This window comes from Phoca vitulina, unplaced genomic scaffold (genome assembly GCF_004348235.1).
Source record: "Phoca vitulina isolate PV1807 unplaced genomic scaffold, GSC_HSeal_1.0 scaffold6, whole genome shotgun sequence".
In the NCBI taxonomy this organism is placed as follows: Eukaryota; Metazoa; Chordata; class Mammalia; order Carnivora; family Phocidae; genus Phoca; species Phoca vitulina.
In genome coordinates this window covers 20092683-20336697 of record NW_022589709.1, presented here as the reverse complement: position 1 = coordinate 20336697, position 244015 = coordinate 20092683, and the positions used below count along the sequence as shown (strand labels likewise).

The window sequence follows — 244015 nt, the reverse complement described above, 5'->3', positions numbered from 1 at the left end:
AAGAAAGAAAGAAAGAAAGAAAGAAAGAAAGAAAGAAAGAAAGAAAGGAGAGTATTTTCACTAGAAATTCTTAAGGTCCTTTCCACATCTAACACTTTGTGATTCTATATCTGAAGAGATGCATTCTCAGGGCCCCATCTGCCACATGGTAAGGCCCAAGAGCTGAGTTAGGCTGAGAACACCAGATATGGGGCAGATAAAGCTGGTTTTAAGTCCCAGTGGCTCCTTCTTATTAGCAGTATGACTTTTGGAAAGTAACTTACATCCTTCTCTGGATATCATCTGTGAAATGAGGATGCACTTCACACAGTTATTGTGAGGGTTAAACGTGGTAACTCCTGGAAAATTACCTCTTATTATCCTGGGATTGCATTATGTCATAATGGCCTAAAGCAGAGTCATTTGACTATATTGGGCCCAAGTTATGTACAAAGTGACATTTAGATATACCTTAGAACATTCTAGAAGGGACCATGTAAACAAATAAGTTTCAAGTATCTATTGAGAACTTTCCTCAACACTATTTTTTTTTTAAGATTTTATTTATTTATTTGACAGAGAGAGACACAGCGAGAGAAGGAACACAAGCAGGGGTAGAGGGAGAGGGAGAAGCAGGACTCCCGCTGAGCAGGGAGCCCAATGCGGGGCTCGATCCCAGGACCCTGGGATCGTGACCTGAGCCGAAGGCAAACGCTTAATGACTGAGCCACCCAGGCGCCCCATTTTTCTCAACACTATTAAGCACTGTAGGGAAGCTGAAAAACTATGGTATGGCCTCATCTTTCAAGAAATTTTTACATTTAGGTTGGGGAAATCACTAGAATATATATGAATGTTATATTGTAATATGACAACATTACACTCAAGTAGATGGAGAACTGCTAATTTTGGAATAAATTTCCTAAATCTTATAGGAGAGAAGACAGAAATCAGAGAGCTGGGGTTGCCCAAGAAGGTGTAAGAGCTTCCTCATATAGACTCTCCTGGCTGGGAGGTGACCCATGGCAGGGTGTGGGGGCAGTGTCTCCTAAGACCACAGTTCCTGAAACGAAAGAACAAATACTACAGACATAATCTTTAGGGGCCACGGATCACTCTGGGTAGACATTCCATAATGCAGGGCCAAGATCTAAGCTAAGGAAACAATTAAAAAACCAGGTTGAAAAACATAAGGGATCAGATGGAAAAATGGGACCCAAAGTTCAATTTGGAAAAGACATAAAGAACACAGGTTACTGATCAGACCAGAGAAAGCGGGTAGGGGTGCAAGACTGGTGGTGATAACGGGCTCAGAGTAAGGTTTCAGTCAAGTCCCAGACTTGACTGTGAAGGCATGCTGAGTGCATTGAAAGTGGCTAAAAAGGGACAGATGGAGGCTTGTACGGAGGTGAAGAGACAGGAGCCTTGAAATAAGGGGAAGAGTTAGATAGGTAGATGTGGATAGATCCCATAGGAAAGAGAAACAGCATCTGAATAAATCACAGACAAATATAGCTAATGAATAAAGTAAAGAACAAACTTTTATTATATGAAACTTGCCCCAGGGGAGGTAGGGGTGAATAACATGGCAGGTGCCCTTAGGTCTCTCAGTGCCCTGGGCACCTCCCAACTGACAAGCCTAGGAAGCAAAATCCAATGGTCAGTCACAAATTTTCTGACAAAGACCCCTGCCACTGATGAGAAATGCAGAAGCAAAACCCTAGGCTGGGGCCACAGGTAATCCTCCCAGTCAATCTCCTCGAGCCTCAGTATCCACATTTGTAACATAGGGCCAATGACATTATGTATCCTGTAGGATTATTGCAAGGAACCAATGAGACAACGATGGATAGTGCTAAACAAAAGGCCAGCACACAGTAGGTGCTTAACTAGTGTTGGCTGTTGTTATTAATATTAACGGTCATTTTATTACCTCTGGGCCTTCGCTGCTGATGCTGCCTTCACACGTCCCCTCATCTTTCCTCACCCATTGCCATGACAGTCCCCTGACTGGTCTCTCTATCTCCAGTCTAGCATTTCTCCTCAATGGATCCTCAGTGTTCTTTATTCAAGACAAATCTGGATATTTTATTCCCCTGTTTCAAATTCCTAAATAGATCCCCATTGCCCGTAGGAACAAGTGCAGATTCCTTTGGAATCTCGAGCCCTTCAGTGTCTGACTCTCTCAGTTACTGTATTTTAACGACATTCTCCACATCTCTCATCTCTGGGCCTTTGCATGTGCTGCCAACCCTGCCTAGATTGCCTCATCCCTCCTTATACGCCTGCCTCTGCCTTCATTTCAATCTTCCCTGGCTTCCCTCTTCACCCCATCCTCAGTCGGACCACAACACCTTGATCTCATTTTTATCATGGGCATTTAACACTCTGCAGTATAGTTGTTCACTTCCTTATCTGTCTCCCCAACAAAGCATTTCCCTGGCAAGTATCACATCTTATTTGTCCCTGGAGTCTCAGCACACAGTGCTTTGTAGGTCCTCGAAAGATGCTTGTTTAACGAAAATAAGGAAAGAAGCAAGGAAGGAGGAAAGAAATGAAAGGCAAGAAATAGAAAGAGGAGAGAAAGCCTATCCTTTAAGAGAACTGTAAGAAACTCATTTCCAGTAAATTTTTCAGTAAATCAGCAAATGAAAACAGAGGAGGAACAAGAGGGAACAGGAAAGAGAAAAGAGGAAGAAAGAAATAGGGGATTATAGGGGCGCCTGGGTGGCTCAGTCGTTAAGCGTCTGCCTTCGGCTCAGGTCATGATCTCAGGGTCCTGGGATCAAGCCCCACATCGGGCTCCCTGCTCGGCGGGAAGCCTGCTTCTCCCTCTCCCACTCCCCTTGCTTGTGTTCCCTCTCTCACTGTGCCTCTCTCTGTCAAATAAATAAATAAAATCTTAAAAAAAAAAAAAAAAGTAAAGAAATAGGGGATTATATCAGAAGTTTGACAATGACATATAATGAGTCTGGCTGATAATGAAAGACACCACCTGGTTATTCATATTGCTGCTGGAATCATGGTGTGACAGGGACAAAAACTGTTCATGCGTAGGAGTTCACAACTTCTTCTCTTCCTCTCCACCTCCATCCCCACCATGTATTTGCAGATTAGGTTAATAGGGCAGATGAAGAGCCAACAAAGACAGATGGGGAATTAGGAAAAAAACAAGTTCTACTTGCAGTGGAGAAGAGAGAGCGGAATAGAACAGGTGTTGATAAACATTTTCTATAAAGAGGTAGTAAAGAGACCACATGTGTTCTGAGGTTCACATGTGGTCTCTGTCACAAATTCTTTATTTTTTGTACACTTTAAAAATGTAACAACCATTTTGAGCTCAAGGACTACACAAAAATAGGTGATTGGACAAATTTGGCCGGCAGGCCATAGTTTGCCCATCCCTGGAAAGCGGGGGAAGAAAAAACAAAGGAGCCTGAAGGCCTGGAAAGGGTTTCAGCTGAAAGGTTAAAATGAGAGATGAGAAGAGAGCTAGAAAGGAAAAGATAAAGAGATATTGGGATTATTAAAACTACACTTGTAGGTTGTGCACTTGATGTCCTTTGCTAGTCTTCAAGAGTGACTAGATTGAGTTTCTTTGAAGCAAGAAAGAAAGAAGCAAGACTGGGTTGCGTGGACACCACATTTATTTGGGTAATAATTGTATAGTCCACATCCAGACCATACAGTCCTGAAGACAATCAAGGGAAGGGTGGGTAGCCATTGTCCTTGACAACAATCAGGGAAGGATGGGGTTTGGCCCTCAAGCCAATGTCTGCTTTCATTATTGGGACTCAAAGGCCATCTGTCTCCTTTTCTTATTGTTGCTACTGACTCCTGGCTCTGTTAGTTATGCTGACGGGAAAGGCTTCTATTGTTCATCAATTATTACAGCTCTTTTCGGTTAGTGGCTATTTCGTATTAAAATTCTCTGTATTGAAGGCCTTGAATCAGTTTCTAGGCCAATGACCCAATGATTACAACACTAGGAGTGTAAAATGGGCTTTACATTGTTTTATGTCACATATCCCCATAATAACCTTATGAAGGAAGTACTGCTGTGGATGAGAAAACTGAGGTTCAAAGAATTTAAGTAACTTATTTAAGGTCAGGATTAGTAAAGGGCAGAGCTGTATGCTTCACCATAACACAATATTGTCTCTTAATCTTAAATCAACCAATCTCCCTGAATGATCACAAATCTGTATCTCAGATGTAGCCCAAGCACTTCAACTGTCTCTACCTTGGAACATGGTCCCCGGTCTGACTTTCCATCCCCGCTTTCCAGGAAGGCTGGAGCAGCCTTCTTTGTCTGAGTCCTAAATCGGTTTCCAGGTACCAAGTCTGGGGAGTCTTGGGAACATGACACTCTTATAATTTGTAGTAACTGGTCCAATGCTCCTTGCATCCGCCTTTCCTCAGCTCTGATTAAACCTCTCTCCCTGAGGGTTTGCAGGTACCCGTGTACATTATGGTCCCACTTTGATTTTTCTATAGCTGAATTTACAGCCAGAAGAGGTCTTAGAAATATCTAGTCCAACCACCTCCTCTGACAGATGAGGAAGACCACATGTACAATATGAATACATTTTGACATTCTCTTCGAGTTGGCTCATCCCTCAAGGACTTTTTTTTTTAAAGATATATCTTTTTTTTTTTTTAAACTGGAGATACTATTAAATTGGCTAGAATTCAAATAAACACATCCTCCCCACATTCTCTCTCTCCAGATTGGCTTTCTCAGAGATGGAAGACGCTACCTCTGAGACTGTTCAACACATGGGGCGTCTGGGCTGGTGCCAAAAGTCCAGCAGTGTCTGGAACTGCCATGGGGCAGCCCACCGAGGGAGAGCGTTCTGACACAGAGGGCCAGCTGCCTCATTTCGGGGGAATCTCTGGAAGAGAGCCAGCAAATAGTTGTGGCTTTGTGGGCCTTCTTTGGGAGTCCTATGGGGCTGGAATCTGGCCATTATTCAGGGAGAGATGGCAGGGCCTGGAAAAAGGGACTAGGAGGAGGAAGAAGGAAAATGAAACCTATCTGGAAAAAATACACTTGAAATGTGAATGTCACCGCCGCCATAAATAAAATAAGGAGCACACACGACATCTCACAACAGGACAGAATGACATCCCATTTCTGTCATTGGCCTCCTCTCAGCTTCCAAAAGTTTCTAATTATGCCAAGATGGAGCGCCCTTTTCTGAGAGATGGAGCCCCGTGGGGCGGGGAGGGGGGACTGTTCTATCAGTGGGGTCAGTCGGTCTCACCTCTCTTTTCTTCTTGGTGAGTGACTTTTGAAGGAAGAGCTATGAGTCTGGTAAGGACACATAACTCATGAAAAAATCATCGTTCCTGACACAACTGGCTTCATTCACATCAGAAAAATCTTCCCAGGGTAAACATTTTGTTTAAATATTAATCTTAAGTAAAGCCAGACACAAGAATACCGTCTTCATAACAAAGAAAGCAGCAAAGTCCTCAAGTGAAAGGGAATTAATACCCCTTCCCCAGACTGACAGACCCTATGGACACAGAATGACAGCCTTAGGTCCAGTCACCCCTGAGGTCTTTTATTTTTCAGATTTGATTCAGTGCCTTCAGCTATAATGCATATAATACATAGCTTTTAACAAAATTTTGCATTTTTGTTGATAGTAGGAATAAATCCCCTGTTTGGGCATATTAAGGAGTTCTTCATATTTTTTTCCTGGCATTATAAAATTGTCACCTTAAAAAAATCAGTACCATAGAGTCCTTAGGTTTCAATACTCATTGGGAAAGAGAAGGTATCTAAAAAGAAGGAGACATGATCTTTAAAGAAGTCTCCAATGCAACTACACAAATAAAAGCATAACATTTGATTCTGACCTTGTCAATCTTATGTCTGATTTTTTCCTCTCTAATAAAGAAGCCTTGCAAAATAGATCATATATATATATATATATATATATATATATATATATATATTCATTGTCACATATATATGGCATGTAACAGATAAAAGTTAACACTGTTTTTCCGGAGCTAATTTACTATTAACGTTCAACCACTCATCAGTGCTGGCCCAACCTCTAATAGTCATCAGGAAAATCCTACAGAGGGCCAGCTCACCTACTTACTGGGAATAAAATAGCACAAATGGTTCATGAACTAATCAATTGTGTAATTACTCTCAGGTCAGGGAGGATACTTACAAAAAGTCAGTTTGATGTCTCTCAGCACCAGGGATTTAAGTGATAGAAAAAGAGCTAATTGTAAAAGCCAGAGAATAGTACCTATGAGGAAAGCTAAAAGAAACAAGTCACTTAACCTGGAAAAGACACTGAAGAATATTCTAATAAAGGACTTCCTGCATATGTGAAAAGCAGAAAAGGTGGCTGAGGCAAGGAAGAAAGAATGAGAGTAAAATGAGACCAATACGCATATAGTGATGTCAGGGTTCAACACCATAACTGGGAATGGAGAAAGCACGGTCTCCTTCCTTCCTCCCTCCCTTCCTCCCTCCCTTCCTCTCCTCCTTCCTCTCTTCCTTCTTTCCTCCCTCCCCGCCCCCTCCCCCTGTCCCTTTCTTCCACAGTGCACACTAGGTTTGTACTCTCAGCAAGACACCAGCCGGGTGCTGCCTCAGCAGAGGCCAGTCACCCACTTTCCCATGATGATTTCTGCGGACTTTTATCTAAAGACAGAGGGACAAATTGGGAGTTAGCATATTTAAGATTCTTCTTTCTGAGGGAAGCAGAGCAGGGTCAAGTGAAACAGGAAAAGAGCAGTATTCAAACTGGGAACAGTCATGGAGTAGGCTCTGAGGCCAAACTGCCCCTGGGTTATAGGTGCTAAGACCCAGGACAGGCTCCATGTGGATCTGGGAGATGGAGGAAGACAAAAACTAGCCATGAGCTTCTCTCTTTGGTCACATTTGTCTAAACTGATCCCAGCAGTATCCACAAATCACAACAAATAAATGATGATATTAAAATATATGTATTGCCAGATTAGAAACTTTTTAAAATTTATACTCCTGCATGGGGGGGCAGGGGAAGAACACCTTCGTCTGGATGGAGAGCCCTGGGTGGTCTCACATGTAGGTGGAGAATATGGCTGCATTTGGAGTATGACTTATTCCATTACAAAAAAGTTTACTTTTTCCTTTATAAAAGGAACACATGCTCATTATGTACAATTTGAGGAATGCACTGCCAATATTTTAGTGAATTTGTTTAAGATAGGATTTTATGAATACTAGAAGGGTCCCTCGCCATATATACCCTCCCCCGTGTCCCCAAGAATGAAATTCTTTCATTAGACTCTTTCCTTGAGGCAGAGTTAAAATCAAATATTAGGTTAGGAAAAAATAACATTAAATGTTGCCTTGTTATTAATACCTTACCTTGAATTAGTTTATTAATTTAAGCCTTGAGAACGGCCTCTAGGAACCTGAGAGGCCACAGAGGTGCTCAGGCTGCTGAAGGTACTCTGGGAGGAAGGAAGGAGCTCCATGCTGCTGTGGGGTCAGCTGTGGGCCTGGCCTGCTGTGGATCCGGGCTTGAGACCGTTCTTTTGGCAAATATGACGAACAGTCTTTGACTGACATGGTGCCCCCAAACCTGGCAGCATCTTGAACAGAGATGTGTGCGAACGGCAGGAGATAAAGCACTTTGGCTAGGACCATTTGCTTATCAGACCCTTAGGGGACGGAGCACGCTTTTGAAGCCACTTAACAGATGTTCTCACAGCATATGCTACATTAAGAAATGCTTGTAAGGTAGTTCAGAATTTCCACTACTCGCTCTAAAGATGATTTTGCAATTCTTTTCATAAGCATTTTGAAACACATTCTCCTTAAACTGACGCTTCCATAGTACACAGGTACACACATGCCTGAGGAAATGTCGACCCCGAGAGGGAGCAGCTCTGCAATTCACCATCAGCATCTTTGGGAAAGTCTACAGAACACAAATTCCTCAATAGTTTTACAAAGACATACCTTTCTATTCCAGAAAAGGGCAGTTTGTCTTCCTTCTTATTATCAAGATGTATTAACGAAGGGCCTTGTAGGTTGTGACTCATCCTTTCTGAGGACAGTATTTCCCCTCCTTTTGTTTTTCCTCCTCCATTCTCCCTCTAACCCACATCCTCTCTGCCTTTTTTCTTCTAATGCGTCTTTCCTTTTCCACAAATGTATATTCTTCTTTCCTACCTATGCCGTAGGCCAGCACATGCCACCACAGTTTGGCCCCTTTAAGTGAAATTCAGGAAGTTAAATAAGAATTGCTACCTGGTGGCATTCTTCTGACCCCACCTGATGCCCTTTCACCTCTTCCTCAAATCCCTGGGATGAAACCGAACTGTCTGTGGAGGGCTTTGAGTGGGGGCAGGAGGTGAGTTAGAGAAGGGGAATATGCCTTTATTATACTTTATTACAATAACAACAGCTAACACTTATGAAGCAAACACTGCTCTCCATTCCAAACACTGCTCTCCATGCTTTACATTTCTGTAAAGCTCCATACCTAAATAACACTTTTTCAGCTGCATACTTCACAGCAGAAAAGAGACTATGCTCCATATCCAAACCCTGTCATTTATATGACCTGCATGAAGTAAGTTAGAGGAGAACCTCTTCCCAGCCACTGACATGTTTCTAGATTTGCAAATAAATACAAACACACACACACACACACATATATAGATATAGATATAGATCTCAAAATGTCAAAAGAAAAAGGGCTAAAGGTAGAGAAAAATATCACCAAGAAAAGTGTTTTATTTTGTTTTATTTTTTTTTTTTTTAAAGATTTTATTTATTTATTTGACAGAGAAAGACACAGCGAGAGAGGGAACACAAGCAGGGGGAGTGGGGGAGGGAGAAGCAGGCTTCCCGCGGAGCAGGGAGCCCGATGCGGGGCTCGATCCCAGGACCCTGGGATCATGACCTGAGCCGAAGGCAGACGCTTAACGACTGAGCCACCCAGGCGCCCCAAGAAATGTGTTTTAAATACCTTGACTGAGGTTGTATTTCTTTAGACCCTCCATGGGGCCTTCCTTCTCTTTGTACTATAACAAAAGGCCTTAAGGTAAAACAAGGGATTCCTCAGGAGGAGATGAAAAAAGAGTAACAATTCAACAACTAGCTTTTTAAATTCAATTTATAATTTATCCAGAATATTTACTTATATTATCTTACAGTCGCCACAACAACCCTGCGAGGCAGGGATCACCTATATATAATACCCATTTTACAGATTAAGAAAACTGAGGCTTGTAACTGTCAAATCATTTGCTCAAGCTACACACCAAGTATTTCAGTTATCTACTGCTGTGTAATAAACTACCTCAAAAATTTAGTGGCTTAAAAAAAAACAATTTAGGGGTGCCTGGCTGGCTCAGTTGGTTAAGCGGCTGCCTTCGGCTTGGGTCATGATCCCAGGGTCCTGGGATCGAGCCCCATGTCTGGCTCCCTGCTCAGCGGGAAGCCTGCTTCTCCCTCTCCTACTCCCCCTGCTAGTGTTTCCTCTCTCGCTGTGTCTCTCTCTGTCAAATAAATAAAATCTTTAAAAAAAAAAAAAAAACTCTTAAAAAAAAAATTTATAAGTATTCGTGACTCTGTAGGTCAACCAGGTCGGCTGGGCAGTTCTTCTGGTCCACAAAGCATCAACTGGGAGGTTTGCTGAGGCTGGAACAATCGAGATGGCCTCATTCTCATGGTTAGCCATTGGCCAGACACCTCAGTTCTCCTGCACTTGGCCTCTCATCCTCCAAGACCTCCCTTCTCATGGTCTCTCCAGTAGGACGGCCCAGACTTCTTTCTTTGCATGGCAGGACTTCCAGGGGGGCAAAAATGGAAACTGCCAGGCCCCTTAAGGCGAGGCTTGGCAGTCACACAGAATCTCTGCCACCGCCTTCTACTGGTCAAAGCCCCGGTCAACCAGATTGAAGGGGAAGGAAATAGTCAGTCTGTTGGTGCAGAAGTCGCGAGCACGCACGGGGATGGGAAGAGCTGTGGGCAGCTCCATTTGCAGACAACCTACCAGACCACGAGGAGCACAGTGGGACTCCGAAAGATCAGTAAGAATGCATATGTTCAAGTCTAGAGTCCTGGTTTCATCACCGACACAGCCTCAGGCACAGGGTTCCGCCCCTGCTCTTGGGTGGTGCCGGCGTCACCACAACTGTACCTTTATGTGTCATTTATTTGGAAGGCAGAGATGAAGCAGGGCCCGGACGTAATTGTTGATTTGACTGCATCTGCCTAATGCCACTGTTCTCAGAAAGGACTTGAAGAGCAAGGTGTGAGGTGACAAACAACTGGCTGAACAATGGCTATCTGCTGATGGATGGTAATGGCAGAGAGCCACTTGGCCGCAGAACTCACGGGAAGAAGGTTGTCTAGGCGACTGACGCACAGCCTTATTGAATTTTCCAGCTTGAAGGCACATTTAGCAGTCATCCCGTCAAACCCTCTCCTTTGAACAGACACACTGTCATGGCTGAGATTCTTTTAGGCGTGACACTCCTCCAGTGCCTAACTCACCTAACACACCTGCTCATCCCAGGCCCAGCTTGCGCGCGCACATGTGCACACACATACACGCACGTTCAGTTCCATCATTAAAGATGCTATCGAACAGCTATTTTAAGTAAGTGAAAATTAAAGTTGACACTTTTTCCGTTGGATTTTCGCAATTCTTTTGAAGTACTCGGAGCCACCCTGGAGCGGCACTGTCTGCTGTGATGGCCCGTGCTTCTCAAGCCGTCACCAGGCGCCCGCGGCTGTGTTCTCCCGCCGCCCTTTCTGGGTTCGAACTCTCACGAAAGGTATTTTCCTCCTGTGTGAATGCAGGCCTGGCTTATAAGGGACTTTACAGTTGCCTTCCAGGTGTTTTATGTGTCTCTACTGCTAAAGTGGACGGGACAACAAGAAGAAAGTCACAGAAGAGAAGATCTCTGGGGAGGGAGTGGTGCAGGGACTAATTTAAGAATTATTAAAGTAATAAATATAAAATGAATATTTTTTAAAGAACCCCCTCAAAATCTGTTCCTATTCCTCCTTATTTAGAAAGGATTGCTTTGTTTCTGTTTTCATATAGTTCAGTAGATTTTGTAGCAGAATCCAGGGCCCGAAGCAGATGGGTGGTGGCAGTTTCCCTGAGAAAGTGTCACTCTTCTAGTTAAATGTCAGTCATAATAAAACCCTAAGGAAGACTAATTGAACGAAACATTTTAAATTATTTTAACTACGTCAACTGACTTCAAAGCGAGAATCATCAACAAAAATTATAAGACGAGCCTATAAATTCAAAAGATGCTCCTTCATCATCCTCATTAAACTGGAAGTACTGAAATGTGTTCTATGAGAAGGACAGACACACTATTACACAGAAAACTGTTAATCTGGGAGAGGAAATACTATGCACACGCACACATAGATTCGTACACTAAATAATATTAGGCGAATAGTAACTGACTGAAACGAATTACATCTTGCGGACATACACGTATATGCGCTCAGAGTTGTCACGTCCTCCGTCGCCATCTGTCCACGGCCTCCAGAGTAAAATCCAAACTCTTTCACCAGACACACCAAGTACTTCACACCCCTGACTTCCCACCCATTTGCCTCCTCTCTCTGAGCTGCCACGGCTCCCTTCCTACCTGACTTCTTGCAGCACCCTGTTCCCCCAACAAAGCACTGCGATCTCACTCTCCCATATTCTTTATCCTCTGCTTGGAAAAGCCTTCTTCGTGCCCAGCACTTGGCTCTGTTAATGTCGCATGCCGGCAGGCTCCAGATCCCTCCTTGACAAGCCGGTCTGCAAGACCATCTGGCCTCCGGCCTAGCTTTCCTTACCCTGCATGTCTGCCCTTCACTGGACCAGGGCTCCTCAAGGACAGCAATGGCATTTTTTTCCTGCCTTCCCACCACCACCACCACCCTCTACCCACACTCAGCACATGGTAAGAATTCAATAAATATTATTTAGCGAATAAGGTCATATATAAGGGGTCTGTTACAACTAACATAATTTATATGATAGGCACTTGCAATAAATTTCCACATATAATCCTCACGGCAGCCCTCTGAGGTGGAAAGTACAGATCCGAAGGCCCTTTTCCAAGTTTCTTAGGGCTAGATAGGGTTTGAATTTCAGAAATTTTTGAATTTTAGAAAGGCAATGTTGTATTGAAGAGTATACGTAATAGCCCCCAAAGAGATTTGGGCAGCACCGATAATCATACACTTATAATCACCAATAACCAAACAATCAGCTACACATAACGAACAATCACACTAAGTGATACAAGTAAAGACTATAAATAGACTCTGGTCCATTCAGGATCAAGGTTTGCTTCCTAGTGAGTTTGCAGCCACCTTATGAAAAAGCTGTCAGTTTTATTATTTTTTTTATTTTTTTATTTATTTTTTTTGGAGTATGGAGCTGCACAATGGTTCCTACATATTTTAGAAATGAAGACAAGGGCACAGACAGGTTAAGTAACTTACACAGCTAATAAACTAGAATGCAATGCCCAGCTCCAGAACTCTACCCTTAAAATGTGTAAAAAGGTTAAATGATGTAGTATTTGGTACACACAATATAGGTGACATATGTAAATTAATGCCTAATAACTAAAATAATAAAATAAAAATTAACCTGCTTCCCAACTTACAGAGATGAATCCCGATCTTAACCACCGCCTCCCTTGGGCACAGCACCCCAGGGCAGGCTAAAGCTGAGTTATTTATGGCTGTTACACAGGCTGAGTTTTAATGTTTTTGGAATGTCAGGTTCCTGGGTGGGGCCCGGGAGATCACACCAGGGAAAATTAAGTCCTTTTTATAATCTCAAAAGACCTATGAGGGGTGGGGGGGACAAAGTCACACTGCATACTACATTTTTACATACTACAAGATGTAAAAATGATACAATTTGAGGTATAAAAGAATGAGGGCTCTTTTACAAGGCACCACAGATAAAAACCTACTGGTTTGTGAGACCAGAACAGATTGACGTGTACTGCTTGCATAGGCCAGCATAACAACGGCCGGGGCTATTCCTCCATCGAGCTGCTGGGCCACGTGGAAGGAATTAGAATTAGAGAAGAAGGCTCCAGGGGTTGCACGCAGAGAGTGCCCCAGGCCCTGACCAGCAAGGGCCCGGTGTGGTTATCCACAGACAAACCCAAAGTGGCTGGCTGGTTTAATAAGATCTCACTTTCAGGGGCCTGTGCACAGGAATTGACCAGAGGAATCGTCAACTCACCTATATCAAAGTTTAGAGGATGAAAGAAAGGTTTTTCACCTCAGCGAAGTAGAACTGACTTTGTGGGAAAGTTACTGATTAATGGACCCTCATCCTGAAAACAAACATCCCAAAGTTGTCAGATACCAGCCTCTCACAGACAGCTTGCTCAAGAAGATTAGGGCAAGCTGAGAGGTCCAGGACCAGGGCTAAGGGGTGCATGCACGCATGTGTGTATGTGTGTGTGAATGAAGATTCCAGAAAAATAAATGTTTTGGAAAAAAAAAATCAGAATTCTGTGTTCCCAGAATCTTATTTGACCTATGAACATTATTCTCTTCTCTGACTGGTGGGGAGAATTTTGAAGCACGTTTTGGAGCAGAAGAAGTATCTGGTCATCATGGGGTACCTCAGAAACCTGTGTTGCTGTGGACCACTCAACTTTAGCCACTGCAAGGCCATCACTAATCTGAAAGTCAAAAGGAAGACACGCTTCAAATGCAACTAGAGGACTCAGACATCTACTCCAAAAAAAGTCTCGGAATCACTATGGGAAACACGCACCCATGTGCAAGTGCACGTACACCTTGGCTCCAATCTGTGAGTACAGATAAAGAAAGCAGAACTGCGCATCCTAGGGCAGGGAACTGGGTTGTAAACATGTGCTCTGTTCACGTGATACTCAGGAAAGCTGAGGAAAAGGGAAAGTAACTAAAGCCAGAGAGACTAAGTAGGTTGCCTAAGAGTCCCTTGCATGAAAACAGATGCAGTGTTTATACTTCAATGATTAAAAAAAAAAATTAAAGGGGAGGGGCACCTCGGTTGAGCAGTGAGCTACTGACTTAGTTTCTGCTCAGGTCATGGTCTCAGGGTTCTGGGATTGAGCCCCGTGTCAGGCTCCGTACTCAGCAGGGAGTTTGCTTCAGGATTCTCTCCCTTGGTGCCCCCTCTCCCCCATGCACACTCATGCGTTCTCTCTCTCTCTCAAATAAATAAATAAATCTTAAAAAAGAAAGAAAAAGAAACCTCCCAAGTGTTTGTAGCTGAAGTTATTTCTAGCCTTTCATCATTACCACAGGTGGATTTGGGGAATATCTTAAATGAAGGGAACCCTTTTTGCAATGGAAATTCTAACAATCTGGAGGCAGGTAAGAGGGTCAAGACTGAGGCCTTTGACACATCCTCCGAGGCACCTTGTCAGTGTGGTTTCCCCAATGGAAGAGCTACAGGAACTCTCAACTTGGGTGTGTCCATTTTTTATTCAACTAATATTTGCATTGATATCTCTTTCCCTGTGCATTTTGTCATCAGCATTCTTTCCTCTTTTCCTTCTCTTTCCCCTGAAACACATAAGACACGTACTGCATCAGTGGCTCACCCTCAGCTGATGGGAGAACTAACTTCCAGCAATAAGGATAATGGCTTCACCCCATTAAAAGCTGCGGGAGAACTGTGGGAGCCTGCACACTGCTCCAGGCTCCCCTAACAGCCTCACGCTCTACATCGTATGTGCTGTGCCCACAGAGCTGCAAAAGACAGGAGCATTTTTAAGTCCCTGCTTCTTCTAAATGCAGCTTGTCACTTCTGAGAATTAGGAGACAGAGCTTGCTGCTTTACATTTGGCGGCTGCTACTCCAAGGATGGCCTGTGGCCCTGCAGCATCTGCAACACCTGGGGGCTCCTGAGAAATGCCGAGGGCCGCCTGGGTGGCTCAATGGGTTCAGTGGCCGACTCCTGATCTCAGCTCAGGTCTTGCTCTCAGGGTCATGAGTTCAAGCCCCATGCTGGGCTCCATGCTGGGTGTGGAGGAAGGAAGGAGGGAAGGAAGGAAAGAGGGAGGGAGGGAAAGAAAAGAAAAAAGAAAAGAAAGAAGAAATGCCGAATCTCAGATCCCACACCAGAACTACAGTCAGAGTCCGCAGTTTAATAATACCCCCAAATAATTTCTATGCACACTGAAATTTAAGAAGTACTGGTTTCTGGAACTTTATCACATTTATTCTATTTTAGAAACAGTAATTACTATAAGCCAAGCAATCCTAAAAACAGTAACTCACTCTTTCAAATAGTAATTCATTTCCCATTCTGAACAACCCCATTTATAATAATAGGCTGGATAGGTACTATTGTACCCCCATTGTACAGATCAGGAAACCTAGGGATGAAAGTGTTAAGTACTTGCCTAAAGTCACACAGCTTGTATATGATGGAGTCGGGATTAGAACTCCAGAATCCATTCTGTATGTCACGATTCTACACTGCCTGCCTCTTGGAGACATACGAGAAATAATTAGAACAGATACTAAAGGCTGGACACTTTGCATCAGAAAAAAATACCCACAGCTATTTACAACAGCAACTATTCTGGAAGCTACAGTTTACAGTAGAATCCCAAAGAGATCCTTTGCTCCAAAAGGATTCTTAATTCAGGAAGGGCTGCAAGAAGCTAAGCTTCTTTCCATCAGACGATCAGGCATCCAAGAATAGCAGGAGTGAGACCTTACTAAACAGAGGGCATACAACTAAATAAACAAAAATGATTACACTTTACTGATACATTTAAAAATGTTTTCAGGGGAGCCTGGGTGGCTCAGTCGGTTAAGCGACTGCCTTCGGCTCAGGTCATGATCCCAGGGTCCTGGGATCAAGTCCCGCATCGGGCTCCCTGCTCTGCGGGGAGCCTGCTTCTCCCTCTCCCACTCCCCCTGCTTGTGTTCCCTCTCTCGCTGTGTCTCTCTGTCAAATAAATAAATAAAATCTTTAAAAAAAAATAAATAAAAATGTTTTCAGTAATGAAGGTCAGTCTGAATGGTAAAGTAAAAAAGTTGAACGCACATGCATGAGAACCTTCCCCTGTTAATGTCCACACAGGCATTAGAAAATGAGAGAAGTAAATAAGATTTAAAAATGGGTACTTTTCTTGCTGGACTTGACAAAGTCAGGTCAAAATATGTTAAAACTAGTTGCAGACCTGCCATAGAGCTGGGCCTCTGGCCTTCTGGAACTGTCCATGTGGTGATGTGACCTCAGCTGACCCAGCCATTCACCCACTTTCTACTTCTGGGCCTTGCCTCCTTTTAAAACACCTCACAGCTCTGATCTCAAATTTGGGCACAGACTTGGGTTTTCCTGGCTGCTTGTTTCACAATCTCCAGGACAGTACTCAGCAGAAACAGTAGGAAAAGCACCTCAGGCTGCACTCATTTCCTGAAGCCTCCAGAAAGTGGATTTTACCCAAGTCAAAACAACATCTTTAATATATTTGGAAATATCATTAACAGTGTTGGATAGCTATTAGCACAGAATCTTTGCATTTACTCAATCCTGAGTCCAGGTGGTGTGCACAAAGGATAAAGGGCAGTTATATCAGATCTTCTTCCCTAACAACTCCAGAAAAACCTAGAAACTTCTAAAAAAGGGCACTTTTTATGTTTATGGAAATAAATTCCTTATGCAAATAAAAATAAATGTACTAGTGTGCCAGTTATGCAAAAATGCACCTTTTTGGTTTCATTCTAAGCAAAAGGGACTGCATTGATTCTTTCCACAAATATTTACTGAATACCTACAATGTGCCAGGTTACCGAGCTAGGACTGAGCATTCAGTGGTGAACAAAAACAGACACAGTCCCTGTTCTCATGGAGCTCGTGGTTGAGTAGGCCAGAAATACGTTAATTAAGCATTCCCACAAATAAACATATCATTACAAACTGAAATAAGTGCTCTGAAGGCAAGGAGGATGAGAGGGCCAAGGAGGGCTGAAAAGGTTGACCCTTGAGCTGAGCGCACAAGTTCAGGAATAGCAGGACGCATCCAGCTGCATGAGAATCAAAAGGAAATTGAGAGCAGAATGCATTGGAGAAACTGACATTCAAAGACTAGAGGGGCGCCTGGCTGGCTCAGTCAAGAGAACACATGACTCTTGATCTCCGGGTCATGAGTTCAAGCCCCATGTTGGGTGTAGAGATTACTTAAATAAATAAAACTTGAAAAAAAGAAGAACACTAAAGTGGTTGCTAGCCGGAGAGCCAGGAGGGGGTGGAACCATGCAGGGCCTTTGTTGGCCAAGTTGAGGTTTCTGTCTCACTTGGAGGGATTTAAGCAGGGGCTATATGAGCAGATTGGCATTTCAAAAAGAACTCTCAGGCTATAGTGTGGAGACTGGATTGGAGGAGGGCCTAAGGAAACACAGGAAGTCAGCTAGGAGTATTTCAGTACTCAAAGTTTAGAGAGAATTAGGGTGGGAGTAATAAAGATGGAAAATAATAGAACTTGGTGATGAAATGAATATGGGAGGTGATGAGGGTGTCAAGAATGATGCCAAGGTTTCTCCTGGCTTGTGTATGTGGGTGCACAGTGGTCGCATTCACTGAGATAGCAAAACTGGAAGATTAGATTCTGTGGTGAGACCATGAATCCAATATTGGACCTGTGGAGTTTGAGATGTTTTAGAAATATCTGGTAGGCGATGATAGATAGGCAGTTGAGTTCCTTGGTTACTCAGGTCTGAGGCTCTGAAGAGAAGTCTGAGCTGGACATTTACTGGGGAACCACTGGTATCTACAAAGACAAGTGAAGCTGAAACAGGAGAGACGAGACATGAACACCTAGAGAGGAATGGAAAACTTGAGGCCTTGAGAAATCCTGGCCCTCAATAGTCAGGGAGAAGAGATGAGCCTGCAAATGAGATAAAAAAGGAGGGGAGCCACAGAGGTGGGGGAAAAGCAAGGAGGCTATGGGTCATGGGAGCCCAGACAAGAGGGTGCTTCAAGAGGCCAACAATGGTCAACACAACCCATCACTGACAGGGGATACATAAAATGGGTACTGAAAATACCCATTTTATTTACTGACAAGAAGGTCACTAGTGGACTTAGCACTGTTTCCATGGAGTGATAATATGGATCAATGAGGGGGACAGACACAAGAACTGAATGGGCTGAGGAGTTTATGAGAAGTAAGAAAACGGATGAAGTACAATCTTCCAGAATTAAGCAGGAAATGCTCACTCAGACTAACCCAAAGGCCAACCAACCCAAAGGCCTTACAGTAATCTACAAGGTCGTAAAATCTGCCTCCTCACTTGTCTTTTACTGCTCTTCCCTTTCTCACTCCAGACACACTGACCTCCTTATTCTTTGAATGCACCAGCATCTATCTCATGGCTTTTGTATTTGCTGTTCCTTCAATCAGGAACCTTATTCCTCCTCATAAATAAATGACTATTCCTTAATTCTTCAGGTCTTTGCTCAAAAATTATTTTCTCAGTGAAGTCTCCCCTTATTACTCTATTTAATGCTAAAGTTAATCTCTCATACCTCTCTACTATTTGGTATTTCTCACCATCTGACAGGTCATATTTTGTTTTTGTGTTTACTATTTATCTCATTCTCCCACCCCTCACAGAAAGAATGTAAATTTCTTGAGGGCAGAGAATTTGGTCTATTTTGTTCATCTCTATATTCTCAGTGCTTAGAAGAGTGTATATCACATAGTAAGCACTTAATAAATATTGGTTGAATAAATATTTGAACAGAAGTAGCTTAAATATATATAATACCATCAGTTATCAACTAGAAAAAAATTTTCTTAAAAGCTCCATTCATGATAGCAAAAAAATTTGGAGGGTAAGATACAAACAAAACAACAAATAAGGCATAAATATGAGAAAAACCACTGAGTGACATTTCAAAAAATATTAAGTAAATATAGAGACATATAATCTCTCTTATGAAACAACTGGCTTACAAAGATATCAATTCTTTCTAAATTAATTTCAAAATGTATCACAATTCCAGCTAAAGTTCAGTGGAATTTCGAAAGTTCTTTTGGGAGGAAAAAATGCCTGAAAATAGCCAAGATGGCTTTTTGGCAGGGGGAGGGGGGAAGGGTGTTGAGGATAGATGATGAAGGAAAGCAAATCTTATGAAATATTGAACAATATTATAAAGCAACAGTATTAATACAAGAACATGGAGATCAGTAAAAGAAAATGTAGGATCCATAATCAGATGAGAATATATATTTTTAAAGTCAGTACACAATAAAACGTGTACTTTCAAATCAATAGGGAAAGGATAGATTCATTAAATGGGATTAGGACAATTTACTAACCATTTAGGGGAAAAAATGATGTTTCCTTTCATGTAAATTATATGCACATAAATACATAGGGATTAGATATTTTAGTTACAAAATGAACCCATAAGATAGCTATAAGAAAATAATATCAATATTTATCTCCTGAGTTCATTAGAGCCTTAACATGGGCAAAAGTAAAAGAAGAAAGTGACAGATTTGGCTCCACAAAAATTTAAAGCTTATATTTTGCAAAAGATAACACAAATTTTAAAAGAAAGCAAAAACTGAGAGAAAACATTTGCAACCTGACAAAAGATTAATGTCCCCAACATACAAAGACTTATTATAAGTCAAAAAGAAAAACAAATTCCCTAACAGAAAAAATGAGCATAGAAAAAATTCACATATTAGAAATACAGATAGTCAATAAATAAATGGAAAACATGTCCAAACTCACTAGGATTTGAATAATTGTAAAATTAACTCATATTATACCATCATTCAGATGTCAGATTGATGAAGATTAAAAATGGTAGTAAAGGGGCTCCTGGGCGGTGCAGCTGGGCATCTGACTCTCGGTTTTGGCTCAGGTCATGGTCTCCAGGTGGTAAGACTGAGTACCATGTCGGGCTCTGCACTCAGCACAGAGCCTGCTTAGGACTCTTTCTCCCTCTCCCTCTCCCTCTGCCTCTGCCCGGCCCCGGCCCCAACTGGCCCCGTGCACATGCATGCATGCGCACGCTCTCTCTCTCTCCCCTTCTAAAATAAATAAATCTTTTTTTAAAAAAGATAAAAAAGGTAATAACACTTAATGTTACTGAATATGTGAGGAAACAGGCCCTTTTATAGGTTGCTGATGGCAAAGTAAACTCTGGAAGGCAATACATTAACCCAGATATTAATGGAAGGGTTTATTAGTTTGCTAGGGCTGCCATAACAAAGTACCACAGACTGGGTGGTTTAAACAACAGAAATTTGTTTTTGCCCTCACAGTTCTGGAGGCTGGAAGTGTCAGCCGGCCGGCTTCATTCTGAGGCCTCTCTCCTTGGCTTGTAGATGGCCATTTTCTGTGTCCTCACATGGGCTCCCTCTGTCCTCACATGGGCTCCCTCTGTGCACGGATGTATGTCCTAATTGCTTCTTATAGGGACACCAGTTATATTGGATTAGGGCCTACCCCAAAGCCTCACTTAAACCTTATTTACCTCTTGAAAGACCCTATCTCCAAATATAGTCACAGTCTGAGGTACTGGGGGTTAGGACTTCAACATGTGAATGGGGGGGCACAATTCAACCCATAACAGAAGGAGTTTTCAAAGATGCATATATAAGAATATTTACCACAACACTGTTTATACAAGAAAGTGTGATGGGCAGCCTTCTAAATAGCTCCCAATGATCCCTGCCTCCTGGTTGTCACACCCTTGTGTGACCCCCTCCTCTTGAACGTCAGCTGGAAATAGTGACTTGCTTCTGAAGAATAGAATATGGCACAAGTGATGGGATGTCACATCTGAGACCAGGTTACAAAAGACTGACTTCTCTCTTGCTGGCACTCTCTCTCTGGCTTCTCATGTGTTTGCTCTGGTAAAGAGGAACACTTGGTAAGGAACTTGGTAAGGGTGGCCTCTGGTCACTAGTGAGCAAGGGACTGAGGCCCTCATCCAACAGCCCTCGAGGAACTGAATCCTGTCAGCAACCACTGCATGACCTTGGAAATGGATCCTGCCCAGTTGAAGATAACTCTGGCTCTAGCTGATACCTTGACTGCTGCCTCCTGAGAGTCCCTAAAACAAAGGACCCAACTAAGCTGTGCCTTGACTCAAGACGCATAAAACTGAGATGATAAATATGTGTTGTTTTAAGCCACTGAGTTTTGGGGCAAGCAACAAATAACTAAGACAGAAAGTAAAATTAAATTTCTATAGAGAGATAACTAGCATAATATATCAAGTTTTATACACACACAAACCATGGAATAAATTTTAAATGGTGATACAAGATCTATATTTACATGGAAAGTTTATATGATACAGTTTGTGGAAAAAGCAGATTACAAAACAGCATGCATAGTAAAATCCCATTTACATAAACACATGAGTGTTCTAGGATGCTTTGGCATATAAGTCAAAAAGATATAACTCAAGCAGTCTTTAATAAAGAAATGTATTGGCTTATACAATAGGAAGTCTAGAGGCAGGGTGGGTTTCCGTGGTTCAGTCAGTATCATCAGGGCTCTAGCTTTTTCCATGCTGTTCCCTCCCTTCAATGTGTGGTCTTCATCCTAGTATTAATTTCCCTTTGGATCTGTGGGTGGCTGCTACTGATAATCGAGGACACTTGCATCCTCTTCAGGTCCATGTCCCACTTGGAAGGAAAGGAGAGAAGGAGTTGCTTCCAGAAACTCTACCAGAAGAATGTGGAAAACTTTTCCAGAACTTTTTCTAGAGACTCATTAGTCCAAGTCGCCTCAAATGCCCATTCCTAACCCAACTGTTGCTAAGAGGCTAGGATGACATTAGATCAGTCAGGCTTCCCCTTACATTTGGAAGTGGGACCCTGTGACACTGGGGTTTCTTGTAGACAGAGTGGCTGCCTGCACTTCCGATAGGGATCTGCTGGGAAGAAGAGAAGTGAGGGTAGAGAGTGTGGGGGCAACTAATGGGCACTACATCCTATCTGTGTGTGCATCTCTTTGTGTGTTTACTATCTCAAGTGGATGAGATTAAGAATGATCTCATTTTCTTTATATTTTTCCTTATTGGATTTTTTTTTTTTTTTTTTTTTTTGGCAATTAGGCTCAGGGCCTATGCAGCCCAATGTATTTAAACAATAATCTCCTTTCCATGAACTGTTTATATGGGTTCTACTTTAAGCTTACATGCTTCTATTTTATTGGGGGTGCAATCTCAGGGAAGCAAGAGTGAAGGGGAAAGCTAAGTGAGGAAAGAGTGGGGAGAACCAATATAAGGGGGTGCATAACCAAGCTGGCCACCGCTTTAAAACAGCTGGTTATTTGGTCTTACACAATGTCTCCAGAGAGGCCATTAGAAACGACTGCACTCAGAATAGTTTCTCAGGGAGAAGGAGGAGCAATTTATCAACTGGTTCCTCCCATCTCCTGTCTCTCACTGACTGCTGCCCCTCAGGGTGTGACCTCCACAACACCTCAGGCTGTGAACCTGACTCTTCAGGCAGCCACAGAGGAAGCCAGGCCTCTGGAGGGTGGTCTCCCCTGGTCATCAGTGTTGCACTGGGCTCCTCAGTGTTGGGGGAGAGAGCAGGGAAGCAGGGAACAACGTGAGCAATCACTAGAGCCACCCTGGCTGAAGTAAAGAAAGAGGCCATGATCAAGGAGGGGAAGTGAAGCTCAGTGGCCATTCTGGGCCTGGTCCCTTTTCCTTGCAACAAACTCAGCCTTGACTACAACAATACCCTTCTATAAAGCCCAGTTGGTGGTTTTTCTCCTTTTCCGGAACCTTCCTAAGCACATTGCACTTTTCCTCGTTTCTGGTCATGGGTGGACTTATTGCATAAGACCAAATACTCCTTGAGGGTGGGAATTATAACACACCCATCTCTGTATTCCTCTGCGCATACAGTGGGCATTCAATGAATGCCTAAAAATAAAAATCGGGGTGCCTGGGTGGCTCAGTTGGTTAAGTGTCTGCCTTCGGCTCAGGTCATGATCTCAGGGTCCTGGGATCGAGTCCCGCAGTGGGCTCCCTGCTCAGGGGGGAGTCTGCTTCTCCCTCTCCCTCTGTGCCCTGTTTGTGCTTTCTCTCTCATACACACACTCTCTCTCTCAAGTAAATAAATAAAATCTTTAAAAAATTAAATTAAATTAAATTAAATTAAAATGAAAATCAATATTCTTAAATTCACTCTCCTATGATTGTTTTCAGAGGCTCTGAGTACTGAAGATTCACAAGGAAATCTAGAAAGTGACAAACCACTGTGAATAGTAACTCTTCCTTCAAGGGAACCTGTATTTTATATCAGAATAGGGAGGGGGCTTTAACAAATTAGCTTACAAGATCAAAAGACAATATCCTTTGCAATTTCCTCATCCCATGTTATTTCACAGATGGTAATTCTGGAAGCATGGAAGCATACAGTTAGACAGGTTAACATCAGCATAGGAGTTTTTCTCTATTTTGGGAATGAAAAAAATGAAAATCCTATCTTGTGAGTGTGGAAGCAGCAACATAATTTTATCTTCAAGTAGTAATAATCCATCAGTTCATTCATTCAACACTGACTTAGCATCTACGTACATAGCATCTATGTGCAAGGGATGGTGTTGGGTGGTATGAGAGATATAAAGGCACAGTTGTCCCATTCACGAAGCTTATAATCTGGTAGGCAGAGTTAAATTGAAATTACTATAATACAAGTTATGACTGGGCATATTCCCTTATTTTTATTCTATCATTACTTTAAAATGTTAGTTTACTGCAAATACCTAGTAACCACAGAGGAATAGGCTCAGAAAAGTGGTCTATAAAATATTAATTTGAAAATCTTCTCTTTCTAAACTTTTATATACCCTGAGAGAGTCGAGATAGAACCATGTGGACAGCTGTCTATCAACTTTTTAGTAACAACTAGGACACAAAAGTAAGAATAGTTTTTAAGTTCACTTCATCTCATAACCAGTACTTAGGAACAGACAAAAAAACCCAACCAACAGTTCATTGCTTTTGAAAATACTACCTACTAGGTGGTATTAAAGGCTATTGGATGAGAACAGCTACTACTGCAGAGAAACTATGGATTCATCAGGGTTAGCTCATAAACAAACACCAGTTGCCCAATAGAGACTAATGTAAGCAGCATGAATATGCTGCCACCAAAATCCTGAGCTGGGACCTAGAGACTACAAAATAAAGGTATTTCAGTCCTGGAAAAGTTGTTAAAATTATTTTACAGAAGAAGTAACTGATTGGAGAGGCTTGTGTAACTTGCCTAACGTCACATGACTAGTTGGCAGCAGGGGCCTTGAATCCCCACCATACTGATATGTTAGATTAGGTAAAATGCACACGAAATGCATTTTTAAATATAAATTCCTCAGCTTCTTCTGAACTGGACAGATCCTGAAGAATCTTTTTCTAAAAATTCTAAAGTTTTTGAAATTACTATTACCCAATGAACACTTTTATCTATTTATTCAGTTTCTATTAAATGCTGGGCACTGAGGTTACAAAGACAAAAGGCAAAAAAAAGTGTAGTCTCTGCCTTAAGTATGTTAAGTATGGAGAGGCAGGAAATGGAAACAGTGAAAATATGAAATGTAAGCAGTGCTGGCCTAGGAGTGTGTGTAAGATCTCGAGGCATGAGGGAAGTCTCCAGAGAAAGAGCTCCATGAGAACACAGTCTAGAAAAAAATAAGAAGGTGCTCATCGGGTAGACGATGGGGAGAGAAGGGCACTTACAGAAGGAGCTGCGTGTGTGAAGCATGATGCTTGGAACAGCTGGGCAGGCACGCTGGAGGGGGGACTGTGGCAGGTCATGCTGGACAGAGATATAGTCACTGTGCCAGATGACCAAGGGCCTTAAATTAAAAGTCTTTAGAAGGAGTCCGAACTTATCCAAAAGAAATGGACAATGGTTGAAGGATTTTAAGAAGAGCTTCCTGCTCAGTTACAGAAAAATGTTTGTGAAAAATGACTTTGGCGTCCACATAGAGAGGCCTGGATGGGCTGACCCTACAGGTTAGGACACTAGGACAATAACTGTGATTAAGAATAAAGGAACTTAGGGAACCAAGAAGGTGGAGGAGGATAAGCAGCACTGATTTCACTCTGCTTATAATAAATATAAAACTGCCATCACACTTTTTAGAAGAATAACTACTTCCCCAACAGTATCCTCACATTGATTTTCATCCTGTTTATTATCATGAAATAAACTTAGGACTCTATAGTACATAAAATTGTCATAGTAACACCCTTACTGAAATGAGATATTCTGTTAAATTTGTTATTTCCCAGAAAGAAGTTCTGAATTTTTGTAAATAAGTGAAAAACTCTGACATTTAAAGGAAATGCAGCCACATTTTTACACAAATGCTGCCCTTCACCCCACCTATTTTCTTAACTCCTTCATCTGTATCACAAATTTGCATATACTGATGTTTTAAACAATAGACAACAGGTGTAACCAATGGTGCCTGCCATTATGTTAAATAGATGCCCAATTAACACCAACATCAAGTCTAAAATAAAATGTATTTTAAGTATCTTCTACATCTACATTAGTTGTTGTGAATGTTAAAAAAAATAATAAACACAAAGCTCATCTATCTAGAATTTTCCAAGCACAAGTGTTACAACTAAATATTCAACTGAGGGCTACACTTAAACTCAACTAACATCTGTCCCATCAGATAGACACATGTAATGCTTATTGGTCAATCTAGAAATGTGCTTGTTTACATTCTAACTTCATTAGGAATCCAAATGTTTGAAAAATGAGTAAGTCCAGGAGTCCTTACCCAGGCCTGCTGACCCAACTTTTTTTCTCCCATCAGGTAATCAGCAATAATCAATGGCATGAATTTAGGAATTACTCATTTACATATTTAAACTGACATTTTGAAATGACAATGAGAAGCTGACAATTAACTGTTCTCTAAGGAAATGCCCTTTCTCTCCATATGGTTTCTACTCTGGGACTAACACTTAAAGAGATTTTCAATTTGCGGAACAACAGAGAGTCTCCCCAGCTGAGACTCCCGTGGAACTTCATTTAGAATGTAAATGCATCACCTTCTGTACCAAATATTTAAATGCCATTCCCATTTACGCTAAGAAGCCAGTTATAAAATGAAAATTCACCCTCACCATAGGCCTTGGGTAAATTAAACAGTAAAGAAACGTAAGGCTTTGGGGAAAATGCATTTTCTTGTGTTAGCTTGGCAGCATGTATGATGGAAAAGGCCCTCAAGTAGGACCACAGATTCATCCTTCCCCCAGAGGCTTTGTTATCGTGGCTCCTTGTCTTAAAATAGAGATATTAATTCCTGTTGCAAGGATGACATGAGATAATGTGTAGATTAATTGATTATAAACTATAAAGGCTTCCATAAACATATGCCATTATTTAGACATTCACTAATATACTGAACTCAAAATAAAAGGACTGTAAAATAAAAATGTAGCCTAGGGGAAAAAACAAAAATACCCTGAAAAAATAAAGTTACTAAAAACGCATGTGAACAAATTGATCTGTATATTCAATTCAATCCCTATCAAAAAATCCCAGCTGCTTGGGTTGAAGAAATTGACAAGCTTATTCTAAAATCTGTATGGGAATTCAAAGGACTAAGAATAGCCAAAAAATCTTGAAAAAAAGAAGAACCAGGTGGAAGGATTCACACTTTCTGATTTCAAGACTTACGACAAAGCAACAGTAATCAAGACAGTGTAGGACTGGTATAAGAGTAGGCATATATATCAATGGAAAAGAACTGAAAGTCCAAAAATAAACCCTTACATTTATGGTCAACTGATTTTTGACAAAGTTGCCAAGAAAATGGGAAAAGAATAGTGTTTTCAACAAATGGTGCTAGGACAACTGGATATCCACGTGCGAAAGAATGAACCTGGACCCCTTCTTCACATCATACGCAAATATTAACTCAAAATGGATCATAGACCTAAATGTAGGAACTAAAACTATAAAACTCTTAGAAGAAAACATAGGTGACCTTGGGTTAGACAAAGCCTCCTTGGATATGTCACCAAAACACAAGCAACAAAAGGTCACATAATATATGATTCCATTTGCATGAAATGTCCATAGTAGGCAAATCTATAGAGGCAGAAAGTAAATTAATGGTTGCTTAGGGCTGGAAAGTTTGGGGAAAGATGGAAGAATACTGCTAAAGGGTATAGGGCTTCTTTCTGAGGTAATAAAAATGTTCTAAAATTGATTATGATGGTGGTTGCAAAATCGTGAATATACCAAAAACAAAAAGCAAAACAACAACAAAAAAACCCACACACATTGTTCTATCTATCTATCTATCTATCTATCTATCTATCTATCTATCTATCTATTTATTTATTTTTAAGTAGGCTCCACACCCAGCCTGGAGCCCAACACAGGGCTTGAATTCATGACCCTGAGATCAAGACCTAAGCTGAGCTCAAGAGCCGATGCTAACCCACTGAGCCACCCAGGCGCCCCGAATTGTACACTTTAAATGGGCAGATTGTATAGTATGCAAGTTATATCTCAATAAAGCTGTTAGAAAATATGTGAAAGACACACATGTGAAAAGCAACACTGAATAGTGGTCAAGACCTTCATTTGAGAACCAGAGACATCAGTTGACATTCGGTTCTTACTAACTGTGGAAACTTGAGCAAATAACAATATCTCTTAGCCTGTTTTTCTCGTCTTTAAATTGCATATAATAATAATTCTCTTTTCAAAGGGGCTATTGTGAGTAGTAACCGAGGTCATGTATATAAGGTGTTGGCTTAGCATACAGGTTAGCACACGGCACTCAAAATGTTAGCTGGTTTTTTCTTAAGATTTTATTTATTTGTCTATTTACTTCTTTATTTGAGAGAGAGAGAGCATGCATAAGCAGGGAGGGGCAGATGGGGAAGAAGAGGGAGAAGGAATCTGAAGCAGACTCCACACTGAGCATGGAGCCTGACTCGGGGCTCAAACCACGAGATCATGACCTGAGCCGAACCAAGAGTCGGATGCTCAAATGACTGAGCCACCCAGGTGCCCCAATAATGTTAGCTGTTTAAAAAAATATCTATGTGGGCCTTGGCTGTAGGTAGTAGCTTAAAAATGGTATGATATTGCTGTAAATGTTATTATAAAATTATTTATTTGTAAACTTAATTAAACAGTGTTTCCAAAAAGGGAGGCTCACTTGAAGACATGGAAAAAGAAAAATCAAGACTCCACTTGAGGTCTTTAGATAATCACAGAGGCTAGATTTACTTTCCTACCTAAAACAACTAGAAATCCAGGCAAAATATAAGAAATAATAATTTCCAGACATTATACAACATACAGCACAAGACTAGAATCCCTGAGTAAAGGTAAACCAGCAAGAGGAGCCTACAATTATACCAACCTACTGCCTGCAGACAGTTTACAGGCTGCAGAACAGGAGAGGGAATCCAACATTACCCAGTGGTTCCACTGAGCTGAGATAGAGAACAAAGTTCAGCAAATTCAAGGTGGATAGAATTTGTGGTGCAGAGAGAAGATGAGGGAATGCCTCAGAAAGAGGGAGCTCCAGAGATCTGCAGAGGCTAAATTAGCCCTAGGCTGAAGGTTATTCTGATCCTGCATAACAAAGCTCAAAGGCAAGCTCCCAAAAGATCCAAAGACAAGTGCAGAACAAAGTAAAGGAATACAACAAAAGCCAGAACTCAACAAGTTATAACATCCTGCCTCCAATAAAAAATTATCAGGCATGCAAAGAAACAGAACTATGTTCCATAACCAGTAGAAAAATTAATCAATAGAAACAGACCCAGAAATGACAGAAATGATGGAATTAGCAGACAAGAAAGTTAAAGTAGCTATTATAAATACGTTCCATATATTCAAAGGAACTTCTCGAAATGAAAAATACAATGAAATATGAATGAGATTAATAGCAGCCTAGACACTGCAGAAAAGACCAGAAAATTTGAAGATATAACAACAGATGCTATCCAAATGGAAACATAGAAAGAAAAAAAGATGGGGAAAAAATTAAGAGAGGCTCAATGACAAGTGGGCAAATATCAAGCAATCTAATACATGCATAATTGGAGTCCCAAAAAGAAATTAGAGAAGGGACAGAAAAGATGTTTGAAAAAGGGGCGCCTGGGTGGCTCAGTCGGTTAAGCGGCTGCCTTCGGCTCAGGTCACGAAACCTGGGTCCTGGGATCCAGCCCCACGTCTGGCTCCCTGCTCAGTGGAGAGCCTGCTTCTCCTTCTCTCTCTGCCTACTTGTGCTTTCTCTCTCTGTGTCAAATAAATAAATAAAATCTTTAAAAAAAAAAAAAAAAGATGTTTGAAAAAAATAATGGCTGGTTAATTTCCAAATTTGATGAAAACTAAATCTACAGACTCAAGATTTCAACAAACCCCAAGCAGGAGAAAGCAGATGAGTGTTTTATCATCTCACTTTACAGGTAAGGAGACTAAGACAGAGGCAGGTACTGGTACCAAGTCACGTAACTACCTAGTAGCAGATCCGAGGTGAACCCAGCTTTCCTGACTCAGATCCAGTGCCCTGTCCACTATGTTGCAGAGGAATAACATGATATGACTTACTCTTTAGGTCACCTGGCTGCAGTATGCATAATCTGAGTGTGTGGAGGGTTGAGGGGGCCAGGGCAGAAGGAGGAGCCTGTTGTACTAATCTCAGTGTGAGATGGGTGTGACCTAAAGTAGAAAGGTGATGAGAAACAGTCAGAAGCTATATTTTAAAAGCAGAATTGGTGGGTTTGCTGATGGACTGAATATACTCTTAGAAAAGAGAAGAATGCATGATGACTTTATTTTTTGACTTGAGCCTCTAGCAAGGGAATAGCCACTTACTGTAATGGAGAAAACTGAGGGAAGAAGAGTTGGGGAGAAGAGTCAGGAATTTTGTTTTATAAATTTGAGATATCTTCAGACATGCAAGTCAAATATGCAGTTACTGCACATACCTGCCTTAAATTCAAGGAAGAGGTTGTGGTCAGTGATATGGAAAGATCATAAATGTGGTAGACAAATGACTCATGTTTGGGAAGCGCTACGCTAGATGATTCTTAAGAGTCTTTAGATACGAAGAATGTGTGATCCAATAACCAGGAAATACTATATATCTGAATGGGCTCTTCTGAATGATTAGGTACCAAATTTGTCCCATTCAAAATTCTCTCCCTCGTATTAGTTATAATGGATTTCGTTTTTACCCTCACTTAGGTTCCATTTATGCTTTTCTGAGTGACATTACAATTTGATTATAGCTTTGAGGCTTTCAGTATTATTCAGTTTCTTCAAAATTTGGCTTTGGTTGTGCTGTTCTTTGAATATCACCGAAGGCTCTCTTTTAAAAATTGTGTTCCAGACTTAACACCTCTAAGAATAATCTTTATGTCCTGGGAATCTACCTGGCCATGAGACAAGGAATCTAGAAGTGATAGTCTTTCTACTCCATTTAACTTTTGTTCAAGTGTCTCCTGTAACTTTTAAAGCCAAATGAGTCCTCTCTCTAGCTTCCCCAAACCAGATTTCTGCTAACTGCCCAGGGGAAGAATAATAGAGTCTGTTTACTATGTAAATCTGTAATTCTTTAGTTAAACACTACAGTATCCTCTTGTAGTTACTTTCCTTGTCTAAAGAAGATGAAGCAAAATGTTTGCAAAGCAATTCTAGTTCATACGTTTCACTGATAATTCCAGTTTAGATTCACTCTTTAATAATACAGTACATGGAACCATGAAGGTGTTTATTCTAGCATTACATAAAATACCGTATTTCAAACTTCTAAGATGCATAGTGAATTAATATTGTGAAATCTGAAGGTTTCTTATAATTCTGTTGGCCTGGCACTGACATAGTGACCACTGCGTGTGCAGCGTGAATCACGTTGTCATTCCTGGTAACATGACTAGATAACTCTCGATGCTTCCTTAAGAATACAAGTTCTGGCTATTGTCGGAGAATCTTCCATCTACACGATCTGGTAAGACCAGAAGTACCAACATCAATGATTACAGAAAGATGTCAGTCTCTTAAACAATCCTACAGAAAAGAGTTCGCCTCCTTTAAAGAAATGCTGCATCTCTGAATATTTTGATGTCATTGAGGCTGATACTGGGTGCTGAGACCCAACATCAATACTCTGAACCAAAAAGTGATTTGAAAGGCTTGCACTTTAAATGTGAAGAAATCTTAGGATTATTTTGAACAATCTGATCAGGCTGTTTTCCTTTTTTATGTATGCACAGCAGTAAAATATGATTAAAATCTATGACTAAAGAAGCTTAAGGCAGAACTTTCAATAAAAATAAGATTAAAAATCTATCCAATGATATGTATCTTATCATAGTGTGACTGGTACAGAAAACAATGGTGTGTCCCAATCTATAGCATCTTCAATTTAATGAAATTCCAAAGCAAATAATTGGAAACAATCTAAATGTCTGACAATAGAAGAATACTTAAATAAATTAAATAAAAAATGGAATATTATAATTACAAATCACATTTTCCAATCTTTTTTATTTTGGTGACAGCTTTGAGATATAATCCACATGCCATAAAATTCACCCATGTGAAGTGTATGATCCAATGGTTTTTTGTATATTCATAGAGTTGTGCAACTATCACTATAATCAACTTTAGAAGATTTTCATCACTTCAAAAAGAAATCCCGTACACTTCAGCTATCATCCTTTAATCCCCCCATTTTCCCCAGCCCTAAAGCAACCACTAATCTACTTTCTGTCCCTATAAATTTGTATATTCTAGACATTTCATATAAATAGAATTATAGAATATGTAGTTTTTTGTGACTGGACGCTTTTACTTAGCATAATACTTTCAAGGCTCATCCATGTTGTAGCATGTTTCAGAGTAGTTCATTCCTTTTTATGACTGAATAATATTCCATTGTACGGCTATACCACATCTTGTCTATTCATCAGTTGATAGGCATTTGGGTTAATTACATCTTTGACTATTATGAATAAAGCTGCTGTGAATGTTCATGTACAAGTTTGTGTGAGGACATATGTCTTCAGTTCTCTTGCATATATACCTAGAAGCAAAGTTGTTGGAATATATGTTAATTCTATGTTTAAGTTTATGAGGATCTACTAGACTATTTTCCAAAGTGGCTGTACCTTTTTACATTCCTATCAGCATTGTATGGGGATTCTGGTTTCTCCACATCCTTGCTAACACTTGTTATTATCTGACTTTGATTATGGCCATTCTACTGGATGTATGGTAGTGTCTCACTGTAGTTTCCCATCCAAGTACTAACCAGGCCCGACCCTGCTTAGCTTCCGAGATCAGATGAGATCGGGCGCGTTCAGGGTGGTATGGCCGTAGACTATTTCACTGTAGTTTCGATTTGCATTTCCCTAGTGGCTAATGATGATGAGCACCTTTTTATGTGCTTATTGGCCATCTGCATATCTTCTTTGAAGAAAAGTCTATTCGGATCCTTTGTCCATTTTTAATTGGTTTATCTTTTTATTATTGAGATGTAAGAGTTCTTTATATAATCTAGATGCAAATCCTTTGTTAAGTATATGATTTGTAAATATTTTTTCCCATTCTTTGGGTTGTCTTTCACTTTTCTGATAGTGTCCTTTGAAGCACAAGTTTTAAAAATTTTTATTAGCCAAATTTATCTATTTTTTTCTTTTGTAGTCTATGTTTTGGTGTCATATACAAGAATCTATTGCCAAATCCAAGGTGACAAAGATTTTATCCTATGTTTTCTTCTAAGAGTTTAATAGTTTTAGCTCTTAACATTCAAGTTTTTGATCCATTTTGAGTTAATTTTTGTATATGAGGAATGTAAGGAATACATACATTTTGTATATGAGGAATGTATACATTTTTGTACGTGAAGAAAGTGTCCAAGTTCACTCTTTCCTTGTGGCTATGCAGTTGCCCCAGCCCCATTTGTTGAAAAGTCAATTCTTTCCATATTTCACCCTTGATGTTGAAACCCTTGTCTTCGTGCTCTTATTGAAAATAAATTCACTATAGACACATGGTTTGTTTCTGGACTCTCAGTCCTATTTCATTGATCTATAGGTCTATCATTTTGCCAATACCAAACTGTCTTGATGACTGTTGCTTTGCAGTAAGTTTTGAAATTGGGAAGTGTGAATCCTCTACCTTAATTCTTCTTTTTCAAGATTGTTTTGACTATTCTGGATCCCTTGAATTTCCATATTAATTTTAGGATTAAATTATCAATTTCTGCACACAATGGCAGCTTGGATTTTGAGAAAGTTTGCATTAAATCTGTGGATGAACTTTGGGGAGCACCACTATCATAACAATATTAAATCTTCCTATCTATGAACAGGGGATGTCTTTCCTTTTATCCAATCATTTTTTTAAGGGGGAAAGAAGCATTTTTTCAAATTTATTTGTGAGAGAGATGGAGAGAGCATGAGCACGGGTAGGGGGCAGAGGGAGAGAGAGAAAATCTCAGGCAGATTCTCCGCTGAGCAGGGAACCCAATGCAGGGCTCGATCCCAGGACCCTGGGATCATGACCTGAGCCAAAGGCAGATGCTTAACTGACTGAGCCACCCAGGCGCCCCTATCCAGTCATTTTTAATATACTAGAGGAATGAGATGATGCAGCTATGTCCCCAGGAAAACAGAAATGATATTCCTTGGTTATGGGATAATTGGTAATTTTTATTTTTAAACATTTCTGCATTTTCCAATTTCTCAACAAGAATATCTTTTATATAACCAGAAAGAAGTTATTCTTTTAATATTTTATTTATTTATTTATTTACTTGACAGAGAGAGAGTACAGCAGGGGGAGTAGGGGGGGCAGCAGAGGGATAGGGAGGGGAGCCCAATGCAGGGCTCAATCCCAGGACCCTGGGATCATCATGACCTGAGCCAAAGGTGGGCGCTTAGCCGACTGAGTCACCTGGGCACCCAGGTCATGATCCCAGGTCCCAGGATTGAGCCCCATATCAGGCTCCCTACTCAGCTGGGAGACTGCTTCTCCCTCTGTCCCTTACCCCTCTCTCACTCTCTCTCTCAAATAAATAATTTTTTTTAAAAAGGAAAATATTCTTTAATAAAATACACTCACATTTAAAGTACTTTATAAACATGGAATACGCTTGGAAATGAAAATGGTTGAAAGATTTTTCAAAATACCTGAACATACCAGTGTTTATACTCGGCCATTTCTTCATCAGAATTTACTGATTGAATACTTTAAGGCCAATACTGTGCTAGATCCTAAATGTACTATTTTTTTGTCTATTTGCTTGTTTTTTTTGTTTTTAAGTAGGCTCCACACCCAGCGTGGACTCTGAGATCAAGCCCCGAGCTGAAATCAAGAGTCAGACGCTTAACCCACTGAGCCACCCAGGCGCCCCTGAGTGTACTATTTTAACAAAATAAACATGATTCCTACGCTCATGAAGCTACATTTAGTGGGAGACTGACAATAAACAGGCAAACAAAGTAGAAAATAGAAGTGCAATTACAAATTGTAAAGAGTACTATGACAGAAAGCCCCTGGTACTATGACAGCGAATAATGGTGGGGAAGAGCTAACTCACTTTGATATAGCGGTCAGGGAAGCTCTCTCTAAGGTACCAATGTTTGAGCTGAGGCTTGGCTACTTGATATAAAGGCAAATGCTGGTTTTTGGTATCTGTCAAATATTCAAGTTTCTTAAACTTAATGTTTAAACTTAAGTTTAAACTTAATGCTCAGTTTCTTAAACTGAAAGGTAAAAATAGGAAGCTTTAAAATTCCAAAGGGAAATTAATTTCAACACAGAGTAACCCCACCACCTCCTATACCATGGTAAATGGGGTCCAAAAAATTCAATACTATAAAATGTGGGGTTAAGTGATCATAAAGTTAAGGAAATGCACCAGAAGAGCCTGCTGTGGTCCCACTATACAGTCCCAACTCTACCCCGTCCAAGCCGCAGTTTGGCTCCACCTAAGAGTAGTTGTCTGTTCCAGTTTAACTATCCATGGGGATGATTCTGGGGCCTGGGGGACGGTTGGGAGTTCCTGGACCGAGGCAGCAATTCCAGGAATCTCCAGTGAGCTGGTGCCTTTTTTGTCAGCCTGCTGGGGAAGTATGGGCCAAGAGAACACTGAAGATTCGAAGCCCTACCCTTTCTCTCCGTCTTCCTGAGGTTGTGTGCCCTGACATGTCCCCTCCTGATCTCAGTCTATCTTCCACTAGCTTCCCTCCAGACATGAGATCTCCAGCCTACTCCTGTTTGAGAATAAGAGTTAAGCAAAGGACCAAAGCCAAAATAACTGAATGAGGATTACCATGGAAGTTTTATTATAGGTTTGGTTGCTACTTGCCTCCTCAATATCCATTCCCTGCTCTTAGTAACAGAACTTAGATTTTGTTTAGGAGGCAATGTGACTAATCGAATTACATGCTTCCTTGAACTCTACTGCAAGAACACTACTGCATGGTAAGGTGATGGAGTTTAACCAATAGATTTCAATTAAGGGATTTGGGAAAGCTCGACTTTAATGATATAGGCACTATTCATTTCAGCTTCCTTTTATACCTTCCTCCTTGGAACCTGGACATGAGGCTGGAAATAGAGCGATCGCTTTAAGACTAGGAGATAACCATGAGGATGAATGTTTTATATGAAGAATAGTGATGCAGAAAGATGGAAGGAAGCTGGGCATTGACACCATTGTGGAATGGCTGTCCCAGCCTGAATGAACCACCTCCAGACCTCTAGGTGAGAAAGTCCATCTTTGACTGTCCCGTTAGTTTTCCATTATATATAGCCAACTGAAATCCTAACAGATACAGTGGTATACCGTGAGCATAAACTTAACACCTTTTAAAGAATCCAAGATTTTTAAGGTTTTAGTGTAGAAAGTACAACTCTCATGATTATAAAAGAGAAAATTCACAGCACTCCACTCCTTATCACTCACTGTAGAGTGGTCAGTAAAGGTCATTAAACAAAAGTAGCACAAAGTAGCAGCTCCAGAGAGGGAGGCATTTAATGCCACTTATCTTCATTAACCTCATTTCCCAAGGCGTATCAAATAAACATATATTCCAGGTAAAACTGTGCTTGCTCTGTAAACATACTTCTAGAGACGTTCCTCGGTTCCTCCTTGCAAGGAGGTTGCCATCCCTGAACTCCTCCTAAATGCAAATTTTTCACAGCATAAAATGACTTCCAAAGCAATTCTGCCCACAGGTAAAGTTATGGCTTAGGGTGCATTATTGCACATACCACCTTTCAACTTTCACGCAGATGTATTAAAGTGATATGGCTCAAGGAATGATAGTTTTTTCTACTTTTGCCTTAGCAGGCTTCTACTCTAATCTGAAATCTCCTGTTTACTAACACACCCTTACACACAATGCCTCATCCTCCAAAACAAAGTCCTCAGATTATGCCTACAGAATTCATTATTCTTCAGGGCAGATACAGCCAGCATTCAAAATAATATGAACATTTGTACAGAAAGTGTAGTTCAGATAAAGCAACATATTAATAGGCCAAATCAAAGGAAGGAAAGGAGAGAATTCTGCTAGTTTTCTGTATGTACCCTTGCCCATGTGAAATTAAATTCTTTGTGCATCCTAATGTGAAGAATGTAGAGTGTTTTTATTATCACAAATAAGATAATGGGCATTCAAGTAGGAAATTCAAGTAGGCTATTCAAGCAGGAAAAAAAAATCTAAACTATATGATGAAATTTTTCATCACAGAACCCAAAAAGGGAAGACTTCAGATGAAAATCCATATGGAGTCAACTAGAATTACATTTTTTTTTCATTTCAGAATAGAATTACTCCATAAAGTTTTCTGATATCTTTCTAATGTTTCCCAATGAAACTCTAGAAAAGTAATAAAATTCAGTCAAGAGTCATCATAACTGAATTGAGTCCCAAATAAGTTATTTTTTTAATTGTCAAAATCTTACATGTCAAATTACCTGTTTTAGAGATCTTTTAAAAAAAATTGGGGGGGGCGGGATTCCCTACTCTTTTTTTCTCTAAGTAGGCAAGGACAATCAGCAGGAGGCAGCCTGGGATTTTCAGAGATCTTTACTATCATCAAGACAAAGGCTAAACTAACATGTAATATACAACTTAGGTGGCCTTCCTAGAAGGCAATTCAAATTTCAGCGTGGAAGGTCTTCCGTGCCCTGTGTCAACCCTTCAAAGAAGCATACCATAAAACATTACGAGCGCCTTCTTCACCATCTGTGTGTGATAAGTGATTAAAATGTGGGCAGAAGTAATTATTTTGCCAAGCCCTGCGGCTTGAAGCCACAACACAGCCCCCACAGGGAATCTAGAAGCAAACACACTGAGGGTTATAAGTGGTCTCCCAGAAGCGCCCTCACACCCCACTGGAGACTCACCTGGTTAGCTTGCCCAGCGGAGGTAGGGAGTCGGGTCTATATATTCCAGACTCACCTCTAAACCCCCAGTTTGTGCCTGCGTGCTTGGTTTCCCTCAGGCTAATAGGTTTAAATCAGTACTGGGTGGCAAGCTATGTCATTCTGTGGGTTCCGCAGTTTGGAACATAGGGGCTCTGCAGCACCCGAAAGTTCTTCGCAGCCTGTTTTCATGCCCAAACTCTGTCACTGAGAGAGCATCCCTATCCTGGTCCAGTCGCGGGGCTGTCCATTGAGCAGCCAGACGGATCGCTGCCCGGTGCGATGGCATCTCACCCAGGAGCCGGAGGCTGCAGGGCAGCCCCTCCTACCTGGGACAAGTGGCCAGAACCCGTTTCAGCAGAGGCATGAACGCTCCAAGACCTGGGGAGGACTCGCATCCTTAAAGAGATGTCTCCCAACGCCCAGACAAAGACAGCGCTGGGAAAAGTTGGACCAACTAGCACCACCAGAAGGCGAGCGGCTCAGCCCCTCGGCCTTGGTGGCCGAGCCGGCGACGCGCTCTCAGAGTCGCAGCCAACTTTTCCCGTGAGCTTCTGAGCAACTTGCTGGAAGTTGGGGCAAGGGGGCAGAGGAGGGGTCAAGGGCAGCGCGGAGAGGGTGGTTGTGCCCCAGCCGGTTTCGCGTACCTCCCCAGTACCTGCTAATGTATCCGTCCCCGTCGCCGTCGCACGTCTGGAAGAGGCGCCGCATCCGCTCCTCCTCGCCAGTGCTGGACGTGTCGCTGCTGCTGCTGCCGCCGCCGCCGCCGCTGCTGCCACAGCCGCTGGCGCTCCCCGCCGCCGCCGCAGCCGCCATCATGCGCCGGCTGCCTGCTCCGGAGGAGGAGGACGCGCGACCGCGGGAGGAATGCGCGAGGCGCAAAAGCGGCTCGCAGCCCCGAACCTGCCTGACAACGGAGCATGCCCAGTGGCCACCGGGGCGCTCCGGGCGCGGGATTCCGGCTCTCCGGGTTTTGCCCGGGCTGGGAAGATGGGCTCTCTGCAATCGCCGGAGTAGGCACCTTAGTGGAGAGGGAGGAGGGGAAGGTGGATCGTGGAGTTGGGGAGCCAAAGATGCCGAGGGGACGCCAGGGGACGCGAAGGGTGGCAGAGTACACAGGAGGTCCCCTGGAAGGGTGTCAGCTCTGCGTATCCGACCACTACGCGGACCCCTGACACTTGGGGACTCAGGCAGAGGCGAGTGTGCTCCCGGCAGAACTCCTCCAACTGCCAGGAGTCGTGGATTTCTTTTCAGGAGAAAGATAAACACTCCCGTTTTGCAAACTCAAAGCGATACTCCTGGTCTCAGTCTGCAAGACTGCGCTGGATTCTGTACCCATAACCCACAAATGAGACCCGGAATGGCGGGGGATTTGTGCATTTTTAACACCTGTCAAGAAATCTGAACCTCCTTAGCTCCGACTGGTCTTCCACACTATACTGTAAACAATCTGCTCTCCGGTGTGGCACTGTGCACGTTTGATCCATTTCTGGAAACGGCTCCTGACCTGACGTCACTAGTATTTGACCCAACAGTTTTAATAACATCAAGAGCGAACATAATAGATGGTCTCATTTCACTGCAGACCTGAAAGATGTCTCTATTATTATCAACCCTATGTTTTAGGAGGTACGTAACTACTTCATAGGGTATCTTGGCAGTAAGATAGTATATAATGCACTTAGGCCAATGTCTTGATACCTACTAAGTACTCAGTAAATGTTAGCTCTCATTATCCCCAATTTACAGATAAGAAAACCAAGGCACCCAGACCTGCTTAAAATTCCAGGCTCAGTAAGTGTCAGGGCAGAGGCAAGCCCAGGCAGGCAGTCTCACTCCAAAGCAGGAGCCCTTAAACACAACAGTATCCTTCCACCACAGCAGAAAGGGAACCACAATGAACCAATTTGTGGTTTAGGGAATGACTCATTATTCTGTCCCAGACTGTCAGAGGTCTGAAAATTCCTATGGTAGTTTTAAAAACACATCTGCAGATTCTTTGGTGCACCTCTCATCAAGAGACAGAGTCTGTTTGCCTCCCCCTTGAACCTGAGGGGGTCTTTATGAATATTCTCTTAACTTCTGAGGCCAGGCTAGAAAAGACACTATAGATTCCATTTGGCTCTCTCGCTTGGGACAAGGACCTTGGAAGCCCTGAACTACCTTGAAAGAAATTTGTCCACGCTAAGCTGCCATGCTGGAGAGACCATGTAAAGACAGAAAGAGATGCCCAAGGAACCTCAGCTGTTCGAGCCTTCCCAGCCCAGGTGCCAGACCCCAGTGAATGAGAGAACCTTCAGATGATTCTAGACCCTGAACAAAAATTGTCCAACTGAGCCCAGACAACCCCCAGAGATACAATGGCAATAATAAAAGGATTGTTGTGGTTTTAAACCACTAAGTTTTGAGGTCATTTGTCATGCAGCAATAAAACCAGAAGACGTCCATATGTCTTGAAACTATGCCAGGTCAGAAGGAAGCTGTTTTTGTTCTCTTCTCTCCCCTCTCTGCCCCATCCACCCCTTCCTACTTCAGTTCTTTTTAAATCTGTAAGTTCCCAGGACTTCAGGGCACTTATGATTCATACAATGAATAGGATGTCATCTTAGAAATATTCTGTCAAGGGACGCTTGGGTGGCTCAGTTGGTTAAGCGGCTGCCTTCAGCTCAGGTCATGATCCCAGGGTCCTGGGATCAAGCCCCACGTCCAGCTCCCTGTTTAGTGGAGAGCCTGCCTCTCCCTCTCCCTCTGCCTGCCACTCTGCCTACTTGTGCTCTCTATCTCTCTGTAAATAAATAAAATCTTAAAAAAAAAAAGAAGAAAAATTCTGTCAATATATCCAATAGTATTTGCTTAAAAGATGCTACTGTCAACATAAATATTCTTGCCTACAATAGAACAAGGACCAATGTTGAAGCTTCTAAAAAATATTTAGAATCTTTATTTTTCTAATTTTTCATAGAATAAAACTTTTATTACTGTCTGACAGTATAGCCAGACAGGAATTGTTACCCTTAAATCCTCCTAGACCTAAATTGATGGTTTGGGTGTAAAAAAGAAAAGAAAGGGAAGGGGAAGGGGAAGGGGAAGGGGAAGGGGAAGGGGAAGGGGAAGGGGAAAGGGAAAGGGAAAGGGAAAGGGAAAGGGAAAGGGAAAGGGAAAGGGAAGGAAGGAAGGAAGGAAGGAAGGAAGGAAGGAAGGAAGGAAGGAAGGAAGAAAGAAAGAAAGAAAGAAAGAAAGAAAGAAAGAAAGAAAGAAAGAAAGAAAGAAAGAAAGAAAGAAAAGAAAGGAAGGAAGGAAGGAAGGAAGGAAGGAAGGAAGGAAGGAAGAAAGAAAAAGTTTTTTCTAAATACATATGTATGGAGGGTCTGGAAACCCAAATGATTTTCCAGGATTCAAGTATATCTCTTCATAACCACACTCCATATATACAGAAAGCAGAGTGTAAACCTCAACCAATTATATTTCAAAGCAAAGAATGTTTTTCTCCTGAGAGAATATGTGCATGACAGCTCTGGAGGTTTAAATTTAAACCATCTTGAATTAAATCTGAACACACAAAAAGTGGAACTTGACAAATTTCCTAAACAACATTTGCTCATGCTTGGGTAATTCATAAATGGCTGAACAGACAGATTCAACCTTCCAGAAAAGAATTTGCTTCTGAGCTGATATGAAGCATATGAAATTTCACCCGAAAAGGTTACTAGGAGAGGGAGAAATTTGTAAGACATTGAAAATAGAGATGCCAGATGAATATAAAGATGGTAAATGTAAAGTAGGAGCTTGGAATGAGAGCAATACCCATGGCCATAAATCTAACAGTGCTGGTTATGTCATAATTTCAAAGGTTTTACGTATTTATCTGAGATGAGTACATAGCTCAACACCGTCCTTACCCAGTTTTTTTTTCTCAGATTCCTCTTGGTTATAATAACAGTTCATATTTTTATCATACATTTCAAAATACACTGTATACATTATAAGATATATGTCCTCTATGTCTAAAGTCACCAGTTAAAACAAATAAAACCGGGCCTAGGTGGCTCAGTCATTAAGCATCTGCCTTCGGCTCAGGTCATGATCCCAGAGTCCTGGGATCGAGCCCCGCGTCGGGCTCCCTGCTCAGCGGGAAGCCTGCTTCTCCCTCTCCCACTCCCCCTGCTTGTGTTCCCCCTCTCGCTGTGTCTCTCTCTGTCAAATAAATAAATAAAATCTTTAAATAAATAAATAAATAAATAAATAAATAAATAAATAAATAAAACAAATAAAACCATTGCAACACTGTGCAAACTTAATTACCTGGTACTTGCCTTTCCAAATTCTGTTTACCTAAACTAGGACCACATGCACACCTGCCCCACACCTCCCCGTGCCCTCTGCCCACCTTTCTCTCTGTATGGTGTTTTTATGAGCCCAGTTAAGCTCCTATATCCCTCAAGAAGCCTTCCTTTACCTCCCCAGGTCACAATGATGTTCCAGAGCTCTCTTAGCTTGAAGCACACATTTTGAGGATAGAATAATTAGAATGATAAGAATCATACGCTTTAATGGTGATTTGCCTCCCCTACCCACAGTACCAATTATTTATTATTAAATGAGGTTGTAAATTCCTGAGAGAAAACAATAAGGTAAAGTTGAGCTTTACCTTGAACTTTCATTAAACCCTTATCACAAATCAGTAAGTACTGATTTAAATGTTTAAATACCTTATTTAATGCTATCGAGTAGGGAAGGTATTTATCATCCTTATTTGTGGGGTAGGAGGTGGCAAGTGAGAGGAAGCAAATCCAAAAAATTTAAGAGTAGCATGCCCAAGTAAAGAGTCAGTTCCCGATGGCCTGACAGCTGAAGGCTGTCTTCGGACAGCACTCTTAGAAGCCTGGCAACAATCCTGTCTTGAGGGGAGAACTGTGTGGTACATTTCCATGTTCATCACAGGCCACTCCTTGAGCCACTTGATCCATTTCATATATATTTGGGGAGACTCTCCTCCAAGATTCTGGTGGGCCTCCCTTTCAGGGGGAATCTTAGAAGAGAAAGGTTAGTGGGGAAAAATTACAATCCCCAGCACTGCTGTAGGTCCTAGGGTCCCAAATGCTACTCATTGTCTCCCTCCTCCACTAGCAAGTCTAGATGCCCTCACCCTCAAGAGCTGGTCTAGGCTGTTTACTTGGTGACACAACCAAGATTCTCATCTCTGATTGCTGCACTTGTTCATTTACTGTTAGAACTGAAGGGAGAACAAAGAGGTGCCCAAATAAATCACCTGTGCGCTAAACATATTCCTTTTTGCCTCTGTTGTGTAATTATAGCACTGCCTCTTCTTGATGATTAGTGTAAATTACCTCAGCCAAGATAGTGACTCTTCTTGCCTGCTGGTATCTATCCCTTGGTGGAGGTGGTCTTCCATTGGAGAAGAGGAATTCTAACCCTGCAGAGGCAAGAGGTTTGGGGACAAGAGGCACAAATTTCCCAAATGGATCATTTCCCGATAGGGAGTCAAGACAAGTATGGTCACTCCTGCTTCCACCCTTTGGTTTTTAGACCCATGTAGACTTCTTATTGGGGATGTAGCTCTACACGAAGTCTTTGATTCAACATATATGCTGTGCCCTAGAGGGTGGCTCACCATCCTCATAAAGTGTGACCTTCAAGATGGAACTTCAGCTGTGCTTCCAGGAGGCTGTTCCACTTTTTCCAGCAGCTTCTTGGTGGTGCAGTATGTGATATGACCAGTGGGTCCCATGATCATGAGCCATTCCTACACATTAGGTAATGTGGGTTACCAGATTTGACACAGTGCTATGTGGGACCTCATGTCAATAGAGTAACACTCTGTAAGACTTTGGATAGTAATATTGGCTGAAGCCCTGCAAGTAGGAAAGGCAAACCTATAGCAGGAATGTGTGTATAGTGTGAGCATGAATTGCTGGTCCTTTCAGAGAAAGGACCCAATGTACTCAACTTGCCATCCAATGGTCAGTTAGTCTCCTCAAGGAATGGTGGCATATTGGGGGCCCAGCATTAGTCTCTGTTAATGGCAGGTTGGACATTTGGTAGCAGTAGCAGTGACATCAGCCTTGTTAAACTGGTGCCTGTGTTTTTGGGCCCATGTATAGCCCCATTTCTGTAACCAAGGCTACTTTATTCTATGCCCATTGTCCTGGCGCCGGGGTGGCTGAAGACAGGCTCTGACTGACAGAGTCATTTTGTCTAGTTGGTTGTTCAGTGCCTCTTCTGTGGTGGATGCTCTTTGGTGGACTTTAATATGTGATAGAAAGGTCTACACATTTTTTGTCCACTGCCTTATGTCCATTCACATGTCTCTACCCAGTCATTCTTGTGTCCCTATTCTTCCATTCTTCCTCCTTTCATGTTCCTGTCCAGCTGGCTAAGCCATTTGCCACTCCCTATGAGTCTGTATATATTCTAACTTTGGGCCATTTCTCTCTATACAAAGTGGATGACAACTTGAAGATCTGCCCATTAGGAGTATTTTCACTTGCTCAGTTTTGTTTCTCAGGGAAGCATACCCAGAGAAAGAATTTGGTGGGTAGAATATCTATTAAGGAATCTGCTGGAATGGAATGTGGGAAAAAGAGAAAGGAAGCAAGATTGAACAGAGAGAAAAGTACAGCTTGGTATAGACCTGATGACAATCTTAGATGATCTGATAAGGAGCTCCAGAGCTAAACTGATCTTTCAGAGTTGTCTTATGTTGGCCTGTCATGGCTGGGCATTTCTATCTCCACCTCAACCAGCCACTGGATATAAACTGCTCCAAGAAGGTTGTGACTCTGGTCAAGGAGTTTCTTTGAGGCTGAATCAATCCCTAAACAGTTTGACAGAAGAAGGCTGCCACAGGCCCTCCGGCAGCAGAAGGCAGAAGCCACAAGCCCTTTCTTAAAGGGGAATCAAGTGGCACATCTTTGTGCCCACACGGAATCAGATAGCCTGAGGTCAAACCCTGACTAAACTGATTACTTCCTGGGTGATCTTGGAAAATTACTTGACCTGAGTTTCGGTTTCCTCATCTGTGAAATGGGGGTATTATTTATTTCATAGGGCTATTGTAAAAATTCCAGGATATAATTCATGTAAAATACACTATATGGATCGCCAGAAAGAGCCCGGTGAAACTTAACTATTATTATTTTTTTCATGAAACTGGGTCAGCAGTAACCTCTTGGACATCAACTTTAGCAATATTTTTCTGGATATGTCTCCCCAAACAAGGGAAACAAAAGAAAAAATGAACAATTGGGACTACATCAAAATAAAAAGCTTTTGCACAGCAAAAGAAACCATCAACAAATTGAAAAGGCAACCTACTGAATGGGAGAAGATATTTGCAAATGATATATCCAATAAGGGGTCAATATCCAAGATATATAAAGAACTCATACAACCCAACACCATAAAAACAAATAATCCAATTTAAAAATGGGGAGAGGACCTGAATAGACATTGTTTCCAAAGAAGAGATACAGATGGCCAAAAGACACAAGAAAAGGTGCCCAACATCACTCATCATCAGAGAGATGCAAATCAAAACCACAACGAGATATGACCTTATACCTGTCAGAATGGCTAAAATCAAAAAAACAAGAAGTAAGTGTTTGTGGGGATGTGGGATGTGGAGGAAAAGGAACCCTCATGCACTATTTGTGGGAATGTAAATTGGTGCAGTCACTAATAGAAAACAGTATGGAGGTTCCTCAAAAAACTAAAAATAGAAGTATCATATGACCCAGTAATTCCACTTCTGTGTGTTTACCTGAGGAAAATGAAAACAATAATTCAAAAAGATAAATATACTTCTATGTTTATTGTAGCATTATTTGCAATAGCCAAGATATGGAAGCAAACCAAGTGTCTATTGGTAGATGAATGGATAAAGACTACGTGGTATATATATATATATATATATATATATATATACACACACAACGAAATATTACTCAGCCATAAAAAGAATGAGATCATGACATTTGTAACAACATGGATGAAACTAGAGGGTATTATGCTAAGTGAATAAGTCAGACAGAGAAAGGTAAATACCATATGATTTTACTTACATGTGGAATGTAAAAAACAAAACCAATGAACAAACAGGAACAGACTCATAAATTCAGAGAACTGGTGGTTGCCAGAGGGGAGGGGAGGGGGTGGGTGAAATAGGGGAAGGGGATTAAGAGGTACACAATTCCAGTTACAAAATAGATAAGTCACAGAGATAAAAGGTACAGCATAGAGAATATAGTCAATAATATTGTAATAATGTTGTATGGTGACAGATGGTGACTATACTTACCATGGTGAGCACTGAATAATGTATAGACTTGTCAAATCACTATGTTGTACACCTGAAACTAATGTAACATTGTATGTCAACTATACTTCAATAATAAAAAAAAAAGTTAAAAAAAATCTGGATCAAGCTATGCACCATCAACAAATTGAAAAGGCAACCTACTGAATGGGAGAAGATATTTGCAAATGATATATAGACCTATCTCTTCTTTGGAAACAATGTCTATTCAGGTCCTCTCCCCATTTTTAAATAGACCTTTAGACCTTTATTGTGGGATAGCTGATATCATACCTTTTTTTAAATATTTTTCTTTCTGGGTTCAGATATAGGAAGTCAGCTCTACAGTATTAGATTCAAATTTCCGGAGAATGGGCCTGGTACTTTCTTTGCACACACAGCACCCAGTGAGAGGCTTGAATTTCTTCTTGTGGCTGGAGGATATGGCAAACACGACCGGGAACTAGGGGGCAGGCTGAGCATGTGCGCGGCTATGAAGCATCAGCACCCGCTCATTACCTCGGACGGTGGCTGGCTCTCCAGCTGCCTCCACCCCAGCTATGGTGGGTTTGGGTTTGGCAGACTGTGAAGAGGAGCCTTCCCTCTAGCGGGTACTCAGTATTAGTCGGATTTAAATAATCCCTAGCAAATATCACCTCTTGAAAGGAGTCTAGGTATCCTGGATTCAAGCTGAGCAACCATACTCTGAGGGATCGAACTGGCCCCCATGAAGGAAATAGTGAGGCCCAGAACACCAGAGAGAGAAACCCCAACCCAACATCTCAAAGACTTCAGGGCAGTGGTTTTCAAACTGTAGGCGGTAACCTATCTAAGGGTGACAAAATCATTTTAGCGGATGGTGACAAGCTTTTTTTTTTTTAATGAGCTAGAGAAATATATTACATACATACATATTGCTTCAGAAAACTCTTGTGAATGTATGTTTTTTCTGGGGTATAATATAAAATGAGTGTGTAGCCGGTTGTATATCTGGCTGAAATATACTGCCTTAGGGGGAAGATACTTAAAGCAAGAATTACCACCCTGACAGTCAGCCCAAAAGCCTTACTTTGCTTTCCTTTCTTTTTATCAGGAATAGCTTGAAGCATTTCTCTTATTCCTTTCCATTTCATTCATCTTGTATTCATTAGACTTGGGGTAATCAAGAAGAATGCATTTTATTTCTGTTCCTTCTATGCCCCTTCTCCCTTCCAGTTGGTGCCCTGGGTGGGCTAAGAAGGCTGGACTGCTCCATTTCTCTCTCCTAGCAGGCAAAATAATCAAGAGTGAACTAGGCTGTTGGGTTCTGGGAGGGGATTGGAACAGGCTTCTTATCTGAGACCGGTGGAGCCAGTGAAGAAATTACTAGATGGGCACCTGGGTGGCTCAGTCAGTTAAGCGTCTGCCTTCAGCTCAGGTCATGATCCTAGGGTTCTGGGATCAAGCCCCATGTCCCCTTGCCCTGCGGGAGCCTGCTTCTCCATCTCCCTCTGCCCCTCCCCCGCCCCTGCTTGTGCACTCTCTCAAATAAAAAAAAAAAATCTCTAAAAAAAAAAAAAAAGAAAGAAATTACTAGAAATCTCATTTGGATCCTCAAATCCAAGGAAGTAGGCAGAAATCCAAAGCCAATGTGCAGGGGAAAACAGTGTCAGAAACAAGGGTGAGGAAGGAAAGGTTGATCTTGCAGTGCTGAAGTGGGAGGACAGGAGGCAAAAGAGAAGAATCCCCAAAGTGAGGAACATCCACAGCAATGTTTCATGATTTGAAAATTAGAAAAGCTAAAACATACAAATTATTTCCTTATCTACCAATTTACATATCTTAAATGTGCCAAAAGGAGATGACAGGGGTATGGGTTACATGGGTGTATGCATTTCCAAATTATATAGCTAAAAATTGTGCATTTCAATGTACATATATTTTAATTTTAAAAATAATAATAATTAAGAGTGGGAAGTGTATAAAGGTATGGATAGATCAAGAATGGCAGATTGTTAAAGCTGGGTGAAAGGTACATGGAGATTCATTATACTCTATTTACTTTGTATTTGAAATTTTCTACAAATGTCTCACAATGCCTTTAACACTCCTTCTTGTTATTAATCCATCCAAGGGCTAATATGATCTTTTCTCCATAAACTCAAACCAACATGGAAGCAATGAATTCACTAGGCTGCTTCCACATTCCTGGCAGCTCCCAACAGCCAAGTATACTAAGTTGCATTAGACCGGATGGTCCAGGAGCGGCCGATCTACCATAGTCACACTGGGTAATCAGAAGGGATCTAAGAGATGGAGATGGTGGCTTTGTGTCTGAAACATGTACTAAATCCAGCATTTCTCCACTGACCCCATAGATCTCTCTGAAGTCAGACCTTCCCAGGAACCTGTGAAGGTAGAAGAGACTTATGCTTGTTATTTCACTGCATTGATAATTAAGGAGGCAGCAAGACCTGTACCTACCTGGAAAGTGCCTGACATTGTAAATTATGAATAGAGAGGGTGGGGTGGCAACAGCTGGCAATTCAACATGTGTGGTTTGCTTTAACAGGAAGCCACAAACTAATCTTTGAGGCTCAACACAGCATGAAACCCATAGAATTACTTGCTCAGGGCTAAGAAATGAAAGGCTTGCTGGTAAGGAAATGGCCCCCTCATCCACCTCCTCATTAACAGCCCCAGAGAGAGGGTGTGCTGCCAAAGGCTGGTCTTGATGTCTAATGATATGAGGCAGACCTGGAGCACTAATGTGAAATGATATAATAGAAAGGTGTTCTAGTCTTTGGATCTTCAAGTAGCTATGCAGTATTGGGCAATCCACCCAGCTACGCTATACTTTCATTTCCTCAACTGTAACATGATCTAGCTGATATTTCTAAAATTCCATTATTTATTTGCCATAAAGTTTCAATCACCCATTACTGGGAAGTTATTGGCAAGGTAGAATTGTCCTCGGCTCATGTGTTACCTAATTCTTGACAAGGGTCAGTCTCACAAGTAGAGAGAATAGTGACTACTTCTATGCAGTGATTTAGGGCATAATGAGATGAAATCCCAAGCTTGCAAACTCCTCACTAGCTATAGCATTTCCTAAAATTACAGAAGAGATTTTTTTCTTTGCATTTTGGAGGTTCCTCTTTAAGACACCCTATTAAAATGGAAACGCCCCTGGAAGACTACTCAGCCCTAAGCATTGATTTAAAACTTTGTAGAAATAGTCCATTAGATAGACAGGCCTTGTGGGTAGGAGGAGAAGGGACTGAAGAAGAATGTGAAGGCACTGATGTGAATCCAGTGCACTTCTTGGGCTCCACTACCCCAAGTGGTAGACCAGTTGGCACAGGAAAGGAGCTATGAAAGGAATAAGGTTAGGGAATAGTTTGGGGAGACTTGACTCAGTTGCAGTCCACCTGAATTTTAGCACATGATTCTAAAGTTACTTACATCTGTGTTGGGTACTGAATGTGTGTCCCCCTCAAATCTACACCTTGAAACCCTAAGCCCCACTTTGATGGAATTTGGAGATGGGGCCTCTGGGAGGTAATTAGGGCTAGATGAGGCTAGGAGAGTTCCCATGATGGAATTAGCACCTTATTGGAGGAGACACAAAAGAGATTGCTCTCTCCCTCGCCACACACACTCTCCGAAGATAGGTCACGTGAACGCACAGCAAGAAGGCAGCCATCTGTAAGCCAGGAAGAGAGCTCTCACCAGAACTGGACACTGCCAGTCATTGATCTGGGACTTTCCAGCCTCCACAACTGTGAGAAAATAAACTTTGGTCATTTAAGCCACCCAGTCTGTGGGTATTTTAGCATAGCAGCCCAAGCTGACTAATACAGTCTCCTTTTAATCATGTGGCCCCCTTCCCTTCCAGTGTTAGACATGAGTCAGTTTGTTAAATCAGGCATGAAAGAAATGTCCCCAAAACATCTGGCAAGGGAATATTCTTAAACATTATTCCTCTCCTGGAGACTACCAAGCTAGTGCTCTTGTTAGATGCATCCAGTGCACTTCTCAGCCCCCGAGAAGTTTTCTGACTACTTTTGGATGATCCAATCAAACAAGGTGGTTGCATTTCCTAAAGGAACGCCTCTCTCTTAATTTGTCCCACATGTGAAATAGGTTTACTAACTTGATATGTGTTGGAAAAGTTGGAAAGACTTTTAATGGTTTTTTTTAAATTATCAACAGTTTCAAACATGCTCCAAAAGTAAAGAGTAGCGTAAAGAGCATCCACATATTCACCACTCAGATTCAGTGATTGCTTGTGAAGATTTTAAAGAAAAATACACAGTGAGAGAAAAAGTATTATATCTGCAAAGTAGTAAGTGTGCCATGGGGGAAAGAAACTCATTATTTTGTGGGGTATAAATACACTATAGAGCTATAGGAAAACATATCTAATCCTTCTTCAACTACATACACGGGTAAATTTGACCTAAGCTTTTTTTAAGATTTTATTTATTTATTTGTCAGAGAGAGAGACAGTAGGGTGAGCGGCAGGCCGAGCAAGGAGCCCCATGTGGGACTTGATCCCAGGACCCTGGGATCGTGACTCAAGCCGAAGGCAGACACTTAACCTACTGAGCCACCAAGGCATCCCTTGACCTAAGTTTTAAAAATTGAATTCTTTAACTAAAAAAACAAGCAAAGTTAAAGAGAGAGAGACATAGACAAACCAAGAAACAGACTCTTAACTATAGAGGAGGAACAATGGTTACCAATGGGGAGCGGTGGGGGATGGGTGAAATAGGTGATGGGGGCACTTGTTGGGATGAGCACTGGGTGATGTATGGAAGTGTTGAACCACTACATTGTCCACCTGAAACTAATATAGCACTGTATGTTAACCATACTGGAAGTAAAATTAAAAATTTAATTTAAAAAATTAAAACTACATTCTTTAATAAAATGGAAACATTAAATATTCAGGGATAAACCTTTTTTCTTTCAGTGGGTTTTTGATGTTTTCTTCTCTTCAGAGGACCCCAGGAAAGGGTTCCTGACAGAGGGCTCCATGGACAGACAGACTCCCCTTCTTCGTATCCCAGTTCTTTTAGCAGTCTCCTGAGGGAGAAACCTAGGGGCATCATTCCCCCAATCCTGCTGCATCCTCCCACAGATTCCCATCTGATCCTTTTTACAAATGCAGTTAAATTCTCAAAGTGTCATCATTTCCACACTGGATTTTCAGAGCCTACTCTTGACTGGCATCCTAACAGCATGGTTTCCTTAAAATTCTGCAAGGACATATGCCAGCTGACATATTTATGTCACTCCTATCTTTAAATCCATATAGTGGTTCCAGTTCCTGGGAAAGTAAATTTCCCTTGCTACCAGACCAGAGACTAGACTCCCATGGATCATGTTGGGTCACTGCTTTTTTCCTTGTCTCCTTCAGCCTACCTCTCCATGTTCCCAGTGAGTGGTCTTCAAGGTTGTGACATGGTACTTTCTCTTCTCTACCAACCTTGTATTTAGAAAGTTCTTCCCTGTGAGCTTTTCCTAACGTCTTCTTCCCCTTTTACTGTACATCTCTTTAAAATTACATTTACTTGTGGGGAGGAACCTATCAAGACTGCCTAAAAGAGGTACTTTCTTTTCTTTTAATTCCAGTGTAATCAACATAGAGTGTTATATCAGTTTCAGGTGTACAATGTAGTGGTTCAACAGTTCCATATATTACTCAGTGCTCATCAAGATAAGTGTACTCTTAATCCCCTTCACCTATTTCACCCATCCCCCTCCCCTCTGGTAACCATCTGTTCTCTAGAGTTAAGAGTCTGATAAAGAAGATGTGGTACATACATACAATGGAATATCACTCAGCCATAAAAAAGAATGAAATCTGGACATTTGCAACAACATGGATGGAGCTAAAAAGTAGAACGCTAAGCAAAATAAGCCAATCAGAGAAAGACAAATACCATATGATTTCACTCATGTGAAGAATTTAAGAAACAAAGCATTGAACAAAGCCAACAAAAAAGAGAGACAATCCAGAAAGAGGTGCTTCTCTTCCTCTTCAGTCATTCACAGCATGAGAATAAGTGCTCCAGAAGTTACACAATGCATTTGCTAACCTATTGTGTTCACATTCAGGGACTGAGCATTTTCGTGTTTGAGAGATGGTTTAAGAGTGTTCCAGATGTTTTTGAGGCACATCTTGTAAAAATACTCATTTAAATGTTAAACTCTAAGGCTTAGGAGAGCTGTAGGAGTACTGAACGTGTTAGTGTTTAATGCTTTGGGTAATCTGATTATTCTATAATGACATGACAGTGGATAAGAAAAAGAGGAAGAGTACAAACTAGTTGATAGCATCTTCCAGAGAGTCTATTTTTATGATTTTTAAATACAAACACTGCCTCACATGAACACAATTGCTTTCATCTCAACTTTTACTATGATTGCTGCCATTATACAGCGGTTCACAGTTGTGTAGTAAAATCAGCCTAGGACCAAAAGCCAAAGATAGCTTTCTAGTACCACCTTGTGGCTAATCTATTAATACACATTTTAAGCTGATTACTACATAGCTAGATCTGTAGGTACATATACAGAGTATTAGCAAAATATGCATTTTTTGATGCATATATAATTACATATGTAATAAATGATAGAGCACTAAGAAATTTTACAATTAATTAAACCTCAGGTGGTAGGAACAGATTTCATTCCACAGATGCGCAGGACTTAATTTCTCTCTATTTAACCTAATCTCAGTTAATTCAGGGGCCCCCTAGTCCATCCCTAGGCTTGATTCTAAATTCTGGAGGATTTAAAGGGTGTCAAGTCATCAGGAAGTGTGAGAAGGCGTTTCTGATCCTCGGTTGTCAAATAAGGTAAGTCACTTCTGTGTCCTTCTTCGCTTGTCCCCAGCCACAGGACACCTTCAGGTCCAGTGTATAACTGCCGATTCTGCACCCCGCCTGCTGCTCTACACCCCACTCAGCCCCACCGGCCTTGGCACACCACACCACCATTCTTTCCTGGCCTGTCTCCCTGGGGCTCCACCTGGGGGAGCAGCACAATGTCATTCTGTTCTAGGATCTCCCAAAACATCCAGAGTGTGTGTTTTGTTCTCTTCTAGGACAGTAGGGCTCACTCCTTTGTAATGACTCATGGGCATGTTAGAATGTGACTCCTTCCTCTCCCAAGTCTCCCTATTTCTCCTTCCCACAGCCCCTGGCACTCCTTCTTCTACTCTGTTTCAATAAGCTTGACCTTTTTTATTTTTTAAACATTCCACATCTAAGTAATACTATGCAGGATTTGTCTTTCTCTGGCTTATTTCACTTAGCATGACACCCTCCACTTTCATCTATGTTGTAGCAAAAGACAGGATTTCCTTCTTTTTTAAGGCTGAATAATTCCATTATATATAGAGAGAATACATATATCACATTTTCTTGATCTATTCATCCATTGACACTCAGGTTGTTTCCACACCTTGGCTATTGTGAATAATGCTGCAATGCACATGGGAGTACAGATATCTCTTCCAGATAATGGTCCCATTTCCTTTGGATATATACCCAGAAGTAGGAAAGCTGGATCATATGGTAGTTCTTTTTTTAATCTCTTGAGGAAACTCCATACTATTTTTCCATTAAGAAACTACAAGACTGATGGGGCGCCTGGGTGTTTCAGTCATTAAGTGTCTGCCTTCGGCTCAGGTCATGATCCCAGGGTCCTGCGATCGAGCCCCACATCGGGCTCCCTGTTCTGCAGGGAGCCTGCTTCTCCCTCTCCCCCTCCCCCTGCTTGTGTTCCCTCTCTCGCTGGTCTCTCTCTGTCAAATAAATAAATAAAATCTTTAAAAAAAAAAAAAAAAAAGAAAGAAAAGAAAAGAAACTACAAGACTGAGCTATAAGACTCCACCATAGAAAAGTAGCAGGCCTCTCCATAGTGGATCAATGTGTTCATATTTGTGAAGGACACTGAGAACAAGGTTAAGGCAGGCCTTGACTGCCTGCAGCCCACAAGCCTTCAGCATCAATGCCTAGTCCTCTTCAAAGGAAGCCTTGTCTCCTCACAGGCAAGAAAGCTCAATGAAGGCCATGCTCTTTGCAAACTACAGAATATTGTGTATTGGCAATCCTGGGATCTGAGACTTTCCAGCTCAAACTGATGCCATTTCCCTCACACCCTCTCCTCTGGCCTGGCCTATGGGGGTCTAGACCTAGGATACCCCCAGATTTCCTCTCCTAGATGTGGGTACATGTGCTCACTGGAAGCTGATTCCTCTATGGAAACTTCTGGTCATCAGTATAGCCCTCAGGGCAGCTTCACCATCACCTACCTCCCAGTTTCCCCAAGATTACCAAATCTGCCTTCACATCGAGCCCATCCACTTCATCCTCCTCTATATTGGCAAGCTGGTGAATGTGGCAGACAAGAGGTCCACAATTTCAGGGGCTCAACATCTCAATCCCTGGGGTAAGAAGGTGGTGCCTACTGAGGAGGGCTGGGGCTCTACAGAAAGTAAGCATACAGAGATGAGGATGAGGGGATGAGGATGAGAGGGAATCACTCTAACCTAAAATCATCCCTTGTTTCCCTGACATCCCTAGGGTAAACACCAAGCTTCATAATGTGAAATTCAGAGCCGTTCTGCATCTCAGTGCTCCCAGGCTCTCCATTGTCACCTCCCACCAACACAGAACTTCTAGTAATAGCCTGTCTCAAACACTGAGTTATGCCTCTGTTTCTCTGCACTTGTTGCCCCATCCCTTCTGTCTTTTGAACATGGAACTCCATGTAGGCAAGGTCCTGATCTGGTGTTCAGCATCTGGAGCGGGGCCAGTCCTCAAGTCAGTGAGTGTAAGGAACCAAACTGCCAGTTCAGGCCCACACTGGGGCATGGAAGCTGGGTTTCTGGCAGGTGCATGGAGCCAGGGTCCCTCGCCCCCACCTTTGGCTTCCCTGCTCCCCAGACTGTTCACTTGGACATGCAGTTGGGTGAACACACCAGTGATTATGCGGAATTTGTGGCCAACAACAAGCTGACCTGAAGCATTTGTGCATGCGGCAGCTGGTGCAGCAGGTGGGGTAGACAGAGCAGATCCAGCAGAGGCAGGAATACTGGAGGGTGAGGGGCTTGGCTGCCCCAGTTGAGACAGGGAATGTGTAACTCCCAGGGAGCGAGTCTTCCAACTCTTGGAGAAGGAGGGTGGGATTCAGTCCTAGCCAGGCACCTTCTCCATTCTCCCCTAGCACAGTGTCAAGAGAAGCACTTCTGGCAGACCAGGAAGAACACCAATCAGTGAGTGCCACTGTGGTCCATTCTACAGACCTCATCCTTGTGGCCATTGGCATCTGGCAGATGCAGCACCTCAAGAGCTTCCTTAAAGCCAAGAAGCTGGTGTAGATGGGCCCCAGAGACCTAGCATCCACTCACTATCCTTCTGTTGACTGATGGGAAGCGGCCTGGCCTGGTCTATCTCTTGCCTTTCCCCACCACTCCCAACCCCACAGGGCTTCCTTGCTACTTGCAGGGGGACAGAGGATCTCTTTGAACTGGTTTCTCAGCCAGCACTGGGGAGAGGATGGGTTTCCAGTTGGAGACACTTGGACAGAAGAAGCTGTGGGCTCCTTTGTGACTCCGTGATGCTAAGCAGGAAAGGGGTAAAGGTGCTCCCAACCCCTGTGTTAAACAGGATGGATGAACTGTCCCAAGATGGAGAAATAAGAGGGAAAATAAACTGCTTTCTAACCTAAACGTGTATTGCCTCCCACTCTGCAATTCATTCTGTGTTTTATGTGTCTAACCAGATATTGATGTGAAGCCCTGCATGCATTGGTAGGGGACTGATCCCAAAATGGTTGGGGTAAAGGGATGTGACCCAGAAGCCTTGGCAACATGTGGAGAGCCCTTTCCAGAAAAGTCCAATTTGGGCCCATCTTTTGGATAACCTGAGTGCTTGTGATGATCCTGTGCCTGTCTCTGGGTTCCGGTCAGATTCATGTGCTATTCCACTCCAGTCACCCTGACTTCTGGGTTCTTCCAGGAGATCAGATGAGCATGTTGGTTTTCCTACTATTTTTCAGTCAATCTGGGTCTCTACGATGTCATTGGTTAAATTTTTTCAGGAAATGCTCACTTTTATAGGGTTCTAAATCACTGTTTCCATTATATTTAGCACGCCCTGTAACTCGATCTTCACATGTGCACACAGGTGTAAATGACCAGGCGTCCATGCCCCCATTGCTTCTGCCTGATCTTGCCCACATTTTATCAAGACTGTGCTGGTTGCCCTTTTGGAATATAGTCTTCTCTCATTAGAATTTGACATTTTCCATTAGAAGGAAATTCACTGGTTGGTACCCTCAACAAAATCAAGTCCAAATTGTCAAGGCCAAGGATGTCATTAAAGGGAGATTCCACATGAGGAGGCGGAGACATGACAGCGCCAGCTCTTGGGGCCTGAGATAGACTCACCTTCAGGATACTCTTGAGGGATGACTGCAAGCCTCGGGGATGCTGCTCATTTGTGGGTCTGGCTACAATGGTCTCTGAAGGTATCAACGGGACTTACCTGAAGGCTCAGGAAGAGGGGTGGAAACCATTGTAGAGTAACCTCTGATCAATGTGACCTTAGGGTCCATCTCCCTCACCTGAAGCTGAGAGTGTGGTGCTCTGCTCTCCACTGTAGGGGAAACACAGTGACCCAGACAGGCACATTTTTGTCCACAGAGCCTGTGATCTGACACCAAATGAGGCAGGAGGTTGAACAAGACATAAGAGTGATGCATATTTCCGAGAAGGGCACAGGCCAGGGGCAACATGACAGGAGTCCCAGCCTAGTCTAGATGGTCAAAGAAGGCTGCTTTTTAGAACCAAGACTCATAATAGGAGTTAGCTGACGGACGACTGCTCTGGCCAGAGGATAAAGCACAAAAGGAAGCCCTAAAGTAAGATGATTTTTCAGCAGAAACTTTGCAGGCCAGAAGAAAGTGGCATGATATATTCAAAATCTGCAGCCAAGAATACTCTCTCCAGCAAGGCTATGAAGGAGAGATGAAGAGTTTCCCACAAAAGTTAAAAGAATTCATGACCACTAAACAGCCCTGTAAGAAATGTAAGGGAGACTCTGTGAGTGGAAAACAAAAACCATAAGTAAGAGTAAGAAAAATGGGAAGCACAAAGGCAGTGAAAATAAGTATATTTGTAAAAATCAGTCAAGAGAAACACAAAATAAAAGAATATAAAATATGATAATAAATATATCAAACATGGAGGAGAGAGGAGTAATGAGTTCAAAATTAAGTGACAGCTTAATATAAACTGCTATATGCAAAAGATGTTATATATAAACTGAATGGTAACCACAAATCAAAAAACAGTAATAGATATACAAAAAGTAAAGAGTAAGGAATCCAAGTATATCACTAAAGAAAACCAGCAAACCATAAAAGAGAAAAAGAGAAGGATCAGAGAAAAACTACAAAAACAACCACAAAACAAATCACAAGATGTCAATAAATACATATATATCAACAATTACTTTGAATGTAAATGGACTAAATGCTCCAATCAAAAGACACAGGTGACAGAGTGGATAAAAAAAAACAAGACCCTCTATATGCTCCCTGCAAAAAGCTCATTTCAGACTTAAAGACACCTGCAGATTGAAAGTGAGGGGATAGAGAAGTATTTATAATGCTACTCTAGCTTTTTTTTGACATCCATTTGTAATATTTTTATCAGAAAAATAGACTTTAAAACAAAGTTTGAAAAAATTAAAATAAAACAAATTCTGTGAAAAGAGACAAAGACGCTATATAATAATAAAGGGAACAATCCAACAAGAAGATACAACAATTGTAAATATATATGCACCCAACATGGGAGCAGCCAAATATGTTAATAACAAACATAAAGGAACTAATTGATAGTAATACAATAATAGTAGGGGACTTTGGGGCACCTGGGTGGCTCAGTTGGTTGAGCATCCAGCTCTTGATTTCAGCTTGGGCCAAGATCTCAGGGTTGTAGGATCAAGCTCTGCATCCGTCTCCAGGCTCAGCAGAGTCTGCTTAAGATTCTCTCTCTCCCTCTGTCCCTCCCTGCCCCACACTCTCTCTCTAAAATAAATAAACAGGGGCACCTTGTGGCTCAGTCTGTTAAGCTTCTGCTTTTGGCTCAGGTCATGATCCCAGCATCCTGGATCGAGCCCCGCATTGGGCTCCATGCTCAGCGGGGAGCCTGCTTCTCCCTCTCCCTCTGCCTGCCTGTCTGCCTACTTGTGATCTCTCTCTATATATATCAAATAAATAAATAAAATCTTTTTTAAAAAATAAATAAATAAGGAAATAAATATGTTTTTAAAATAGTAGGGGACTTTTAACACCCCACTTACATCGATGGACAGATCATCCAAACAGAAATTGACAAAAACAAAAACAAAAAACAGTGGCTTTGAATGACACACTGGAACAGATGGATTTAACAGATATACTCAGAACATTCCATCCAACAACAGCAGAATACATATTTTTTTCAAATGCACATGAAATATTCTCCAGAACAGATAACATATTAGGCCACAAAATAAGCCTCAACAAATTCAAAAAGATCGAAGTCATACACCATGCATCTTTTCTGACCACAAAGCTATGAAACTAGAAATCAACCACAAGAAAAAATCTGGAAAGACTACAAATACATGGAGGTTAAATAACATGCTACTAAGCAATGAATGGGTCAGCCAAGAAATCAAAGAAGAAACCAAAAAGTACATGAAACAAATAAAAATAAACAATGAATCATGGAACACTACATCAAAAACTAATGATGTAATGTATGGTGATTAACATAAATAAATAAATAAATAAATAAATAAATAAATAAATAAATAAAATTTAAAAAAATAAAAACACAATGGTCCAAAACCTTTGGGATGCAGCAAAAGCAGTTCTAAGGGGGAAGTTTACAGCAATACAGGCCTACCTCAAGAAGCCAGAAAAAAAAAATCTCAAAAAAACAATCTAACCTAAAGGAGCTAGAAAAAGAGTAACAAACGAAACCCCAAACAAGCAGAAGGAATGAAATAATAAAGATTAGAGCAGAAATAAATGATATAGAAAATAAAAAAACAATAGATCGATGAAACCAGGAGCTGTTTCACCCCAGGTGGCCAGCCTCCTGAATAAAACTCATATTCCTTTCCAATCAAAACTCATCTTGCATGGGTGGTTCAGCGGTAGAATTCTTGCCTGCCAATCAAAACTCATCTCTTCTCAGGGAATCGATCCCATTTACAAATGCACCAAAAATAATAAGATACCTAGAAATAAACCTAACCAAAGAGGTAAAAGACCTGTACTCTGAAATCTATAAAACACTGATGAAAGAAACTGAAGACGACACAAAGAAATGGAAAGAGATGCCATGTTCATGGATTGGAAGAACAAATATTGTTAAAATGTCTATACTACCCAAAGCAATCTACACATTTAATACAATCTCTATCAAAATACCAACAGCATTTTTCACAAAACTAGAACAAAAAATCCTAAAATTTGTATGGAACCACAACAGACCCTGAATAGCCAAAGCAGTTTTGAAAAAGAAAAGCAAAGCTGGAGGCATCACAATTCCAGACTTACAAAGCTGTAGTAATGAAAACAGTATGGTACTGGCACATAGACACATAGATCAACAGAACAAAATAGAAAACCCAGAAATGAACCCACTATTATATGGTCAATTAATCTTTGACAAAGCAGGAAAAACTAGGCAATGAGAAAAAGACAGTCTCTTCCACAGATGGTGTAGGGAAAACTGGTCAGCTACATGCAAAAGAATGAAAGTGGACCACTTCTTATACCATACACAAAAATAAATTCAAAATGGTTTAAAGACCTAAATGTGAGACCTGAAGCCATTAAAATCCTAGAAGAGAGCACAGGCAATAACGTCTCTTGACATGAGCCATAGCAACGTTTTTCTAGATGTGTCTCCCGAGATATGGGAAATAAAAGCAAAAATAAACTATTGGGACTATATCAAAATAAAAGGAAACAATCAACAGACCACCAGGTGCCTGCCTTCCAAATTATAATTTTTTGTCTAGGACTTGCCTCTTCCCCAATGATTAACCCCAGAGAACCACCCTTTTCAGGGGGACCCTGTTCCTTACCCATTGGGGTGAGACCTTATCCTGACACTTCAATAGGTCAACAAGTTACAAAAGAGCAACAGAAGGCCACGGGAGAGCTGCACACACAGTAGAATGGAGCCCCCCTTGTATCAGTCTCCTCATTCACCTCCACATGTGTCCTTCCCCGTCCCTGCAGAGGAAAATGCACATGTCCCAGCTCTAGAGAAGAGAGCCAGTGAGGAGGGGGTGGGCCATTCTAAAACCTGGCCGATTCGGCTCAATTCTTGGCATTCTTTTCTCTGTCACAGCTACTTTTCTACAGATAGAGGAAAGACCCTACACAGGGAGGGAAGATTCACTGATTTTAAAGAGTAAGCAGTATGGATAGGAAATGTATTTGTTTCCTGTGGCTGACATAAATTACCACAAACTTGGTAAATTAAAACAACAGAAATGTATTCTCTCATGGTTCTGAAGGCCAGAAGTACACTCCCTCCAAAGGCTCTGGGAGAGACTCCCTTCTTATCTTCCAGCTTCTGGTGGCTCCCGGTGTTCTTTGGCTCGTGGCTGTGTCACTCCAGTCTCTTATGAGGAAGGAGTGGGCCTCACCAGGCTGTCCCACAGCTCTGCTACTAACTTTAATAGTAAAAGAAGTAAAGATTTCTGACTCTGTTAGGTCTTCATTCCTTCATGTCCACAACTGGCTGAAATCCTTGGATGGAACATGCCTTTCTAAATTGCCACTGTCTCCCTCCTCCCTTTTGTCTGTCTCGGACTTGCTTCTTCCCCAGTGATTAACCCCAGAAGACCACCCTTTTTAGGGGGACCTGGCCCCCTTCATGGAAGTGAGACCTTATCCTGACACATTAATAGGGCAACAAGTCACAAATTGCCACTATCTCCCGTTCCCCTTTTTGAATGTTTGGACTTTACTGGCATTTGAGTTTGCAACCACTACTTCAACCCATTCTAGTAGTCAAACAAAGAAGAAAATACATTCATTTATGCATCCAACAAGTATTTATTGCACATGTATTTTGTGCAAGCCGTTGTTTCAAGCTCAAGAGATAGATACAAGTGTGGTAGAGTATATTCTTTGTTCACAATTATTTATCCCCTTCTTGAGCATGGCTTCCTAGCAATAGAAGAATACATTCATGCCCCTTTCCTGTGGCTTAGCAGAGCCGCCCAACAGAGTAGTGGGAGTATACTTTGGCCTTGGCCTGTGACTCACTTTGGCCAGTGGGATGCAGGTGGTTGCGACAAGCATGCAGGCTTTAAATGTGCCTGCATAGTTTGGTTTCTGTCTTGTGTTTCTGCACTTCAGCCTAAGTCCAGAAATGAGAGATGCTAGAGCTGACTTACTATGAATACAATAGGTGCACAGTAACTATTTATTGAATGGATAGAAATGGGAAGAAAATAATAAAACCTACACTCATGTATCTTCCACTTAGTTTTAACAATTTGGGTATGAAAATATTCTATTTCCAGGGTCTGTTGCCTCAACTGCAGATTGAGAGGTATAATTGTATTCTCCCCTGGTGGAGGAGAGAGGGTGATCCAGGCACATAAGAGTATCTCAGTGAATTTCTTCCTTCTCCTCTCCTAGACTATCCCACACCCCAGTTTGGCCAAAACCCAGCAAACTTCTCAGCCTGCATGGCCTCTGAAGCCTTCACAGAGATGGAGAACTCATCTGAAAGGGGCATCTTTCCATCTTCATGGTTCTAGAACCTGCAGATGACCTCCTGGTGGGTCTGATCTCTGAGCCCTATCTTGTCTCAGGAATGGGGCACTGGGGGCTGGGTCCCAAAGCAGCTGAGCAGCCCTTCCCCTATGCAACCTGGGGCCACTGAAGGCTTCTCTCCTTCCTGCCTTCCTTCCTCTGCCACCTTCTCAGGTCCAGAAGTCTCTAAACCAAGCTGCTCCCCTCCTTCCCACTCTCCCTCCTGTGGGTTTCTGGTCACCACCATTCCATCCCTGAGCAGACAATGGGGCAGAAGGGCACTGTAGATTCAAAGCAGAGACCAACATCCCTTTTCAAGGCTGAGGTTAACAATTTGGTTGATCCCTTTGCATAATCATTGGGCACTCCCTCTGAATGTTCTTGGGCTCCAGAAAGCTCTTATAAGGGGATCTGTGGCTTACCTCCTGCCCCTTGCCACTCACTGTGTGGGAGCATCTTGAATCTTTCCCTGGAGGCATATGAGAGGTCTTGCTGAAACATTACCCAGAGCAACAATCATATGGGGGCAAAGGAGGAATGTCTAGTTCAATGCTGGCTCTCAGACTGGTAATCAAGCATCCAATTTAGACTGGTGGAGTTCTTTCTTTTTCTTTTTTTTAGAGAGAGAGCGAGAGAACGAGTGTGAGAGTGGGGGGAGGGGCAGAGAGACCATTTTAAGCAGGTTCCACGTCAGCTCAACGTGGGGCTCAATCTCACAACCCTGAGATCATGACCTGAGCCGAAATCAAGAGTTGGACATAGGCAGCTTCACATATTCTCACTATCCATCCTCCAGGAATCCCCAAATTCCACTCTGACCTGGGGTGAGATGGGAGGCTATGATCAGCCCAGGGCAAAAAAAAGGCAGAATTATCTAGAGGCTGGACCTTCCCCCAGCCCATTCCCATGCCAGGCCCTGTAGAGCCTTAGCCCTACTCAGAGTAGGGTAGAGAAGGCTTAAGTGCATAACCCTGCCTTATGCCTATAGGAAATCCTAGGGAAAGACAAGGTACTTGGTGCTAAGGTGGCCTCTAAAACTTCTTGGTAAAAGGCAGATTATTTCTCCCTCTTCTGAGGTTGATGTACAATTCTGCCCTCACTTTAATCCCTGGGAAGCAACATGGGGCACAGAAGAGAGCTTAGAGTGACATCAGCAACATAGTCCAATACAATGTCCCTCACTGATATCTACCCCTGACGAACAACAACAACTTGACATCCATCCACATATGAAAGTGCCTTTATGGGAGCTGTGGGGTCCAGCACCATATGCAAGGGACCCAAGAGAAGTCTCACACACCGTGTGTCAAGTTATAGACCTCAGTGACACCTGTGAGCCTGCAATGGCCCATGAATCAGCTCTAGCCCCCATCAGCCAAGGTCCAGGGACCCCTGGAGATCACTGTCTTAGACAATCACTCTTATAGAAGAGAGCCTTTGTATAAGACCAGGTTTCCAGAGGAGAAGTTCTGTGTGTGTTTGGACACATCAGAGAAGGTAAGAGGAACAGTTTGACTTTGCCCATATCACCTGTCCCCTAAGATGCACATCTCAGTGCCAAGAAATCACCTTCTCAGCCCATGATTTCTCCAGCAGGGTAGAAAGTGAGAGCATGTGAGTGAGCACCTGGCTTCCCTAGCTGTTTAGGACTCTGCCAAAGAGGCTCATTTCTCTCTCACCCCATCCAGGGTACTGACTCATGAGCTGCATGACTGGGGCTGGGAGAGCAGCAAATAGGACTCCTGGAGGGCATTAAAAAAAACATGGATTCTTTTAACTGCATCATAAACTCTAATCAAAAGGCATAGAGTGGACTTGTCTCCATGTCTACACTGACAGCAGCTGGGTTTCCTCAGGACCCTCTGTGGGAAGAGAAGGAAGTGGTTGGGAATCAAATCCAAAGTTATCATCCAAAACAAGATTTTCCTTCAGAAAACATCATCAACAGGGGTGCCTGGGTGGCTCAGTCAGTTAAGCGTCTGCCTTCGGCTCAGGTCATGATCCCAGGGTCCTGGGATCGAGTCCCGCATCAGGCTCCCTGCTCTGTGGGGAGCCTGCTTCTCCCTCTCCTCCCCACTTGTGCTCTCTCTCTCACTATCTCTGTCTCTGTCTCTCAAATAAATAAAATCTAAAAAAAAAAAAGAAAAGAAAACATCATCAACAGCCACTACCAAAATGACCCTGGGCTACCCGGCAGCCATGGAAGCTTGAGATGTTGTCTACCTGTATCCCCAGCTCATTAACTATGAGCTCCACATGTTTGTATATGTGAGAGCTGGGTATGTTTGACGCTAGCTGGAGAGCTATATCACCTTCATGAAAGACGAGACCCTGACCCTAGTCATCCTGCAGGTGAAAGCTGATCAACATCAGCAATGTCACTCTGTCTGATGCTTTTAGTGGCTACCCAACCCTTGTTTCCAAACTCCTTCAGCTTATCCAGGATGTGCTCCAAGGTGCTAGAAAGGTCTGGGGCTGCCTAAGCCAGGGCTGGGCCTTTCAAAACCATTGACAGAACCACCACCAGGAGTCAGAGCAACAAAATGATCCTCATGGTGGGGCCAGAGGGGCACTCTGGATCAGTAGTAGGACAGCATGGGTGGGCCTTACTTTTTATAGCTACCCTCTTGGCAAGAGACTCTTCAAGTTAAACATACTTCACCTTTGTCTGGGAAGATAAAGGCATTAAATTACCATTATGCTCTTAGCAGGAGCAAGACTGTACTCATTCTTCTTGTAGTCAGACTCCTTCCAACCTTCCATTCCAAAGGTGTCTTCCACTGCATCCCCTAGGGTGAGATTTATGGCAATTTACCCACATTCTTTGGGTTGGTTGAGGTTTGGGATATACTACTTGCCTAATTCTGGTGATGCTGGGACCAAGACAATTCTGAAACTTGAAAAGGATGGATATCAACTTTCTTTTTTTTATTGAATTACATTTGACATAAAACATGTGAGTTTGAAGTGCACAACAGGTTGATTTGATGCATTTATGTATTGTAATATGATTATCATTGTGGTGATAATTGGCACCTCTATCATGTCACATAATTCTCATTTCTTTTTTGTGGTGGGAACAACCAAGGTCTAGTCTCTTATCAATTTTGATTAATATAATACAATGTTATTGTCCATATGCTGTGCATTGGATTTCCAGGACTTCTCCTGCCTACTGGTTGCAGATTTGGACCCTAAGCAAAATCTCTCCTGTTTTTCCACACCCCAGCCCATGGTAACCGCTATTTTAGTCTTGGTTTTTATGAGTTTGATCTTTTGGATTCCACATGTAGGTGATATCATACAGTATTTATCTTTCATGGTCTGATTTACCTCACTTGGTATAATGCCTCCAAGTTCCATCCATGTTGTCAAAGAATGCAGGATTTACTTCTGTCCCATGGCTGATTAATATTCATATATATATATATATCTGTATATATCTGTATATATATATATATATATATATATATATATATATATGCATACACACACACACACACATACACATACCACAACTTCTTTGTCCATTTATCTGTTGATGGGCACTTGGGTTGTTCCCATGAGTCCTGGCTATTGTGAATGGTGCAATAAACATGGAAGTGCATTAAAGAAAAAAAAAGGCATAGAATGGCTGGATGGATTTAAGAAAGAAAAAACAAAAAACAGGGGCCCCTGGGTGGCTCAGTTGGTTAGGTGTCTGCTTTTGGCTCAGGTCATGATCTCAGGGTCCTGGGATCAAGCCTTGCATCGGGCTCCCTGCTCAGTGGGGATCCTGCTTCTCCCTCTGCCTGCTATTCCCTCTCCTTGTGCTCTCTCTCTCTCTCTCTTTCTCTCTCTCTCTGTCAAATAAATTAAAAACAAACAAACAAAACAAGATCCAACTACTTCCTGTCTACAAGAAATTCACTTCAGCTTCATGACACACATAGGTTCAAGGTGAAGGAATAGAAAAAGACATTTCATCTAAGTAGAAACCAAAAGAGAGCAGGGTACTATATTTATACCAAACAAAATAGACTTAAGCCAAAAACTGTAACAAGAGACAAAGGTCATTATATAATGATAAAAGGATCAATTCCTCAGGAACATACAACAATTGCAAATATTTATGTACCCAATATCACAGCAGTTAAATATATTAGGCAAATGCTAACTGATCTGAAAGGAGAAATAAAGAATATTTCTTTCAACAAAGGATAGCTCATTCAGACAAAAAATCAGTAAGGAAACATTGGACTTAAACTATAGAAGAAGTGGACAAATTCCTAGAAACATACAACTTACCAAGACTGAATTATAAAAAAAAAATAGAAAATCTGAACAGACCAATAATAAGTAAGGAGATTGAATCAGTAATTAAAAATTTCCAACAAAGAAAGCCCAGGACCAGAATTCTCCATGGAGAATTCTACCAAACACTTAAAGAATTAATGCCAATACTTCTTGAACGTCCAAAAAATTAAAGAGGAAGGAACACTCACTTCCAAATTCATTTTAAGAGGCCAGCATTACCCTGATACCAAAACCAGATAAGGACACTAAAGAAAAGAAAGCAACAGACCAATATCCTTGATGAATATAAATGCAAAATTCTCAACAAAATATTAGCACATCAAATTCTACAGCACATTAAAAGGATCATACACCATGATCAAGTGGGATTTATCCCTGGGATGTAAGGATAATTCAACAGATGCAAACCAATAAATTTGATTTATCACATTAATAGAACGAAAGATAAGAATCCTATCATCACCTCAATAGATGTAGAAAAAGCATTTGACAAAATACAATATCCTTTCATGATAAAAACTCTCAATAAATTGGGTATGGAAGGAACATATTTAAACATAATAAAGACCATATATGACAAGCCAACAACTAACATTGTATTTAACGGTGAAAGGTTGAAAACTTTTCCTTTAAATCAGAAACAAAACAAGGGTGATCCTCTCACCACTCCTAGTCAATATAGTGCTGGAAGTCTTAGAGCAATTAGGCAAGAAAAAAAAAAAGACATAGAAATTGTAAAGAAGTAAAATTGTCTTTGCAGATGTTATATATATATGTTATATATATTACAGATGTTATATATTAAAAAATCCTAAAGACTCCACCAAAAAACTTAGAACTAATCAACAAATTCAGGGTGCCTGGGTGGCTCAGTTGGTTAAGCATCTGACTCTTGATTGCAGCTCAGGTCATGATCTAGGGGTTGTAGGATGGAGCCCCACATGGGGCTCCATGCTCAGCAGGGAGTCTGTCTGAGACTCTCCCTCTCCCTCTCTGCCCCTCCCCCCTGTGCACATGCACACGCTCTCTCTCTCTCTCTCAAATAAATAAATCTTAAAAAAAAAAAAGAACTAATTAACAAATTCAGTAAAGTCGCAGAATACAAAATCAACATACAGAAATCAGTTGCATTTCTTTTTTTTTTTTTTAAGATTTCATTTATTTATTTGAGAGAGAGAGAGCACGAACAGGTGGTGGGGCAGAGCCAAACGTGAGGCCCAATCCCAGGACCCCAAGATCATGACCTGAGCCAAAGTCGGATGCTTAACGAACTGAGCCACCCCGGTGCCCCTTGGTTGCATTTCTTTTTTTTTTTAAATAAAGATTTTATTTATTTATCTGACAGAGAGAGACACAGCGAGAGAGGGAACACAAGCAGGGGGAGTGAGAGAGGGAGAAGCAGGCTTCCCGCTGAGCAGGGAGCCCGATGTGGGGCTCGATCCCAGGTCCCTGGGATCATGACCTGAGCCGAAGGCAGATGCTTAACGACTGAGCCACCTAGGTGCCCCCTCGGTTGCATTTCTATACACTAACATTAAAATACCTAAAAAAGAAAGAAAATGACTCCATTCACAATATCAAAAACAATAAAATACTCAGGAATAAATTTAACCAAAGAAGTGAAAGATCCATTCTGTACACTGAAAACTGTAAGACTTTGATGAAAGAAATTGAAGAAGACACAAATAAATGGGAATGTGTCCCAAGTGTCCCATGGACTAGAATAATCTTGTTAAAATTTCCATGCTATTCAAAGCCATCTATAGATTTAATATAATCTCTATCAAAATTCTAATGGCATTTTTCACCAAAACAGAAAAACAAATACTAAAATTCACAGAAACCACAAAAGACCCCAAATAACCAAAGCAATCCTAAGAAAGAAGAACAGGGGTGCCTGGGTGGCTCAACTGGTTGAGTGTCCAGCTCTTCATTTTGGCTCAGGTCATGATCTCATGGGTCATGAGATTGAGCCCCACATTGGACTCTGCACTCCTCAGGGAATCTGCTTGGGATTCTCTCCCTCTGCCCCTCCCCCGACTCATGCACACACATGCTTTCTCTAAAATAAATAAATAAAAGAACAAACAAATAAATGAAGAACAAAGCTGGAGGTATTACACTTCCTGATTTCAAACTGTACTACAAAGCTATCGTAATCAGAACAATATGATACTAGCATGGGCACATAGACCAATAGAACGTAACTGAGAAATAAACCTTCACATTTATGGTCAACCAAGACCCCAAGAATACTCAATGGAAAAAAGATAATCTCTTCAATAAATGCTGTTGGGAAAACTGAATAATCACATGCAGAAGAATAAAATTAGACCCCTATCTTACACCACTTGCAAGTTAACTCAAAATGGATTAAAGACTTAAACACAAGACCTGAAACTGTAAAACTCCTAGAAGAAAACATAGGGGAAAAACTCCTTGGCATTGGGCGTGGCAACAATTTTTCTGATAGGACACCAAAAGGCACAAGCAACAAAAACCAAAACTTATAAGTGGGACTACAGCAAACTAACCTAAAAAATTGAACTCACTGAAACAGAGTAGACTGGTGGTTGCGAGGAATTGGTGGGTGGGGGTGGGGGAAATGGGGAGAAGTAGGTCAAAGAGTACAAACTTTCAGTCATAATAAGAAAAAGTCCTGTGGATCTAATGTACAGTATGGTGACTAGAGTTAACAATACCTTATTATATACTATACGAGAAAAAAACAATTAAGTCAGGAAATGATGACATTACAGATATTCAGGAAATCAAGGTATAAGTTAAATGACTCTAAGAAGGCAAATAAATTATCTTTGTTTGGGTCTTCTACAAAGCACGTTTGACACCAGGAATCTTTTGCAAAGACTCTCAAAAAAGAAACCTGCAAGGAAGTGAGGGAGGCAGAGTAGGACAGGGGAAGAAGCTAAGAGTATGAGTGGTTTCAGCTGAAGCCTAGGCTCCTTCTAATACCCCCTGCCCCTGCCAAAGCTCTAGAGCATGACCACCACCACAGGATGGCCCCCCTCTAGGCTTCAGTACCCCTGTATCAGTCTCACTGGCTGCCGGCCATGGTGAAGAAAGTGAACTCAGGTTAGCCAACAGCAATTCTCCAGAAGCAATTCTCCAGAAGCAATTCTGAATAGGGGGCAGCTGTGAGCCCTTAGCCGCCAACATTCACTGCAGCCAGGGATTGGATGTGCCAGTAAGGGGTGCTGGGCAGGGCAGCAACATTGTCTACTCTACAGATTGAGAGCCATTCTACAGGATGACCAGTCATTGACTCAGGTCATTGACCAGAATAAAAGGGAGACTGCTCTCCATTAAAACAGACTTAAAGAGAGGTGCCCAGGTGGCTCAGTCGGTTAAGCATCTGCCTTCGGCTCGGGTCATGATCTCAGGGTCCTGGGGTAGAGCACTTCCTCAGGTTCCGTGCTCAGCGGGGAGTCTGCTTGAGGATTCTCTCTCTCCCTCTCCCTCTGCCCTCCCCCTGCTCACATGCTCTCTCTCTAAAAATAAGTAAATCTTTAAAATAAAATGAGTATATGTGAGTCCACTGTTGAATTTCTGTACTTGTTTATGTTTGCAGATTTTTATAATAATTTATTTTTTATTTTTATTTTTTAGAGTGAGAGAGATAGAGCACAAGTGGGGGTGCAAGGTGGAGGAGCAGAAGGAGAAACAGAATCCCAAGCAGGCTCCATGATCAGCTCAGAGCCCAACTCAGGGCTTGATCCCACAACCCTGAGATCATGACCTGAGCTGAAACCAAGAGTTGGACACTTAACTGACTGCGCCACCCAGGTGCCCATCATAATAATTTAAAAGTAATAAATGGGGAGCACCTGGGTGGCTCAGTCGGTTGAGCATCTGCCTTCAGCTTGGGTTGGTGATCTCGGGGTCCCGGGATCAAGCCCCACATCGGGCTGCCTGCTCGGCGGAGAGTCTGCTTCTCCCTTTCCCTCTGTGATTTCTCTCACTCTTGCTCTCTCTCAAATAAATAAATAAAATCTTCAAAAAAAAAAAGTAATAAATGGGTGGAAGAATCATATCTGGTCAAACACAACTCTTTGACCCACCACCCACTCTTTTCCAGTTCCAGGAAAGTTCCTAGACAGTCTTCTCCCTCTGTCTGTCTGTGATACTTGGGAACAGAAAAGTGGACAGCAGGCAGCAATGAGCACCTGCACAGAGGAGACCACCAACCTGGGCCTCCCAACGCTCCCTCTCCAGCCCTTCCCATGCCCCTGCTTGGCCTCCCTCCCCATCAGTCCCCAGAGTCTCTCACCAGTGGAGGGTCAAGTCACCCCACCTTCTCCGGAGCCTCACCCCTTCCCTGTCCTACCTAAGGCTTCCTCAGGAGAGCAGGTACCCACGAGTCAGTGGTCAAATCCTTCCCTGCAGAGGCTGCTGAGCAGGGCACCAGCTACAGACACCAGGATGGCTGAGGGCTCAGCACCAACGCACCCTTAATTAATCTAACCTGTGCCTGCCTGACCTGCCACAGGCACTGGGAGAGACAGGCAATTCACACAAATGGGAGGATGCCTGCCCTCTACTGGCCACAGGCCGCTCAGGCCTCCAGCTGCCTCCCTTAACCTAAACAGAAGAAGTAGAACAGGAAGCAGGGCCAGGAGGACTTGTCCTGGAGGACGAGGGCTATAGAGGGAAGGAGGAGGAGGAAGGAAGTGTTCTGTAGAGCTGGCAGATGGAGAAACGCTTCCAGGTGGTAGCAGGAGCACGACGGACAGCAGAGGAGAGCAGAGACTGTTTCTCTGCCTTCCTTCTTTCCAGTCTTTTGTTTATTCTTAAAACAGACCTAGGGCTGATCAAGGGCTTGACTCTAACTTTGACAATGGGACACCCATGAGTAAGACTCTCTTTTAGGAGAGGAGCTTCCAGTGGGCTGGGAGAGACACTCACATAAACAGAACTATGCCCAGGGGTCAGGGCCATATTGGGAGGGGGGGTGTGAATGATGTGCTGTGGGGATCCAGGGGAAGCATAGTGATAACCCTTCACAGCAGACTGGGCCCTGGAAATCTCCCAGGCCTACAGCAGAAGCCAAGAGCCACAGCCCCAGAGCTTCCAGGGAAGGGGTGAGGAATATGGGGGAGGGTAATGAGCTCAAACAGTGAGGATTTCAAAGGGACAGCAGGACAGAATTGCAGGGAGGTGGCTACAGCATGGGGACACTCCAATCTCAGCTTAGGCACTGTTTTAAGAAATTCAACTGAGTAAATCTGAAGATCTAATTGGCTTTATTCAACAATTCATGAATAGGGCAGCATTTCATCCAGCAGATAGAAAGGAGCTCCAAGGAGCTATATAAAATGGAAGGCTCTTACAGGCAGAAGAGGAAAATGAGTGCTTTCAGGCAAGGTCACCTTCTTTTAGGGAAGAAAAGAGATCTATCAGGTGGATTAACTCACTAGTACTTCCCAGTTAAGATTACATCCCTGGGAAGGACTGAAACTACAATTAGGTTGGATATTAAGTCTTGGTTTACTAACGTGGAGCTTAGTGACTCCATTGAGTCCTGCTGTTTAGCACCAAGAGGTTCAGGCAAGGGAGAATGAGGGGCCAACAAGGGAGGGAGCCAGGTTTCAGTTAAGCCAGGGGGAGGCTGTGAAGATTGCCATAAGGATGGCAGTAGCCTGTAGGGAGAGGTAGAGAACACTAGGAAGAATGGAGAGAGAGGCCAGATGATCTGGAGAACTGGCTTTAAAGGCTGAGCTGGAAAACAGCAAGGCTGAGAGCCCTGGGTGATGGTGACTTCAGGGAATTACGAGCCTCCAGCAGCCTTATAAAGACCTGTGGGCCCTTCCAGATCATAATGCTCCAGAAAAAGAGAGGCCCAAACCACAGTCAAGTAGACACAGACCCTGGAAGGGCCCAGCACAGCACCTGGTGAGAGATGCCCAGTTACCATCCTAAGGGCCCAGTCCTGATGAAGAGGAGTACTACCCACAGGAGTACAACCTGGACAGGTTCCTGATATGATTTGATTTGAGAAGATGAAGCAGAGAGAAAAACCCAATGTTGATTTCAAACGGGAGCAACAAGTTTGCCCAGTGATTAACACCCATTGCTCCTTTGTATCCAGTCCTATTTCTGCCCTCCTATAAGATAACTGTTTGCTACCACATTATGGAGATGGCTGGACTGTCTCCAAATTCAAAAGCAATGTTTGGCATGGCTTGACTTAAAATATGAACTATATAATACATTTGAAATTTGGTTTTAAAGGCATTGGAGCATTTCATATATTTTTACTGTCATAAACTAGCGTATGTATGGGGGGGAGAGTAAGTACCCCTGTAAAGATTTTGAGCTAAATTCAGGAATTTACATGTATTCAATTTTGCCTTCATTTTATAATCAGGAAGGGACTGGTAGCTCCAAATCTTTATTACTTCTTATGCATTTGCTTTTGGTAGTTCTTGTATCAAGAAGTACATATGAGAAATTACTCCTCATGACTTCCTGTCTGCCTCTTCCCCCAAACCCACGAAAAGCAACATAAAAAATGAGAAACAGCAACTCCCCGTCTTTGACAAAGTGAGGGAAAACCACTAACTCCAAACTCTAAAGTCAATGAGAAAGACTGCCAAGGGCAGAGAACACCAGGCCATCTAGGGATACCTTCAAGGCAGGGCCAGCACAGGACACAGGACAGATCTGGGGCCAACAAAACAAACACATTTGATACAGTAGAATGGCAAGAGATACGGTGCTCAGGGAGATTAAGAGGCCACGTAGAGCACCTGGCAAACCACTGCCTTGGCTAACACGGGGAGCAGAAAGGGACTCTAGGGGAGGTAACAGCCCCAGAGCTGCTGCTGTTGATAACCTCAGCAACGGAGAGGTTAGCCGCCTTAGGCACAAGCACCTTATTAGGATTCCCCATGAGATAGTGCAAATACCCTGGCTTCTCCCCAACACCATCCTTGTGAAAATAGCTAATCCGAGAAGAATTCAACCACAAAATGAATAGGCAAAGAATCTACAGTCGGCGGCGGGGGTGGGGAGGGGAGTGTGGGGGTGCTGGGCAGGGAGGAAGATAGAGGATAAATAAAGCAGCAAGTGAAGAACATCTCTCAAAAAGATTTTATTGTTGGGGCGCCTGGGTGGCTCAGTCATTAAGCGTCTGCCTTCGGCTCAGGTCATGATCCCAGGGTCCTGGGATCGAGCCCCACATCGGGCTCCCTGCTCGGCGGGAAGCCTGCTTCTGCCTCTCCCACTCCTCCTGCTTATGTTCCCTCTCTCGCTGTGTCTCTCTCTGTCAAATAAATAAAATCTTAAGAAAAAAAAGAAAAAGAAATACTCAAAAATGATTTTAAAATAGCAGGTAGTAGAAGCAACTCATTGTCCATCAGCTAATGAATAGATAAACAAAATGTGGTCTCTCTATACAATAGAATATTATTCAGCCATAAAAAGGAATGAAATTCTGATACATGCTTTGACATGGGTGAACCTTGAAAACATTATGCTAGGTGAAAGGAGAGAGACACAAATGTCACATGTTGTATGATCCCAATTCTGTGAACTGTCCAGAATAGACAAATCCATAGAGACAGAAGTAGGCTAGTAAATTGTCCTTGGTTGGAAGAGGAAAGTAATGGAGAATGTTCCCTAATTGGTATGGGATTTCCTTTTGGAGCAATGAAAATGTTCTGGAAGTAGGTAGTAGAGATGGTTGCGCAATCTTGCAAATGTACTAAAAACCACTGAATTGGGGGTGCCTGGGTGGCTCAGTCGTTAGGCATCTGCCTTCGGCTCAGGTCCTGGTCCCAGGGTCCTGGGATCGAGCCCTGCATCAGGCCCCCTGCTTGGCGGGAAGCCTGCTTCTCCCTCTCCCACTCCCCCTGCTTGTGTTCCCTCTCTCACTGTGTCTCTCTCTGTCAAATAAATAAATAAAAAATCTTAAAAAAAAAAACCCACTGAATTGTATATTTTAAAAGGATAAATATACTATAATAATGGGATGTGAATTATGTCTTAGTTTTTAAAAAATGACTCAGGTTAAAACAACAGAAAACTCAGGTAACTCTTACCAAAGAGAAGAAACTTTGAATCCACACATTCAAAAGGGCACTACTACCATATCCCAGAAAACAGCTCTCACACATCAGTCAGCACTGAGACGTTGCCTGCAAAGACACTGAATTTCAAAGATTAAAGCAAGAATCTCATGGCATCCAAGCCAAAAAGAAACAAGCATACAAAAATCGAGCCACCTGCAACAGGTAGATGAGGCTGTCTTCCAAAACCCCAAGCAACTTTCAATATCAGCAGATAGTGCAGCAATGTCTACAAAGTCATGGAGGAAAAAAAATATGACCCAACTGCATGCCCAAATTTCACACCAGTAGCAAGGCAACAGAGAGAAGTTTTCGAAGTTTCAGAGCTCATGAAGAAACTGCTAGAATCTCACTACTTGCACTGTCATCTGCAGCATCAGCCTTGCCTGAGCGATGCCAGTCAGACTTTCAGACTTTCGAGCCCCATCCCAGACCTGCTGAACCAGAATCAGCAGTTTGATATGATCCCCAGGTGAATCTTATGAACATAGAAGTTGGAGCAGCACTGTCCTAGAAGATGATTTTCAGCCAAAGCTGCACAGAAAAACTAGCGACTACGCCAACAACAAAGTCAGTGGTGGTGTACTGAATGCGTTTCAGTGTACAAGGGAGGCGAAGACAACTGCAGCATTTATGGCTCCAGAACATAAACTTAGAAATAATTAAAGAAACTGGTTTCAGAAGTGGTGGAAGAGAGAGCAAGTATGCTGACTTTCCATCTTTCCCAGCAGGAGAGTAAATAGATACTCATCTAAACTAATAGGTAATAAAGATATACTTAAGGGAATAAGACAGGGTGGCATACCAAAAACAGGCGGTTAAGTAACTAGATGCATACAAAATGCTGAATGCAAAGATGCCCCCTACTTCCCCAACCCCACCTCAGGGGCCCAGGAGGTGGCAGCCACACCCCTACCTCTAGGCAGGAGATTGGAGGGCTCTTTCCTGGAGACTCTGACCCCCAACAAATGGTCCACATCATCATCCGCTGTGAAGCTCCCATTATGTTTTCTTAGTCCCCAGTTTTAATCCTGAACAGGGAACCAGGAGTTGCCAGACATCTGAGAAAAATGTCTAACACATTTAAACAAAAGAGAAAAAAACCAACCTGGAGGAAATAGACACCATGCAGGAAAAGAACATTTTATGCATGTGTTAAAACTCTTTAAACTGTACACCCAATGAGTGAATACTACTGTATGTAAACTTTAAAACTGAATAAGATTTTTTAAGCTATCATTGATATTTAAATATATATCTTTAAAACAGTAATCGAATGCTATTTCTAAAAAGAAAGAACAAAGAAAGGGAAGAAGGATAGAAGGAAGGGCCAAGAGGGAGGGAAAAAAGGAAGAAGGAAGAAACATTCAAAAGAAGAAAAAAAAACACTCTTGGGAATTTTTATTTTATTTTATTTATTTATTTGACACAGAGAGAGAGTGAGAGAGAGGGAGGGAGGGAGAGAGCAAGCACAGGGGCAGGGGGAGTGGCAAAGGGAGAGGGAGAAGGCTCCCCATTGAGCAGAGAGCCCTATGTGGGACTTGATCCCAGAACCCTGGGATCATGACCTGAGCCAAACACAGATGCTCAACCAACTGAGCCACCCAGGTTCCCAGAGGGAATTTAAAACCTGAAAGCATAGGGGCGCCTCAGTGACTCAGTCCATAAAGTGTCTGACTCTTGGTTTTGGCTCAGGTCATGATCTCAGGGTCCTGGGATTGAGCCCTGCATTTGGCTTTGTGCTCAGTGGGGAGTCTGCTGGAGATTCTCTCCCTCTCCCTCTCAAATAAATAAATCATTAATAAATAAGTAAATAAAACCTGAAAGCATAAATGGAAAGATGCAATGTATATGTGTTAACTAAATTGAATTTAAATAAAATAATTTTTTAAAAAGAAGAATGCCATGTAAAAGTTGCAAGATAATTTGAGAAAATCTCCCAGAAAGTAGAGCAAAGGAAAAGGGATGAGAAAAAAGATGAGAAAAGTTAGAGCAACTCTCCTCAAACATCCAAATGAGAAAATGGAAGGGAGGAAATAATCAACAATCACAACAAATAACAGTAATTGAAGGAATGTTGCCAGAACTGAAGATCTTGGAAGGTTGGAAGGTTGGAAGAACCCGTCAAAAATCTATAGGCCCACAACAGAGAAAGTTACTATATGAAGTTTCAGAATACTGGGGACAAATGGAAAATTCTAAAACTTGAAGAGAAAGAGGAAAAAAAAAGTCACACACACAAAAAGATCAAGAGCCAGAATGGCTTTAAATTTATCAACAACCACAATGGAGATAAGAAGACAAGGGAGTAATTTCAAAATACTGAAAGAAAATAATTTCCATCCTAGAATTCTGTATCCAAGACAAACTATCCATCAAGTGGGAAGGTTGAATACAGATGTTTTCGGGCATGCAAGGTCTAAAAAATGGACCTCCCAAACACCTTTTCTTGAAAGGCTACTGAGAGATGTTCCTCACCAAAACAAAAGATATAAACAAGAAAGAGGAAGAGATGGGTTAATAGAACCAAAAGATCTAACACAGAGGTAAGTGAAGGAAACCCCAGGAGAATGATGAAGGAGAATCCCTGGGTGCCCACCTTCACTGCATCATCTTATAACCAGAAGACACATGCTAAGCTGAGCATGATCCTAATTTTCATGTGTACTTTGTTTGTATAGAAAAAGTTCCTGCTCTCCTCTCTATGCCCTGCTGTCTGCATTAGCTGGGGATGCTCAGCCCACTGCATAGAAATACCCCTTCTCCCATCACATTGCTGCCAGATGTGCAGCACCTGTGAACTCTGTTAGCCCTGTGGGATATCCCAACTACGGTGAGACCATCCAGGCCTCACTCATGATCTTGCCCACTGACTTCCTTGGAGGGGCCCTTGAAAACTCTCAAGGACAGCGAAGGCCAAGGCTATGCCCCAGAACCTCTGCTCAGTTTATCTTCTGGAACCTCATTTGATAGTGACCATACTGCCTTTTCCTTGCACAGATAGGTTTAAGTTTGCTTTTGGGGTTTTCAAAACTACACAGTGCTTTATTTAGGAGTACATTATTTGTAGTAAAACTACAAAGAAAAGCAAAGAAGACTAATACGAATTAATAAGTGAGGCTCATGGTTATCTGGGAGGATGTGGGGGACATGGTATGCCCCTAAGAACCTTACTTATGGTTCGGGGACCAGCCTATTTCCTAACCTGATCGATGGTTATGCAGCTATCCACATTATTTCTCTTCCAACTGTAAATATTCATTTTATGTACTCTTCTCTATGTATGATACACTTCACAATAAAGTTGTTTGAATTTTTACATACACATATGCGATATTCCTTGTATACTATTTTGCCCAAAAGTTATAATTCCAAAAAAGTCACCTAGCAGATAGTAGTTGCTCAGTTTCCTTCGTAAAGGGGTATGCTAGTACAAACAAGTATACAAAACAGACAGGGTTCTTAACTCTCAAATATAGGTGCCTGTCATTGTTGATGGAGAGATTGGGGGCTCAAAAGGAATTAAGGCATAAGTCTTTGGTTGTTACATTTACATTCCCTGGTGAAATGGCAGCAAGAAACTGGGCCAAGGTCAATTCCACCACAACATCTCCACCCGTGTATGCATCACCAGACTAAAGAAGAAAAATTACATGATCATTTCAATAGGTGCAGAAAAGGATCTGACAAAATCCAACATCCATTCATAATAAAAACTCTCAGCAAAATAGATAGAGGGAAACCTTCTCAACTTGATAAAGATTTTACAAAAAACCTACAGTTAACATCATTCTTAATGGTGAGAAACTCAGAGCTTTTGTGCTAAGATCAGAAACAAGGCGAAGATGTCCCCTCCCACCACTGCTTTTCAACATTGTACTGAAATCCTCACTAATGCAGTAAGAAAAGGAAATTTTTTTTCTTTTCTTTTTTTTTAAGGATTTTATATATTTATTTGACAGAGAGAGAGAGAGAGAGACAGCAAAAGAGGGAATACAAGCAGGGGGAGCAGAAGAGGGAGAAGCAGGCTCCCCACTGAGCAAGGAGCCTGATGCGGGGCTCGATCCCAGGACCCTGGGATCATGACCCAAGCCAAAGGCAGACGTTTAATGACCAAGCCACCTAGGCACCCCAAGAAAAGGAAATTAAAATATACAGACTGAAAAGGAAGAAATAAAACTTTGTTCAATCAAATGAACTTTGATAGTCTATGTAGAAAATCCAAAAGAATCAACACAACTCTTGGAACTAATGAATGATTATAACAAGTCTGTAGGATAAAAGGTGGATATACAAAAGTCAATCACTTTCCTACATACCAGCAGTGAAAAGTGGAATTTGAAATTAAAAATACAGCATAATTTACATTAGCACCCCCAAAAATGAAATACTTAGATATAAATCTAACAAAATATATACAGGATTTTTTCAAGATTTTATTTTTAAATAATCTCTACACCCAACATGGAGCTCGAACTTACAACCCCCAAGATCAAGAGTTGAATGCTCTACTGACTGAGCCAGCCAGGTGCCCCAATATATACAAGATTTATATAAAGATATCTACAAAACTTTAATGAAAAAAATCAAAGATCTTAAATAAATGGACAGATATTCCATATACATGGGTAAGAAGACTCAATATTGTCAAGATGTCTGTTCATCCCAACTTGACATATAGATTCAATGCAATCCCAATCAAAATCCCAGCAAATTATTTGGTGGATATCAACAAACTGATTCTAAAGTTTCTATGGAAGGGCAAAAGGGCTGGCCAGAATAGCCAACACAATATCAAAGGAAAAGAACAAGGTTGGAGGATTAACCCTACCTAACTTTACTATAAAGCTACAGTCGTCCAGACAGTGAGGTATTGCTGAAAGAATAGACAAATACATCAATAGGACAGAATAGAGAGCCCAGAAATAGACCCACATAAATATCATCAACTGCTCTTTGACAAAGGAGCAAAGACAAAACAATGGAGGAAAGATAGTCTTTTCAACAAATGGTGCTGGAACAACTGGAAATCCATAGACAAAAAAAAAAGGAATCTAGTACAGGCCTTACACCCTTCACAAAATTAACTCAAAATGGATCACAGACCTAAATGTAAAATGCAAAGCTATAAAACTCCTTGAAGATAACATAGGAGAAAATCTAGATGACCTTGGATATGGCAATGACTTACTAAAGACAACACCAGAGTCACGATCTTTGAAATAAATCATTGATAATAATTTAATTTTCGTTAAAATTTAAAACTTCTGCTCTGCAAAAAACACTGTTAAGAGAATGGAAAGACAGGGCACAGACTGGGAGAAAATATTTGTAAAAGACATAGTGATAAAGGACTGTTATCCAAAATATACAAAGAGGGGCACCTGGGTGGCTCAGTCGGTTAAGCAGCTGCCTTCGGCTCAGGTCATGATCCCAGGGTCCTGGGCTCCAGCCCCGCATCGGGCTCCCTGCTTGGCAGGAAGTCTGCTTCTCCCTCTCCCACTCCCCCTGCTTGTGTTCCCTCTCTCGCTGTGTCTCTCTCTGTCAAATAAATAAATAAAATCTTTAAAAATAAATAAATAAAATGCTTTAAAAATATATATATATATATACACACACACACACACACACACACACATGTATATACAAAGAACTCTTAAAACTCAACAATAAGAAAACTAACAATCCAGGGATGCCTGGGTGGCTCAGTCAGTTAAGCTCCTGCCTTCGGCTCCGGTCATGATCTCAGGGTCCTGGGATTGAGTCCTGCATCGGGCTCCTTGCTCAGTGGGGAGCCTGCTTCTCCCTCTGCCTGCCACTCCCCCTGCTTGTACTCTCCCTCTCTCTCCCTCTCTCTGATAAATAAATAAATACTCTTTTAAAAAATCTACAAAAAAAAAAAAAGAAAACTAACAATCCAATTAAAAAATGGAGGCAAAAGACCTGAATAGACAACTCACCAAAAAAGATATACAAATGGCAAATAAACATATGGAAAGATGTTCCATATCATGTCATCAGAGAAATGCAAATTAAAACAACGAGATACCACAACACAACATTCAGAATGGCCAAAATCCAGAACATGAAAACACCAAATGCTTGTGAAGATGTGGAACAATAGGAGTCCTCATTCATTGCTGGTGAAATGCAAAATGGTACAGCTACTTTGGAAGACTGTTTGGCAGTTTCTTACAGAACTAAGCGTACTCTTACCATACAATCCAGCAATCATGCTCTTTGGTATTTACCCAAACAAGTTGAAAATTTATGTCCACACAAAAATAGGCACACTGATGTTTATAGTAGCTTGATTCAAAATTATAATACTTGGAAGCAACCAAGATGTCCTTTACTAGGTAAATGGATCAAACTGTGGTACATCCAGACAATGGAATATTATTCAGTGCTGAAAAGAAAAGAGCTCAAAGCCATAGAAAGGCATGGAAGACCTTAAATGCATATTGCTAAGTGAAAGAAGCCAATCTGAAAAAGCTACATATTGTATGATTCCAATTATATGAAACTCTGGAAAAGGCAAAATTATGGAGACAGTAAAAAGATCAGTGGTTGTCAGGGATTGGGAGAGAAGAAGGGATGAATAGGCAAAGCATGGAGGATACTTAGAGTAGTGAAACTGTTCTGTATAATGCTATGATGATCGATACATATCACTCTACATTTATCAAAATCCATAGAATGTACAATACCTAGGGGCGCCTGGGTGGCTCAGTTGGTTAAGCAACTGCCTTCGGCTCAGGTCATGATCCTGGAGTCCCGGGATCAAGTCCCGCATCGGGCTCCCTGCTCAGCAGGAAGTCTGCTTCTCCCTCTGACCCTGCCGCTCTCATGCTCTCTCTCTCTCTATCTCATTCTCTCTCTCAAATAAATAAAATCTTTAAAAAAAAAAAAAAAGAATGTACAATACCTATAGTGAACCCTAATGTAAACTACAGACTTTGGGCCATAATGATGTGTCAGTGTAAGTTCATTAATTAGAACAAATGTACCACCTTGTTGTAGGATGTTGAAAGTGGGTGAGACTATGCATGTGTGGGGGCAGAAGGTTTATAGTAACTCTGTGCACTTTTTTTTTTAAGATTTTATTTATTTATTTGACAGAGAGAGAGACAGAGAGGGAGGGAACACAAGCAAGGGGAGTGTGAGAGGGAGAAGCAGGCTTCCCGCGGAGCAGGGAGCCCGATGCGGGGCTCGATCCCAGGACCCTGGGATCATGACCTGAGCCGAAGGCAGACGCCTAACGACTGAGCCACCCAGGCGCCCCAACTCTGTGCACTTTACACTCAATTTGCTGTGAACCTATCTCTAAAAATAAAGTTTATTTTTTTAAAAAAAGAAAAACATTGGGGGGCCTGGGTGCCTCAGTCAGTTAAGCCTCCGACTCTTGATTTCAGCTCGTGATCTCAGGGTCATGGGATTGAGCCCCACTTCAGGCTCCGAATTCAGTGCACAGTCTGCTTGGGATTCTCTTCCTCCCTCTGCTCCTCCCCTCTCTGTTTTTCTGTCTCTAAAATAAATAAATAAAATCTTTTTTAAAAATGGCTAAAATGGTAAATTTTATGTTATATATATATATATATATATATGTATATATTACCACAATTAAAAAGTCCATTATTATAACTTCATTTAGTTAAAATTGTGTACATATCTTTCATTTAAAACAAGTTACGGAAACAGTGGTAACTCACTTAACTCATAAAATCAATCAGGAAATTTAGAAAGTTTAATTCATGAGAAATTTAACCTTGGTCTTGTACAAACCAAAATATTGTGCTAATATTTTTATATGGTAAACTACTTTTTAAAGACTCAATCATGCCAAAAAGCTGTTTTAGCTTGGAATTAAAGCTTTTTCTTATCTTGCAACAAAGGCTATTATGAACATAAATTTTTGAGTGTCCACACACATATCAAAAACCACAATTGATAACTTTTTCTTTCTTTGTTTTAGATATCTTTTACTGTTTTGGGGGGGGTTAGATATTTCTAGTGTGCACATAACTAAGAATGTTCTGGGGGTTTTGATTTTTGCAGGGTTTTTTTTTTAATAGCTAATCTTTAGAATTTCCCAAAAGAGAGAATCGAGGAGAGAGGAACAAAAAGAGTGAAAAGCACCTGGCTTTAGACCAAAATGAAATTGTCATTTTAAAACCCTACTTACAGGGTGGCTCAGTCGTTAAGCGTCTGCCTTCGGCTCAGGTCATGATCCCAGGGTCCTGGGACCAAGCCCCGCATTGGGCTCCCTGCTCAGCGGGAAGCCTGCTTCTCCCTCTCCCACTCCCCCTGCTTGTGTTCCCTCTCTTGCTGTCTCTCTCTCTGTCAAATAAATAAATAAATAAAATCTTTAAAAAAAAAAAACCTACTTACATTTCCTCTGTAAGGGGAGAGAAGAAAGTTTAGATGTAGAGAAACAAAAGAAACCTTGGGGCATCTGAGTGGCTCAGTCAGTTAAGTGTCCAACTCTTGGTTTCAGCTCAGGTCATGGTCTCAGGGTCCTGGTCTCAGGATGGTGGGATCAAGCCCCGTGTTGGGCTCCATGCTCAATGTGGAATCTGCTTGAGATTCACTCCCTCCCCCTATGCCCCTGTTCACACACACACACACACACACACACACACTGTCTCTCAAAATAAATAAATAAAAATTCTTTTTAAAAAGAAACCACATTACATCTGGTTTAGACAGTAACTTGGGGCTTGACTATTTTCTCAAGCCATACAATTAAAAAGCCAGCCCTTATTAATCTCCAAGGTATGGAAATGAAGGAGTGGTGTGCTTCCTGCATTAAATAAAACTATCTTTTTGATATACAAGAGCATCTTTTCATGACGGTTTCTTTGCTTTTTGTCCTAAGATATGAACAATCTTTGTTCTAAATCTTTTGTCCTAAATGAACAATCTTTTCAATGTCAAAATCTCCCCAAGTGGCCACTGCAATTCCAACTGTCACTGGTGAAATTGTACCACTTAGAGAACTAAGGGTACAAATTGGTGGTGTTAGAATGAGAAAACATGCAGGAAAGGAGTGTTTGACCTGGAATAGGCATAGTTTTAAATGAGAAAGGAGCTATTTGAATGGTCTAAAAGGATGGTGCATGTGTAACTCTATTTTTCTGGAGCTTGGCCAAAGACCTCAGTTATCACCTACCAGGGCCAGACCCAACCTCCTAAATCCAGACAAACTAAACTGAACAAAATAGTTCTCAGCGACATAAGGACAAGGATCGAAGAAGAAATCCTTACAAGGTTTTAAAATGATGACCTGGGGTGCCTGGGTGGCTCAGTCGTTAAGCGTCTGCCTTCGGCTCAGGTCATGATCCCAGGGTCCTGGGATGGAGCCCCGCATCGGGCTCCCTGCTCCGCGGGAAGCCTGCTTCTCCCTCTCCCACTCCCCCTGCTTGTGTTCCCTCTCTCGCTGTGTCTCTCTCTGTCAAATAAATAAATAAAATCTTTAAAAATAAAATAAAATAAAATGATGACCTAAGGGACACCTGGGAGGCTCAGTTGGTAAAGCATCTGCCTTGGGCTTGGGTCATGATCCCAGGGTCCTGGGATCGAGCCCCACATCGCATCAGGCTCCTTGCTTCTCCCTCTGCCTGCAGCTCCTCCTGCTTGTGCACTCTCTCACTCTCTCTCTCACTTGCTCTCACAAATAAGATCTTAAAAAAAAAAAAAGAAATGATGACCTAAGACACAGCATGTCCAGAGGACCATAGGGCCAGCTGGAAAACAGATTTATCTGGCTTATGCCCATCCCTCCCTATAGAATTTTCATCTTCAAGCGGCGCCTGGGTGACTCAGTCGGTTAAGCGGCTGCCTTCCGCTCAGGTCATGATTCCAGGTCCTGGGATCGAGCCCTGCATCGGGCTCTCTGCTCCGTGGGAAGCCTGCTTCTCCCTCTCCCTGCTGCTCCCCCTGCTTATGTTCCCTCTCTCGCTATGTCTCTCTCTGTCAAATAAATAAATAAAATCTTTAAAAAAAAATTTTTCATCTTCAAGAAATTAGAGGTGCTGGTGAGGATGTGGAGAAAAGGGAACCCTTGCACAGTGTTGGTGGGAAGGCAAGTTGGTGCAGCCACTATGGAAAACAGCATGGATGTTCATCAAAAAATTAAAAATAGAACTACCATGTGATCCAGAAATTCTACTACTGGACATTTATCTGAAAAAAATGAAACCATTATCTCAAAAAGGTATCTGCACCCCCATGTTTGCTGCAGCATTATTTACAACAGCCAAGACACGGAAACAACCTAAGTGTCCATCAATGGATGAATAAATAAAGAAGATGTGGTATATTCATACGATGCAATATTATTCAGCCGTGTAAGAAAGAATGAAATACTGCTATTTGTGACAACATGGATGGACTTAGAAGGCATTATGGCATTACACTAAGTAAAATAAATCAATGATTTGTATGCCATATGACCTCAGTCATATGTGGAATTTAAGAAACAAAATAGGATCATAGGGGAAGGGAGGGAAAAATAAAACAAGATGAAATCAGAGAGGGAGAAAAACCATAAGGGATGTTTAATCATAGGAAACAAACTGAGGGTTGCTGGAGGGTAGGAGGGTGGGGGGATGGGGTAACTGGGTGATGGACATTAAGGAGGGCGTGTGATGTAATGAGCACTGAGTATTATATAAGACTGATGGATCACTGACCTCTACTTCTGAAACTAAGAATACATTATATGTTAATTAATTGAATTTAAATAAAATAATAATAAACAGAAATAAATGTGGTCACATATAGAATGGCAGAAATGAAATAACTCAAGTTCAGTTGGTCTTTAAAATCATTAGGCTATCATTGCTTATTTGGAATGTTCTGTTTAAACCCAAGAATATATACTACCACAGGGACTGAAAACACAGACTGCTCTTGAATGTAGCTCCAATAATTCCAAAATGTTACAGTGTTCCTCTTGCAAAGAAGCCTTGTGGGCTTGTGCTTGGAGAGGGGCAGGCAGGGCAGGATGACTGTGATTGTGATGGTGTTAACTGGGAGTTCTCTCAATTAACTTCCATGTAGAACACAGTGTTTATATTTATTAGAAGATAAGTAATACAAACATGCTGATTTGAAACACATACGTGTATCATTAAAACTCGTCAAGAACCATAGCAATTGTTTAGAACTTAGATCTGCAGAAGATATTTTTTCGGGGTCGGGGTAGTACCTTATGTAACATCATTTAGAGTTGCCAGCATGGTGATGATAAAAGGCAGACCAACTTGTAACTGGTGTTACTGTTTTTAAGTTACTTATAGACACACCCTTTATTACCTACATTCTGGGCGGAGGCTTCCATTACCCATACTTGGTCAGCCGCCATATTCCTTGCAGAAGGAACAGCACGTGCAAAGGCCCCGGGGTGGGAGCATGAAGAGCAAGGGGCCAAGTGGCTGGGACAATGCCAGCAAGGGGGAGAGGAGGGACTCAGAAGTAGAAGAGGATGAGGTAAGGCCTTATAGACCACACTGAGGATTTCACCTTTCAGTCTGGGTGATGTGCAGAGGTCTAGCTGAGGACTGACATGTCCTGGATGGATCTGAGGAGCTGGGAGACCAGAGGACTCACCCATGGGAGATAAGGGTATCACCCATATAAGGGAGGCCCAGAGAATAGGCAGTGGTTGCCAGATGAGGCAATGAGAAAATGCCTCCTCCACAACCCAGGCTCTGTGAAAAGCTATCTTGGATGCAGAAATCCTCAGCCCTGGAGGACAAGGCTAGAAGCACAGGGCATTTCTACCACAGGATGCTCTCCAAGAAAAGATTTCTGAAGGGAGGTTGTCACCTTTGTAACTAACTACAAAGACTTATCTACAGAGAAGAATGTAGCCAGCTTAGTTTCCTCTCATCTCTTCTAGGGATGTCCCACCTCTGGGCTAGGAAATGAGTATGGGCTTTGGAATGGAGGAAAAGAAATGTGCCAAATTCAAGGCCACCAGTGTGGTCCAGCCCAACATCAGTGTCTCTGGAGGCTCTAAAGGAGTAGAACTGCTTTTCTCCTCAAGATGGCCAGGGTGAGCCAGATCCTGGACCTACCCACTGCTTTCTCCCTCCCATAGCCACTGATGGTATAGAAGTGGTAACAGTCTGAGCGATGGTGGCAGAGCCCCAGCTTCCTAAGGGCACTCCAGTCACACCAGAACAGACTTACTCCCCGCTGGTGGATTCTGGCCACACAGTGGGGCTCTGGCAGCAACAGCCGCCAGAGAAATCAGGGTGCTTCTGGAGATTCCTCAAGCTTCCCAGGGTCTTATCCTGCAAACACCTGCAGCCAAGACTGGCCAGGGCAACTGAGTTGTGGACCCACTGTGGGAAGGAGGACATTCTTGGGATGGTGACTAGGGCCCCAAGCCAATTAATAGGAACATTAAAAGACATGAAACTTTTTTTTTTTTTATGGGGAGGAATCTAAGCTGTACCTGTCAGCATGACATCATCCATTTAGTAGATCAGCATAATGCCCTATAGGTCAAGGTCGCTGTGCCCTAAGTTGCTGCCCAGAGACAGGATATACCCTATGACAGCATGAGGTCAGGTGTGAACTCTAGCCCCTAAAGTTCATTCATTCATTGTTGCTCACAGGCTTTCAAGGCTTACTTGCTACATTGATGTCCCTCTTTCTTCTGGCCCTGAAGATGCCCCTTCCTTCTTCTCAAGCTGAACAATGTTTCTACATTTCGTATAATACTGTGTTTGGAGTGGGGGACCTCTTCTCTTCTCCATCTTGGTAATCCAAGAATGCATGAAACAGCAGCCCTAGAGTGGCCAGCCTCCAAGATGACCCCAAATCATTCTTCCTTACTTTTTTTTTTTAAGATTTTATTTATTTATTTGACAGAGAGAGACACAGTGAGAGAGGGAACACAAGAAGGGGGGAGTGGGAGGGGAGAAGCAGGCCCCCTGCAGAGCAGGGAGCCAGATGCGGGGCTCGATCCCAGGACCCTGGGATCATGACCTGAGCTGAAGGCAGACGCTTAACAACTGAGTCACCCAGGTGCCCCAAGATTCTTCCTTACTTGTATTCATGGTCCTTCGTAGTCCCTTGTCACACTGAACAGTGTTGACCTGTGTAACCAATAGGATGCTGCAGAAATGAGAACATGTGATTTCCACACCTGGGTCATAAAGGCATTACACTTCTGCCTTGCTCTCACTTGGATCACTTACTTGAGGGAAGTCAGCCACCAAGTCAGGAGGACCTCCAGCAGCCCTGTGGAGAGGCCCACATGGTGAGGAACTGCCTCCTGCCAAGAGCCAGATGAGTGAGCCACCTTGGGAGATCCTCCAGCCCCATCAAAGCCTTCAGATGATGCGGCCCTGAGTGACATCTTGACTGCACCTCATGCTAGACCCTGGGCCAGAACACCCAGCTGAGCTGCTCCAAATTCCTGACCCATAGAGAAATGATGTGAGATAATGTCTATTTTTGTTTTAAGCCACAAAGCTTTGGTGTAATTTGTTACTAAAACAGATTAACTACTCCAGAGAAGCCACCTTTTTACAGACCAACTTTTAACTGGTGGTGTTGTTTTTAAATTCTCTGCAGACACATCCCTTATTGCCTGCATCCTGGGCAGAAGCTTCCATCACATACCCACTGTGTGGCTACATGGAAGCCGCCCTACATTAACTACTCTTCAAGAAGCCAATGTCATGGGCATTGTGGATGTGAGCAATGTAGGATCCCCACTCCGCACAGACTTGGATCCCTAGTTGTGGGCTCCAAGCCCACTGGAGTTCATCCCTTGGAGACTACTAGTCCTCTCATCTGCTGGCCCCACTTTAAGGCAAGAAATAACAGTGGGACTAGGGAGTGCGAGAGTGGGCTGCCACCTGAAGACTCCCCATCCACACTCTGCCCTAATCTGAATGATTCCCTACCACTACTATATATTCTCAAGAATGTGCATGAGACCCTTCCTCATTTCCAGTGATGGAGAAGAATTCTTCCTATGACTTCAGTTTGACTATTTCAGTAAGAAACCGGAAGAGACTAAGTCAAAAGCACAGACATGGGATGCCACTTTGGAAAAGGAAATTACTAAAACCCTGAGTTATGGGGTGCTTGGGTGGCTCAGTCGGTTAAGCGTCTGCCTTCAGCTCAGGTTATGATCCCACAGTCTGGGGATCGAGCCCCACATCGGGCTCCCTGCTCAGCGGGGAGCCTGCTTCTCCCTCTCCCTCTGCCTGCTGCTCTGCCTACTTGTGCTCTTTCTAATAAATAAATAAAATCTTTAAAAATAAAATAAAACCCTGAATTATAACACTATCATACCTATTAGAAAATTATAGGGCAGTGGATGGCAGGGGGCTGGAGGGGCAAACTCAGAGTCATAGTGCACTGCAGTGGAGCTATTATTGGCCAACAGGATAGTGATGACCTCATTGTTGTGATGACCTCATTGTTGCTTCCATAATAAATCACTGTATTAGCTGACTTCTGACAGGGCAGGCTGTGTTAGTTATCACAGTATTTCAGGATGCCCTGGACTTTAACTCTCTCTTGGCCAAGGCCTTGTTAGGACCCCTTTGTTTACCAACACCCTACAGTATGTGCCAGGCTCTGTGCCGAAGGGCAGCAGAATATGCCACCCCCAAAATATGCCTCTTGACAGAGGATTATTGAGCTAAAGTCACTTGAAAACAGCAGGTACAAGAAAGGAACTTTGACCTCCCCTTTACTTCCTGAAATCAGGAGATAAACATCCCATGTGAAAGATGGTCTCTCTATACCAGGAGGAGAGAAATGTTATCACCAGAAACAAAGAGTGGAGGCCAAGAGAAATCTGTACAAATAGATTTTGTTAAAATAATTCTTATCTTTAGTCTCCCCATTTATTTTAGTTATTTTTCCACAATTGACTCTCTTTGTTTAACCTAGTATATAAACACTTAAGCCTGGCCACTTCTCTGGGTCTCCGTTTTCCTGTGGGGGCTCCCATGCACACGTAAAAATCTCCATGCTTTTCTCCTATTAATCTGTCCTATGTCAATTTAGTTCTCTGGCCCAGCTGGAGACCCTAAGAGGATGGAGGTGAAGTTTTGCCTCCCTACAGTGCTATGGTCTCTGTATGTCACAATCCCATGGGACCCTGCTTTTATCCCCATTCTCTACATGATGAGACTGAGACCCAGAGACATTGAGGGCTTTCCTGAGGTCAAATAGCCAGTAAGTGGCAAAATCTAAGTCCGTCTGAGTCCCATGACTTTCTGCTACAATGTGCAGAGTAGTGAGTCAGATAGATTCGAAGAAGAGACCCTTGGATGGGCCCTCCAATGATCAGTACAAGTTTATCAGACCCAGGAGGAGTAAAGGAGAGAATACAGTGCTGAGCACCTCAAGGTTGTAAGATGGGGTTGAAACCCAGGTCTCAAGGGAAACAGGGGTGAGGGAAGAGGCTGCTGTAGGCAAAGGCCAGCTCACAAAGGTCCCTAAATACCAGGCCTGGGGTCTTGGAACTTACCCGGGGGGTGGGGGGTTCCTGGGTTGTTCTCAGCTGGGGAGATACAGTCACTCACTGTTTGAAATCTGGGGACAGCATGGAGGCTGAATTGGAACAGCAGTTCCCAGCATGGGTGTGGATCAGAATCATCCAGGCTGCTCATAAAACACACCTGGAACCCACACTCCAAATGTGTGATTCAGCCAGGCTGGAGAGGGGCCCAGGGATCTGCATTTCAACATTTTCCGAGGGATTCTGATATGAGTCATCACTTGAAGAAACACCAGTAATCCAGAGGGAGAGAAGCAGCAAGGAGACTAATTATGAGGTTGTCGCCAGAGACAAATGATGAGTCCTGAACTCCAACAGTGGTAAGGAAAATGGAAACAGCCTCACTGCTCTGGCAGGATAATGTTTTTATAATGTTACCCTTTGTTTTTCCTTTTTCTGGTAATTCATCCCCCAGCCCCTTTCAAATAGCTAGTCCCTTATGTGCTCATTGCCCCTTGGGAGTGGGATGTGACAGGACAGAAAACAAGTCTCTCTGGTATGATGTATTGGGCTTGTTTCAATTAATACAGGAGTTGGGGGTGGGGGGCATTATAGATGAATCATAATTGGCCACGAGCTGGTAACTGTGGAAGCTGGATGATGGCTGCAAGGGATTCATTATAGAATTGTTTACATTTGTCTTTGTTTCTAAGTTTTACTTAAAAAATTTTAAGTACTGTTAGATTTGGGTTCAAAAAGGACTTAGGGATGAGAGACATCTCAGACATAGCTGAAAAGTTTCAAGAACCTACATGAGCTAGAGGAGATAGGGAGGCTCTGCCAGCAGGATACTTCTGCTGAGGAGAAAAACTCCTCTGATTTGTGTATTTGGGAAGAATACAGTGCATGCTCTGCTCAGTTCTTCTCTTCTTCCTCTTCAGATCTGCCATATCCACTGCCCCGCAGGGGCTCTGGAGGGAGGCCTACCCAGTTGAGCACTGCCATGACTGGGGACAGGGGGTGTCTACCGAGCTCAGGGATTCAGTTGCCCACACTGGGTGAATCTCCACCCTGGCCTTTGTCAGCAATAAGGCAATGTCCTGGCCTTCACCTGCCTCTCCTTTGCTTCATTTTCCAGTATGTTTAGAACCCTCGTCAGTAAGACAGTGCCAACTTTTGGGGGTCCTCCAGAGACCCCAAAACGAGGGCTTCCGAGGTCTGGAGAAAAGGGAGTGTAGAAGAGGAGGACAGAGGGGAGTGATGAGAGTTCATAGAGGCTGGAGTACAAGGCAGAAAACCCAGGAACAGAGAGGGAAGCAGCAACCCCTGTCATGGAGATGGCTCTGAGGAGCATCCAGCCAAAAAAAAAGACCTTAGCTAAGCTCAGCAAGATTCCCACAGGCAAGAGTGGCACGCAGCAGGAAGAGAGTTGGGGTCTCTAGCAGACGTGTGAGTGAGAACAGCCAGGTCTCAACAACAACCAGTGGGACCAATGACATCTCCACAAATATCTGTGTAGACAGATGACATTAAGAACTAGATCCCCCAACACACACACACACACACACACACACACACACACACACACACTCACACCCGAGTACTAGATGAGGCTCCAGAGGCTAAACACAAGCCCCAGGGAAGGGGTAAAACCCTCCATTAGCTGAGATGAAGTTTCTGCCACTCCAACAGAATGGGAGTTCAAAATAGAAATTAAGTTGAGTTATTAAAAAACTTTAATTATATTTCTTACACAGATAAATTTATGATGAGAGATTCCTCCTTGCTGGAATAGATATTTTGGAAGCAGAATCAACAAGACTTGGAGGTCAGATGGATGATAGGGTGGTGAGGAGGAGGAAGTCTCTCTTCCTTTTGAGAGATTTGTTTCCCAAACACCCCAGGCTAATTCAGGTTCTTCAATACTGTCTGCAAAGTTTTCCCTCCTTCCCCAATGGTCTTCTCCCAGGGCCCTGTAACATAGGTTCAATTGTTCTTGCCTACTCAATTAATGATTAGGAACAATAACCAACTGCTCTAATAAAGCCACCTACTTAACTAGCCATTTTCTATTTACTACCTAGAAAAAGTATCTGTTAGAATTGCACCATGCAGACTCTACTATAGTCACTCTAACAATGAGGCCTGTAGGGCCTGGAAAAGGTCACAGCAACGCACTTCCCATCCCAGAGCACCTCCTCTGGGACCTCCCTATTTCATTCTTCCCCTGTGCCAAGGCTCCACCATCCTCACGGATGGTCCAAATCTCAACCTGGGATTCAAGACCTTTTCATGCTGGATCTGATCTCTCATCCTCTCCCACTTTATTCCTTCTCCTCTAAACCCTCTCCCCCTCTCAGGGGAAGTGGGGAGAGTCAGTCCCAGGCCCTCCTGCCCAAAGGTGCAAGCCCATTCTCAAGTTTAGAGGGAGGTGGATTGAGGGAGAAGGAACGAGACCTTCCCTCAAAAAGGTTACCTCCCTCAAAAAGTGTTAAGAAAGTCCTTAGTTAGGGGGTGCCTGGGTGGCTCAGTCAGTTAAGTGTCTGCCTTCAGCTCAGGTCATGATCCCAGGGTCCTGGGATGGAGCCCCGAGTTAGGCTCCCTGCTCAGCAGGGAGTCTGCTTCTCCCTCTTCTTCTGCCTCTCCCCCAACCCCGGCTTGTGCTCTCACTCACACTCTCTCTCTCAAATAAATAAATAATCTTTAAAATGAAAAATTTTTTTTAAAAAAAGAAAGTCCTTAATTAGGCTGAGGCCCAACTCCAAGACTCAAGGGGAGAAAGGGGCCCATCAGGATGATGTCATCAGTGTCACAGTAGATTAGCCTGGTAGCCAAAGGAATGGTGATTTGGTCAAAACTTCCTATAAAATAAGTGTGTTCAGAGAGTGACATACCCCTGAAGCAAGACAGTAAAGGTGTTTTTTTTGTTTTGTTTTAAAGATTTTATGTATTTATTTGACAGAGAGAGAACACAAGTAGGCAGAGAGGCAGGCAGAGGGAGAGGGAGAAGCAGGCTTCCTGCCGAGCAAGGAGCCTGATGCGGGGCTCGATCCCAGGACCCTGGGATCATGACCTGAGCCGAAGGCAGCCGCTTAACCGACTGAGCCACCCAGGCGCCCCGAAAGACAGTAAAGGTTTACTACTGCCCCTGCCAGAGGAACACAAACTATTCCTAAAATTTGGTATAGAAGGAAAAGCATTTACTAGAACTATAGTTGTCTATTACAGGCCAACAACTGCACCCATATGCTCCAAAAATGACCACTCTGAAAAAGTGCCCACACCTGGGGTCCTTACCAGAATAAGTTTGCCATAATGCTCTGTCATTCTTCAGGACCATCTGTCTTCTCCATCAATGAAGAGAATGTGGCATACGCACACACACATATATATACATATATATATGTGAAAGAAATATATATAAAATACATTAGTATAAGACTATATATTATAGGGATGCCTGGGTGGCTCAGTTGGTTGGGCAGCTGCCTTCAGCTCAGGTCATGATCCCGGGGTCCTGGGATCAAGTCCCGCATCGGGCTCCCCGCTCAGCGGGGAGCCTGCTTCTCCCTCTGCCTGCCGCTCCTCCTGCTTGTGCTCTCTCTCTGACAAATAAATAAAATCTTTAAAAAAAAACAAAGAATATATATTATATGCAAAGCATATGTATATAATATATATAAAGGAATATTATTCATCTCTAAAAAAGAAAATCCTGCCATTTCCAACAACATGGATGATTCTGGAGGACACTCTGCAAAATGAAATAAGCCAGTCACAAAAAGACAAATATTGCATGATCTAACTTATATATGGAATATTAAGGGGGAAAAAAAAAAGCTGAACTCATAGTAACAGAAAGTAGAATAGTGGTACCAGAGGCTGGGGTGTGAAGAAAAAGAGGTTGGGTTTTTGTTTGTTCGTTTGTTTGTTTTTAAGTAGAATGGTGGTTGCCAGGGGCTGTGGGAAGGGAGGATGAGGAGTTATTTAATCAGTATGGAGTTTCAGTTTTGCAAGATGAAAAGAGTTCCGGAAAGGGATGAGGGTAATGGTTGCACACAATGAGAATGTACTTAATACCACTGGACTATATGCTTAAAAATGGTTTAAGATTGTTAAGTTTTATGTTAGGCATATTTTAACACAATAAAAATAAATAAATGGGAAAAAATACTATCTATCTTCTATTCTGGCCAAACTAAGAAGTAATGTTCATGTAGTGGGAATCACCCTGAATCCCTCAAATCCTTGATGATGGCACTAATCCCTATAATGAGATGAAGTATTTTTCATTTACATTCTTGGTAGTTAAGGAAAGCTCCAGGGCCATGTAGCCCTTCTTCTCAAAATAGCCCTTGTTCCCATTAATTAGGCTAATGTCATAATTCTGGCCTGTTGATATCAATAGCAACTCTACATATAACCGCCATACAGTTTCAGGGTACCACTGGCCCTGGCATGAGATATTGCACTCAAAACTTTTTCTAAAAGTTGTACCATGCGCATGTCTCATATATTCAAAAAAAGAGAGGGGGAAGCTCATTTTAACAATTAAATACATAATTATCACATTTTTTAAATGTTCCTTTGTGTACCACTCAAAATCCTCTCCTGCACATACAACTTTTGCAGAAACACTGACCTAGGATGTGCCCCAGTCATCTCACCATCACACTAGCTGTAACTGTGTATTTAACTGTCCACTTTCTCCACCAGACTGCGGCAGGAGCGGGGTCTGAGCTCTGCTGTCCCAAGCACAGAACACTGGACTCCCCAGTCGACCACACGTTGCAAATAAAGACCTAGACCATTCCTCCACCCCTTTCACCTCAGGCCATCCACGAACCCACGAGTTCTGGCTGGCTAATGTTGAGCAGCCCCTTCGCCTTCCGTAGCCTCGATTTTGTCCGCCGCAAAATGGGAACGACCGTACCCGCCTCGCCGCGTGAGTGCGAGGAGTCAGATGGTGGGTGTGAAAGTACTCTAGAAGTTAATTAATTCATTCATCCATTCAACAGACAATTATTAAGCGCCCAGGGCTGTGCCGCGTGGTTACCACAACGACCACCCTTCCCCGGCGCAGGTCGCATCCCGCGAGTCCGCCAGGTTCTTACTCTCACAGAACTTTAAGTGGTGACCTTATTCAAAATGGCGCAGGCAGCCTCGGGGGCTAGTGCGGCGGCGCGGACGCCGCGCCCTATGACCTGCTGGCAGCAGCAGAGGGGGGAGCCGGGCGCCGCCATATTGGCTGTTGTCCTGCGAGGGGAGCGGCGGCGGCGGCGGCGGCGGCGGCGGCGCGAGTGGAGCGAGGGAGCGGCGCGAGCAGCAGCATGACTCGGAGGCGGAGCAGGCCGAGCGGCGGCGCGGGTCGGCGCGAGCGGATGCGGGCCGCGGGGCAGCAAAAGCCCCAGGCTCCCGAGCCCCCGCCGCCGCCGAGCCTGGAAGCGGGAGCGGGTGCAGGGCCCCCGGCGGCGCCCGTGGAGCCGGACCGCGACGGCCCCAGGGAGGAGGACGAGCCCAAGTTGGCGCCCGGACCGCAGGTAGGAGCGAGCGAGGAGAGTCCGGCTGCTCCGGCACTTTCCCCTCCCGGGAGCGGGGCCGGGGTGAGCTTGGGGATGGACCATCCTCCACTGGCTGGGGCTGAGGCTATCTCCCCTGAGGCGGGAGTGGAGGCTGGACCCTTCTCTCCAAGCCGAAGCATGGTCCGTCCTGTCCTGTGACCAGGGCTGCCTGCCCTCTCTCGCCGCCTCCGGGCTGGAGCAGGGGCTAAACCTTCTGGTCGTATACCCACACTGGGACTAGGCTGTGCTCCTGAGGCCACAGCTCAGCTCTCTGCCCTTCACCTCCCCCTGGGCCCACCTGCTCCCCCACCTACCCACAGGCCAGCCTGGGGCGCTGTGGCCTGGAAGGCTGCAGCCTCTTCCCTTTCCCCACCCTGGGAGCGGCCCCACCCTTTCCCCTCACTGCCTGCAGCCACTGCCCCCTGAGCAGCTGTGTGCCCCCAGCATATGTCTCCTGTGGCCTCCCGCCTCTCCCTGCCCAGAAGACTATTTGGTGGGGCGCCTGCACTGAAGCGTAAACTAGCAAAGCCTGCCCTTTCTTCCCTGTATACCTCTGACCAACAAGGTGGCCCACCCCAACCCTCAGATCCCTGGGTTTGGTGAATCCTGCTGAGAGTGAGCAGTAGCAGGACTCAGCAAAGCTTCCAGCTTATCACCTGGAAGAAGGTCACTTTCTTTTGAGCAAAGGAGATAATGGGAGGTACCCTGCTAGTGTTCACTGAGAGCCCGGGGTGGCATGAGCCACAGTTGCTCTGGGAGGGCTGGGTGGCTCGCCCTAAGCTTGCTCTGACAAAAGAGTTTTGAGTTGGTCTTTTGGCTGAGCCTGCCAAGGAAGGCAGGCTCCTGCAGGAGTCTTGGAGGGTCGGATGCAGCGCCGGATGAGGATGAGGCGTGGCGGAAGATGCGTTTGGCTCTGCAGACACTGCATCGGGCAGCAGGGGACTCTGGGAGGCTGGTGCAGCCAGAAGGCATGGCTCTTGACAGCCTTCTAGTAGAATCTCTGGAATTGTGCATGTGAGTGGGGATGCCATTTGGGGTACCATTCCCAGAAAGCCTTCCCTACCTTCCCAATTGCGTGAGGTGCCCTCTTTGTGCCCACAGCCCCTTGTGCTTCCTTTGGTAGCATTCCCCATTCTTCATTGAGACATTCTGTTGATGTATCTGTTCCCTGCACTGCACTGTGAACTCCACGGGGGCACAGACTATGTCATCTATCTCTGATCCTCCATGCCTAGCCCTGGGCCTTGCTGACACTGAGTAGAAATAACTAGGTGAATGAGAGAGAGAATGAATCCGTTGAGAACCTGTGCTTATTGTAACCCAGTTTCGATGCTGGTCTCCTTTGTGTTTCATATCACAATAAGATTTTTAATTAATGAAAATGTCACCACTTATTGAGTGTCAGAAGCCTCACCTTCACCCCCACCCCCTACCCTGGGATACAACTCACCAGGTTGGACTCCGCCCTTGCCTGGTCTGACTTTAGACCCTGAACCTGCTTCCCCCTCTAGCTTTGCTCTTTCTCTTCTCTGGGCCACCCTGGGAATGCTGTTATCCAAAAGGGGAGCATTAAGGTAGGGAGAGCCAGGGGAGCTGTTGTCTTCTCTCCTTCCCACTCACCAGCAACACTTTAGGGTCCCCTGCCACTTAGCTAGGCTATAGTATTCATGGCCAGAATTTTGGATAATGGTTTAACTATTTAGTTTTTATTTAGGACACAGCTTTCCTAAGAGCTATAAGCTTCATTATCTGCTCCACTGCTTGACTTGCCAGTCCATTAATTTATTCATGCCAGACACTTTATGTACCATACTTCTAATCTTCCCACCACCCCTTTTCTTTCCTCAGCATTTAGTACAATTGTGATGAGTTAACTATTGGTTTAATTATTGGTCTGCTTTTGCTACATAAACTCTGAGAGTGCAGGAACCACGTCAGTCACTATTGTACCCCTGTGCCTGTGATTAACAAATGTTTAATGAATGAACTGAAGGATATAAATACTATTTCCCCATTTTTCAGATGAAGAAACAGAAACTCAGAGCAAGCATTTGCTCAAATAACTCCCACTGTAGGTCAGGTGCCTCATGCCCCTCCAAAAAAGGACACTCTTCTGTACTGTGCTGGATTTAACAAGGCTTTTTTTTTTTTTTTTTTAAATACTATAGCCACAAAGAGGTGAAACAAACTGACAAACTCTCTTCTGATTGTACCCCACTTTTTTGCTGGGGAGGGGGTTTCTCAATGCCAGAACCAGGCTTTTGTGCCCTGGTGAAAAGCACCCGCTGAAAGGGTTGGGGTCATTGTTCTGCCCACTAGCGTGCCTTTGGTGAGGATCTGTGTCTCCCACTGCCACTTAAAATTCTCTGTGTACACAGAGTGGGTACGTACGTAAGGGGAAACTCAGTGTTGCAGGCCAAACTGAAGCCAAAGATGGCAAATAGGACCACTTGTAGTCCACAGATAGGTTCTAAAGTCCCAAGTCACACATTGTTTTGTTTTTGTTTTGATTTAAGCCAATTTTTTAAAAAACAAAAGATTCCCACAAACTGGACTTGTGCCATTTCTTAAAACTCAAAATCTGGTGCTGCTGGGCCCACATTGCTGTAAGGCAGTAATCTGCAGTCTCTGAATAGTGTCTGCCCCTGATATGAAGGACACCTGATCTGTGCCAGGCCCTGGGCTAGCTGGGAATGCAGAAGTGAATCAGATGTGGTCCCTGCCCACAAAGGGCTCATGGTCCAGAGAACATGTATACAGTAATTGCAGTTAGGCTGGAAGAGCCGTGATTCCTGAGTTCAGGTTTGAAGCCATGCTGGTTCCATCCAGTCCCCTTTGCTCATTTGCATAACTTGTTCACATATAAAGGCAGGACCTTGAGCTGGCCTATTTGGTATCCCAAAAGTCCCTACTTCCATTTGTTTCAGGTCACTAAACTATCTTGATCTGTTCCCTAACAATCCAAATCCTCATTTTCTAAATAAGACTAAAACAGTTACTGCCTTATTAGCAAAGAAAAAAAAACTTAACAAAGCAGCTGAATAAGGCAGTAGTGAGAAATAGTGTTTAGTATTCCAGACTTGGGGTGAACTCCCAAGCTCAGTCTCTGGGTTTGTGACCCTGGGCCTGTTTTTTTCCTCTCTCTAAGCCTCATCAGCAACATCATAAGAGAATGTGGAGCAACCCACGTAGCACCTAGTACATCGAGGCTCCTGAGGCAAGAGCAGGAGTCAGAGATAGTGGGAACTGCCAGATGGCCATCCAAAGCCTGAGTGTTCTCACCTGCCAATTCTGCTGTCTGTCTTTTAGTGTCTCTTGGACCACTCAGCCTGCAGTCCAGGTGCATACTCAGTAAACCCTCAGGAGACTTGCCAGACTGTAAACCAGCAGTTGGAGCTGTTTGAGCTCATCCTGCCCTTCCCATCTCTCATCTCTCTACAGCACCTGCTGAGTCCTGCCCAGCACAGTTTAGAGAGACTCTAGAGACCTGGTTCCCCACTGCTCAGAGTTAAACCTGCTCCCTCAAGAGACTGGAACAGAGGATCAGTCAGTATCTTTATTGAAACCATCTCATTATGTTTAATCCACTCAACAAGCATTCTGACCTCTGTGCCAGGGCCTTTATTTTGGGCACACAGATGAATAAGATAGTCCCTCTACCAGGGGACCTCCCCCTTAAAATCACTGCCCACCCAGCCTGGCCACTTTTCATTGCAAGTAGTAGGAGATGATACCGAGGGGGGGAATCCCTGCCACCTCTGGTTTTTCTCTGTAAGCCAATAGAGATTCACAATGTAGAAATGCTAAAAGGCCTTTGAAGATGAAGACTTACTTGCTAAAATTATAAAATTAATACCTGGTAGCCTGTTAAGATCCTGACAACCTTATATACTGAACCTAGAATTTTTGAGAGCAGGGGCTATGTTCTAATTCATTTGTGGGGTATTTATTGTTGCATGGTCCTTAGGTGCTCTATAAGTGGCTGTTAAACCAAATTATAATAAAAGAAGTAAAAGTTAGGTTTCTTCCACTTTTTTCTTACCAGCCTCTACTGCTGGGCCAGGCTGGCCATCATTCATTCATTTAGGCCCATTATGCACACACCACACCCAGTCTCCCTCTCACCTGACCTGGTGTTAATTTATTCTGCAAACACTAATGGACACCTGATCTGTGCCAGGCCCTGGGCTAGCTGGGGACATAGAGGTGAATCAGTCCCTGCCCACATGTATATATTAATTGTAGTTAGGCTAGAAGAGCATCACTTCCTCTGAGTTAAGGTTCAAGTCCAGATCCTAGTATGTGGCCTTTGGAAGTTTTAGCCTTCTTAATTTGTTTTCTCACATGTATGACAGTGATGCCAGGCTCCCATTAGGGCAGCAAGTACTGCATGTCAAGCACTTAGCACAAGTGGTAATCATAATTATTACAGATACTTGGTACTGAAGATGCACAGAAATGATAGCCTAGAGAAGACTTCTCAGAACTGATATTTCAAGGTTGAGTAGAAGTTCCTTTAGAGGAGGAGGTGGGAGAAAGTATCTAAACAAAAAAAGCAATATAGAGACCCAGAGGCGAGAACTGCCCAACTCCGGCAGAGTAGCATGAGGTCAGGCTGGAGAGGTTAGCAGGGTTCTACAAAACCACACCAAGAAGTTTGGGCTTTATCCTGCAGATAGTGAAGAATCAATGAAAGCTTTTTCTTTTTTTTTTTTTTAAGATTTTATTTATTTGACAGAGAGAGACACAGCGAGAGAGGGAACACAAGCAGGGGGAGTGGGAGAGGGAGAAGCAGGCTTCCCGTGGAGCAGGGAGTCCGATGTGGGGCTCGATCCCAGGACCCTGGGAACATGACCTGAGCCGAAGGTAGACGCTTAATGACTGAGCCACCCAGGTGCCCCATCAATGAAAGCTTTTAAATAAGAAAGTGAACATGATGTTCTTGGGTATTCTCTGATAGCATGAGAGAAAGCAATCTCAGTGAAGAAGCAGCTGTGATTGCTTGATTCTACCTCTCCCTCACCCCAGCCTAACTAATCATCAGATCCCCAGTGCTTTGCTGGACCCTGTCCCAGACCTACAGAATCAGAGTCTCTAGGTCTGGAGCCCAGGAATCTGTGGTTGTTAAACTGCCCCAGGTGATTCTATTGTGTGGCTGGGTCTGGGAAATGCTGAGTTGAGGGTGGCATGGGGAAGCTTAGCGGAAGCCTAGGATATTCTTCAAAGAACGGGGCTTCCCAGAGAGGGGAGCTTTTCCATAAGCAGGAATAGAAACAGCCTTAGTTTTAAAAACAAAAAACAGACTTTCCCCGTTCTCCAGTTGTTGCCCCATTAATGATATTCTCCAACTGCTAATCTTCCTTTGTGTATCCAAAGGCTTACCCATGCCCATTTGGTGCTGCCATCTCTGCTGAACGATTGGGATGCAGTTAGTCATGGGGCACAGGTCCTGCCATTCAGTGTTCTTAGTGTTGTGGAGAAGACAGATTTCAAAAACTGGGATACATATATGATAAGCTCTATTCAAGAGATATGTAAGAAATGTTAGGACATTCCAGAGCAAAGCACAGTTAATTTTGCCTATGGACTTAGGAGGATGTAACACCCAAACTGTGCCTAAAAAGGAAGAGGCAGAGGGAACAGCATGAGTGAAGGTGTGAGTGCTTTATGTATTTGGGGAAAGAAATGGGTATTAGGGAAAAAAGTGGTTAATGGTTGTTCCTGGCAGAATGTGCAGGGCAGAAAAGGACTGAGGAGAGGAAGTCTTACGTCCCAGGAAAGGCCCTGTGTTTGCACCCTTTGGTTCTGTGCCCATGCTCCCCCGTCATCCTTCAACCTGTAGGTGGATGAACATGCTGCAGTCCTAGGCCATCTCCCTTTAGTCCCTCCTCAAGGCTCTCAGCTCTCCAGCTCCCTTTGTGGTTCCCCCTCCATTCTGAAATGAATAGGCCTCATCATCTACTCTGAAAAGCGATAAAGGGAAACTTAAGGCAGAAAGAAGGGCCCTAAAATACTGAAGGGTCTTACTAGGAAGTTGTAGCCAGAGATCGTGGATGGGGGGGTATAAAGGGGCCTTGAAGGTCACCTGTCTAGTCCTCTGTCCTGTGCTTCAAGTAATAACTTTGGATTGGGCACGTCTCACTTAGTAAGTTTCCCTGTCATTTCTTCCAGGACAGAAGAGGAAAGAAACTAACGGGTATTGAGCACCTACTGTGTGCCAGGCCCAGGCCAGGTACTTTACATAATTTATTTCCTTCTGTCCTCACAACTCTGTGAAGTATGGTTTTATTCTCATTTCATAAATGAGGAAATTGAGGCTCAAAGAAATTGAGTAATAATCCAAGATCATACTGAAATGGCAGAACTGGGATTTGAACTCACAACAGTCTGTCTCCAAAGTTCATACTCTTCCACCCATGAGAAATCTGTACTGGGGTGACAGAGTAGGTAATATGGTTTGCCTGAAGTTCTAGGTTAATAACAGTAGTTTAGGCCTTCCGGTGGCTGATTGTACCCAGGAAGCAGGTTCAACAGATGAGCCAGCCTTGGGGGGAGGGGGGTGGAAGGCCACTGGGGTCAGAGAGACTCACTGCCCTATCCTTGACTGAGCTTATACAACCAGAGAGGATTCTGCACAAACCAGCTGGTGTAAAACAGCTGTTCTTTCAGGAAGGAACTGAGCCAACAGCCTGAGTGTGAGTTTGGGTGAAAGCTCCAGGGCACTGAGGTGCAGTTATATCACCTCCTTAAGAATTAACTTTAGCACTGATACCCTTTCATCAGTGACCCAGAGTGACAGAGCTATGCCGTTAGCATGGCATATCCAGGAAAGGGCTAGTTCAGCTGTCTTTAGATTCTTCCCTTTGTGTAGAGCAACTGAAATGGAGCCAGGTGGGCTTTAAGCATTTGTTCATTTATTCAATGAATGCCTACCATGTGTCAGGTCCATGCCAAGCCTAGGTTCCTGGGCACACTCAAATGACTAAGATGCGCTCCCTGCCCCCAAGGAGTTCTCATTCCGCCAGGGGTTTGGGGCAGACCAAATATGTCTGTGGCACAGTGTAATAGGTGCTATACTAAAAGAATTAGTTCTGCTTACCCTGGTCCAGCAAAAATCTCATTAACCTTTGATCAAGATCTTAGGGCATGAGTACAGATTTGCTGAGGAGTAGAACTGAGACGCTGAGGTTTGCAGGGCAAGGTGTATCAGAGGAGCAGTATGAATAGAACCTAAGATTGTCAGGTGTTACACATGGAAATGAAGCATGGAGAGGTCAACTGGGGCCAAATCATGAAACGCAGGAGCCAGAAGGTGTCATGATAGTGAGCTCAACCAGAAAGGAGCCAGGAGATTAAAGAGAGACCAAGGTAGGAAGAGGAGCTAAAGGAAGGAGATCCTCAAACTGGTTAAGTACGTGAGAAGGCACATAATAAGCTTACATGAACTAGAGAAGCCTGTTGTCCTGGTTGGATGGTTGTTTTAATTTGTATATTATTTTGTTATATTAATTTTAATTGCGTGTTATTTTAAATTTGTGTTCCTGCCTGATTCTCCAAATGAGGCGTCTAGGAGTTTGGGAGCATTGACAACCCCATGCATGAACCTGTGTGGTTTAAGCATGTGTTCTTAAGGCAGGGATTCTATATCGTTTGATGTTGCCCAGCACCTACCACAATGAGAATGGTCTCTGAGCGTGTTCATTGAATGAGGAAATGAATGGGTGGATGGAAGAGTAAGTGGCAATGACTGGACTGATGAGTTTTGCTAGGCTAGGTATTAATCATTTTTCTCTGCTTCTAGAAGGGAATTTTGGCTGCTTCTGTGTTGTCCTCTGTCTGCCTTGGTGATAGGGAGGCTCTTGGAGTTGGGTACCTTGAGAATAGAGTGCTCTAATGGGGTCATTTCAGAATAGAATTTGGAAGCTGTTGCAGGGCCATTGGTTAGATACAGCATATGTCTTGGGGGTATCCTCTACAAACATACACACTCTTGGGATTAAAAGTAATCCATGAGAGGAATAAGAGCAAGTTTAGTGTTAGATATTAGATCCAGCTTCAGAGCAGACCTTGATAGATGCCTGGTCTGGTGACCTGGATTATTCCCCAGCAGTTCCCAAATTGTGGACAAAAAGGTGAGATGGAAAATTTATTCATGCCCCCAAAGAGCTATCCAGATATGCCATGACCTGTATCATTGTTAACAATCACTGTTGCTAACTGTGCCCCCGCCAGGTGACAGGCACCATTAGAGGCTTCACGTTAGCAGTTCTCAAAGTGTTTGGTCTGAGGCCCTGTTATACTCCTAAAAATTACTGAGGACCCAAAAGAGCTTTCTTTTGTTGATTTTATCTATTGATATTTACCAAATTAAGTATTAAAACTGAGAAAGCTTAAAAATATTTTGTTGACTAATTCATTTAAGAATAACAGTATTAAGCCTATCATGTTAACATGAATAATTTTTTAATGAAAATACATTTTCCAAAAAAAATAATAATAGAAGAATGGTCTCATTTTCATTGTTGCAAATTTCTTTGTCTGGCTTAATAAAAAGAAGCTGATGCTCATATATGTTCCTGTATCCCATCTGTTGCAGTACATTGTTTTGAAGTATATTTTTCAAAAATCTAGCCCCAAACAGATAATGTAGTTGAAAAAGGGAGGAGTATTTTAATAGCCTTTCCAGGTGATTGCTGATATTCTTTGCAATATGGAATCTGAGACTGTATCAATGAAGTCTTTGTACTCATTTACATTAAAAATCTGTTCGTTTATCTAGCACTTTGAATGGATTTTTTTTTACCAATGCATGATTCTAAAACATCATGCTTTGCTCATTTGGAAAATAGGTTCACTGAGTTATGCAGCTCTCCCAAGTGTTTTTCCATTTCATTTTACAATATTAAAAGACTACATTTGTTAATATCACCACCATTTTCACCAGAAAAGTCTAAGTATTGGCAAGCTGTTAAGTTCATGATGAAGGATACAAAATTCTAATTTTCAAATTTCCAAAATTCTGATTTTTGCCTGAAAGCTTGTATTTTGTCATTGGCCACAAATAAAAAGATGTTTTCCTTGAAGTGACGGGCTCATTTTGTTCATTTTTTGAGAAAATGTCTGGCAGTTTCCAAGTCTGAATAACCAGTTTGTCAGTCATTCTTTCAAGTAAAAATGATGTTCCATGAGAAAAACTGGCTTCCTTTTCCTTTGATTTTAACTACTCTTATCCAGGAAAATCTAGAATACTGTATGTTTCTCAGGCCAAGACAGAAAGGTCTTGGGCCTGGTCAGGTGAGGGAGCAAAGATAATGATTTTAATGACTGCACATGCCAGCCCCCTGGGCTGGGAGTGGCCACAGTCTAGGATTCACCTGGCTCCTTGACTGCCCTGGGGATGTGCATGCTAAAACATGGATCCCCTGTGTGAGTAATCCCACACTCCCAGAGATGCTGATTTTGCCTAGAGTGAAGCAGAATTTAATCTTGGAGCTTTTTTGAGCAGGTCCCAAATCTAGAAAACCCTACAATCTTTCCTTGCTCTTTCCCCCATCTTATACTTAGGACTAGACCTTTATCTGGAGAGGCTCTGAAATTTAAATTGAAGTGAGAAGGAATAATTGTTGCCCAGGGCTGCTGGGTTTAAGGATCAGTTCCCTAGGCTTGTGATGAAGAAAAATGGTTGGGTGTTTCATTCATTCGATAAACATTTATTGTTCATGTTCTTGTGTGGGAATACTGTGCCTGATGTTAAAAATGCAGCTTGAGAATAGCTAGTTGAAAGCCTGAGTTGACTTCGGGGCATAAGGGATCATGATTGCCAGGAATTTGAAAAATGGCAGGAGATTGCAGTCAAAGGGAATTCTGAACCAAGAGCTTTTCTCTGCCAAAGCAAAAATTTGCAGAAACAGTGGTAGTACTGACTGGATATAACATCTCCAGGTCTTGGGATTCTCACCACCCTCTGGCAGTAAAAATGAAAATGTCAGAGAAAAAACTCCCCAGGCCCCACCAGGCATTGTATTCAGAGGCAGACACCAAGGCTTAGGATTAAAACAGCTTTGGGAGTAGCCCCAAGAATTGCGGCCCAGAAAGAGCTCAGGTATACCAAACTCAGGACAGTGAATAACTAGATTCCAACGTAGCTTTTTATTAAGAACAGAATGGCCAAAGGGCCTACGTAATAGATTGAGTGTCTACTGCATGGAACCCTTGGGCTAAATTTTGCATCTCTGATGTCACTTAATTCTCTGAGCAACCTTATGCAGTGTAGGTAGTATTATCCCTGCTTCAGTTAGGACCTAATTAGCTTGCCAGGCCCTGTGTTTTCTCCCTTTAACTGGAAAGACAGCCTGTCCTGTAAATTTGCTTCCATTGATGGCTTATCTCATTTATTATGTGGACCAGTTTGGCTCTAGGAAGAGCCACATTATTTCCATGAATGAGGCCATCTCATTGTAATCCCCAAGGAATGTGATCTTCCACTCTTCCACACTTGAGATTGGAACCGTCCAGGGTAGGGAGATGGCCTTTCTCTGTGAGAAGCAAAAATTTCAAAATTTCAAGCAATGTCTTGCTAAGCTGTACTGCCATGGTGATATTTTTAACAAATCTGATTTAGCCAATATGTGCCCAGCTGATCCCATGTCCTGTGCTACACTGTGAGAGATCCAGACAAGAATCAGACCTGATGCTTGCCCTCTAGGAGCTAAGCCTAATAGAAGGGACAGGAAATGCAGGTAAATAAATAAAGTGGAAGGCACAGATGCTGTAAGCAAGGCATAATATGCCGTGGAGATATGGGGAGGGGAGAGGAATTACAAGAGGGACTCCCTGGGAAAGCTTGGATGAGGTTGGGTTTAAGCCCTGCCCAGCTACTTATTGGTAAACTTGGGAAGGAAGGGGGTTTGAGGCAGAGGATCCCCGTTAGGAAAGGCATGAGGTAGGGGTAGGAGAGTACAGAGAATATTTGGGGAACTTAAAGAATGACTTTATGGGGTAGAGGGCAGAGATTAAGATGTCTAAAAGTCACCTTAAATTCATTCCACATGAAAGATGGTTGCATTCTTATAAAATATAGTGACTGTATTTTCTATATTTTTCAAGCCTAGTCCTGATTTTAAATGTTTCCCATCACTCCCATCATATTCATAATTAGTATCATATGTTGAGGCAACATATTATGGGCCTGGCACTGGACTAGGTGCTTTGTCCATTCCATGTTCACAGCCAACCCTACAAGGTAGGACTTAATCCCGTTTTACAGATGAAGAGACAGAGACTAGAACTTGCCCAACATCCTATAGCTGGTAAGTGGTGGAGGCCCAAGATGAGTGCCAAAGCCAATGTCATTTCCACTGCACCCAGTGCCTCCCACAAGTACTTTGGCACTAGGTACAATCACACTGATCACACGTTCAACTTATAAAGAATTCTGTATATGCTTTTAAAAGAAAAAAAAAACACTTAGTGAACATTGCCATATATGTTATACACTTGATATCTTGGTTGTGCCAAAACTATATATACTGTACATCACAGGCCATACAAAGAATTTCAGAATAATTTTACTCAGACAAGATTTTCCTCTTATGTAGTAACTTTAGAACCTAATACCCAAATGAAATGAAACTCTGTTGTAGCAAAACTACACGTCCTGGTGTTTTCCTTAAGAATGTGGTCACCATCAGCACAGGGAAAGGGACTTGGATGTTGGCCTCATCTCCTCCCTCTGGAGTTACTATGGCACCTAATAGGTATGAAAAGTTTCCTGGGTACACTTCTCAAAAAGGCCTCCTTGACTTCTCTGAATACCATCCTTCTCCATCAATCTCCCACCCTTTCCATGAGATACCACTAGTGGGTTAGAAGCTCTATCCTTTTACAGTTGCAGTTAAGCAGCTGCCTTGTCCACTGAAACGTTCCCTTGACAGAAACTTTTTAGGCAGTATCTCACATAGGTTCCACGTATAGGATTTCTCTCTCTCTGGTACTCTTTTCCAACGTCCTTGTTCTTCCCCAGATGTTTCATTATGCTTCTGGTACTATTTGGTTCCTTTCTTTTTCTAGAAACCAGAGACCCAGGTCAGTATAATTGTAACATTACAGATTTAGGGATACCCTGATGCCAATTTATTGTGAGAAGGTGATTTTATTCGAGAAAGATGATGGCATTTATTTTCATGGTAGGATGAGGATGGTACCCTTACTTCTTTGCTTAGGCCTCTGCAAACACCTGTTACCTAGTGGTGGGTAAGTTTGGAAGGTATATCAGTTAATACAACTATTGCATGTAACAAACCACCCCAAAACTTAGTGGCTTAAAACAACCCTATTTATTATTTCTCATGAGTCTCTGGGTTGACTGGGTGTTTCTGTCGATCGGGGCCGGCTTGGCTGATCTTAGCTGGGCTCACTCATGTATGTGATCCACTGGCCCATCAGCGAGGAAGACTCAGATTTCTCCACACGTCTCTCACATCCCTCCAGCAGCTAGCCCGGTCATGCTCTCATGGCAGGCAGAGGTGCAAGAGCGAGCAAGCCCAGCCATGCAAAGAAGCAAGTAGAAATGCATACATACTTTTCAAGCTTATGCTGGCAGCAAATTTGCTAACATCCCATTGGCCAAAGAAAGTGACATGACCAACCCCAGTGTCAGAGAGGGTTCTACGAAGTTACAGAATAGCCCTGGAAGCCGTGGCATTCGTGGTATAGTGGTGAGCATAGCTGCCTTCCAAAGCTGCAGAAAATAGGAAAGCCACTAATTGGGGTCATTAAATGTAATCAGTCTCCCAATCAGTACCCCTCAATATGACATAAAAACCTGTAGACTTATATTTCTATGTCATTTGTCCTAGAAGGAAAAAAAAAAAAGTCCAAGTAATAATTACTGGGTATTGGGCCTATGCTTTGAGCATGCATGGGGCTAGGCACTTTCCCTGTTTATGCACTGAGTCTCGCATCAACTCTGCAAGGTAGGTAGGAAGTCAGAGCTCAGGAAGTCTAATAACTTGCTCAAGGTCACCCAGCTAATGTGTGCTCAGGCAGGCATTAGAATGTGGCTCAGTCTGACCCCCAAAGCCCAGGTCTTTTCACCATACCTCACTGCCTCTCGGAAGCACCAGGGTCTGTTTTACCCTTTCTCCAACTCAGTTTTCTATTGAATTAATGCTTTCTGATGAATTATGCAAACCCCTCCACCAAAATGCTGCTGTGATCCTAATGGAATTGTGTGGCTTTCGGGAAAGCCACGCGTGCTCCCAAACTCAACATTAACTGAAAGGATCTCCCCAACCCCCAGGTGGGGATTGGTCTGTGGACTGCACAGACAGCCCAAGAATTGTGGCCTCTCCCAGACATATCAGAGAAGGAAGGGGACCTTCCTTTAACCTTTGTAGGGCATTTGAGCATGAGCTTTGAAGTCAACCGGAGTTCAACTCCTAATTCAGCCACTCACTAGCTCTATAACTTTGGGCAAGTTACTTAAATTCTCGAAATCTGTTCCTTCATCTTAAAAAATAAAATAAGGGTGCCTGGGTGGCTCAGTTGGTTAAGCGACTGCCTTCAGCTCAGGTCATGATCCTGGAGTCCTGGGATCGAGTCCCGCATCGGGCTCCCTGCTCAGCAGGGAGTCTGCTTCTCCCTCTGACCCTCCCCCCTCTCATGCTCTCTCTATCTCATTGTCTCTCTCAAATAAATAAATAAAATCTTTAAAAATAAATAAAAATTAAAAATAAAATAACACCTAGTTTGCAGAGCTATTACAAGGACTAAAATTATGTATAGAAAGTGCCTAACCCAGTGCCTGGCATATAATAAGTGAAGTTATTAGTATGGTTAATACTATTTCTAAGCAGAGCCTTTCCCCTCCTGGGAAACCCTGTTTCTGTCTGTTGGACAGGTCCCCCCCACCTCCACCCAGTCTGTGCAGACTTGCTGCCTGCTATGTCATCGGGAACGCAAAGGCTGGGAAGAAGGCCCTTCCCAAAACGGACTGGTGTTGCAGGGTGAGAAGCTGCCCCCTGACTTCATGCCAAAGCTTGTCAAGAATCTCCTAGGCGAGATGCCTCTATGGGTCTGCCAGAGTTGCCGAAAGAGCATGGAGGAAGATGAAAGGCAGACAGGTCGAGAGCATGCAGTGGCGGTAGGTAACGGCTGAGAAGGGGGTCCCTGAATGCAGGTGGGCTGCCTGCCCAGAGGCATCAGGCTGTTGAGCTGTTCCTTCCCTGCCCTCTCAGGTGGCGCTCCTCCGGCAGCCCCTGCACCCAGGCACTGAGTGGCTGCTGGGCTGTGTCCACACAGCAGTAGCGGCTTGGGTTCACACTCGGGGCAAGAACGGAGAGGCTGCAGGCAGCCCCCTTGCCCCTGAGGAGAGCCTGTGCGGTGTGAGTGCCTGCTTGTAGGTACTGTCGATGAAGATTCTGCCCCTTCTGTGTCACCGTGCTACCTTCAGCCCTGTGACCGCTTAAAAGCCAACCAGTATGTGACAGATGGCAAAGGTTGGTTTGAGGGTCGACCATGTGCCTCAGTTAGAAGGAGCCATCTAAGTGGCATCTCCTGAATCACAGCAGTCAGACTTTCCTTGGTTCTCATTCCCCTCCAGCCCCTCTCTTTTACCCCAGGATCGTGTCAGCTTCAGGACTTTTGACTTAAAGACCCTTCCTTTCCTTGGCAGCTCTCAGGACTCCCCAAAGGCCCACAGTTGACAGGCAGTCTGTATCTCTACCAGTCTCTCTCACCAGTATCCACACACTTCACTTTACTGGGAGCATCACTGCCCCTCCCGGCAAAGGCCTGATCCATGTCTGCCCGTGCACCTGGAGTTGTGGGAATTGTACTTTGGCCATGGCACAGGGCCTGGAGGAGGAGGTGCTCCTGAGTAAGCTAAGGCAGCAGCGGGTCGGCTCTCATGTTTACTGTTTTACCATGAGCCTTTTTCTTCCCCCTTCTCCAGATCTCCTTGTCACACACATCCTGCAAATCACAGTCTTGTGGGGGTGACTCTCATTCCTCTTCGTCCTCCTCTTCATCGTCCTCGTCCTCCTCCTCCTGCCATGGGAACTCAGGGGACTGGGATCCCAGCTCCTTCCTGTCAGCACATAAGCTTTCGGGCCTCTGGAACTCTCCGCACTCCAGTGGGGCCGTGCCGGGTAGCTCACTCGGGAGTCCTCCTACCATCCCTGGTGAGTCTCTGAGCTCGGGAGAGAGCCAGGCCACATAAAAGTAGAGAGCTATGTTTTTCTAACCACTTCGATAGACAAATCAGGTCAGTTATTAAAATAAGTAAAAGAGGAACTGTTCTGATGGAAGCAGGGGGTACCTAGCCCTTGGCTGTCTCCATGGCGCTCCTTTCCCCAGAGCTCTGAAGTTGAAAAATATTGTCATTGGCTCTGATAGCTTTCCCTTCAGATTCGGGAGGGGATGTGGTAAACACCGGCTGAACAGAAAGTGGAGTCTGGGAGGGTCCTTAGGACGCTCAGCCACCTGAGTGCTCCTTTGGACATCAGCCACCTAACACCTGACCCCTGCAGCAGCACAGAGGACCCGGGTGCTTTGTCTTCCTAGGCCGCCTTTTTTCCACCTAAGGGACACGTATAAAAAGCACAAGAAGTTGGTGGCACAAACTGCCAGGATTATTAGCCAAGTTTACAGCTATATAAGCCTTCTTTACACCCTGAGTTAACCCTTAGATACCCAAAGAAAAAGTCTTAGGTTAGTGAGGTACTATGTAAATATTCATCACTGTCTATTTCTAAATTGAGGGCTTGAGATTAGTATAACACTCTTAGGTTAACTATACTGGAATTAAAATACATAAGAAGAATAAAAAATTGAGGGCCTGAGTTCTCCAAAGGGGTGCTGCTCCCCTTTGTGAGAGTTGAGTTGTGAGAATTGAGTAGAATTCCATTTATTTTGATGCATAAGCCAAAGAAGACTCATCAGAGCCTTTTCCCACTTCTCTGATATCTGGGGCCCCCTGGGAGTCTGGCATACCCTGGCTGCCTCAGTCCTCATGGCCCAGAGGCAGAGCTTTGGCCTACTGCTCCACTGGCTTCTGTAGACCCTTTCCTGGGCCTGAGGAATGCCTACAAGCACGCAAGTCCTAGAGAGACCCCAAGACACAGAGCGCATAGCCCCTGTTTGTGCCACAGCAGAGGTGTTGTGGCCTTCCATGGGGTGGGCATTCCTGGGTCCTTCTCTCAGATCTGGGCTCCTCAGGTCTGTCCAGCCAAGTTGCTCCCTGCAGGGAAAACTCTCCAGCCCGAGGTACTGCTAGACTTGGTCCGCAGTGCTGAGAGGCTGTCCCCAGACAGGTTCCCTCTGATCACAGTAAGCAGGATGTTGTGACAGGGAGCCCTTGGGCTTTCCTTCCCAGGGTCTTGGCTCTCACTCTGACCCCCTTCTTCACCATCCACAGGTGAGGTTTTCTCTCTCTCGGAGCACCACCGGCACTCAGAGCTCACTGCTCCACCCAACAGCCCCACCGGCCACCACCCCCAGCCAGCATCGCTGAGCCCATCTCAGCCTGGATCCTTCGGCTCACCACCCCACCCGCACCTGCTGCCTGCTACCCCGGCAGCACCTTTCCCTGCCCAGGCTTCAGAATGCCCTGTTGCCACTGCTGCCGCCCCCCACACCCCAGGGGCATGTCAGACTCCCCACCTGCCCTCCACCAGCATGCCACTCCTGAAGATGCCTCCACCATTTTCGGGGTGCAGCCACCCCTGTAGCGGGCACTGCAGCGGGCACTGCAGTGGGCCTCTCCTCCCACCTCCCAGCTCTCAGCAACTCCCTAGCACTCACAGGTAAGTAAGTGGCATGAGGGGCCTACTCCCTGCTAACTTCAACCTTGAGTTCGGAGAAACTTTACAAACCATAACTTTGGGGTAGAAATTAAAGGGGAGACTCTAGGGGCGCCAGAGTGGCTCAGTCGGTTGCGCATCCAACTCTTGGTTTCTGCTTGGGTCATGATCTCGGGGTCCCGGGATGGAGCCCCACATCGGGCTCCGTGCTCAGCACAGAGTCTGCTTAAGAGTCTCTCTCCCTCTCCCTCTGCCTCTCCCCCCCACTCACGCTCTCTCTCTCTCTCTGTAGGATAGATAAGTAAATCTTAGAAAATAAAAAAAGGGTAGACTTGGTCTTTTGTATAGTTTTTATAATCATAAAAGAAGTAAATGTTTATTGTTTTTTTAAAAACTTGGAAAAATTCAGAGATGTCTAATGAAGAAAAAATTTCATGACCTAAAGATAAACTTTTTTTTTTTTTTTAAGATTTATTTATTTATTTTGAGAGCGAGAGAGCACATGTGTGCAAGCAAGGTGAGGGGCAGAGGGAGAAAGAGAAAATACACAAGAAAACTCCCCGCTGAGCACGGAGCCCAACACAGGGCTCAATTTCACAACCCTGAGATCACGACCTGAGCCGAAATCAACAGTTGGTTGCTTAACTGACTGAGCCACCCAGGTCCCCCTAACGATAAACTTCTAACACTGCAGTATATTTTGTTTCTGATGTTTCTGTATATAAATTAGGTTCATGTTTATACATTCTTGTGGTAGTTATTTTTTAACATTATATATCATTTCCCCAGTTAAAATTCTTCAAAAAACTTTCAAGTGACTGCAAAATGTCTTATTGTATACCTCTAGCATAAATTTATCATTCCCTATTCCTGGACATTGGGGCATTTCTACTTTTTGTTTTTAAGATTTTATTTATTTGACAGAGAGCACAAGTAGGCAGAGCGGCAGGCAGAGGGAGAAGCAGGCTCCCCACTGAGCAGGGAGTCCTGACGCGGACCTTGATCCCAGGACCCTGAGATCATGACCTGAGCCGAAGGCAGACACTTAACCAACTGAGCCACCCAGGAACCCCCGGGCATTTCTAATTTTTAGCCACTAAAAACAAGGCTGTAATAAACATCCTTGCACCCAAATCTGTATTTGAGTTTGGAATTACGGGCTTAAGGATTCCCTGAAGTAACTCTAATAGAAACTGAGGAAGTTTATATTAATGTAGATGTGGAAGATAAAATTCTTTGGAGAAGATAAATGTGTATTTTTGTATTATAAATCAGATCTGTGTTTAGTATGCATTTATATTATTCTAAAATCCCACCACCCCAATACCACCACTGTTGGCAGTTTTCCCTGCAGGTCTTTCCTACACAGTGGTGGTGGCGTCTATAAAGCTTACAGTTTTTCGTTGTCTTGTTTCACTCAGCATTCATTGTTTGGTTCCTATGTGGTCTTCTGGGCCTCAGCTGAAGGCTGAAGAATATTCTCCATAGTGTACTTCACTGTTTTCCAGTTGCTGATGATTTATGTCATTCCAGTATTTTAACACTGTAAATAATCTCTCTAAAGATGTCTTTGCCTAAAGCTTTTTCCCTCTTTTGGGTTTTTACTCCTTGGAATAGATCCCTCAGAATGAAAAAAGTTCTCAGTTTAAAGGATGTCAGGATGTCTTTTTTGAGGATTCTTAATACACATGAAAAATTGCTTTTCAAAGGGCTCTCCAAATTGATGTAACCACCAATATTAGGATGCTAGGTTCTTCATATTCTCAGGAGCAGTGGGTATTTTAATTTTGCTAATGTGGGTGAAGAATGGTCAATTTGGATTAAGCTTCTCTGAGTACCACTGATAATGGTTCCTGCCCCTCCTTCTCTACTCCTTGCTCAACAGCCAAGCCTCCTCACTGCTCCTCATCCTGCCCTTTCTCCCAGCTCCCACCCCATGTCCCCAGCCCCAGGGCACTCCAGCTTCTGATGGCCAACCCAGGGCTCTTACTCTTCTGGCTCCAGTTACGGGACTTTGTGGGCCCAAGTCTTTTCTTACCCTGGAAAAATAAGCTATATTACATGATGCCCCCAGTGCTTCCTAAAGTCCAGAGGCAAAGCAGTACAATGGGAGCGCACGAGCTTTGCACACAGGCACAGGCTGAGTCCTAGATACTCCTTGGCAAAGCAGTTAAGCACTCTGACCCTTAAGTTACTTCCACTGCAGGATGGGGGTAGCAACATCTGTTTTGCAGGACTTGGGAGATGCTTAGAAATGATATGCTAAATAGAGTACCAGACCCAAACAGTTAAGTAGCTCTTAGAGTCTGGCCCACAAAGCATATTTACTTCTCTAACTTTAAGGCCCCACACTAAGGCAGCTCCACCCATGGGGGCAGACTCAGTCTAAGAACCTTAGATGATGAAATTGACCTTGTCAGCCTCCTTCAGATGCTCCAGGAGAGCCATCAGCCCACTAATCTGTTCGGATACCTGCTTATTGAGCACCTGCTGTATACACTGTTGTTACGCTGCCCACTGGGACCCAAAAATAGAAGTAACAGTCCCTGCCCTTAGGGAATGCACAGTCTGGTCCCAGAAACAGGTGGGCAAACAGACCGTCAAAGTAAAGTGTGATCTACAGTAGGATAGGGAGGTATACACACCCACTCTGTGACCCTCCTTCCAAGTCCAGGAGGGTCACACAGTGGGTGCGGGCATGGGAGACATAAGGTTCCTACCTTTCCAGAATAATGCCATTGAGCTGGGCCCTGAGGGACAGTGACTGTGTTGGCCCTGTTCTTGTGAGAGGCACCGATATGGTGTGACTGCCTTGGCTTTTATGGGATGAGGCAGATGAAGGGTAGTCCACGCAGCAGTGGCCATCAGAAGCAACGCGTCCCCGGGCCCCTGCTGCAGCCTGCTCCTGCCCTCCCTCACCTGTGGGCTTCTCTCTCTCCCGCATCAGCAGGGACCCTGGGTGCAAGGGGCACAGGTTTACGCACAGCGGCCTGGCCTGCCAGCTCCCCCAGCCCTGCGAGGCAGATGAGGGCCTGGGTGAGGAAGAGGACAGCAGCTCAGAGCGCAGCTCCTGCACCTCCTCCTCCACTCACCAGAGAGATGGAAAGTTCTGTGACTGCTGCTACTGTGAGTTCTTCGGCCACAATGCGGTGAGTGAGCCCACCCAGGCCAGAGAGGGCTGGGGGCCAGTCAGGGTGAGCCAAAGGAGCACTTGCTCTCCCCAGAGACACCCACCCTCCCCCCCCGCCCATGGGTATAGTAACCACACCGGGACCCTCTGAGTCCTCACAGCCTGTGTCCGCTCGCTTGATCCTTACAGCACACTTGTGAGGTAGGGATTTTTAAACACCTTGCTGCCTTTGCTCTTTTCATGGTTTCTCCTTAAGATTGACTTTTTTTCCTTAGGCAAAAGGAAAGGAAATGGCAGAGAGAAAGCTATGATTCTGATGAGCATGCATACGTGTGTAATCACAGAGAAGCGAACACTTGTGCGTGATGAAGGCAGATTGGAAGCAGAGGCTCTCGGTCCCCCAGGCGTGAGCCAGCGAGGGACGGGCCATGAGCACAGACGGCACCAGGCAGGAGGCTCAGGGCAGAGTACGTGCTGTCTCTGGACAGAGGGCGAAAGCAGCTCAGAAGTCTCATAAAGTGAAGAGGAAAGGGCCGCCGGCTAGGGTAGAGCAGTTGAGGACAGAAGAAATGAACATAATTACATTGTTAGTCACCTTTAAGCTAAGGGTTATTATTCTCATTTTAGAGATGACAAAATCGAGGCACACAGAGACTCAGTGACCTGCCCAAGGTCATACAGCTTCCAAGTGACAAAGCCCGGGCTCAAACCTGCTTTCCTGGCTCCTGAGTCAGTGTGCTCACAATGCTGTTACGTATCTCCCACTCCCTCCGCCCACAGCTGCCTCAGCTCTGGGCCTGGCCGAGGCTGAAGCCACTTGGCCTTTGTGGCTATGGTAGGAAGAACGGTTGTCTGGCTTCTCACCACACGTTCGGTGCCAGCGGGTGGGAGTGCTCCGGGCTTCCCAGGCCCAGGGTGTAACGTCAGCACCTCCCCTCCCCCAGCCACCCGCTGCCCCGACGAGTCGGAATTACACAGAGATCCGCGAGAAGCTCCGCTCGAGGCTGACCAGGCGGAAAGAGGAGCTGCCCGTGAAGGGGGGCGCCCTGGGCGGGATCCCTGGGGAGCCCGCCGTGGACCACCGAGATGTGGATGAGCTGCTGGAATTCATCAACAGCACGGAGCCCAAAGTCCCCAACAGCGCCAGGGCCGCCAAGCGGGCCCGGCACAAGCTGAAAAAGAAGGTGGGTGTGGGGGGGGAGCCTAGCTCTACCGCCTCTCCTCCCTGAGGAATCTCTCGCCCCAACCCCCCAAGACTTGTGGGGCATGAACAGTGCTGGCTGCCAGAAGCCTTGGCACAGCTCACTGCTATGGGAAGGTCTGAATGCGTTTGGGAGGCATCAGGGTCAGGGAGCCTGGGGCCAGTGATTGGAGGAAAGACGAGTCCTGGCCTCAGAAGCTGCTTGCTGGATTCCTCAAAGCACAGGACTTGCTTCAGTCAGTCAGTCATTTATTCATTCAGCAAACACTTCTACAAATACTGAGAGCCAAAGCATGATGCAGTTAAGTTCTTACCCCGGAGAAGCTCAGTCCAGTGGAGAGACTGACACAAAACCGGACGAGCTCATTAGCATGTGACAAGCCCTGGGGTGAGGAAAGCCCCCATCCTGCCTGGGCACGCTGGAAATGGCTCACCAAGAGGCTGACTTGAGAGCTGAGTTGCAGGGAGTGAGTTCAGTTTCATCAGGAGAGTCATTCTGGCAGCAGGCATAGCACATTCACAGCGGTTTGGGGTAGCCAAAGCTCAAATAGAGGAGAGGCAGGACAGCTAGTAGAGGTGCGAAAGGGCCTCAGAGGTCCCGCTGAAGAATTTTGACTTGATCCTATAGCTGAGGGGGAGTCACTGCAGGGCTTTTATCAAATCTGCATGCCACCATGACTGTGTGGCAATATGGAAGGTGGCCTGGAGGGGTGACACTCCTGGAAGGGATACTGAGGCCCAGGGAAAGCTGATTGATGGTGGGTCTGGAGCAAGGGAAGCAGACATGACTGGCTTTGGTGATCTGATTGTGGAACAGAGATGAAGAAGTCAGGGATATCTTCCAGGTGTTTGCTTGGGTGACTGGCAGGATGGTGTACCCTTCACCGAGCAAGGATGGGATTGGCAGAAGACAACAGAATTCAGTTGGGCAACATTGACTCAGAGATTCTCAGGAGACCTCCAGGTGGAGATGGAGGTGTGGGGCTGGGAGTTGCCAGCTTGGAGATGTAATTGAAGCCATGGGAATGACCCAGCCCATGGGCTGAGTGAGCTCAGGGCTGAGGAGAGAACCCAGTGAGCTATTCCTGGGCAGCCCTGCTCCCAGGCAAGCCCCAGGGCTTGGCGGCTCGTCCCTTGCCACCTCATTACCTCTTCACCTGCCTGCCCCCAGCTGCGTCTGCACAGCGCCACACTCGGGAGCCCAGCAGCGGAAGAGTTGGGTTTGACAACCAGCTAGCTCCAGGTCCTGGGTGGTCAAACAGCCCTGGTGCTCTGGAAAGCAGCAGCAGTTCTACATCTTTTTCCAGCCCAAAGGACAAACCAGGACCCTTTCCCTGCAGCCTGAAGTAGTGAGCCAAGGGGTCCCACTGCTGCCTTCAGAAAGTGGTCAGCACTTTCTTTCTCCCATCCAGTGTTGCCTGACCAGAAGTGTCCAGTGGGCAACAGCGGTCTCTTTAGCCTTCCCTGGCTTCTTAAGGCAGTGGTTCCCAGTTAGGTCCCAGCGAGCAGGCACACTTTGAAGTTCTCAGGCCTGGTGTGCTTTCCATAAACCTGTGCCCACACATCCCTACCCCTTTGCTGGTAATGCCAGTAACAACTCTTCTCTCCCCTCCTTTTCCTCCTGGCAACTTCCTTCAGACTTCCTCAGGTAACTCCTTCCACGTTACTGCCACTGTACCTCGCACATCTCTCTCAGCTGCCATTTCGCACACTCCATGCACTCATTCAGAAACTTGCTGCACAGCTTCTGTCTGCCCAGTCCAGTCTAGAGGCCAGAGTACAACACAGCACCAGACAGTTGCAAGGTCATGTGATAGGCAGTCATTGTCATTATCTGTTTATGCATCAGCCTCCTCTCCAGTGTCCTTCCTCTACCTCTCAGACTTAACCACATTCTGGCTGTCCACCAAAAACACAGCTTCCCCTGGGAGCCATCCAGTGGAGACTGCCCATTCTCTCCCACCTCAGGAGACCAATAAAGCTGAGTATCTTTCTGCTCCCTTACACCATTTCCAGACCGTGACTGTCTGTCCCTCATGTACTAAACCCTACTTTGAAACTGACCCTGGCTCTGTCACCTACAGTCTCCTGGCCACTCCTCTTCATCCACTGAAGGTTGTCACCTGCCCCTTTCTCCTCTTCCCAGGCCATAGAGATCCCTTGACCATCATTCACTCACTGTCTTACCAATACTCTCAATTCCTTGCCCTGTTGCCCTTCCATTTACACCCACTCAGAAAAATCACAGCCCTGGGTTTGACCCCTCCCTGCCTCTCCCCTTCCACACCTCTAGGAAAGCACTGGATCACATGTCTCTGTGGCACCCAGGCCGCGTGATCTCCCTCTTGCCTGAGCCCTCACATTGCCTAGCAGGCCTCTAGTCCACTCGCTCTTCATCACTTCTGTTCACCACAGACCCTTTGTCAGACCTCTGGATTCTTCTCAAATCCCCAGGCTCTTCCCACCCCACTTTTCTTAGTTGTTAGATGAGCTCACTTCCTATTTCAACAAGGGAAAAAAAGCCAGTGAACAGGCACTCCCTCAAACATCTTACCATTCCACCTGCAGACTTTCTTCTTGTCATGAGGGAAGAGTTACCCCTTCTGCTTAAGGCTGTGCAGTTCTTTCCCGCTGCCTCAGTCTTAAGCTCGGCTTCCTGCTCTGGCTCTGGCCTCTCCTGGGCTGGCTCCCATCAGCCTTTCACTGTGCCCACTATACTCTCTTTTGAAAGCAAACTGCCTTGAGTGTACAGCCTCTCTCTCTCCTTCACCTCATCTCTTTCCTCCCGTCACAGCCAGATTTCTTGAAAACTGTTGTCTGCATTCACTGTCTTTCCTGTCAGCTCATTGCAAACTGTTTTCCTCTCCCTCCCCTCCACAGAACCACCAGTGATATCTTTGTTGCTAAATCATACCCTCCTGTCTCATCTCTGTCCACTAGGCAATATCTCACATGTTGTATTGGTTTTCCTTTTCAAATATGTTCTCTTTGGCTCCCCTGTCCTCAGCCAGGTGGGGGAGGGGAAGAACAATGGGAATGCCGTGTTCTCTAGATTTCTCACCTCTGACTTCTATCTCCTTCGTGGACTCCTCTTCCTTTCCTCTGACCCTCCCGGAACCTCAAGGCCGCCCCCCTGACAAAGAGAAGCCGTCTAGATAGTGTTCCTGGTTCACTAGGTCTACCGGTTTCCTCCCTGCACTTCACCTTGACAACTCCTGCTGCTACGGGACACCTCACAAATGCCCCACTGGTACTCAGACTGAGCACATCCAAAACTGAGCTTGTTCTCTTTCTCCAAGGAGGCCTGCTCTTCCTTCTCCATTGTCTGTCTAGTTAATGGCACCACCATCCACCCAGTTGCCTGAACCAGAACCCAGGGTGCCATCCTGGGAGGAATGCGTCGTGGTGATCGGGAGCAGCGAGCCTTGGAATCGGACCTCAGTTTGAAACCTGGCTCTGCCACACTTGCTGGATGACCTTGGGCAAATCACTTCAGCTCTAAGCCTCAGTTTCTTCATCCACAACATGAGAATAACAGTAGAACCTAACTCAGATGGTTGCGGGAATGAAACAAAGTGATGCACAGAAAGGCTCAACAGAGTGCGCTTGGTCAGGGAAGCAGTGGCCGCGCCAGGGGTCGTCAGTATTGTTCTTGTGGCTCATCCCATCTCCCCACCTGTCCCCGAGTCCTGGCCATGAGACCTCCCAAACAGCTCAAACCACCCGCTTCTCTCCACCCTACTACTGCTACTGAAAAAGCCGTCAATGGCCAAACATTGCCCTCAGCGTCAAGCCCAGACTTGAACCTGGCCTGCAGGGCTCTTCAGCCCCTGCTTAGCTTGCCAGCTTCATCTCTCTGTCTCTCCTCCCTGGCCTTCCCGCCTACCACTCCCCACCACTCCTAAAAGAAACCTGGGCCCCAGCTCTCCCTGTGAATGTTTGCATCCCGTAAAGATTATATGTGCGCATTCCCCAGTCACTTGCTCTTCCTTCTGCCTAAAAAGTGCTAGTCTCACTCTCCGGGATGATCCCAGTCACCCTCCAGTGCCCAGTGAGCTACTGCCGCCTCTGGGAAGCACCTCTGATGGCCCAGTCTGAGTTCCCAAAGCATCTTGTGCTTTCTTCCCTGTAGTTCTTGTCACTGTCACTCAGAATTAAACAGCTTGTTTGCATGTCCGTCTCCCCCAGCAGCCTCAAGTCCGCAAGCAGACTTCTCATGCACAGCTGAATCCCCCAGAGCCCAGCCCAGTGCCTTATAGAAACTGGTCAAGAAGTGATCGTCGAACAGGACTGAAAGAACTAGGAACTGCAGATCACACCTGGGTGTGCTGTCCCAACTCTGCCACTTTCTAGCCGTGTAACCTTGGGCCAGTTCCCTATTTGTGCCAAAGTCAGGTGTCCTCATCTGCAAATTGAGGATAATGGCACAACAAGGGCAATTGTGAGGATTAAAAGAGACAACGTGTGGAAAGAATCAGGCTCGTGGCACATAACAGAAAGCCTGTGTTCTGTGCTCCCCTCTCACTACCAAATCACACGTGGTTCCATGTTACTCTCTCTAACTCATTGTTTTCAGACTTCTTTGTTTAGCAGCAGAACTCTTTTTTTTGCAATTGAAGTCCTGCATGGAATCTCCATTCCTAACAGAAAAAAGCTGTGCTGGTACAGGGGAGGAGTGATGTGAAGGGCCTTCCAGTCCTTCTTTCATCCCCATGGCCTTGACCTCCATGGCACAAGGCTGGAAACCCTGCTCCAGATCGAGCTGCTTCCCCACTTGAGCACCACAGTGCCAAGTCACAGCTTCATCAGCACCTGGGGAAAGGGACACGTGCCCTCTCAGGTGTCCGGGCAACACCGGGAGGTATACGTAGGCAGTTTTTCTCCCAAATACACCAAGGGGGACGGTAAGGTTCAGAGAGAGTAAGTGATTTGTCCAAGGTCCCACAGTGGTGGTCCTAGTCCGTCGCAGAGCCCTACTGGGGCACAGGGTCACCCTCTTTAAGTTGACTCGAAGGTGGTGGCATGCCCTCTTTTTCTCTCCCCAGTTTCCTTTTCCTGTTTCTCCCCCTCCATTCCCAAATCAGCTAGAAATATGTGAAATGGTGGAAGTCATCCAACCCCTGGCCCAGCACCACCATCTCCTTCCCGTGGGCTTTTGACATCTGTCTCTCGTCTCCCTCTAAAGGCCTCCTTGGTCTGCAGGTGTGTGGAGGTTGGGCAGAGGGATGGAGTGACTCAGAGCCCACAGACTTCACTTTCATTCTCCAGAACCGGGTCTGTTAACACTGACTGACAGAGTCCAGCCCCCCAGTTCTCACCTGGGCAGTGGGGCTGCTTTTACGTCTTGCTGTGGGGCCCCACATAGCTGTCCATTGGGCACGCTTTAGGCATGGCCTTGATTACTTGAGGCAGCTGAGTGGTGAGTGGCTTTTATACGGAATTTCTCCCTGTTCCATAGCACCCGTACACAATTCCTGCCACCCAGAGTAATCTGACCTACTGCGGTGGTCTCACAGCCCCATCTCACTTCTTGAAAGGCCTCCCATGATGTCACAGCTTTTTTTCCCCTACTACCAGCAGAATTGGAGAGAATGCCCCTGTAGCAGCCGTCTCCCTCGCTTTGCATCCCCACTTTGGTCTTCACCCCAGAATTTTTGTCTGCCTTTTGCAGATGAGTCCACTGAGACTCAGCCAGTGAATGAATTGCTTAAGTTCAGGCCTGGAAGGCAAGGTGCAATTAGCTGCATTCCTATCCCTTTGAGTCCCAGTGGGTCTTAGGCCCTAGGACTCACACTGGGGCTCTGAGTGAACAAGTTATAAAAACCTATTCTCTGTGGGTCTGTCTCCATCCCCAGAACATGCATCTGATTGCATTTCATCCTCACTCCTGCAGGGTGGGTGAGCAGGCCTGGATGGCCAAGGTCCTGCCTCTAGCTAGTTAGCTGCAAAGCTGGGCCCCAGGCTGATGTGTCAGGTGTCACATTGTGCCTGGCAGGTGCCTGGCAGGAGCCAGGCCCTAGCTGAAACTGCTGCTTATATTGACAGGAAAAGGAGAAGGCCCACTTGGCAGCAGAAGCTCTAAAGCAGGTGAATCGTAGTGTTTCTGGAAGCCGGGAGCCAAGGCCTGCCAGGGAGAGGCTCTTGGAGTGGCCTGACCGGGAGCTGGATCGGGTCAACAGCTTCCTGAGCAGCCGTCTGCAAGAGATCAAGAACACTGTCAAGGACTCTATCCGTGCCAGCTTCAGTGTGTGTGAGCTCAACATGGACAGCAATGGATTCTCTAAGGAGGGGACTGCTGAGCCAGAGCCCCAGAGCCTATCCCCCTCAAACCTCAATGGCTCCTCAGAGCAACGGCCTGACATTAACCTTGACCTGTCCCCTTTGACTTTGGGGTCCTCTCAGAACCACATGCTACGAGTTCCAGGTGAGCCAGCCCCACCGTGGACAGAAATGAGAGGCTCTCACCCACCATGGACAGAGGTGAGGGGGCCCCCTCCTGGTATCATCCCTGAGAATGGGCTAGTGAGGAGACTCAACGCCGTGCCCAACCTTTCCCGGGTGATCTGGGTCAAGACACCCAAGCCAGGCAACCCTAGCCCTGAGGAGCCAAGCCCAAAGGAGGTTCCCAGTTGCAAGCAGGAGCTGCCCGAGCCTGTGGCCTCAAGTGGGAAGCCGCGGAAGGGCAAGAGACAGGGCAGTCAGGCCAAGAAGAACGAGGTGAGCCCAGCCCCCCGGTCCCCAGCCAGCCTCGAGGCTCCCAGTGCCAAGGGCCAGACCCCCAGCTCCAAGCAGCCAGGCAAGGCCCCGGAGCCTCCCAAAGTGGGCAGCTGTGCCGAGGCTGGAGAGGGGAGCCGGGGGAGCCAGCCAGGACCAGGCTGGGCTGGTAGCCCCAAAGCCGACGAGAAGGGCAGTTCCTGGCGAAACTGGCCAGGTGAGGCCAAAGCACGGCCTCTGGAGCAGGAGTCCATGCAGCCCCCAGGCCCAGCGAGGCCACAGAGCTTGCCGCAGGGCAAGGGCCGCAGCCGCCGGAGCCGCAACAAGCAGGAGAAGACGGCCGCCTCCCTGGGTGAGTGCACCAGGAACTGAGTGGTTAGCCCCCCACCCCGCCAGGCCACAGGGTGGAGGGTAGTCCTTGGTGTGGGCAGTGCTGCCCCAAGAGCATGACCCCAGAGGCCTGGCCGTGGGCACTGAGCCCTCCTGGCTGTGTCTTCCTAGACGATGTGTTCCTGCCCAAGGACATGGATGGGGTGGAGATGGATGAGACTGACCGGGAGGTGGAGTACTTCAAGAGGTAGGTGTGGGGATGCCTTCTCGCCCACCCTCACTCAGGCTCACCCTCAGCCTGACACCCTCAGAAGGAGAGCCTCTCCAGGCTCTCTCCCACCAGTCTATCTGCTGGAACCCAGGTAGCCGCACGGCAGGACAGGCCATCTGGGAAGGCGTAAGGGACAGGGAGAAGGAGGCACGTCAGGCCCCAAGAACCAGGGCTTTCTCCAGCTTTATTCCCCTTGTATGTTCACTTGCACTTCCTCTGCTCTGCCTGGACTGAGCTCTGGGCTGGAGGCAAATGAGATATGGTCTAGATGGAGAGAGAGAGCCATAAACACACAGTCCAGTGATAAGTGCTGTTGGAGGAGTAAGGGCATGGGGCTGCAGACCCAGCTGAGACGTAGGGGTGGGCAGCGCTCCCAGAAGAGGTGGGAACCAAGCTGAGACCTGAGAAGTAAGAACCAGTGGGCCAGGTCAAACAGGGCCTTTGTGACAGCAGAGCTGGTAGGCACAGAGGTTTCAGGCTGAAAACAACACGCAGTACTTAGGGTTGCAGAAGGCCGTCCAGTGTAGCCAGAGTAAAATACAGCGTGAGGAGCCACCCTGTATCCCGAGGCAGTGTCACTCTCTTCATACGCTGTTCCCTGGGCTCGTGGGCACCCTGTCCAGAAAGCCAGCAAAGCTCTCATAACCTGCTAGACCCCAATACCCTGGAGCCAGAGGGGTTGTACAGAGCTGACTTGGTTCCTTTAGTGACCAAGACACATGGGTCTAGAAGTGGGGTCCAGCAGGGAGAGGGGTACCTCTGATTATGCTTTTCTGCTGTCTCTCAAACCTAATAGGTTCTGTTTGGATTCTGCAAAGCAAACTCGCCAGAAAGTTGCTGTGAACTGGACCAACTTCAGCCTCAAGAAAACCACTCCCAGCACAGCTCAGTGAGGTATGGAGACCCCCAAGCGTTGCATGTACTCCCTTTCCCCGAGTTCTGTCACCTTCTGTGTCCCCACCAGACCATTTCATGCTCTGGGGCACGGAGTTGGGCTAGTGGCTTGCCAGCCCTGGGCCCCTGCACCTCCACAGTGACAGCTATGCGCTCTGCAGACACAGGCCCCATCTCTTCTGTGGCCACTCACCCCTAGGCCTCTGTCCTTTCATCGCTCCCTCCTGCCTATGTTCCTGAATCTCCATCCCTGGGCTATCTCCACCAGGCCTCTACTTCCCTTACTGGCTGCCTCTCAAGTGCCTAGGCAGCCTTAATCCCCAGAGGACTGCCCCCACCCCTGACAATATTAGCCTCAGGGTTGAATCTCACTTGCCCAGCCTGGTAGGCTACCCAGGTGCTTCCCAGCTAAAGCCATGCAAGATGTGGGTAGCCCCAAAGGACCAGTGAGAGGGCAGATGAGCTAGACCAAGGCCTCAGTGAGGTCATTTAGGCATGGAGGAGTTGGTAAGTGCTCTCCCCAAACAGGAGAAGCCCCATGAAGAAATTAATAGCTAAGCTGCCTCCTGAAGAAGACACCTGGCCCCCAGCTGGGCTCAGGGCTCCTCTCCCAACCACCTACACAAGTCCTTTTGTGTGAAATACTGACATATCAGATGATGTTCTGGACTGAGAACAGAAGACCAAGAGAAGGCACCGGGCTGAGCACCATAGTGCAGGAGAGAAGGGTGGCTGGCAGGCAGGCCTTGGTGCCAGGTTTGCGGCCTAATGGCTGTGCAGTGCCCTATCATAACCCTGTGCTCTGTCCCTGGGATCAGGCCTTTTCTGGCTGGCAATCACACAACTGCCCTTAAAGCAACAGGAAACTGGGGCAGGTGAGCTGAACTCAGGGAACCCCAGGAGGATGTCCTCACCTGTCCTCCTACTCCTTCTCTTCTCAGTGCCAGGACAGCTCCTCTCTGGGTCGGGCAGCAGACTTCCTGGACCCTCAGCCGAGTCTCCTTGTCCTCTTCTGGTTTTAGGATTCCCCACCCTTGGGGCTGGGCTCCCTATGGCACCTTGGGCTGCCTGGAGTCAGGACTGTCTTTAGACTCACCTCAGCCCCTCTCTCTGAAGGGGCTAGGCTCCCTCATCTTTTGCCAAACTGAAATGTCCACACCCTCAGGAGCTTCTGCCAGGGCCAGGGTGCCCTCCTGCCCCTTTTGTCCACTTCACAGGATCCAGGAGTTATGGGGACCCCAGGCACTTTGATTTGTTGCCTCTTCTTAGAGAAAAAGGGGCACACCCCTCCCCCAGCCCAGTGCCCCTCTCAGCCAGGAAACCTCATTCGGCCATCTTCTCTCAGGGACCCCCTCTTTGGTTGAGCTCTTTCCCAAAGCAGGAGATGTTCCCTCCCTGCCCCACCCGACTCTAAGGGCTCTCCATTGACCTTTTCCACCCCCTCTGAGTGGGACTGGGAGCCCGGAGAGTGTGTGAGAAAGCAGTGCAGGCGCAGATTCGGGACCTAGCCTGGGCTGTGTACCCGGAGCCTGAGTGCGTACGCTGCCTCTCCCCTGCCTGTCAGCAGGACAGCAAAGGCCAGAGGCGGGGCTCTTACACCACCCTGGCTTGGATAGATGTGTGCCAGGGGAGCTGTCCCCTGGCAGGGTCTTAACCTGCATCCTCTGCTGAAGGTAATCAAGGAAGTCTATTCAGTATTTTCAGCCCAGGGAACAAAAATAGCAGGCAGCTGTTCCTACCCATGGGGATCCATGGAAACCCAGAGCCGGCGCACGGAGGCTCAGGCAAAGGATCGCTCACGGTATGGCCATGCTCTGTTTTCTCAGGCCCCTGCCGGGTCGAGCTGCTTCAGGGTGTCCTGAGACCCCAACTGCCAGCTGAAGGTCTACAATTTCTTCCTCCACATCCCTACCCACCTGCCCACGATCCTCCCTGCTCCTCGCCATCCTGGACCAACCAAAAGTTGAACGGATGCTGTGCCGTGCTGGGGCCCCTCAGGACCTCCGCAGAGCCGCTTCCTGGTGCTACGCAGCCTCCTCACTCAGAGCCTGGGGGCTGGACTGGCCTGTGGGCCGGGGGCTGATGGTACTGCTGGCCCAACACTGCTCTCTTTGTGTTTGGTTTTGTTTTTGTTCTTGTTTTTCAATTCTTTACTTTTGATACTGTGAAGATCTTTCCTGCAGAAAGATAAAGCAACATTTGGACACAGAGTCAGTGTGTTGATGGCTTGCTGGTCTGGGGTGGGGGTGAGGTGAGGAATGTACTCAGAAGCATGGGATCTGCCTTGGTCATTAGCCTCACTGAGCAGATATTATGTGTCAACAGTTTGGCAGTTTTCACTTAATTCCATAACTGTTCTAAATGGGGCTGTTATCCCATTTTACAGATGAGGAAATTAAAGCTAAGACAGGAAAGTGACTTTAGTGCACGCAGTCTGGCTGAGCAGAGTTAGAGCCTAGGCCTGTATAACAGCCGCATCTGTGTACTTTCTCCTAGTGGCAGGACTCTGGTATGTGACCTGGAACAGCCCCTTCCCCATGCCCTCTTTCCCCCTCTGCGAGATGGAGGAGTGAGACTCGGTCTCTGTGCAGCTGCTGTGAGAAGGGGTCTGGGAAAGGCTTGAGGCCTTTACAGACTGCACCTTTAGCCTGGGTTATTGACATTGTCTCCCATCCAAGTACTAACCAGGCCCGACCCTGCTTAGGTTATTGACATTGTCAAGGGAAGTGGAGTAAATGGAGTTTCTATAAATTGGATCTGACTTTCCAGTGGGAATGACACACATAGCCTAAGTACTTGAGAGTTGCAAATAATGAACCCTACTGTAAAGTAAAGTAAACTACCTCATTCCTATCTCCCACCCCCTGCAGATCTGGTTCATAAATTCAGATTTTAATATTACAGGTTTGCTGAAAAAAAAAAAAATGCCTCACACACACTTGTGCTCCAACTCCTTGTCCCTGTTGTCGTTTTCTCAAACTGACACTTAACTTGAGCTTATGTGGGGAGCAGTGGAGGCTGTGGCCACACAGTCACTAAGAGCCCTTTACAGAGTGTTGGGAAGCAGGATCAGAAACCATTCCCCTGGGCGCCTGGGTGGCTCAGATGGTTAAGCGTCTGCCTTTGGCTCGGGTCATGACCCCAGGATCCTGGGATCGAGTCCCGCATTGGGCTCCCTGCTCCTTGGGGAGCCTGCTTCTCCCTCTGTCTCTGCCTCTCTCTCTCTGTGTCTCTCATGAATAAATGAATAAAATCTTTAAAAGAAAAAAGAAACCATTCCCTCCCCTTTCCACCTCCTCCCAGGATGAACCCCACCATGGGCAGTCAGTGCCAGCTTCCTCTTCTAAAGAAGTTAAAAAGCATCGCCCACAGGCAAGGACAGGCTCAAGACTCACAATTCCTGGTCCCTGGCCTTTCCTAATCCCCAAGGAAGTCTGCATATGCCCCTGTGAAACCTGTCTCTGTATACATATTATCTGTGTTCCCCTCTCCCTTCCTCTCTCCCTTTAAGTCTCGCACCAGGCTCCTGCCCTGGAGTCGAACTGGCATAGCTACCTAAAATTCTGCTTCATCATTCAAAAATTGCCTGTCTGATCAAGGAGCTGCTTTACCTACAGAGAAAGACCTGTGGGTGGCATTCAGAGCCTTCCATGCCTGACCCCTGCCTCCCAGCACTTCACTCCAGCCACACCAGATGACCTCAGTCTCCCTCTAGGCCTGGCACCCTCAGGTCTCCCAACTTTGGCTCACGTTTCCTTCTTCCCAGATTACCTTTCCTTCATCGTGTCCTGCTTATCCTTCACATTCCAGCTGAAAGGCCACTTTTACTAGGAGAATCTGTTTGCCCTGCCTTGTGATGCTTCCAAAAGTACAACTTTATCTGTCTTAGACTATTTCTCCTTTTTTAACCTCAAGACCCATTATATTTTTGTCTCAACTAATCCATAAACTCACAAGCCAGGTTTGTATCTTGTTCATCTTTTATCTGCTTCAGCACTGTGCACAATGCCCAGCGTGTGCTGATAATAAATACATGAATTAAGGAAAAAATAGTACTGACGCATCACTCCTCTTTAAAAGTCCCCTGTGAGGGGCACCTGGGTGGCTCAGTCCTCTGACTCTAGATTTCGGCTCAGTTCATGATCTCAGCATAGTGGGATCTAGCCCCATGTCAGACTCCTTGCTCAGCGTGGAGTTTGCTTGAGATTCTCTCTCCCCCTCTCCCTCTGCCCCTCGCCCCCGCTCGAGCTCTCTCTCAAAATAAATAAAATCTTTAAAAATAAATACAAATAAAGTACTCAGTGAAGTTGAAGTTACTTTGACAGTCAGCCCTGCATGCTCTGGGCCACCCAGCCTACGTATCCAGCTTTAGCTTTGGCCACCCCCACTCCACAGGAGCCGGCCACATGGTTTGTTTGTTCTTTGAAGAATCTGTACTTCCACATGGCCAGGCCTTCACTCCTACAGGACCCTCAATCAGAAAACTTCTCTTTCCTCCACTCCCTGTTCTGAGAGTCTACACCTGTGGAAGCTCAGATTCAGGTCTCCTTGAAGTCTTCTCTTGTTCCCCAGTGAGTTACTCTAAGCTCTATTACAGCATTTACAATAATAATCGCTCCATATGTATGTACAGACCCTCAGCGAAAAAACACTTGTCACCAGCATTTTATTTATCCCTCACCACTCTGAACATACGTGTTGTCTCACATAGATGAGGACGCCAGTCAGAGCTGCAGTGTAAGTTGATTCATTTTTCCGCAAGCCACACCCCGTCCCCGCGCCCGTGCCCGGGATGGAGGCCCGAGCGGGATCCCAGCTGGCCCCGTCCCGGAACGTGCCTGATGACGTCAGACTCTGGGCGAGGCTGGGCAGCTGGCCGGCCGGCCTCTTCGGGATCCCCGGTCTCCACTTTAGGGACCTTCTTCCACCAGACTTCGTTTGAGCCTTTAGCGCATGCTCCAAATCCTCCAGCGTCCCATAATGCATTGTCTGACGCTTTGCCCTCGCCCCTGGCAACAAATGCGCAGCCGCCCAAGGGACTTTGACGCCGCGCTGCCTGACAGGGTCTCAGAGGAAAGTTTGTCCCTCTGCGCGATCCGGCATTCAGAGGTCGTTGCTAGGCGCCCACGTTCCGCTTCTTCACATCTGATTGGATTTCACTCAAAAGTTGAGGCGGGGTTTTACCGTAGCGCGCATGCGTGCAGCAAAGGATGGAGGACTCGGAACCCGAGCGGAAGGTAGGAGCGAGGCAGGGGTCCGCGCTTGTGGCGAGCGGCAGTGAAAGCGGGGGGGCCTGAGCCTGACTTCTGTGTATTTGTAGCGGGCTCGCACCGACGAGGCGACTGCCACAGGAAGCCGCTCCGAGACGGAGGATGAGGACGACGAAGACTACGTGCCTTACGTGCCTTTGCGACAGCGCCGGCAACTGCTGGTGAGGGCCCCGGTTCGGAAGAGGAATGAGGGCGTGGGATCGGGGGGCGGGGTTGGGGGGAGGTGGCCGCCAGTGGAGCGAGCTGCCAATACTCGGGACAGTGGCCGTCTGGCGAACGAGGGACGGGCAACCTGATCTGAGGTCGCAGGGTACAGATCCCTTTCCCAAAAGCCAAGATCTTGACGCAGGCCCCCTGGGCCCAATGCTCCGCTCTGGTTTGGGCTTGGCTCTGAGGGGCGCTGGTGGAACCTCAGCTCCAGAAGCTACTGCAACGAAGGCGCAAAGGAGCTGCGGAGGAGGAGCAGCAGGACAGCGGCAGCGAGCCCCGGGGAGATGAGGACGATATCCCGCTGGGCCCTCAGTCCAACGTCAGCCTCCTGGATCAGCACCAGCACCTCAAAGAGAAGGCTGAAGGTGGGCTGGAAAGCAGCGGGGAGGCTCAGCTTGGTATAGTGCTTTGGTGTCTGACATCTGCTTCTTTCCTCAGCCCGCAAGGAGTCTGCCAAGGAGAAGCAGCTGAAAGAAGAGGAAAAGATCCTGGAGAGTGTGGCTGAGGGCCGAGGTATGGTTGTAGCCAGGGCAGAGGGGGAGGTGGACCGAGCCTCCTCCCCAAACCCCAGGCATGTTATATCTCATGGGCCTGGCCTCTGGGAAGCAAGAGCCAGCCCTGAGCCTCGTCTGTCTCCTCAGCCTTGATGTCAGTGAAGGAAATGGCCAAGGGAATCACATATGATGATCCGATCAAAACCAGGTATGTTTTTCAGTCTGTGGGAAGGCAGTCACTTTTACTTGGAATGGTAGTGGCTGAGACTGGCAGGTGCACCCCACAGCCAGTTGTGCCCGGGGCCTCTCTTGACCCCCACCACGCACTCACAGTTGGACACCCCCCCGTTATGTCCTGAGCATGTCTGAAGAGCGGCATGAACGCGTACGGAAGAAGTACCACATCCTGGTGGAAGGAGATGGCATCCCACCACCCATCAAGAGCTTCAAGGAAATGAAATTTCCTGCAGGTACCTGGGAACTTTGGTAGTCAAACAACTGTGAGGTTGTGTCCCAGCCCCCGCTGAGCTCAGCATCTGCAGCGATGGGTCTAGCCAGTGGAGATGGAGGGACTTAGGTTTGAATTTCAGTTGCCCCAGCTGTACCTGTTCACTGTCTTCTGCCATTAGGGAGCTTCAGTGGGCAAGTGACATTGGCCTTAAGTGGACCTGGGTGTAAATCCTCCCTCCAGTTATCCTAGAGATCTTAGACAAGTCTTTCTTTTTCTCTTTTTCTCTGGGCCTCATTTGTAACTTGAAGGGAGTGGGAGTAGTGCTAATCTTACAGCTTTGGGAGGCCTGATAAAGTATCTGTGAGACACAAGGATGATACTGAGATTGTTTTCCGTAGCCATCCTGAGAGGCCTAAAGAAGAAAGGCATCCACCACCCAACACCCATTCAGATCCAGGGCATCCCCACCATGTGAGTGTGGACCTGGGGGCCCTGAAGAGGGCGGTGATGGGGAGGAGCAGTCACTAGGTGTCCATCTGGAGACTCATTCCCTACATTCTGCTGAACCTGATCCTCAGGCCTCTCCTCTCCCCATAGTCTGTCTGGACGTGACATGATAGGTATCGCCTTCACGGGTTCAGGCAAGACACTGGTGTTCACGTTGCCTGTCATCATGTTCTGCCTGGAACAAGAAAAAAGATTACCTTTCTCCAAGCGTGAAGGGCCCTATGGACTCATCATCTGCCCCTCGGTAAGACAGACCAGGCTGGAGACAGAGTGGAGACAGGACTACCTTCTGGTACCAACCTCTGCCCTGTTCCTACAGCGGGAGCTCGCCCGGCAGACCCATGGCATCCTGGAGTATTACTGCCGCCTGCTGCAGGAGGACAGCTCCCCACTCCTGCGCTGCGCTCTCTGCATCGGGGGCATGTCTGTTAAAGAGCAGATGGAAACCATCCGACAGTGAGCATAAGCACCCCCACCCTGTGGGCCTCCCCAGAGCCCCTCGACAAGCTAAAGGGCCCTTTGCTTTAGCTACCCTTGCAGACCCTTCCAGAAGCTTCCTTGTCCTCAAGGAGTTCCTTGTCTAATGGGGAGATCAGTTGGGGTGGGACAGAGGGATGTGGTAAGGTACTATGGGAGCACGACAGATGGAATGGGGGCATCTGGGAGGTCAGGGTTCAGGGCATTCTGGGCAGAAGAGACAGAGGTGGGGGACCCAGGATGTCCAGGAAGGTCAGGGTCATTCAGTGTGGTCCAGCATGGAGGCTGAGACACTAGGGCAGGGCCAGATCCATGGCCTTTCCACACAGTGTAGTCTCCAGCAGACAATGCTAATTGCCCTGGACCAGGCTCTGGAGTCACGGACAGGCCACACTCAGGCCCTTCTTTCCAAGGCATTCCCAGTCTCAGGGAAGATTCAGATACAGAAAAGATTAAGTTAGCATTCCAGGGAAGTGAGCCCATCAACGCCTACAAAGGAAGCTGCGGGAGCACATACTGAGGCCTATGTGGAGATTCAGGATCACCCTCCTTCTAGAGAGGGAAGGGTATGCAGGGTTGATTCATGGCTGGGGCGGAGCTCTGGAGCAGAGCAGTAGTCAAGAAGGTTGCAGCCCCTTCTAGAAGAGACATGTTTTACAAGTAGGGCAGGGTGGTGGACGTGATGAAGGGACAGGTGAGGAGAGACAGGAAAGAGGCCAGAGGGCAGAATGAGCAGAATGCCAGCCCTTAGGTGCAGGGATGGGCGGGTAGCCCTGACCTCAGGGTCCTCTTGATCCCCAGCGGTGTGCACATGATGGTGGCCACCCCTGGGCGCCTCATGGATTTGCTGCAGAAGAAGATGGTCAGCCTAGACATCTGCCGCTACCTGGCTCTGGACGAGGCTGACCGCATGATTGACATGGGTTTTGAGGGCGACATCCGCACCATCTTCTCCTACTTCAAGGTGCCTGTCCCTGCCTGGCTAGGGCATTCCTGCCACCCTTCCCACCACACCCCATTCAACTGTGGCAGGCCCTGAGGCCTGGCACTGCCCACCCACTGCCCCTGCTTCAGGGGGCTACATTCCAGCTACTTGGCCTTCCCAGGCCTCACATGCCCTCAGTCCTAGCCCTACTCTTCCTCAGGGCCAGCGGCAGACCCTACTCTTCAGTGCCACCATGCCTAAGAAGATTCAGAACTTTGCCAAGAGTGCCCTGGTAAAGCCGGTCACAATCAACGTGGGCCGCGCTGGGGCCGCCAGCCTGGATGTCATCCAGGTGGGCAGGCACTCCTGATGCGCAGGGTCTCACTTGTGAGGGTTGGATCTGGCCAGGCCGCGTTGAAGCTCTTGGAGTAGGGTTGAGGGGCCACCTTGTGGGCACTGGGGGTTTCATTCAAATCCCCAGCCCTTAGCAGGAAACATTCTTAGGGCAGCCAGTGCTTTATGGCAAGAGGCTTCTGGTTTCCTCCCAGCCAGGATTGGGGTCCCAGGCTCTGTGGCAGGGCCAGGGCTGGTGAGCCCATTTGCAGGCCCACCTGACCTGGCCCCTGTGATGGCAGGAGGTGGAATATGTCAAGGAGGAGGCCAAGATGGTATACCTGCTTGAGTGCCTACAGAAAACACCCCCACCTGTAAGTGCAGCCCGCCAGGCTGGCTGAGGACCCCTGGAATGAAGGGGAGGGGGGAGTCGGGGCAGCATGCTGGAGAAGGTCGGGCACGCCCGGTTGGGGTCAGCCCCCATGACTGAAGTTGACTTTCCTGGACAGGTGCTCATCTTTGCGGAGAAGAAGGCAGATGTGGATGCCATCCACGAGTACCTGCTGCTCAAGGGGGTCGAGGCGGTCGCCATCCATGGGGGCAAAGGTCAGGGGGTAGTGCACACGTAGGCATGGATTTTCCTGCCATTGCTGCCCTCACCTAATCACTCTCCCTGCCTAGTAGGCCCGCCACTACTCCCCAGACTCCTGTCACTCTAACAGCTCCTGCCTAACCCTCCCCAGACCAGGAGGAACGGACCAAGGCCATCGAGGCATTCCGGGAGGGCAAGAAGGATGTCCTGGTGGCCACAGACGTAGCCTCCAAGGGCCTGGACTTCCCTGCCATCCAGCATGTCATAAACTATGACATGCCTGAGGAGATCGAGAACTACGGTGGGGAGCTTGGGTAGGGGGCGAGGTGTCAGGGGTGCAGGCTGGGCCCCAGCCCCTGGGCAGTAGGCCAGAGGTTCTGTTCCCTCTCTGCAGTGCACCGTATCGGCCGTACCGGGCGCTCAGGAAACACAGGCATCGCCACCACTTTCATCAACAAGGCCTGTGGTAAGGCTGCCACCAGGGCCACCCCAGCTGTGCCCTGGGTCCTCTGCCTGTGGCTATCCAGGTCCTGGCTGCAGGGCCTAGGGTTGGGCCTCATGGTTCCCTCCTACCCCCACAGACGAGTCGGTGCTGATGGACCTGAAAGCCCTGCTGCTGGAGGCTAAGCAGAAGGTGCCCCCTGTGCTACAAGTGCTGCACTGTGGGGATGAGTCCATGCTGGACATTGGAGGTGACCGCTGGCCAGGAGACCCTGGGGCGGTGCGGGCGGGGGCAGGGGAACATGACGGGAAGCCAAGGTCTGGGGTGTGGAGCCTGGTCCTGCAGTCCTGCTGACTCTCACCCCCATGCCCCCAGGAGAGCGTGGCTGTGCATTCTGTGGGGGCTTGGGCCATCGAATCACTGACTGCCCCAAACTCGAGGCTATGCAGACCAAGCAGGTTAGCAACATCGGCCGCAAGGACTACCTGGCCCACAGTTCCATGGACTTCTGAGCCATCTGTCATCCCTTGTCTCCAAGAGACCTCAGTCTCCAGCCACCTCCTACACACACCAGCCCCCTGGACAAAAAGCCAGCATCTTCGGCCCAGCTGGCCTGGGCTGGGCCAGGCTGGGCCTGGCTGCCTGCTCCCTCTGTCCCCCAGAATTACTATTTTTGTTCCCCTTTGCCCCAGCTGTCATTAAAGCACAAACCTCCCTGGTCTCAGCCCAGCCCTGCCTCTGTGTTTCGCCTTCCCTGATCCCTGCTTCCTGGACAGGCCTCACCCTCTGACCTCCGTAGCCCCTCTAAGGCGGGGGAACTGGCATCTCCCACCGCTACTGCCAACACGGCTGGCTGGGTTTTGGTTGTGGAGAGAGCCACGTACCTGGGGCCCCCTGCTGGGAGCTCTGGGTAGCTCCTCTGGGCGAGCTGGATTTGTGGCTCAGGGAGAGACCGCATTGGTGGGCCCGGGGGAAATGGCTGGGTTTTCTGGTCTCTGGTTGGCTCTTATAATCTCCAAACTTGCCCCAGCCTCCCTCTTCCTGTCAGTTGTATGAAGCTCCCGGAGCCCCTTGGGAGGCGACTTCCTGCCTCAGGCCCCCTGCCCACTTGCCTGCCCGCACAGACTCCCAGTGGGGAACCCTCTGTCCACCTCGCTGAGGGGGCAGCAGACGCCACAGGACCACCACTCAGGCAGCTAGCACTCACTGACCTCACTCTGTGCCTGGCTGTCAGTTGGGCTCAGGATCCAGGCAATTCAGGCAGACGCCTGCTGGGAGGCTCATAGGTAAGTAGGAGAGACAGGAGATGGGAATAACGGGGGTGGCAGATGGCGCAGGATCTCCACGTCTGGCAAGGGATGGGCAGCAAGTCCTCGGGGCCCGGCTCTTCATGTGCAAGACCACATGCTTATCCCAGCAGGACAGCAGTTGCTCAAGTCATGTTTGTCACTTGGTGTTTGGCCTTGGGCAAGTTACTTAATATTTCTGAGCCTCGATTTCCTCATCATTGAAATGGCAATGAGAATGCAAAGAACAGACTGTCCGGCTGCTGGAGCTTGGGGCTGCCCAGGCTGCAAGGGACACAAAGCAGGGTGGAGAGGCCCATGGAAAAGACTTCTGCCCACACCCCATATGCGACCCTAAAGAGTATTGCTCAGCCTGCTTACACATGCCTGCCTAAAGGTGGCATTGAATGAGTGACAGGAGGCTGTCCCCAGAATTCAGACACACACTCAGAGCCCCAGTAGTAGCCTCCAGCAAGGTGAGGCCCAAAAAAAAAAAAAAAAGTGCCTAGCAAGAAGCAAAGTTTAAAAAAAGCATGTGATCTCTCCAGGGACCCAATGGGGGCATGCCACTCATGCTCACATGACTGGGCCATGCTGTGAGGACGGGCTCACTGGTGGGGCCCTTGTGCTCGGCGTGGGGTGGTCAAGGGGGGCCTCCCCAGGGGAAGAGGCAGCCCAGCTATCAAGTGGCACAGTGGTAAGGGGTTCCTGGGAGGCACTGGGCCGAGGGGAGGTGGAGGCCAGGACAGGGCACCTTGAGTGTAGGGCTGAGGAGCCCAGGCTACACCCCCAGGCAGGGGGTAGTCAGAGGGGTTGGTTTGGGGTTGGTGGAAAGGACCACAGTGGGCCCTGTCAGGCAGTGGTTCAAAGGGGAGATAAGAGGCTAGTAATGGACAGGGACTGTGAAGACAGAGGGGAGCAGGTGAATATTAGAAATATTTCCAAGATAAAGGCCAGCAGAGCGGCACTGAGAGGGTACCAACCAGAGCTCAAGAGTGGGGAAAGCAAGGAGCAGGCCAGTCTGGCTAGAGGAGGTCCTGGGGCAGGGACAGGGCCGCGGGAACGTCAAGTGCCCGGGTGTGCGACTGTCCTGCTCAGAGGAGAGGTCGGAGCTTATGACTCACAGCCAGCTGACCCAGGTGCAGGCAGAGGTCAGCCGCCCTCCGGGGGTCTGAGGCCCCCCGCCAGGCACACGTGGGCGCCTTGGGCCAGCTGGACCCCGAGGAAGAAATATGTGATGTCCCCACCCCTATCCTAGCTCCTTTACTGAAGACGGGCGCCCCTCCCCCCAGCCCTGCAGCTGCCTCTCTGGACAGAGGGAGGGGGAAGTGGCCAGAAGGGGAAGTGTGAGGAGTTCCCCTCCGGCCTGTCACCAGTCTCATCAGGCCCTCGGAGTGGCAGTCCCGGGGCCTGGCAGCGGCCATGGAGCCTCGGGAGACTCCCATCAAGGACGGCATCCTCTATCAGCAGCACATCAAGTTCGGCAAGGTGGGGACCCTGGCTGCCAGGCAGCTTGTCCAGGACGGTAGGCGGCGGCCCCAGCCTCAGCCCACCGGGACCTGGGAGAATGGGGAAGGAGTCAGGGTGGGGAACCCAACCAAGGTGTTGGGGAGTAGAGCAGAGCCCCATTCTCAGCTTGAGTGGGCCTTTTGGAGAGCCTGTCCTGTTTGCGGATGGGGAAGCCAAGCACGGGGAGGATCTAAGAATCCAAACCTTGGGGCAGGGCAGAGCTGAGAGGCTGGCTAACCCAACAGCCTTCCGCCCTGTGTAGTAGAGGCACCCAGGCTCCTGTGGACAAGGCCGGGGCTGAGTCGGAGGAGCACCAGCCTGCAGACGAGGGCTCAGCTCCTCCCAGCCCTGTTACAGGACACAGTTGGGGGCTTTGCCTTTCTCCCCAGGCAGCAGGCCCTTCACCCTCACAGCTCAGCTGCAGCTGCTGCCCAGGCAGATAAACAGTCTGTTTCCTTTGCTTTACGCTATTTGCATGTTTCCTTCCTTGCCATCATGAGACCGAGGCCTCCCTCCTGCTCAGCCCTTGTCCCATGGCCCGAGTGACCTTTTCTTTGGGGAGAGGGCGTAGGGGGCACCAATACAATGGTAGCATCAGGTGGTCTGCTTCAACCACGTCAGGGACGTGATCCAGTAGAAGCCCCAACCTTGCGTTCTCAGGGCTTTTGAGATATGAGGACACTAGTGCTCATAGGGGTCACAGTTAGGCAATTGGTGGGATGGACTTGAACCCACAGCTGACCGCCCGCCAGCACAGACTCTTCCCCCCTGCTGGGCTGGCCCTGGCAGGGCCCCCTTCTCTGGGGCCTGTGGATCTGGGGGAAGCAGAGGCCAGCCAGGGTGGCCAGGAGCACTTGCTGAGCAGCGTGTGCTGAGCTGAGCTACAGGGAGAACCACCACCGAAGGGTCTTTTCCCCCATCCTCATCTCCCACAGAAGTCCTGGCGGAAGGTATGGGGTCTGCTGTATGCAGGAAGCCCATCAGGTGTGGCACGGCTGGAGAACTGGGAGGTCCGGGATGGTGGCCTGGGGCCAACATGTGACAGGTCTGCAGGCCCCAGCCGGCGTGGGGAACGGCGGATCATCCGCCTGGCTGACTGCGTGTCTGTGCTGCCCGCTGATGGCGAGAGCTGCCCCAAGGACACTGGTGCCTTCCTGCTCACCACCACAGAGCGAAGCCACCTGCTGGCCGCGCAGCATCGCCAGGAATGGATGGGCCCCATCTGCCAGCTGGCCTTCCAGGTGAGCATCAGGGGCAAGAGGTGGGCCACCTGACCCCTGACCTTGTTCATCTCCATGCTCACTCCCATCCTGTCACTCAGCAAGTACCTGCCAAGCACCTGCGAGCCTTCGGGGGAATAGCCCCGAAGTCCACAGAACGAATCTCAGATGGCCATTCATGCTGTGGGGAAAATGAAAGGCTGGTGGGACCAGGCATGAATGGCGGGATGTTAGATGGGAAGGCCTCTCAGGAAGGGACAGTGAGCCAAGTCCTCAAGGACAAATAAGAGCCCACCAGGCAAAGATCTGAGGCAAGAGTGACCCAGACACTGAGGTCTGAGGAGTGTCCTGAACAGAGGGGGCAGCATGGGCAAAGGCCCTGTGGCAGGGGAAAGTTTGGCGTGTTAAAGGGGCAGAAAGGCCACTATGGCTGGAGAGTAAGGAGTGGGAGGGAGCCCAGGAGGAGGCAAAGGTGGAGAGTTTGGTGGGAGCCAGCTGAAACTACTCTGGGCCACATGCAGAGTTCAGGGCTTTATTCTGAGTGAGAGGAGATGCCTTTGAGAGGGAGGTTCTTTGGGGAGCCAGGGACTGAGAGCTTTAAAGCTTCACAGGGTCTATGATGGACCAAAAGGAAATGAGCCTAGCAGTTCCTCAAAAACTTAAACATAGAGTTGCCATATGACCCAGCAATTGCACTAGTAGGTGTATACCCAAGAGAATTGAAACAGGTGTTCAAACAGAACTTGTATGAGAATGCTCAGGGCAGCAATATTCACAATAGCTCAAAGGTGCAGACAACCCCAATGTCTGTTAACTGATGGTTACACCCAATGTAGTCTATGCATACAACAGAGTATTACCTGACTATTAAAAAAAAAAAAAAAAATGAGGTAGTGATACATGCTAACACAATAAATGAACCTGGAGAACATCATGCTAAGTAAAAGGAGCCAGACACAAAAGACGACATATTAGTATCAGTCTATTTATGTGAAACACCCAGAATAGGCAAATCTATAGGGACAGAAAGCAGCTTAGCGGTTGCCAGGGGCTGGGGAAGGGGGAGTGGGTAAGGACTGCTAATGGGTTTCCATGTGGAATGATGAAAAATTCTGGAACTAGATAAAGGTGACCATTACACAACCTTATGACTATACTAAAACCACTGAATTATACACTTTAAAATGGTGAAATGGTAAATTTTATGTTGTGTATTCTACCACAATATTTTATTTTTTAAAAGATTTTATTTATTTGACAGAGAGAGAGAGGGAGAGAGTATGAGCAGAGAGGGGCAGAGGGAAAGGGAGAAGCAGGCTCCCTGTTGAGCAGGGAGCCCAATGTGGGACTCTATCCCAGGACCCTGGGATCATGACCTGAGCCGATGGCAGACGCTTAACTGACTGAGCCACGCAGGCGTCCCCACCACAATATTTTAAGTTTAAAAAAAAAAAAAAGGAAATGAACAGGAACAAGGAGACCAGTGAGGAAGCTGTCGCATGTGACCCTGGCCATGCCACCGTGGGCCAAGGTGGTTGTGCTGGAGGTGCTGACAGAGCTCAGAGGATGTGAGGGGAGATGGTGAAAGAGGCCTGGAGAAGAGAAGCCAATTCACTTGCGTGTCCCACCCCTAAAGCTCCAAGCTGTTAGGGACACACACAGGCAGGCCCAGTCCCTGGCCAAGTGCAAGTGCAACGGGACCTCCTCTTGTGTGCCGCTACTTTACAACTCTCGGCACCCTCAAGGGGGCACATGGGGGCTGCAGGTGGGGAAACAGAGGGGTCCCCAGGGTCGTGCAGTGTGTCGGGGGCAGAACTGGAAGTGGCACCCCAGTCCCTGGATGTTCCTGCTTGGCCTGGAGTCCTGGGTTACTGGCCCCAGGGAGAGGATGTAGAAAGAGGAGTGGGGGGAAGGCTCTAACTTCTGACTGTTTTTCATTCTCCAGGGCATAGGGGAGTATTCCTCAGGACCAGGGGAGGTGGAAGCTTCCAAGAGGGGCCTGGTCCCCATGGAGGAGAATTCCATCTACTCCTCCTGGCAAGAAGGTGAGTCAGGGAGGGGCAGGGGCAGCCTCAGCCGTCCTCCACCCAGGGCTGGGACCTTTGGGGGACCCAGGCGGGCTATCCCTGATGCCCTCGCCACCCTCCTGCCTGCAGTGGGCGAGTTTCCAGTGGTGGTGCAGAGGACCGAGGCTGCCACCCGCTGCCGGCTGAAGGGGCCCTACCTCCTAGTGCTAAGCCAAGACACCATCCAGCTGCGGGAACCCTCCAGCCCCCAGGCCCTCTACACCTGGCCCTACCGCTTCCTGCGCAAGTTCGGCTCTGACAAGGTGAGGTGCAAGGAGTGCCCTGCTGGGAAGGGTGGCAGGTGGACAGGAGCCCAGGTCCCTCTGCCGCGAACCCACCCATACCACCCCCTAACCCCGTGTCCAGGACGTGTTCTCCTTTGAAGCTGGACGCCGCTGTGACTCGGGCGAGGGTCTCTTCGCCTTCAGCAGCCCCCGAGCCCTCGACCTGTGCAGGGCCGTGGCCGCTGCCATTGCCCGCCAGCAGGAACGGCTGCCAGAGGAGGCTGGGCCCCGGCCCTGTCCCCTGCCTCGGGCCACCTCCCTGCCCTCACTGGACCCGCCAGGAGAGCTGCGGGAGGTGCCCCCAGGGCTGGAGCCGCCCAGCTCCCGGAGGGCACGCCTGGCTGAGCCCGGCCCCCAGAGCCTGCCCCCACTGCTGAGCCTGGTGCCCCACGATGAGCCGGTGTCTGGGCTCTACGCATCTGTGTGCAAGCGGGCCAGTGGGCCCCCAGGCAATGCCGAGCACCTCTATGAGAACCTATGCCTGCTGGAGGCAGGCCCCGTGCTGCCCAGGGATAGGGACCCTGAGCAGGAGAGTCCCAGCCGCCGCAGCCCCCTGGCCAGCCCCATCTACCACAACAGCGAGGACCTGGGCTGGCCGGGCCCTGCCCACGACAGCAGCCTCGAGGCCCAGTACCGGCGGCTGCTGGAACTAGAGCTGGGCGACAGTGATGAAGCTGGGAGCTCTGGCCGCCCCAGTGCTCACACGGGCTTCAAGGCCAAGCTGGTGACTCTGCTGAGCCGTGAGCGGAAGAAGGGCCCAGTCCCCTGTGACCGGCCCTGAAAGCCCTGCCTGGCTCTGTGGCAGGAGGAAAGACAGGTGTTCTGCTGTTCCTGGGCCAGGGCCAACAATGGACATCTGGGACACAGCCCTGCATCCACTCTGGCCTGCAGGGGTAAGGCAGGCAGGCTGGGGAGGACCCCTCCTGTGCCCCACCGGTCCCCCCTCCCCCGCCGTGTACAGTATACAGGTTTGCTGGTAATAAAACCTCCCAGCTCTGCTCCTGCTCCCACCTTGTAGTGCGTAGTGTACAGTTCCTCCCTTCAGCTCTTGGCAGTGGTGCTCACCAAGCCACACAGACACACAGACCCTCACTCACGTGCCCTGAAGCAAACACCAGCGCCCTGTGCTGGGTGCCGGGGACACACCTAGCCTGCACTTGACCTCTGCGACCCGTGGGCTCCAGTCCACTTGACCAGATGGGTGGGATGCAGATAATTAGGGCCCATGTAGTCAGTCCTGTGCAACAAAAATGACAGGGACAGTAAGGCAGGAGGAGAAATTGGGCTTGCCCATGCGTGAGGTGCCTTCTGAGTTAAGCATGAAGGACAGGCGGAGCCTTACCAGGTGGACAGCAAGCCCCCGGTCTTTCCAGGCTGAGGGTGCATCTGCACTGGCCCAGAGATAAAGGGAAAAGCATGGGGCTGACAGGGAGTTGGTGGCCAAGCATGAGAGGCCTGACCATCCTGCAGTGAGCTTGGTCTCATCCTCAGCAGAGAGACATAGATTATAGAAGGAGCAGTGTGGAAAACAAATTTGAGGGAGCCCAACTGGAGACCAAGTAGCCTGAGCTGGGGAGGAGGTAATAGGTGGGGGGTGGGGGAAGGGCAGGTGGAAGGGACTTCAAAGATTTGCACAACCAAAACACCGGCTCCCCAGTAAGACTCCAAAATGTGCAGACACTTCTGGGAACCTTGGGCCTCAGTCTCCTCAACTGTCAAGGACAAAGGTCAAATTACCTACCAGGCATGCATTCATGCCTTAGAGTTTTACTGCCTGCCTACTCTGTGCCAGGCACTGGGGACACTGCCATGTTCAAGACAGTGAGGTCCTTTTGTTTTTGTTTTCCTTTTTTTTTTTTTTTTGGAGAGAGTGTGGGGCGGGCGGGTGAGGGAGAGAGAGAATCCTAAGCAGGCTCCATGCTCAGCACGGAGCCCCAACATGGGGCTTGATCTCACAACCCTGAGATCATGACCTGAGCCGTAATCAAGAGTCAGAGGCTTAACCGACTGAGCCACCCAGGCACCCCATAATTCAGTGAGGTTCCGTTCTCAAGGATCTCATGTTCCAGAGGGAGATAAACAAGTGTCTTGAAGACTTTGGTGCCCTCATGCTACTCCTGTCACCATGCCTGAGGCCTCCCTGCACAAAAGCATCATGCCCCCAAGAATCTTGCCCCCAGCCCCTTGACCTCAACTCTGCCTCCACCACCCATGCCATTGGCACATCCTGCGCCTCTTCATGACAGTGATGCTCCCTCTTCACAATCTTATTTCCAAGCATCCACCTCTGGCCACCTCCTTTTCTCCTTCCAGCCCACTTCCTCTGGCATGGCCCATAAAGCTCCTCTCCAACCACACTGGCCTACAGGACCCTTTCCTCACCATCTGTGCAGTCGCTCTCCACAACGCCATCCTTGTCCAACTTCGATTCTTTGCTCCGCCAATGGAGCAACCCCCTTGTGCTCCTCTCTTCTTCCATCTTATTTGTCTGGCAAAATGCCCAGCCTCAGGTGAACCCAACTCCCCTCCATGCCTGTCCCCCGGCAGCTGCCCGTGGCCAGAGAAATTCACGCAACCAGGCTGACCACATTCTCTCACGATGTGATCTCAAAGCTCAGACAGACAGGCTCTCCGGAGAGCTCCTCCATCCCAAGACCTTCTCACCTTCTCCTCTCCATCCCCACTCCTTCTCATCTCAAAGATATCCTGGACAGATGGCAGCTGACAGCAGCGAAGCCCCTCAACCTCCCAGCACTTCACTGGCAAGCGCACCAGCAGCCACACCATTTCCGTCCTGCCCTACGATGACAGAAGTGTCTGCTCCCCAACCCGCGTGCTCTGACCCCAGCCCCCGTCCCCTCCCAGCTTGGCAAACTGAGCCATCCTCTCTCCTCACCCATGAATTCCACCATCGCCATCATCCTTTCCAGCCACATGCAAACACGCTCCATAATTTCACATCTTTAAAGGAAACCTTTGACCTCACATTCGGCTTCAGCCACCTCCCCGTTCCCTTTTCCCCTTCACGGTGAAACTCCTCAAAAGTGTTGTTGATTACTTTCATTTCCACTTTCTCCTATTCTCCCTTTAGCCAACTCAAGTCTCCCCGTGGGCCCCACTGATCCATTACATCACTCTTATTAGGGTCACCAACCTCTTCTTCCCCAAAACAAAAGCAACCTGGTCTCCCCAGCTTCTCAGCAGGATCTGACATCTCTCCTTAAAACACCATTTTCACTTGGTTCTCCTCCCTCGTCACAGATCTCTCCTTCCCAGCCTCGGCCGGCACCTCGTCTGCCAGAGTTCTGCCTGGGGCTCCGGCCTCAGACACAGTGTAGCTCAACCCTGGCTGCACACGGAATCACCTGGAGCCTCCTTAAAAATGCCTACGCCTTGTCCTGCACCCAGGGGCTGAGATTTCATCAGTCTAGGTGCGGCGTGGGCACCAGTGTCCAGTTTTTCAATTTCCCGGATGATTTCTGTGGGAGTCCAAGGTGGAGAACCATTGCCATAAGTGAGCCAATTCTATCTCCAGATCTCATAGACCATCTAAATGCTCAGGACTCCCAAACGTACATCTCAGCACAGACCTGTCCCCCTGAACTCCAGATTTAAGAATCCAACTGCACACCAGACTCCTGGATGTCTGAAAGACATCTCCAGATGCAATGTGTGAAAGGAGGTTGTGGGCAGGGGGGTTCTGTGCAGTGCTGGCCACAGAGAGAAAAGCCTGGAAGGATGTTAGAGGCAAGGGGAGGTAGGTTTCGGCCCCGCTTATGGGAGGGGGTGATGTCCTCCCTATGACAGGGAAAGTCTTCCCATGATCGATCAGGCTGCCGGCCATAAAGCAAGCTGAGGCCAAGAGGCTCCCCAGTCCGATTGGCTGCAGCAAGGACCCCTCCACCCCACAGTGGCAAACCAGCCCTTGATAGCTCAGCAAATCCCAGGACACTGAAGGTTACCTAGAGAATTAGGGTCATGGCCAGAACTGGAACCTAGAACTCTGGGTCTCTGTTCTGGCATGCTTTTTTATTACAAATCTAAGCCTCTTTGCTTTATGTCAGTTTTTGTGAGATTACAACCAGTCTATAAAAGAGAAAGTCTTTGCAAATCTCCAGGATTCTCGGGCCTCGCCCTGGAGCTGCACGTGTCCTGGACACTAGGGGGCACTGTGTCCTAGCCTGGGGCCTGTCCCCTTGGGCTGCCTTTGCAGGGAACATTGGTGGCTTCATCCAGGCCTGAACCTTGCACAAGCCAAGGAATAGGACCCTGGTGTCCTCTGCTGGAGGACTGCCAGGACCCCCAGGCCGCCACTTGTTCTCTTACTCATTTGCTGTTTCACCTTCTCAATCCTTCATCTCTTCATTCACATCCCCTGTGTACAGACACTGGGGAAATGGTGCATGAGACAGACAAATCCCTGCTCTAATGGGATTGACATTCTAATGAGGACAAAGAGCAATGAAGAAACAAGCACCTAATATAATGTCAGATGGTGGTAAGTGCTATGGGGAAAAATAAAGCAGGGTAAGGGACTAAGTGCCCAATGAAAGTGACATGTCAAGGAGCTATTGTTTTAGATACGGTGATCAGGGAAGGCCCCTTGGAGGAGGCAACAGCAGAGCAGAGATCTGAACAAAGTGAGAGAGCCTGTTGTTTAGGTAGCAGGGGAAATTGTTCCAAGCAGAAGGAGCTACAAGTGCAAAGTCCCTGAGGCAGGAATATGCTTGATGCGTTGCAGGAACAGTGAGGAGGCTGGAGTGGCTGGGGTAGAGTGAGCAAGGAAGGGAGCAGTGGGAGGTAGACTTAGCTTATTAATGTCATGTACATCTTAAGGACCTTAGTTTTATTTCAAGCGTAACATGAGCCCACTGGAATGCCAAAAGCTGAGGGTGATGTGGTGTGATTTCTGCTTAAAAAATATCACAGCTGCTGCATGGAGACTCTAGATTAGGTAAGGGTGGAAGCAGGAAGATCTGTTAGGAGACTGTTAAGGTGTCCAGACACAAGACGAATGGCTGGCTGGTGACCAGATATGGAACATATTCTGAAGGTGGAATTTGCAGAATTTAAGGTATAACAGAGAAAGGAAGGATAACGTCATAGTTTTTACTGAGTCAGGTGGATGAATGGTGATGCCTTTTACTAAGGTGAGGAAGAAGTTAGAGAGGTGGAAAATCACAACTTTAAATTGGGATGTGATGAGCTGAGATATCTAGTAGACCTCCAAACAGAGCCTGGGTAGGATGTTGGATATTAGAGTCTGGAATTTGGGGCGGGGGGAAGGTCAGGACTGGACATATAACCTGGGAGTCCTTGGCATATAGGTGTTATTGATAGTCACAGGACAAGATGGGGTCCCGGCAAATGAATGTAGTCGGGAACATTTCATGGCCATGTTGGGAGGCAGATGAGGAGCTGCCAAAGGAGGTAGAGAAGGAATAGCCAATGGCAGGAGGAGGTAGGAAGCCAGGGGCAAGGGAGAAGGCACCTGGACCAGTGCTACTCCCAGGCAGGGCAAAAGGAAAGCTGACAAATCACCATTGACTTGATAACTTGGAGGTCATTGGAGACCCTGAGAAGAGGGAAATAATTCAGAGGACTGGTGGAAACAACGGCCTGACTAGATGAGTTCAAGAAAGAGCAGGAGGAAAGCAAGTGCAGACAGGACTACAGACAACTCATTTGAGAAATTTTACTCTCAAAAGGAGTAGAATAGGGGATGCCTGGGTGGCTCAGTCGGTTGAGCATCTGCCTTTGGCTCGGGTCATGATCCCGGGGTCCTGGGATCAAGTCCTGCATCCGGGGAGTCTGCTCAGCAGGGAGTCTGCTTCTTCCTCTCCCCCTTCCCCCTGCTCATGCTCTCTCTCTCTATCAAATAAATAAGCAAAATCTATTTTAAAAAGAGTAGAAGAGCAATAGTTGAAGGGGAGGTGGGGTCAAGAGAGGATTTCTTTAAAGGTAACTCTTACAGCAGTCTGTGTAGTCAGGGAAATAATGCACAACAAGAGGGAAATGTGATGAGGGCAGGGGGTGGGGGTGGAGAACAGCCTCAGCCATGCCCTAGAAGGAGCTGAGGGGTAGATGCCCATTCCCTCAGCCGAACACTGCTGCTTCTGCTCAATTTCCCCTGCCATCTGTGCTAGCTGCCCGGGATGACCACTAGGGACAAAGTGGGGATTCTGACACCCCTGCTAGAGTCACCCTGTTACATCCCCACTGCCTGCGCTGCCTTCTCTGGAGTGGGGTACCAGGCAACAGGCCATTTCAACAGTGTGGAGTCGTTACAGGGCAGAGGGCTGTTGACCGCCTGGGGTCAGGCTCAGAGCCAGGCCAGGTCCGCCCCTGCCATTATTTTCTGCCTTTTGTAGAGGGTTCTACAAACCTAGCTTCAAGATCCCCTGTCCCTACCTCAACTGACCCCACCTTGAGGTGTTCCACACCCGCAAGTCCCTCCGATTTAGAAAGTCTGGAGACGCCGATGGCTTGCACCTTACGCCAAACAATGCCTATCCTTACGATGGACCTGCAAGGCGAGTATTATTGTTCCATTTTTCCGAGGAAGAAACTGAGATTCAGGATGTCCAGGTCAGTTTGGTTTCGAAGGCAGCTTTCTTTCGGCTGGGCCAGAGGGAGGCGCAAGGGGCTGGGCGAGCTGCTAGCTGGCTCCTAGACCAGGCGACGGGCAGCCCAGACCCTGCCCAGACCCCGCCCAGGCTCCGCCCCACCAAGGGGTCCCGGGCAGGCCAGGCCTTCGAGCTCCAAGCAAAACGGGACTTCGTGATTGGGCGGGGCGGAAGGATTGGGTAGGGCTTCCCAGTCGTAGAGAAGCCGCTCGCGGGCGTGACTTTGACGGGGCGTGGCCTCTGGCTCCGCCCCCTCCCGCGGGCTCAAAGCGGACGGCGGCCGCGGGGGCGGGGTCAGAACACGGGTGGCCGATCCCAACGCGGCTCTGTGTGGCCAGCCACCGGGCAGCGCCTCGGCGGGGCCGAGCAGGTACTGGCGACCGCGCGGGGCGTCTCGGGCTGGGCCAGGCTGAGGGCAAGAGCCTGCTGGGGACCACGGAGGGCACCGGGGTCGGGGCCAGCGCTGCGCTTCCTCTTGCGAGTCTGGGCCCCTGCCTCCGCCCCCGCCCCCGCCTTCCTGCGGCGAAGCCGGCTACGGCAGGGCCGATTGGCGCCTGCGCTGCTTCCTGCGCCCGGGACTCTGCCAATGCATGGGGCCCGGGCGGGGGACGGGGGAAACTGAGTCACGTCGGGATGGTACTAGGCCTGTGTGGGAGGCACCACCCCAGCTGGGCTCCAGAATGAATCCCCTACCTGGCCACGCTTCGGGGTCCAAGCCCTCACCGATTTCCACAGGGGCCATGGCCCCGCCCGGTCTCCCCCAGCGCCCAAAGGAGTCCTCATCAGCCTCCACCCGTCCGGGAATGGCTAGGACCCGCTCCAGCCGCCTCCCTTTCCACCCCTCCCCCTCGCGTCCCGAGCCCCCGTGTGCTCCCTCCGCTGGCTCCGCAGTGTCAGCTTACACGCCTTATATAGTCCGAGCAGGCTTCAGCGCGGCCTGCCTGTCGGGACCTGGGGGCGGGGGAGAGGAGCGCCGGCCCCTGACTCACCCGCCGTCTGTGCGAGGCTTAAGGCTGGCTTGGGGGGAGGCCATGTCAAATTAGCCCTGCGGCCCATTTCTGAATGAAAAGAACCTCAAGACTAAATGAGGGGAACCCCTCATCATCCCAGTCCCTGGGGGAGGGGGTTTGCCCCTGCCTTTCCAGAATGAGGTCTGCTAGCCAGAAACCCAGCCACACCTGACAAGGTGCCCGCCTACGGGTGCCCTGGCTGTGTTCAGCGGCTGCTCGTGCCTGCCTGCCCTGGCACCAGTCCAAGGCTGGTGTCCGGAGCTGGGCCTGCGTGCACACCCACTATGCTGTCCACTCACCTTTTCTTTCCTCCCAGGAGCAGGCACCATGGAGTCCTTCAAGGTGGTGCTGGAGGGGCCCGCACCTTGGGGCTTTCGGCTACAGGGGGGCAAGGACTTCAATGTACCCCTCTCCATCTCCAGGGTGAGCCATCTTTGGGGGAGGGGCTCCCCCAGGAGTCTTTGGGTGTTCAGGTCTCTGGTGGGTGATGGGAGGAGTCTGAGCAGGAGTGAGCCAGGTTCAATAGAGCAGGAGGTATCTAGGTCCAGAGATGTGGTGGGCACCTGCCACAAAGACTCCCAACTAGGTGGGTACTGGGAGAGGAGCACCCACAGTTCCCCAGCACTGCCCTGTACTTTGATGCCATTCCACAAAGCTCCTGGGGCCACCTCTGAGGCCCCAGGGGGATGCCCATTCTGCAGGAGGGGAGCCTGAGGTCTCTGTGAAGTATCTAAGCTGCTTGAAGGAGCAATGCTTGGAGCCAAGCCCCAGCCAGGGCATTCTTGACTGCAGGATCTCACTTCAGCCTCATTGCCACCCAGGGAATAGCAATTGTCATCCTGTTTTTCCAGATGAGGGAACTCAGGGCTCGGAGAGGTAGAGGGGCCTTTACAGCGATTCCTTGGCAAAGCAGGGATTTGAATTCAGGCACTGGGATGGTCTGCAGTTTGGTGGGGAATGGGGGCACTTTCCAGCCTCTGTGAGATTTCTCCATCTTCATGCATTGGTCCTATTCAGGATGCAGTGGCCTCTGACCCAAAGCAGGGGTGTGGGTTGGGCCTCTAAGGTTCTAACTTCAGCTCCTGAAGGCCTGCTCTGGTAGGGGTGGAGCTGGGGGCTGGCTCCTCCCTGTGGCAGGGGGATTGCCTTATAAGCCCAAGAATGCAACCCCATGCTGGGATGGCCAGCTGGTGACTAGAGTCCACAGAGCTGAAAAAAGCTGGTTGAGGCCTGAACGCCTAAATGCCATTGGTGGGCCCCTCAGCTGGTGACCACGAGGACATGGCTCCAACTGTAGGGTCAGTTGTGGGACACAAAGAGGGTGCCCAGAGAGAACGAGGCCAGCCCTGGGACTGGTGTCTGTGGCCAGGGGGTCAGGAGGGGGCGGGGACTTCCTGCCCGCACATCCGCCTGTCCAGAGAGGCCCACCCAGGCGCCCACCGGGCAGGCAGCTGTTGGCAGGAAGCCCAAAGCAAGCACAGCCTGGAGGGGGCCAGGTTGTCCAGGCACTGCCCAGCCTGAGAGGGGCCCCAAGGCCAAGTCTGTCTACAGGAGTTGGGCTTGGTGGACAGGGCAGGCGGTTGGTCACTGTTCTTTCCAGGGACCTTTCCATGGGGTTCCCCTGGAAACTGCCCTGCCAGCTGGGTAGCTTAGGTCCGCCTACTACACAAACCCACCCCTACAGTTGTCAAGCCTTGCTAGCCCTGAAAGCGTATTCTATATTCCCCTCTCTGGGAAAGTGCTAGCCGATGTGGCTGGGAGCTGTAGGCCTTGGCTGGACTCTGAGACTCAGTTTCTTCATTAGAGGGGATGGGCAACATAATAGCCTGAGGGATGGACTTTAAGATGTGGCCTGTTGGGGGCACTCTGGGTCTGAGCTCCCTTGTCAGCAGCCCTCGCTGTGGGCGGGGCCACAGGCTGAGCCCAGCACTGGAGCTGGACCTAGGCCCTGGTGGCTGGGCGGGTGGGGTGGTCTTTTCTGAGTTGGGTCAGCCCCTCCCTCTCCCCTGACCCCAGGGAGGAGGGAGGGGCTAGGGCTGGCTGTGGGCCCAGGCCTGGGAGATGAGGTAATGTCTGAGACTTGGGGGTTGGGCTGCCTATTGGAGTCCTCAGGCTGACTCACCCCCACCCTATGCAGTGTCCAGCTCTCTAGCTTTCCCCCTTCTTGACTCCTCAGGCCTCCTTGCTTCTCTCTCCAGCCCCCCACCCCACACCCAGGGTTTTCTCCAGCTTCCCTCTCCACCTCTCTGACCATTCCTCTCTCCCTCTTGTGCTTCCTGACCTCCTTGCTCAGGAAAGGAAGTAGTCCCCAAATCCCCACCCCTCCCTGGGAGCCAGCTGCTCCTGCCCACCCCCAAGACCTCTACCTCAGGCTTAGCCCACACCTCCCAGGAGCCAGCTTGTGTGGGTAGGGAGTGGCTGGACCAGGTTTCCCTTCCACTGACTCACCATGACCTTGAGTAAGTCACTTCCTTTCAAGGGTGTCACTTCTGTATGCTCATTATAAGGGGTTGTTGGGTTGAACTAAAAGCTAGAGAGGAGATCTAGGCCCCAGACCCAGCCAGGGGTTTAGGGAGTTGTTCGAGGTAGGATGACCTCTGAGTTGGGTCCCAACACTCAGCGGAGGTAGCCTCGTGTAGTGGAGCCTTAGGGTCAGGGTCAGACCTGGCCTTGCCTCTTACCAGCTGAGCAGTTTGAGGCAAGTTACATAAACTCTCTTTTTTCCTTGTGTGTAAAATGCATATAATCTCAGACTCCACTCCGCAGGTTGTTGGAAGATTCAGTATTAGCATGTGACAGTACTAGGTGCTCAGTAAGTGTCAGCTGCTCTTCTTACCATGTAGCAGATGAAGAAGGAGGCACCCAGCTGTCTTGCCCTTCTAACCTCCCAAGCATGAAATGGAGCCAGCTCTCCCTTCTTGCCCCAGGGCTGCATCTGGTGTCTCTGCCTTCTGGAGATCTCTCTAGAACCTCCCACCTCCCCTCTCCCTGCCTCAACTTCGTCTGTGCATCAGCCCACCTGAGGAGTCTCCTGAGGCCACGGGCAGCCAGTACCTTGCAGTCCTTCCCCCCAACCTCTGAATGTGAATTGGCCTTCCAGTCCTTCCCCATGGAAGTGTACTTAATGCCAGGCCCCTTGCCAGATGCCCAGGCAGCTCTGTGGGCTTAGACCCACAACAGCTGTGTCACCCCTTTCTGAGGGGCTAGAGGGCTGGGAGCGCCCAGTGGGGTTTGTCAGGGTTACCTCTATCAGGGCTCTGGGAAGTACCCGACTGGGACTTTCAAAGGGCTGATGGCCCCTCCTAAGCTCAAGGCCAAGTCCTGATTCCTTCATGACAGTCTCAGTTCATGCTGGTGGTGACCATTACTGCCAGCCCACTATTACCCCTCATTTGCCACAGGAACCGGCGATTCCCAGGGCAGAGCCCAAAGGACTGGGGGAGAGGGTAATGTGGCAATTGAAGGCTTTGGGGTGACACTCATTTACAACCTCAGCTGATACCTTGGGCCCCCTTCAGTCACTTCACGGGGAACCTGGAGATGCTGGGGGCCTATTCCTGGCTCTCAGAGGGTCCTGGCAGATCCCTGTAGCTGGCCCCAGGACAGGGTGCTGGGAGTGTAAGAGGTCAGTAGGAGCACCTGGCGGTGTCCTGGAGGAAGTGGCCATAGGCAGAAGCCAGCGGTGGGTGAAACAGCCTGGGCAGGAGGCTGGCAGGGGGCTCAAAGGCTGTGGTTGGAGCTAAGAAGCTTGGGGCTTAACCTGCAGGTGGCTGCTTGGTGATGTCACAGCAGTTCTGCACTGTGGGGAGGGGGGTCATGGAGGTGAACAAATGACTAAATAAATAGGGTGATTCAGGTGTTTGTGAAGTTCAGGTGAACCCCACCCGCCCAGATTGTTTTAGTGTTCCACAGCTGCCCAGAAATACGTTGAATGAAGAGGCCTCTGGGTTCGAGAAGTGGGGCAGCTTAAGCAGGGTTGACTAATGTTGGCCTCGGTTTGGTCTGCAGAGGCTTGGGCGGCCGTGACCTTCCATCTCTCCACAGCTCACTCCTGGAGGCAAAGCTGCACAGGCCGGTGTGGCTGTGGGTGACTGGGTGCTGAGCATCGATGGAGAGAATGCCGGGGGCCTCACTCACATTGAAGCCCAGAACAAGATTCGTGCCTGTGGGGAGCGCCTCAGCCTGGGTCTCAGCAGGTACAAGGGCCCTGGCCTGCCTGGCGGGTGGGGCACCCCCAGGCCTGGCCTGCTATTACCCCTTCTCCTTCTCCTCCAGGGCCCAGCCGGCTCAGAGCAAACCGCAGAAGGTAGGCCTAGGACATCTGAACGCAACATCTGGGCGGTGGGAGGGGTGGGACTAGACTGCTGAGCTGACTAGCCCTCCCCCGCAGCAAGGAGCCTTGATACCCCTATCCCTGGCCGGAAATAGAGGGTGGGCGCCAGAGCTGGGGGAGTCTGGGAAACTGGGAGTTGGGCTGGGAGCTGCCGCACGGTCTGGGCACCACGCATGTCTGCCTGTCTGTCCGCTGCCTTCCGCTGGCCTGTGCTACCAGCCGCGCTCGTCTGCCCTTTGGCCCGCGTGGGCTGAGATCATCCCTCCCACATGGGCCCCTTGAAACCTGAGTCCCCCCCCACCCCACCCCGCCCCATGCCTCCGGCCAGATGTGTGGGTGTGGGGCTGGAGCACCGCTGTCCTCTCCACGCCAGGGGGGCACCCCCCTCCGGCCCATCGTCCCTGCCCCTGCCTGCCCTGCCCGGCTCTGTCTCCGCCCAGGCCCTGGCCCCCGCCGCGGACCCCCCGCGGTACACCTTTGCACCCAGCGCCTCCCTCAACAAGACGGCCCGGCCCTTCGGGGCGCCCCTGCCCGCTGACAGCGCCCTGCAGCAGAATGGGTACGTCGGTCCTGCCCACCCACCGCCTGCGCCCACGCCATCTGTCTGAGGCCCCACGCCCCCGCAGCGCACTGCTGCTCAGTCTGCATTGCGCCCCAGCCTGGCTGGAACCGTGCGGCAGCGACCCCTGGCGGCCGGGGCGGGGCTGTGGGCACTGGGCCCCCCGAGGGTGTGGCTCTTGCCCAGGCGCTGCGCTACCTGGGCGCTCTGAGCCAGGCAGCGCCCCCCAACTGGTGGCCCGGGGTTGGGGTGTGGTGTCGGGCGACTGAGCCCTAGATACTCAGTGCAGCCTTGCCCCTGGCTACTCTGACCCCTTGCCATTTTTCTTCTTCCTTGTGTCTGTCCCTTTGTCCCTTTATCTGTCCCATCTGTCTATTTCCTTCACAGGTGCAGACCCCTGACAAGTCAGTGAGCCCCCTCTGCCTGTCCCTTTCTTCCTTCTTTTTGGCATTCTGGGCGGTGGCCCCTCCCCACCCTAGCTGCCCTCCTTTCCTCTCACTTAGCTACCCTCCCCCCCACCACCCAGCAGGCCCTGGCCTTGCCCTGCCCCACTCTCCCAGCACCATAACCCACATGCACCAATCCCGGGAGGGGCTGCCCCCACTGCCCACCCCCCGCATGAGGTTCTGAGCCACACCCTCCCCACAGACAGCCCCTCCGGCCGCTGGTTCCAGACGCCAGCAAGCAGCGGCTGATGGAGGACACGGAGGACTGGCGGCCTCGGCCCGGGACAGGCCAGTCCCGTTCCTTCCGCATCCTTGCCCACCTCACGGGCACCGAGTTCAGTAAGTGCCAGCCCAGGGCAGGGCGGACTCTCCTGCTGGCTCCCAGCCTGGGCCTGGGCTCTGCTGGGAGCCTGCTCTGGTACCCTGTGACCTCCTGCCAGGGCTCAGGGCTGGGGTGGCCCTCGGTCTTCTCTTGGTCAATGCCTGCCTCTGCCCTCTCAGTGCAAGACCCGGATGAGGAGCACCTGAAGAAGTCAAGGTAAAAGGACGGGCCGAAGTCCCTCTTTCTCATCTCCTGCCTTGCCCATTCCAGCCACCGCCCTGTGTCTGCTCCTGAGGGTCCCTCGCCAGGGCTCTCCGTTTTCCTTCCTTCTTTCCTTCCTTCCTCCCTTCCGTCCTCCCTCCCTTCCTCCCTTGCAACTCTCCTTCCTTCTACTTCCTCCTCCTTCTCTCTCTGCCCCCCAGGGAAAAGTATGTCCTGGAGCTGCAGAGCCCACGCTACACCCGCCTCCGGGACTGGCACCACCAGCGCTCTGCCCACGTGCTCAACGTGCAGTCGTAGCTCGGCCCTCGCCGGCCGGCTGCCCTCTCTGCCTCTCTCTTTCTGTTCCTCCCACCCAGGGCAACCCCCCCCCACTTGGTCGCTGCAGCTTCCGCCTACCTCACCCCCTCCTTTCCTGCCCCTGGACTGAGCCTCCTGCTGGCCTGGCAGAGGGGCTGGCCCTGTCTGACACTGCCTTCCCTCTTTGCCCTGTGGTATTACTCTCTGCCAGGTCTGTGCTGCCTCAAGCATGGAAATAAACATTCTCAGCCCTGCTTCCTCTGCCTCTGCCTTCTGTCTTTGTGGGCTTGGTTTGTGGTTTGGGTGTGGGGGTGTTAGATGGTTCAGACCCAGTGTGGGCCATGCCAGTCTGGGTCTCAATGAGGGGTGGTACCTGGCAAAGTGGGCCCTGCCGTCAGAGCTAGATCTCTGGGATGAGGAAGCCCCGAGAACTGCCCCAGAAGGGAGAGAGTCCTGCTCCACCTCCCAGCCCTGTACAACAGAGCTGTCAGCTGGAACCTGGCTAGGAGAAGCTGCTGCCCTACCCATACCTACTCCTGTGGGACCTGGAGTCCAGCCCAGCAGCTCTCATGCACCCAGGCATCTCCCATGGGGACAGCAGGACCAAGGTTGGGGGGTGGGGCCACGCCAGGAGCCTCAACCATACAGGGCCTTGAATGGCAGATCTTGCAGCCAGGTGCCCAGGACAGAAGCCCCAGCCCCAGCCTCAGCTACACCCCAGGAACCCTGGCCTGGTGAGAGAGAGAGTGGGCTTGGGCCTGGGGAAGGGTGGGTAGCCTCCAGGGGCATGCGGGGGGGGGTGCTCCAAGCTGCCCCAGGCTCAACCCCCTGACCTTTGGGGTCCTGGGCACCTCCCTGGAGCCACTTTCCTTAGCCCCGGCAGGCCCTACCACCCCCAGTCCCACTAGCCGCCCACCCTGGGCTGTGGACCCCGCATTTGCTGAGCGCTACGCCCCGGACAAGACGAGCACGGTGCTGACCCGGCACAGCCAGCCAGCCACGCCCACGCCTCTGCAGAACCGCACCTCCATCGTGCAGGCAGCCGCTGGAGGGGCCACGGGAGCAGGCGGTGGCAACAATGGCAAGACTCCCGTGTGCCACCATTGCCACAAGGTCATCCGGTGGGTGGCCCTGTTCCTTTTCCTACTCTGGCCTTCCCCGTCCTAAAGCCTGGCCCAGGCATCTTTCCGACCTTTGCGCCCCTGACTGTCTCCCCACTCATCTAGCTGTCACTGTGGGAGGATGAGGATTCAGTTCCCAGTAGCGGTGGGGGCAGGGACTTGGCCTAGGTCCTCAGATTCTGCATCCTGCATCCCTTCCCCCACCGCACCCCACGTCAGCCTCTATCAGCGTTTGCCCTGCTGACATGGAGGAAGTGCCAACAACACAAGCTGCACACCTAGAAAGGCCGCTCTCTGGGCAGGGAAGGGCCTGCCCCTCCCAGCCCCTCTGCTCTCCCTCCTGTTCACTTGGTCTCTGCCAAACCTCTGCTCTCAGGACAGACAGGCCCGAGGCCCCTCCCTCCCTGCCCTATTCCCTGGGGCCCAGCAGGGTCACACAGCGCCCCCAGAGTCAGCGTGCTGGCTCCTTAGAACCTTGCTAGTTCTCAGCCCTGGTCCTGCGCTGCTCTTGACTCCTGTCAGCTCTTAGGCTCTGCAAAGAACCCCCTTCAGACATTTATGTGGGACCTGCAGGCCCCTCCCCAGGCCAGATGGACCAGGCAAGTGGGACAAGGTGGGGACCAGGGTCGGCTCAGGTACCCACTGGTCTTCAGAGCCCATGGGCACTCTGGGCCTCCTGCCCCCAGGGCCCCAGTTCCTCTGGTTTGTCTCACTGGGCCCAGGTCAGCAGCCCCCAGCCAGCGTAACCCTCTTCCTCCTCCCAACACGACCTGTCACAATTTCTTGTCGTCAGAGCGGTGCAGCTTCAGCACTGTGTCATCACTCGGGTCACCTCCCAAGCCTGTTTCTCCTTTATCTGGACAATGGGGAGCATGAATTTCCCTTCCAGGCTTCAGAGTAGGTGACCACTAACGTTACGCAGGACAGGCGTGCACTCCCTCTCACTGCCCTCGCCTCCCCCTCAGGGGCCGCTACCTGGTTGCGCTGGGCCATGCATACCACCCCGAGGAATTTGTGTGCAGCCAGTGTGGGAAGGTCCTGGAAGAGGGCGGTTTCTTTGAGGAGAAGGGTGCCATCTTCTGCCCACCCTGCTATGATGTGCGCTATGCACCCAGCTGTGCCAAGTGCAAGAAGAAGATCACAGGCGTGAGTGGGGCTGGTGGGGGGCGGGGGGAGGGCGAATCTGACCCCGTCAGCGTGGAAGAGTACTACGGAGGAACTCTTAGGCCTGGGGGCTCTCCCCTCAGGAGTCCTTTGGATCCTTAGCATCTTAATAAACAGGATGCTATATTAGCCTCATTTTACATTAGCCAAGATCCTCTTCACCGATGACCAAAGTCCTGCTCAGAGGGGCTCAAGCAAGCAGGAGTGTTACAGGTTTCCCCAGCTCTCTGAAAGTAGAGCGTTCCTGTGAAAACTTTCACAAGCCAAAACGGCGTGGTGAAGAAGCAAGTACTGTTAATTTATGTGGAAGAAAATTTGAGCGTTCCCAGACCCAAAAAATAACCTCATGTAGGCTTTTCTGGTACCTTTGGACACATCTTGCTAGCAGATGCACAAAGGAAATCAAGATGAAGCGCAGATGCTCACAGACTCAGCTCAGAGCTGTGGCGGCCTGCTGCGGGGATGCGGCCTGGAGCCGGATGCCGAGTGCGGCTCCCGGGGAAGGAGCCGGGTGGGGCCCCGCGCTCGGGTAAGAGGTACGAGCCGCCTCTGTAATGGCTCGCTGCGGAGCAAACGCTGAACGCTCTTTTTCACTTTTTGCCTTTTTTGTAAAAGCAAAGTTCCTTTCAGTTAGAGGGTCCATCATAAAAGCGAAGTGGTATATTGTTAGCTTCTAAAAAGCAGGAGGTTTGTGCATTGGCTCAAACACTCAGAAAGCCCGAGGGGCACTAGCGTCAGGCCTAGTTGAGGGCGGGTCCTGGGGTTGTCAGGACTTCCCCCACTGGCCTCTGTTGTCGTCCTCTGTGTTGACTTCGTTCCCTGCGTACTTTTACTTAGAAGCTGGCAAAGATGGTGCCATGGCGGCTCCAGGATTCCCTCTCCCCAGCTTAGTGCCGCAAAGAGAATAGGAGCACCCCGGTGCCAGCTGACATGTCAGCGGTCCCAGTGCTGATGCTCATGGCAACAGCTGGGTCACATGCCCATCTCTGGCCTCGAGCTGCAGGACTCGGATTAGCCGGGCCTGGGGGACACCCGCCGGAGCAGGGGTCCGGCGGTCCCACCCGCACCACAGACAGAGTGAGGGAGGGTCGGTTCCCTGAAGTAAAACAAGATGACATTATCCGAAGAGGGAAGGCCCACGCGGATCCCAGTGGCTGCGTCAGTGGGGTTGCATTTAGCGGCCATAATAAAACCTCACTACAGAGCTTTCAGCAGAAGGGGTTATTTACTTCCGTCACAAGAATCCCAGGGCTGAAACAGCAGCTCCAGGATGCCTTTAGGCTTTTCCTGCCTTTGGCTCCGAAATCCTTAGCATGTAGACCCTTGTCCAGGCCTCTCATACCATGCTTACCCGAGGACTACTCAAGCCCCAGGCCTTGTGTTCTTGTTGCAGGCGGGAAGGAGAGGGAAGGGCCAAATGGCCTTATTTTAACAAGGTTTTTGCTTTTGACTCTGGAAGAAAAACCAGGACCTTGCATCTTTATCTCAGTGTTTGGAATTGTTATTCTATGAGCACCTGGGCTGCAGGGGAAGTTGGCAAACCCAGTATGTTAGCCTTCATCTTCCGTGAGAAGGCAGAAGGGGGTCGTGACAGGCTTTGAGGAGGCTGACCCAGCGGGTGTGCCACCTCCAGTGCACAAGAGGACGGACCGTTCACCGTGCCTGGAGGGCATAGGACTATGGAGTGCCAAAGCCGGAAGGCCAGACACAAATTTGTGATTCAAAAGCCTGTTCTTCCCACTGAGGCTAAAGACACAGCAGAGCCGGGCCATGTTTTCTGCAGGGTAACCCAGCTGCCAACAGGAGCCAGGCTTGGGGCTTGGCTCAGCATGTGATGAGCGTAGAGTGGTGGGCCATCTCCCTGCCCCCATTCGTTCTTATTAAGTGCGGACAGTGTGCCAGATAGTGTGCCCCTTGCTCGAGGACGCCTCCTGAAGTAACAGGTTTGGGCCCTGCCCCTGGGAGCTCCTACTAGGTGGGGAGGACTCAGAGGGTGTCAGGGGGTCAAGGGCACAGCGGGAGGAAAAAGGGGCAGAACAGGCAGGGTGAAAAGCTAATGGGGTTCCTGTCACACATGTATGGAAACTGAAGCCCGAGAGGGACAGAAACGCCCAAGGCTGCAAAGCACGAGAGCTAAGCTAGAGCGGTCCCAGGCACTGTTGACTCCCAGCTTGGGCTTTTCCCGACATTTCATGCTGCTTATGTCTGGATACAGAGGCAGAGCCGCCAGATGTGGCCGGGGAGCTCTGTAGTGATGTTCCCATTAGTAAGGATTACCTTGCCCACAAGCAGTAGAAAACTCAAAATAGTGGCAGCTTATTTTCCACCTAAGAAAGTGCAGGGGTGGGCAATCTGGGACTAATGGGCAGATCTAGGCTTCTGTATCTTGTTTCTCGGCCATTCTCAGCACAGGCTTACTTAACACTCTTTTTTTTTTTTTTTTGTTATGTTAATCCCCATACATTACATCATTAGTTTTTGATGTAGTGTTCCATGATTCATTGTTTGTGCATAACACCCAGTGCTCCATGCAGAACGTGCTCTCCTCAGTACCCATCACCGGGCTAACCCATCCTCCCACCCCCCTCCCTTTACTTAACACTCTTAGTCTGAGATGAGCCTCGGCCAAAATTGCCACGTTCCAGCCAGCAGGAAGCGGGAAGGGGAAGAAGGGATCGAAGGCCCACGGCAGCCATCTCGAGATGCCACCACTCAACCCTTGGGCTTCCTTCCCATTGACCACATCTCAGTCACATGACCATGCTGAGCTGCAAGAGAGGCTGGGAAAGACAGTCTATTTGGGACAGCCATGTGCCCAGCAAAAAAAATGGAGATTCCATCAGTAGACAGGAAGGGGGAAATGGATATTATCACAGTCTTTGTCGTTGTAATGACAGTTTGTGTTGTGGAGCACTTACAGTGTGTGGGGCATCCAGCTTCACAGTCCTACTATAGGAAGTCAGTGTAGTGATTCCCACTTTCTGGATGAGGGAATTTTGCCCCAGATCACAGTCCTTTCCTTGCCAGCCTGGGCCACACCCCACTGGGCTATTCTAAGAGAATGGGCTGGATCCCAGGACCTTTCTTGAGCTGGGCATCACAAATCAAGGCCCCACTGTTGGATGACTGCTCTCTCTGCATTACACTGCACTCTTGTCCTGCTGCATCCCTGTGCTGAGTGGACAGGATTATCATCCAGGCCACAGATGAGGAGCCAAGCCTAACAGGGCCTGGCTGGCTCCCAGATCCTGGTGTAAGCCTTGGGTGGCAAACCCTCTCCTGCCCCAGTCCAGGCTAATGTTTCACAGAGGCCCAGGAGCCCTTAGCTTCCCCTCTTGCAGGGACTCAGGGCCTGACAAACTCTAGGAAGCCCCTACCTCACCCTAGGGGAAAGGGTGGGGGGAGGCTTACCTCCCCAGCCTGCCAGGGGCTCCGTTCCTGTCTGCGCCCAGAGCTCAGAACTGTTCCTGCCCTGGGAGATCAGCATGGAGCATGGGGAGAGAAATGCAGGGCAATCAGTTAGTTTCCGTGGAGTTGGAGGGAAACTGCACAGCGTGAGGGACACATTAGAGGGGACCTACCCAGGTTTGGGGGCCACCTGAAGCCCTATGCTCTTCAGGTTCACCTCTCACCACTTGCCCCTCTCCAGTGCTCCAGCTGTGTGACCCATTTCATTTTGCCAATGTGCTGTTTCCCTTACCACAGGGCCCTTGCACAGTCTGTCCTCTCTGCCAGGAATACTATTTGAGCACCCTCTTTACCTTGTTCCTTCTCATCTGGGACTCCCATCATTTCCTCAGGAACACCTTCCCTCATACCACCCTTTCCACCAGACCAAGTCTCCCACAGTTTGCTCACTACTCTCCAGTCCTCTTGTCCCGTCTTCTCCCCAGGTGTGAACTCCATGGGCTGGGACCAGGGGCTGGTCTGCTTAATATTGTGCTCCAGATATAGAGGGTGATCAGTAAATGTTTGAAGGAATGGACAGAAGTGGCCTCTAAGCTGAACTTTAAAAATGAGTAGGAATTAGCTGAAGAAGGATCAGGAGAGAGCACTCCCAAGCAGAAGGAATAGCTTGTGTCACAAGGTAACACCTGGGAAGGGTGTGAGGTGAGGCGCAAGAGGTGAGTGGGGGCCGTGTTAGGAGTTTGGAGCCGGGGCTGATGAGGTCAGCTATGCTGCAGCAAGCTTCCTCTGGGCAGGGGGAGACAGCTGAAGAGGGGAACAGGCTGCTGGGGCCTGGGTCAGGGCAGTGGAGAGGGGAGAGGCAGACAGACTGAGGAAACTAGGGCATTAAAATAAATATTGATAACTGGCTTCCAGGTTCGTCTGAATACCAGCAGAAAGCTGCCTCCCTGCTCACACACACACACACACTGGACCCCGCCCTGGGCTACCCTCGCTCTTGCCCAAGCCCCCTGTGCCACCAGCTCACAGCCGATTCCTTCCCCTGGAGCCTTTGTCTACTTCTTGAAAAGAGGCAGCACCAGGCAGTGGGAAGAGCCAGCTTTGGAGCTGCTAGACTTGGGCATGAAACCCATTTCTGCCATCTATTGTCTATGTGACCTGGTGCGGGTCACTTTCCCTGGGCCTCACTAAATGGTGGCGGTCACTGCCTGGCCAGGGTGGTTGTGAGGTAGATGTGAGATGCGATAGAGAGGCAGAGAGCACTGATGGGCCATCTGAGAGCAGAGGCTGCCCACATGTCCTGCTTGGTCTACACTTGCATTTTAAATTAACGGGCAATATTTGAAAATCAGATTTCACTTTAACACCTAGATTTCAACCTGAGCCTTCCGGGCATTCCTGCACGAACTGCTCAGCGCCGTCCCTACGGGTGCTCCCCAACAACACCTTGCCCTATGGAGTACTCTACCTGGCCCCAGCAGGCATGGGGTCTGGGACCCCCAGCTTCCAATGTGGGGCCATCCTTACAGCCTGCAAGGCTGGGATTAGGTTCCAGGTTCACAAGGGAAGGAACCAGGTGTCAAGAGAAAGTAATGCCATTGGCCAAGTTACCCAGCTAAGAAGTAAGGTCTGGTTGGACCCACAGATCTGACCCACCTTGAGGCCCCACACTGCTCTCTGCCTGCTCTAGATCTGAATGCTGCTGGCCCTGGTTGGCCCAATGGTCCCCGGGATTGTCAGCCCAGGCCCAGGGAGAGAACAGGCTCCCTGAGCCTCAGCTTCCTCCCCAGTCCATTGGAGCAGGTTAACTCAAGAGCGCTTGTTGATGAGCACCCACAGGGACAGGCGCTGTTGCAGTACCGCGGTTACTAGGACAGTCCTGTCCCGTTCCCTCCCGGACCTTACATTTGAGCAGGAAGAAGGGAGGAGAGGAAATGCTAAGCAATAGGTACAATAAGTAAATCACCTGGTACTGCGTTAGTACAAGCTGGTGAGGGATGAGAACAGAGTTAAAGGTATTGGGAACGTGGCATTGGAAGAGCAGATTGGAAGTCTTAACTGGTGTTGTCAGAACAGGCCTCTGGAGAAGGGGACAATGGAGCAGAAACGGGAAGGCAGTGAGGGGTGCGACTTGGGACAGCTGGCAGAGAGGACAGCCGGTGTGAACCCCAAGACTGGCATGCCTGGGGCGTCAGCCATGGGCAAGAGACCACGTGGCGAGAGCAGAGGGTGCAGAGGCCAGAGGGAAATGCAGGGCAGGCAGGGATTCAAGCAGAGGGGAATGTGGACTCGCTCAGCTTGACGTCAGTCTGTAGGGCAGAAGGAGGAGCTCAGAGGTGAATTTTGGGCCGTCCCCCACGCCAGGGATGCTGGAGGCTCACATCCCGCATCAGGGAGGCAGTGAGAAGTGGTCAGGATCTGGATGCACCTTGAAGACGGACCCAACAGGGGTTCCTGGCAGACTTGATGTGGTGCATGAGAGAAAGAGGGGCATCTCAGCTGAGCAGATTGGAAGGACGGAGTTGCCGTCAACTGAGCTACGGACAGCTGTGGGAGAGGCGGGTTTGGGGTACAGAGGTGAGGCGCCGAGCTCTGGACGGGGCAAATCTGAAAGGCATAGTGGCCATCCACGGGGAGACCTCAGGGCCGGAAGTAGAACGGGAATGGTGGGTGTGCAGATGGAACATTTATCCTGGGAAGGAAGAGGGCCCACGGCCAGCCTTCCTATGTCCCCAGCTCTGGAGAGGAGGGGCCAAGCTGCCTGGTGACTGTAGCGTCCTCCTAGGAGATCATGCATGCCCTAAAGATGACCTGGCATGTGCACTGCTTCACCTGCGCGGCCTGCAAGACGCCCATTCGGAACAGGGCCTTCTACATGGAGGAAGGCGCACCCTACTGCGAGCGAGGTAGGTGGCCCCCCGGGGGTGGGGGGGCACAGGTAAGGGGTGGGGTGGCACAGGTAAGGGGTGGGGTGTGCGGCAGGCGAGAACCCAGGGCCCCCTTCCTCTCTGCCTCCACCCTCAGACTATGAGAAGATGTTTGGCACGAAATGCCGGGGCTGTGACTTCAAGATCGACGCGGGGGACCGCTTCCTGGAGGCACTGGGCTTCAGCTGGCATGACACTTGCTTTGTGTGTGCGGTGAGTTCCACCCCTCCACACCGCCCCCCACCCCCGCCTTGGACTCGGGTCCCCCTCCCCCGGCCCCACCCAGGGTTCTTCACCAGCCTCCCTTCCACTCCCTGCCTCTGGAATTCATGAGAGGTTGGGAAGGGGATTCTTCCTGCCACCACCAACCCCGTGTGGCTTGAGCCTGGCTGTCCTCAGATATGCCAGATCAACCTGGAAGGAAAGACTTTCTACTCCAAGAAGGACAAGCCCCTCTGCAAGAGCCACGCCTTCTCCCACGTGTGAGCGCCTCCCACCCACGGCCACCTCATCCAGCCCAGCCCGAGGGAGCTCCAGTTCCAGGGCATCGCCCCAGATTTCTGGATAGGGCTGGCGGAGGTCACCCCAACCCCAACTCCTGGCCTGAGCCTGGGGTTCCCTGGGCCCTGCCCTCTCCCCTTCATTTCCCCGCACTCCCTCCACCTCCATCACACACCGGTGCTGGCCACACCAGCCCCTGTTCACATCCAGTGCCACAATAAACCTGTATCCAGCCGTGTCCTGCATGTGCTTCTGCCTGTGCATTAGGGAGGCTGGGATTTGAGGCCCGTGGCAGGGTGGAGATTAAGATAGTTTTCCCAGGGCTGGCTGTCCTGGTCATCCTTGCGATGGGGACTTAGACAGCTCATGGTCAGCAGGAGAAGGCCAAGGGGGATCCCATGTGCTAGGCCCCAGCACCCACGGGAGGGGTGCCTGATCGGGACTGGCTTGGGGGTCAGAGAAGAGGAGTTGGAGGTGCATCTGCAGAGATGGGAGGTGGAAAACAGCGACAGCCAGAGTGAAGGCCCAGGGGTGCCAGCCGAATGCCACAGCAGAGGGTGGGGCTGGAGAGCACAGCCCCCGGGGCCTGGGAGGCCAGGCCAAGGAGCTGGGAGTGCGTCGTGAGGGCGAGGTGGGGGTGTCAGGGCACAGAAGAGCATGAAATAGTGAAGCAACTCGTTCAGATTTGTATTGTAAAAGAGCTCTGAGAGCTGTGAGCAAGGTGGACGGAAGGAGGGGGACTAGGAGGAGGGGCAGGGGCCACGGAAAGGGAGGAGCAGAAAGTGACTTGGCAGAGATGGAACCCAGGGAGCCTAGAGTGGGGGCCTGAGGGATGAGGGGTGAGGAGAGAGGCAGGAAGGCAACTCTGCTACGCATCTGGAATATACCAGTCATTGCTCACACCATCTCATGCCATCCTCACAGCCATCCTGGGAGGTGTCTACCTTCACTGTGGGGATGAAAGGTTAGGAGACCTGACCGAGGTTTCATAGCTCCTGAGCCATGAGCCAGACTGGATGCCAGACCTGAGTCTGGGCATCCTTCATCAGTGAGTGTGCCTTGGGAGCTCCCTTCTGCCTGCTGTCTTGAAACCTGGAGGCTCTGGTAGTGGCCCCATCTTTCTCTGGGGCTTCTTGCTTCCCACCGATACCATCCACCACCCTAGGAGAACTGTCATCTCTCCCTCCCGTCTCAAGCCTGGACTGGAGAGAGACTGAGGAGAAGCCAGACTAGGGCCAGGACAACCTGGCATGGGGATCTTTAGCATGTTTGAAGTTGCTGGCATTCTCAGCAGGTCCTCGGGCCCATCCTTTTCAAGAGAAGAGATGGCCTCTCTGTTGTGTCCTCTTGAGGACCCCTGGAGCATGAGGGCAGGGCTTCCTGGGTCATTTTCCTCACGCCTTGCCAGGGCCTGGAACAGTGCCTGGCACACAGTGGATGCCCAGTGAATGTTTGTTGAATGACTGGATGGGGGGCCTGTGGGACATTTATGTGACAAATTCAGGGAGTAGATGAAGATTCAAGTCCATATTCACCTCAGATTCAATTCAGGAATGAGTTTGGGCAGGGCCGGGAAGGTCACAGATGCATGTAATTGATGCCCAGAGAGCGAGAGGAGCAGGGGCCCAGGCAGGTCACAGCAGGAGTAAAGCAGGTAAGATGCGGTGTCCTTTCAAGTGAGACATCCCTAGCATATTAAACACAGTATCTTTCGCTTCCACAAAGAAATGTACTCTCTCCCACTTCTCTTGAACCGTGAAGCCCTCTCAGTCCATCCTTGGTTTCCATGGATACAGGTGAGCAAGAGCACAGGGGAAGATGGTGAGAGCTGCTGGGAGCAGTCTGGGGGGAGTCTTCTGGGGGCAGCCACTCTCGGCCCCAAGCAAGGGCCACCATGTAGGAATGCCCAGCTGTGCCAAATCTGACAGTTTACCAACAGAATCCAGAGATTCAGACTTTTATGTGAAATCTGGCTTTTGGATGTTGGCAATTAAGTTCAATTCTTTTTTAACCTGTTACAAAAATAATAAACATGGAACAAATCCAGCATGAGGACAGCAGGGGAAGAAATGAGAGGCCAGGAAGCAGCAACATCCCAGAGGAAGCAGACAGATGACAGCCTCTGGAGAGCTCAGGGCAGGGAGGCAGGGGCAGGGCAGGAGTGTTTCCAGAAGTTGCCAACAGTGTCATCTAGGCAGATAAGGCCAAAGAGTCCCCATTGCATTTCTCAACAAAGCGACCATGTTTGCCAGATCAGTTTAGCAGAGAGCTGGGGCAGCAGGGTGAGAGGAACAAGGGGGAGGGCTTGTGAGATGTGGAATGAGAGGAGGTGAGAGAGTGTAGACAGCTCTTCAGAGGCTTGGCTGTGGTGGGCCAGGAGGAAGCTGGACCACTAGCAGCCAGGGGCAGCTGGACAGCCCAGATGGGTGGAGGGAGGAAGCTGGGAGGCTTCTGCCCAGGGAAGGTGGTTGAAGAAGGGGAAGTTGGGGGAGGGGGTGGACAGGGAGGGGAGGGTGAGGAGCAGAAAGCTGGGGGCCCGAATCTCAGGAAAGAGGAGCTAGCCTAGATGGAAGTAAACACAAGCATGGGGTACTGCTTTGAATGCTCCCTCCCTCTGCCAGGAACCACAGAGCGATAGCTTATATATAATTTAATCATATAAAATCACATAAAATCATATAAAATCAAGAGGGATGCAATTAAAGGCATGTTTCAGATGAGGGAACTGAGGCTCGGAGAGTGAAAGTGACCTGTCCAGAGTCCCCCAGCCAGAATGGCCTGGGTCTGCTGCTCCAAGGATCAAAGGCTGAAGTGCTCCCCACTGCACCTCCCCAAAGAGCAGCAGGGATCACGGTGTTCCAAAGCTGGGGTGTGAGGCTGTGCGGGTGGAGGCTATGGGGACTGGGAAATGTCCTTGTGCCAGGCAGGGGAGGCCATTAGCGCCCTTGGAGAGTACAGTCTCCAACCGAGGGGGCAGAGCCCCACGGCGGGGGCATGAGTGGGCAACTGGAGAGGCGGCAGGCAGGGGAGGGGCTTTTGCCAGCTCTGAGCGGTTTGAGCTCATTTGAAGTCAGCGGGGAGAGAGGCAGTGCAGGGCGAGGGACTGTTCCACCGGAGGACAGAGTACAGAGAACTGATGATTCTGGGGCTGCCTCCTCAGTGCCAGGTCCCACGTGGCCTTGGAACATTCACAGTCCTGTGGGCCCCTCCAAGCAGCCCGGCTAGGGAAGGGGAGCTGAGGCCGTGGGCTGAAGGGCCGGGCCCCACATCACACAGGGACCAGCTGCCAGGCTGGGATTCCAACAACCCTGTGAGTGGAGGAAGGGCCCCTCCCTAGCAGGGCCTAGAGGAGGTGGGGACCAGGGCTCCAGGGGCCACAGTGGAGCAAGAAGCTTGCTGGGAGTCTGGGAAGAACTCGGGGGGGGGGGGGGGGGGGGGGGGCCGCGGGGGGGGGGGGGGGGGGGGGGGGGGGGGGGGGGGGGGGCGGGGGCCAGCCCAGGGAGATTGTGCGGTGAGGTCACCACAGAGTGGCCAGGGAGGGTCCTCCCTCTCAGGGCTGGGGCAGGGCGGGGCACCATAAGGCCAGCTCAGCTTTCACCCACGTCCTTGCCGCAGACAAAAATGACTACTACTTGGGGATTAGGTAGATTAGGAAGGACTCTTTCAGCTGCCATTCAAACTAGTTTTAGCAAAAACAGGGAGAATTTGTCTCATTTAACTGGAAAGGTCAATGACAGTGGGAGTCTCTCTGAGCTTGCTTTCTCCCTCACTCTCCATCTCTCAGCTCTGATTTCTTCATGCTGGCTGTATTCTCAGGTGGGTCTCCCCATTTATTGGCAAAGATGCCCCTCAACAAGCCCCAGGCCCACATCTTGCCAGCTCAGTAGCCCCAGTGGAGCCTTTCTTAATGGTTCCAGCAATAGTCTTAGAGCTGACACCCATTGGACTGACTTGGGAGACGTGTCCCTCCCTGAAGCAGTCTCTGCATCTGCCCACCGGCCTGGACTACATGCTCCCATCTGGAGCCTGCAGTGGAAAAGCAGCCAGAAGACAGTGACAGGGACACTTAACCATGGACATCCACAGCACTGGGCACACTTCCTCCCCTCCGAGTCCTGGACCACCACCACCACCACCACCACCACCCCCCAGCCCTGTGAGTCCCACCCTCGTCTCTACAGCTGTAGCCTCAAGAACTACTTCTGACCAAACTCTAGGCTAGGCCACACCCCCTGGAAATGAGGGTGCTAGGAGGGGAAGCAGGGAGAGCCTGTGGTGTGAAGTGACATGGGACAGACCTGGGTTCCCATCCAGACTTTGTCACTCACCAGCTGCACGCCTCAGGGCAAGTCACTGCCCCTCTCTGAGCCTCAGTTTTCCCATCTGTAAAACAGGAATAGCAACCAACACATCAATAGCATCTACTATGTGCAGTTGCCATTTTAAGCACGTTCTACTTTTTTTAAATCCTCAGACACTATGAGGTAGGCACCATCATGATCATCCCCATTTTATAGTTGAAGATGAGTGAGACGAGAAAGGTCCAGCAATGAGTCTAAGGTTATACGGTTGGCAAAGTCTGTGCAGTGACAGCAATGGACTTAGCAGGAGCAGAGCTAGTGTGGTCAAGTGGCTGGCCCCACGCCAGGGGCCGATGCCTGGGAAATGCGGGGAGCACTGGAGTGATGATGGGTACTCTTGAAGGGGTGCTTGGTTGGAACTTGGCAGAGGCAGGGTGAGGGCAGAGAGGCTCTACCAGCTGGTGCTGACCGCGTGCTGAGGCCAACATGTCAGCCTTGAAACCTTCCCTGAGAGTTGTGGGGAAGCACAGAACGGGAAGATGGGAAGATGGGAAGATGGGTGTGGAAGGTGGGAAAGCCAGGCTTCGAGGAGGAGGGGAGGGGTTTCTCACCTTTTAAGCCTCCATCCAGTCACATTTTATCCTTATAAGTCATCAAAGAGGAAACTCAGAGACGGGAAGCCTTTTAGCCAAGGTCACACAGCCAGTGACCAGCTTCTGGATCTGAATCCTCCCTCTTTCTTGTCTTTTTTACTCCAGGAGCCACAGGACCAGCCTCCCAGTGTGGAGGGGAACTTTCACTCTAGGGATGGGAGACACCCAATATGTTAGTGACGTGAAGGGTGATCAGTGCTGGGAGTGGGAGACATGAAAGCCTGGTGGGGGGACCTCCAAGGAGGCACTGAGACCCACCCATCAAGGCTGGGCGCATGGGTCTGTTTCAGGGGTAGCAGGTGGCTGAAGAAAGGCAGATTCACAGAGGAGAGGGAGATCAGTGGTCACCTTCCTCCCACTGGTAAAGGAAACTGAAGACTATGATGGGGCCACTAAATTTGGCAACTTAAGGGTCCTTAGTGCCCCTGGCTGGAGCAGTGCCAGGAACAACAGGAGCAGGAGGAGACAGATTGCAGATCTACAAATTATAGGATGCAGGTGATATGGAGGGGTGAAAGGTAAGAAGACCAGAAGGAGTAGGCTCCAGGGCATGTAAGCAGGGAACCCTCTTTTCTCTCCCTGAAAATAAAGAAAACGGGGCATGGGACATATGAGGACTCTGTACTATCTTTGTAATTTCTCTGTAAATTTAAAACTGTTCTAAAATTAAAAGTTTATTTAAAATTATAGATGGCAAAGAGGTGAGAGTGGGGTGGCTGGAGAGAGTTTGTAGGTGGCTGAGGGGAAGCAGAAATTTGAGGAAGGGAGAGTATGCTTATTGGACTTCTGTTTTTTGGATGTGAAATTGAGTGAGCAGGAGGCTGGGGAAGAGGAGGTGGTGGGGAGTTCTGAGCTGGGATACGTCAAGGGGAGCAGGAGGGGAATGAGGCCTGAGATCCCTCTACCTACCCCTCCCAGGCACCCCTCAGCCCTAATCCGGTCTCCTTGCTCCCCAGAATCCCACTGATTCTGCCTGGGCCTTGCTCCAAGTGGGGGCTGTGGAGAAACTGCTAGGGCCAGGGATCCATGGGCATAGTAGGTGCAGAGTTCCCCAGGCAGATGTCTGTGAAATTCAGGGGGTTTGAAGAGGTTATTCCTACTCTAAAGCACTGGGACTCACTGCTGATCAACGCACACTGATCTCCTTCTCCTCTTGGTGTAATTGATTACCCAACTCAGAACTCAAGAGGCCCAGCTGGGGATCACCTCCTCCTCCATCTCCCAGACTGGACCAAGTAAAGCTTGCTTGGTTCTGTCACCTCCCCCCAGAAGTTGGGGGTGGGAGGCTTTGTAGGAGGTGGAAAAGGCTTCTTAGAGCTGGGGAGGGTTTCAGGGTCCCACCTCAGCAAGGTGGAGATGTTCCAGGAGGCCCTGGCAGTGGTGCTCACTCCCTGTAGGGGACTTCTGTGCCCAGAGCTTTGGGAAATAAAGGTGCAGAAGGCTGGCCCAGTAGTGTCCTTGGAGGAACCCTGCCCTGGGAGTCTGGGGTTAGATGCTGCTTCTGGAACTGTACTGGGGATTCCTCCGAGAGGCCTGAGCCTTGGGAGAGAAGGCAAAAGAATTCCTAGGCTGGCCCCATCTGAGACAGCACTGGGGGCAGCTAGTAAGGGAGGGGGTGCCCAGAAGCAGGGTGGGGCAGAGACGGAGAAGAAGTTGGGAATGCTGGGGTACTGAGCTGGATTGGGGCTGGGCATGGTCAAGGAGGCAGGGATGGAGGGGTGTGATTGGGAACTGGGAACCCCACGGGAATAGGGTAGGCTGGACTGAGGAGGGTGCTGCTAGCGAAGGCGGATTGTGAATGTGTGGAGGTGCGCACTGATCATGGGGTTGGGAGTAGGCTGGGAAAGAAATGGGTTGGATGTGGGGTGGAGACACAGATGGCAATGGATAGTGATGGGGATGGACTAGGAGTGGAACTTTCAGAGGTGGATATGGGCTGCAGATGGGCCAGGGTGGCTGGTCCAGTTGGGTTGGGGTTGGGGGTTGGGACGGAAATGGACCAGGGATGGGGGCTGAGGCTGGGGCGGGGAGAAATTAAGCACGGAGTGGGGCTGGGCCCGGTTGGAATGAAGTGGATTTGGGACTGGAACCAGGAGCTGGAAAGGACAGGGGTGAAGCCGGGCCTGGGTGGTGGCTGCAGACAGGGATCGCGGTGAGGTGGGGTCGCCGCGGGGTATGGGGCTGGGGAAGCGGGTGAGCGCCTACACTGGGAACACGGTAGGCGAGAGTTTGGGACGTGGGTGAGCCGCGCCTGGGGAGCGGAAGGGCAGATCCGCGGCGGGGCGCGGCGCGCAGGGGCTGTGGGTGAGGGGCGTGGGGGCGCCCCGGGGCAGGCCGGGAAGGGGGGGCGGCCCTCCCCCCTGGGCCGGGCCGGGGCGGCGCTAGGACCGAGCGCGCGGAGGGAGCGAGCCGGGCGGAGCCTGCGCCCCCCGCCCCCCGCCGGCCGGCTCCCCTCCCCCGGCCGCTGGCTCGTTCCGCTCGCAACGCTGCAGAGGCTTCGAGGCGGCGGCGGCGGCGACTCCTTCTTTCCTTCCCTCCTCCTCTGGACGTCCGTCCGTCTGTGCGTCTGTCCGTTCGGCCTCGGTCCGGCCAGCAGCATGGCCGGCGTCAGCTTCAGCGGCCACCGCCTGGAGCTGCTGGCGGCGTACGAGGAGGTGATTCGGGAGGAGAGCGCGGCCGACTGGTGAGCCCCCCGCCCCCCGGCCCCTTTGTCCCCGCGCCGCCGCCGCCGCCGCGCCTTTGTTTCCACCCGGCTCCGCCGCCCTGCAGCCGGGAAGGGAGGGGGAGATCCCGAAATGGTGCAGCGGCCCGGGAGGGCCAGGGAGGGGCTGCCTTTGTGCGCGCCGGGGGAGGGGCCGGGCCGGGCCAGGCGGGGCACTGCCGGGCCCCGAGCGCCCACAGGCGGTCCAAGTCGCGCGGTGGGAGCGGTGGCCGGACGCCGGCCGGGGAGACGCAGGATCCAGATGTGTGGCCCGGGGCCGCATGGCCCTGCGGGAGCCCATCCCCCGCCCTCTGCCCTCCCGCCCTGGGCCCGGGGGACAGGTGTGCACGGGGCGGCCAAGGGCACCTTCGCCCCCTTCGAGCGGGCGAGGACCGGGCGGGGACGAGGCGGGGACCGAGCCAGCGGAGCCAGCGCAGCCTGCCTGGCCCAGCCCGGCCCGGCCACAGCACAAAGGAAAGCTAGGGCGGGGGAGGAGCGGAGCGGGCTGGGGGCCGGGGCGCCCCGCCCACCGGGGGCCTCTCGGAGTTGGAGTGTGATGGAAAGACGTTCACTGCCACATAGCAACCACCAAGCGACTCCTCTTCCCCTCAGGGGTCGCGGAGGAGGCAGAGATGAGTCCTCCTCTCCCCGACCCCGAAGGGGGTTGCGGGGACTAGACCGCAGGGCTGGGAGATGCCATGGGGACTGAACTGCCTGGCGAGGTGACCAGCTGGGGTCCCTGAGGGGAAGCTCTCAGGCGCACAAGTGTGGAGGGAGCCCCGAAAGAGGAATGAGAGAGTGAGTAGATCCAATGAGCCCCTAAGCTTCATGGCCCTGTGGCCAGAGGCTCTCAGCTCCTTGGTGGGGGAAAAGCTGAACTACCGTCTCCCCCTTCCCCTGCTGTTGTCTTCCCCTGAGCTGTGGGAGGGAATGGACCACCTGCTCTCGGGCTGGAGTCCGCTGGGGGGCAGGAAAGCAAAGGGGTCCCACACTACCCCATTCAGGAATCCTCTTCCTCCAAAATACTCTCTCCTGGGACAGGTGCCCTTTCTGTTCTCTAGGCCTGATCTTCTCTTGGAAGGCAGGAAACTGAGGCACAGAGTGAGGATAGGTCTGAGGGACCTCACTTGGGCTGGCTTCACCCTCATCCTAGGAGGGCAGTGGGGTAGGGACACTGCCCTGGGGGCTGGAGGCCGGGCGAGATGGCCAGGCGTCCATGCCATGGTACTGCAGCACTGGCGGGCAGCCAGGCCTGGAGGGATGGACGCGGGAGACAAGCTCTCATGTCCTCCAGGTCAGTCACAGGAGAGGCCAGCACAGGCTAAGCCGGCAGGCGGCCCACCCTTTGTCCCAGCCCTGCCCCAAGGGGGCTGAGATCATGGGAGGAGTTCAGGACAAGGGGCCGGCTTGGCCCAGTGGAGGAGCTAGGCTTGGGATAGGGGGCCTTGCCTGCAGAGAGGCACAGCCCACCTTAAAACCCCCCTCTCGCCCTCTGGTCTGGTGTTTCTTGTCTACCATCACCCCATTTCCCTCTAACCTCCTAACAGCAGGGCTCTGGCAGCCCAGTGCAGGGCCACACAACCACGGCTGGGCCACATTCTGCTTAGCAGAGGCCTGGGCTCCCACCTCCCAGCAGCATCCATGTGGCCAAAGCAAGTTATTCATCATTGGCATGCGTCACCCCCCATCTGGGTTGTGTGTGGGGGACACACACATACGTACACACGGACCCTCTCACACACACACATTTGCTCACTCCCGAGGGCCTAGATAGCAGGTGTGAGGGTCACATCCTGCAGAGTGGGGCATGAGTGCCCCCAGCGCCCAGTACAGAGCCAGGGGTACAGTGGAGTCTCCAGACTCAGGGCCAGACTCTGCACTCAGAGGCCAGAGGAGGGCATCTTGGGTATAGCTGCTGTCTTGGTCAGGGGGCTTGGCACTGCCCTCCCTTACCTTGCCTCCTAGGGGGAGCTCACTCCTAAGTGGCGGAGCCTCTGAAATGGACCACTGCCCCGGCTGTGTGCTCACTGTGTGGACCACACACAAGTGTCTGCTCCTCTCTGGTCCTCTTGAAAAGAGAAAGGGGATGGGACTCCGCCATATCCGGGACCCCCAAGGCCCTTCCAGCTCTGACATCCTGAGAGTGGGATTGTCCTGAGGGGTCCACGTGCCTTTGGTCCCCCACCTCAGCTGAATGCAGGATCTCCTTGGACTGGCTGCATTCCAGCCCCACCTCACCCGAGTCCAGTGTCTCTGGCCTGGGTGGCTTCTCAGAGTCCGTGTCAGTATCGCAGATACCTACCGGGGCTGCCCTGTGCTGGCCCCGGGACCCAGGGAGTGAGAGGTGTTGGTTTGACTGAATCGGATGTCTCCGCCTCACACAGCTTGCCGTGAGAGGCATTGTCTGTCTCCAGGGGTTGAAGCTGGAGAGACATGTAGATTCCTGGGCCCCCCATCCTGACACCTTGTGGCTTCACCAGCTCCCACCCATTCAGGCCTGGGCTGCCTCTGATGTGTTTGAGAAGCCCAGTCGAATGAGATGTGGGGTGGGCTCGGAGGCTTCTTGCCATCCCTGCTGGGGTATGGTAAGTGCTCTGGGGAGGTGCGGCTTAGGGCAGGGCTTCCTTGGGAGCTGGCTTTGGGTCCCTGAGGGATTTCAGCCAGGGGTGGGCCAGGACGTAGAGAAGTAGGACTGGCCCTCCCATGGAGGGAACCACATATGCAGAGGCCCCCCGGGTGGGAAACATCTAGAATTGTGTTTGGGATCAGGGAGCCATCCAGCATCCCAGGTGTTTGGTACGGATCTGGAGGTCTAGTTGGAAAGGCAGGCGGGGGCAGAGCTCAGGGTTTGAAGGCCCACTGAAGGCTTTGAACTTAGGCCTGGTTTCTGCCAGGGCTGTGGCTGTTAGCAGGAAAGGTGGCCAGAGGTGGGTAGGTAAGGGTTGAGGATGGAAGGGGTCCTTGGCAGGGCCGGTGTCCCTGGGCCCTCAGAGAGGCTGACAGGGTGTCCCACGGAGGGGTGCTATGTAGAGCAGTGTCTGGCACCCAGGGTCTTTGAGTTCTGCCTCTGTTTCTGGTCTGTGGAGTGGAGAGGGGCAGACCCCTGCTTCTCTGAGGGCCCTTTGTTCCCAGTGGTGGGTTAGGGTAGCCAGACAGGTGGTGGGACAGCTGTGTTGAGAAGCAGCTGCCAGGGTTGGGGCCCAGGCAACAGTTGGACCGGGAGCTTCCCAGCCCCACAGCCCACCTGTGTCCCTTTCCGGAGGGAGGGCTCCCGGAGAAGGGGGGGTGGGGGCTAGGGGGCCATTTGGCCCTGGCAGTGACTTGTGCTGACCTCACGAGACTGGGCCAGGCCTTCCTTTTCCTTTCCTCCTCCCTCTCTCCTCCCTCCTCCTCCCTTCCTCCCTCCTTCCCTCCTCCTCCTCCACCCCCCTCCTTCCTCTTCCCGCTCTCCCTTCCTCCCCCTTCCCTCCCTCTCCCCCCTTTTTCATTTTTCTCTTCATCCCTTCACTTCCTTCCTTTCTTTTCTCTTTCTTCCTCCTCTCTCCGTTTCTCCCTCCCTTTCTTTTCTCCATCACCCTGCCTCCCCTTCTTCTAGCCCCCACCCTCCTCCACCTCCCCTGCAAGTAGGGAAAGGAAAGCATGGGGAAGGGGCTTGAGACCTCCTGAGCCTCCAGGACAAGGCCCTTCTCCCTTGCCCCACTGGGTTTTCAGGAGGAGACATGTCTGCCTTCCCTTCCGTGACATGGATGCCGTGCCGGTGCAGCTAGGAAGAAAACGCCAGGGCAGAAAAAGCCAGGGAGGAGGGGGAAGGAGGAAGGCTGCTAGGGTCAGCTTTCTGGTGAAGCTAAGGCAGAAGGAAAGGCCAGCATTCCCAGGAGGCCAGGGCCTTCTCAGCTCTGGCAGAGGCCTAGGAGCCGGAATGCCAGGAGAACATGCCCACCAGGGGTCCGAGTCTGGGCAAGAGTGACCTCGGCGACCTCATCCCCATTTCTGAGAGGTGGAGATTGAGGCCAAGGGCATGTCCCCAGGGTCCTTTGTGTTCAGGAGAATGTGGCTGGGGTGGGCCCCAGCATGTGCCAATTGCCAGGTTGCCATGGTTACCGAGGGATGCCCAGCAAAGAGAGCACCAGGTTCTCCTCCCCCTCCCTTGCAATGAAGGGGAGGGGCGGTGGGTACTTGAAGAACACGCCAGGTAGGTTCCCAGCGCCGGCCAATGGGGGCTGAGGATCGTGGTAGCCAGGGAACGGTAACCAAGGAACCGTCGCCTTGGAGTCTCCATCTCACACCCGCTCACTGGGTTCTAGGCTGCCAGGGCCTGAGCTCTGAGAACGGGACACATGGGCTCCCTCAAAGCCAGCGACCAGGCAGTAATTTTTGCCCCCTTGCCTACTCCCCACCTGACTCGAGCCTCCCTCTACCAAGTCCCAGGCTGCCCCCCACTGGGCTCCAGCCAGAATTGGTGCCTAGCCCTGCTGTCATGATGACATGGCAGTACTGGACCAGAACCCTTACTCCTGTCCTGCCTGCTCTGGGTCCCTCCTCCTCCCCAGGGCCATCCCCACCCAGAATTGGCGGCCTGGGCCCTGTCAGTACTCTGAGCCATCCCTCCCTCTCCCCAGGGCTCTGTACACATATGAGGATGGCTCAGATGACCTCAAGCTTGCAGCATCAGGAGGTAAGAATTCCAGCCATTCCTTTGCCTTTTTCTCCACCCCCTCCTCCGGTTGTTTTCTTCCCCACCCTCCTGGCTCTGGGCCATCTCCCTGCCTGCAGCCAGCCAACCCACACTTGTCTGCCTGTGTCCTTCCTCCAGCCATCCCAAAGATCCTCAGGGTGGGGAGGGAGGGAGCCTTGCTTGTTCTTTGATTATGAGAAGACTGAGCTTCAGAGACGGAGAGTGACTTGCCCAAAGTCACACAGCTAGGGAGGAAGGGGCCTGGCAGGGATGGCCCAGATCACATCCACTTTCTCCGGAGCCCAAGGGTTTTATTTTACCTCACTGGGCATAGCACTGTGTGAGAGGTGATGATGTGCAAAGAGTGAGACATGGGATGTGTGAAGAACAAACACTTCCGCAGTCCTAAATCGGGCCCTGGGGGATTCAGAGACAAAGCTTGCTCCTGCCTATTGTCCCTATTCACACCAGCACAGAGCTGTGGGACCTCCAGATCTCTGGGTGTGCCTGGCAGAGCCCATGAGAGGAGTCTTTCCTTCGGGTTCCGGGCCCTTTGCAGGGTAAGGGCTCAGGAGATGGGGAGTCTTGCTTGATACCCTCCTGATTCCCCCAGATGGGGGTTTGCAGGAGCTCTCCGGCCACTTTGAGAACCAGAAGGTGATGTACGGCTTCTGCAGTGTCAAGGACTCCCAGGCTGCTCTGCCAAAATACGTGCTCATCAACTGGGTACGCAGCTGTGGGCTGGGGAGGGGGGAAGGGCCCAGAACAGGCCCCCTGCTCCCCGCTTCTCCTGCTGTCACCACCAGAGAGAGCTCCACTAGCCCTTTGGGAAGAGAGCCCGGGGCCTCAGGCTGCTCCCCCTCTTGTCCTTTCCCGACCCCCTCTTTGCTGGGTACTTTGCAGGTTGGTGAAGATGTGCCTGATGCCCGAAAATGCGCTTGTGCCAGCCACGTGGCTAAGGTGGCTGAGTTCTTCCAGGTGCGAGTGGGGCCAGGGCTTGGGGTGGGGCCGGACTCCCAGGGGCAGGGTCTGCAGGCTGGTGGTGGTCACGGGATGGAGCCGTGCCGCCTGAACACGCCTTCTTGCTGCAGGGTGTCGATGTGATCGTGAATGCCAGCAGCGTGGAAGACATAGATGCGGGTGCCATCGGACAGCGGCTCTCCAACGGGCTGGCGCGGCTCTCCAGCCCCGTGCTGCACCGTCTGCGGCTGCGGGAGGATGAGAGCGCCGAGCCGGTGGTCAGTGTGTGCCCGGGGCGGGCTGGCCTGCCAGGGCTTCGTCCGCCCCCTTCCTGCCAGTCAGTCCTCACCGTCTGTGAACGGGAGCTCCCAGAGCACTCGGCCCGCTCCTCGCGCCCACTCATGCCAAGCTGTTTGACTCTGCAGGGCACCACCTATCAGAAAACTGATGCAGCTGTGGAAATGAAGCGGATTAACCGCGAGCAGTTCTGGGAGCAGGCCAAGGTGTGGACCCCGCCCCAGCTTTCAGGCTGAGCTGCCCCTCCCTGACCCCGCCCCAAGGCATAGCTCTGGGCTCTGTCCCCAAGTCCGTCCCTTAAACAGCGAGTCCTGTCTTGTGTGCTACCCCGGCTAAAAGAGGGAGCCCTTTTGGCCTTAAGCCCATAAGGCATAATTCCCAGAACCAGAACCTCCCCGGTCCTGGGTTGGGGATGGGCTGGAGGGGCAGGGGCGGGCCCCAGCTCAGGGCCTGCACTGCCTTGGTGTGGGGGGTTGCAGAAGGAGGAAGAGCTGAGGAAGGAGGAGGAGCGGAAGAAGGCCCTGGATGAGAGACTGAGGTTTGAGCAAGAGCGGATGGAGCAGGAGCGCCAGGAGCAGGAGGAGCGGGAACGGCGCTACCGAGAGCGGGAACAGCAGATCGAGGAGCACAGGTTGGCCCTGCCCCACCCTAGGCCACCTGCTCTGGCCTTGTGCAGACCCACCCTAAGGTGTGCATGCCACCTTCTTGTTCCAGGAGGAAACAGCAGACTTTAGAAGCCGAGGAGGCCAAGCGGCGGTTGAAGGAGCAGTCTATCTTTGTGAGTTTTTAGCCAGGGCTCCCGGTCTCCTGGTGAGGGGATGTGAGAATGGTCCCTGTGTTCCTGGGCCTTGGGAGGGGGGCCTGGAGGGGGGGGATGGTTATCAGTGGCTTGGGGACAGTTCTGGGTGTTCGGAGTACCTCTGCATGGGCACGGAGTGTCATAGAGTGTCAGGCCTGTCACCCAACCATGTGGATCTCTGTTCCTTGGCTGGGGAAAGAGACCTCTTTGAGGAAGCTTGTTCTGTAGACTGAAAGAGAAAATCTACCTTGACCCAGACCCTCACTGACCAGGCGCCCCCCCGCCCAGTGGAGCCTGAGAGGCTGGGGTGGATTAGACAGGCTTCCTGCGCTTTGGGGGCTGGAGGCCTGGCCCCCACCACAGTTGTGCCGCAGAGCCACATGAATGAGTTTGGGCCAGCGTTCGGAGCACCTGTGCACATGTGTGTGTCGTCCCAAGGGTGCTGTCTGACCTCCAAACCTTGGGGTGGCCCACAAAATTGTATTGGAGTCGAGTCTCCATGCTTTGAATGGAATTTTGTATTTCTGAAATAGCGAAGGTCATTCAGGCTGGAGCGTGGTATAGTTCTGGATGGGAGGTGGGCAGTTCTCTGGACGGGACTGTGCTGACCAGCTGTGCCATGAGGACCCAGACAGGAGGCTGGGAGGGCGAAGACCAGACAGCCCTGCAGCCCCTGGCATGAAGTCACGCCAGCCCTGGGGGTCAGACGCCGTGCGGGTAGTGAGCTCCAGCTGCAGCCATTCATTCGGCGCATCTTTGCCGCGGGTTAGAAACAGTGGCGGACAAGGTGGGCAAGACTTCTCACAAAAGTAATTGATGAAGCAAGTTTATTTTGAATTGTGCCAAAATGTCCGTAGAATGGGCCATCTTCACCATTTTGAAGATTAATCTTAGTGGCATTAAGATTCCCAACAAATTCACATCGTACAGCTGTTACCAGTTTACCTCCAGAATTTTTTTTTGTCTTCCCATACTGAAACTCTGTCCGCATTAAACATTCACTCCCCATTCTCTCCTCCCCCAGACCCCTGGCAATTGCCTTTCTGCTGTCTGTGAATTTGACTACTCTTAAGTACCTCATTTGAATGGAATTGTAATTTTTTTTCTTTTTGTGACTAGGTTATTTCACTTAGCACAGTGTCTTCAAGGTTCATCCACGTGTCAGAATGTCTTCCTTTTTAAGGCTAATAATACTCCATTGTATGAATACGCCACATGTTGTTTATCCATTCAGAGAAAGGTCACTCTGAAAAAGCGTATTTTGACAGAAAATTTCACACACAGGCACCCCAAAGTTGAAAGAATAGTATGGTGAGTCCCCTGAAGTGATCACTCGTCTTCACCAGTTGTCAGCGCCTCAGGCAAAGTCTTAAGGTCTCACACCATTGTATTATAGTCTCATCCGGCCCTTCAGGTGTGGCTCGTGTGACAGTGACAGTGGATGTTCTAGCAGGTCAGCATGGTGACCCTACAACTTCAGGCCCTCTGAAGAAGGTCCCATGTGAGAACTTTGGAATTTAGAACCATAAAATGCTTTCCCGTTGCTTAAGCTGTCGTTCTGCTTTCTCTTCTCTGTGAAGAATTGCATTCCTTGTTTGAGTTCCCTTTTTGCGTGGGCTGCCAGGGAGCTCCCATGTATCTGAAAATGGTCAGACCCAGCGGTGTCTTTGACCCTATGATTAGCGTATTGATCTCACTTTCCTACCCGTAGCCCAGTTTGTTTCAATGTTTTGTACTTTGTTGGTAGTTCAGGCTTTTGTGGTGAGCTTGCCTCTAGTCCTTTCTTTTGAACGAGGCAGAGGAATCTCGTGAGGTCAGCCTAGGCAGTGCAGGAATACCAGCAAAGGCTGGTGGGATATAATTTATGGGAAGGCAAGGAGCCTGACTAGAGCCCAGTGGGCTGAGGAGCAAGGCATATTTGATTGGAAAGAGAGAGCTCGGTCAGAGGAGGACTTGAGATTTCATTCTGGAAGACGCAGAGCTGTGGTTGGAGTGACAACCGTCTCGAGGGGGGTACTTGGAAGGGCCATTCTCTTAATGTATCCTGAGGGAAAAGTTGAAGTCTTAGGTTACGTGTGCAAAACAAAGAAGCCCTGTAACTTCCCCGCCATACCCTTGGCACCAGCCCCTCCCGCCCCATCTGCCGCACTAGCAGCAGGTGCAGCACTGGTTCAGAAGCCGTGCTGTAGGGAGTGCAGGTGAGCAAACGTGCGCCAGCTGACCCTTGTGCTGGCCGCTCATACGCAGATCCGACTTCCCGGTCTGTGTCACCCACAGAGGATGGGGCAAGGATCCCGGAAAAAGGCAGTTAGGATACAGTGTAACCTGGGGTGTGTGCCTGGACCGCCTCGTGGAGACCCAGAAATGACCTGAATGGGCGAGGGAGCTCTTCCCCAGGAGGCAGTGCCCAAGCTGAGGCTGGAAGCGGGAAGAGTTGGACCTGGGGTGGGAGTTGGGCATTTGGGGCAGGAGAGATTGAGCTCCTGTGCGAAGGCGTGGAGGGGGGAGATGGTGTGCCTGTTCCAGGAACTGTGACCACATCGTGCTGAGTGAGACTTTGTGGCTACATCTTACAGGGTGTGTGGGTGAGTCAGGGCAGGAGGCGGGTGTTAGAGCGGTGACAGGCCAGATCAGACAAGGGGAAAGGGAACGTGGGACAAACAAGGGGCCCCATCTACCTTTACTCCTGGGGTTGCAGCCTCAAAACTGCAGTGCAGTTAGCTGGTGCAGTGCAATAGGGAATGGTGGGGACTGCAGTGAGCAGGTCATTTCCGGGGTCCAGAGAGAGAGCTTGGTCAGAGGAGGACTTGCACTTTCATTCTGGAAGATGCAGAGCTGTGGAGTGACAGTGCAGGTGGAGAGGGAGCTCTGTGACTGGGTGGTGAAGGGAGCAGAGGTGCCACCTCCAAGCCCCTTCCTGCCAGGTTGTGGAGAAAACATGGGGCCTGTTAGAAGGCCAAGAGCTCAGGGGGAGTGGGGTGCCCAGGACACTGTCCCTTGGGTTTCCAGGGTGACCAACGGGACGAGGAGGAAGAGACCCAGATGAAGAAGTCCGAATCGGAGGTAGAGGTGAGAGCTGGGAAGAGGGCACGTGAGGTGGGCAGGGCTCGCCTCCGCTGGGCCCGCCCTGACCCCTTCTCTGTGCCCCTAGGAGGCAGCGGCCATTATTGCCCAGCGGCCTGACAACCCGCGGGAATTCTTCAAGCAGCAGGAACGAGTTGCATCGGCCTCTGCGGGCAGCTGCGATGCACCCTCGCCCTTCAACCACCGGCCAGGTAGTCCCAGGTCCCACCCCCACCTGACCCCCACTCCTCAGGTTTGGGGCCTGAGGCTCCCTGCGGCTCTTTCTTGGAAGGGAAGCCTTGCCCAAGGACCCCTTGGAGAAGGCAAGGCCACTCATCGAGTCTGCTTTCACCCCCTGGTTCCGAGGTGGCAGGACTGAGAGGGGCTCAAGCCGGGGTCGGTGTTGGCCTTGGCCGAGCAGCGGGTAGTGCCAGAGGTCATCCGGGCAGCTCTGGCATGGGCTGAGGCACCCCCCTGGCTGCAGGGAGCAGCCCCGCCGGGGTTGAACTAGGTCTTGCTTGCAGGGCTGCGGGTGCATGTGGGGTGGGCTCTGACCCTGGGCCTGAGTTTGAGCAGCCTGGGACCCTGCACCCAGTGCTCGCTGCTGGGGTTCTCGTGGTGCGGCTCCCACCTCCCTCCACAAAGCACCCTTCCGCTCTGTCCGCTGCTCTGCGTGTTTGCCCCTGCTGTGTGCTTGGCCCTGTGCTGGGGTTCCAGGGCTGGGGCCCGCTGTCCCGTGATGCTTAGGGGCCAGCTTGGTGTGGCAGGCTCATTGCTGTGCGTGCCTGGTGCTGGTGGGAGTCATCTGATGGCTTGAGGCTGTGGCCTAGCGTGGCTGATTGTGCGCCCTAGCTGAAAGCAGTTTGGACGGCTAGGGCCGGCCCTGGGGGCGGGTGAGGCCTCGGGCAGGGGTGGGGGAGACTGACCCTCTCTTGTCCTCTGTCTCTCTCTGTCTGTCTCTCTCGGCAGGTCGTCCGTACTGCCCTTTCATAAAGGCATCGGACAGTGGGCCTTCCTCCTCCTCCTCTTCCTCCTCCTCCCCTCCACGGACTCCCTTTCCCTATATCACCTGTCACCGCACCCCAAACCTCTCTTCCTCCCTCCCATGTAGGTAGCAGCCCCAGGCTTCAGTGGGAGGGGTAAGGAGGGCCCCGCTTCCCAGCAGTGCCCCCACCCTCACTCCCCCAGCCTGACCGCTGATCTCTGGTGTTTGTCCCCAGAGCAGGTACTACCTGCCTCTTTCCCCTGGCCCCGAAGGGGCTCTGACCCCAAGGGGCCTGGCTTATAGGATCTGGAGCTGTGGTCTGGCCCCTGAGGGGCCTGGGGGGGCTCCCAGCCTCCACCCAGACTCCACACAGGAGGTGCTGGCCAGACCCCGAGGTGGACAGTCCTGGCCCCACCTGGCTCCCAGGCCCTCCCTGACCAGCCTGGGGGTTTGTTCCACAGGCAGCCACCTGGACAGCCACCGGAGGATGGCACCTACCCCCATCCCCACCCGGAGCCCATCTGACTCCAGCACGGCTTCTACCCCTGTCACCGAACAGATTGAGCGGGCTCTGGATGAGGTCACGTCCTCGCAGCCTCCGCCACTGCCCCCGCCACCCCCACAAGGTGAGTGAGGGGCTACACCCTAGCTGCCCCAGGGCTCCCACCAGTCCTTGGGCTGGGACCCCCACGTGGCCATGGTAGCACCTCCTCGGGGATCTGAGTCAGCCATCACCCACGTTGTACTGCGCTGGGGGTGCCTATGGCCGGGGGGAGCCCTGGTGTTGCGGTCAGACCCGCCGTCTCTCAACCTCGGCGTGTCTCCCTGGCACGGGGATCCGGCCTTGTCCCGGGGCTGCCGAGCAGCTGAAAGAGCCTAGGAGATCGAGGGGCAGCAGGGCCCAGGGGGTGTGCTGGAAGGTGCTCTGTATGGAGCCCTTCATGGAAGCCTCCTCCCCTGGAAGCCGCTGACTCCCCAGCGGGTGGGCAGAGCAGAGTAGGGTGGCTGTCCCCAGGCCTGCGTCCTTTCCTGGGGGAGCTGACCACCTGTCTGTCCTCCATGTGTGCTATGACAGAGACCCAGGAGCCCGGGCCCGGCCTGGATAGCGAAGAGACCAGCAAAGAGGCCAGAGCCGCAGCCCCTGAGGCCTGGGCCGGCCCCGGGGAGGAGCCCCCACAGGCCCCGGAGCCTCCCCGGGGGCAAGGCAGCCCCACGGAGGACTTGATGTTCATGGCAGCTCCAGAGCAGGCCGTCCTGGCTGCCCCGCTGGAGCCTGCCGCGGCCAGTGCCACCGCTGCTGACGCCCCGGCCGCGGAGGCCGTAGAGACCGACACTGCCACTGCTCACACCGCTGTTGCCACCCCCGTCAGCCCCGCCGCTGCCAGCCTCATTGACCTATGGCCTGGCAACGGGGAAGAGGCCTCCACAGCCCAGGCTGAGCCTCGGGTCCCCACACCTCCCTCGGGTGCCGAGGTCACTCTGGCAGAGGTACCCCTGCTAGACGAGGTGGCTGAGGAGCCACTGCCACTGGCAGGCAAAGGCTGTGCCAACCTTCTCAATTTTGATGAGCTGCCTGAGCCGCCAGCTACCTTCTGTGACCCAGAGGAGGAACTAGAAGGGGAGCCCCTAGCTGCCCCCCAGGTCCCAACTCTGCCCTCCGCTCTAGAGGAGCTGGATCAGGAGCCAGAGCCAGAGCCCCACCTGCTGACCAATGGCGAGACCACCCAGAAGGAGGGGACCCAGGTGGGGCAGGGACAGCCTGGTGGGAGGGGTGGCGGTCAGGGTTCTAGCAGGGGGGTACCCCCTTTCTCTGTGACCCACGTTATTGGAGGGTCATTCCGTTCTTCCTCTTTGGGCCAGCTCTGCTTTTTTTGCCCAAGGCAGGTATATGTTTCCCTGGAAACCACTGATGGAATCACTGGTTGCTGGGGAAACGAGCTCAGGCCTGGTAGGTCCGCCCTAGTCATCCTGGGTGGGGCCCAGTGACCTGGAGCTTTCCTCCTGCAGGCCAGTGAGGGCTACTTCAGCCAATCACAGGAGGAGGAGTTCGCCCAATCGGAAGAGCCGTGCGCAAAGGCCCCGCCTCCTGTGTTCTACAACAAACCTCCAGGTAGTACTGGGGTGGGCGATGGGGGGATTCCGGTAGGGGTGCTGGGTTCAGGTGTGAACATGCGCGTGCACGCACGCACACAATCAGTTGGCGGTGCTGGGTTGAAGTGTGTTCGCATACACACACAGCCACAGCTCCCAGGGGTTGGGGGACAGCCGTGGATCTGCTGGGCAATCACCTTAACTCCACTCCCTTCCCAACGTCACAGAAATCGACATCACCTGCTGGGATGCAGACCCAGTACCAGAAGAGGAGGAGGGCTTCGAGGGCGGTGATTAGCGGTGGCGCCCGCCCTCAGGCTGCCCTTGCCAAGGCCGCCCACCTGTGCCGGCCTCTGGCCAGACGGCCCGCCGCGCCTGCACTCGCAGCAGCTCCGCCTGGCACCCACTCCGGATTCCGGCCCTGGCCCAGGACTTGGCCGCTTCCCTACCCACAGGGCCCGACTTTTACAGCTTTTCTCTTTTTTTTAAAGTTGATAGGAGACTTGTACAGTTGACTGGTTTTCCTCCCGTTGGTAGTTGAGACGCTGTTGCAAATTCTACCCCGTCCCCGCCCGGTCCAGATTGTAGCTCTTAGTCCTCCCTGCTCATTCAAGCTGGCCGGGGTGGAGGCCTCACCCTACTTGGGGCCTGGCGTCGGGGGAGCTCTGGTGGGAAAATGCCCCACCTCTTTTCCTAGTTTTATGTTTCTTGGAAAAATATCACTTTGTATTCTCTGTCCAGGGCTTCAGATATTTTGCACGAATTTTAAAACATGGCAATAAATGGCTCGTGGGCTCTGGCTCCCTGGGACCCCCTCCCTGCCCTTCTCTTGACCCCTCCCCGCCTGGCCCAAAGGAAGTAGGCCCAACTGGGGCCCCTCAGCTTCCAGGCCCTTTCCTGCCCCCCTCCTGCTGGGCAGGTCCCAAGCTGGAGGCCCTAGGCGAGGATCAGGTCAGGGCTATTGGTGGGGCCCGGGGCTTGGGTGGCCCCTCCCCAACTCCTCCCTCTTTGCTTGGGTTCCTTTTTCACGTTCAGTAACTGTTTTTTGGAAAGCACAAACTTCTGTAACGGGTCGTGCTCATGTCTGTTAATAAAGAAATCCAGATCCCTTCGGGCCTGCTGCTCCGGGCCTCCAGGGGCGGATCTGGGGTGTGCCGCCTGCCCTGATCCCGATTCCCAACTCTTCCCACCTCCAAGGTCACCGGGGCTGCCTTCACTGTGATCTGATGGGCAGGGAAGTTAGGGTCTGGGGCTCCCACGGGAACCAGCCTATGAAGTTAGGTTCCGCACCCTCAGGCTAGTTTGTAGTCAAAAGGCGCACTCAGGTTCTGTCCCACCAAGGCCCAGGCACGCCTGGCTACCAGAACCTTGGGCGCAAGCAGTGGGTGTCCCCTCCGCTTGTACCAAACCAGATCACACACCTTTATTATCCTCAAAATGTAACAAACGGGGTAAGAAATCCCTCCCTCCCCACCCCCCTGCAGTCCAAGGGAAGCATTTAAAAAGCCCCGCAGTCAGGCCATGAGTCCGCGGGTGGGGCCCGGAACGCCGGGCGCCCCTCTATACGGCTGTAGTCCTCCCGAACAAGGGGATGGAGACCGGCAGACGCCAAGCTCCATGCTCCAGCGGCTCGCGGCTGCTGAGCTCCGAGTCGGTCCAGCTGGGGAAGACCCGGCGGCCACGGTCCGCTTGCAGACAGAGCGCAGGGCAGGGTGGCGCGGGCCGTGGAGCGCTGGGCAGGTGCAGCGCCGACGTGTAGCCCCGGTCCAGGAAGAGCGGCTTGTAGCTGGGCGGCGGCTGCTCCTGTTTCTCCGCGCTGTCACGGCGGCTCAGAAAGGGTGTGACGATCTTGCGGTAGAGGCCGCGCGTGTCCGTGAGCACCTCACTGTAGGGCGGCGGCGGCTCGGCCATCAGCACCGCCTCTTCATAGCACGGTGGCTTGGACATGTCCGATTCCGCTGCAGAGTGGGAAGCGATCCGAGCGGTGAGGCCACCCGTCCCCGGCCTCCCGCGGAGGCCTTGGCCAGCCGCCAACCCCAGGCCCAGCCCGCTCCCTCCAAGGTTCTCGGGGAGGCTGTCCACTGGAAGCCTCGCTGGTCAGCAGTGACCCCGCCCACCCTTAGTGGCCCGCGTTGCCCCGGGCGGAGGTCAGGACTCACCTTGGCGCGGGTAGCTCCAAGGCCGCGGCGGCACGGAGAGGTGCGCCGGCGGTGGGTGCGGAAGCGCGTGGTGGTGTGCGTGCGGGTGTGCGTGTGGCTGCGCCGGCCCGTGGTGCAGCAGCGGGTGAACGTGCATGTGCTGATGCGCGTGCGCCGGCGCCTCGAGGCGGCCGCGCTGCGGTGGTGGCGGCGGCGCCAAGCCTGGGGGGCTCCCGGCCAGGCTGCCCTCGAGCTCCAGGGGCTCCAGCTCGAGGGCGCGCAGGTTCTGCTCACGTAGTCGCTCCTCCTGGCGCCGTTTGAGGCGGCGGCGCAGGAAGCTGCAGAAGCAGCAGAGTAGGACGATGAGACCCCAGATGAGCCAGAAACCGGCGAAGCACGTGAGGAACGTGTAGGTGCCCTGGGACATAACCATGGCGGCGGCGGGGCGGCGGGTCCTCGGCTGCTTCACTGGACACTGGGCTCCTCTACGTGACCCCGGGCCCGCGCCACGCTCCCAGGCGCCGCCAGCGTCACTCGGGGACCCGCGGCCGGGGGCTGCCCGCGACGGGGCTCAAGTTGTGCTCGGGCCGGCGGGGGACAGCAGCAGCGGCGCCCGCTCCTTCCCATGGCGCCGGTGGGCGCGCGGGCCGGCCTCACCCGGGGCCGCGCGGGACCTGTAGGACAGACACAGGGCGCGGTGAAGGCGCGCTGCAGTCCCGGACGACTTCCCTGCCCGCGCCGGTGCCCTGCGCAGTTCCGGGGAAGCCTCCTCTGCGGGAACCCCCACACTCCCCGGGGGGCCCGTGACGTCACCGAGGATGATGACGTCACACCTCGAGGTTTCCCCCGGTAGGGTTTTCCCGGATCTGAGACCCGGCCGCCGCCGCTGCGGAGCCGAGGGGACTCCAGGCGGGCCAGCAGAGGGCGTGCGAAAGTCAGACTCAGCCTCAGTGCGCACGGGAGGTTCGCCACCCCAGAAGGTACCCCAGTTCGGAAAGGGTTGCAGAGGCCAGTGGATAGACCCCCCGGGGCGCTGAAGAGGCGTCTGGGGGCGGTTGCTGTGCGGCCGGGAAAGGGTGGCCCACCTCCTACAGCCCCACAAGCCGCCCACCGACGCCCAGCTTCAGCCCAGTGCATGCGCCTGGCAGCCCCAGGCGCTCTAGGCCTTGTACCCGCTCCTACCCCTGGCCGCCCAAAGCATGGAACATCCAGGCCCGCACTGCGGCCTCCTGGCTGTCGCCGCTCTCGTAGAGGGGGCTCAGGCGGGGTCGTTCCTGCTGTTACTGCGTGCCACTGGCCTGCCTTTGTCTGCACCGCCAGGCGTGGGCCGTTCCCTCTTCCTTTCCTCTGGGTGCCTCCGCCTGTCAGATCCCAGCTCCGTCTCCGTTTCCCCAGCCTCCTACCAATTCGCAGCCCCGCTCGGCCCTACCCTTCTAGCTCCTGTGCGCGGTATCGCTTCCTCTCAATTCCTTTCCGTTTCTGCAGACGGTAGGAGAAGTAGCTCGTTTGCTCCTGTATCACCTGGTCTCTCATCACTCCAGATGGGCATGTCTAGTTCTGCCTCCTCCTCTCCACAGCCAGGGTTTAGAGGGGAACCTTGCATCCCAAGAGGTATGTAGGAGGGAGCCCTGACTGCCGAGTGACGGGTGGCAGGCGACTGTTCACCACCCCCACAGAACAGAAGTGTGCCCTTCTTGAATGCCTTCTAACTACCCAGGGCTTTCACATACAACCCTTTGGGATAACTATAGTTATTCCTATTTTACAGATGAGGGAGGGGGGAAAGCAATTAGCTGTGTAAATGGCAGATGGCAGTGCCTTAATCTGAACCCAAGCCTGGCCACAAAACCCTAGCCAGGGGTGGGAGGGTGCTGCTGCTTGAGCTACTTTGTGGGCCTCTTCCAAGAGCCCCATGGACCCCCCCACACCCACTTCCTCAGCATGTCCAACGCGCACACACATTTAGCTCTGGGGCCACGGTGGGCCTGAGCCCCAAGCAGGGGGCTCCACATCAAGCTGTCTCAGACTGTTCTGACAGCAAGCTGGGGGGAAGCCAGGCCAGAGGCCACCCCACACTTCTCCCTAGATGGCTCCTGTCTGATTCTGTGGCTGCCTTGTGCCATGTGCCACTTGGTCCCCGTGCCAGTCCCTTTCTCCTGGGCCTGTGTTCCAGAACAGACAATGGCAAGAACAATAGTTCCACCCGCCCCCTCCACAACCCTACCATGAGGCTGCCATGGCGACGCAGCCCAGATAAAAACACGATGCTGCCAGTCACTGGGAGTTAATTAAATCTGTTGTTCTCCTTTTCCTGAGCCCACAGGAATTTTCAGGAATGCTCTGAGGAAGCTGGCACTGACTAGGGGGCCCCTTGGCCTGCACAGCAGGAACAGCTTCAGATCAGAAAAGGTACTTCTGGGGCTGGAGGTGATGGAGTTTAGCTGAATTAGAAATAGAAATACCTGCCAAGAACCGTCTACTGCATGTCAGGCCTTGTTCTAGGCCCTTTCCATTCAGAATCTCATGTGATATGTAACACCACCTGCTCAGCGGGGGCCCATTTGATAGATGAGGAGACAAGCTCAGACAGAGAAATGACCTGCCCCAGGTCACACAGCTAATAAGGGGAGGAGCTAGGATTTAGCCTGAGTCTGAATCCAGAGTCTGTCAAAATACCTTCCCTTATGTGGCCACTGGAATGTAGACGAAGAGCCCGGTGCGTGTGAGCACCTGGTACGTGAGGACTTGGCAGCCATAGAGACACTGGGCCAACTGGCCAAGTTGGAGCCAAAACACACTTTCCTGTTGCTTCCCAACAAGACCCTGGCACTTCCGGCCACCAGCCCTCAGCTCAAGAGTAGGAAAAGGCAATAGGGTAGAGAAACAGGATGGCAGCTCCAAGGTTAACAAGGAACAAAGGACAGACTCTGGCGTGAGGGGCCCAGCTCAGCTGACTGGGCATTAGGGTGCATGGCAGCAGGCCACACCCAAGACCCCCGAGGTGCCAATATGGCTCCTCAGCCAGGAGGCAGGAACCATTGCCGTATTTTACAGATTAGGCCGCTGCAGGTCCGAGAGGAAGGCTCTCTGATGTCACACTGGTGCCAATACCCAGTTTGAGTGGGCAAGGGTTTGATGCTAAACACTCCGTCCTGGGCTGCTCCTTCACTCAGTGGTGCTCTGGCAGGCCCAGAGAGCATGGATCCTGCCTGAGGCCTCCCTCCTGCCTTTGTCTAGCCCACAGGAGTTGCTCAGTACATCTCATCTAATCCACAGTAGGTGCTCGATACATAAATGTCAAGAGAGTCATTCAGACCTTCCCAGATGCTCTTCCTGACAGGCCAGGCTTCTCTAAGCTTCCTCCATGCTTCTTTGCATGCTCCTGCCTGTCTGAGGAGCCCTTCCGTACAGACCCTGCCTGCAGCCATACAGCTTCCCCATCCCCTCCAGACTGTCCAGGGCAAATGCTGCACCTGTCCAGTTCCAACTGTGTGCTAGGGCTGGTGCCCCCACATGGACTCCTCCTTAAGTCTACCATTTTATGATTTGTTTCTTCATTCTCTTTTCTTACCTTCTTGCAGGTTATCTGAACATTTTTTAGGATTCCATCTTGATTTATTTGTAGAATTTGTGAGTGTATTGCTTTGTATGGTTTTCTTAGGCCATGCACTCACTGGGAGTATAGCAGGAGGACAAAAAACGAGACCCCAGGAGGTGAATATCTTAAGCCCTATGATGCCAGTTTCCTTGTCAGTGACCATGGTGAAAACTGAGCTAGTTCATGCAAAGGATTTGGAGATGCCCAACAACATTAGTGCTGCTGATGGTGGCTTCTGAGCTGGGGACGCCGAGATGTGTGTATCCTTAAGGCACTCTGCCTGAGGGCTGGACATCACAAATCATTCTCAGGCATCCTATAAACTACGTTAGCATTCCTCACATTTGACAGATGAGAGCACTTGGCTCACAGGGATTCAGTGGTCCCCCAAGGTCACACAGATTTCTTATTCTGGGGCCTGGCACACTGCTGGGGGCACCTACCACATTGCTCCTCTGCATGATGAACCCCAGCACTCCAGTCTTAGACCCCAAAGATCTATTGGATCCTTTATCTCAGTAAAGGGCCCACCATTCACTCCATCCACTAAATCCTGTTCTTTTTACAGGGCGCCTGGGTGGCTCAGTCGGTTAGGCATCCAACTCTCGATTTCGGTTCAGGTCATGATCTCAGGGTCATGAGATCGAGCCCTGCGTCAGGCTCTGAGCTCAGTGTGGAGTCTGCTTGAGATTCCCTCTTTCCCTCTGCCCCTCCCCCTGCTCACGCTCTCTCTCTAAAATAAATAAAATCTTTAAAAAAAAAAAAAAAAGTACAGGTGCCTGGGTGGCTCAGACGATTAAGCGTTTGCCTTCGGCCCAGGTCATGATCCCAGGGTCCTGGGATCAAGCCCCACATCGGGCTCCCTGCTTAGCGGGGAGCCCACTTCTCCCTCTCCCTCTGCCTGCCACTGCCCCAGCTTGTAGTCTCTCTCTCTCTGTCAAATAAATAAAATCTAAAAAAAAAAAAGTAAATCCTGTTCTTTTTACCCTCAGTGCACTGTGCCTTCATCTGTCTACTTCCTTTGGTCCCCCTGCCACCGCCTTGGCCAAGCCACCATCATCTCTCACCTGGGCCCCTATTGCCATGCTTGCCACTGCTCTCCTTCCATGCTGTGCCCCTGCCCAGCCTACCCACTTTCCACATTGCCCATTTCCCCCAGGCCCTCTCCTGCCTGAACGCTCTAGCAACTCCCCACCATTTCAGGAGGCAGCCCGGCTCTTTCAGACAGTCTGGATGGGTGCCTCTCAACCTTGAATGAGCAGCAGAGCCACAGGGAGGGCTCGTTAAAACAGAGTGCTGGGCTCTGCTCCCAGTGTTTGCTTCAGTAGGTCTGGGGTTGGACCCGAGAGTTTGCATTTCTAACAAATTCCCAGCAGATACTGATGTTGTGGTCTAGAGAGCACACTTTGAGAACTGACCTAGATCATGGCTTCTGGGATGAGTTCCTGCCAAGGCCTCTTCAGCCTCACCTCTCAGTGCCCTTCCCTCTGCAACCAGCCCGTGTTCCCGTCCTAGCTGCTGAGAGTCCTGCTTTCTTCCCCTGAGGGGCCTGCAACACAGCCTCAAAGCTCTTGCCCCCACACTTACTACTCAGCTTCATGGCCTCACTGTCACTTTGCTGGACAAGTCAGCTCCAGGCCGCCTCACTGCCCAGGCTTGGATGGGAAGCCCAGGGATAGGACAGTGTGCTCTGGCTGTCTGTGTGCACCTCCAGAGGTTGCATCTGTCTTGTCATCTGGCATGCAGCAGCTCCAAAACCACTTGTTGGGTAACTGGAGCTGCCCACTTCCCCGTTTGGTCTTTTAGCCGTAGGACAGGGAACACCTCTAGAGCTGGGTCTGCATCCCACTCACTCCTAGGAAATGTCAGCCATTCACCAAAAAGTCACTGAGAGAGAAGCCATCACCCAGCTCTTGGCCCTCACAGGGTGGTTTACAAACGAGATGAGGATCCATACATCCATGTGAATAAAAGGAAATGGAGGCATATGTCAGGGGCTCTGCACTGGACAGAGGGAACCGCAGACAGCAGGGGCTCCAGGTCATAAGGTTCCCTGGATATAAGGCCAGAGCTGCTGGTCAAGTGAAGGGACAGGGACTCAGACCAGGGGACAGCAGAGGGAGGGGAAATGTGGCGTACAGAGTGAGGATGGGGTGGGAGAAGTTACTGCTACCCTGTCCTGCATGCCCAGTTTATGCCAGGCCCACTGCTGGCCTCTTCACATTCAGTCTCTCAGTGACACCCAGCAGGTGGCTCCTGCCAGCCCCCCTGTCCAGAGAAGGAGCTGGGGCAGTTCAGGCCCACACAGGCAGGTGGTTGTGATGCCCAGGTGACTGCAAAGCCCACTGTCCTGGCAGGAAGGGCATTTCAGGCAGGCCCTGGTAACAACTTTACACTCCTCCCACACCAAGACACATGAACTGAGGCCAGAGAGGGCTGCCGCCAGTCGGCCAGGCATAGAGCTGACCAGAGTCTCATTTCCAGCTAGGCCAAGGTACTGGCCTGGCGCGCTTGCCTACAGGTAGCGCCTCTGTGACCCCACCCTGGCACTGGCCCAGGAACCCGGAGCTTGGAAACTGCGAACAGGACAACAGGGACTGGGGTCTCAAGAGAGCTTGTAGGCAGAGAGGCCCTATGGGGCTCAGTGTCTACTGTATTCCTATCTGTCCTTCCAAGGGAGTTGGCCACACCTCGGGGGCCTCTCCGAGAGGCAGCGTGGTGTAACACACAGAGCACTGAAGGGAGAGCCCAGGGTTTAAATCCTGCTTCTGCCTTGATCAGGCTGTGTGGCCCCATCCCAGCTGTGCCCATGCCTGAGCTGAAGTTTCTTTGCTCGTAAGACAGGGATGATGCGATCGGCCTAGCACTGCCAAGGGAGGAGCAAAACTGATGGAGTGAAAATACTTCAAGACCGGTGTACCCAGCCGCACGTGACAAGCCAACCGCCAGCACTCTGCAGCCTCGAGAGGCTCAGATATGGGAACCAGCCCATGGCGCTACATCTACACAAGCCTGGGAGTGGCCCAGCACAAACTGCCATCACTTTACCACGGACCGGAGGTCATGGCCTTGTGACTCTCAGGCTGGACACAGTTCATGGGCATGTTTTGTTGGCCCACAATCAATTTTTTAAAAATATTCTGATTAGTTCCCAAATTTAAAGCCCAGGAGATTTTACATAAAAGTCGGGATTCTTGGCTCATCTTGAAAATTACCTGGTCATTCCAAGTCCACATTCTCACGTAGTGACACAGACTGTCACTGAGTAGCTCCCTGGCCCACCTCACTCATTCCGTTGCTCCCTGGGCCCTAGAGGCATTTGGGTTTCCAGCCCCTGAGCTAGAGTGAGCACCCACAACAGCCAGCACTACACAGACCCATCTTTGCTGAATTCGACCACAGCGAAGGCTGCAAGCTGGTCAGGCCACAGAGCCCCCAAACCAAAAACTAGGGGCTTGGGGGGTTCCCAGGTAACTGAGGTAGCCCTCATTGCTCAGGTTCACCCAGAGAGAGAAAATGGAGGCAGGGAGCCCGTCCAGCAGCATCACAGTCCCAGAGAGCATCTGAGAGCAAGAATCTAGCTGATTTTGCTGGAAGACGGAAAGGTGTACTACGGCTTGAAAGACCTGGGGAATTGCCTCACCGGAAGACTATGAAAGAAAGTTAAGAATGCTCCTCTAGAAGGCCCTCCAGTTCTTTTCTGCCTGGGTCGCAAGAGATGGTGTGTGGCAGGCAGAGCAGCTGTGCCTGCTGAGAAACCGTCACTGGAAACCTAGCTCCACCGCTTACTGATCGTGTGACCTTGGGGAAATCACTTTACCTCCCTGAGCCTTGGGAGTCTTCATCTCTAAAATGGGGATAATAAACTTACCTTGTACAACCGTTGAAAGGCTTAGGGGATAATGGACGCAGAACACTCAACACAGGTCTCGCACAGAACAGGGACAGAATGAAAGGAGCCTGTGAATAATTCCAAAGGCACTCCTGCCTGCAGGAGGGGGACTCAAGACTGGCTCCGGGCACCACCTATCTAAGGGCATCTTACACCAAGGCCTCAAATGCCTGGGGTGATGGTCATCCCTGGTGCCCAGGACACCTTCCTGGATGGGAGAGGAAACCCAAGGGTAGTTGTGGTCACTGGGATGTTGAGTCCAAGGTCTGTGATTGGAGGCTGGCGTCTGCTGAGTCAGGTCTGGGACAGCTGGCAGCAGGACCATTTCTCTCCCCAGCACCCTGCCGCTGCCGGCTGGGGGAGGTTGGGAGAGGAGCCAGAGGTCATTTCCTCTGACTCAGCGGCCACTCTCCTCCCAGAGGAGCTCCCCTGGAGGACAGAGCATCTCCATGTGGCGCTGGCCTGCCTGCCAGCCAACCTGCATGCCACCCAGCACAGTCTGGGCTTTGTGCTCAGACAAGAAAGGGACACTTGTGATCCAGACAATGGGCCGGGGCGCTCCCATTTGGCCTGAGCTTCAGCTTCCCTGGCTCAGCAATGTCCTTTCCTCTGCTCCTGCCCACTCTGCTCCCACCACTCCCGGGAGAATGGTGGCTTGGAACGCGGAGGAGAAACCCACAACAGGCCCTAGCCGCGGTTTGGCACATGCCCTGGCCATGAGGAGGAGGGATGTGAGCTTCTTTCTTCTCCCCTGGTAAGGAACATCGCCTCTGTGGCACCCAACTCGGGTCAGGCCATTTCCCTGGCGAGAGGTGGTAGTGGCGGTGGTGGTGGGGGGTGGTGTTGGAGTGCAGACGCCGGACCCAGCCTCCAAGCCTCCTCCTCCCGCGGCAGGCCCAAGGGCTGGGCCGCCCCCACGTTTGCAGCCACCCCAGGAGCCCTGCTGCGACGACTGCAGCCACGTGGGAGCCAGCTCGTGCCCACGGGGCCGCTCACCCCCCCCACCCCCATCTTCGACGAGCTGTGGAGGCAGGCACACCCAGACTGGCGAAGTTACCCCCACCGCTCGAGGGGGAGTCCCCGCACCCTCTCTCCCCCTGCGCCCCTAGGCTGCTCGGAGTGGGGGAGGGGTGGGAGGGGGCGTCGCCGCCCCGCAGCCGCGTTGCCGGGGAGCGCAACCCCGTTGCTGTGGCAACCGTTTCCAAGCGAACCGGTGGCGGCTCGCGCCCGGCTTTGGCTCCCTCGCTCACTGACGCCCTCCCTCTCTCTCCCTCCCTCCTCCCTCCGGAGTGGGCTGGGGGAGGGGCTGGCCGGGGCGGGGGGTCCGGGGCGGCGACCCGGGGCCAGAGCGCGGAGCTGCCCGCGGGGAGGGGCTCAGCCCAGGATCATCTTCCTCCCGCGCTCCGGGCCCGCCCGGCCCGCCGCCGCCGCGGTACTCACGGGCCCAGGCATCCTCCTCGAGCTCGTCCTCCTGGCTCGGGGCGAGTGGCGCGGGCCCCGCGGACAGAGCCCCCGGCCTGGGGGAGGCGGCGGCGGCACCGGGGAGCTGACTGTGGCAGCGAAGGCGGCTGCGAGCGCCGGGCTGGAGCCGTGGGGCGCGCGCACGGGCGCGTACACGGCGCGTACCAGCTCGGCGTGCGCGCGCGCGCGGCAGCCGGCAGAGGGCCCCCACCCCCAGCCACTCGCCGCCGAGGAGGCTGTCCTGGGAGCCGAAGGCGGAGGACCTGGCACCCACCTGCCGCGCGGAGACTCGCACGCGGGGCGCCGGGCTCACCCTGCACAGGGAATGCACGCGCCACGCCGCACAGCTCCTGGCAACAGGCTGTCCGCAACCGGGCGCACGCAGGCAGACGGGGTGTACACAATCGGGCGAGCACACAGGATGCTCAAGCCAAGCAGCTGAGGTCAAGGACCCTGACACACACACACACACATAGTTCAACCCGGAAAAGACACATACACACACGTCCACGCCCCGGCCACATCCTAGGGGGCACTGCACACATGCGGTGGGCAAGGGTTGGAGCAGGCAGGCACCCCAGTGTTGTTACAACTCACCAATACATGGCCCCCTCCCAACTCACGGCCCCTCTCAGTGCGTCCCCAGTGAGCATACATCACCCCATGTCTACTAAGAAATGGCACAGGAAGAACTCAGTGCTGGACCCATAGCCCCGGTCTTCATGGACCCTGCTCATCCCCAGGGAATAGAGGTGAGGCCTAGTAAGGGCCCCACTGTCTAGGCTGAGTCTGAACCTGGCTGTTCATCAGTCTCAATTGGGTTCTCTGTTTCCAGTCCAACTTGTCTATCACACTTACGGTGATCTTCCAAAAACACCCTCCACCACCGTATCAGCTGGGACATTTTGATTTGCAAGTGACAGAACCCCAAAATAAATAGGCTTGAGCCCAAAGGTGTTTGACTCATGTAACAAGGAAGTCCAGATGTAGATTTTATCTGTGATTACAATTGGTTCCAGGTCTCCCAACAATGGTATCAGGTATGATATGTTCTCTCCACTCTGCCTTCTTCTGTTTGCATCATTCTTGAAAATTCCCAGGTGGTGGCAAGGATGACCCCCACGACTCTAGGCTTATATACTGCCACCCAACCCCAGAACCTCAATTCTTTCCCAATAGTTCTAGCAAGTCCCCCAAAAGACTCTTTTTGGACTCATTTTGGCTTAGTGTCCATTGGTGAACCAATCCAGTTTCATGCCTGGGGAGGGGATATATGTTCAGCCACCCAGTATCCATTTCCTTTTCTTTGGGTACAAGCACCCTACTTCATCAGGGGGACTCACTGCACGCCATGGGTGCCATCATGCTGGGCCTTTGAACCCAAGTGCCCTGCTCCCCCAGTGCATCCATGGGCAGATTTCCAGCTGGGCCTTTTGGGCTCCTTGGGTTTGCAGTCAGGCTTAATGATGCGGACACAGACATGGCTGTTGCATCTTGCTCCTGGGGATCATACCCTGATGAGAATGGGGTTTGTGACTAAGACCCTGGAGGTACCCCAGTCCTGGTTCTTCCTATCATGTTCCCCCATATCCTTTTAACACTTAGTTGGAGGACAGTTCTGTCACTTGCAACCAAAGATCTCTAACAGCCTCACCTGGGTCACACACTCTAGGTGTATATGTATGCAGGGGGTGCAAACCGGCCCCATCAAAATCACATGGACTGAGACAGAAGGTTCCCCAAAGTAAACATGGGGTGCTTTTTGTACATACTAGGCAGAGCCAATACAACCAGCTGAAATCCTTTAGGGATGCCCCTGCCTTCTAGATGAGGCCCCGCATCCTTAACATGGCTTTCAAAGCCCTGCATGGCGCTCACAGGCTTTGGCTCCAGTCACTTCCTTCACCCACCCATCACCAACCCCTCCCACCCTAAGCCATCCTAAGCCCTAGAGGCCCTGGATCATCCATCTGGCTCCTCCACCCAGGTACATCTGGTTCTGTTACCCTGGAGGGCTCCAATTCTGAGACTTTTGTGGCCAAGAGGCCTCCCTGCTTGGTGTTGACCCCCAGCCCCACCAGCTCTAGAATCATCTCTGCCACAGTGCCGATCACACTGGGTCTTAACTGTTCCCATTTCTGTCTCCCTACCAGACTGAGCTCCAAACTGGTGGGGTCCTTGTCTCCATCTGGGTCCCCAGCTCCCACCACAGAGCTGGACTCACTGTGCTAAGAGTTTTAAAGGAAGCTGAACTGTAGCCAACAAGTTCCCTGGGTGCCTACCTAGCCCAAGGGGGAAGCTTGGTGGGAGGTCTTGACCCACCCACAGGCAGAATGCTCCAGGGACCTACTGGTCCAATTGGTACCCACTCACCCTTGTACACCTGCTCAGGGCTGGGCTTCAGCCAACTGATACCTAACTGCCCTCCCACCAAAACAGAAGGGCAAATGCACCTCAGGCCCCAACATCACCCATCATGGCTAGGATCCAGCTTCATCTTCAGCTCGCTTCCTTGCCACCATGCAACAGCCACTCACCAGCTCGAAGACCTTTCCCTCAAGTTACTGGAAGCAGCAGCACATGCTCCACATACCATCAAGAGCTGGGCCACCACCAGAGAGGCCCCTTCTAGTAAGTCAGTGCTTAGAACCTTCTGGATGCCCTTGAGATAGCTGTCAGCCTGGCACCCAGCACCCACTCCCCTAATCAGCAAGAGTCCTGTCAGTCACAAAGGGGCAAAAGGAGGTGACCAGCTGCTTTCTCGGATTCTCATAGCTGCCCTGTGAGGTGATGGGTATCACACCCATCTTTCTAGACAAGGGAAGGGCCTATGCAAAGCCAGCTTGAAAAGTGGCCTGGCTGAGACTCGAACCCAGAACTGTCCAATTGCAAAGCTCATGTGGCCCGTGGCACTGGTGCCTGGCCCAGAGGCAAGGAACAAACCCTTACTGTGGTTACAGAGCATCCCTGGAGGGCTGGGGGCACTGGGAGACTATGGTGTGGCAACAGGTTTATGAAGTCTGGGACAGACTTGTCAACAGACTGTCGTCTCCTTCTTTGCATAGGTGGAATGCTATGGAATGCTCCCCCAATCCCTCTGTCCCCAGACGGGTAAGTCTCCTTTAAAAAAAAAAAAAAAAAGACCTGGCTCAACTTCTCAGAGAACCCTAATGTCCCCATGGCTGGTCCCCACCCACCCTTGCCACAGCCTAACTCCCAGCATCACCACTGTCTCACCTCTGCCCAGGCACACTGCCTGCTTCCAGGGCCAAGGGATGGCCTTAATTCACTGGCCCTGGGCTAAGCACACAACAGGTGTCCAGGTAAGACAGAGTTGGCAGATGTTTCTAACAGCAGCTTCCATCTTGCTCCCCAGGCTGCTCCAAGCCCACAACTGGTTACCAGACCACCCTGGCCTTGGAGGGGACCCTTCCAGCTAAACCTGCCTCCCCAGTACAGGGAGAGCCAGACTCGTACCCTAGTGGGGACCCAAGGCTTCTTCCCTCAGGCCTCTTCCCATTTAGGAAGCTGAGAAACCCACTGGATGAGCCCAAAGGCCACTGAGGCCTGGCTGCCTGGAGAGGCTACTCCAAGATCAGCCATGGGGGTGGGGGTGGGGGATGTCCAGGGCATGTGGGAAGGGCAGCCCCCACCAGGCCCACCTCTGATCCCTTCCCACTTCCAGCAGGGCGAGGGAAGCAGAAAGACCCCTGGAACACCAGGAGCAAGAAAGAGGCAGGCAGGGCGGCTGGCCAGGTTTGTGCTCGACTGTATTCACTCAGAGACACGTGGCAGCTTACATTGGACAAAATGAGTAATAAAAATTGGCTTTAAATACGGAAAAACCAGGGCCCTGTAATCCCATGCTATCCTAACACTGGGACCAGGATGGCCATCACAATCTGGGAAAGACCAGAACTGGGGCCTGGGGCGCAGGCACACACACATCTCAGCCTACCCCCTCCACGCACACGCACACGCTCACATACACACCCCACAGGCACACACAGGGAGGGATGAATTATTGCTGGGCACATGTGTCTATTGTTAAGAGGGGAGTCTGGAATGTTTGAGAGTTGGCCAGGGACAACCTCCTCCCCCCTTCCCAAGGCCTGGGCTGGGGCGTTTCTGCAAGAGGTGTCTTCAGGACAGGGCCCAGCATGAGGGACGAGGCGCCCTGGGAGCTGGAAGGCAGAGGCAGACCCATCTGGGACAACCTGGGCAGTGGACTGATGGGTCCCAGGGTCAGCCCAATCTCTGGTCACACTTTGGCACAGGCCTAGGGGATACAGAGGCCCCAGATCCAGCTTTGACAAGTGCTGAGAAGGGACAGCATTGGACCCCAGAGGTGGTGGCCTGAGCCCGAGGCAGCAGAGGCAGGCATGAGTCTCACTCGGAGGTCGGCGGTGGCGAGCACAGTGCTGGGGGCTCAGGGGCCTTGCCTGGCCCAGTCTCGGCCTGTCCAAGCTGGGCCCAAGGAGCCTTGAGTTTGGCAGTGGCCCCTCTGCCAGCTCCAGGGTGGGTCTTAAGAACGCTCTGGTTGATATATACATTCGTACAAATACATAAATACAGAAAGCCCCGAGCTCCACAGACAAGAGCTGAAGGGACGCACCTTTGTCCCAGGGACAGCCCAGGCCTTGCCCGAACTCAGCCAGACCAGGGGCTGAGGGGCAGAGGACACCGGGGACAGCTCCGGCTGTGTTCCCCAGGCCACAACTTGCGTGGGCAATGGGGAAGACCACTGTGCAAAACTGTAAACAGCGCTCGGAGTAGCTGCTACCGCCAACCACCGGTGGGGGCCTCAGGCTGGGGGCTAGAGGCGGGTGGGGAGCTCGAGGCGGGTGGGGAGCTCTTCCTCACTGTCGCTGCAGTTCCCACAGCAATCCTGGAGAGATGGGGAAGACACGGAGGGAGAGAGGCAGAGCGAGGGCCATTAGCCACTAGTGCCACCAGCCAGGCCAGCCCTGCCAGGAGCTGCCTGGAGCTACGCTCGGGGCTGGGGGCTCCCCACCAGGGGCCCAGACGTGTGTGGGCCTCAGCGCAGAGTCTACTGGCAGCAGGCGGAAGTGAGAGGGTCCAGGTGGATCTCGGGCTCTGCCAGAGCAAGGCCCTGTCCAGACCCTCTCCCCTGGAGATGGTGGAGGCAGAGCATGGGGAGACAGATGGCTAAGCAAGGCTAGCAGCTTGAAGGTGCCAGGGTGCAGGGAACGAAGTAGTTGGGGGGGGGGAGCGGGCACCAGACTTCTTTCGCCCACATCTCGCCTCTGCCATGGAAGGGCTGCCCGTGGCTCCCCGAGGCCGGGCAGCAAGGCCAACCCACGGGGAGCCCACACTGCTCACCTCTGGAAAGAGAAAAGAGGCCGTGAGCCCAGCCAGGGGTAGGGGACAGGCGGGAATGAGGCCAGAGACCCTGGGCACACGTGGCATGGCTGGAAGACGCCCACTCCCAGCACACGCAGGCACCAGCTCTGCCTCCCGCCCACCGTCCCCTGGAGCCAGGCGAGGGGCCAAGCAGGGACCCTGCTGGGGGTTACCTGGCGGCTGAAGAGTCTCTGCAGCAGTCCCTTCTTGGGGGGTGCAGGTGGCTGACCCTTCCAGTCCAGGTCCGGGGGAACCGAGCCATCCAGCCCAAAGACATTCAGCTCCTGGAAGCACTCGGTCTCCACCATCTGCCCAAGCACAGACAGCCGTGAGAGCCGGCTCCGGGGCTGCTCCTCTGGAGCCCGGCCCACCAGCCGGGCAGCTCCTTACCTCATTCTGCCAGGGGATGGGCACGCTGCCCGTGGCAAACTTCAGGTAGAAGTCCTGGTCAGTGGGCTCCAGCTCCACACCCTTGACGGTGGAAAACTGTTCGATGTCCAGAACATCCTTGCAGTAAATGGCCTGGGGCTGGTGGGGACGGAAACGGCAGTCAGCCAGGAGCAACAGACTCCCAAGCAGGCACACACGCACGCCGGCCCACCTACACGCATGCAGGCAGCTCAGCCCTGAAAATCACTCCAGCCTTGGCCTGGTTGGGCCCCAACCCTTGCAGCTCTCTGATTTGGAGTCAGAAACTAGGTACCCCAGGCACTTCCTAAGCACAGCAGTCCCTTCTCTTTGAGGTCATTCCCCCTCTGTAAACTGGGGATCACTACCCCTCATTGATCCTGACTGATGAGGCTGCATAAAGGCCATGCCTTTCCCGGTCCATGGTAGCTGACCTGCTGCAGCCAACCGGCCCCCGCAGTGCCCTGCGGAATCAGTGACAGGCACCCCCTCCACCCGCACATGGCAGTCTTGGGGTACCACTGCACGCATGGCAGAATCTTAGCTGGTCCTTTCAGCTGAGCATCCCCATGCAGGGCCTGGAGCTGAAAGGTCCTCTGTCCCAGGATGTCCAATGGCCTGCTCCATCCCCTCAAGCTTCATGGCCAACCAGAGGATTAGAACGGTCCTCCCAACTCCCCACACCCCCAGGGCCCCTCCTGGGAGCCCACCTCACTCCAGAAGGCCACTGTCTTTTTCATCTCCATTGTTTTCTAAATCCTACTATTAAGGATCTCAATTAAAACAACATCGTAATGTAAAATGGTGCAGCTGCTTTGGAAAACAATCTGGCATTTCCCCAAAAGGTTAAATGTAGCGTTATCATATTAGCCAGCAATTCCACTCCTAGGTATATATCCAAGAGAAAGGAAAACATATGTCCCCACCAAAACTTGCATGTCAATGTTCATACTAGAAGAATTATTCATAATAGCCCAAAGTGGAAACAACTCCCATGTGCATCAACTGATAAACAAAATGTGGTGTATTCACACAATGGAATATTATTCAATAATAAAAAAGGAACAAAGTAGGGCACCTGGGTGGCTCAGTCAGTTAAGTGTCTGCCTTTGGCTCAGCTCATGATCCCAGGGTCCTGGGATCGAGCCCCACATCAGGCTCCCTGCTCAGGGGGGTGTCTGCTTCTCCCTCTCCCTCTGTCCCTCCCCACCACACATGTGCTCTCTCTCTCAAATAAACAAAATATTTTAAAAAAAAAAGAACAAAGTACAGGCTACAATATTGATGAGCCTTGAAAACATTCCACTAAGTGAAAGAAGCCAGTCACAAAGGACCACATATTGTATAACACTATTTGCATGAAATGTCCAGAACAGGCAAATATACAGAGACAGTAGATTAGTGATGGCCAGGGCCGCAGGGAGAGGAGAATGGGGAACGAATGCTAATGGACATGGGGTTTTTGTTGGGTGGGTGGAAAGGAGTGATGTGAATGTTCTAAAATTGATTATGGTGATGATTGCACAACTCTGAATATGCCAAAAGCCATTTAGTTACACACTTTAAATGAGTGAATTATATGGTATGTGCAATATATCTCAATAAAGCTACTAAAAATGATATCAGCATCAAACTTGCTTCTCATCTATTGCATCTAAAAAAAATTCCAGGGCGCCTGGGTAGCTCAGTCCTTAAGCGTCTGCCTTTGGCTCAGGTCATGATCCCAGGGTCCTGGGATCGAGCCCCACATCAGGCTCCCTGCTCAGCGGGAAGCCTGCTTCTCCCTCTTCCTCTCCCCCTGCTTGTGTTCCCTCTCTCACTGTCTCTCTGTCAAATAAATAAATAAAATCTTAAAAATAAAAAAATAAAAAATAAATAAAAATAATTTTTAAAAAAGTTAAATTCCGGGGCACTGATTTTTTATCTTTGAAGACTCAGGGGCAGTGGGATGATTTCAAGGTTAAATGAGATGATGTGCACTGGAAGCAGGGGTAAACTTGATGGGGGGGTCAGCCCCGAGGCAGGCTGCTCTCAGTTCAATCACTCACAGCAAGGCCCACACCCCAGGGTGCTGGTGAGGCCTACAAGGCACAATCCTTCCTAAGCAGCGGCTCCCTAGCTGGCCTCCCGCTTCTACTCACCCCCTCTAGCACTGCCCCTACACCTCACAGGCCTGCTCAACATTCCCCAAAGGCCCCCTGTCACACTGAGAATAAAACCCTGCGCCTCTCCCAGCCCATGCTCGCTCGGGCCACACTGGCCTCCTCGCTGATCACTCGAGGTTTCTCCTTCTCCCTGGAATGCTCTCACCCCAAAACTCAGCATGGCTCTCTCTTTCACGTATTTTAGGCTTCTGTTTAACCGTCAGGTCCTCAGAAACCACCCTGTCTAAAAATACTCCCACCCCCCCATCATTCCTTAACTCCCTCTTAGCTGGATTTATTTTTTTCACATTACCTGACATGCTTTTTCTCTTAGTGCTTTCCTTCGCCATGCTCCCCACTACAACAGGAAGGCAGGACTGGGTCCTGTTGACCTCTTTCTCTCCGAGGTCTGGCACTTATGGGCACTCAGATATTTGTTGAGCCAATAAACAGTCACTGTGTGGCTGACAGCCATCAGTCTGGCCTGCTGGTGAACTGTCAATGCCAGGACCCAGTCCTCTTACACATGGGAGGGGGACAAGCACATAACTTCATCTTGGCCACTCACAACCTTCCCTGTGACTTCACACACAGAAGCCTGAATTCAGAGGGAGGACAATTAACAGGCTGAAGCAGAGCCAAGAGATGAAGCTCTGGCAACATTGCGTGAAACCCTGACATGGGCCCGACACTAGGACCATCTGCCCAAATGAACCAATAAGCTCCATGTTGGACATAAGTTTTTTTTTTTTTTTTTTTTTTTTTAAAGATTTTATTTATTTTTATTTGAGAGAGAGAGAATGAGAGAGCGAGTACATGAGAGGGGGGAGGGTCAGAGGGAGAAGCAGACTTCCTGCCGAGCAGGGAGCCCGATGCGGGACTCGATCCAGGGACTCCAGGATCATGACCTGAGCCGAAGGCAGTCGCTTAACCAACTGAGCCACCCAGGCGCCCTGGACATAAGTTTTAGCTGGCTTCTGCCACTTGGAATATGAGGACTCGAGGATGTCTCTGCCCACAGAACGCCTGACCCACTGGGATGCTCAGGAAATGGGTGAGACTCTACAAGGAGGAGCCAATCTTCAGCCCCTTACCCCTGCTGGCAATGGCATGTTGGTTTTCCTTTAGGAAACTGACCTCCCCCACCGGCAGTGGTTCGGGTGGGCAAGTGATCCAAGTGTGGCTGCTGAGGGGCCTCCGAACAATCAGTGGCAATCAGCACTAGCCTTAGGACTTTTTTTTCCTTTTCTTTTCCTTTCAGGACTTCTTTTGAAATGATTGGGCAAGAGGTACACTGGGTCTCCTGGGCTGGCTGAGCTGGTAGGATGTGGACCTGAAACACTGGGTCCACCACGGCCATACCCTAGGGAGAGCGGCCAGGGAGCGAAGACCGCACACTGGCCGGTACGGCGGTGAGGGAGAGGAAGAGAGAGTTCCTGCAACAGAGCCCCAGATCCAGGGATGCCAAGGCGAGATCTATCCTGAGGCTTTTCATCTGTGTGAGCCCAGTGAATTATGTTCTGTCGGCCAAGCCCTTGGAGGTGGGTTTGCTGACACTTGCACTGAAGGTGTGCTGACCACGCCTCCAGGAGCCCTGAGCCCCCCGCGCCCCCCGTGCCCGCCCCGGCTCGGCCGGCCCTCTGCAGAAGTGGAAGGCACTCACATCGGGCTTGAAGGGCGGCTCCAGCATGCCGGCTCCCAGCCGCTTGAAGTTCAGCTTCTTGAAGAGGGGGTGTTCCTTCACCTCACGGGCACCACCTCCACGACACCCCAGGCGCTCAGCAGGGTCCTTGCACAGGAGCTGCAGCAGGGCAGGGGCGGTCAGGGTGGCGCGGGAGAGGTGCCCGCTGCCCCCCGGCCTGGCCGGTCAGCCTCCTGATGGCCGCCATACCTGGGAGCAGAGCGAGCGGGCCTGCGGGGAAAAGCGCTCCGAGTACTCCTCAGGCACCTCCTTTACCAACCGCTCCACCTCCTCTCGCTTGATTTTCTTTTTCCTCTGCTGGAAGGGGGACTGGCCTGCGATCATCTCGTATAGGAGGCAGCCCAGTGCCCACCAGTCTGGGCTGAATGTGTACCGTTCGTTCTTCACCACCTCCGGAGCTGGGCAGGGTGGAACAGGAGTGAGGGCGGGCCGGGAGGCAGGAACCAAGCCCTGGGCCCCGGGAAGGCCCAACACACATCAGGTGGGGCATTAGCTGATGCCGGCAGGCACCCCCCTCAGCCTGGCAGGGACTTCAGTGCGTGGGACAGCACATGCCCCCATCAAAGGGAGCCGATGTGGCCCTGCAGGGGACCGGGTCTGCTGACTTTTCAAGAGAAGTCAGAGGGACGCCTGGGTGGCTCAGTCGGTTAAGCGTCTGCCTTCGGCTCAGGTCATGATCCCAGGGTCCTGGGATCAAGTCCCACATCGGGCTCCTTGCTCGGCGGGGAGCCTGCTTCTCCCTCTGCCTGCCACTCCCCCTGCTTGTACTGTCACTCCCTCTCTCTCTCTCTAGCAAATAAATAAAATCTTAAAAAAAAAATTAAAAAAAAAAAAAAAGAAGTCAGAAATCCGTGTTTTTAATGTGATGCTGTCTGGCCTATCAAATGTTGGCAACCCATTCCAAGTGTTTTAAAAACAATTTGATTTAAACACAAATGGAGGCCACATCAGGCCTGTGTGGTTACCAGTTTGCAATCTCTGGATTTAATATAGAAAGAAGAGACTCATCTGCTGCGTACCTAGCCCTACCAGGCTGGGCACACGGGGATTGCTGCCTCTCCTACCTCTTCGCATCTTCAAGGCAACTTTGGGAGCCAGTACGACCGCTTTCCAGTGGGGCAAAGTGAGGCTGGGAGCAGCAGTATGTGGCCAAGGACACACCACAAACAAGAGGTGGGCCCTGTAACTGGGACTCTGTCTGCTGTATCACACGGTTCCCAAGGGAAATATGGGGCACATCTTGGCACTGTGGGTGGGCACTCCCTCTCAGAACCTGGGCAGTTCAGGCGAGGGCAGGACCGAGACCCCAAATCAGCCCCTTCTCATCCTTCTCTGGTAGCCACCTGCAAGCCCAGCTAATAGCAGGAGCTCAGTAAGTATTTGGTGCATGAATGAGTATTCTCAGGTGTGTGGGGCCCTGGCTGAGTCTCGGTCCTAATTTATAAAAGAGGGACATCAGCTTTTTCTACTCCCCGAGACACAGAAGGCTCCCAGACAGAAGTGGTGGGGCCCAGCCCAGGACAGCAAGGGGGTCAGGGTGGAGGGAGACTCACCCATGTAGCCCACAGTGCCCACACGACCCTTGATGGTCTGGCCCTCTGGCACGTGCACAGCCAGCCCCAGGTCGGAGATTCGGATGTGACCTGAAAGTGGGTGGGGAAGCAGGGGGGCCCACTAAGCAGGTGGGCCAGACCCTGCCCTACTCCACGGCACCCCACCTCTGTGGCCCCCCCCACCCACCGTGGTCATCCAGTAGGATGTTCTCTGGCTTCAGGTCCCTGTGGGGAGGAGAGAAGGGCAGGGTCAGACGTTGTTCAGTTTGCAGAGGAGCCAGATGGGACGCCACCACCTCCTGGCTCACTTGTCTCCCGGGATGGAATGTGCAGCAAGGTGCGGGAGCCGTTTATTGCCAGGCTGAGAGACGGCCCGGCCCTCGCCCACAGCAGCCCTGACTTGAGGGAGCAGCCCAAGGATCTGTCCAGCCAGGACCCTTCCTGGGAGTCCCTAGGCAAGTGGAGAGCAGCTCCCCCATGGGGAGACAGCGCCAGTAGCCTTGCTCACCACTAGTATTGAGGGGGTCCCACCCTCCCCCCGACTCTGGCGGCTGACTCTACCTTTCCTGTCAAATGGGGCAACTCATCTGTCCCTCCATGGGGCTGTTGTGAGGTTCAAATGAAATCCCTGCCAATAACAACAGGCAGAGCTGTCCACTGCCAAGCCCCCCATGCCGGGCTCTGTGCACTTTACTGCATTATCTCATTTGGTCCCTAAAACCACCTGCAAGGCAGGAATTATAGTCTCTGCTTCCCAGAAAAGGAAAGAGCGTAGGGAGCAGGGAGCCGACTGGCCCAGGGTCACACAGAGAGGGGTGACGACACCAGCATTCATGTGAGCGAGCCAGACCCAGAGGTTCTCAAGTGTACCAGGCATGGGCAAGTGTGGCAGGGCTCAAACCAGCTTCTGCATGCCGTGGCAGCCCCGGCACACCAACGTCCTCCGGCAGCCTCCACCCGTGCCCCGCTGCAGCCCCCCGCGGGGAGGCCCAGGCCCGGCACCTGTACACGATGCGCTCCCGGTGCAGGTCCTCCAGGCCGCAGCAGATCTCCGCGGCATAGAAGACAGCCCGCGCCTCGGGGAAGCCGGCCTGGCCCATGTGGTAGATGTGGAACTTGAGGTCGCCTCCGTTCATCAGCGTCAGCACCAGGCACAGTGCGTCCTTGGTCTCATAGGCATAAGCCAAGCTCACCTGTGGCCGAGGGGACCCGAGCCCTCAAGCAGGGGCCGGGGGCCACCCGGTGGCAAGGTTGGCACCAGCCGCCCAAAAAATCCTTCTCAGTGCCACTCCTTGGGGCCCAGCCTGCTCCCCAGGCCTGGTGTCAACACCCCAAACCCGCCCTTCCCAGGCATCTCCGAGAGCGGGAAGGCGGTGCCTGGAGGGGACGGGGCAGGGCAGCAAGAGACCTAGCTGGTGAGTGGGGAGGGCAGGGCAAGTGTGTGGCCAGGGGGAAGGGAGGGGTCTCCTGTCTGTACTTACTACAAACCTACTGTTCACTTTCTCCAGGATCTGCTTCTCATTGAGTGCCATGGCCTCCCCTTTCCGCTTCTTGATCCGCTTCTTCTCCAGCTTCTTGCAAGCGTACATCTTGCCTGTTGCCCGCACCTGGCAGGCACACACCTGTAGCCAAGGTAGAGGGCAAATAGGGACTAGCTGTGCCCTTCCTGCGGCTACAGGAGTTCGGGGAGGGGGGCTAGCAGTCCAGGGCCCATGGTACCCCACCTCCCCACTCCATCAGGGGCTCTGGCCTGGCTGCTTACCTCACCAAAGCCACCTTTTCCCAGGACTCGGTACTGCCTGAAGGTGTTTTTGGTCACTGGCTGCCTGTGGGCAAGGGATTTCAGAGCAAACATAGGCTGAGCAGGGGCCCAAGGCCATGACAGTCCTAGCAACTTGGCCTACTGTGGCCCAGCCTTCAAGGAGCTCACCTTTCCAGCCACTTCCACTGTAGGAAACGGTTGAAGTAGATGCTGTCGAGGTAGTCGGCAAAAGGAGCCATGCTCAGGTACTCGTGGGTCAGCCTGTTGAGAGGGCCCAGCCCACGGGTCAGCCCCTGACCCTCCAGGTTCTCGGCTTGTTGGGCCAGACCCCGTTATGTGCACACTCAGTCTGAAAGGCAGCATCATCGGCCAACCCTCTTGCTAACCTGACTAGGCGGGAGACATGCACCCATGCAGAAGCTGAAGATGCTACAGAGAGGGAAGGCCACCTGCCCAAGCTCACACAGCACGTGCAAGGCCCGGGTGAGAGGCTGAGCTCCCTCACCAGCTGCTGAGCTGTTCACAGCCTTCCGGGCCCAAAGAAGCCCCGTCCTCGGGACACAATCCCAGGCCTGTGGGCAGGGAGAGGCTTACCGGGTGAGCTCCTGGAAGAGGTCTTTGCACGGCCCCTGCTCCAGCCGCTGGGAGCAATTAGTCACCAGCTGCCGGGGGACCTCAGGGATGAGGTCAGGACCCTAGGGACAGGCAATAAAGAGGTCAGTGCAGGGGGCTCCCTTGGCCAGCTGCCCCCTCCCAGGGCAGAGACGGCCGGTATCTTAAGCCCGTGCTAGGAGCAGCTGTAGGCTAGTGGTGCGCCAGCCTGCCTAGTTGCTGAACTCAGGTCCACTGCGACCCTTGAGGCAGGGTGAAGCAGAGCCGCTGGAGGCCGCCCTGCCTGGCCCACCCTCCTGGGCTCCCTGCCCGCAGTCTGCCTGGCGAACCTGGAGCAGCTCCAGGGCACTCTCTGCCCAGGCTGTGGTCATTCCTCTCCCCATCACTGAGCTCTGCCCACTGCTGTCATCCCTCCATCACTGCTCGCTCACCGTGTGGCTCAGAAAATTCTGCATTAGCCGCCGCCCACAGGCCTTCCGCTTCTCATCAGGGGTCACTTCATACTCAGCCTGCAGGGTGGGAGGCAGAGAAGCTCGGGGTCTGGGCAGAACGGCAGGTGTGGGGAGATGGAGCACACTTGACCTGGGGGCCTCTGCCCACCCTCGGGGCTGGCCTGGGCCGCACTCACCACTCCATCCAGGAAGGCAATGCAGCGGGTCAGCTCGGGCCTCGTCGCGCAAAACTCTCGGAACAACAGGCGCCCAATGGGCTGCCGCTCACACAGGCTGTGGTAGTCACGCTCTGCAAGCAGGGGTGGGAGCTACTGGGTTCCCAGACCTGGAGCCTGCCGGCAGGGCCCTCCTGTCCACACCGCCAGGCCCTGGGCCCCAACAGCAGCTTCCAGCCCTGTGGTATGGAAGCCATTAGCTCCTGCAGAACCCTCACCACAACACTGAGGGGGGCATTACCTTTTTCCTTTTTTTTTAAGATTTTATTTACTTATTTGCCAGAGAGGGAGCACAGCAGGGGGAGCGGCAGGCAGAGGGAGAAGCAGGCTCCCCACTGAGCAGGGAGCCCGATGTGGGGCTCCATCCCAGGACCCTGGGGTCATGACCTGAGCCGAAGGCAGACACTTAACCGACCGAGCCACCCAGGCGCCCCGACATTACTCTTATTTCCATCATAGCCTGGGACTCTGAGGCCCAGAGAAGCCAAGTAATTAGCTCAAGGTCACACAGCCAGGAGTTTGGCTCTGGAGCTAGGCCCTCACCTCCCCCTGCTATCTCCTCGTTGACACCACCTACATACGTCACAGCGCTGGGCCTGGGTGTGGTTTGTGAGGTTCCGGCCCGGCCCAGGCTAGGCCCAAACCTGCTGCCTGCCTGGCGAAAGTGCAGGAGGAAGCTGTGGCTTCCGGCGAGCTCGAGGCTAGGCCTCCTTCCCAGGCGGTGGAAGCAGCCATGGTATACTCCTTGCCCACGTGCAGGCTGTCAGAGGGGCCTAGGCAACCTTGGGGGCTGCGCAGACCTGGGGCCTCAGCCAAGATAAGCAGGAACTGGGCTCCTGGCCCTTTTGGTCCAGGTTTTGCTGCCCCCACCACTCACCCCGCTCCAGGCTGGGCTGTGCTAAGCACGGGCTTGGGGCTCCTCATGCAGTCCACCTGTGGGCTGGCTCCAGCCTCCACTGTGCCCTCTGTCCCTCAAACCCTAGGCCTGACCCTCCTTTCTTCTGCTTCTCTCAGACTGCCCCAAATCTGACCCTGCCCTACTCCCCCCATCCACCTACCCCAACCACCTCTGCTGTCCTGTTTACACTGTGCTCTCCACCCATCTCAAGCCCAGGAACTGAAACTGGGTTGGGTGGTGCAGACTCAATCTTCCTGCTCCCCAGAACCCCCAGCCCTGCCTGCCCCAGGGTGAGGTCTCAGGGGAGGCTCCCCCAGCACCCCCAAGTCTCCACCCAGGCCTCACCGAGGCTGAGCCGCAGCTCTTCACACTGGCTGATGTGGGGGAACTGCAGCATCTGTCGCCATTTCTTGCTTTTGCCTTTGCGATTCCCACCACCACCTGTGGGAGCAAACGGGCACTGGGTCTCCAGTCCCACCGCCACCCACTTCCCTCACCACTCGGGGCACCCAGAGGCCTTCTGGGCTCAGCCCAGGCACAGCCCACTTTAGGAGGCACCTCAGGTCTTCATTCCACATGCTTCAGCATGCCCTCGCTGGGCTCTGGGACACACATGGTCCCCTGGGCCCTCCTGCCGGGGGGGGGGGCTCCTGGGCTGGAAGATCCAAGAGGGGTGGTAGGGACAGGGACGGGCGACCGGGAGTGGGGGACTGGGGTGGTGTGTATGGAGGGGGCACTTCTGGGAAGCCTTAGCTGCTTCCTACCAGGTAAGAGTTTCCCAGGGGAAGAAAGCAGAGGACATGACAGTGGTGGGAACTATGTAAGTCAAGGTGCAGAAGGGAGAGAATCCAGGACATGTGGGACAAACTGAGACATGCCAGAGGCACAGGGCGGCCTGGGTCCCTGGGAAGGCTTCAGACCCCTATTACCTGGCCCCACACCACAGCTATCAGAGACTCGGGACAACGTGGTGGCAAGAGGGCTGGCATTCGGGATGCCCACTTCAGTACACAAGGGCTTCCATGGCCCCAATACCTGCCTCATTTTACGTAGCTGACTCCCTATCTATAGCTGCTGAGACCAGAGTAGCAGCCCAGGTGCCTACAGAGCCAGATGGGTATGGTAAATGTGGGCCAGATGGGAGACAATAGGGAGTGGTGAGGAGTGTGGTGAACTGGGCCATGCACACCCCTTCCAAGAGGGGCGGCTGCCGCTTGGTTGTTGCCAGGCAGGAATGCAGGCTTAGTGTGTTCAGCTGGGAATCTGGACTGTTACATGAAATACTGGTTCGTATTTTTTGTAAAAACCCACTGCAGCCAAATGAATTAAACATGTTAGAGAGCTAGCCAGATGTGGCCCATGGGCCAGGAGGTGGAAAATGGAAGGGCCCGAGTCTTAGAGCCCTACAGACATAGGTCTGAATCTCCAATTCACACTTTAGGCCCATCCCTTGCCCTCTATGAACCTCAATATCCTCACAGGGACTTTGGATCCAAAGCCACCTCCAGAGGTGTTGTCAGGATGACTCGGAGAGTCTGTGTCTAGTACTCTGCAGGGCTGGGGCAAGAGGTGGGCTCCAACAACTCATGGCAAGCTCAGGCAGCCACTTTCCCTTGCCTGGCCTCAGTTTCCCCTCGGTTTAGCCAGCCTTGTTTCCATCTGGCCTGGCTGAAGGCAGGTGGCATGGGGGAAGGGGCTGCTCCAGGGAGGGAACACAGCTGGGTGCCTCCCTGGGTTCTGTGACCTAAGCTGCCTGGAGGAGGAAATGTTGCAGGACACCCATTGGGAAACCTGCTAGCAGCCCTGCGGCGGCCTGCACCCAGCGTACCCCACAGTCATTGCTCCACTGTGAATGAGCAACAGACCCCCACCCCCAAGCCGGGGCAAGGCCTCCTCAGAAGGGGAACTCCTCCCCCACCCCCACAGGTCCCTCACCCAACCCTCCATCCGCTGGCCTCCCCCCACCAGTTACTTCCTCCTCCCCCTCCTCCCAGCCACATCAAGGCAGCAACAAGAGTCACATGCAAATATCCTGTCCTGGAACTGCCACCAGAGTTGGTGGGGCTCCTCCCTGGCTTAGGGCAGGGTACCTGGGCAAGGAAGGAGGACTAAACAAGGGCTCCCCCACCCAGCACTGCCCCACTTCATCGTCACAGCAACACTGCCACGCTAGGCACAACCTCATGAGAAAACGGAGGCCTTGAAACGAGGAATCAATTTGTCCAAGATCACAAAGCCTGGAGGTGCCAGAGGCAGGATTCAAACCCAGCTCCCTGGGACCACAACCCATGCTCCTTTCCAACCCCAAACCCGCCATGCTGGCCATCCCAGCGTTCCCAAACCATTTAGGGCCTCAGATCCCTTGGGAAGGTGGCAAAGGCCCGGCCCCAAGCTGTCAGCCAGCTAATGAAGGGATTCCAATGCAGCCAGTCTATGGGCCAGGGTTTAGGACTCTGTGACAACAGGGATTTCTTTTAGTTTTAATGTCCCATCCCCAACCATTCCACAAAAAGGGTTACTAAAGTTTAGAGAGAAGAGACTTGTCTAGAAGCATGCAGGTGGGAGGGGCAGAACCAGGTTGGGTAAGGGGTTCTCCAGGGGAGGCAGCAGTCCAGGTCCGGCCATACCCCGCTTCGCCTCACCCAGGGCCTGAGGAAGCCTGTCGGGAAGTGCCACACTCTCTGGCCAGGCAAGGCAGTGCTCTCAGCAGGCCTGAGGCCTGAACGGGCTACAGCCCTAGGGAGGGAGGCCTGGCCAGGCTCTCCCCACCCCTCCTCCCTAGCTGGCTAGATGACGAGGCAGAACAGAATCGGCAGATGCCCCCAGAGGCTAGGAGGAAGGCCTAGCCCTGAGACTTGATAAGGGACAGGAGATAAGGAAGGCTCTGGGCACTAAGGACCCAGCCTGCCATGCCTACTTCCAGGCAGCACCTCCCAGGGGGCAACACACACTAGGCAGGCAGGGGGTACCAGATGCTGTGCCATCTGAGGGCTCCTCTGGGCTGCCTACAGACTATATTGGGGGCATCCTGTGTCCTAGGCCTGGGTCAACCACAGTCTCACTGTATGACTTGGGGGCTAGTCCCTAGTCTGAGCCTGTTTCCCACCTATAAAATGGAGCAGAAAAGTGAAACAGATGACTGAGCCTGGAAGCCCAGCAAAGAGTGGAAAATGACCATGTCATGACCTCCCTGCCCTAGAGTTCAAAAAAGAAGGGTCTTGTTCACCGCTGGTCCCCAGCACCCTAGACAGGACAGGGCACAGAATGAGTGTTCCGTGATTATGTTACTGAGGTGGACAATGGCAGGTGAGGGCCAGACTGACCACAAGGCAGTGAGGACCAGGTCTGGTCCTCTGTGTCCCCCAGAACCCTCAGAGAGCAGGTGCCTTGTAACATTTGGGGTGGGAGCCCCGAGGAGCTCAATACACACTCACCAGACTTGCTCCCTCTGCCAGGCCTTGCACTTACTGTCCTGCCAGCCCCACATGCTCTCTTCCTTCAAAGCACAGCTCCCACTTAATTCCTGTGCCCATTTAGCCCACTACACCGTGGGCTTCCCGAGGGCAAAAATCATGACCGATTCGCCTCTGTCCCCAGTGTCCTGAGGCACGGAGCAACGTATGTCACCAGCAGTTTCCCCGAACCGGGTGGGCTGTGGTACCGCAGTGGCTCCGCTCATTCATTCTCCAAACCTTTATCCTGCACCAACTTTGTGCGGATCCAGGCTGGGCGCCAGGGTCTGGGCCTGAGGCACGTGGGATAGGCTACCCTTTCTTGGGGCATCTTCTCACCTATAACCTGGGAGAGGCCTCAGAGAGGCTCTCCAAGGACCCAGGTCCCACCCTTCCCTCTTCCTTCCTCTCTCTTTTCCTCACCGCAACCCCCCACACCCCCGCGCCGCGAGGGCGGTGGCCTGACCCCCGCCCCTTCCTGGGCCCCGACACCCCGGGGCAGGTGCCGAGGACTACCGGCCGGAAGGGCTCGCCTCTACGCGGGGTGCGGGGCGCGGAGCGCGCTGCCCTAGGGGATCTGGTGACTGGGGCGCCCAGCCGAGCTCCGAGGCCGCGCGCCCGTGTTCCCCGCACCCGGCCGCCTGCTTGGCCGCCTCACCTTCCCGGGCCTTGAGTAGCACCGTATTCGCTACGATGTTCTCGAGCTCCATGGGCTGCGGCGCCGCCGGGCCCGCCGGGCCGCGCCGCCGGCCGGGATCGCTCGCGGGAGCCGGGGCCGGATGGCGATCGGCGCGGCGCGGCTCGGCTCGGCTCGGCTCGGCTCGGCTCGCAGTGACCGCGCCGCGGCCTCCCGGGCCTCCCCGGCCGCCGCCGCCCGCCGCGCACACTCCGCCCCCTCCCGGGGGCCACCCCGGCGCCGACCCGCCCAGCCCTGCCCTCTGTTTACTTTACGCGGCCAATAACTAAGGCGGGCGCTCCCCGCGCCGTCTTCCCATTAGGCAGCCTCTTCATTAACCCCCGCCTTCCGAGCCAGAGATTCGCTCAAAGGAGCAGGGAGGCGGGACTTAATACGTCACCTCTTCCTGGTTGGTCTGAGGTGGGGTTCAGCCCCTAGGTTCGAATTTCTGGGCCTTCGTAGGATAGCGAACTGCCAATTAGGGCCGAGCCCTCTGCTGGGACAACAGAGGTGGGTCCTCTGGGTCACGCCCTGGAGGGCGGATGTTTAATTGGATAAAAGGAGCGTCAGTCATTTTCATCGCTGCACTTTAACTGGGCCATCAGATGGGGGTGTGGCCCGGGTCCTTTTGACCAGCCTTGGCTTTTCTAAGGTTTGTAGGGGATGCACTTGCTGTCTTGGGTCTCCTGCGGGCCGGCTGCGAACTATTTTGAGCCATGTGTTCAGCCGTATTCCTTTGGTTTGGCCCGTTCTGGAGAGCGCACATCGGAAGCGGGGAGAGGTCCAGAGGAGGTGGTTGGCCTCCCCAGCGGCTCCGCGGCCTCCAGCCCCCGCCCTGCCCCCGCAGCCGGATGTTGTGATTTCTCTCCACCCACACGGCCTCGCCCGCCCTCGGCTCTGCTGCCTTATAAGGCAGCGCTACCACCGGAGACGTTGGGGTGAGCTCAAACCCATTATACAGGTGGAGAACAGAAGTGCCAGAAGTCCAGCGGCTGGCTAGAGGCCAGAAGCTCGGAAGAAAACAAGGCCAACATCCTACTCCCTCCACTCCCACTTCACACAACAGAAAACGGAGGCTTGCCCAAACTCAGCGAGTAAGAGTAAGGCAGAGCCGAATTCAACCAGGTTTCTCTGATCCCTATCCATTCATTCATCCAAAAATACAGAGCACTAGCTTTGTGCCAGGCATTGAATCAGGTGCTGGGGAATAGAGTGGTGTCAGCAAGACAGCCAAGCTCTCTGCCTACATGCTAGAAGGGTGGTAAGGGTTAGTCCTATAAATAATCAAACAGGATGGTCTCAGAGAGTGATAAGTGCTTTTAAGGCATTAAGACAAAATACTAAAGTGTGAGGGGGGAATGGTCTCAAGGTGTGACATTTGAGGAGACCCAATAGCCATGTGTGGCTACCGTATTGGACAATACAGAGAATATTTCCATCATCACAGAAAGTTCTGCCAGATAGCTCTAGTCTGGAGGAAGGAGTGGCTTCCATTTGTACAAAGGTTCCATGGTGACAGCCTGAATAACTGGGAGAAAAATGGTGCCACCAACTGAGGAGGAGTGAAGGATGGTGGGCTGAGTACCCTTCTGATCCCCTAAACTTGTCTTTGAACAGGCACTTCTGCCACCTCTTGAAATTTATGCCCCAAGTCTCTGCTGGAGAGAAGTGGGGTGTTGTGTGTGGGTATCCATACATTTGTGAGCAGGAACTTGATGGCTTCCGACTTCTCATCCCATAGACCGATGCCCCAACTGTACAAAGACAGAAGCCAGGGCAAGAAGATGGTGCCTTTCTGCTCTAGTCCAAAGTTGTTGGAAGACACCCAGATGTGCAGGGAGAACTGGGGCAGATGTGTAGAAATTACTGAGAAAGGGGAGTGTGTCTATATGGGAAAGTTTCTTTGCAAATTTCTGTAGATTGAGTCCTAACCATATGCCAGGCTCTGGTTCATTCTTTCTTTCTTTTTTAAAGACTTATTTATTTATTTATTTATTTATTTATTTGAGAGAATGCGGGGTGGGGGGGGAGGCAGAGGGAGAGAGAGTCTTAAGCAGACTCCACCGAGATCAGGACCCTGAGGACCCTGAGTAGGAACCAAGCATCAGACACTTAAGGACTACACAACCCAGGTGCCCCCAGGCTCTGGCCTTTCAAATGCATCCCCATTCAGCTATCGCAACAAGCTGGCCAGTGTGAGTGCTCCTCCCTCCCTAGAGAGGTGTGGCAATTAAGGTTCATAGAGGCTGACATATTATGGAAAGAGCCCAAATGTCCATCGACTGATGAATGGATAAAGAAGATGTGGGGGTGCCCAGGGGGCTCAGTTGGTTAAGCCTCCAAATCCTGATTTTGGCTCAGGTCATGATCTCAGGGTCATGAGATTGAGCCTTGTGTCAGGCTACCTGCTGGGCGTGGAGCCTGCTTAAGGTTCTCTCTCTCCCTCTCCTTCTGCCCCTCCTTTTTCTCTCTCTCCCGCACAAAAAAAAAAAAAACCTTAAAAAAAAAAAAAAAGAATGAAAGCTTGCCATTTGCAACAACGTGGATGGTACTAGAGTGTATTAGGCTAAGCAAAAGAAGCCAGTCAGAGAAAGACAAATACCATATGATTTCACTCATGTGTAATTTAAGAAACAAAACAGATGAACATAGGGGAAGGGAAGGAAAAATAAAATAAGATAAAAACAGAGAGGGAGGCAAATCATAAGAGACTCCTAACAATAGAGAACAAACTGTGGGTTGCTAGAGGGAAGGTGGGTGGGGTGATGAGCTAAATGAGTGATGGGCATTAAGGAGGGCACTTGTGATGAGCACTGGATGTTATACATAAGTGGTAAATCACTAAATTCTACTCCTAAAACCAATACTATACTATATGTTAAATAACTTGAATTAAAACAAAAAAAGATTCGTAGAAGCTGAGCCCCTGACCCATGGTCACACTGGGGGAGGGAGGGGTCGGTGGCCAAGATGGAATTGAAGATTTCCTGATTCAAGTTCACTGCTGTTTTTTTCTTCCAGTTCCTGCTTCTAAAGTCATTATTTCCCTACTTTAAGCTACTGACTTACAGAGTGATCATGAGGGGTTTTTTGTTTTGTTTTGTTTTCTTTTCTTTTGTTTTAGGAACTTCCTGGTAACAATACATGAAGTCTTGCATCAGTTAGGACTTCTGGTTACAACTAAAACTGGCTTAGGCAAAAAAAGGGAATTTATTGGTTCAAGTAACTGAAAAGAAGAGGTGGTAGTTCTGACTTTATGTGTCTTTGGATCCCAGGTCTCAAATAGTATCACTTAAAATTTGTCTTTCCCATATTCTGACTTTGCTTTTAATCTGCATTGTCTTTATTCCCAGGCAGGTTTACTCTCTCAGATGTTAAAGATGGCTGTCAGCAGCCCCATGCTCACTTCTTACCAATAAGGCAACTTCTATGGAAGGAGAAAGCCTCTACCTTGAAGATTCCAGCAAAAATCCTGGGGCTGCCTCTGATTGGTTTGATTTGGGTCAGGTGTTCATTTTGAACCAATCACTGAGGACAGAGAGAGGCAGTGTTCTGATTGGCCAGGTATGGATCACATTCCCACTCCTGCCTCAGCTGAGGGATGGAGTAAGTCATTAGGAATCAATCCATCTGTATTAGTTATCAAATGCTGGGTAACAAATCACCCTAACACTTATGGCTTAAAACAACAACAATCAATTATCATTTCTCACTATTTCTGAAGTTCAAGAATCAATTATACCTAAAAAAATAATAATAATAATTCAGAAGCAACTTAGCTGAATGGTTCTCTCCCATGAGGTTGCAGGCCAGATGTTGTTTGCGGCCGCACTGTCTACTTCCAAAGTGGCCCATTCAAACTGGTTTTGGTTGTTGGCAGGTGATTTTACTTTCTCCTCACATGGGCCTCTCTGAAAGGTTGCTTGAGTATCCTCACAACATGGCAGCTGCTTCTCCCAGAGCGAGCAATCCAAGAAAGCAAGGCAGAAACTGCAATCCTTTTTATGACCTGGGCTTCTACCATATTCTATTGGACACAAAGAACAGCTCCGACTCTGACTTAGTGTGGGAAAAGACTATACAAAGGCATGCATCCCAGGGAACAGCTGACTCCCACAGCATCCCTCCATCCTTCCTTCCCTGTTTGTTTTACTTTTCCTATGTGTAGGCTTCGTTCTCAGGCTGGCTCTCCCCAAGCGGTGACAAAGATGGCCACCAACATCTCCAGGCTTGCATTCCTGGTGACATCAGTGGGAAGAAAGTGTCCTTTTCCCAAAAGTCCTGGCAAAAGTCCCAAGGCTGACTCTGATGGGCCACACATGTATATGCTTATCCCCGAACTAACAGCTGTGGCCTAGAGTTACCATGCTCTGATTGGCCAAACCTAGGTCACAAGCCCAGCCCTAGAACTGAGGGTAGAGCTGGAAGCGCTAGAGACTCACAGAGAGGATGAAGGAGGAGTGGTTCCCAAAGGAAAAATCAGGGTGTCACTACTGAACAACGGTAAATGATTTTTGGGCAAGAGAAACAATAATGTCACCCCATCTCCCTCCCTTGTGCTCCAACTGCACATCTTAGTAGTAGCTCTTGGTTTAGCATTTTTCTCATGGGATTATTTACTTTCTTGGCTCCCTTTCTGTGGTAGGTAGAATTCTAAGATGGTCCCGAGGATCCGTGGTGTATACATACCTTCTCCTAGTTATTCATTACAACACTAATCTAGATGTTCTATAGAAGAATACTGAAAATGTAATTAAGGTATCAAATAAACTGACCTTAAAATGAGATTATCCTTGGTGGGCCTGACCTAATCAGGTGAGCCCGCAAATGGAATGGGGTTCTGACTGGCAAAGGAGATTCAAAGGGTGAGAGAGAGTCAACACGGGGGAGATTCTCTGTTGCTGACTTGGAAGATAGAGGGGGCCACATGGCAAAAATAGAAGCAGCTTCTCGGACCTGAGGCTGGCCCCTGGCTGACAGCCTGCAAAGAAACTGGGATTTCAGTCCTACAAATGCAAGGAACTGAATTCTGCCAATGATCTGAATGACCTTGGAAGTAGATTTTTCCCCAGATCTTCCAGAGAACTTGACCTTGATCAGTTTCGTGATACCCTGAGCAGAAAGCCCAGTCACAGTGCCAGACTTTCAACCTACAGATTTGTGAATAAATGGGTATTGTTTTAAGCTGCAAAGTTTGTGGTCAATTTTAGGCAGCAATAGAATACGAATATACTTTCCATGGACTCTAAAATCCCTGAAGTAGAAAACCTCTTTTGGATTTCCTTAACTTCCCCTCAGGAGGACCTGAAACATAAAGTCACTCTTCTTGCTTCCAGTCCCACTATCTGTGAAAGAGATGGGGAGACCTGCTCCTCATCATTCTATCCACACACTCTAAATCTCAACTCCTCCGCCCTTGGTGGCCTAGCCAGGAAGCTACTCTGCTTGGCTTTCCACAAACAGCCTGTGCCCTGCCAGGCCCGGGAGGGCAGCTTGACTAATCTCTGCTTCCCAGGACTCAGGGACCTTTGACCAATCTATTGATCTGGACTCCTGGGCAAGCAGCTGGGCTAACAGACAGACACCATGAGGGCTCTGCTGTTCCTGGGGTCCCTGCTGGGAAGCCTGGAGTCAGCGCTTTTGGTGAGGGCTTTGGAAACAAGGAGGATTGTGCTGGGATGGCCCTGGGCGTCCCTATCACAGCCTTGGCCTCTGCTCATGTCCTTTTGGTCCAGGTGACTGGAAGGCCTTTTTGGAAAGGCAAGAGTAACCCATAAGGCCCAGGTGGAGGAGAGAGAGAGAGACAGCCAGAGCTGGTGGATATGAGGACATGGCCTTCATTTCTGGGGGAGGGGACCTTAAGGAGTCAATGGGAAGAGGAAGGGTCTAGGTCTTTTGAGGAAATTTCTGCATTTCTGAGATGTGAGAGGAAGCTGAGAACTGGCATGGGATCAGAGGCAAGCTATGACTTCTGGGAAAATTCCCTGCCCTCTTCTCTCCCTTGTAGATTCCACCTTGGAAAGCCCCCAAGGAGCATAAGCACAGAATGGATGAACACACAGTGGGTAAGTACCCTGGCTGCATCTCCTAAGAGACCCTTGGGGGGGAATGAGTATGGTGGGAAGTGTGCATATGGCGATTTGGGGCCCTTGGAGCAAGGGGAGGGATCCTGGATACTCTTCACTTTGTCCCCACTTTGGCTGGCATTCAGACCAGAGTGTCCACTGTGCACCAGGGGTGGTGCCCATGGGCACTGGGGAACCAGAGTGATAGTGAACTGTGTGCTCCTTGAGGGCAGGGCTTGAGCTGTATCTGAGTGCCCAGGCCAGGGCCTGCCAGTCTTCTTTCATTTCCCTAGCCTCTCCTCTTCTTCCCCTTCCCTCAGTACCTCTCACAGTCAGCACCAGTCATACCCAGAGGTCAGGGCCCTTGATGGACAAGGAAGGATCAGAGCAGGGCTCTGGAGCTTTAATGCCTCTGAATCCTGGCTTCATCACTTATGTGCTGGGTGACTCTGGGCAAGTGACTTGACCTCTCTAAGCTTCAATTTCCCCAACCATAAAGGCTGGTAATAGTAAAACCTCTTAGGGTTGTGGACGAGAAATGAGTTGTTAATCCATGTGAAGCACTCAGCCCGCAGACTGTGGCATGGTAAATGATTAAACTGTATTAGCTTTTATTTACCAAGCTCCCTTTTGAATGGGGGATGTCTGCATCTCCCCCCTCCTCAAGCCATGCCACAGCTCCCCATTGCCTTCATTCTTCCGGGCACTCAATATTTGCCTAGAATTGTGAACTACTGTGACCCTTCCATGGGAAGCCTGGTTTACTGAGGCCAGGCCCAGCCCCTCAGCATGGCACTAGGGCGCCCTGCCGGCCTCTGCCTCCTCTCCTCATCCTTCCAAACTGCTTTCCTCTCTCTTGCCCAAGCCAACCTGGGTGCCCTGCCCTTGCCTGACCACCTACTTGAGGTCCTCCTCCTCTCTGTCCATCCCATTGACATCTTAAAGGTCCATCTAAGACTCCTCTCTCTTCCTTTACTCCTGTTCCTGGTTTGGCCCTCAGCAAGTGCCACTGAGCCTTTAACAACAGAATAGCAGCTAATGCTTACTGAGCGCATACTATGGGCCAGACTCTGTGCTAAGTGTTCAATAGACATTGTCTCATATAAGCTTCACAACACTCCTCTGAAGTAGATCGTCAAGTCTTGTCATTCCTGGTTGCCATGTTCTGTAAAGTCACTGAGACCACTGAATTAGCAAATACTGAATGGCTGTTCCTAAAGGAAATATAAGACTAGGTTCCTGTGAGCTCCAGTCACATTTTCATCAATCCTCAACATAAAAGCTTGTTTTATGTGTCCTTCTCCTTCAAGATGCCTTCCTTAATATATTGTTGCTTCATTAATACCAAAGCCGTGGCCAGCAGCACTATAACTCATGCCTGCACAAAGCTTATCTCACACAGAAACACTCTCCGTAGCACCTGTTACGGTCTGCTTGCACTTAGGAACGTCAACATCAACACTATATCTAGGGGCCATTTTCTTTTTCTTTTTCTTTTTTTAAAGATTTTATTTATTTATTTGATAGAGAGAGATAGCAAGAAAGATCACAAGCAGGGGGAGAGGCAGAAGCAGGCTCCCTGTGGAGCAGGGAACCGGACGCAGGGCTCGATCCCAGGACCCTGGGATCACGACCTGAGCCGAAGGCAGATGCTTGACTGAGCCACCCAGGCACCCCTAGGGGCTTTTTTCAACAGTAAAAGGATCTACCAGAAGCATACGATTTCAAAAATGTGGCTCTAAATAGGCCGTGAAAAGGACACTTCTTTACAGGACAAGAGCCAAAACAAGAGGCAGAGCATTACCTTGTTTCACCTCAGCTGGGGATGTGTGTTTCAGGCACCTCACATTTTTTACCTTTCTGTGCATGTCCGTGAATGACCATAAAAGCACCCTGAGAATTGATTTGGGGGTTACAAATAAATTTGCACAAGAAGGCAGATTTGCAAATGCGGCAAATAGAGAGGTTCCACGGTACTGTTTTAAAAAATAATAATAGCAATATTTTCATTGTAAAAACTTTAGAAATTACAGAAATGCAAAAGAAGAAAAAAATTCCTCCAGAATCCACCATCTTCTAAAAAAAAAAAACATTCCTACAAACTTTGGAGCATATCCTTCTAGATTTCTTTTTTATGAATATGTAAATATATTTGTACAAAAATAGGACCACATTTGACATGCTTTTTTTAACTTGGTCTTCATTTAAAATTATGTTTTCTGTACTATTATATCTGCATCACTAAAAGTGATTTTTATTATAAAATATACATAAAATTTACTATCGTTTTTAAGTGTACAAGTCAGTGGTATTAAGCACGTTCTATTGTCCTGCAAAATCACCACCCTCCATTTCCAGACTTTTTTCGTCTTGCAAAACTGAAACTTTTCAACTGTATAGTTGACCCTTGAACAAGGTTAGCAGAGCTGATGCCCTCCCTCCCTTGCTGTAGAAAATCCACATAGAACTTTTGACTCCCCCAAACTTAACTACTAATAGCCTGCTGTAGCCTACTGAGCAGAAGCCTTACCGATAATGTAAACAGTTAAGACATATTTTGTACATTAAATGTATTATAAATTGTATAAAGTAAGCTAGAGAAAAGAAAATGTTATTAAGAAAATCATAAGGAAAACACATTTATAGTACTGTATTTATTGAAAAAAATCCACCTATAAGCAGACCTGTGCGGTTCAAACTTGGGTTTTTCAAGGGTCAACCATACTATTATCATTGCCATTTTACAGAGGAGGAAACCAAGGCTCAGAGTGGTCAAGTGACCTCTACTTTCAACTAGTATTTATTAAGTGCCTGCTTTGTGGCAAGCATTCTTGGGGGTGGCAGACTTGCCCAAGGTCACCCAGTGAGTAGGTGGTGAAATCAAGAGTCCACTCCAGCTGTCTGATTACAGAGCTGAAGCTCTTTTTTTTTTTTTTTTTTTAGAGATTTTATTTATTTATTTGACAGAGAGAGAGACAGAGAGAGAGGGAACACAAGCAGGGGGAGTGGGAGAGGGAGAAGCAGGCTTGCCGCTGAGCAGAGAGCCCGATGCGGGGCTCGATCCCAGGACCCTGGGATCATGACCTGAGCCGAAGGCAGAGGCTTAACGACTGAGCCACCCAGGTGCCCCAGAGCTGAAGCTCTTAAGCAGGAAGCCGTCTTGAAGGCACAGTAATCTTTTCAAGAGTCTCTCTATTTTCCAACCAGACCCTGAGGGGTGGCACCTGGGCAGGGGGCATGGGAACGTCATCAGGGCATGTGTTATCTCTGCAGTTCTCACGGTCACAGGGGAGCCCTGCTACTTCCCCTTCCAGTACAACCGGCAACTGCACCATAAATGCATCCACAGGGGCCGGCCTGGCCCCCGGCCCTGGTAAGACTACCCGGGGGGGTTGGAGCAGGGGCCTGTGGGAGATGGATTCTGCCCATCCTTCTGCCCAAGGAAGCCTGCTTGGAGAGAGGGGGCTCTGATAGGGAAGGGGGCCAGTCCCCTGGGCAGAGCGGGGAAGCTTCATCTCTTTCTACAGGTGTGCCACCACCCCCAACTTTGAGCAGGACCAGCAATGGGCATACTGCCTGGAGCCCAGGAAAGTGAAAGGTGCTACACACAGCCTTTGGGGTGGCCCAGAGCCCTCTTCTTCCCACTAGTTACTCTCCTGGGTATCATCAGCCCCTATACATTTGGTATTCTGGGCCCATCCAGACCCTTCCCTCCCTGCAGAGGGGAAAGTTCTAGCTAGAAGAAGGTAGCCCCATTTTGCAGGTGAGTAAATAAAGCATGGAAACTCGGGAGTGCCAAGGTCACAAGCAGGTTTGGGTAGGGACTTGGCCCCCATGAGCCAGGCTGTCTGACTCAGACTCCTCACTCTTCCTTGCTCTGTGTCCATCTCTCAGACCACTGCAGCAAACACAGCCCCTGCCAGCAGGGAGGGACCTGTGTGAGCATGCCACACGGCCCGCACTGCATCTGTCCAGAACACTTCACTGGGAAGCACTGTCAGAGAGGTAAGCAGGCGGAGAAGCCAGGGGAGGGGGCGCGGGGAAAACAGGGCAGTCCTGGGCCTACGGAAGAGGTCTCCAGATCCCCAGAGACTTGGCAAGATCCCAGCCTCTCCTGAGACCACTGCCCCCACCCCTCTGTCCCCAGAGAAGTGCTTTGAGCCTCAGCTTCTCCAGTTCTTCCACGAGAAAGAAATATGGCATAGGCTTGAGCCGGCAGGTGTGGCCAAGTGCCAGTGCAAGGGTCCTGATGCCCACTGCAAGCTGCTGGCCACCCAGGGTGAGTGGAAGGCTGGGGAACTGGCCTGGGAGGAAGGCCAAAGGCCGGGAGGAGAAGCTGTTAGGAAATCGGGCGGTGTGTCCAAGGAAAGGGGAATTCTCGGGGGGGGGGGGGTGTCTCTGAGCCCAGAGGTGGCTCAGTGCGCTCCATCCGCCAGCCTGCCGCACCAACCCGTGCCTCAACGGGGGCAGCTGCTTAGAGGCGGAGGGCCACCTCCTGTGCCGGTGCCCAGCTGGCTACGCTGGACGCATCTGCGACGTCGGTGAGTCGGGATCTTGGGGGAAGCAGAAGCTTCGCCCCCAGAGAGGAAGGGCTCCCGGGCGGGAGTCGGGAGAATGGGGACAGGGGCTGAGAGGGTGGTGGGAAAACATACCGCTTCCTGTCTGCAAGGAGCCTCCTCTCTCCCCAGACACCGAGGCGCGCTGCTACGCCGGCCGCGGGCTTCATTACCGCGGTAGAGCCGAGACTGCGCTCTCGGGCGCCCGGTGTCAACCGTGGGCCTCAGAGGCCACCTATCAGAAAGTGACTGCAGAGCAAGCGCTTAACTGGGGACTGGGCAACCATGCCTTCTGCCGGTGCACTGGGTGGGGGTGGGGCGGGTAGGGCGTCCCCCTCTGCGCCAGGGCCCTCTGGGGCTCCTCGCGCTTTAACAGCGCCCCCTCCGTGGCTATAGGAACCCGGACAATGACACCCGCCCGTGGTGCTTCGTGTGGAGTGGCGACCGGCTGAGCTGGGAATATTGCCGCCTGGCACAGTGCCAGGCCCCAACCCTGGCGGCTGCTCAGAGCCTGTCTCCAACCTGGGTCCCCTCTGGACACCCGGACCTTCCCTTGCCCTCGCTTTCAGCTTTGCAGATGCCTCAGTCCCCGACCCCAGGTAGCTGGGAAGGGGCGGGAAGTCGGAGGGCGCACGGCGAACTACCTTCCAACCCTTGGTGCGTCTCCCAGCACTCAGCCTGGGCTGCTCCCACAGTGCCCAGTTCGGGCTGCGGACAGCGGCTCCGGAAACGGCTGTCCTCGGCGAGCCGCGTCGTCGGGGGACTGGTGGCCCTGCCCGGGGCGCACCCCTACATCGCCGCGCTGTACTGGCGCCACAGTTTCTGCGCCGGCAGCCTCATCGCCTCCTGCTGGGTGCTGACGGCGGCTCACTGCCTGCAGGACCGGCGAGTCCCCGCCCGCCCGGCGCCCCGCCCGGGACCCTAGCTCCTCTCTCCTACGTGCCCAGCTTCCGCGCGACACCCGAACCCTTGCCCTACCACCCCCCACCCTTCCCCAGCGCCCCCCGGAGGAAGCTGAAACCCAGCAAGGGGCTCAGGAGCAGGAGGCCAGTGGCCGGCTCTGAGCGCGCTCCCCTCCGGCCCCCCTCCGCCCGCAGACCCGCGCCGGAGGAGCTGACGGTGGTGCTCGGCCAGGACCGCCATAACCAGAGCTGTGAGCAGTGCCAGACGCTGGCCGTGCGCGCGTACCACCTGCACGAGGCCTTCTCGCCCATCACCTACCAGCACGACCTGGGTGCGTGGGGGCGCCCCCGCGGCGACCAGGGGGAAGGGGGGGAGGGCTCCGAGTCCAGGCGCCCGGGTCTCACCCTCCTCCCCGCCTGCGTTAGCGCTGCTGCGCCTGCAGGAGAGAGCGGACGGCCAGTGCGCGCTCCCGTCGCGTTTCGTTCAGCCGGTGTGCCTGCGGAGCGGAGCTACCAGCCCAGCCGAGCCAGAGGCCGCGCTCTGCGAGGTGGCCGGCTGGGGCCACCAGTTCGAGGGTAGGCAGAACGGCTGGGGGCGGCAGGGACACCTCTGGCCACCGGGGTAGGCGAGAGAAACCCGCAGTTTTGGTACCACTAGGGACAGGTGGCGTTGACCTCGTGGGTTGGGAGGACTTGCAGGGCCTTTGTCTCTGCAGTCCCCTCCTGCCAGGGCCTGGGCTTCACTGCTGGGGGGGGCAGTGTCCCCAAGTCTCCTAAGGGGTACAGAGAGAATCACACTTTCTCTTGGTTCTTTCTGGGTGCTGCGATGCAAGGGCTAACAAGGATGCCGGCCTTGCGGGGCAGTCGGTTCGCTAATTGGGGTGCATTGTTCTGAGTCGTTGGGTGGGAAGTGGGGGTGGGGTTCCAAAGCAGTCCTGCTCCGACCCGCCCATTCAAATCCCGGCTCTTCTCCGGTCTCAGTTTTCTTGTCTATGAAATGGTGTTAACAGCAACTCTCTTCCTCACGGGCTTGCTGCGATAGAGGCCAATTAGTGTGCTGCAAGCAGAGTCGCGAGGGGTGTGAGGAAAGCGCTCTCGGTTCGCAGGGGCGGGGGAATATTCCAGCTTCCTGCAGGAAGCGCAGGTGCCACTCATCCCTTCCGAGCGCTGCTCCGCCCCCGACGTGCACGGGGCCTCTTTTACCACCGGCATGCTCTGCGCTGGCTTCCTCGAGGGCGGCACCGACGCCTGCCAGGTGAGCCCATGGGCCGGATTGGGCTCAACGCCCTCCTCCACCCGGTCAAGTGCAGACCCCAGATCAAGGGTGCTGACCCACGTGTCCCCGACCCAGGGTGACTCCGGGGGCCCGCTAGTGTGTGAGGACGAGGCCTCAGAGAGCCAGCTCATCCTGCGAGGTATCATCAGCTGGGGTTCGGGTTGTGGCGACCGCTACAAGCCAGGTGTGTACACCGACGTGGCCAGCTACCTGACCTGGATCCAGGAGCACACCAGTTCCTGACCGTCCATGGACTCGTCCTTCCCTCCTGTGCGATTCTGGAGTGGAAGGGTGGCTGGCCCATGATTATGGATGGCAAGGATTGTGTTCCATTCCTCTTAGCACCATCAGCCCAGCACCAGGCATGGAGTAGGCACTCAATAAAGTGCTTTTGAAAATGCTTGAGAGGCACAGCTCTGCAGGGGCCCGGATGGGAAATACCAAGACAGTAAACCGGTGCACTTCTCCACACCCCTCAGGGAACAGGAGCTATTGAAATCTTAAGCAAGATCTAGAGATTCATGTCCAATTGATGTTTACTAAGTGGTACTGTGTACCAAGCCCTGAGCAAGGTGATTCCATATATTATTCCTTGTTTGAAACTAACTTATTAACATTTGAAATTTATAGAACAGAGGTTCTCACCCTCTACTGTACACCAGAATCATCTGGGGAGCTTTCTGAACCTATGCCTGAGATCTGCTTCAGATCAATTAAGTCAGTATCTCTAGGGATGGGGTATGGTATGGGTAGTGTATGTTTTTATAACTCTCCGGGTGATTCCATGTGCAGTGGAGGCTGAGAACCATGGTCAGAAAGGCTTAACATTAAAACACTGGTGTGGACTCAGAGCTGGCAATGTGGAAGACACTCCCCCCCCCCAACTTGCACTAGGGCAGTGGGACTCAAAGTGTGCCTGGACCACCACCAGCAGCATCAGCGGAAAACTTTAGAAACACATACATTCTCTGGCTGCCTCCCATACTACTGAATCAGAAACTCTTTTGAGTTGGGACCCAGCACTCTGTTTAACAGATTTCCAGGAGAGTCTGATGTTCCTAATGTTGAACCAAACTGGGGATCCTGGGGGTTGAATGGTTACCAGGCTGAGAGGTCTGGCTGTCCAGACTTGCTCTCTTTCTTTTTGTTCTTAAACCCACGTGTACACTGTGCTTGGTGAGCCAATTAAGTTAGTTTTTCAAGGGGGGCTTAGACGTAGGCGATTTCCTCTTTTTTTTTTTTTTTTTTTTAAGATTTTATTTATTTATTTGACAGAGAGAGACACAGCAAGAGAGGGAACACAAGCAGGGGGAGTGGGAGAGGGAGAAGCAGTCTTCTCGCTGAGCAGGGAGCCCGGCTGGGGGGCTCGATCGCCCGACTCTGGGATCATGACCTGAGCCGAAGGCGGGCGCTTAACGACTGAGCCACCCAGGCGCTCCGCAGTTTCCTCTTTTAGGCTAACTTTACAACTTCACCACGCCTTCCCCTCACCCCACGTATACATTCTCCAGTGTACGTAGCCTCTCTGTGACATCGCCATGCCTCAGTGTCACAACTCCGCCCGACATGCGTCACAGTGTCCGCGGTTCCAGGCACATGGAACAGCCGGATATCGCGCGAAAGTGCGCCTAGACGCTAGGGGTGCGCTTTGAGTCGGAATGGGAGACTGGAAAAGCTATATCAGTGCGGTGCTGCGGGACCAGCGCATTGACGACGTGGCCATCGTGGGTCACTCGGACAATCGCTGCGTGTGGGCATCGCGCCCCGGAGGCCTTCTGGCTGCCATATCACCGCAAGAGGTGGGTGTGCTCACAGGTCCTGACCGGCGCACCTTCCTGCAGTCAGGCCTGAGCGTGGCAGGCCGCCGCTGCTGCGTCATCCGCGACCACTTGCTGTCTGAGGGCGATGGAGTTCTGGACGCACGCACTAAAGGGCTGGATGGGCGCGCGGTCTGCGTGGGCCACACCCCACGTGTGCTCCTCGTGCTCATGGGCCGGCGCGGCGTGCACGGGGGCATCCTCAACAAGACAGTGCATAAACTGATCAAGGGGCTACGCATGCAGGGCACCTAGCAGGACAGCTAGGCTGCCGTGTGGCTGGGCCAAAATAAACTGATGGGCGTGGCTGGTTCATCCTATGTTTGCGAGCAGGGCAGTTGCAGATGAGAAAACCAGTTTCCCTGAAAGATTCTTGCGGGGGGGGGGGGGCGGGGCGTGGTACCTGATGGGGCTGGGATTCTGAGTCCAGAGGCTTCCCAGCCTCCTGTACCCCCTTATCCATGAGAGCCCTGCAGAGGCCTCTGGCCTGGCTTCCCAGAGTCCTTTCCCAAAAAACTTTGCACACCTCTGTGCAAGACACACTATAAAGGGAGCCCCTCCCACATCCCTCCCCAGGTGCACCCCAGGTAGGCCCTATGGGATCAGGGAGTCAGGCTGGAGGCCGGTGTACTTCTCACCCCCTCCATTTGGCAGGAGGAAGCCTTTGCAAGTGTGGTGAGTGGGTGGTGGAGTAGGGCCAGTAGCTGGAGAGCAGCTCTGGGGCTCCCAGTTTCTTGCATCTCCTCTCACATACCCCAAAGGGAGTGGAAGGAGAGCGCATGTCCAAGACCATCACAATGAGGTCTGGGGCCCTAGGGCCTTCCTCCCCCCTTGCTGTCTAAGGAAGAACTTAGGTATCGCCCACCCCTTGACCCTCACTCTGCAGGCCTCAGCTCCAGGGGCCCTGTGGAAAAGGAGGAATTAAAAATCTTGGACGGTTTTAAGTGAGGCTTGGTTTATTGCCCAAAGGTAAAGGACAAAGGTGGGAGGGAGGGTTGCTGGTCCCTGCCCAATATGTGCTGGGGCCCAGGGTATGGCCTCTCTTGCCCATTTCCACCTTCCCTGCCCCACCTCAGTGTCTCCTGACAAGCCCCCACCTGTCACTGGTTTTCTGGAACACTAATCTTATCCCAGAAAGGGGAAGGGAGTCCAGAGGCAGGGAGAGACTAGAGGAAGTCAGTTGGATGGGGTGGGTGGGGATGGCGCAGAGAGCCCTCTTTATACTTGCCTTGGGGGTGGTCCCAGGCCCTAGGAGGGACTCCCAGGAAGTCTGAATCAGGGGTTGGACTCCTTAAGGCAGGGTTAGGTGGATTGTTGGGGTGAGCTTGCAGGAAATAGTGCTGCTGAACCCTGAGCCATGGTCTACCTCCCTCCCCAGATGGAGAGCACACAGACTTGTAAATGCATAATGAGAATTTAATTCCTTTTTCATCATGCAGTATCGGGAAAGGGGGTTGTGGCCGTGCTGCAGAACAGCCGGTGAGGATGAGGAGAGTGGTATAATGGAGGAAGGAAGGTGACCGGGAGGGGTGAGAACTCAGCCAGTGACTCAGCACCCACATCTCTGCTCAAGCAAACAGCCGCAAGTCATGTCCTCAGACCCACCCTTACTCCCGCTCCGCCGAGTCGGACTTGTGTGTACGGGAGAACCAAGCGCAGGCCTCCCAACAAGACCCCCTTGTGGGCCAAGGACTCAAAATCATAGCCAGGTACCCCGCAGCCTGCACACAGCTCCCCACAGGTGCGTCAGTCCACACATGCAGGATGACACACAGGCTCACCTGAACATGCTCACGCACACACCACACACTGACCCTCAGTCACACAAGCCCAGACCTCTGAGGACCCACACAAGGACAGGCCCGTGCCCACAGTGCACGGACACGCCCCTCTGCCCTTCCACAGTGGGCACCAAGCACAGGCCCTTCCCTGCCCCCGGTGGCACTTGGGGCCGCAGGCTAGAGGCGGGTGGCATTGTGTGGAGCAGGCAGTGCCAGGCGGGGGGACGGGGTGGCGGGGGGCAGCTCCTCCAGGAACACCCTGGTGGGCAGCGGGGGGGAGCGGGGCTCAGGCCTGGCACAGCACAGAGTGGCGCGGGTGATGAGGCGGTCCAGGGGCTGCAGGGAGTGCATCCAGCGGGGCAGGAAGTCCCACGACTGCAGCCACTTGGGCAGGTGTCTGGGGCTGCGATTCTGCAGGACACTGACGAGCACCACGAAGGCCAGCAGGGCCCCAAAGGGTGCGCCCACACCCACCATGGCCCGCCAGCCTGCCATTGAGACGCCGAACACCAGCGAGGGCAGCAGCAGGAAGCACAGGAGGAGGTAGAGAACGGCAAACCAGCGGTACTTGGCGGTGCGCTTGCCCAGCGCCTTGGCCATGCGGATGGGCAGGCGCGTGCAGGGCACCGGGTACCACAGCAGGATGCCCGAGATGTTGAAGAAGAAGTGGCAGAGGGCGATCTGTAGAGGAGAGGGCAGAGGGGCTGAAGTGGGCGTGGGCTCTGGCTCCCCATCATGCCAGCTGGGGTAGATAAGCGAAGCCTGGCCTGGCCTGGGCAGCAGGAAAGTCAGAGCTGATGTGCTCCTAGTAAAATACTGAGACTCACTTCTGGACCAGGTGGTAAATAAATGCTGCCCTAGGGCGCCTGGGTGGCTCAGTCGGTTGAGCGACTGCCTTCGGCTCAGGTCATGATCCTGGAGTCCCGGGATCGAGTCCCGGATCGGGCTTCCTGCTCAGCAGGGAGTCTGCTCCTCCCTCTGACCCTCCTCCCTCTCATGCTCTCTCGCTCTCTCAAATAAATAAATAAAATCTTTAAAAAAAAAAAAAATGCTGCCCTAATGCTACACATTCCCCCCCACTGACCCCTCTCGCAAATTGCCCAGCAGATCCTGCCCAAACCCAGCAGCAAAGAGATGCATACTAGTTTCTGGCTCGGCAGCTCTGGCCTTCTGATTGGTCTGAGCCCTGGCCCCAGCCCCAGGCTTGTCATTACTCCTTTGCTCCTAGAACAGCAACCCCTTTGCCATCTGCCCCCCCTACTTGTCCTTGGTCCCCAAGAATGGGCCAGCCCCTGTCATGCTGCAGCCCTTCCTCAGAGTGCAAATCCCACTAGCTGTTGTTTGTGTGATTATCTGAGTAGTTTGCGCCTGGTAGGTGCTAAGGTCTTGGAGGTGGCACCAGGCCGACTTTGCCCCGTGTGGTTTCCACAGAGCCTGGCATAGTGGGTGGCCCCTAGTAGGCAGTCAAAAACTTTGTTACATGGTATCCCACCCTGGGTCAGGTGCCCTGACTCAGTCCCAGTCCTGTCTTGCCCCTGGCAGCCACCCTCCCAGACGCACCTGGAAGGAGCTGGACAGCTTGTCCTTGGGGCTGGCCAGTGCGGCCAGGATGGCCGTGGTGGTAGTGCCAATGTTGGAGCCCAGTGTGAGGGGGTAGGCCCTCTCGATGCTGATCACACCCAGGCCTGGGGGCAGATGGAGAGGATAGGTTCTCCCCGGGCCCCTCCCTCAGCCCTTTCCCTGCCAGCCTGCCCCACCCCCACCCCGCCTTGCCATGGGCACTCACCAATGAGTGGGGTGATGGCTGAGGTGAACACAGAGCTGCTCTGGACAACGAAGGTCATGCCGGCACCCACCACCATGGCAAAGTAGCCTGTGGCCCAGGTGAAGGGGGCGGGGAAGTCTACAAGGACACCCCGTCCCAGCAGGGTCAGTAGGAGGGCATTGACAGAGTAGCCAGGGCCTCCCCTAGGGAGGAGGGATTGGATGCCTGCTTCCAGGGGGGGCCTTGTCAGTGCAGTCCCCTGCTCAACTGCGGTGGCTTCTACGCGCCCTCCTTGATCTTGGGTTAAAGGCCCTTCTCAGCCTGGTTCATTCACACCATTGCTTCGACTGTTCCCTCTGCCCGGAATATCCTCCTTGCTTCTACATGTTCCTCTTTGGGGCTCAGTGCAGATACCACGGCTGCTGAAAAGCCCTCCCTGACCCTTGGCCCTCTGGCCAACTTTGTTTCTCCCATCCCTAAGCTCCCCTGAATCCACAAAGGCACCTGACTCCAGTATTTGTTATGCAGCCTCCGCCAGGGCCGGGCATCGTCCCCAAAGCCTGAAATGAAGCTTGAGATGAAAATCAGATGGTGTCATTCCCCTGCCCCAACCCTTCAAGGGCCCCCATTACCCTTAATAAAGTCCAGGCTCTGAACATAGCCTGTGGGGGCCCCGTGGTCTGCTCTATCCCTGTTACCTTACCGACCTCTCCCTGCCTCGCTCACTGAGCTCCCACCACACTGCTGGCCACCTTTCTGCCCAGCTGGTCCCTGCCTCTGTGCCTTTGCACCTGCTGTTCCCTCCGCCCCGAACACCCCTCAGCCACATCTGACTACTTCTCATTTCGGCCCCCTCACGGAGACTGCTGACTGCCCATTGAAAGCAGCTTCTTCCATATTCTCTATTTGTCACTTTTGCTTTCTCCTTGGCAGTCACTCCTCTATCTGAATGTATCCCCCTTGACCATTTATTTTTCATTGTACATCCATCTCCTCCTCTGGGCTGGGAGTCCCCTGAAGGTAGGATCCATCTCTGTGGCTCAGCTCTGTATCCTTGGCACTACCCCATGCTTGGGCACACGGGTGTGAGTACTTGTTGAATGAGTCGGTGGCTTCTGAGAATCTGTTTCGAGCCACCTACTTGAATGGAACCACAGCCAGAGGTGGCCGCAGGTCCCCAGCTGCCAGCACCTCGGGAGCCTCAGATCTATCTACACCCAACCCAACTCCTTTGTTCACAGGGAGAAACTGAGGCTCAGAGATGGCAGGGCTTCACTCAGATCACACAGCAAGGCAGCGGTGGGACTTAGTAAGATTTGGAATGTCCCGTCCTGGGGCCCGCACACCCAGTTCTTGGGGGCTCACCAGTGTTGATAACCTTCTGAATGACCTTAGCCACCTGGCCCTTAAGCAGAGAGTTGAGCATCTTGACGAGGAGGATGAGGCAGGTGCATAGGAGCACCAGGGAGCCGGCCAGCAGAATGAGCCCAACGGCCAAGTCAGGCAGCCCTGTGTCCACGAAGATGTGGTTGCCTGGCAGGGGGGAGTGTCAAGCTGCTGAGAGCTGAACCCCTACAGCTGGTTCCCAGCCCCCCACCTTTGCTGCCCTCTCGGGATTGGAGCCTAAGATCCCACCTCAGCCTCCTTCAGCTTCAACAGCAGGGCCTAGCCAAAGCCCAGGAGCTCAGCTGGTTGACAGCTAGCTTTCCTGGGCCTGGTAGCAGCAGTGGTGGGGATTGGGGGGGCAGACCTTCCTCTGCCCAGCTCTGCCCCTGCCATGCCAAACATCTCCCATGATGCAGGCACTCACATTTCTCCACGGTGGCATTTCCAACGGTCCAGCTGTTGTTGGCTTCTGCCCTGGGCATGGGGGTGGGAGCCTAGATTAAGAGGAGAGTGACTTAGGGGTGCCTGCGTGGCTCAGTCGTTAGGCGTCTGCCTTCGGCTCAGTTCATGATCCCAGGGTCCTGGGATCGAGCCCCGCATCGGGCTCCCTGCTCAGCGGGAAGCCTGCTTCTCCCTCTCCCACTCCCCCTGCTTGTGTTCCCTCTCTCGCTGTGTCTCTCTCTGTCGAATAAATAAATAAAATCTTAAAAAAAAAAAAAAAGAGGAGAATGACTTAGAGACAATTTAGGAAAATGTAGCCTGGGGTTGGGGATAAGGGGGGAGTTAGGGAGAGGAGGGAGGTGGGCCTTCTGGCTACATGCCCTTGGACAGTTGGCCTGTCTCTCTGAGCCCGTCTTCTCTGCTGGAGAGATGGGGGTGGAAATGCCTGCCATACAAGAATCTGGCCATGGTCAGCCCTCTGAATATTCTGTGCTCTCACTGGGGCCCACAGGGGCATCCTGATCCTGTGGCTTCTTGTCCTCGTTTTCTTCCACCTCTCCTTGGCATTGGGTGCTTCTGACTATGGCCCTCCTTCCGAAAACTCTCCCTTCCCTATCCTTTATTACCGGTCCCTCTCTTGGTCCCCCCTGCTTCCCCAGCATCTGTGCCCCATCCTCTCGCCTGAGGCTCCATTAGCCCAAGCTCCACTGTCCTCTCGCTCAAATCCTTATGGGAGGGGCGCCTGGGTGGCTCAGTCGTTAAGCGGCTGCCTTCGGCTCAGGTCATGATCCCAGGGTCCTGGGATCGAGCCCCACATCAGGCTCCCTGCTCCGCGGGAAGCCTGCTTCTCCCTCTCCCACTCCCCCTGCTGTGTTCCCTTTCTCGCTGTGTCTCTCTCTGTCAAATAAATAAAATCTTAAAAAAAAAAAAATCCTTACGGGAGAAGTTAGGGTTCGGGGGTGGGGGGGACCATCGGTGGGCAGAAGTCCAGGCCCCACCTTTCTTCCATCCCCCACCTACTCCTTGGCGGGGGAGGCCCCCCAATTCAGAGGGCCCAGGGCCAGGCAGGTAGCCTAAATGAGGGGCTCAGGCTAAGCGTGGGGGTGGTGGAGGGGTGTGTGTTGGGCCTAGAGGGGCAGCAGCCTCTCAGCTCCAGGCCAGTGTCACCATCCAGGGACGTAGCCCCGCATGGCCAAACGGCCCAATTCTACAAGAGAAACCCCATACTTTACAATTATGTGAGGGCCAGGTTGGTCTGGACCACTACTTTGCAGCCTCATTGGTCTGAGGAATTATTTTTTTCTTAAATGCCACTGGGGAGCCTTATCTTTCCTTCAGGATCCCAGCCTTGAAAGGAAAAAGTGGGCTGACCTTGGATGAGGAGAAACCATCTCCCAAAGGAAGAACTGAGCCCCAGAAAGGGACACTTACTCCCAGGGCTCCAGGCAAAACGCCAGAGCAACAACTTTTCCTTATTCACCCTCTGCCGCCTCTGGGAGCTGATATGGGCTCTGGTCCCAGGAAGTTCTGCATCCCACAGCCCCAGACCTCCCCTGTGCTGAGGGTCGTGTCTCAGGCGGGGGAACGGAACTTCAATGGCATGGCTCCTTTAGGGTTTATTCCAAACCATGTCATTTATAAAATATATGATAGAGGTAAGAACTATTTCTGGAGCCTGGCTTCAAATCTGGTTTCTCTTAGGGGCCTGAGCTGCTATGAGTGTGAGTGGGGCAGTGTGCTCTTCTGTGTTCTAGCTGGCCCAACCAGGGCCCTGGGGCACCCTCAAACCTAGGGAACAGCTTCAAGCTGAGAAACCAGGAGAGAATAGTCTCTGGTGGGCTCTGCCGGAAAAGCAGTCTGGAAAATCGGTGGTAAGTGCCACAAGGGTGGGAGGGAGCCAGGTGTAAGGGGGAGAGCTGTGTGTTTGCCATTCAGCAGATCTGAGCAAGTCCCATTTTTTACACCAACGACCTGGGGCAAGTCATGCCACCTCTCTGAGCCTGTTTAAAGCAGGATGACATAAGAACTGTTATAAAGGGGCACCTGGGTGGCTCGTCAGCTAAGCGTCTGCTTCGGCTCTGGTCATGATCCCAGGGCCCTGGGAAAGAATCCCGCATCAGGCTCCCTGCTCAGTGGGGAGCCTGCTTCTCCCTCTCCTTCTGCCTGCCACTCCCCCCTGCTTATTCTCTCTCTGTCAAATGAATAAATAAATAAATCTTAAAAAAAAAAAAAAAGAGCTGTTGTAGCGGTTACAGGAGAAAATGTGTGTGAAGTGCTCTCCACAGGCTTATCTCATGATAAGTCTTCAGTAAGACATCGTGCCTCCTAATCAGGATTAGATCCCCTCCGTCCCTGGGCCCATGTAGGATCACACAGAGGGAAGGATGTGTGCTTATGTGTTTGTGTGAGATTGACGTCCTAGGCCAGGATCAATGGCTCCTGCAGGTGTGTCTCAGGGTCCTGGCCTTGTTGGGGAAGACCATGGTGGACCAGCCTGGAGCCCTGGGAGGCAGATGATCCCTGAGATGAATGCGTGCCTGACCAGCTTGTGCCCCACTGACCTGGCTGGGCCCAGGGTCTCTTAGGGGAGGAACTTCACGGGGCCCCAGGGGTGGGGGGGTGTCCCACTCAGGGCTGGCTGTGTTAGGGCAGGGCAAGGCTGAGGGCTAAGGCCCCTAGGGTTTTGACACTTGACCTTCCTGCCAGGATTGTGTGGCTCTGGCTGAGCTCATAGGGGTGGGGGTGGGGGATGCAGAGACTGGAAAGTGTGAGAGAGGAGTAGGGGTGGGGATGCCGGAGAGTGGGTAGGTTGCACAGTCAGGCTGGGGGTGGGTACTGAGTGAGGGGAGGGAGCAGGCCCAGGGCTTCCTTGTCAGGAAGGTGGGAGCTCTAGCCTTGACAAATAACTGGGCAGCCTAGGGTCTGGAACATACCCCTAGATGTGCCCATCCTTCCTGGGCCTGGGGGTGGTGAAATCTGTGGGAAGAACAGAATAAATGAGCCCCAGGAGCCCTAAGCTGAAACCCCAGCTGAGCCACTCCCAGCTGTGTGACACTGGACCAAACACTTAACCTCTCTGGGCCCCAATTTCCTTCCCTGCAGCATGAGGTCTATCTATAACGCCCCCACCTCTTCCCAGGGGCTAGTTTTGAGGAATCTTGGAAGAGAGTTAGGATTTAAGTGCCAGTAGGAACTGAAGGACATGATTAAGCTCACAGAAGACTGTCAGGCTCCAAGAATCCTTTCCCTGGGGAGAAACACACAGGATGTGGGCCTGTGCTGTAGTTCAGCCTGCAGGGGAAGGGGGGCTCTAAGGGCTTTGTTTTTCTGGAAGCAGAAATCACCGTACCCGCAGCGCCATCTGGTGGCAAAGAGGAGAACTCCTTCTTAGAGCAGCACCTACTGCCCCTGGAGCAGTCTCTGAGTGGCTGTGGTCGCCTGGTGGTATTCAGGCCCGATGGGCAGAGTGGGAAATGGACACATATGGTGGGACACCAGACTGGCTTCTGGAAGAGGCAGCGAGATGGAGGTTCAGAAGCATGGGCTCCAGATTCCACCAAGATTTTCATTTTACCTCAATGGTATGGACTTGGGCAAGCCTCTCTGAGCCTGTAAAATGGGCCAGTGATAAATCCTATTTCCCTGGTTGCAAGTCCTCAAAGGATGCTTGTTTAAGCCAGGCGAGTATGGTTGACAATCCATAGTGTGAGTACATAAGAAGGTAATTCGCAGGACAGGGGTACGCCTGGAGGGTCAAGAGGTGTTGGAACATTAAAATTGCCTCTGGGTTTTCTTCCTCCATCTGGAAACCATCAGATTCCCAATACGGTCTTTGGTGACTGGGTTCCTTGGAGACTGGTTTGGGCGAGGTTGGGTGTCCAGTTGGGTGAAAGCCGGAGGCCACAAGGACAGGTTGGAGGGGAGACTCGGTGGCCACAGGGAAAGTTCGAGTCTGGTGCAGGAGCCACAAGTACACATGGCCGGAGCAGGTACTCGGCTGCGGAGCCGTGTTCCACATGACCCGAACTCGAGAGGGGGAGAACAGGGAGCTTGGATGCCACCCCTCAGCTACTCTCAAGCCCGGGAAATCCCATCTGGATACTGCTCCGGAGGACCCGCTCTTCCGGGAGGACTGGGCTGCGAGGCCAGTGCTCAAGCTAGCAGCGTCGGGCGCAGTGGGGACGGCCCCCCGCCGAGTGAACTCAGGTGGCTGACTTCACACGAGTGGGAGACGGGATGCTCGTGTCCACCTCGCCAGCGCTTCGGGAGGATTCCGTCAGGGGCAGGCTACGTCCGGCTCAATGTTGCCAGGGGCGGCCTGCTGGGCGTGGCTGCAGGGGGGCAGCAGCTCTGTCAGCCCGAGGGAGGGACTCCACAGCCCAGGAGCTCCCTCCCGTGGCTTGTTTTCTGTAAAGATCAAGCGGTGTGATTTCTGTGTCATCCAGATTCTGCTATGAAGTGAAGAGGATTTGGGCAATTCACAGAGCTCAGAGAGTGCCCAGGGGCCTGGTGACAAGGCAGCACTATGTTTGAGGGGTCACAAAGCCAGCCTAAGGCTGCCCGCATGAGCTTTTTGATGTCAGACTACCTAGAACACTCAGAAGTGCTGAACCAGAGCTGCTCAGATGCTCAGGTGCTCAGATGCTCATGTGCTCAGATGCCCAGATGCTCAGATGCTCAGATGCTCAGGTGCTCAGATGCTCAGATGCGAAGGAGCCACACAGAGGTTGGGCTGAAAGGATGCTCTCTGTTCACGCTAGGATCAAGGGCCGGTGACATCAAGTAGCAAGTAGGAAGGATGAGGGGGCCAGGCCGTGCCGAGCCTTGGACTTCAGGTTTCCTTCTCTCTGTTCTGAATGGAGTTGCTTCTTGGATGTGGTAATTAAGGAGAAGCAAATACCGTGGATTATGGTTTTGATGAAGCACCTCCCTTTCCGTGGCTGAGTGAGAAAGTATGCCGATTGCCTGCTTTCTTGTGAGCCTGGTGTCATGGCAGGTCCACAGGTGTGCTACTGAGCCAAACACATCTCCATTCCTGGCAGAAGGACTCATGGACACATGCCTGTGGCAGTCTCCCAGAGAAGGAGCGCCGACGAGAGTACAGCGGCTGCCGTGTCTCCAATGAGATCTCCACATGGCTCACTTGTCTTGTTCCTGCTTGTTCAGCTTCCCCAGGCGCCCTCATAACCTCCTCACCACCTGCTCCCCATGTTACCTGGGCCTCAAAACATGGCACAGCTGAATCATGACTCCCCCTGGCACCCTAGCGGGGAGAAGAGAGCCCTAGACTGCTAGACCTGTCCTCAGGGCCCTGAAATGGCAGGACAAGCTCCGGCAGGCCTCTCGGAGCCTGTCCTCTACCTGTGAAGCCAGAAGGTAGAGCCAGATCAGTGGTTCTCAAACTTGAGCACGGAGCAGACCTAGAGGACTTGTTGAAACATAGGCTGCTGCGTCCCACCCCCCAAGTTCTTTCTGATATGTTTTCCCAATGACATGCCGACTCGACTTGATTGATAATAGCTGCCTCAAGCCGCTGGGAGACTGCAAAGGATTGGCACAGAATTACTTGTGGCCAGGCCTGAGACTCACCCCTGTGGGGTCTGGGTGGCACCAGATCCGGATGAGACTGTGGTTTCTCAGGGACTCATCACCGGTGGCAATGCTGGTAATCACAGACTTGTCCAGCTGTGTGCAAGATGTGGGGTCGGGGTGAGAGGGGGTCCTTACTATCCCCCCGGCCCCCACCGCATGCCAGCCTTGCCCCCACCTGGATGATGAGCTTGGTGAAGGGCTCTGTGATGATCTTGAGCAGGTCAGGGGCGTCGCGGCCACCACAGATGTTGAAAGAGGCGACCACCAGTCGAGTGACATGGTGCAGGTACCCGGTGGCGACCTCCAGGGGCAGCAGGACCAGAACCGACAGCCAGTTAAAGCAGTCATGCACCGTGGCCCCTGCGAAGGCCCTGGGCAGGGAGGCCATATTGCAGGGCAGGCCGGGGCCAGGATGCGCTTATGCTGGGGGCTCCTGGCACCTGGGACCACCCTCCCCCGACACACACGGGCCCCGCACCACTCTACCCCCTCACCGCCGGAAGTCCGTCCTGTCCCCCGCCTGCATCAGCGCCACGATGGTGTTGGTGACAGAGGTGCCGATGTTGGAGCCCATGATGATGGGGATGGCAGAGCTCACCTCCAGCACTAGCAGAAGAGGGGACCTCTGAACTGGGTGAGGGCCACCCAACTCCTGCCCCTGCACCATCTCCCTCCAGGCCTGCTGCCCACGTCCCAGCCCCCAGGCCTGCCACGACGCTGCCCAGCCTTGGTGTCACAAGTACACGCGGGCACATGTGATGTGTGTGCGTGCACAGTGAACAGATGCACTGCGTGTGCACATATGTATCTGAGGGCCCATGTCCTGCATGCAAATGCAGATCTGTGCTCGTGTGTGCACGTGTACACGGTTGTGATGGTTAGCTTCATGAGTCGCTTAGCTAGGCTCTGGCACTCAGTCATTCGATCCGACAGTAGATGCTGCTGTGAAGGTATTCCGCAGGTGTGATTCACCTCTACAACCAGCTGACTTTAAGTAAAGGGGATTAGCCTGGATAATCTGAGTGGGCCTCATCCAGTGAGATTAAAGGCCTTAAGAGCAAAACTGAGGCTATCCAGCACTGGCTTCCACCCAAGAGTTCCAGCCTGCCCTTCCTAACAACCTGCCCTACAGAGTTTGGATTTGCTTAGCCAGCCTCACAATCATGTAAACCAATTCCTTGCAATAAATCCTACGTACATCTCCAGCAGAGTCTGATTCCCTGGCCAATGGAATAAGTGACTATGTGGTGATATGGAGCTGAGCCTTCCTGGGGCAGGACTCCCCATCTGCCACCTTTCCCGATCTTGAGGCACCCCTCCTGGCTGAGACTACTCCTGGCCACGCCTTAGAAGACAGAGTGGGAGATGCTGGAGTCCTGCTCTTGCCCTTGCCCTTAGCTCCCTGGCCCCACTTCTCCCCCTGGCCGCCAGCCCGGACACACCCCCTCAGCCCCCTTCAGCCCTGGCAGGCCCCCGCGCTCTTTCCCTAGCCCCGGTGGGCCAACTTACAGCCGGAGGAGACCATGCTGACAACGATGGACGTGGAGGTGCTGGAGCTCTGCACCAGCACAGTCACCAGGATCCCCACCACCAGCCCCGCGACTGGGTTGGACAGGATGGCATTGTCCTTGAAGATGTCACCAGCCACCTTCCCTGAGGAGCATGAGCCAGCATTGCCTGATGCCCTTCAGGAACCCTGTCCCGGTCCCCTCCTCTGGCCCTACCTCCAGCCAGCTGGAAGGCGGAGCTGAGTACGTCCAGGGAGCAGACGAAGAGGTAGAGAAAGGCGAGCATCAGGGGCACCTTGAGGAGGGTCATGCCAGCCCAGCGCAGCTTCTGGGCCAGCCCAGGCTCTGGAGATGGTCCAGTCGTGAGCACAGGGGCCAGGGGCCAGGGGCCAGGGCACTGGGTGCTGCTGCCCCTGCTGTCCACCCTCTGCCCAGGCCCACCTGGCTTCTGCTCCTCCTCCAGGGCCAGCTTGGCAGGCAGGGGGTCATGGCGCTCCAGAACCTCCCCATAGGGGCAGCCGTGCTCAGTAAGGGCCACAGCGCTGAGGCTGGGGAAGGCGTAGGCGGGGGTCCCTGGGATCCTGTGCAGGACTGGGGAGGGATGCTGGTCAGGAGTTCCCAGAAGCCCTGGGATAGGCAGGTTTGGGGGGGCGGGCTGGCAGAGGGGTGGAGACCTCACCGGGGACGTGAGCAACTGTGGGCACACAGGGTCCAGGAATGGGAGCCGTACTCACCCTGAGGGCTGGGCACGTAGGCAAAGGCTGTCCCACGCATCATGTGTCCCCCTCGGACTGGGAGTGGGGACACAGTCGGGCCCCCCAGCCTCTCTCCATAGGACATCATCTTGGGCACACACTGTGGGGCGGCAGCAACGCTGACTGACAGCTACCGTGTCCTGGAGACTCACACATAACCTATTCACCCACCCACCGTCCATATCCACACCCACGTAGTCACACGCACAAATACCCACGGTGTGTGATTCCCAACACACACCCAGGGAAGCGCACCCTCTACCCCCACATGTGCCAGAGAGGCACACTCAGGTACTCGGCCCAGATTCATGTATTCATTCATTCAGTGAGTGTTTCTTGAGAATCTACTCCATCCTAGGCACTGAGCTAGATGCTGAGGTACAGCGATAACTAAGTCCAAGGACAATTCCTGCCCCCAGAAAGCTCCAAGTCTCTCAGGGAGACAGAGGTCAATGAAATAATCCCTCAAATAGAAAGTGGCAATGGGGCAAAGTGTTCTAATGACAGATAGAAGTGCCACCTGAGTTCCCCATGGCAAGGAGTGGAGGGGAGAGACGATCAAGCTGAGCTGAACATGAGTAGGAGTTGCCCAATGGATGGCGAGGGAGAAGGGCATGCGTGCAGGGGACCCGGGAGGGGAAGGAGCTGGGAGTGCCCTGCAGCTGTAGGGGACCAGGGAACGGGTGTTAGCAGAGCTTGCAGATGTGGGCCAAGGCTGCGCATGCGGGAGTTCTGACCATCCTGAGAGCCGTGAGGAGCCCTGGACACCTGGCTCATGCGACCAGCTGGACGTGCACTCAGGGAAGGGTCCACTGGCCTGGATCCCAAGTTCCTGGATTCCCCTCACAAATGAACTTCTTTCCCCATTTTCCTCCCTCCCTCCCAGCAACAAACGAACACTGATGGCCTTTCTCCCAAGAATGAGTTTCAGACCAGGACTGGTTTAGGTAAGGAAGTTTCCCCATTCTATCTCCAATCTGGGAAGCCCTTGGATTGCTTTAGGGCCCCCTGAACTGCCCCGGGAGTTCTTGGTTGTTGGGGTGGGAGTACCCCAGCCTATATCAGCAACCCATACCCCCAGACTCCTATATTGTCCCAAAGGCCCTTGGCTGTTTGGTGGGGTTGTGGGGAGCTCCTGAGCTGAATTCCAAGCCCTGGAAGAGCATGAGTCCTCTTTACTTTGGGGGGGTAAGCCAGGCTGGACTGGGACCGAGATGTTATGGGTGCAGGAAAAGGAAGCAGTTAGGGCAGAGGAGAGGGAGCGAGGGTGATAGGTTATTGCCTACTAAGACTTGGGGATGGGTTTGGGAGGGGGGAGCCCTGAGCTTACCTTGGGGTTCTGTGTTTCAACTCCTGCTCAGCTGCTTAAGGAAGCCCCAGGGGCCTGAGAAAGAGCTGGGACCCTCCTCTTTATACCCTTGGGTCAAGGGCAAAGTCCCCAAACCCTAGCTGCCCTCCCTCTGTTCCCCGATTAACTTCCCCCCTGAGATTCCTCCCAGTTAATTACTAATCGTCAGCTTTGCTGGGGGAGTCTGTGGTCAGGCTTTCCCTTTCCCCACACAGAAACTCAGCCTGAAGGAGACCCAAACCCAGCTATGGCACATCTTCTGCCCCCAGGCAGAGACCCTGATGCCACTTAGGCACCTTATTCCCAGGGTCCCAGGGGCTCCAGCCCCTTTCCCTCCTTCTTGCCTGACAGGACTCCCCATGGAGTAGCCTTGCCATGCATCTGAATGTCTGTGGGTCTGTCTGTGGGTCTTGGGGGCATTTGGAGGAGAGGGAGCATGTGATGGAAGAAGTAACAGGAGAGAGACCTGGAAAGGCTGCATAGTGTTGAGTCAGGGAAGGTCTCCAGTGTGCGACCACAAATCCAGGATGCGTCTGAGAGAATGTGGAGCCCTGCTCATATCAGGAAGGGCCTGTTCTGCATTTTAGAATGGCCTCTTTAAGGG

General features: G+C 50.6%; 11 protein-coding genes and 1 long non-coding RNA gene across 27 annotated transcripts in view; 8 read left to right on the top strand and 4 right to left on the bottom strand.

The window, feature by feature from the left end:
- MCC (MCC regulator of WNT signaling pathway) overlaps positions 1–38263 on the bottom strand; it is a 386129-nt gene extending 347866 nt beyond the window's left edge. Inside the window, exon 1 of one of the 2 annotated variants that reach the window (XM_032403844.1) lies at positions 38103–38263. In XM_032403844.1, coding sequence (XP_032259735.1) covers positions 38103–38263 — 161 coding nt within the window. Of the gene's footprint in view, positions 1–38091 lie in introns of both variants that reach the window. The other variant, XM_032403845.1, reaches the window with a different exon arrangement.
- Positions 38264–94755: 56492 nt separating this feature from the next.
- On the top strand, positions 94756–127100 carry FAM193B (family with sequence similarity 193 member B). Of its 7 annotated transcripts, XM_032403842.1 has the most exons (11): positions 94909–96037; positions 101195–101255; positions 108924–109166; positions 109977–110205; positions 111441–111828; positions 114773–114974; positions 115900–116139; positions 122202–123222; positions 123372–123447; positions 124268–124365; positions 126192–127100. In XM_032403842.1, the coding sequence occupies exons 3-10, from the start codon at positions 109053–109055 to the stop codon at positions 124362–124364; spliced, it is 2367 nt and encodes a 788-aa protein (XP_032259733.1). In that variant the 5' UTR covers positions 94909–96037; positions 101195–101255; positions 108924–109052; the 3' UTR covers position 124365; positions 126192–127100. The 7 variants fall into 7 exon arrangements, with proteins under 7 accessions (XP_032259728.1, XP_032259727.1, XP_032259730.1 ...); XM_032403837.1 differs by lacking the exon at positions 101195–101255 and having other exon boundaries at positions 94756–95002; positions 114776–114974; XM_032403836.1 differs by lacking the exon at positions 101195–101255 and having other exon boundaries at positions 94756–95002.
- A 2397-nt stretch (positions 127101–129497) lies between these two features.
- Positions 129498–134795, top strand: DDX41 (DEAD-box helicase 41). Of its 2 annotated transcripts, none has more exons than XM_032403835.1 (17): positions 129498–129602; positions 129686–129796; positions 130051–130210; positions 130284–130358; positions 130487–130547; positions 130700–130809; positions 131189–131261; positions 131388–131541; positions 131617–131753; positions 132576–132738; positions 132920–133051; positions 133335–133406; positions 133542–133638; positions 133776–133925; positions 134019–134090; positions 134206–134316; positions 134442–134795. In XM_032403835.1, exons 1-17 carry the CDS (start codon positions 129576–129578, stop codon positions 134576–134578), a joined length of 1842 nt encoding a protein of 613 aa, XP_032259726.1. In that variant the 5' UTR covers positions 129498–129575; the 3' UTR covers positions 134579–134795. The 2 variants fall into 2 exon arrangements, with proteins under 2 accessions (XP_032259726.1, XP_032259725.1); XM_032403834.1 differs by having other exon boundaries at positions 130673–130809.
- Positions 134796–135134: 339 nt separating this feature from the next.
- DOK3 (docking protein 3) lies at positions 135135–141425 on the top strand. The gene is made up of 6 exons (XM_032403486.1): positions 135135–135352; positions 136611–136840; positions 137797–138102; positions 140027–140126; positions 140238–140410; positions 140514–141425. The coding sequence occupies exons 2-6, from the start codon at positions 136775–136777 to the stop codon at positions 141210–141212; spliced, it is 1344 nt and encodes a 447-aa protein (XP_032259377.1). The 5' UTR covers positions 135135–135352; positions 136611–136774; the 3' UTR covers positions 141213–141425.
- A 5818-nt stretch (positions 141426–147243) lies between these two features.
- Positions 147244–163609, top strand: PDLIM7 (PDZ and LIM domain 7). 2 transcript variants are annotated; one of them, XM_032403833.1, is made up of 13 exons: positions 147244–147427; positions 148384–148490; positions 152112–152263; positions 152343–152373; positions 152841–152959; positions 153608–153744; positions 153907–153943; positions 154919–154980; positions 155130–155367; positions 156333–156513; positions 162725–162845; positions 162964–163079; positions 163266–163609. In XM_032403833.1, the coding sequence occupies exons 2-13, from the start codon at positions 148395–148397 to the stop codon at positions 163350–163352; spliced, it is 1377 nt and encodes a 458-aa protein (XP_032259724.1). In that variant the 5' UTR covers positions 147244–147427; positions 148384–148394; the 3' UTR covers positions 163353–163609. The 2 variants fall into 2 exon arrangements, with proteins under 2 accessions (XP_032259724.1, XP_032259723.1); XM_032403832.1 differs by lacking the exons at positions 154919–154980; positions 155130–155367; positions 156333–156513; ... (1 more) ...; positions 162964–163079; positions 163266–163609 and adding an exon at positions 154150–154494 and having other exon boundaries at positions 147261–147427.
- Positions 163610–170195: 6586 nt separating this feature from the next.
- Positions 170196–185124, top strand: DBN1 (drebrin 1). Of its 6 annotated transcripts, XM_032403821.1 has the most exons (16): positions 170196–170246; positions 170918–171004; positions 175642–175697; positions 176311–176423; positions 176601–176675; positions 176789–176935; positions 177083–177160; positions 177434–177585; positions 177669–177732; positions 180763–180822; positions 180905–181028; positions 181786–181923; positions 182263–182427; positions 182877–183544; positions 183809–183911; positions 184120–185124. In XM_032403821.1, exons 2-16 carry the CDS (start codon positions 170919–170921, stop codon positions 184188–184190), a joined length of 2100 nt encoding a protein of 699 aa, XP_032259712.1. In that variant the 5' UTR covers positions 170196–170246; position 170918; the 3' UTR covers positions 184191–185124. The 6 variants fall into 6 exon arrangements, with proteins under 6 accessions (XP_032259712.1, XP_032259711.1, XP_032259715.1 ...); XM_032403820.1 differs by lacking the exon at positions 170196–170246 and having other exon boundaries at positions 170756–171004; XM_032403822.1 differs by lacking the exons at positions 170196–170246; positions 170918–171004 and adding an exon at positions 171596–171820.
- Positions 185125–185306: 182 nt separating this feature from the next.
- Positions 185307–186685, bottom strand: PRR7 (proline rich 7, synaptic). The gene is made up of 2 exons (XM_032403830.1): positions 186052–186685; positions 185307–185850 (listed from the first exon to the last, which is right to left on the bottom strand). Exons 1-2 carry the CDS (start codon positions 186461–186463, stop codon positions 185453–185455), a joined length of 810 nt encoding a protein of 269 aa, XP_032259721.1. The 5' UTR covers positions 186464–186685; the 3' UTR covers positions 185307–185452.
- Positions 186686–190600: 3915 nt separating this feature from the next.
- LOC116632163 lies at positions 190601–204350 on the top strand. The gene is made up of 3 exons (XR_004299345.1): positions 190601–194274; positions 198047–198092; positions 204159–204350. It is a non-coding gene; the product is annotated as an uncharacterized LOC116632163 (long non-coding RNA).
- Positions 196986–214430, bottom strand: GRK6 (G protein-coupled receptor kinase 6). Of its 2 annotated transcripts, none has more exons than XM_032403828.1 (16): positions 214202–214430; positions 210437–210532; positions 209155–209267; positions 208958–209035; positions 208509–208609; positions 208083–208175; positions 207915–207978; positions 207634–207774; positions 207155–207345; positions 206340–206377; positions 206153–206242; positions 204789–204997; positions 204561–204698; positions 200736–200873; positions 200519–200653; positions 196986–199869 (listed from the first exon to the last, which is right to left on the bottom strand). In XM_032403828.1, exons 1-16 carry the CDS (start codon positions 214251–214253, stop codon positions 199798–199800), a joined length of 1749 nt encoding a protein of 582 aa, XP_032259719.1. In that variant the 5' UTR covers positions 214254–214430; the 3' UTR covers positions 196986–199797. The 2 variants fall into 2 exon arrangements, with proteins under 2 accessions (XP_032259719.1, XP_032259720.1); XM_032403829.1 differs by lacking the exon at positions 196986–199869 and adding an exon at positions 199892–200326.
- Positions 214431–219692: 5262 nt separating this feature from the next.
- F12 (coagulation factor XII) lies at positions 219693–227528 on the top strand. The gene is made up of 14 exons (XM_032403827.1): positions 219693–219862; positions 220227–220284; positions 223558–223657; positions 223812–223882; positions 224179–224289; positions 224432–224563; positions 224721–224825; positions 224973–225138; positions 225237–225439; positions 225518–225725; positions 225938–226074; positions 226169–226318; positions 226849–226997; positions 227094–227528. The coding sequence occupies exons 1-14, from the start codon at positions 219806–219808 to the stop codon at positions 227259–227261; spliced, it is 1815 nt and encodes a 604-aa protein (XP_032259718.1). The 5' UTR covers positions 219693–219805; the 3' UTR covers positions 227262–227528.
- Positions 227529–228455: 927 nt separating this feature from the next.
- On the top strand, positions 228456–229167 carry PFN3 (profilin 3). The gene has a single exon (XM_032403485.1). It carries the CDS (start codon positions 228677–228679, stop codon positions 229088–229090), a length of 414 nt encoding a protein of 137 aa, XP_032259376.1. The 5' UTR covers positions 228456–228676; the 3' UTR covers positions 229091–229167.
- A 1626-nt stretch (positions 229168–230793) lies between these two features.
- SLC34A1 (solute carrier family 34 member 1) lies at positions 230794–242151 on the bottom strand. The gene is made up of 12 exons (XM_032403484.1): positions 242043–242151; positions 241750–241899; positions 241525–241653; positions 241310–241453; positions 240295–240406; positions 239976–240171; positions 239798–239893; positions 234192–234261; positions 233747–233914; positions 232403–232519; positions 232177–232301; positions 230794–231297 (listed from the first exon to the last, which is right to left on the bottom strand). Exons 1-12 carry the CDS (start codon positions 242149–242151, stop codon positions 230794–230796), a joined length of 1920 nt encoding a protein of 639 aa, XP_032259375.1.
- Positions 242152–244015: the final 1864 nt, after the last annotated feature.

Excerpts from the sequence above, each read along its gene's own strand:
- FAM193B (XM_032403836.1), top strand. The coding sequence starts at position 94,793 with ATGACTCGGAGGCGGAGCAGGCCGAGCGGCGGCGCGGGTCGGCGCGAG. Across the intron at positions 114,975-115,899 it reads AGTTCTTCGGCCACAATGCG|CCACCCGCTGCCCCGACGAG; the intron begins GTGAGTGAGCCC and ends CCCCTCCCCCAG. Across the intron at positions 123,223-123,371 it reads GAAGACGGCCGCCTCCCTGG|ACGATGTGTTCCTGCCCAAG; the intron begins GTGAGTGCACCA and ends GTGTCTTCCTAG.
- DDX41 (XM_032403834.1), top strand. The coding sequence starts at position 129,576 with ATGGAGGACTCGGAACCCGAGCGGAAG. Across the intron at positions 129,797-130,050 it reads GACAGCGCCGGCAACTGCTG|CTCCAGAAGCTACTGCAACG; the intron begins GTGAGGGCCCCG and ends GTGGAACCTCAG. Across the intron at positions 133,639-133,775 it reads CGCCATCCATGGGGGCAAAG|ACCAGGAGGAACGGACCAAG; the intron begins GTCAGGGGGTAG and ends AACCCTCCCCAG.
- DOK3 (XM_032403486.1), top strand. The coding sequence starts at position 136,775 with ATGGAGCCTCGGGAGACTCCCATCAAGGACGGCATCCTCTATCAGCAG. Across the intron at positions 136,841-137,796 it reads AGCACATCAAGTTCGGCAAG|AAGTCCTGGCGGAAGGTATG; the intron begins GTGGGGACCCTG and ends CATCTCCCACAG. Across the intron at positions 140,127-140,237 it reads CTACTCCTCCTGGCAAGAAG|TGGGCGAGTTTCCAGTGGTG; the intron begins GTGAGTCAGGGA and ends TCCTGCCTGCAG.
- PDLIM7 (XM_032403833.1), top strand. The coding sequence starts at position 148,395 with ATGGAGTCCTTCAAGGTGGTGCTGGAGGGGCCCGCACCTTGGGGCTTT. Across the intron at positions 153,944-154,918 it reads GAGCACCTGAAGAAGTCAAG|CCAGGTGCCCAGGACAGAAG; the intron begins GTAAAAGGACGG and ends CAGATCTTGCAG. Across the intron at positions 162,846-162,963 it reads CGCACCCTACTGCGAGCGAG|ACTATGAGAAGATGTTTGGC; the intron begins GTAGGTGGCCCC and ends CTCCACCCTCAG.
- DBN1 (XM_032403821.1), top strand. The coding sequence starts at position 170,919 with ATGGCCGGCGTCAGCTTCAGCGGCCACCGCCTGGAGCTGCTGGCGGCG. Across the intron at positions 176,676-176,788 it reads AGGTGGCTGAGTTCTTCCAG|GGTGTCGATGTGATCGTGAA; the intron begins GTGCGAGTGGGG and ends TTCTTGCTGCAG. Across the intron at positions 181,924-182,262 it reads CCTCTCTTCCTCCCTCCCAT|GCAGCCACCTGGACAGCCAC; the intron begins GTAGGTAGCAGC and ends TTTGTTCCACAG.
- PRR7 (XM_032403830.1), bottom strand. The coding sequence starts at position 186,463 with ATGGTTATGTCCCAGGGCACCTACACGTTCCTCACGTGCTTCGCCGGT. Across the intron at positions 185,851-186,051 it reads TTGGAGCTACCCGCGCCAAG|CGGAATCGGACATGTCCAAG; the intron begins GTGAGTCCTGAC and ends CCCACTCTGCAG.
- GRK6 (XM_032403828.1), bottom strand. The coding sequence starts at position 214,253 with ATGGAGCTCGAGAACATCGTAGCGAATACGGTGCTACTCAAGGCCCGG. Across the intron at positions 207,775-207,914 it reads GAAAAGGTGGCTTTGGTGAG|GTGTGTGCCTGCCAGGTGCG; the intron begins GTAAGCAGCCAG and ends CCTTGGCTACAG. Across the intron at positions 207,346-207,633 it reads AAGTGAACAGTAGGTTTGTA|GTGAGCTTGGCTTATGCCTA; the intron begins GTAAGTACAGAC and ends CCTCGGCCACAG.
- F12 (XM_032403827.1), top strand. The coding sequence starts at position 219,806 with ATGAGGGCTCTGCTGTTCCTGGGGTCCCTGCTGGGAAGCCTGGAGTCA. Across the intron at positions 225,440-225,517 it reads GCCTCAGTCCCCGACCCCAG|CCTGGGCTGCTCCCACAGTG; the intron begins GTAGCTGGGAAG and ends CCCAGCACTCAG. Across the intron at positions 226,319-226,848 it reads CTGGGGCCACCAGTTCGAGG|GGGCGGGGGAATATTCCAGC; the intron begins GTAGGCAGAACG and ends CTCGGTTCGCAG.
- PFN3 (XM_032403485.1), top strand. The coding sequence starts at position 228,677 with ATGGGAGACTGGAAAAGCTATATCAGTGCGGTGCTGCGGGACCAGCGC.
- SLC34A1 (XM_032403484.1), bottom strand. The coding sequence starts at position 242,151 with ATGATGTCCTATGGAGAGAGGCTGGGGGGCCCGACTGTGTCCCCACTC. Across the intron at positions 241,654-241,749 it reads GGAGGAGGAGCAGAAGCCAG|AGCCTGGGCTGGCCCAGAAG; the intron begins GTGGGCCTGGGC and ends GACCATCTCCAG. Across the intron at positions 234,262-239,797 it reads GCCACCCAGACCCCACAGGG|GCTCCCACCCCCATGCCCAG; the intron begins GTGAGTCTCAGG and ends CTCTTAATCTAG.